General features: G+C 42.1%; 10 protein-coding genes across 16 annotated transcripts; 4 read left to right on the top strand and 6 right to left on the bottom strand.

Annotated features, from left to right (window-relative positions):
* The first annotated feature begins 26,030 nt into the window (after positions 1-26,030).
* LOC144533262 (gamma-aminobutyric acid receptor subunit rho-1-like) lies at positions 26,031-48,681 on the top strand. Its single transcript, XM_078274513.1, has 10 exons — positions 26,031-26,113; positions 33,820-33,870; positions 36,090-36,196; positions 38,279-38,346; positions 38,436-38,659; positions 41,189-41,271; positions 41,587-41,727; positions 41,806-41,958; positions 46,294-46,490; positions 48,394-48,681. Exons 1-10 carry the CDS (start codon positions 26,031-26,033, stop codon positions 48,679-48,681), a joined length of 1,395 nt encoding a protein of 464 aa, XP_078130639.1.
* A 3,889-nt stretch (positions 48,682-52,570) lies between these two features.
* Positions 52,571-67,600, bottom strand: cfap206 (cilia and flagella associated protein 206). Its single transcript, XM_078274647.1, has 12 exons — positions 67,430-67,600; positions 67,058-67,141; positions 65,466-65,556; positions 63,258-63,446; positions 61,202-61,369; positions 59,305-59,519; positions 57,442-57,561; positions 57,101-57,299; positions 56,592-56,732; positions 54,402-54,595; positions 53,912-54,055; positions 52,571-53,726 (listed from the first exon to the last, which is right to left on the bottom strand). Exons 1-12 carry the CDS (start codon positions 67,535-67,537, stop codon positions 53,505-53,507), a joined length of 1,875 nt encoding a protein of 624 aa, XP_078130773.1. The 5' UTR covers positions 67,538-67,600; the 3' UTR covers positions 52,571-53,504.
* A 977-nt stretch (positions 67,601-68,577) lies between these two features.
* LOC144533037 (uncharacterized) lies at positions 68,578-99,820 on the bottom strand. Of its 5 annotated transcripts, none has more exons than XM_078274099.1 (23): positions 99,728-99,820; positions 99,360-99,434; positions 98,647-98,770; positions 98,404-98,509; positions 94,503-94,616; positions 94,303-94,419; positions 90,195-90,355; positions 88,264-88,410; positions 87,279-87,381; positions 86,790-86,918; positions 85,448-85,630; positions 84,621-84,868; positions 83,524-84,450; positions 82,600-82,696; positions 82,303-82,410; positions 78,827-80,311; positions 77,175-77,306; positions 76,956-77,084; positions 75,758-75,950; positions 74,442-74,566; positions 72,716-72,906; positions 71,740-71,873; positions 68,578-70,374 (listed from the first exon to the last, which is right to left on the bottom strand). In XM_078274099.1, the coding sequence occupies exons 1-23, from the start codon at positions 99,744-99,746 to the stop codon at positions 70,142-70,144; spliced, it is 5,280 nt and encodes a 1,759-aa protein (XP_078130225.1). In that variant the 5' UTR covers positions 99,747-99,820; the 3' UTR covers positions 68,578-70,141. The 5 variants fall into 5 exon arrangements, with proteins under 5 accessions (XP_078130225.1, XP_078130222.1, XP_078130223.1 ...); XM_078274096.1 differs by having other exon boundaries at positions 76,956-77,102; positions 77,184-77,306; XM_078274097.1 differs by having other exon boundaries at positions 76,956-77,099; positions 77,184-77,306.
* An 8,162-nt stretch (positions 99,821-107,982) lies between these two features.
* rmdn3 (regulator of microtubule dynamics 3) lies at positions 107,983-123,250 on the top strand. Of its 2 annotated transcripts, XM_078274568.1 has the most exons (12): positions 107,984-108,660; positions 109,640-109,829; positions 113,600-113,743; positions 115,312-115,645; positions 116,685-116,787; positions 118,495-118,555; positions 118,670-118,745; positions 118,856-118,933; positions 119,122-119,220; positions 120,628-120,681; positions 121,395-121,475; positions 121,593-123,250. In XM_078274568.1, exons 1-12 carry the CDS (start codon positions 108,459-108,461, stop codon positions 121,647-121,649), a joined length of 1,479 nt encoding a protein of 492 aa, XP_078130694.1. In that variant the 5' UTR covers positions 107,984-108,458; the 3' UTR covers positions 121,650-123,250. The 2 variants fall into 2 exon arrangements, with proteins under 2 accessions (XP_078130695.1, XP_078130694.1); XM_078274569.1 differs by lacking the exon at positions 113,600-113,743 and having other exon boundaries at positions 107,983-108,660.
* Positions 123,251-123,409: 159 nt separating this feature from the next.
* On the bottom strand, positions 123,410-133,983 carry rad51 (RAD51 recombinase). The gene is made up of 10 exons (XM_078275094.1): positions 133,899-133,983; positions 132,735-132,836; positions 132,028-132,165; positions 131,261-131,378; positions 130,944-131,035; positions 130,135-130,229; positions 128,627-128,740; positions 125,828-125,957; positions 125,447-125,568; positions 123,410-124,416 (listed from the first exon to the last, which is right to left on the bottom strand). Exons 2-10 carry the CDS (start codon positions 132,816-132,818, stop codon positions 124,293-124,295), a joined length of 1,017 nt encoding a protein of 338 aa, XP_078131220.1. The 5' UTR covers positions 132,819-132,836; positions 133,899-133,983; the 3' UTR covers positions 123,410-124,292.
* A 1,461-nt stretch (positions 133,984-135,444) lies between these two features.
* cenpe (centromere protein E) lies at positions 135,445-173,030 on the bottom strand. Of its 2 annotated transcripts, XM_078274311.1 has the most exons (55): positions 172,845-173,030; positions 171,783-171,895; positions 171,496-171,585; positions 170,742-170,860; positions 170,534-170,653; positions 170,287-170,368; positions 170,117-170,184; positions 169,966-170,040; positions 169,801-169,852; positions 169,525-169,612; positions 168,615-168,744; positions 168,335-168,454; positions 168,093-168,245; positions 167,856-168,006; positions 167,619-167,724; positions 165,723-166,302; positions 165,507-165,563; positions 164,931-165,098; positions 164,736-164,810; positions 164,592-164,660; positions 163,305-163,436; positions 161,840-162,017; positions 161,497-161,651; positions 160,570-160,749; positions 159,727-159,843; positions 158,996-159,175; positions 158,728-158,877; positions 156,808-156,954; positions 156,348-156,563; positions 156,147-156,242; positions 154,018-154,272; positions 153,602-153,763; positions 153,147-153,380; positions 152,617-152,778; positions 152,180-152,407; positions 150,325-150,486; positions 149,900-150,127; positions 148,878-148,961; positions 148,622-148,738; positions 148,264-148,497; positions 147,866-148,087; positions 147,650-147,745; positions 146,768-146,848; positions 145,801-145,926; positions 145,509-145,694; positions 145,199-145,408; positions 143,571-143,783; positions 141,002-141,205; positions 138,958-139,146; positions 138,708-138,808; positions 138,283-138,380; positions 136,517-136,652; positions 136,066-136,406; positions 135,939-135,977; positions 135,445-135,617 (listed from the first exon to the last, which is right to left on the bottom strand). In XM_078274311.1, the coding sequence occupies exons 1-55, from the start codon at positions 172,898-172,900 to the stop codon at positions 135,541-135,543; spliced, it is 8,208 nt and encodes a 2,735-aa protein (XP_078130437.1). In that variant the 5' UTR covers positions 172,901-173,030; the 3' UTR covers positions 135,445-135,540. The 2 variants fall into 2 exon arrangements, with proteins under 2 accessions (XP_078130437.1, XP_078130438.1); XM_078274312.1 differs by lacking the exon at positions 135,939-135,977.
* Positions 173,031-174,133: 1,103 nt separating this feature from the next.
* Positions 174,134-187,395, top strand: ddx51 (DEAD (Asp-Glu-Ala-Asp) box polypeptide 51). Its single transcript, XM_078274491.1, has 16 exons — positions 174,134-174,399; positions 177,132-177,472; positions 178,202-178,395; positions 178,512-178,662; positions 178,980-179,125; positions 179,508-179,579; positions 179,661-179,767; positions 179,912-180,020; positions 180,160-180,305; positions 181,503-181,716; positions 181,857-181,972; positions 182,088-182,204; positions 186,394-186,495; positions 186,653-186,716; positions 186,851-186,985; positions 187,261-187,395. The coding sequence occupies exons 1-16, from the start codon at positions 174,377-174,379 to the stop codon at positions 187,276-187,278; spliced, it is 2,055 nt and encodes a 684-aa protein (XP_078130617.1). The 5' UTR covers positions 174,134-174,376; the 3' UTR covers positions 187,279-187,395.
* Positions 187,396-187,980: 585 nt separating this feature from the next.
* smim8 (small integral membrane protein 8) lies at positions 187,981-189,363 on the bottom strand. Its single transcript, XM_078274492.1, has 2 exons — positions 189,084-189,363; positions 187,981-188,390 (listed from the first exon to the last, which is right to left on the bottom strand). Exons 1-2 carry the CDS (start codon positions 189,210-189,212, stop codon positions 188,232-188,234), a joined length of 288 nt encoding a protein of 95 aa, XP_078130618.1. The 5' UTR covers positions 189,213-189,363; the 3' UTR covers positions 187,981-188,231.
* Positions 189,364-190,958: 1,595 nt separating this feature from the next.
* On the top strand, positions 190,959-195,693 carry gjb7 (gap junction protein beta 7). The gene is made up of 2 exons (XM_078275006.1): positions 190,959-191,412; positions 193,898-195,693. The coding sequence occupies exon 2, from the start codon at positions 193,913-193,915 to the stop codon at positions 194,693-194,695; it is 783 nt and encodes a 260-aa protein (XP_078131132.1). The 5' UTR covers positions 190,959-191,412; positions 193,898-193,912; the 3' UTR covers positions 194,696-195,693.
* A 2,616-nt stretch (positions 195,694-198,309) lies between these two features.
* znf292b (zinc finger protein 292b) lies at positions 198,310-231,434 on the bottom strand. Its single transcript, XM_078274053.1, has 8 exons — positions 231,227-231,434; positions 218,572-218,726; positions 218,298-218,376; positions 218,017-218,152; positions 211,705-211,907; positions 207,621-207,757; positions 206,538-206,679; positions 198,310-205,807 (listed from the first exon to the last, which is right to left on the bottom strand). Exons 1-8 carry the CDS (start codon positions 231,389-231,391, stop codon positions 198,719-198,721), a joined length of 8,106 nt encoding a protein of 2,701 aa, XP_078130179.1. The 5' UTR covers positions 231,392-231,434; the 3' UTR covers positions 198,310-198,718.
* Between the last annotated feature and the right edge of the window lie 3,674 nt (positions 231,435-235,108).

Genomic DNA, 235,108 nt, shown 5'->3' with positions numbered 1-235,108 from the left:
ATGGTCTTTTCTTTAAAAAATGATAACAACGTATCCATTATCCCTATATGCTTGCATCTCTGATACCTTTAACTGGCTCTATGTATAGATTATGTTTACATTTTGATTATGCAGGTCGTGGCTACGGATCAAAAGCAGCTGAAATGGCAGAATTGCCATTTATACTCATGCATGATATTTTTGTCCATTTGAACTTCATATTCCTAAGTGCTGAGGGAAGCTGGTACATAATCAGGTGCTGTCAGGTGAAGAGGGGAAAATATAACATATTCCATATCCCATCTTTTGTTTATTTTTACTGAGTCAAAGTGACAACAGTCACGTTGTTCTGCTTGCTTCGACTTTGACAGAGAGTTGACATCTCCCAGGTAGTTTTTTTTTTAACCACTCCACCAGATACTGGTGACAGCTCTCAGCAGCACTGTCAATGTCACCACAAGTAAAACACTCATACAGTATATGCTTTTTCTCTATTGATCCATCTTTATTTCCACCTACTGCCACCATCCTGTTCCTGTCCTCTTCCTGTCTCCAAATGTTCCAAAAACTTTAATTTGGCAAAAAACAAAATGTATCTGTCTGTCCTTCTCACTTTATTTTACCCCTAAACATTATTGCAAAAGTTATTCAAAGACTGAAATGTCAAGCAAATGACAGTTTTTAGGGATGAAGCAATACACCGAAATCTGGGATTCACAGAGCGTGGTTATTTTATGGAGATTTCACAGCGATTTTACAGATGCTTTGAAAGCTTTATGGAGGTTCATGGGAGGTTATTTTGATCTTTATTACCCCAAAAGTATCTATGTAGTTGGCAGCAAATTATTAAAATCCAAACATTTCTTTAAAGAGCTAGTTCAGGACACAAGGGAGGACCAAATACAGAGGTATGAAAAGTGATATCCTGTCTCTCAAAAATGAAATAGTGTCAGATTCAAAACAATGGCAATTTTGCAATTTTAGATGTAGTTTGTTAATGCTTTCCCAATATTTCCACATTAAAGTTCATGTAGCATATTTGAAAGTGTTCTTTGGCAAATACCCAAATGCCTCATAATGTATCTGCTGCTGTTATTATGCAACAAATAATGGTAGTAACAAAACCATTATTAACAATGAACTTTTACACTCACCCAATTTAAGGCTGTGTTTCCTAACCTACGGTCGGGACCCCCCGTATGAGAGGACAAGATAAATCTTAGTGGGTTGCAATGTTCAGGGGTTCACAATGTCTTTCAACAATTTGAGTATTACAACAAGATGCACAGGAGAATAAGGGTTGGGGTGAAACCAGATATTATGAGAGTGTGTGTGTGTGTGTGTGTGTGTGTGTGTGTCTCGCTTTGCCAGACCCTCCTCTAAAGCGCACTGAAGGAGGGTCTGGCTACTCCACATAGCATTCGGGGATGTGAGGAAAAACGCTGCTCTGGTTTAATTGAATTTCTTTAAACCAATCACAATCGTCATGGTGCTAAATTCTGCACAGAGCCGCTGCAAAATAGTCATGCGAGAGAAAACTCAGATTGGACAGATAGTCTAGCTAGCTGTCTCAATTTACAATGCAGAGCTCTGAGGAGCAGTTAACCATAGTCCTCATAAATCCACCAAATTTAAAATTCCAACACAAAGAAAGCGGAAGGAAACGGAAAATACATGCATCCGGCGGAATTTCCTGCGGTACCGGAGCAATCCCGGAAGTGGAACGCAAAGGATATAGACTAATCACAGGCTGACCCAATATGTGGAGGATAGCAGGACCATGGTCTGATCAGAGCAGCTAGGCTTGGTAGGGCCAGTTGGATAACTATCAGTAAAATGTATTTTATCATCATCATATTTCAGCTTATTAAAAAAACTACTGGCCCGTCTCAGGTCTGATCCTGAGATCATCCCTGTCAGAAGCGGCCTAAAAACCTCAGGAGAGCATCTGCTTATTAGGAACTGATACGTTCAGAAGTGAAATTTTGTGGAGATCCAGACAAAAACATGGAAAAATACGGACACAACAATGTGGCACACACCCTCACATTTACCCGAGGAAAAGCATTTGTGGTCGAAACTTTGTCATATCCATTGTTACCACCCCTCCCTTTTCTGCCTGCTTCGTGCAGGAGCTGGCAGTTTGGGAGGGTTATGGCGCATTCCAGGCAACTCGTAACTCGTGTTTTCACAACCTTCTACCCATGAAAGTGCCCTGGAACGGCATTCAAACCCGTAACTTACTACCCGTGAGCTCGTACCAGATCGTTGTACTCTCAGTTACAGTTTCTGACGTCACACACACATAAACAACAATGGTGACCCCTGTTGATGCTGTACAGACGCCGGTGATTAACGGTGAAAAATAGAAATAAATAGACATAAATATGCAAAGTAAAGTAATTCTGCACATTGTAATCAAAACAATACACATACAACTGTGTACTACTACAGGTTATGTTTATTAAATGAAGCCCAAAATATGTCGCCAACTAAATTTAGAAATCGCTAGTATCAGTTAGCGCTAGCTAACGTTAACGTTGAACCCTGCCAACGGCACAATGTTTAGCTAGCTAGCTAGCTTTGACGGTGTGCCAAATATCATTATTTTTATCATCAGATGCACAAATCTGCTGTACATAAACGTAACTAAACCAACTTTCACTCAATCACAGTTTACCTGGATGATGACTTGTCGTGACTTTGCCTGGAACGTCACCAAGTCGTGAGTCGTGACTTGAAGTCGTAACTGACGGGCTAAAAATTGTGTCTAGAGCGCAGCATTAATTGGCTAATGGGCTGACACCTGGGTAGGCCTCGATCTAGGCCTCACCCAAGGCTATGAGAAATGACTTATACAGTATATACATGCCATGTCTCATTGTGTTGTTCTGTCTCCTAGATTCACATCTCCTGGCTTTGGGTTCGTTTTGACACTTCTGTTGCAGTTAACATGCATCCATACAGTCCTCACTCATCCATACACTCCACACACCACTGATCCTATTTACTCACCACACCTCATGTTTTTGTAATTACTTATCATGCTTATTTATCAATAAACCTTTCATTGGCACTTGAACCTGTTTGGACTCCCCTCTTTTTGAGCCGGTTTATGACACCATATAGAAAAAAAGAAGATATTAATATAATAAATGAAAGGGGGATATTTCTTTGTCTTTTAGTGCACCTAACATTCATTTGGTACAGACGAAGGCTCACTTGCCCATTGTCTGTGGATATGTTTTATTCTATTCAACAGTGCTATAATTACTGGAATTGTTGGGTCTTTGTATATTATAGAGTGTGGTCTAGTTCCTACTCTATTTGTAAAGTGTCCTGAGATAATATATAATATATATTATATAAAACATCTACAGTTTGTATTTGTGGTTTTCTTTTTATGTTGAGTTTTAAGATATTGTTCATCCAAAAGTATTTCACTGTCAAATAAAAAAGGTGCAATACTCCAGAAATAAAAATAGCAAAGTGAAAATGATTTTACATTAAGAGTTGCAGTAATGGTATAATGATATTATATTAGCCATTTTGACAGCCTTAATAGTGATGATATTAACATAAAGAAAGTTAAAGAACAGTTACTTTCAGTTTGTGTTGATTCTAGCTGCCCCTGTGTTTTTTCCACACCTGCTGTCGTAAAGATCTTTTTCGTAGCTGTTACAAGCCATGTCACGTCTAGTCCCTGAGTCAAGTTTCTTTGTTTAGTTGGTTTCATGTTTTCTTTTGGTTTTCCCATTTTCTGTTTTATTTTGAAGTCTGTCTTTTCTCCCTAGTCTTGTCTGGTTTTACTTCCTGTCTTTTGGTTTTCCCGCCCTTGTGATTGTCTGATGTGTTTCACCTGTTCCCCAGCCCTAGTGTCACCTGTCCCTCATTTCCTCATTACCCTGTGTATTTAGTCTCTGTGTTTCCTTTGAGTCTTGTGGGATCATTATAGTCTGTCTGTGTACTGTTGGTGGGTGAGTTGTGGTTTCCCTGTTGCTGAGGTTTCTTGTGGTTTTCACGTCTCTAGTTTCCCCTGTGATTTTTTTATTTTTATTCTTTTTTTTGCTCTGCCAGTTTCTGGTCACCTTTTTGTTGTAGTTTCCTTGGTAATAAATTCTCACTCTGAACTGAACTGCATTTGGGTCCAAGCTTCGCTACTTGCCTTTGTGACAGAATGATTCCACCAGAAATGGACCCAGCAGTGTGCAAGTTTAAGCCATTCTTTCACCCTCTTGACTCGGTCAGTGAGAGTCTGGTGAATTTTTTTTTTTTTTTTGAGAATCATACAGCTTTCCAGAGTCCGAGCTGACGTGCAGCGGCCCAGAGTCCGAGCTGACGTGCAGCGGCCCAGAGTCCGAGCTGACGTGCAGCGGCCCAGAGTCCGAGCTGACGTGCAGCGGCCCAGAGTCCGAGCTGACGTGCAGCGGCCCAGAGTCCGAGCTGACGTTCAGCGGCCCAGAGTTTCAGCTGACGAACAGTCCTCCGGAGCCCTCGGTGTAGTGCAGCGAGCCAGAGCCCGTGCTGTCCAGCGGCCCCGAGCTCCAGTTGACCAGTGTTCCAGAGTTGACCAGTGTTCCAGAGTCTCAGGTGTTTCTGAGCCCAAGCCTTCTAGTGTCCCCGACTCTTCTAGTGTCCCCGACTCTTCTAGTGTCCCCAGGCTGTCCTGTGTCCCCAGAGTCCCGGCTGTGTAACAGTCCCCCAGAGTCCCGGCTGGCTAGCAGCTTCCCAGAATCTCGGCTGGCTAGCAGCTTCCCAGAATCTCGGCTGGCTACCTACTCCCCTGAACCTCGGCTTGGCTAGCAGTCGCTCTGAACCTCGGCTTGGCTAGCAGTCGCTCTGAACCTCGGCTGGCTAGCAGTCGCTCTGAACCTCGGCTGGCTAGCAGTCGCTCTGAACCTCGGCTTGGCTAGCAGTCGCTCTGAACCTCGGCTTGGCTAGCAGTCGCTCTGAACCTCGGCTGGCTAGCAGTCGCTCTGAACCTCGGCTGGCTAGCAGTCTCCCTGGATCCCGGCTGATGTCCAGCCGCCCAGAGTCTTCGATGACCGCTGTTCTAGAGTCTTCCAGTCGTCCCGAGTCTACGCCGATCGACATCCCCGAGTCTACGCCGATCGACATCCCCGAGTCTACGCCGATCGACATCCCCGAGTCTACGCCGATCGACATCCCCGAGTCTACGCCGATCGACATCCCCGAGTCTACGCCGATCGACCGCTCTCCCTGAATGTTCGTTTACGGACGACCATGAGACTGTGCTTTTGCCCGGCGTTTCAGAGACTGTGCCATGTGGCACCACAGAGACTTTGCCGGTGCCCAGCTTCCCAGAGACTCCTGTCCCCAGTGTTTCGTCGGCGATCCGGCCGACTCCTGCTCCCCGTGTGTTGTCGGCGGTCCGACCGACTCCTGCTCCTCGTGTCGTTCGCCGCCGCTCTCCTGAAGTATATCGCCTTCGCTGCCGGCCGCCAGAGGGATATCGCCTTCGCTGCCGGCCTCCAGAAGGATTCTGCCTTCGCAGCCGGCCTTCAGAGGGGTCTCGCCTTCGCAGCCGGCCTTCAGAAGGGTTTTGCCTTCGCCGCCGCTCTCCTGAAGTATATCGCCTTCGCCGCCGGCAGCCAGAGGGTATCTCTTCGCCGCCAGCCTTCAGAGGGATTCCGCCTTCGCCGCCGACCTGCTCGGCCTTCAGAGGGGATTCGCCTTCGCAGACAGCCTCCAGAGGGGATTCACCTTCGGCGTCATCCCTGCACTCCAGAGGGTTTTCGCCGTCGTGCTCGACCGCCAGTGGGTTCCCGCTTTCGCTGCTAGTCTCCTGAAAGTCTTCACTTTCCTGCTCGCCCGCCAGAGGGGTTCTGCCTTTGCTGCTGTCTGCAGCCCCGGACCCCGTGCCTAGTTGGCCACAGCACTTCGGTCCCCAAGCCCCACTGTTCCCGAGTTCCCACAGTCCTCAATTCCCAAACCCCGTTGACTCTTGTTCCTCCCTTCGCCCCTCTGTGGGTTGACTTTTGTTCGTTCGGGGCAATCTGAGCCAACAGGTAGTGGATGATGAGAATCAAGCCCTGACCAGGACCAAAACTGCTAAATCAAAGGAGACAAGAGCATCTCAGCTGGACTCCTTATGTGGCTGGACTGTCACAAGAGCTATCATGTCTTCAAGTCACAAGGAGTCAGCACTTACAATAAATCATTCAATATGTCTATATCTCTGCAGGTGCACCCACACTCATCTCATGTGAGCCTGAGACTTGTAAGTGGACCTTGACATGAGTTTATTCTGTCCTACATTTTACTGTCTACTGCTGAAGTTAATTTGTGTTCATTCACACACACTCATTCATTCATTGAATGTAAAGGGTTATTCTTGGCCTTCGTAAAAGTAGTGTGACAAGAAAGGAGAAGGAGTCTGGTGGGTTTAGCGCTAGCAACTTCAGAGCTGTTGCTGGTTCAACAGAAAGGTTTAAATGACTATCTCTGAATCCTTTCCATAATGTTGTCAGACACTTATATTAATCTGAGCCTGTCAGTGGCAAAATGAGGGTAAATACAAGCTGGACAATTGTCCTATTAACTTACATTGTAGTTTGTTTTGCCGCTGCCAACTGCAGCCATCTTGCTTAATACTGGACCAATGTTGCCATCAGTCAATTAGACACAAAAACATAGGAAAACAGGGTTGAAGGTTGGAAAAAAAAAAAGGGGTCTAAGGGGACCCGTGTTTTAATGGAAACCACAATCTTTTTTTTAACTCCAACTAGTCGTTTTGGTGCCTTAACAGTTGTGTGTATATATCCCGGCTGCAGTTTAACGCAATAGATGTTGTGCTCTGTGCGGGATCTCGCGTGATAGTAGCTGAGAGGAGTGCTCATCAGACAAGTGTTATTTAAATATACTTCTGGTGTAGTTACAAACTTTCCAATGTACAGTAAAGTACAGAAACAATTTGTACTTCTGTAGAAGTTTGGTATCAGGCCGGGCATTATTAGTGGGGTAATTTATGAGATACAAACGTGGAACCATTAGCGCCTGCACTAAGCTAACCAGCTGATAACACTAACTCGACCAACAAGGAAAAAAGCTTGAGGTCAAGGTGCAAAGCAGCCCAGGGTGAAATTACTCCGACCCATCACTTTAAGAACACTTCAGCAGAGCAGAGGATTTCTAACCTCAAATTTCAGTTGACCTCTACCTCTGTGGAGACGTGCAGCACCCGTGCAACAGAGAAAAATTAGCCTTCTCAATGTCACAACCAAACTGCTGGCTTGTAAAGTAGGCTACTGTTAAAGCGCTCACTCATTCTACTTATTTTTTCACGTGCTACTAATTTGAGTGAATGCCTCTGACACATTAACAAGAAAATGTCTTGAGGTTAGAGCTCAGCTTATCTCCTTTTGATCCAGTGTCATGGCACTGCTTAGTCGTGCATCATTTCTGTAATTTCATGACAAATTAATGTCACATTAATGCTTGCACCCACCATCAACCATGTTTCCTCTATCTCTTTATTACTTCTTGTCTAGACAGTGAGGGATGACAAGAAATGGGAGGCAACAGAAGTAAAGGTGCACATTAGGCTGGAGGGCCCCATGTTAACCTAGTAATTCTATTTTAATGTATGAAGTGTGCAGACAAGCATGCATGTTCCCACACACACCAACTCATTATTACTCCGAACTCATAATATACAGACGTTTGGACAGTGACTGTCAGTGTCTGAAGCGACGAAAAAAAGCGCCCTTCAGCGTGTTTGTATAACGTACCGGGGAGAGCAGCAGCTACAGTGGGTTTGAAGATGACGTAACAGTAAGAGTGACGACGGTAGCGAGTAGTATGTGAAGGCTGTTTTATGGTTCTGCAGAGGCTCCACGCAGAGCTTTCGCCGTAGCCTACGTAAGTGGCCTGATGTTTATACTTGTGCACTGCTGTGTGCGTCGAGCCGGCATGTGTGTGTGCATTTCCTAAAGTTGCTTTCTTATTTTCCTAAACCCAACCGTCCCGTTCTTCCCACATGTCACGGAAACGTGAGCCCAACCACAACCTTTTCCTTAACATAATTGCATCAAAAGGAACGCCATTAGCAAAAGCGCATTTAGATAAAGCACGTTATATGAAGCCAAAGGATACTTTTAGCATCAATAACAACGACAAAGGCACCTGACCAAGCGTCCGTATTTTATGAGATAGGAATGAGAAACACACACACACACACACACACACACACACCTGAACGAGTTACCCAAAGGACTTAACACATCTCATCAGTGTTGTGGACAAAACTTGTAGACGCTGGAACAAAGGAGAGAGGGGCAATGGCTCTGAAATGATTTGGCTCGGAGAGAATTATTCAACAGTTTTTCAATCTGTTTAAATTTCAAATTCAGAGGGAGCACACACAGTGGGACACAAACAAGCAATACAATCCAATGAAATGATTAGACATCAGGTGGCAGCTCTTCCCCCCATATGTTATGTTTAGGTAGCGATAAAGAAGATTCCTAATATGACAGTTGTATGGTTGCGGAGTTGGTTGTGTGAGTTTAAAGAAACCTTTTGCGTGGTCAACAAAGCACTGTATCCATTATATTTGCATTCAATTACCTCAAATGTATCTTGCATCCATGTTTGTTTGTTTGTAGCTTACATTATCCTTGAAAATGCATCACCGTAATTGTAATCATTTTTGTACCTACATGGGGGCAGAAGAACTCCACAACTGTGACACGGCTGAGACATATTATCTATCTTATAAAGTGGATGTGGTTAAAGCTATAGTGCGTAGTTTCTGCTGCCCCCATGAGGAATTCTAAGTAATGTCAACAACACTGTCGGCGCGTCCACATGATACAAGCCACCCAGTGAATGTAGGACCAATATTCACACTCCTTTTAGCTCTGGTCCAGTCTCTACCAACTCCTGAGAAATATATTTGGCACTTCAGCTGCTAAATGCTCCACTATGTTCACCAGCAAGTCTCTAACTGTGTCTGTCTGCTGTTTGGTGCTGGGCAGGCAGTGTACAGTGGGTTAATCAGAGCTTCTTTTGCTGAAAACGGCAACAAACAACAGCACAGGTCCTGTCATTAGGTGAGGTTATTAAGGTTGCCAGGTTTGGTGCGTACTGTATCTGGAAACCCACACCATAGCCTATAGAGCACTACACAAAAGCACTGGGCAGATGGATAGTTGATGGACGATTGATGGTTGCCAATAGTTATGGTTTGCATTGAATGCCCCTTAAAACTACAAAGGGATGTTAATTATTCAGATTTTTAGGTGTTGGCAGGTGTATTTTTGAACTTTGGACAGAGTCTGGCTAGTTGTTTTCCCTGCGTCCAGTATTAATGCTAAGGCAGGCTAACCAAATCCTGCTTTGCACTGCTAGCAATCGTCTTACATCCCTCTCATAAAGAGAGTGAATATGCATATTTCCCAAAGTGTTGAACTATTATTCCTTTAGGGGTTTCTTTAGTCTGGGTTTTAATCATATCACGTAATGGAGAATAGGTTAGGGTTGTATCATGATGGTCTAAAACCTGTTTCAGAGGCTTTTATACTGTAGGAATTATAACTAAAATCCTGAACATGAACATGGTCTTTGGAAAGCAACATTGGTAAAAGTAACCTGTAGTAACAATACTAACAGTAACACAGCTTTTGGTGATAATCAAAGGAATAAAAGCGAAACTTCCTTAAATGTTAGATACATGTTCTCCGACTTGTTTTTATTGGCTCATCCTTTAATGTCATGCATCACATTCACAGTGGAGACTTCTCTCTCTCTTCGTTGCTCTGGCAGCTCATTTATCTCTCAAACTATTAACGTTATGAGCGTCAACTTTAACTGCTTCTCATATCCTGTGATAATGACTAAACGCACTGCAACACTGCTTTGAAAAATGATGGTATTTGATTTTGACCCGTCTGGGCCATATGATCATCTAACAGTTGGTGTCTGTATAGATTAACCTCTAATGAAGAGAGTCAGGAAAAAAAAAAAAAAAAAAAAGCTTTATGTAATGTCATGAGGTTGGCTCTCCATCAAGTGCAGCAATCTTCCACCCACCAAATCCAGATTAATTCTGCTTGTGTGTGTGTGTGTGTGTGTGTGTGTGTGTGTGTGTGTGTGAGTGAGAGAGACAGGGGTAAATATGTCTGTTGAGAGAAACTGGCACACAGAGGTCTTGACCTGAAACTGACAAACACACAACATTTCTGCCAAACTATTTTAGAAATCAGTAGCCTATTTATTAGTATGACTCAGCGGATGTACGTTGCTGGGATAAAGCCTGACAGCCAGCGTACCTTTCACACAGCGGATGTCCCTCCACTTCCGCTATCTCTGCTATCTATTTTGCAAGGGCAGCGTTGCTGTGTGCGGTTGTGATTGGTTTAAAGAAATACAAACAAGCCAGAGCGTTTTTTTTCCCCCCTATCCCAGAATAGATACACAGTGTAGCCAGACTATACTCCAGCAGGGCTTACAGTGCTGCTCATGAGCATCGGAAATACAGTTGACTAAAAGGAGGAATACAAAAATCATCTTTTGGAAATTGATCTTAATGCCTTAATTGAAGAAATTAAGAAAAATCCAACCTTTAAGGACACCAATTATCTTTGTGAATGAATAATGTAGCGTAAATAAATAAATGTTCTTCCTTAAAATACAGTGGGCATAAGTATAGACACCCCTATGTTAAATTCCCATAGAGGCAGGCAGATTTTTATTTTTAAAGGCCAGTTATTTCATGGATCCAGGATACTATGCATCCTGATAAAGTTCCCTTGGCCTTTGGAATTAAAATAGCCCCCCCATCATCACATACCCTTCACCATACCTAGAGATTGGCATGGTTTTATTTCAGTTAGCCTAATAGCTGGTTTGATTTGCATTGAGAGATGATCTTATGGAAAGTACCCCAGGCCAATCTCTAGGAATTTAACATAGGGGTGTCCATACTTGTGCCCCCTGTATTTATTTATTTATCCTGTGAGGGGAAATTCACAATTTTCACTCTGTTAGTACAGTTGCACACACATTGAACACAGGCCTGAATTACAAACATGCTTAGGACTTTAACACGCTAAACACACTAATGGAGAAGTGTCAGAGTGAGGGGGCTGCTCCTTGGAAGAGCGCCCATGAGCAGTTGGGGGTTTGAGTGCTCAAGAGCACCTTGGCAGTGCCCAGGAGATGAATTGGCACCTCTCCAGCTACCAGTCCACACTCTGTACTTCGGTCCGTACGGGGACTTGAACCTCCGGTTCCTAACCCAACTCCCTACGGACTGACCTACTGCCACCCCCATGAGTGCCAGAGGGACACGATTTAAAATTCAGATGTATATCTGTAATATAGCCTATATCTCACATGATCTGGTCATTTAAATTGCAATTTGTTCCGAGATGGCAGACTTACACTTTCAACAGCATTGGTCTTTCAGGGTTTAGCATTTGCTGCCCTCTACTGGTTAAATAGATCAAATGCAAAAGACCAGACCAATTGAACTAGCATGGTCAAAATTTTTAAAACATAGTTTACAATCAACGTGATTTCACATTAGGTGTACTATTCCACAAAATGTAACAAAGATTTGTATGCTCAGTGGATGTTTATAGTTTATAAAGGTTCATGGTTTTGTACAGGATTGCACAACGAAATGCAGTTCCTTTTGTAGTGTAGAGGATAAGGTGGAGTTGAGGAGGTTATACAAAAAATGTTCAACTAAAGGTACAGTCACAAAATAAGTGTGTTATAGTTGTGTGACTGAAGGAACAAAGAGGGTAAACTTTTAACCTGTATTTGCCAGTTACATCATTAATAAATAACACATGAGCCATACTGATATAAGACTGGCAGAGCGGCTCCACTGATTGTAGCCCTTTCCTTTTATTTATTAAGTTTGTGTACTTAGAAAGGGATCTGAATTCAAAGGTCACATTATGTGTGGTGTAGGTTGGACTAAAATCTTTAGATGACAGCAGTGTTTAACATCTGATGGAATAGCATTAAAGACAATTTCAGATTCTTGGGTTTACAGAAATGTTTTTCTGTCTATTCTGGTGACATCACAGCGGTCTTATTCGTCACGTTATATATGCGGTGCAGTTTTTTTACACATGACTGTCTTGCCGTCTTGACTATGTACTGTTTGTAATGTGCTGTCTCTCTTGTATTCTTGGTGAAACCAAAGAAACATTTTCACATTTGTGGACAATGACGTTTTTCGTATTCGTAAATACGGGGCGACTGGCTAGCCCGCCTGGTAGAGCGTGTGCCCCATGTACAACGACAGAGTAAACTGTGGGGAGATGAACTATAGATGTTAGATGTTGTTGTGCTGGTTGTCTCTCAGGCTGTGACAAGCACATATCTTGCTGCTTCTACAGCCCTCACACTATTTTCTCCAAGTAGATGTTGCATTTTTGTCTGTTCAGAATCAAAATCTGGGAGTTTACATTTCATTTTCATAAAGAACTGAGTTCTGATGTCAGTATATGTGCTACATTGAAGCAGGAAGTGTTGCTCTGTGGACAGAGATGACACAGCCTGTCCTCTCAAGGCAGCCAGGTCTGTCTGTGGCAGCCAATTTTCACAGCCAGACTGTGTCCACTCAGCCTGTACCTGCTCAGAGTCTTTCTGAGTTTGTGGTCATGTATGGTGCTCAAGTATTCAGCTACTGTGTACTCGGTTTAGGGCTAGGTAACAATCCATTTTTCTTTGACGTTTAGTAGTTAGTTAGTCTTTCCAATAGGTCATGTCTCTCTCTCTGTCTCACTTTCTCTCTTTCTCTGTCTCTTAGCCTCTCTCTGTCTCTCAGCCTGTCAGGATGCTGCAGAAGGTAAGGGACTCACCTGTGATCATCTGAGAGGTAGTTATACAATGTTATTATTATGCCCATTCAAATCTTAAGATTACCCTCGAAAAATATAAATTAAGTTAGCAAAGTAAGCAGTCTTTAGATATTCCCAATCACCTGACTAAAACAGAGGGGACCTGTCCATGGTGCTGAAACAGACCCATGTTACTAAACCAGAGGGGGACCTGTCCGTGGTGCTGAAACTGATCCTTGTTACTAAAACAGAGAGGAACCTGTCTGTGGTGCTGAAACAGAGCCTTGTTACTAAAACAGAGGGGGACCTGTCTGTGGTGCTGAAACAGAGCCTTGCCACTAAAACAGAGGGTGGCTGTTTGCAGGAGTTAAGACCAATGACTGACACATGAATACACACTCAGGAGAGTTTATAGACAGCACTGTCTGTGGTGCTGAAACAGAGCCTTGTTACTAAAACAGAGGGGACCTGTCCGTCGTGCTGAAACAGACCCATGTTAATATAACAGAGGGGACCTGTCCGTGGTGCTGAAACAGACCCATGTTAATAAAACAGAGGGGACCTGTCCATGGTGCTGAAACAGACCCATGTTAATATAACAGAGGGGACCTGTCCATGGTGCTGAAACTGATCCTTGTTACTAAAACCAGAGGGGGACCTGTCCATGGTGTTGAAACAGACCCATGTATGAAACAGAGCCTTGCCACTAAAACAGAGAGTGGCTGTCGGTGCTGAAACAGAGCCTTGTTACTAAAACAGAGGGTGGCTTCTTCCATCACTGTAGCGTTGTCACTCGCCGTCTTTTGTCCTTCTCCCTCCTTACCTTGAAAAAACTAAGGGTGTGTTGATGAGAGGTGTATTTAAAATTTAAAATGGAAGCACTTCTGAACTGTTTTTGGCTGTGCATATAAATCCAGTTTGTAGAAATGCAGGGAGTAATTTTCCTGCAGATGGTGGCAGAGCGGGACGGTGGCAGCGGCTCATCAGAGGGTGAGGAGAGTTGAGGTCAATTTGGGTGGACATCTCCAGCTGAGCTCGCCATCAGGAGAGCGTTTCTGTCCATGGGATGCTGGACTTGGCGCTACATTCCACCATCCACTGATCCCTTCAATTGGTTGCCATTTTGGGGCACGCAGGGGGCAGCTGCAGCCACTAATCCAGTGAGAAGAGCATCTCCAATTGCTCCACATAACATTTAACCAAATGACTGTATGAATGACTGATGTCTTTCAGACCTTACCACCTTGCTGGTTTACTATTGGAGTTCAGCAGCTTGATGGACGTTGGGATAAACAATAACTTTAGTCTGTTTTATTTACATCTCAGAATCTTCTGCCTGATGGCAGAAGTTCATATTCAGGAATAAGAGGGTGTAGAGAGTCTGCAGTAATTCTTTCGGCTTGTTTTCTAACAGCTTGCTCGTACAGGCTCTGTATGGGCTTGTACTCTTTCCTCCCTATTATCCTCATAGTCTTGTGTGTGCCAACCAGCTTGCTGATTAGTTGCACTGTTAAGTTGCCAAACCATGCTGTGATTCCATATCTGATAATGCTCTCCAGAATCGCCGGTAGAACATGAGCATGATCTGGCTGCTTACGCCATACTCCAAACAGTGTAGCATATGTCTAGGGCTTTTATTGTGAAAGGTAAGAATGGAAAGAAAGTCTCTGGTAAACGCTGCATTTGTGATAGTTGAAAGGAGTAGTAAAGTCTTCCTCTGTACTGGTCAGAATCAGCCTCTGTGTTGTTGTATTATGATCATCAGTAAACACAACATGATTGGTTGATGTCTTTATTTGCGTCGCGAAAGCTCAGAGAAATCAATCATTTCGAAAACAATGAAGTCGCGTTATCGCAATGTAATATTTGAGTTCTATGTGAAAGTACTCGTGATCAAAACAACAGTTTGAAAAAATATATTGACGTGCGAATTAATCACATAAAAAAAAAAAAACTGGTGTGTAAAGGCCTTTATACAGGTGAAAAAGTCCATTAGACTCACATCAATCCTCTCTTTGTTCTGCCTGGTGTGGTTTAAGTCACGTGAATGATGCAGGTGAGGTAGAGGTATGAATAGATTTTAAGAAACGACATGTATAAAAAAAAGTTTTTCCCGGCCGCCTGGGTAGCTCACCTGGTAAAGCAGGCGCCCATATATAGAGGTTTACTAATCAACACACCGGCCACGGGTTTGACTTGGCCCTTTGCTGCATGTTGTACCCCCTTCATGTCTTCAGCTGTCCTATACAAATAAAGGCCTAAAATGCCCAAAAAATGAGATAATTAAACTGTTGTTCCCAAATTGTGCTTTCTTGCCCTCCAGCTGGAGACCAAATTTAATAATTTCATGTAAAATCAGTATACTATGATCAACATAAGTAAACCAGTATTAAAAGGCATCCCAAAAACTCTTCTATATAAATCTACAAGAGAAAAAAAGATCTTCCATAGTTTCAATGTCTGAGTTACAGAAAGTACAAACATTCAAATCCAAGTTAAACCTTTATAATAAGTCATTACACGGGTAAATCTCGTAAGTCTCATTCAATAAATATCATACACCGACAGGCTAGTCTAACAATCTACAAATACAGTACATTTGCTTGCGATGAGTATACAGTAGAACACTCATAAGGGTCATAAAACCGCCAAAAGCGTCATTACCGTCACAAGCTTTTTTGATGCTCATAAGTGTTCTACTTTATACTCATCGCAAGCAAATCCTGTTAACATCCACCGGTTACCGGTTACATAACTTACGTGAGTTCTGACATGTTACATAATAAGTATTTAAACACAAAAGTTCAAAACTTTTGTCAATATGGACATGCTGTACATCGTTTGATTGGTTAAATTCTCTGCAATTCAATCATCCAGTTCATTTTTACTGAAATCATAAGCACCAAAGCATTATTCATGATCTTAGTGCTCATGCTATTGAAAAAAAAAAGAAAAAAAGGACAAAATGATGACGCTTCCCTGCCTGTAGGCTGTCCTAAACACTCAATCCCCGTCCATTCATGGCTTATTTATATTTCTCTAGTCCGTAAGTGTCCACAGATCAAAAGGATAACAAGGGCTTTTCAAAAGAATGAATCCAGGTTATGGCCAGGCCGATATTTTCCGTCGCTATCCTCGGGCCGGGCCGGGCCCTTGATCAAGCATTTGTGTTTTTTTAATCATTACTTTATTAGCCTTATTCGGTGGGGAGAAAGCTCTGCCTCTCCAGCTTCTCCCGTAGCTCTGGGTGGATGTCCTGCACTGACTTGAGTGTGAGGTAAACTGTGCTACATCGTGTCTCCCCCATCTGCAGCACTGTTCACGGCCAGTGCGTCAGCATGCAGACCATGCTGAAGGACAGCATTAATTAGGTGATCGAGACAAGAAAGTCTCCTATATGGTCCCAGGGCTTTGATTATGTTGCTGCCTTGATCTGTTACCCTCACTATTCGGCTGAGGGAGCTACGGTCAAGGTTTTTTTTTTTTTTACGTTTCTTCAGTCGGATCCATTTGCGATCCATTCCATTCTGAATAAACAAACAGCATGTACCGTCTTTTAATGACATGGAGTTTAGGAGAGCACTGACATTTGACCTTTTAATTCTTTGGGCTGAAAACAATCACATACAAAAGTAATGGACTATAGTCACGTTAAAAAAAAAAGTACTTTACAGCCTCATCTGCTCTTACAGAAAATGACTCAGATGAATGGTAACCCTAGGAACCTTACCAAAAAGGCTCAGGATGCTGCAAATGTTGGTATAATATGAAAACGGCTGATAGATTTAAGACACAAAATAATAATGTATTGAATTAATCAAATATGAACATATCTGTCATTGTCAGTGGCTTGTTGATCTTTACATTGTTAGTTCATTTCCTATCCTGGGCTGGGACACACATTCATACGGTTTAATAAAGTACTTATTGGACTTTAACTTATCATTGCACTTACAATAACGAGCGTAGCTGTCATCAATTTAGGTCATCCTGTACGTCTCATCTGTGTTTTTTCCTGCATCCGCCGTGTGTGATTGTGTGCGTTTGTGTGTGTGCACGTCATTCGCGGGGAAATGGAGCAACAGCCCCGCCCGCTGCAGAGAGCCGACAGTATTGAAAGTTGTTACAGCGTACATTGATGTTAAAATGTATACAGGTTGGCAGGACGGTCTGAAATGCTTTGCACGGTCTTTCGCTGTACGTTTTGTTGGTAAATGTGAGATGTTCGAGGCACACACATGTCTCGTCTTCATAACAGAAACAAGGAAATTAATTTGACCCGTTCTCACTCCCGCTTGATCAGTGGCTGCACGTGGGACTCAATGTATTCCAGTGATGCGGGCCCCTGATTGGTCCAGGCCCGTAAGCAACCGCGTACCCTGCTTACCGATAGTTACGCGTCTGTAATCACTCAATTCTCATTGGCTACCTGCCAATGTGGCAGGTAGATTGACAGTGTTACCCGCCAATTGCAAAATTCACCCGCATTTGGTGGGTGGTCGGGTGTTAATTCCATGCCCTGATCATAAGATTGCTTAGCACATGCCTGACTCATGCATGCAAAGATTGCAGTTACATTAACAAACAAACAGTAGGCCTCAGTAAGTACAAATAGCAAATAAGAGCGAGTACAAAGCTGCTCTCTGTAGCGTTACCTTGCATGCGCTACAGTCAAGGTAGCAAGGCTTACAAAAGCACTGTAAATGGAGTGGGCCATTTCTAAACTGTGTTTTTGTGTCACTCACGTGAATGACTTTAGGTCTAAAAAGAATGATGTCCTGGAAGCAGCAAGGGCAGACATTGAGTGCCTTCAAGCAATGATGTCAGCAGGCCAATCCCCACCCAGCACTGACATCACATCATTCAGACGCTATTGCCAGGCCATGCTGATCCTGCGGCATCGTCTGCCTGCCAATGCCGTGCCATCATACAGTTTGCTGGTCCTGGAGCAGCAGGTCGTGCTGTCACTCTCAGCAAAGGAGAGGAAAGTGTAAGTCATCCATTCTGGACGTGCACGTGGAGGTGCTCTCTTTTTGTGTTCATAGTTCTGAATGGATTCCTTCTCTAACCCTAACCCTTTTGTGTTATCAGATGCTCGACTGCTACTTTTCCCACGCAAGGTCACTCTCCCTGCAGAACCAGGCCCCTGGCAAATCGGACCAAGGCAGGTTCTTTCTGGGCACCGACGGGGCTCCTGTGACCAACCTCAGGTCAGATTTCATTCGGCTGAGGGAAAAGTGAGTAACTAGTGATAAGTGGTAGAATCTAGCCTGCATATACTCAAATGTAATTTCACATTTCATATTCTGTAATGTGTTATTGAGATCTAGGTGGGAGGTCATGGTGAGAAGGTTGAGGCCCTATACGTGAGAAAGCTGGATCTGATCCAGAAGGTTGGCATGAGAAAATAACATACAAAGAAGCCCTAATGGAGCAGCTGTCCAGGAGTTGTTATGTTATCTGTCATTCTATAGCGAACAACAACTTAAGGCACAGTTAACCTATGACCTTTGGTGGGGCCTACAGGAAAGCTATGTCTAACAGAGTCTGGGAACCATACAGTTGGTGTGATGAGATCATGAATGGGGGTTTCCTGGTGGGCGGCCCCAGAAAGTATAAACTGTAGATGCAATCCTATGATCAGCGAGACTCTGTGTGTGTGTACAGGGTTATCTCCTTCAATGTTGTATTGTGTTCAATATTGAATAAAGCTGCATTTAATCTGAAATCATCGGACTCGTCATGTATGAAGTCTCCACCATCAGTCTCCAGAGAGAGCACCATCTCTCAACTAGTGTTGCAAATTGTATAAGAAGGTTTATTGTTGTTGTTATTAATACTAAATTTATTGAAAATGTCTGAAAAACGAAAATGATGTACACAAATTTGAAAGCACACTAATTTCATAACTCACACTCATAGTTGCTTGCATTTCATAAATAAATTAATAAAATATAATACAAACCGGCTTAATAACCAGCCCCTGGTTTCGCACTGAAGGTACTCGCCACAGGAACCTGGGGAGATGGCGGCAGCTGCACCGACACCCTTTCCGGCGAGACACTTGCCGGCAGCCTGCGCATCTGTGTCGGACTCGCTGCAAGGGCAGCCGCCGGCCAGCAGGTAGGCGCTCAGAAAATGTCACCCGGCTGGGATGGTTAGTAGCTGAGGGGGAGGAGAGGGGAGCACGAGCTCAGAACATACCTGTGTGTAACTGTGGTCAAGAGTGGAGCATCCTGTAGAGGGGGAGGGGAGTAATGGTTCACCCAAAGTCGTACGCATTCTGTCATGCACTCACCTCTGGCTCCTTCTCTGTTTAGTGCGACACCACCAATGCAGGCAGGCTCCAGAGTTAGGCACTGGGACGCCTTTCGTAGCGTGTTTCCAGTCACCGTGCATGCTGAGCCACCGTCATGTGGTGAGTGTGCGGAGGCAGGCTTCGAACAGCACAGGGCCTACTACGTCATGTGGCGCAAGGCTCAGCTCCGGGTGCGGGAGGTGTACATTCTGGGTAAGCTTAATCATCGACTCCCCTTGGGACTTTTCCTTTGCTTTAAATCCTTTTGCTTATTCATTTATTTGCTTGTTCTCCGTTAATATTGTACAGAACATGCCATGGGTAGGAAACGGGACAAGCCTAGGCTGGCCACAGTGCAGAGGCTGCTAGCTAGGGAGACGTGGGGAAGCAACAGGCCGACCGCCGAGGATATTATGAAGGAGTGGATGCCACCCCAATCGGCGTCCCGGGATGAAGAGGCCCTCCTCTGCTCTGTCAAGATCCAGCGGTGGAAAGGCCTGGCTTTCAAAGACTTTGGCGAAGGAAAAGGCCTAGGTGAGTGCACGTCTTGCTCGCAATCCAGTTGCCTTTTTCACCCGGGAATAAGATAACGTGAAACCATCGGTCTGATAAAATGCAAGGCAAGGCAGGGCTAGTTTATTGGTATAGCACAATTCGTACACAAGGCAACTCAAAGTGCTTTACAGAAGTATGGAAAACAGTGTAAACATAAACAATAAAAGTACTGTATGTCCAATAATAAAGCCCAGTTACAATAAGAGAATCATAGTATAAAGTATATAAAATAGACATTCAAGAATGAATAATGTATCAAATTGCAGAAAGCTGCATTGAACAATAAAGCACTGAACTGTTTGAGCAGGTTTTTTAGGGATTTCATTCCACAGGTGAGGAGCATAATAACTAAATGCAGCTTCACATTGTTTGGTCCTAGTTCTGGGAACACACAACAAACCTGTCCCAGATGATCTGAGGGGTCTGGACGCTTGATAGGGAACCAACAAATCCAGCATGTAGTTTGGTCCATGACCCTTTAGTGCTTAAAGACCAATAATAACATTTTAAAATCTATCCAAAAACTCACATTGAGCCAATGTAGGGACTGGTGTGATATGGTCCGATTTCCTGGTTGCTGTAAGGACCCTGGCAGCAGCATTCCGGATCAGCCGCAGCTGCCTGATTGATTTTGTTTTTATTTAGACCTGTAAAGACACCATTACAATAATCAATTACTTACTGAAAATAAATGCATGAAGTTTTTCTGGGTCTTGTTTAGACAGAAAAGCCTTAGCTCTAGCTATATATTTTTTTTAGTTGGTAGTAGGCAGGTTTAGTAATAGCTTTTAAGATGTGGATCAGAGTCTAGAATTATACCAAGCTATCTGGCTTGATTTGTAGCTTTTAATGACATGGAGTTTAAGAGAGCACTGACCTTTGACCTTTTAATTCTTTGGGCTGAAAACAATCACATACAAAAGTAATGGACTATAGTCACGTTAAAAATATTTTTACATTACGGCCTCATCTGCTCTTACAGAAAACGACTCAGATGAATGTTAACCCTTCTATTATTAATTGGTTTTATTCTTTTTTTAACAGATAGAACCCAAAATGTTAGGATTAACGACTTGCTTTCTGAATCAAACTGCATTAGTACGGGTGCACCTCAGGGTTGGATAAGTTCACCGGTCCTGTTCACCCTTTATACTAACGACTGTACTAATAGTCTCCCAGGCAACCTGTTTTTTTATAATTTTCTGACGCCATTCTTAGTCTGCTTCACCAGAACTCCGATCCATCATTGTACTTTACGGAGGTTAACAGATTTGTTCTGTGGTGTGACAAGAACCATCTCACCATTAACATTAAAAAAACTGAGGAGATGGTGTTTGACCCTCGGTCGGTGGGGGATCATACCCCTTTGTCCATTCATAGAGAGGATATCAAACAGGTCACTTCTTATAGGTATCTGGGTATCCACCTGGATAACCTCTTAAGTTGGAGTGACCACGTAGATTATGTATGTTCCCATTTACAGCAAAGACTGTATTTCTTACGCAGACTAAGGGTGTTTGGTGCCAGCCAGAACATCGTGTTTTTATTTTATCAGGCAGTGATGGAGAGTGTTATCAGGTCTGGGATGACGGAATCTCTCCACACAGTCCAAATCAAAGTTGCAGCGCCTGGTACAGACTGCTATGAAGGTGATGGGGAGGACTGATAAGCTCTCCCTTCAGTCCATCTATGAGCAGTCTGTACTTAGGCGGGCGCGGAGAGTATTGGTGGACCCGTCCCACATCCTTCAAACGGAATACGAGCTCTTACCTTCTGGCAGAAGGTACAGAATCCCTAAAACTAAATTGAACCGTTTTAAATATTCCTTCATACCAGTCTCCATCAAAATCAAAACTTGAAATAGATTTGTATGATTTGTACTAGATAGGCCTGAGAAGTGTGCAGTAACTCGGTGTTCTATATATTTTTTTTTTACGTGTATTTATTGTCTGTAATGGCAGCTACTACTATGCACTACGCACTCTTGAGTCCATGACAAATTTCCCCTAAGGGACAATAAAGTATATTCTATTCTATTCTATTCTAAAACGCCGAGGCTCGACCTGCAAACTGACGCTCTCTCCCCATACAGGAGTCATCGCCACCATGCCATTTCAGCACCTTCAAGTCCTGTGCGATTACCGCGGTGAAGTCATCTCGGCAGCCGAGGGGAACCGACATCAGCAGTCTGGGTAGCTCTTCTTTTTCAGGGCAGAGGGAGGTGCCAGACTCTGCATTGATGCCACAGCTTCCCCCTGCCCCTGTCACCCGGGCATGGACACTTTTGGCAGGCGGCTCAAGCATTCTCGGAGCAACCCCAACGCTCGAGCTAAGAAAGTCACGCTACGCTATCCAGACGGCCCAAAGGAAGCCGTAATCTTTGTGGCTTTGAGAGACATTAGTGTCAGCGAAGAGCCGAAGTTTTGGTGGGGAGGGTAAAGCTCGACAGCTGATGTTTTTTCTCCTTACATTGTAGTCAGTAATAAACTAACGTGTTAATTACAGTTACAGTGTTATTGCAAGTTACTCAGAAATTGTAATGTATGTTACTCTTTACTTATTACTCCTTTAAAAAAAAGTAATGATATTACAATGAATATACTTATAACAGTTTACATCATAAATACTCAACAGATGTTTGCTTTAGCCCAGTTATGTGAAATATGCCAGAGAAGGTGTAACACACACATTATGTCAAAGATGCACATGATTTTGTGCACAAAAGTTAACAACTCAATATTGCTGACTACTCCGTTTTGTTCACAATTGATATTGACAGTTTATGAACTAATATTGGTATCTTATTCTAGGTATTCAGGTCAGAACAAAACATCTTTCAAAAATATCAAGAGAAAAGGGGACCACATAAAGAGTTGGTACAGTTATTAGAGAACTCAAGATCTAGATTAACTTTATTGTCCCACATCATGGGGAATTTGTCTTGGGCACTTAACCCATGCAGCCATAGTAAAAACAAACACAGACAGCATGTACAAACAACAGATACTATACAGTACCATACCGCGGACCGTACTATGGTCCTGATGGCGTATAAAACCATGGTGTTATGCATGCGTTAGTTAAACATTACTAAAAATAAATGAATAAAATAAATTAAAAAAGAGAGATCACAAGTACAACAATTACAAATCTCCATCGTCATGCAGGCCTGTTCTGCCTTTTACTTGTGGCTATTTAGGAGCTTAATAGTAGTAGATCAACCGATATGGATTTTTTTTAGTGCCGATGCCAATACCATTTTATTTTTATTTTTTTCCATCAGCCTTAGCCGATGACCAATACGGGCTGCCGATTTTCTTGAGCCGGTATTTGGAGCCGATACTGCTTTTGCTCCCTCAGTTTACATCATTAAAATGTAAACCCTGCCACGCTGGATTTGTTTTCGGAATCTGCTCTGCCATTTCTTTTAAAATAATAAACAAAAACACAGCTCAGTGTCACTTCTGCAATCATCTTACATTCATAACACCCAAATTATGTGTGCAATGTGCATCATGTGGATGGGTGCACTGCATGTGGTTAACTGTGCAAGCGTGAAAGGCTTTCATCAAGGCACACACACACACATGGCCGGCTCGACGCACACACCAGCGCAAAAGTATAAACATCAGGCCACTTACGTAGGCTACGGCGAAAGCTCTGCGTGGAGCCTCCGCAGAACTGTAAAACAGCCTTAATACTTGATAGAGGCTGAGGTGTAGGCTTCCACCAAAATATATTGTGTCTGTATTTATTCTGTTGGTATGAGCAATCAATTTATCGCACTGTTGTGACGAAAAGAGAGCTGAGCCAGAAGGCAAAGCTCTCAATCTACCGGTCAGTTTTTGTTCCTACCCTCACCTATGATCATGAAGGCTGGGTCATGACCGAAAGAACAAGACCGAAATGGGTTTCCTCAGGAGGGTAGCTGGCGTCTCCCTTAGAGATAGGGTGAGAAGCTCAGTTATCCGTGAGGAGCTCGGAGTAGAGCCGCTGCTCCTTCGCGTCGAAAGGAGCCAGTTGAGGTGGTTCGGGCATCTGGTAAGGATGCCCCCTGGGCGCCTCCCTAGGGAGGTGTTCCAGGCACGTCCAGCTGGGAGGAGGCCTCGGGGGAGACCCAGGACTAGGTGGAGGGATTATATCTCTAACCTGGCCTGGGAACGCCTCGGGATCCCCCAGTCGGAGCTGGTTAATGTGGCTCGGGAAAGAGAAGTTTGGGGTCCCCTGCTGGAGCTGCTGCCCCCGCGACCCGACCCCGGATAAGCGGATGAAGATGGATGAATGGATGGTATGAGCATTACCTGCATGAAGTCTTTAGAGAAGTGTCAGTGTAGTGCTGATAAAGGCAGCGATACAGTATAGGTCTCATAGACTCTCAGTGTAACAGCTCTTTAAAAATAGTACTGATTTATGGTATTTTAAAAATGCAAGTACGCAGCAAAATCCTGCCTACGGATTAATTTTATGGGCCAGGTTACAGCTTGTTTTAATATAAGGATTTTAATATCAGTAATGGTCTGGTATGATGGCTTCAGACCTTGATATAGTGGATAGAATCGTAGCTTAAAGAGAGCGTCCTCCTCCGATTCCATCCTGCTCGTGGAACATTGGATACTGGAATTTTGTCACAGGAATTTGCCTGTCCAGTTTCTATGTGCTTTGTAGACTTGAAGAATGCTCGTACATCCATGTACCTTGGAGTGTGGATCAGTGCCCACAGAAAATGTGTTTGTGAATTCCACTGACAGAATTTCAAGGCGCAGCTGAGGGACAGAAAGTGTGTGATTTGGTGACCTGTATGGGATATCTGCTTTGGTTCTGCAGTCACTAAGAAAGGACTACAACAAAGTGTGAATATATTAGGATTAGGATTTGCCTCACTTGGACCCTAAAAATAATATCTTTTGAACAAACAGTCATCTACACATACTTTAATTTAATCAAAGAGACATTTTGAATGTGCCATGAAAGAACTGAAAGAATAAACAAAGAGCATTTAAAGGAAATTGATGTCAATTCAAATGTGGCTAAAAATATTCAAAAAAGTACTAACTGGTGGGAAAATCCCGTTACTGGTGGATCAACCTGTGCGAAGCCTTGGAAGGCTTTATACGGCCGACTTGTCCGACAAGCACACGTCCCAGCCTTCGGAGAGTCTGAGCAAGGTCGATCAAAGCTTTCTACAAGGGAAATGCAAGGTCTGGTGCTACCAGAGTTCACCTTATACTAGTCTCGCTTTGCCAGACTATCTACACGCTGCAGAGCAGAGGAGGGTCTGGCTAGTCCACACAGCATTCCGGGATGGGAGAAAAACGTGCTCCGGTTTATTGGCATTTCTTTAAACCAATCACAATCATCATGGGCGGTGCTAAGCTCCGCACGGAGCCACTGCCAAATAGTTGTGCGAGAGACAACTCATATTGGACAGATAGTCTAGCTAGATGTCTGGATTTACCCTGCAGAGATCTGAGGAGCAGTTAACCATAGTCCTCACAAATCCACCGGAGTTTAAAATTCCAACAAAAAAGAAAGTGGAAGGAAACGGAAATCGGCGAAAAGGCGGAATTTCCTGCAGCACCGGAGCTTTTCCGGAAGTGGAACGTCAAGGATATAGTCTATTATACCAACGGCTGTAGGCCTATAATAACACCAGCAGTGACATGCCTGCACTCTGCCCTTTGGCTCCATCACTCAACCAAGGTTTATGATGTGCATGCTCATGCTGGATTAAGAGACTGTTACATAACTTCCTGTAGGCTACAACACATATTGTTAATTGGTTATGTATTTTTTTCAAATATACTGTATATCCTATAGTGTGTTTATGATTATATGTCATCACTGCAAAAATATCAAGTCGACATCAGTCAAACTGAAAAAGTTACTAAATGATACATCATCAGCAAATTGTGCAGATTCAAAATGATCCATCCAAACAATCCCAAATGTTGCGTTAGGGATCTTCTTCCTCACCCACTTCTTATTATTCACCATTTTGTACATGACTGTAAAAGAGGGTATCCAGATCAGATCCTGTATTCCTGTGACCTGCACTGTTATCTTTTACCTTTGCAAGTGGAGGTGATCGAAGCACGGCGCTCTTACCAGGCGGATTAAGAAAAACGTGCGCTGCGCTCCTGCTCAGACTCCACCGACCGCACGGAGAACAAATCCGAGCCATCTCACGCGGAGGATTTGTAGGTTGAGGCGAAATTGCTTCCCCCTCCTCTTTGAATTTAAATACCGTGGCATCATGTATAGAATCCCACTATGTTTAATGCGCGAAGCGAGAGCGGAATGCGCGTCCTGTGCGGGGAAAGTTGTGGGAGTAACCTGCAGTTTTTAGACTTTTGGAGAGGGCTGGGACGCTGGGCATCATGCACACGGATGTGGTGCTGGTCAACCTGCTAGTTTGGATGGTCGGTGTGTCCGGGCAAATACTGCTGCAATGCAGACACAGGTCAGTTCATTATGAAAGATTTGCAGGAGAGACTTGGCAGACTTTAAATGCGCCGTGCGTAAATACGCGTAGCGTAAAGCTGACAATTTGTCACTTTATGTCTAATTAAATCGCATGTGAAGTTCCACACTTTTATTAAAACAAGCCAGGCATCCTGCCAGGTGATTCCCTAATTCTTTTCAGCACGGCTGCATACAGTATGTTAAAGTTATTCAAAAAAGTATGCGTGTCAAGCTGGAGATCAATACAGTTGCACAAAGAAAACATCTTCATTCAAGAAGGTTTTCAAACAAGCTGATCTGCGTTTGTAAAACTACAAGATAAATAACAGTCTATTCAAGATTCAACTTTCGAATTTGACAAACAAACAAACAATCTCAACTCAAGGTCCACTTTCCTCAGCAGATCGAGTTTGCTCAGTTGCCGTGGAATTCCAATTTTAGATCAACTGCTCTAGTTCTTGGTTCTGCTGACTGATGTCTGACATGCTTATGATTATTGTTGTTCAGTCACACAATATAATATGCTGTTTGAGGTCTGTAGAAAGCCTCTCGTGGCTCCAACTGCTGTCTGCCTTCTCACATGCTTCATATATCCTTTATCGTTTCACTGCTAATTTAGATGTCTGCGCAAATGTCCTTTTACAGCCTGAAATCCCAACATTTTCTTTTTCAGAGTAACTATCATTCTGATGCTGAAGACAGTGGGATGTGATTCAAAGCTAGTGAACCTTGAGTTAATGTATAATCCCCCCCGCCAAAAAAAGAAGTTTGGGAGGATTGTTTTTCACTGAACAGTCAGATTTTAGATTTGTCTTTTTTCTTTCCATTGAGCCCAGTTATGAAATTAACACATGACGCTGTTGCATTTGGTTGTAAATAAGAATTTTCCCTCTTCTGTCGCTCGGGCTTCTGTCATGATGATGTAATGTTATTATTCATTCTGATTTGGTTGACACAGTCGCTGATCTGACACAATATTGTTAGGCTATGTAATAATAATATTATTGTACATTAAAGGACAATTCCGGCGCAAAACGAACCTAGGGGTTATTAACAGATGTGTCCCCACTCTGTCGCTCTCTGGGACATGTTTTCATGCTAATCAAATGAGTTTTTAGTTTGAAAGACGCTAGCATGGATCGGCGATTAGCTTACAACGCTAGTATTCGGGGCAATGTTACAATGTTCTCAACGCTTCGGTTAACATTTAGCTAAGTCATTATGCTACCGTTGAAGTGTGGTGATATTTTGAGCCTTTTTAGTGGTATAAATAGCGTTTTGTTTTTACTTTCCCTGTGCCCCGAATACTAGCGTTGTAAGCTAATCGGCGGTCCGCGCTAGCATCCTGCAAGCTAAAAACTCATTCGATTAGCATGAAAACATGTTCCAGAGAACGACAGAGTGGGTACACATGTGTTAATAGCCCCTAGGTTCGTTTTGCGCCGGAATTGTCCTTTAAGGGCTGGGTATCGCCAATGTTTACCCGCATCGATTTGATTCCGATTCACAAGGTCCAAGGTACCAATTTAGCTTGATATAAAAGATTCTCAGGGAACTTACGCTGTAAATTCTACAAGCAAGAAACAACCCCTTACACATTTGTGATAATACACCAGGTTCATGTTTACATTAAGAATTGACTCCCCAAAAAAAAATAATTAACAAGACCAACATTACATAAACATATTGAAAGATCGATTTCTAGATTTTATTAATCAATATCAGATCACTCAAACAAATATCAATTTCAACTGTAGAACCGAATATTTGAACCCAGCCTTAATGCACAATATTATTACGAAATAAAGGGATCAGAATTACATTTTAAAGTCTTCTCGAGAGGACAGAGTGTAAATGGAACAGTCTTGTACAAAGTACTCGAAAGCAATACTTGAGTAAAAGTACAAGTATCTTACCAGAAAAGGACTTTGGTAGAAGTTAAGCTCCTTGAGCAAAAGTCTTAAAGTGTCTGATGTTTACAGTACTTAAGTATCCATAGCAATTTTCTGATATTAAACGTACTTAAGTATTAGAAGTAAAAGTTAAAAAAAAACGTTGATTATGAACTTTATGGCCAAAGGTGTGTAACGTTATCTTCACCACCACTGTCGTCTGGGCGGGTGTTCATCGTCTGTTACCATGGCAGCAGAGCCTGCACCAGGAGCTTCCATGACACTATCAGTCAATATGGTTCCTCTTCTTCTTCTTTAGTTTTGGCCTGTTTTTTTGGGGGTTTTTTGCCACTTGGCCACAAACAGGCATCAGGTCACCAACTGGAATGGATCGTGCATTATCTTGGCAATTTAGGAGCAATGATTCTCCAAACTTCCTTTTTTTCAGTGTAACAAATTTCTTCTGATTTTTATTTTCTAGTAACGAGTAACTAAGATGCTTAGGGGAGATGTAGTGGAGTAAAAGTATACATTTTATTTAGGAAATGTAGTGGAGTAAAAGTAAAAGTTTCCGGAAATATAAATAACGAAGTGGAGTACAGATACGTGAAAATTCTACTTAAGTACAGTAGTGAAGTACTTGTACAACACTGAAAGGGAATGCCTTAAGACCCTTTTCATTCATTTGAGGGACACAGCCCCAAGGCAGTGGCTTTGGGGCTGGTTGTCGTGAGAAACAGTTGATGCTTACCTTCCTCTTGATGCGAACACGATTTACTTCTTCTGCTCTTTAAATATTCCAATCTATCATGAAACTGTTTCCAACGTGCAACGAATCAAAGAAACACATCTGAACAACAAATAATTATTGCTCAGATACTGCTGCTGTTGTTTAGATCACACCATATCATGTTTTAAATAGAAGTGTTCCACATGAGAGATATACCAACAGCTTTCAGTACACCAGCAATTACACCAGTATATTCAGTCTTGAGTTTTTGGGCACACTGTCACAGGGCAGATCGGACCTGGCTACTGTGTGTTGGTGTCTTTTTTTTAACTGGGCTGATGTGGAATCAGGACAGAGCCCGCCAACATGCTTGGTAATCAGAGCTCCATTTTTAGCTGACAGCAACAAAAGGTGACGTGTGCCTGGTTAGAAGAAAAAAAATCACTTACTCTGATTACGTAACCTGTAATCTGAGTGTGTCAATGTGCTTTCTGAATTATTGCTATTGTTGTGACTTTGAGAAAGGTTGGCTGGGGGAAAAGGCCAGCAGTTGAATGCCATTTTTAGTAAAGCACAAATGTACAACATGTTATAAGCTACTGTCTTTCTGTTGTGCATCTGTCGAAAGATCCAGTTTGGGATTTGAGAAGCTTAGTTGGGTTATAACTGGAAATTTACTTCACGTGCCTCCAGGGGTTGAGTTGGGCTGAGGCTGTGCGGAGATCAGCCCCGGCCTTTAGGCCTACGCTCTCTTATGTCATCAGGGGACCCTGAACTAGGAACATCTTCAAGAACATCTTGTGTACATCACAACTTTACCGGGGTTTTTCCTTTTTTTCTGTCAATGGGTTTTCTCAAAAGCCACAGAGCAGCGACCTCTGTCTAGGCGGTGGTAACGCACCATAATGCTAGTTGCTACCTGCCATACAATGGAAAAAAAGGATTAAGAAAACTCAGTGCACTTGTCAGTCAGTCAGACATCACAGATGGCAGAGAGTGATAGAGAGTGAAATAGGTTTAGGGGCTAATAGTGTAAGATGTAAAGTAATTCCGGTTTAATATAACTATTAAAACCACTGTTCTATTCATATTACTTGGTATTATTGTTATCTCCTTTAGGGATAACATCATTCCTATATTTGATACAGATACACAGGAGGGTGCACTTACAGAAAGATGTTGTCATTAGCTGTAGTGTAGAGCACTGCCAACAGTATCTAAAATGACTTTGATTAGCATTTTCGTGTTCAGAGCAAAGGGATGTCTCACCTTGATATATTTTATTTACAGTTTGTCAAATGGTATCAATCAGATTTTGTAGTCTATGCGCACACAGCTGCATCCACGGCATTCTTGAATCCACAGAGCCCAACACATAACAAATCCAAATGTAACCCCTTTAACACAATTCAATTCAGTTTCATTTAGTGTCAAATCACAACAGGAATTCACAGATAGCGTAGGTCTAGACCACATTCTATAATTGACAAAGAACCATTTAAAGAACATTTTAAAGGAAAACATATTGGCTTTAGCATTGTTGTCAGAAAAGACAGTATTGCAGCTTAGCATGTTTCCAAATTATCTGATGACACATTCTGATCATTTTTGGATTTAATATATTCTTATTCTTATATTACAGTAAATATATTACATATTGCACCTTTAATGTTTTCAACAAGGAGCATATTAAATGAATTAAAATATTATAAACCTGGGCATGTTATTTAAACTCTTGTGTCAATGGGAACATTCTTGGTATATCCATCCATCCATCCATCTTCATCCGCTTATCCGGGGTCGGGTCGCGGGGGTAGCAGCTCCAGCAGGGGACCCCAAACTTCCCTTTTCAGGGCCACATTAACCAGCTCCGACTGGGGGATCCCGAGGCGTTCCCAGGCCAGGTTAGAGATATAATCCCTCCACCTAGTCCTGGGTCTCCCCCGAGGCCTCCTCCCAGCTGGACGTGCCTGGAACACCTCCCTAGGGAGGCGCCCAGGGGGCATCCTTACCAGATGCCCGAACCACCTCAACTGGCTCCTTTTGACGCGAAGGAGCAGCGGCTCTACTCCGAGCTCCTCACGGATAACTGAGCTTCTCACCCTATCTCTAAGGGAGACGCCAGCTACCCTCCTGAGGAAACCCATTTCGGCCGCTTGTTACTGTAGTTGTGCCAGAAAACTTAAAACATTGTAAACATCTTATAACTTGTTTTAGATATTTTAACAAATGGCGAATGCTGTTGTTTTTCTTGAAAGAAGAAGTTTTGAGAAGTGCAATGCTGAAACAAAACCTCAATGAACACATAAATAGGCAGAAACGAGAAATCACTTTACTGGTTAGTTGTGGAAGTTCTGAGAAAACAGTTTGAAAAGAAAGGCCACTTAGAGAGTCAACAGTCAACTGTCAAGGCATGTCCTAATGTTTATGCAGTGTGAATTTTCCTAGTCGGTAAGTAATTTTTCCGATAATTCCGGCACGACATGAATGCAGCACATTCACACTGTTAATGAAAGGGAAAAATAATGTGTATTTGCCCCAAGATTTGGATCTGCTCCAACATATAATGGGTTCTTTCTAGGCCCATGCTTCCATAACTTCCACAAATTTTCATGAAAATCAGGTCAGCAGTTTTTCACAAACCGAACCGAAAACATAACCTTCTTGGTGGAGGTAACTACTGAAATATATATATATAGATGTTTCAAATCATGGTTTCAGAAAACAGAAATGAGGTATACAGTATGCAATATGCATGTTCACTTTTCCAGAACAAAAAATGTTCAAGAGAGGCTAGAGCTTTGTGTTTGTTGTGCGCTAAGCCATTTTCATTTTGTTTGTCCTGGCCTGCATTTGACTGACTCCCAATGAATTACATTGCTGTGTAGGGGATTTCTACTTAACAAGCCACCCTTCTTAGTATGTTCTGTACCGTCAATTTTGTTAAAGGGGCAAAGGCCTTGAAGCCAACCAGACAGTCCGTCCTGATAACTCATCAGGTCTTTGACCGCTCCATGCTCTATACTTAGTCAAACGCTTAATCATTTGTCAGTTTCACTGCATCCAAGCTGATAAGTAAAAGGTCCTATGACATGCTGCTTTTTGGATGCTTTTATATAGGCATTTTTATGATGTAAATTTAGGGAGCAAAAGCAATATCGGCTCAAAATATCGGCTCAAGAAAATCGGCAGCCCGTATCGGTCATTGGAAAAAAAATCGGTATCGGCATCGGCACTAAAAAATCCATATCGGCCGATCCCTACTGGTAACGTTCATAAAGTCCAATTTACAACTTGCACAGGACACTGTTACAGAAGTTAAGAACTTCCTGTCGTCTCTTTGGTCGATGACATGCTGCTTTTCAGATGCTTTTATATAGGCCTTAGTGGTCCCCTAATACTGTATCTGAAGTCTCTTTTATATAGACCTTAGTGGTCCCCTAATACTGTATCTGAAGTCTCTTTTATATAGGCATTAGTGGTCCCCTAATACTGTATCTGAAGTATCTTTTATATAGACCTTAGTGGTCCCCTAATACTGTATCTGAAGTCTCTTTTATATAGGCATTAGTGGTCCCCTAATACTGTATCTGAAGTCTCTTTTATATAGGCATTAGTGGTCCCCTAATACTGTATCTGAAGTCTCTTTTATATAGGCATTAGTGATCCCCTAATACTGTATCTGAAGTCTCTTTTATATAGGCATTAGTGGTCCCCTAATACTGTATCTGAAGTCTCTTTTATATAGGCCTCAGTGGTCCCCTAATACTGTATCTGAAGTCTCTTTTATATAGGCATTAGTGGTCCCCTAATACTGTATCTGAAGTCTCTTTTATATAGGCCTTAGTGGTCCCCTAATACTGTATCTGAAGTCTCTTTTATATAGACCTCAGTGGTCCCCTAATACTGTATCTGAAGTCTTTCCCGAAATTCAGCCTTGGTGCAGAATTACAGCCACTAGAACCAGTCCCACAATGAGCTTTCCTTAGGATGTGCTATTTCTGTGTCTGTAGCTTTAAATGCTATTGAGGAGGAGAGGGGGGGCAAGGTGGAGGGTGGGGGTGTGGCCTTGACCAACTGCCATGCTTAGCTTGTTTGCAAGCTATGATGTCTCTCTCTTTCTCATGGGTGGGCCAAATTCTCTGGACGGGCAAAGCAGATAAAGGGGAGGTAACCTTTCCCCTTATGACAACATAAGGGGAAGATTCCAGATCGGCCCATCTGAGCTTTCATTTTCTCAAAGGCAGAGCAGGATACCCAGGGCTCGGTTTACACCTATCGCCACTTCTAGCCACTGGGGATCATAGGCAGGCTGGGGGAACTCATATTAATGTTAAAAAACCTCATAAAGTGACATTTTCATGCCATCGGACCATTAAGGTAAAAGAACTACCACTAAGAAAAGTAACGTCATGGTTCAAAAGAGTTAACCTTTCCTAGTGATAGGCCTTCTCCAACATCTTTCAGTGGGTGTGAATACTTACTGCAAAGTAGAGGGACAGACAACAACCTCACCCAAGACTACTTTTTAATTACAACGAATGTTATAGATTTTTTTTCTTTTGTGTTGCAATTTTGTATGTGTCTTTGCCTTGGAGTGGAGGTGAGATGGTCAAAACCACTCTTTCAACCATCATTAGTGAGTTTAGGTTAATAGTTTAGTTAGCAATTGCTCACTGTTCTTTAGGAGACTGTATGCCGATCACTTCCTGTAGTGGAAGGGCGTGATAACTCAGCATCTCATGAGTTTCTCAAAGTGAATGGTTAAAAATCAAAACAATGATGCTGAATTATCTTGTTTCCTGAGGCTTATTTAACACACACTACCCTGCCCTGCCTTCATCTACTCATCACTCCTACTAATCTTATTAGATTTTTCCTCCTTTGTAGAGAGTACATGTTTTTTCAGCTGTTTATGTAATGAATAAATCATGTCACAGACTTACAAAATCTGTTTTTCTGTTTTTCAACATGCCCCTCTTACTTTACAATTACTTTGAAGATTTACCCAATTTAGTGTCACTGCTATTAAACATTGCATAATGCTTGCATAAAATCACGTAATGTTTTTCCCCCTTTCAGATCAAAAAGAGAAATGCCTCTAACAGAAGGATCCAGTCGCAATATTGGCAGGTATGACACATTTGTGTTTTTTGATTTTTTATTCAGACCAATTAGCACAATGGGGTCAGTCCTATGTTCCCACAGCCCAATGGTCACACAGCCCTATGTTCCCACATTTCTAAGAATTGTTTTTTTCACTGAAAATTAGGCCCTATGTTCCCACAGCCCTATGTTCCCACAGCCTTCCCACAGCCTAACTTATGTTAGGGTTAGGGTTACATTCCATCTGTAGTCTATTGCTACTGGATAATAGGTTGGGTGTAATTGGCTACTAAATTGGGAGAAAGGGGGATTAAATCTGATACACATTTATGAAAAATGGAAACGGGAATGGGAACATAGGGCCTAATTTTGGAGAAAAAAATCTTAAAAATGTGGGAACATAGGGCCTGTGGGAACATAGGCACGCTCCCAGAACGACAATGGGCAAGGATCTTATACTGGAGACTAAAGTAGCATAGTCTTAGAGGTACATGGTTAACATTTTAACCACACTATTGTTGGCTATATCTAGTGAGGAGGATGGGCCGCTTCCTAAACCCAATACAATCCATTCTTATCTCTCAGAATTAGGTAATGTATAAGATTATTCGCCTGTGTTTCATAAACTCAATACGATGACAACAAGCAACAATGCAAAAAAAATAGAACTAGAACACTGGTGTACCCAACATAGAAAAGCTTGAATAGTTGCTAAATAGCACAGGTGATTAGATAGAGGCTTGGGAGAAGCATTTAATTAGTACATGTAGCTGCAAATAGCCATCTAAATGTTCAAACACACAAACAAATAACACTGTGGCCACTTTATTACACCTGCACACCCAAGCCTGGATTATCAAACACTGGGCAAAGTGTTACTGCATGTCAAGTTTAGTTTTTAATGCGTGCAATTTTTTAGGGAATTTGAAATTAGGGTTAGGGTGTATTATTAGTGTAGGGTCAGGATCATGTATGGATTTTGTGGCCCTGTCTTATAGACAAATCCGGCAGCTGATTTATATTTTCACACTCTCAAGCACTGCCACCATTACTGTTAGGATGGCAGTTCTGACACAGAACACAGAGATTCATCACGAGACACAGAGTAGCGGGTTTAACACAGAGTTTGAATGGAATCAGTACTTAGGAACAACAGGCTGGAGGGAACAGGGCTGAGGGCTGCAGGACTGGCTGAGGCTGGATGTCGGGCAGGCAGAGGTGGATCCAAAAAAATCACTCTTAGATCCAAGCGTGGAGGAGTAGATCACAGAGGAGCAGTAGGTCTTTTGGGGAATTATTGTAAAGATTTACAAGGAATATGTTTACGGCATTGTCTACTATCTAACTGGGACGTTTTGGGACCGATTGGTGGGATTGCTGTGGACCAAATGCTCATGGCGATACACTGGTAAGAGCAAATTACTTTTAACCATGTATTCATCTTATTTAAATAGCTCACGTTACTGTATTGTGTGAACAGTTAGCTGCATTTAACATTGTAGAAAGGCATCAAAGGCTACGTTTAAACTGCAGGCAACGGTGGCCCAAATCCAAGTCCTTGCATTCAGTTATACCAACTGAACATGAAAGGGGATCAACTGTAGTTGTAGCAGCCAGTCTCGCATTGCCAGACCTAGCTCCACATTTCTTTAAACCAATCACAATCGACTTGGGCAGCGCTAAACTCTGGATTCAGGAGCATTTGCACCCTGATAAAAGAAAATTGTTCACATAATACAGTAATGTGAGCTATTTAAATTAGCTGGATACTGGATGCTGGTTAAACGTAATATGCCCTTACCAGTATTTTGCCCTGTGTAACGTTACTTCGACCAGCCACAATCGGTCCCACTTGTAAATCTTTACAAATATTACCCAAAGAAAACCAAGTGGGCCTGCCTTGTTGCACGATCCAAATTTTCTTCAAAACTTGCCATTTTCAGCGTGAAGCATGGCGAGGGACATCCGGCTATCCGACACACCGGATAATCGCCGGAACATCCGGCGCGATTATCTGGTAAATGAACTCGTTTATCCAGATTACAGCAGCCATAGTACAGGATGAGCACATACATATGCACTATGCAAAAATTGTAAAGACTGGATCAATTAGAGAGAAATACCATAACAGGTTTATTTCAGTATTGTGCAAAATGATTTATAGAACAAACTTGGTGCGCATCAAAACTTCATATGTAGTGGTTAGGAAAATAACAACATTTGTGTTTTCCAAAAAAATCCATCAGCCCCATGTTCAAGAGGAGTCCAGATATAACTAAAGCCTGGGGTACAAAGTCAGAGCAGCTGCTGAGGATAGACGACCATGACTTTACAATGCGACCAGGATTTGGAGGTAAGGTTTATCTTTCTGAACTGAATGGAGCTGTGTCAATCACTCGTCATGCAGGCAGCCATTCAAATATGCTTTCGGTTTAATTTCAGTAAATTCATTCAATTTCATTTACAGTATAAGCCACGTCAAGTGTTATTTTAGACTTTAAACTAAACCTCAACCCTCATCATCTGCTTTATACATTAATGTAAATGTGGGAGGTGGGAGTGTCCAGCACTGGCTTGTAGAGATGACATAACAGAGTAGGATTATGTCTGAGCCATGCTGCTGTAAGCCAGTGATTAATTACCAAGCAAGCAGCCACAGTCTGTAGCTTTTTTCAATAACTCCCATCCTAATCTGCCACATTAGCCGCGCTCCAAGCCAGAGTCTGTGTGCTTTTTAATTTTCACACTTGCATTTCCCCTATGAATCTCACATAGTTATTAGTAGTAAATAATTACTGGATTTAGTCTCATTTGTAACTGGAGGTTTCTTATGCAAAATGTTGGAAATCCGTAAAGGAAAGTGAATACTGTGAGTGCAAGGTGTGGTGCAACATACAGTATTTTTCAAACAGCCCTTCGCAAAAATCATGCAGGATCCATTTCGTACCACCTCCTGACCAGGTTGGCTTATTCGATCAGCTTGGTTACCATGCAGGCTGGCACAATGTGTTGTTGAGATTTGGGAGGTGTACACGTTAGGTTCTCTGAAAACTGCATTAACTGATAGCATCTTTCCTGGTAGATCCACAGAGACATATCTACTCTTTGCACGTGTAAGATCATCATTTTGGTTCTCTGTCTGCACACAGGCTGTATGAGTCACACTGCTCTCACCAACCCCAACCCACCATAAACCCAAATAAAACCAGAAGTGGCCATTTCCAGTACAGATGAGCCTTGTGTACGCTACCTGCCCAGCATGAAACGGCATAGAGAAAAAAACCTGCATTTCTGTTTGTTTTGAAGTCTTTGTGAATCCTAGTGCTTAGGTATCCTTTAACGCATGACTAAGAGAGTTGTTCCCTTACCCTGATATGCATACGCTGTTTTCAAAATACCTCAATGATTAATGAGGGGTGTGCAAAGTAACTTAACACAAAATAAAAACCTATACAGGGTAGGATTTGTGAAAAAAAGCAGAGGGGGCAGGGGGGGATGTTTTTTGATCATGCACAACAAAACAAAGAATGCATGCAAGAATTAAATCCCCCTGCCTGTAGCCGGCTCGCAGTCACCTGTTGGTGGCTAAACAACTGGTAGCTGGCGTCCCGGAGCTCTGCAGCGGCCAAATACAACCAGCAACTTCTGCTTGGATATGATCCTTCTATGGCACTGTGTGTTCAAGTTACAGCGCTTTATTTAGCTTTAAATACTTCTATTTTAGGTATATAATAGATATGGTCTATTGGTAAAGTAGCATTGATCACTTTGAGGGGGGGGATGCATTTTGTCCCCACCGGGGATAAAAAAAATAATTCAGCAGAGGCAGGGAGATGTAGACCAGAAAGGGGGAAATCCCACGCATCCACCCCAGAAAATCAAACCCTGAACCTATATAACACTATAGTTCATCCATCCCGTCTAACCCCTCTCTATGATGTCAGGCTTTTTGTCCTGCTTCTGAGTGTAGCCACTCAGAAAATATATGCTATAACTGCTAAGGGAAACATTCTCATCAAGGGTAGAAGTAAAACTACTTTGACCATGTAGATAAATAATAGATAATAGATAAAGCCCTTTTTAAAAATGTAAAATGATGGGAAAAACAACAGCATGTAGGCCTACTGTAATGTCAATTAGGATTAGAGCACTCACTCCACCGGCTGTGTGCCATTGTATGGGAAATCTGCACCCAGCTGTTTTGATGGGGATTTGGATAAAAGAGAACAGAAGTGATTGTTTGAGGAAAAATTTTTGGCATTAAAAGGAGTCACATTCTCCAAATAAACCCGGATAATCCAGACTTCCAATTGAGCCACGTAGGCTACATCTGCACTCTTACTGTCTGCTGCTGTATTTGAACCTAACACTCATGTCAACACGACTGTAAATTACAGTTTAATGAACATTTGTAAACTGCTGCATATTTTTCAAGGGCCTGCAGTCCCTGTTGGAGTGGATGTTCAGGTTGAAAGTTTGGATGCTATTTCAGAGGTCGATATGGTATGTCTGGAACAAACTTTAAGTAAGAAAATTCATGCATGTTGTTAGTTGAGATAATAATGTAACCAATATTTATTTTCTTGTTTAAGGACTTTACTATGACCCTGTATCTGAGGCACTACTGGAAAGATGAACGTCTGTCCTTTAGAAGCAACAACAACCTGAGCATGACCTTCGATAGCCGCCTGGTGAAGAAAATCTGGGTACCTGACCTGTTTTTTGTCCACTCTAAGAAGTCCTTCATCCACGACACGACCACTGAGAACGTCATGCTGCGACTTTACCCAGATGGCAAAGTCCTCTACAGCCTCCGGTAATTCCCCGTCTGCATGGCACAACACTCGACATTGATGAAACAACTGAAAGTACACAACGTCCTCATAAACAACACACTAGGGTCAATTGCCAATGACTCCCAAAACAACATACATGACCGTTCTATTTAATGTTGTGAAATGGCCCCACAGTGGCCGTTTTAAACACGTGACGGTAACATGTGACGGTGGTGGCAGTTTTAATCATGTGACCGTTCTATTTAACGTAAGGGTGGCAGTTGGAACTACTTAAGATTAGGCAACAAAAAAACGTAGTTAGATTTAGGAAAAGATCATGGATTGGCTTAAAATGAGTCACGGACGTGAGCACGTCCAGAACATTAAATAGTCACCGTTGACTTTTGGTTTCGCATAGGACACAAACACCGGTCTCCTGTGTGAAAGCCTGTGTTTTTTTTTTATGCATACACCACCCTGACCATCTTCCCTACATGAATTTGGGGCTCCTACTTCCTTGTTTGTTCCTTGGTTGCACTCGCAATGATTACTGCAGCCACTATAGCACTTTAAAGCACATTATAAGCTGCTTGCACATCGACCTATGTGGCTGTTTTTTAGTGAGGACAGTCTGGAAAGTTGCTGTTAATTCCGGAACAGTTTGAAGGAATAGTTAAACATTTTTGGAAATACACTTATTTGCTTTATTTCCAAGAGTAACATGGATCTGTTACTACTGGAACTATTCTTGTTGAGCACCTTATTATGGCAGTGAATAAGTCTATTTCCATCCACCTATTTTTATGCACAATTTCAATTTGGGCATAAAAAACATCAAGTGGAAATACTGGAAATTCTAAAAGAATAAATATCTAAAAAAAATTGTACGGTAATGTACTAGTCAGAGCTCTGAATACAACAGAGACATTTTTCATGTTATTAATGACACCTGTGCTCTTCCTACTATGACAACCCAAAATGTCTGCAATGAAAATGGTCTTTTCCTTGATATCTACTCAAAATTGTGTATACCATAGGTGTTACCTAAAAAAAATCTATAACAAAGTGTTATGTAGCCATGCAAATTAATACAAACACATTTAACACTACAGTTCCACAATATGCATTTTAATATATTTCAATGTTTTATTGAGTACTAGATACATATAGTACATGTAATACTTTAAGGTTGGGCAGGTTATAATGTTAGTGGGTGTTTAGGAATATAATTGCCGGGGGCTGTATTGCCAAGACAAAGTGTCACCAACTGCCCCAGTACAAGTTGAGTATTTGAGGGGATAACATTCGGCCAATTACTACCGCTAATACGGCTGAGCAAGACCTTGTAATTTTGACGGGAGATAGGAGCCAAGATAGTGGATTTTTTAATCCACATTACAGAGCCTGACAGAGATTAACAGCTGGCCTGGCCATCTGCCTCCTGTTATGACCACTCAGACATAGTACCGCTCCCTGATGGACTAGGACAAACTAAATTGAATTGATAACATCCACATCTATAAATCTTCATTCACCAACGTTCACTATTTGATCTGAAACAGCTAAATGTTGAGGGCGATTGAAAGATATGGGATTGATAGCAGGGGCTTAATAATACTTTACTAGCTGGTGTATGAGGGAAGAGTAGTTGGTGGTATGCGGTAGATATAAGCATACTCATCAGTGATCACATGGCCTGGGTTAATCTGTGTGGGTTTGGTGCTGGTTGGAGATTTTCCAGACTAAGGCAGATTGGCGAGTAAGGATGACGAGGTTGTAGACCTTGCCTGCAGACCGTGTATGGGTATCTCGTCCTATGAGCTGGATTATGTTTTTTTCATTTCAAATCAAATCTCTGCTGAAACCCCTGACCAACTCAGTATTTGCCTGCGGATATGAAAGGCTAATGCTCTGCCAAAGGTTAGACATGCATTATGGGCCCAAAGTCATTGGGCACTTAGTCTCGCTCCACAGCACTGTGTCAGTGCTGGAGTATGATCTGACTACACCGCTTATCTATTCTGGGATTGGTTAAAAACCCATTCTGGCTTGTTTGGATTTCTTTAAACCAATTACAACCTTCCTGTTTTGGCAGCAAATCTTTGGAGGGACCTGAAATCTGCCATTGAGAAACGAAATCCTGCATGCATTCAATACTACCAGTAGACTGATGCAAGAAGCTTATGGATGTCTACAAGAAACATTTAGAGGCCGTCATTGTTTCCAAAGGGTGTGCAACCAAATATTAAGGAAGAGTGCCTTTGTTGTGGTCCTTGTCATATTATATTTTTCTTCGTTAAAATCACTACATGTAAATTGAAACAGATTTTTTATTTTGTTTTCGTAGTCAAATATTCTGACCATAAAAAGTTGGTACACTGCCATTTTTTTCTGAAGATATTGTGTATAGGTTATACAAAAAAAATGCAAAGGTGCCAATAATATTGACCAGAACTGTATTCCCAGATAAACAACCTTGTCAACCCCTTTGCGAATATACCTGAAGTTGTTTTTGAACTCTGGAACACAAAAAATCATCATAACACTACAGCGTTGTTTTGTCATTGCAGGGTGACAGTCACGTCCATGTGTAGCATGGATCTAAGTCGCTTTCCTCTCGACACACAGACATGCTCTTTGGAGATAGAGAGCTGTAAGTGATCAAGCTTAATGTGACTTTATCCTCTCCTCTTTGGTTACAGTATTCACCAACTGCATTTTAATATTTCCTGTGACATTTGTAGTCTTTCTGTAGTGGCAGAAGCAGTTAGATTATTTCTAATTTTGTCATGTTTTCTATAACCATGTGAATATGCTAGATCAAGAAAATGCCAAATTCTTATAAAAGACTGGAGACTGTGGAGGGTGTTCTTACTGCATTGTACAGTCTTCCCTAGGCTGTTATTTTCATATCAGATACAATACCATTTGTGCCACAGATATTAGTTTCTGCTTTTTGTCTCTCCAGATGCGTATACAGATGATGACCTGATGCTGTACTGGAAGAAAGGGAACAGGTCATTAAACACAGACGAGAGAATTTCTCTCTCCCAGTTCCTCATCCAGGAGTTCCACACTACCACCAAGCTGGCCTTCTACAGCAGCACAGGTACTGACAGAAAGTGCAGAGCTACGTTTTAATTTAGGCCTTAGGTCTGTGTGACTACTAACATCATCTCTTCTCCAGGCTGGTACAACCGTCTGTACATCAACTTCACTCTGCGGCGTCACGTCTTCTTTTTCCTGCTGCAGACCTACTTCCCAGCCACTCTGATGGTCATGCTGTCCTGGGTGTCCTTCTGGATCGACCGCAGGGCCGTCCCTGCCAGAGTGCCACTAGGTAGGAGTGCTTGGCCGTTGTTGGCTAATTGGTGCGTCGGTTAGTTAGGCAATTGCTGGAATTAGTTCTTAGTTCTAGCTGTTGAGCTGATCAGGACAATTTTTCACGTTTTTTTCACTAACCCTTTTATGGAAGCCCAAAGATGACTTACGTAAAATAATTGGGGCTGTCAAAATAACGCGTTAAAAAAAGTAACGCAGATTAATCCATTCCATATTGAACTTTGACCCAGAGCCGTTCTAGCCACCATTCGACTGTAAAATGAAAGAGGGAGACGAGAATGCGCTGCCTGAATCATTAATTGGAACATTTACTTAAAATCTTCTTCCTGAATAGGGTTGGGTACTGAAATCCGGTGCTAATACGGCACAGGCGCCTTTCACGACCTGTATCTACCAGACCGAATAGCAACGCGGATTTCGGCGCCTTATTTCGGTGCCACTGACATGTCTGCGCTTCTCTCGGATGCTCTGAAACAGACGTTACAGGCAACAGAAACATCGCTGCACGTGATGCTAGTTAACACTATACTCGACAGCAGGTAACGTTAGCCTACCACTAGCTAGTAGCTGGATTAAACACGGTTACAATGCTGACATCCATCCATCCATCCATCCATCCATCTTTGTCCGCTTATCCGGGGTCGGGTCGCGGGGGTAGCAGCTCCAGCAGGGGACCCCAAACTTCCCTTTCCCGAGCCACATTAACCAGCTCCGACTGGAGGATCCCGAGGCGTTCCCAGGCCAGGTTGGAGATATAATCCCTCCACCTAGTCCTGGGTCTTCCCCGGGGCCTCCTCCCAGCTGGACGTGCCTGGAACACCTCCCTAGGGAGGCGCCCAGGGGGCATCCTTACCAGATGCCCGAACCACCTCAACTGGCTCCTTTCGACGTAAAGGAGCAGCGGCTCTACTCCGAGCTCCTCACGGATAACTGAGCTTCTCACCCTATCTCTAAGGGAGACGCCAGCTACCCTCCTGAGGAAACCCATTTCGGCCGCTTGTACCCTGGATCATGTTCTTTCGGTCATGACCCAGCCTTCATGACCATAGGTGAGGGTAGGAACAAAAACTGACCGGTAGATTGAGAGCTTTGCCTTCTGGCTCAGCTCTCTTTTCGTCACAATGGTGCGATAAATTGAATGTAATACCGCACCCGCTATGCCGATTCTCCGACCAATCTCCCACTCCATTGTCCCCTCACTTGCGAACAAGACCCCAAGGTACTTGAACTCCTTCACTTGGGGTAAGGACTCATTCCCTACCTGGAGAAGGCACTCCATCGGTTTCCTGCTGAGAACCTTGGCCTCCGATTTAAAGGTGCTGATCCTCATCCCAGCCGCTGAAGGTCACAGGCCGATGATGCCATCAGGACCACATCATCTGCAAAAAGCAGCGATGAGATCTCCAGCCCACCGAACTGCAACCCCTCTCCACCCCGACTACGCCTCGATATCCTGTCCATAAATACTACAAACAGGATTGGTGACAAAGCGCAGCCCTGGCGGAGGCCAACTCTCACCTGAAACGAGTCCGACTTACTGAGAACCCGGACACAGCTCTCGCTTTGGTCGTACAGAGATTGGATGGCCCTGAGAAGGGACCCCCTCACCCCGTACTCCCGCAGCACCTCCCACAGTATCACCCGGGGCACCCGGTCATATGCCTTCTCCAGATCCACAAAACACATGTAGACTGGTTGGGCATACTCCCAGGCTCCCTCCAGGATCCTTGCGAGAGTAAAGATCTGGTCCGTTGTTCCACGACCAGGACGGAATCCGCATTGTTCCTCTTCAACCTGAGATTCAACTATCGACCGAACCCTCCTTTCCAGCACCTTGGAGTAGACTTTACCGGGGAGGCTGAGAAGTGTGATACCCCTGTAATGGGCACACACCCTCTGGTCCCCCCTTTTTTAAAAAGGGGAACCACCACCCCGGTCTGCCACTCCTTAGGCACCGTCCCAGACTTCCACGCAATGTTGAAGAGGCGTGTCAACCAAGACAACCCCTCCACACCCAGAGCTTTAAGCATTTCTGGACGGATCTCATCAATTCCTGGGGCTTTGCCACTGTGGAGTTGTTTAACTACCTCAGCAACCTCCACCAGGGAAAGTGACGACAATCCCCCCCCATCATCCTCCAGCTCTGCCTCTACCATAGAGGGCGTATTAGTCGGATTTAGGAGTTCCTCAAAGTGCTCCTTCCACCGCCCTATTACCTCCTCAGTTGAGGTCAACAGCGTCCCATCCTTAATGTACACAGCTTGGATGGTTCTCCGCTTCCCCCTCCTGAGGTGGCGAACGGTTTTCCAGAAGCACCTTGGTGCCGACCGAAAGTCCTTCTCCATGTCTTCTCCGAACTTCTCCCACACCCGCTGCTTTGCCTCTTTCACGGTAGAGGCTGCAGCCCTTCGGGCCCTTCGGTACATTGCAACTGCCTCCGGAGTCCTCTGGGATAACATATCCCGGAAAGACTCCTTCTTCAGTCGGACGGCTTCCCTGACCACCGGTGTCCACCACGGTGTTCGTGGGTTACCACCCCTTGAGGCACCTAAGACCCTAAGACCACAGCTCCTCACCGCAGCTTCAGCAATGGAAACTTTGAACATTGTCCACTCGGGTTCAATGCTCCCAGCCTCCACAGGGATGCACGAAAAGCTCCGCTGGAGGTGTGAGTTGAAAGTCTGTCGGACAGGTGCCTCCTCCAGACGTTCCCAATTTACCCGCACTACCCGTTCGGGCTTACCAGGTCTGTCCAGAGTCTTCCCCCACCCCCTGACCCAACTCACCACCAGATGGTGATCGGTTGACAGCTCCGCCCCTCTCTTCACCCGAGTGTCCAAAACATATGGCCTCAGATCAGATGAAACGATTATAAAATCGATCATTGACCTTTGGCCTAGGGTGCTCTGGTACCAAGTACACTTATGAGCATCCCTATGTTCGAACATGGTGTTCGTTATAGACAATCCATGACTAGCACAGAAGTCCAACAACAAACAACCACTCTGGTTTAGATCAGGGAGGCCGTTCCTCCCAATCACGCCTCTCCATGTGTCTCCATCATTGCCCACGTGCGCGTTGAAGTCCCCCAGCAGAACTATGGAGTCCCCGACTGGAGCCCCATGCAGGACTCCACTCAAGGTCTCCAAGAAGGCCGAATACTCCGAACTCTTGTTTGGTGCATATGCACAAACAACAGTCAGAGTTTTCCCCCCCACAACCCGCAGGCGTAGGGAGGCGACCCTCTCGTCCACCGGGTTAAACTCCAACGTAGCGGCGCTCAGCCGGGGGCTTGTGAGTATCCCCACACCCGCCCGGCGCCTCACACCCTGTGCAACTCCGGAGAAGAAAAGAGTCCAACCCCTATCCAGGAGTATGGTTCCAGAACCAAGACTGTGCGTAGAGGTAAGCCCCACCAGATCTAACCGGTAGCGCTCCACCTCCCGCACAAGTTCCGGCTCCTTCCCCCACAGAGAGGTGACATTCCACGTCCCCAGAGCCAGCGTCTGCTGCCCAGGTCTGGTCCGTCGAGGCCCCTGACCTTCACTGCCACCCATATGGCAGCGCACCCAACCCCAGTGGTTCCTCCCACAGGTGGTGGGCCCATGGGATGGAGAGATAGGTGCCACATAGCTTTTTCGGGCTGTGCCCAACCGGGCTCCGTGGCAAACCCGGCCACCAGAAGCTCACTGACGAGCCCTCCATCTGGGCCTGGCTCCAGACGGGGGCCCCGGGCTTCCTCCGGGCAGGGTCACTCCATCTCTACCTCGCAATGCTGACAGCTAACGCTAAACAGTGTAAAGTGTGACTGTGTTTTACTGTAGAGGATTCAACACCGGGATGTAACAATCTGCAGCTGCCGTCGGAGAAACACAGACAGTGCGTTCAATGAAACTGGTAACCTACAGCCTTGCGGTGCATTCAAAGTTGTTGTTAAAGGCCCTTTTCCCATCTGGTGGTTGTTTTTCTCATTCAACAGCAAATTACTAGTGAAATAAGTTATTGTTATAGTTATTACATTATTATTAAATCATTTAATTTTGACCATATGGCTTGGCAATAAACAAGGCGTTCTTTAATGTCGCCGACTGTTGTTTAGTACCCTTTTTTTTTTTCTTCTTTTTTTTTTTACTTTCTTAAAAAGTATCAGTTAAGGCACCGGGCAAAAATTATGTATGCGATTAATTTAGATTAATTAATCACAGAGTATGTAATTAATTAGATACATTTTTTAAATCGATTGACAGCCCTAAAAATAATATAATCAAATTGAATTTATTTCTCCATTTGTATGGAGTCTGGTTTCACCTGCTCTGAACTTGTTCTTCTTTAGGTATAACTACGGTGCTCACCATGTCCACCATCATCACTGGAGTCAATGCCTCCATGCCCAGGGTGTCGTACATCAAAGCTGTGGACATTTACCTGTGGGTCAGTTTTGTCTTTGTGTTCCTGTCGGTGATAGAGTACGCTGCAGTCAACTACCTGTCTACTCTAGAAGAACGCAAGGAGAAGGCACTCCGAGAGAGGGTTAGTATCAGTCAATCATCTCCATGCTCAAAGATGCCACGAGGTACATGTGAATTTATTAAAGTCATAAAAGCACTATAGGTTTTTAACCACAGTAGTGGCACGGTTCTAGGAAACTAGGCGATATTGTGTGGTACGTTGGTCTAGTCCAGGGGTCGGCAACCTCTTTAATATGAAGTGCCATTTTAAAATGTTCTTGTAAATCAGTGTGCCACGTCAGCATTAAGCCTGCCATGATCTACCTAGCCCGCTCAGGCATTCTGTGAATCAGAGGCAGAGTTGGGCTTGTCTTCGTGGATGCGGATGGGGAAAAACTTAATCAAACTATCAAACAGGCTGTGAAAGAGGTCATTTGGCGTGCGGATTGGAACATTTCCAAAAAACCTCTTGCACACTTATTGCTAGTGCGCCATTGGTTGAGCTACCTGTGCCTAAGGTTGCTGACCCCTGGTCTAGTCAGTCAGTCCACTACTTTTGTCCATACTGAAATATCTCAACAACTATTAAACTGCCTTTATCCACCTTGAAAAATATTGCCTGTCTTGGCCCATCCATCACTCACCTTATCTGCTGCTGAAACTCAGATCCACGCATTTATTACATCCAAAATTGACTACTGCAGTAGTTTACTCTATGGTTCTGCCAAAGCCCTAAATAAACTACAAAATGTCATCCAAAACTCTGCTGCCTGCCTCCTCATCCAAACCCGCTCCTGTGACCACATCACCCCTGTCCTCCAGCATGTCCGCTAGGTCTCTGTTCCCCAACGCATCCAGTTTAAAGTCCTCCTCCGCACCACTAAAGCCCTCCATAACCAGGCCCCCTCCTACCTCACAGACCTGCTCCACCGCTATAATCCCCCCGTAACCTCCGCTCCTCCGACACAGACCTCTTCTCCTCACCACTCAGGACCAAGCTCCGTACCTGGGGTGACAGAGCTTTCCCTATCACAGCCCCCTCTCTCTGGAACTCCCTACCTATACACATCCGTGACTGTACTGACCTGGACACTTTCAAATCACTTACCAAAACACACCTCTTTAGATTAGCCTTCACCCTCTAATATTACATTTCACCTGCTGTTACTTGCTGTTTTTATTGCTTCACTTGTTTTTATTGTGCTTAATGTACTGGTTTTACTGTAGGCCTACAGTGTCTTTGAGTACTTTAAAAAGTGGTATATAAATAAAATGTATTATTATTATTATTATTATTATTATTATTATTATTATGCTTTGATTGCCATGCAATTTTGGGCCATTTATTCAAAGTCCCCAGAGGATGAATCCTAATGATGTTGTTGGTTTAATTATCCGGTCCAAGCTATAATTTGTGCAATACTTTGGTTTACCATATGACTAGATACCTGCCATTAGCCTCAGCTGTACTTTGTGTTTCGTGCTAATTAGCAAATGTTAGCATGTTCGTAACTACAATTGCCAAAATGGTAAGCATTACTGGCGAACATCAGCATCAGCATGTCACTGTGTACATGGTAGCATGCTCAAAGCACCGCTGTGCCTAAATACAGCCTCACAGGGCCTCTAGAAGTGTAGTCTGAATTTTAACCTAAATACTAGCTGATATTTGTGAAGTGGAAAAGTTGTTCAGCCACTATATTCAGAATTTGAAATAAAAAAATGACGGGCAGTAAATTGAATATTACTGAAGTTATGAGTAGTCATGCAGTAGTCATTACATTGCAAAAAATGACATTTATTCAAGTAATTATTGTCTTATTCATTCATAAAATCACATTCCCCCCAAAACAACATTAACTAATTTAAAATCATGAGTATAAATTATAAAAGTATTTTTATGAAGTAAAAAGTTCTTGCATTGCTAACAAGTTTTGGGAACATGTAAAGTTTTAGAAAGCCATTATATACATTTGTACTTTCAGCTGTCATGTACCTGTGGTATGGCCCATCCTGGCATGATGTCAGCCAGCTACAGTGAGGTGAACGCCAACACGACAGGGAACTATGGCATGCCAGAAGTGAATGGGGTGAAAAAGGAGAGGATACTGGTGGAGCTAAGGATGGAGAACGACCAGGTCACTGGCCATGTTGGCTCCAACGCCTACAGCAACGTCTGGATCGACACGCATGTCATAGACAAGTACTCCCGGGTCCTCTTTCCTGGATCTTACATACTTTTCAACATCATCTACTGGTCTAGTTACTCCTAACACAGATGGGACTCAAACAGACCTGTGGGTAACCGAGGTCTGAATACTTCGAGCTAAAGTGTGAAAAATCTCTGGAGAATTGTGCACTCAGCTTGCAGATTAAAGCTTTTGTGTCTTCAGATTTGAAAGAAAGAAGATGGAACACTTCAATTGAAAAACATAACTGGTGTACATCTTAAGGCAGACCTAACTCCCCAAACACATTCTACTTCACCTCGGTCCTTGAACCCCAGAGGACATGGAACAGGAGCAATAAAGCTAAATCTTTAGTCAGCTAATCAAAGAACAACAACAACTTCCCAATGGGGCTTCATCTTGTCACGGTTTGTGTTCCGTAATGTGTCCTTTATGGACGTTGAATGTTTGTCATGGTGCAGAAATTTGGAATTTAAGAGTTGTAATCTGCCAGTTAGTGATGTCCAAATTAAGCTTCTTAAACCATTTGTTGTATTTGTTGACCCAACTAGATGGCACCCTTGGTTTAAAGAAAAGGGATCAAGGAATGGCAATTCTCAAAATAAAGAAAACGCTTCACAAAGCTTTATTTGGGCATCAATACTGCCAGTTGTTAATTGGGGTTTTTCTTAACTGGTTCTAATCAAGGGTTTGAAACAAATTGTGGCAGTGCATCATTAAATACGGAGCGTAAACTTTTTGTCCAACCGTTTCTGCTTTGTTTGGTTGTCGAGTTTTATATTTATAAAACTCAGGTCCATCTTTCACTACCAGGGTCCTACGTATATTATTCAAGCAAGCGCAATGGGAAGTGCAAAGCATTAGGTCTTGGGCACAAGGACAGTGTGGGTGTCTCCAAGACACATGACAACACAGCCTGTTCTCATGAACCATTCGTTCAAAAAGCTACGAAAAGTTTAGCACTGTAATTCGTAAGCATTCCACGTTTTTCTGCTGTATTCACTACATTGACGGCCGCTGTATAAGAACGCGGCAGTCAGAGAGCGGAGTTCGCTTCCCAGGGAATACTAAAGCCCTTCACCCAGGAAATGTGTGCTCCTTAAGAGTGTTTTTATCCAAACCACGATCTTTTTCCTAATCTTAACTGGTCGTTTTGGTGCCTAGTCTTAATTTTCATTGCGGCAAAACACTTAACCTTAATGTCCGCCGAAACGACCGGCAGCTCGCAGTGCTTTGTACCCGGCTCAAAGTCACCTATTTTCGGGTAACTGAAACACCAACTACCGCTGATACAACGGAGGTCTGTAGCCAGCGTCACGAAGCTCTGTAGCGTCTTAAACAACTAGCAACTCCCGCTCTGCGTCATGGAGCTCGTAGTCAGCCGGCGTCACGTGACCAGCCGGCGGCCTCCTAATTTCGTAGGATATCATACGTTTTGGTGTGCATGCATTTTCGTACGATATCATACGGACCCGTTCATGAGAATGCGTTGGACGACAGCAGCTCAACAAACGGAAAGATGATTCTTCAGGAAATCATATTGTTGTCTGGATGGTGCAACATGTCACAATGTGATGTAATGTGTCTGTTTTTTTTATCATTTCATTAGTACAATGATGATAGAATTATTATTTTTTTTAAATAGTTTGTTGAAACCGTTTCTATGATCGCATCAATCTGACAGCATTTCAGACATAATACTGTATTTCATGTTGTAAATGGTGACATCATATCTTAAAATGTAACACAGGGGTGTATAAAAATTAAAAATTAAAAGTTGAAAAAAGATGATTAATAAGTTTTGGTAATCCATCGGGTCCCGTATAAATAGGTAGAATACTGAGTTACAGCCGAACATTAACAACCGTTACACTTCCAGGATTGCGCCGGAAATTCCGCTGGAAATTCCGCTGGATGTCAGTCTTTTTGACCGGATGTCCATTACCGTCCGCTTTCTTTTTGTCGGAATTTTAAAACTCCGGTCGATTTATGAGGACTATAGTTAACTGCTCCTCAGATCTCTGCAGGGTTAGTCTAAATCCACGACGTTCCTCTTCAGGGATTGCTCCGTTGCCAACGGAATTTCCGCCAGATTTCACTCATTTAGGCTGGATATCCGTAATCTGGGATTCCTTTGTGTTGGCATTTTAAACTCCGGTCGAGGACAATCCGAGACTACTGCAGAGTAAATCCAGACAGCTAGCTAGACTATCTGTCCAATCTGAGTTTTCTGTTGCACGACTAAAACAACTTTGAACGTACACATGTTCCATCAAAACAAGTTCCTTCCTGAGACTATTTTGTTGTGTGTAGAGATGTGTGTGGTTATTCTGTAGCAGCCAGGGTCCGGTTCGCCATATGTGGATAACTGAGTAATCCAGATTAGAATGTTGATGATTTGACATGTCTGGATATTTTTTTTTTTGGTTTAAAATTTATATTGAGCTGTCATACATCCAAATCCTTCAGCCCAAACCTGCAAAAGTGCAGGCTTGTTGACTGGATCATGACCAAGAGGAATTTGGGTGAACCCAATACATGAAGTAATTTTAGAATACAAATGGCTTGCTTTTTTTAGTGCTAGCCTTGTGCTAGGCCCTCAAATGCTCCCTCCCTTGACATGTCAATTTTACCCCCACCCCAGAACCGTCACCTGTAGAGATACGTATATCAAGCAAGAGATAGCTGCTGTAGCCTACGGCAACCATACATGTAGTGCAGGAAAAGAACAAGTTCACACCATTGCACAATGTCCATGTTTGCGTGATGTATGTCTTGGACCTAATTTCAGGTTTTTATATCACTTTGGTACTATTATTGAAAGGTGGTTAAACAGCAGATCATCAAAATGGCTGTTTTTTCAAATATGTAATCACATGTTCAATTGACAAAGTACAAAGTACAACACACATAATTACACAGTACCTTTTTTACCACACTTAATCAGTGTGTCATCAAAGACAATGGAAGGAGGAGGAATGTCCTTTAACATGGAGCAGGACAGACAGCAAGGAATAGTAAGGGGAAACAAGGGATCCGCCAGAGAGGAAACGCTGCGTACATTTGATCATACAGTAAAGAGTATACCTACTTATTTGAGTTAAGATTTTAAAATCAGAATTCTGAGAAAAAAAGTCAGAATTCTGACTTTAATCTCAGAATTCTAAATGTAATCAGAATTCTGACTTAAAGCGTAACTCTCGCCAAAATGCAACCTAGGGTTGTGAATGTACCCGAGTCAAACTTTAGTTTAAAAGCATAATTAGGATGGAAATGCCACTTTTAAGATTTACCGTATTCTCGTTTTCGGTCAAATGGCCTTTTGAATGGGAGTGCTAGGGGCACTTTGATGCTAGCCTCAAAATAGCTATTTTTAAAACACTAAGAAGGCTCTACACAACATGAAACTTTGCTCCAAGTATCACCAGGGGCTCCACACATGAACTCGAGCATTGAGAACATTGTTCGTGTACACAAAGTTTACAAAAAAGAAAGGTTTTGAACGACTCACTTTAGCAGTTGTTGTTGACGCTATCCGCCATCTTGTCAGTGAATGAACGGACTCCATAGGAGGAAATCTCATTTTTATATGAGGCTCCTTTTTCAACTACAAGGTCAATATTGTAACGACAAAATAACAAATTATCCGTGCATTTATATGGAACTAAGCTTTAGGAGCTTTCCATCTTTACTCTCCTCCCTGTTACATTGCATTTGGAGATTGACTATCTTTGACTTGCTAGATCAGTGGTTCTCAACCTTTTTTGTGCCAGCGCCCCCCTTATCCATTATCCAGGTCCCTAACCGCCCCCCATCAAGTAAGATGTAGGCTAGTTGCCCCAAATATTAATGATTACGCCCTAATATTAAGCCTATTCTTGTTGTTACTATTGTTATCACAAATAATCAAAAAATCATATCATTGAATGACAAACAACATATTTATTAGTTTCCCAGGTATCAAAAAAGATGTTAATATAGAAATTATATTTACAGGTGTTTAAATATTGCAACCATTTGACATTCAATTAAAATTAGGTAACAGCAGCCAATCAGAAACAGTTAGCAATTTAACATTCAAATCTATTTTTCATTCAAATCTATAAATCTATAACCAAATTGTTCCAATGGAAAACAAGCTGGCACTTATCAAGGGGTAAAAGCAGAAGGATTTACTTCCGAATGGAAATAAGTTTACAACCTTTGAAAGTTAGTGAGAGCCCTTGTTTGATGCTTAGAAGAGTATAGGTTTGCTATCGCCTGTCTTGCGAGTAAATAGCAGAAAAACTAATTTTAAAGTCATTTTAAAGCAGAAATCAATATTTTAATAGTAGCTGTGGCTCTAGATAATGCAAGAAGCACTTTTCAATCCCACATTTGTTTTATGAAAATTACAAAGTTTGACTGATTTATTAGAGTTATAGAGAGTATAAATTTACAGAGTCTTTAAATGCTTCAGATGTAAAGTTATTTGCTCACAAAGTGGCGCCAAAATGAATGGCAGTCAATGGAATGCTAACGGGAGGTGATGGCTTATTAGCATCAAAATGGCGCCATAGGAGGTTCGTGGTCCGAGGAGAAGCTTACCCCCTTGGGATTAAGCTGTTACATCAACAATTCCTTCTTCCTTTGATACAGTACAGTTAATGGTGAGATGGTTTTACTGCCACCTAGTGGATATTTTCTAAATTACATGAACTAAGGGATGTACTGAGAGGCTCAGGAGGAGCTTCTTCCCTCAGGCTACTAGGATCTTAAACAAGGACACTGCCTAAAATTGCCTAAAACTGCTACATTATCTGGCTCTGCTTTTTTCCTTAAAAAAGTATAAAGTTGTGTGCAGTGAAAAATAACAATAACATGCTTACATGAACTTTTATTTTAGTTTTTCTCTTGGAATCATCTAATTATTCATCCACCGACCTGGTCAGGTTTGTTTTGACCATGTTTCCGTCTCTTTGTCCCCTCAGACCAGCCAGGTAGATCTGAGGTTTGGGCACGTTGCTCTCACCGTCTCTCTTGCTTTGACAGGCAGCGTTCTTGGGCAGCCAGGTCTGAGTGACGTTTTCCCTTCTCATGTGGCTCAGATCAGTCTGCACCGAGTGTGTCACTTTGGTCAAGAGATCAGCCTAGAATTAAGACATTCAAAAAATATTGCTGCGTTTCTTTCACGCTTAATATAGTGTCAATAAATGCAGTTTCTGGTGTGTTGTTTGATGCTAGAAAAGTAAAAAAAAAAAAGTTCTTTCCAAAACTACACAGTGACTGTGATCCATCACATCGCAGAATTTGCATCTAGTGAATTCAAGCTCACCAGTTTGATAGCTTTTCTACGCAGCTCCCACTCATTCCACTCGTATGACTTGACAATGTTTGTCTCCACTGGGTGGATGTCTGTCTGTGTGCCGCTCTCACACTTGGTGATGGGCTTTACCAATAACCTCTCTCCTGGCTGCATCTGCAAAACCACAAGGCAACAACTGAGTTTGGATCAAGCTCCCAGTGAAGTCAGAGTACGGAAACAGAGTTCCAAGGCAAATAGCAACATGCAATGCTGCCAGCCACAGTATCACTCTCAATACTAACACCAGATGCAGTAACAAACAATATAAATCAATAAATAAAAATAAAAAATATGATGAAGAATGCATTTCCAAATTACATGCGGCTGCTTTAATATAACCTATACTGAGTGAGTGCTTTCAGCTATCTTCACATGCATTTTAGGTGTCCAAACTAATTTGTGTGGTAAAGCTGTGGCTGTAGCTTAAGTATATGCTTGGGAAATACTCAACGTGGCTAACCTCTGCGTAAGGACTGACGCGGGAAAATTGTTGGTGGAGTTTGAGGAGCTGAATGAGTTCAGGGGAGTGCTTGGCTTTCTCTGCCACCTCTGCAATGAAGTCGCCCGGACTGGAGGCAAATTTTAAGGCAGCTTCTTTGGACCTAAAAACATAGAGCTTCTCCTTGTGTTTAAAGACTCCAATGTGTGGATTACCTGCAACAGAAGTGTCAAATATTCCAAACTGAATGGAGTTCAGGCACAGCAGGCAAGATTAAGGATGCTCATCATATAGTATCCCTTTAAACAGAATGTATATATTTGGAAAAATATTGGAGGAAATAAATGATATTACCATGACATATTACATATACATGGATAAGAATTCTTAAGGCCTCAATAAGCTTCAGACAAAGTAGCAGGCCCACCTTATGCAAGCGTGTAGCCAGATGTGTGAAGGTGTGAAAGTAGGCAGGGTTTGAACTCTTCTCTCTATCACTACGGTCACAACTTCACTTTACAAGTGTACAACCAAATGCAACACCATGATTTCCTTTAAGGAGACTGTCTAAAAGTGTACGCTGTTATCCAAATTTGTAGGGTTCATACATGCAGCAACATTCTCTTAAATTTCTCTTGTATTTTATCTTAGTTGTCTGGTAAGAGAAAATATAAGAGAAGTCAACTCCAGATGCACCAAACGTTCTTAACTGTCAAATCTGCTCTTACCCAGGTGTGGTGAATGATGAATCCCACTTGATCATAATTGTTTATTAGCGTAGGTAAGGTAAACCCCCCTAAGAACTATGTAAGGGCAGGTGCAAATACTCTATCAAGAATTGGAGAGATGCCACCATAAAAAGGCTGCAGAAGAAGAACTTCAGCAGTAGTGATATCGACGTACTGTTAAATAAACGTACACATGGGATTTTCCAGAGGGTCGCTACTGGCGTTGAAGGAAAATTAAAAACATATATTAATAAAACATGTAATAATCCAATATATAAATATAATAATATATAATATACTGTTAAATAATCTAAATTTCATAATATGATATTAATGCATTTTTTGGGGTGTACTCAAATGACCAGGGTATCACACTACTCAGCCCTCCTATGCCAGAGCACTGGAAAGAAGAGGTCATTAGAGTTTGCCCTTACAGTCTAAATATCCCTTGAGTTATCTTGTGGGGTTGTTACGAGAGTATGGGGGTTAGAGTAAGGGGTTCAGCAGCAATACAGGCGTTGTACTAGAACTGTAGGGGTGAGCAGGCACCTGATCCTCAGATCCAGCCCTCACCTATGAACTTGGGGTTATGACTGAAAGACCAAAATGAGTTTTCTTAACAGTGTGGCTGTGGGCAGTTGGACATGCCTGAAAAGCGTGGAGCACGATGAGACACTAGGGTAGTCCCAAAGAAATATAATGGATGGATGGATTAATGGATGGATGGATGGATAGATGGATGGATTATTGAATGAATGGATTAATGGATGGATGGATGGATTAATGGATGGATGGATGGATGGATAGATGGATGGATTATTGAATGAATGGATTAATGGATGGATGAATGGATGGACGAATGGATTAATGGATGGATGGATGGATTAATGAATGGATGGATGGATGGATTAATGAAGGATTAATGGATCGATTGATGGGTTGATGGATGGACGAATGGATGGATTAATGGATGGATGGATGGATGGATGGATGGATGGATGGATTAATGAAGGAATTAATGGATCGATTGATGGATGGATGGATGGATGGATGGATGGATTAATGGATGGATGGATGGATGGATGGATAGATGGATGGATGGATAGATGGATGGATTATTGAATGAATGGATTAATGGATGGACGGTTGGACGAATGGATTAATGGATGGATGGATGGATTAATGAATGGATTAATGGATGGATGGATGGATTAATAAAGGGATTAATGAATGGATTGATGAATGGATGGATGGCTTGATGGACAGACGGATGGATGTATATCAAGGAGGCAGTGGGATGTAGCCAGGAGGTGGCTATGACAGCAGGCTTTTGTCCCACTTTCAGTGATTCAGAATAGATACTTTATGTGACCTAGTTTGTTTGAAGCGTGCTGAGGCCTTTACCCATACGCCCAAATTTGACAAAGAAGAAACATCCAAATACCTTTCTTGATATCATATTGGTGTATCATGAGAACAGTACCTGGAAGTAGAAGCCCATCGTTGTTCACAAGCGTGTAGCCACAGACTCCATTATACTGTAGCGACAGCTCATTAAAATTGGCTGTTGTTTCAGGCAGGAGCCATTCCTGTGTCTTCATCTCAGCTGGAACAATACGCTCACCTGAAAGGCATAACAAAGAAAAATAACCGCATTTAAGCTCAGCACTTGCGTAAACTTGGTCCAGCGACCTTTTTCTCTTGGAGTCCAGTTTTGTAAGACTTGTGGAACATGGACTTCATTACCATACTGACCCGAATATAAGATGACCCCAATAATAAGACCCCCCACCCCCCTTTTTAAAGACTTATTTTTTGGAAAAAGACTTTATGAGAACCAAATTTTGTTTTAATAAAGAGATTCTTTTTTTTAGCAAGGAAGTCTGTTGTTTAGAACATTTTAATTAAAGTAAAACTAAACCCATCTATATTCTGGTCAATAGGGTACTTAAGATGATGACATACTGTAACTGTTGCTGACATCAGCCATACCTGAGGACTCAGTCATTCTCTGTTCGTCTGTTTTCACCTCTGACGACTCCAGCAGACCGTCCAAATAAGCCTGCGAAAAAATCTTGGCCTGAGAGGCAATGAAGGGCTGTAGATTGTGCGTGATGTTATTAAGGATGTTCAGCAGCTCAGCCTCATCCTTAAGTCCAGACCACACCTTTGACAGGGACTTGAACAGTGGCTGAAAGACAATATGAGCAATGAAAAAAATGGGGCTGTAGAAAAAAAAAAAAAAAATAAAAAACTACTCCTTTAAGACACAAATATAAAATAACAAGACATAACAACAGTAGCAACATAACATCAGTGGCCGAGACACTTACAAAAACTCTTGCAGTCGGTACAGCTGTCTTTGATTGCACAGTTTCTTTTAGCAGCTTCATCTGTGATGAGAGCTCAGTCTGTAGGCTTTCAACATGCTTGGCACATAGACATGCATCAGCCTGGTGGTAAAAGGAAAACGCATATTTATTTTGTGCCTTCTTTTACTGCTGCAAAAATGGGTTGTTATCGTCATATAAATTCACATCATAATAGTAATAGTTTTAGACTATGTTCACACTTGGCGTCTTTTTTGGCAAGAAAAAGTTGACTGGGGCGCTTTTGTAGTGAAAAAGAAAAGCTGCCAGCGTTTTTATTCCAAAAAGCAGCCGAGAGCATCTTTTGTTGCTATGACAACAGCTACTGTTACAGTATCCTAGCTAGAGCGCTATATGGAGCAGTGCTAACGTTCAGTGTTGGTCAAAAAAAGTAATTAGTTACAGTTACAAATTACTTCTCCCAAAAAGTAATTGAGTTAGTAACTCAGTTACCACATTGTAAAAGTAATTAGTTACTCAGCAAAGTAACTGTGACGTTATTTTTTATGTTCTATAACGCTATTACGTTCTATAACATCTTTAACGTCAAATATGTTTATATTAATTGATTGCAGGGCAGGGCATCCGCCCACCCAGCCAATCATCATCGCATCATCGCATATGTGTCATCATCCCCCCCCCCCTGCTCTCTCCAGGCAGCTGATGTGTAGCCAAACCCTGACACCTCGCGCTTCATTCAACAAAATTGTAGTAACGCGCCACTTTACTTTCTCAGTAACGATAACGGCGTTGCAACGATGGGAAAAGTAATTCATTAGATTACTCCGTTACCGAAAAAAATAAGACGTTAGAGAGGGAGACGTTAGTAACGCCGTTATACTTAAACGCCGTTACTCCCAATACTGCTAACGTTAGATAAAACTAAGCGGTGGAGTGAGCTAGAGAAAGAACAGAGCGAGAGAGTGGTCCTGCTAACGTTACATGCAACACGGCAGTTCTTAAAATGGTCACGTTATTTTGATCTATTGATTCATGTACAGGGAAACGATCTTCTACTTTATTTCGTGGTGGTCACCACGAAATTGGAACGTTACCATTTCACAAACTGCCATGCGACTGAGGGAGATGGTGACAACATGATCCGCGGTCTCTGGGGGACACAACAACGGGGAAAATAAACGCTGCACGCCGGCGACAACTGCCATGACACTGGCCTGCTCTGGGGGATGCAAAAACGGGGACGCCACACGCGGTAGACGGTGACACACGGCCGCCGGGACACGATCCGCGGTCTCTGGGGGACGCAACAACGGGGAAATTAAACGGCAACAACAACGGCAACAACAACGGGGACGCGCTACAACAACGGGACGGTTGTGGTTAGGAGAACAAGAATGCGAAAAGGAACTACCACACGCGGGACGCGATCCCCGGTCTCCGAGGTGAAAGTGTTTTTTGACCCATCCACCAACCAACCTCCTTACGCGGATTTTCGGCTTTCCAAGTAACGTCACCATTTCACGAACTGCCATGAGACTGGGCTGTTACATAAAACAAAGTGAGTTCCCCGTACACGGAGCACCTGGTCATACCGTTTAACTCGCTGTGCTCCAACTCCCTTTTTTCGACAGGTTCAGAAAAGTTGAACTTTTTTCAACTTCAGAAAGACGCTCTGAGCTGCAAAAAAGAAGTCGGCGGTGGTGTTTTAAAAAGCTTTTTTTTTTCCTTTTCTTTTTTTTTACTCCATAGGTTTATAATGTAAAACAGACACTGGCAGCTTAAAAAAAGACGCCAAGTGTGAACATAGCCATAAGCTATATTATAAAATACCACAATGACACAAACCATCATTTGGCGTAACCTCACCAGTAACATTTTAAGGAAAACTTCATGCTGCCTGATGTTGTAGAGAGCCTGTTTGAGCAGGACAACTGGCACGTCACATTCTCCAGGCTGACTGTCAGGGTCCGTTAGCTTCTCCAGCACTGCTGTGTATTTCCATGCCAAATTCTGTGACACACTCAGCTCGTGTTCAATGCTTTTACTGGTGACTGGAAGAGCTTCATTAAGGATTGCGGGCACTGCGGAGAGAATGTGATGCTCTGAAGTTGCTAAATTTGTCGCTAGTCCCTTTTCAGAAATAAAGTTGCTAAGAGGGTCTGAAAAGTCGCTAAATCTAGCGAGAAAGTCCCCAAGTTGGCAACAATCAAACTTTGTTCTCTCCCACAGGACCGGTGTGTGTTGGTGACGCAAAGGGAGAAAGCAGGCAATGGACCAAACCCCCGAAACCCCCATGATTTCAGCCTATGCTGTGAAATGTAAAATGGAAATATAGACTGCATTATATACAGCGCTTTTCTAGTCTTAAAACTATAGTGCATAGTTTCTGCCTCCCCCATGAGGAATTCAAAGCAATGACAACAAAACTGTCGGCGCGTCCACATGATACAAGCCTTCCGTAATCGCGCACCACCCCCACCTCTCCTCCACCCAGTTGCTAGTAGCGAAGGAGGACACGGAGGATTAAAAAAACATGATGGACTCTTCAGAAGAGGTCATTATCTTCACTCGAGTTTCTGCGCGCGAAAGTCGCCCGGACGCCACAATCTTCTGAACATAGCCATACTGAGAAATACAGAGAGAGTTGTGTGGAGCTGATAGTCTTAGGCCCTGTTAACACGAATACGCAGAATTCGCGGGTGAAAAAGACAAAATATTTTATCAGATGTGCCTTTCGTTTAGACGGCGACGGCGTTTTTGGGGCTTAAAAACGCAAAAAAGTGAAACCACCTTCCAGAATGGAAATATTAAAAACACTCCACCGTCGCGTTCCCATCTAAAGGGTAAAAATGCACTGTGCGAGTGTGTGTGTGTGTGTGTGTGTGTGCGCCATGTGTGTGTGTGTGCGCCGCGTGTGTGTGTGAGTGTGCATTGTTTGGAGCAATAACTCCACCTCCTCGTCTGTCCAGACAAAATTCTCAGCTTTTGTTGTTCGCTTCGCGCTACTAGAGAGAGGAGAGGAGAGGGAGGAGGAGGAGGAGGAGAGGGAGACAAGTAGAAGGAAGGTTCTACTCAGGCGCGCGGACTTGGTGGATCGCATTTCACAAACTTTTGCCTCACCATACGCACGCAGATTTCCCCCCCCCCATAACGCTCGTCTAAACACGGAATAAAAAGTGAGAACGCAACGCCACTTTTGCGCTTTCTCTTCAGATAATTTCCGTCTAAACATAGCCTTAATTAGCTTCGTAGCACCTCATTTGGCAATGGCTTTAATGTAACGGACATTCATTAACATCAAAATGTTACGCACTTAAGCTTTAACGACTACTCAAAGCGCTTCACACAGTACAGGCACATTTCACCGTTCACACACACATTGATACACTGGTGGCCGAGGCTGCCATACAAGGTGCCACCTGCTCATCAGATAAACATTCACACACCAATTGCGCAGCATCAGGAGTAATTCAGGGTTCAGTGTCTTGCCCAAGGATACTTCAACATGGGACTACAGGGCCAGGGATCGAACCACCTTATACAGTACCTGCTCAGCTAGCAGGAAACCAGCCAGCCCCAGTTGACTTAGAAGGTGTTATTTTTTTACATAAAAACGTGTAGAAGCTTGAATATAAATATTATGCTAGGCACCTTATCTGTTAAATCTGCTAATGTGCCTTATCTAAAAAAAGAAAGAAAAAGAGGCACATTACATTGTCTGTAATATACATGTTTTTTTTGTCAGTAGCCTGGTATACTGTACTTAGTTCATGGATGTCAGTCTCCTCGCTTTCCTTCTTGCTGGCTTTGTTGAAGAGTCGGATCCCTGTGACAAGCATGGCGAGCTCATTGAGCTGCTGCTCCTTGTCCCGCTTTAAGAGCACCATGAAGGCTCCCAGTTCCATCTGAGGGAAGACACTCTGCAGGGCAGCTGTGAAAAGAGAAGGTGATGAGAAATCAAGAGTCAGGAAACAGTTCTCACTCTTTCTTAGCCCACAAGATTTTTGTTTAAGTGTCTGCATCCAAATGAGTCTGAAGTTGGGTTCATACCTGTTGAAAAGCTAGCAAGTAAACTTTGGTGAAATGACTCAGCATTTTAACATTGCGCATCTCATTTATTGTCTACTAGTGTTTATTTTGTCACCTATTTTAATTTAGTCTTAGTCTTGTGCCAAATGTCCTTGTTAGTTTTAGTCATATTTAGTCATTCACATATCTTTTTTTGTTAGTTAAGTTTTAGTCGACTAAAAGTCTCGTCATTTTAGTCTAGTTTTAGTCAAAAGAAAACTCAATATATCTTAGTCAAGTTTTAGTCAAAACATTTTAGTCTTTTTTATCAAATTATTTCAAAAATTATTTCTGATAACCATTTCAGTCAAATAGTTATAATGACACTTTCCGATTTTTTGTCAATATCATTATACGTAAAATGCGACCCAACATCGAGCCTCTTCCTTATTTCACCAGTAAATTCCTGTTAAACGACAAAAAACAACCACTGGATGGGAAAAGGGTATTATACAATAACTTTGAATGCAGCACGAGGCTGGCGAGGCGAGTTTCAAGTGAACGCAACATCTGTATTGTTTTTCAGACAACGGCAGAGGAATCCTCTACAGTGAAATACAGACAAACTTTTACGCCGTTTAGCTGTCAGCATTTTAACCGTGTTTAATCCAGCTGCTAGCTAACGGTAGGCTAACGTTACCTGCTGCCAAGTGGAGCGTTAACTAGCGTGACATGCGGCAATGTTTCGGTTGCCTCTAACGTCCATTTAAGCGCATCAGAGAGAAGCGCAGGCATTTAAGTAATCCGCGTTGCTATTCGGTTCGGTTGATAATGGTGGTTAAGGCACCGGTGCCGTATCAGCACCGGGTCTCGGTACCCAACCCTAGTAACAGCTGAATATTCTATATCATGATGAAAAAGTAAAGACGATTGTGGACGAAAATGAAGAGAGATTTTATCTTAGTTTTTATTTTATGCAAAACATTTTAGTCTCATCTTTTTTCGTCAATAATAATGCATGTTAATTTAGTCTTAGTCAGCGTTTTTGGACATTGGTGTAGTCTCGTCATCGTCTCATCTTAGTCATGGAAAAAAAGGTTGTTGACGAACATATTTAGTCTTGTCTCGTTTGACGAAATAAACACTATTGTCTACAAAGCAACGCAGGATTTAAAATCCCAGAGGCAACTGTAAGTGTGTAGTTCACTGGTTGATTTACTTGAGGCTAGTACAGTTCACAGACATGGCTCGTGCTTTCTGAGCAGGGTTTCTGCAGGTTTTACCAAGTCAAATTTAAGACTTTTTAATACCTTTTTAAGATTTTTTAATTTTGTCAAACGAGACGAGACTAAATATGTTCGTCAACGACCAAAAACAGGAAAATTTATTAATAATAATAATTAATTATTTAGACCTAGACACAATATCTAAGACTTTTTAAGGCCTTACATTTTGATTTTATAATTTAAGACTTTTTAGGACCCCGCGGAAACCCTGTCTGAGGCACTGGAACATCATTTGTAAGTTGTTAAAATAGGTGACATTGCTTTTAATCCTGCATTCCATCAAGTGATCACTAGGGGTGTCCTATTGAAGCTTCATGCACCATTCATTGTAGTTGTTGACCCAACTAGATAGCGCTCTTGGTTGAAAGAAAAAGGCTCAAGGAATGGCAATTCAGTGTGCTTTCAACTCTTTGTTGGACACAGAGCGCCATCTAGTGGGCTCAGAAAATAAAGGAAATGCTTCTGTATCTGTACTTGTACTGACTATAGTCCCCCAGAAACTAAAAGAACAAGTTAAAGTGAAACCTGTAGCCTGTTGCACAGCCTTGTCATCTTTAGGTGAGCCCATGCTGGTGGACAGCTGGACAAAGGTGATGATTTTACGGTACAAAGCGTCTAATTCCTCCCGTGTTTTCACTCTGCTGTCAGTGATCTCTCTCCTCACTGGACTCAGCCTGGACTCCACCACCCGATGGATTTCCTCAAGAAACTCACCTATCCAAAAACAAGTACCTGCTTAGTTATATATAGATATATATACGAAATTATAATTTTAATGCAAAGGGAATTTTTCCTCCTAAAAATGTTCTTAAATATGCAGTGATTTAAACAGTTAACATTTCAAAGTAATCAAAAGCAAACAGACAAACAAACAAAAAAGCTAACACGTGTAATATGCTCCCCTTTGTTTCTTATGAAAGCCTTGCGGCAGAGCTTTCTACAGTTTGAAGTCTGTCTACGGCTTATTGATTTAGACAGGTAAAAAGACCATTGCAATAATCCAAAAATGACCAAAATGAAGGCATGTGTTACAGCTTCACTGTCTGTATCCTGAGCATAAGTCAAATCTTTGTGATACGCCAAAGCTGATAAAAAACGGACTGAACTATCTTACTGACTGAAAATCCCAGATTTGGCAGTACCTGTTTAATACTAAAAATATCTGGAGTGTTAGAGTTCCTGGGGAAATTCCGGGTATCCCCTCAAATACCGAGGATGGGGAACATCACTGCCTGGTACAGAAACAGTACCGAGCAGGACCGCAAAGCCCTGCAGAGAATGGTTTGAGCGGCTGAACATAAACTAGGCTTTGCCCTACCCTGCCTTAAGGATATTTACACCAGGCACTGCAATGGATAAGACTAGGAGAATCATTAAAGATCCAAACCACTCAGGTAACAGCCTTTTCTCCGCGTTGAGGTCGAAAAGAAGGTAGATGAGTTTGTCCAATGGTGTGATGAGGCCTTTCTTCAATTAAACGCCACAAAAACCGAGGATATGGTCATTGATTTGAGGAAATCATCCCTCCCGCCATCTCAGACGTTCATTAAAGGAACTGGAATTGAGTTTGTTGAACAGTATCGGAAGTATCCGGAAACCGTCATCAATAAAAACCTGAAGTTTGATGTCAATTGTGGTGCAGTCTGTAAGAAGGGACAGCAACGTTTGTACTTCCTCAGGAAGTTAAACACTTTTAATGTAGATAGGGAAGTGATGTCCTTCATTTTATAAGTCCTTTATTGAATCTGTTCTTACTTTTGCCATGGTTGCTTGGTATGGTAACCTGAACATCAGGGACAAAAAACACCTAAGCCATATTGTAAAGGTGGCTGGCAAGGTGATAGGTTTCCCACAGTCCCCCTTGATGGCTATCTTTGACCAGCAAGTACTCCGCAAGGCCCGGTCTATAATAGACTGCACAGTCTGAGTTCGTAACACTCCCCTCAGGTAGGTTCAAGAGCAATAGGAGTAAAAACTCCTTTGTTCCATGTGCAATAACTCTGCTTAATTTGCACATGTAATGTAGACTATTGTAGAGATTGCTCCTATGGTGTAAAATTGTGTTGTATGTTTTACATACAGGATACATTTTTGTACTCATGTCTTTGTATTGTTGTCTTGTTTATTTGTATGTTGTTTGAATGGTTTTGTTTTTTTAATCTTGCACTCCTGACTGTCTGATATCAAGTTTCCCATTTGGGATAATAAAGTGAAGGAACCAGATACATCAGGGCAGCACCGAGAGGCTTAATAGGAGCGTTTACCCTCAGGCCACTAAGATCCTAAATGAAGACTGCCCCCCCCCTTCACATATTATTATTACTGTTTTTAATGCATAAATTGTAGGAACTGACAGAATTACATTTTACTGGAATTGTAATTTATTTCATGTGACCAATACATTGATTAATTGTTTGATTGATTGACTGATTGAAATGGATATTGGGTTTTGGAATGTTAGTTGTACAAAACAAAGAATTTTCAGATGTCACCGTGGGCTCTGGGAATTTGTTGTGGGCATTTCTCACTATTTTCATGACATTTTATAGACAGTTGATTAATCAAACAAATAAGTGACATTCATTTTAGTCGCAGCCCTCAGAGGGGCTAACCCATGCACCAAAAACTACATTCATGGTGACAATACATTTAATCAGTTTTGATTCCATGCTGTAGAGAACTTTGTATGCTCCTCATTTTAGATGGTATTTCATTTCATACAGTACCACTTACATCGTGAGGTGTAATTCATATCAAAATACACTTGCATTTTGATTGTGTCAAGGGACGGGCTGCACTTTTCCATTAGTTTTTCCAGACACAGCTGAAAGAAATGTTGTAGATAAAGATTAGAAACAAGGGTATGACTGTTATGGGTCATTCTGCCTTGTGTTTTGTGTCCGTCAGAAGAAAGAAAAGGCTTCATGAAGCTAAAATGGTAATTTTGTTTTTTAACCTGTTCAAACCTAATTTCCCATGCATTGGTGTCTAAGTGACTAATGTCAACAAAAATCTTTAAAATTGGTGCAGTATTGAGCAAGAATGCTGTAACTGTCAGCCGCGAACCGGGCTGCAATGTAATCCTATAGGGCAAATGTGCATCGTCAATTTCACCACTAAAAGTGCTGTTTTTGCCACTGGCATGCTCAGATCGTTATTACAAGTGTCTGACATTTGAAAAGGATCCCTACAGAGATGGACATTTTTGTTAAAGAGTAAAATCGTTTAACAAACAGCTCTGAGAGCGCTATCGCTAAACCCACCAGACTCCATTTAAATAAACAGTACTTTTAGTGTGTACAGATCCAGCCGATTTCCACATGTAAAACTGGTACATGATGTGTTTATTTGAACCAAACCGGAGTGGTGGCAGTTGGAACAGTAGAAAGACGAACCAAGATGGCTTTAGATTTTTTCTGTCGACTTTGAATGAAGTGTATTTTACGATGAAAAAATTACTGTTTATTCAAATGTCACCATGGAGTCTGGTGGGTTTGGCGATAGCAATTTTGGCAATGTTTTTAATGTAAATATATATATATATATATATATATATATATATATATATATATATATATATATTACTATTTATCAAAAAGGTCGACCTCAACCATAATGTTGTCAGACACTTGGAATAATAATCTGAGCATGTCAGTGGCAAAACGAGTCCTTTTAGTGGACGTAAATTGAAGGTGCGCACTAACTTATAGCTTGTTTCGCAGTCTTGCTTAATACTGGACTAGTTTCTGAGTTTGTTGTTCCCATCAGTCACTTAGACACAAAACGTAGGAAAATAGGGTCCAGGTTGAAAAAAAAAAACCCAAAGTTACTTTTTAATTTTGACATCACTACTTATTGGGACAGCGTGACTCTCGATGGACAAATAGTAGCTTAATATTGAAAAATGTACTTCAGACTTTGTAGGGTCATTTAGTCAGTGGGCGGGCCGTTTTGGCCCCAGGGGCTTATGTTTGACACCCCTGAATTAGGGGGTCCAAAAGAAAAAAAGAAGTTGTAAGCATGCAGCAAAAAATGTAAACATGTTATTGTTTTTATTCATTGTGCTCTTGTGTTACTTTATGAGGACGACTGGAGGAAACAACTTTATTAAACGGACAAAAGCAGGACCAGATAATCAGTTTAAAGCATTCCTCGCACGCATTTCTTCAATTCTATACAGTATACGTATGTATGTAACGTTACAGCTATGTCTAAATGTTCGCTACAAAAATAAAAGTATGAACGTTACCTCATTAACGTGCATCAAGTGATGAGCTTGCAGGTTGTCTAAAATAAATCTAGCTAATACAGTAACGTTAACTCACCTCTACAAGTTTCTGGACGTCTTGTTTGGTCAGTAATCGATCAACATTAAACCCATTTCTTGGGTCCAGCACAACAGCTTTCACCTGAGAAAAAATAGTGAGAAAATAACGTAAGCTAGCAACAGTTTCCAAAATGGAGTATGAAGTCACCCATGGGTGCCAAGCTGGGTTCAATAACGTTAGTAAAATATTTTACTACCATTTCGGAAGTGACACTTTTAACGGTCACTCAAAAGGGGGTCTATGACATAAAGAAAGTTTAAGAAAGTCATAGCCTTACAGCGTGTGTACGAGCTGGTCTGAACTATGAAGCATTCAGCTAGCTAACGTTAGCTTAACAGGCAACTTGTAACGTTACAGCTTATTACTGACCGTGAAAGCCACCAAAGTTTCCGACACCACATGTCCTCTCACTGCACACTCCTGCACTATTTCACAAATAATGTTTTTAATCACGCTTTCTGCGTGAGCTCGAGACATTTCTACTGAAAGAAAGTAATTTATCCCCAACTACAGTTAATTGGTACCGACACAGCAAGCTAGCTAGCTACATCCACAGCAGCTTGTTGATAAATGGTTGCTATGGTAACACTTGGCGTGCAGGTCTGAGGGACCTAGTGCACTCTAGTGTCCACTAGAGTGCACTGTTGCAAAAGGGAGGTGCATTACATGTCACAATCGATCAATAATTCTACAGTAACATTGATTTTGATGATGTGCTGTGATGTTTGACGCCAAATGCATATGACAGCACTAGTAGGAATTCCATTCTAAACTGTATGGAGTATGTCAAATTTATTTTCTGTTTAGGCAGGCAACGGCCATTTATTTGAGCTATTACCTTGGAATATAGTATACTCAAGAACTGTGTATTACCTAGTGATGTCTAAATGAAGAATCATTTGTTGACCCAACTAAATGGTGCTCCTGGTTTAAAGAAAAAGGCTCGAGGAATGGCTATTCGGTGTGCTTTCAACCCTTTGTTAAACAGAACGCATCTAGTTGTGTTCAGAAAAAAAAGAAAATGCTTTACTAACCTTCATTTGTTAACCACACTTTGTAATATGAGATATGCAAAAAAGGGACAACACAAAAGAATTATGATTGAAATATTTATTATAAAAACATACATTATGGGTGAAAAATTGCTACACTCAGTCCAGACTGTTACAGTACATTTAGAGTAGGAGGAAACAGACAGACAAAAAAAACACCCTGTTCAAACTACAGCCAGTAGGACCGCAGTTCAGTCCGTGTCTGTTAGGACAGATATAGAAGTTCCCAGTCACATTTCATGTTGATTTCCACTTAGAGCTTGACTTTAGGTCACATGACAACCCCATGCCTTTAAAAGAGACAGTTTACAAAAAAAATCTAAGAAAACATGCAGACAAGACATGCTAAAAAAAGTGCAACAAAAAAAGGACATGCAACAAAATAACTGCATGCAAAAATAAATGCATGCAAAAGAAAGAACACTCAAAAAGTAGATTAAGAATAAATATACAGGGTTGACAAAGTACAGAATCCATGGTATTGAGATCAATGCAGCAGTTTTGGCACCATTGGAACACCTTTCACAAAAACCAACACTACTGTGCAAGTGTTAAAAATCCACACAGCAACAATATAGGGAAAACAGAGAAAGTATAAGTAATACACTGCACTCAAATAGAAAATACCAACTTTAGACAATACACAAACACTGTCCCTGCATTTCAACAGACTGAAATCAAGTGATAGGCATTACCAGACCAATACTGTACTGTAATATTGGACTCTCCATGGACTTTACCATTACCAGCTGCATACAGAGCTTCACGAACCAAAAGACTTAAGTGGAGGATCAACATGTGCGAAAATAACCATTAGCAACACGTGACTTTCTAGAACGCAAACTTGTCCCACAAATTCACATGTTGTCCTCTCCAGTTCAAATTACTGCAGCAATAAACATTCATAAAACAATTATCTTCTGGCAAATACTCCAGTTAGAATGGCGTTTCTTAGTCCTATGGTCTAACATTGCACAGTCCTTTAAGGTAAATTGCTGGTCTCCACATTTAGTGCCTACTTTGGAGAATGAAGTTGACATTTTGCCATCATTATTGTATATAAAATGTTATGACAAACAATTCTAATAGAACTCTTGGCCAAAAGTCCAAATTTACAGTGAAAATTCTAAAAATATTTTATGAAAAGAAATTGTAATGTTATGACAAAAAAATGACACGAGGAAAAACGTTTAAACATGACATGTAAAGACTTGGAGAAAGAGGTTGGAATGTTAGGACACCAACTATTTCTTTTCTTAACAGTGGCCCTAATAATCATACAGATTATTTCACGCTGCCATTATAAAAAAAGAAAATCATTAGGTTGTGAACACTGCACAGCTGAACTGATCCAAATTTCAAAATAAAATGCAACCTTCACCATGTCTACAGAGATTATTGGTTATACCAAATATACTTAAAACTGTGGTATACATACACATCATAATTTGATATTAGATTACTATATTTATATATCTGGAGTCAGCACATTGAGTTCTCTTTATGTCCCTCAATTGCTTAACCTGGAAACAAAAGTTGGCAGACATCGATCAAAGGCCAGCTTCAATTCTAGTCCCTTGACCACATTAACATTAATATACTTGCGCTTAAATTCTTGAGACACAGAAATACATTCCCCAAAAATGGAAAACTTAAAAGACACTGTTAAAAAAAAAAAGGTTCTTGAGGGACAATAACATTGACTGACAGGAATCTTATGACAAACACCCCATTTAATCCATGCCATGTTGGTGGATCTCAGTAGAGGAGGTATAAAGCGAGCAGCAGGTCAATAGGAACCCACTGGTGTCTATTAAGAGCACCCAATTCAGGATCCACACTGACGACGGGGGTGAAACTGACTCCACAGAAAAGCCAAGACATAAGACAAATACTCAAAAGGATTTATAAAGACTCATCCCAACCCATGGCACTGTATTGGAGCTGGATGTATATTGCACTTGTGGAAATTAAATTAAGTGGTGCATTACACAGGAGTCCAGTGTGCACGCCTTACAGTGGTCCCGTCTCAGAAGCACTTCCTGAAGACGATCTGCGGCCCGTGCTCTTCGTATTCCTCCAGACTGATCCAAGCCGAGCCGAAGGTGGGCAGCCTGGCTAGCACTGCCCCTCCCCTCCACACTGAGAAGTCTCTGTCCTTTGGGCTGGTGACGCGAACGTTCTCGCCCATGGCGGCGGGAAGCAGGTCTTTGATTTCAGCCTGGAGCCGCTCAGGCAGGCCGGGCAGCAGAGTGTTCCCACCTTCAGCAGGAAATAAGAAAATCGGCCCGTGAAGATCACCACATTAACTGGAACAAGACCAAATCATGACCAAAGCATAAAGCATGGCAAGCTATGCATCGTTGAGTGGTTCTCAAACTTTTTTCAATAATAAATCCAGGTTTGAATAGTTTTTTTTAAGCCAAGTACCCCCACTAAAGGCGCGAAACACTTTTGGTAGAAAAAACAGAAGTCTGTATTAAAAAGGAGGTACAGTGCAGTAGTGTTTACCACACCTGCTGTCGTAAAGGACTTTTCTTTACGGTGCTGTATAACTGAGTTAGAGTTACGGGGAGGTCATATAGTCGCGATGAATAGTTTGCTCAGGCAGAAGATCATTATTTTACAATAAGAGAGTAAGTTACAGATGCATCGTTGCATTTCAAGTGTTACATACAGTAACTTAGCCTACTTTGGATGTATTGTGAGCTAAACCGGGTATCACTGTCACTGTGTCACGAGCTAAAGCATTAGGAGATTGTTGTAGCAACCAACGTAATATTAACTTATACAGAGCATTACATGAAACCCACGGACACTTTACACATGTACAGGGGGACACGGGAAAAGAAAATAGTAAGCCAACACAAACACAAACTAAAAGGAATAACACGTCCGCGCTAAATGGAAGGAGGACGTAATTTAATGTCGGCTACTGACGTACAACCACATCACACACTGAAGTTATTTTATGAATGAAATGGACATATTACATAACTGAAGGCCAATTCGGGGACGTTATTTTATTTTAATTTTTTTACAATTCCGCAATTGTCTCCATCTGGTAAAAGCTCGACCGAAATTGACTCGCGTCATCGCCGTTGCTTTTCACTTTCCCTTTTAGCTTTTAGTTCTTCGTTTAATTTCCTTCTTTTCTGCGACGGTCCTGCCCCAGTATCAGCCATAAACACAGCAGATAACTTCTAAAATAACATTAAAATACAATTAGGTCTATATAAAAGACATCTCCGGCTTCCTTTTGCCTGGCTCCGCTGGCTGGATACAATAACACAGGCTTTCCAGTGTTACAAAGAAATCTGTGACCCGTCAGAATGTGTTACTGTAGCACCGTCCACCTGCCGCAAAAATATTCGGACTCGGGAAGAGGCATACAACAAAACTATATAAAAATAGCGTTCTTTTCACTGCGAGTCTCGTTTGCCGTAACCGGTCATTTAAAACCATTGTATGAAAAATGACAGCGCTTCAGAAACATTAAAAAGTTACATATAGTCACTTTAAATAAGCTTTTTGCAAAAGTCTCACATACCCCCTGCAGTACCCCTAGTGTTTGACTAACACTGCCTTAGATGGTTGTGTAACACCTTGACAAAGACCAACTGTTACCTGACAATACGATATTTCCCAGGAAGCAGCGTCGCAGGTCAATGTCAGAGCTGAGGATTGACTTGAAGACGCTCTCGTGCATCCCGTAATGGTCCCGTCCAATCAGCTCAGGTTTAAAGAGAATCTCAGGGGCCCTGGGTAAACGAGGCAAGTGGTAGACCCATTTGAGTGTTAGGTTAAAAGAGATAACTGCCCTGTCTGAGTTGTCTGCTCTAAAAACAACGAGGAACAGTCTCACGTGTGCAGCCCAAGGCTATCTGGAACTCTGAAGCTGAACATTCTTCAACAAGACTAAAGCCAGGCAGACACTGTGCAGATTAAGCCCCATTTCAGCCCCAGACTGGTTTCCCGTGACTCATTTTAGAATTGTGTCAGCCAGATCGGTTGTCATTTGGCATTCAGTCAAGTGCTTGATTAATTGCCTGAATGATCAACATTCTGGCCAAAGAAACCTATAGTGACTGCAAGATTACAAGAGTCAACAGCAATGCTAGAGCTCATTTACCTCAAAGCACACCTCCACAATGACAATGTTATCATGCTGATTTTTAGCAGGCATGTTCACCATCTTAGCGTGTTAACATTTGCCAATTATCCCTTAAGACATTAGCTGAGGCTAATGGGAATGTCTTAGTTTTGCAGGTGTTTAGTTAACTACCAAAGTATTGGACAAATTAAAACGTTGACCTGATGTGGCGTTAGTACAAGGTTATGTCATATTGATAGACAGAATAGAAATAAAGCTTCCGATCATTAACAAGATTTTAGTTTGACTGTACTGTTGCCGGAGGTCTCGTACTTATTATGGACCTCTTTTTATTTCCCATCCTTACAACTAAAAAGAGATGTATTATTAAAATTCAAAAGTTCTTAAATGTGTAGTGGTAAAAATGGGATTTCCTTGAGGACCCCTGTGTGTGACTGAAGTGTCCATTGAGTGCCCATGTGAAGCAGGACGTGTTGTGCAGACAGTTACCTGAACCTCTCGGTGCCGAGTGTGACAATCTGTCCATCTGGCATGGTGTAATGCATCTCTCTGCAGGACGCCCCCCCACGACTCAGCTCGGCTTCGTGGTCGACAGCCACGCAGCAGCACTTCTCCTTCATCTCCCTCACTATCTCCATCTCCGCCGTGGTGCGCATGCACACCCCTTGTTCCTGAAGAAGCTTTCAGCACAGGCACACCAGAACAGTCAATTGAGGGACTGATGTATTCCACCGAGTTTACTAAGGTCGCTATTTGGGACGGTCAGTTTTTTGGGGGATATTCGCCACCTCTGAAAAGGAGGTGTTTGTAGGGGATCTTGCATCTTGCTGGAGCTGCTGCCCTCGCGACCCGATACCGGATAAGTGGACGAAGACGGATGCATGTGTGAGTGAGTGAGTGAGTGAGTGAGTGAGTGAATGTTCCACAGGCTACAGTATGTCCCAAACTCTGCCGCCAGGGTCCTTACCAACATTTCACCCCAGCCCCTCATCCATCCATCCATCCATCCATCCATCCATCCATCACGTGTTTATAGTGTGTGTGTTCAACACCTATGGTGGGTTATTGTGGCTGGTGCGATCATACTGGCCTCACACTCTGTCTGAGAAGGCATCAGTTACTATGGTAACAGAGCGCCATTATGAGGGGTTAAGATGAATGCGATGAACAGCTGTTGATGATTTTGGTGTGTGAATAAACGGTTACTAAAGGTGTGCAGCCAAAGAGAAATGACCTGCCTGGTCATTCCAGCGATTCCTATAATGTAAATATAGTATATTACATATACTTTTATATAACTGAAACCTGACTAGAAACAAAAATAATAGCAATTAGGCCATTAATGTTTACAATATCTGAACGGTGGATGCATGTTTGTGTTCATTAAATTTGACATCAATGGACTGTAGAATAACATAACAAAACAGAGTTCAATCTGCCATTTAAGTGTGTGTTTGGCTGCATTGACGTCACCTCAGTACTAACATCTTTATCAACACAACATCTCCACCTGCTCCACTCTGCTGTACCTGCTCCGTCCGTCTCCCCCTCACAAACGGCGTTGCACAAATGCCCGTTCTCAGTAAATCTGGCTCATCGTTAGCCGTTTTGATTGTAACCGATTTCGCTTATTGCATTATTGGGTGTACTGTGTCATAAAGCAAGTATTAAGGTAATGTTGTCTTAAATGAAGGCAATACAGTCACATTATCAGGCCAGGATTAGTCTCGCTCTGCCAGACTGGTCTGGCTAGTCCTCACAGCATTCCAGGATGGGAGAAAAACGTTGTTTTGAAATTTCAACACAAAGAAAGCGGAGGGACATCGGCGAAAAGAGGCGCAGCCGGCGGAATTTCCTGCTGCACCGGAGCAATCCCGGAAGTCGAACGTCATGGATATAGACTAGGCCAGGATAAATTACTCGTACATTGTTAAAATAATTCTTTTGATTTGTTTCTATATGTGAAAGGAGGCGAAGGCTGTTTTATTGTACTGAAGTAACAGTAATTGTTTTCGTGATTGCAATATTTAGTCACAAAGCACAACCCTAGACAGTCTGGTCTAAGGCCCGATGTCCCCCGACCGTACAGACGCCCCTGTGCAACAGTGGCTAAATATCAGGTCCCCATGTTATCACCCAAATGTCAGATTGGAATTGTCATCCATCGACATCACTGCCCATAAACCGTATTACAAACCAAAAAGCAAGTGAATACCTTTTTGAGATGCATTGTCACATCAACACCAGCCAGAGGGAAGCGCTGCACTGCATGAGGTAGACTGTATCCCTCAAACACAGGCACACTGTGGCTCACTCCGTCTCCAGAGTCAAACACCACACCTGCAACGAAAAGAAGCATTAAAAAAAAAAAAAAACTAAGAAGGAAACTATGGCTTTAAAAAGGAACACGCCGACTTATTGGGACTTTATCATCTTATCTTATTCACCGTATCCCCCAGAGTTAGATAAGTCCATACATACCCTTCTCATCTCCGTGCGTGTCGTAACTCTGTCTGACGCACCCACCGCTAGCCTAGCTTAGGACAGATCCTGGAGGTAACCGGCTCCATCTAGCCTACTGCTCCCAATAAGTGACAAAATAACGCCAACATCTTCCTATTTACATGTTGTGATTTTTATAGTCACAGCGTGTACAAATAACAAGGTCACATGACACACAGCCATCTTCTAACGTATATAAACTGGGAACTATATTCTCAGAAGGCGAAGCACTGCTACTTCTGCTACTTGGGCGGAGTGATTTGCTCGCAGCACCTGAGAAGCCCCGTGGTGAGGAGCAGAGTGTAACAACGGTGCTTTTCAGGTGTTGCGCTAATCACTCCGCCCAAGTAGCAGTGCTTCGCCTTCTGAGAATATAGTTCCCAGTTTGTATACGGTTAGAAGATGGCTGTGTCTCATGTGACCTTGTTATTTGTACACGCTGTGACTATACAACTCACAACATGTAAATGGGAAAATGTTGGCATTATTTTGTCACTTATTGGGAGCAGTAGGCTAGATGGAGCCAGTTACCTCCAGGATCTGTGCTAAGCTAGGCTAGCAGTGGGTGCGTCAGACAGTTACAACACGCACAGAGATGAGAAGGGTATGTATGGACTTATCCAACTCTGGGGGATACGGTGAATAAGACAAAGTCCCAATAAGTTGGCGTGTTTCTTTAAAAACAGCAGTTTAATCATCCCAAGATGAGAGAGATGCAGGTCCAAGACATGTATGACTAAAGTATTCATCCACGCAAATCTATCCAACACAATGCACAGGTAAAATGCATTAAAAAAACAATTATATGGTGTTGTCATTTATACTTATGTTTATTTAGTTAATAGTTTGTCTATTTTGTTATTATATCATTGTATGGTCTTGATTATTGTAGTTTTTGTGGCACCGTTTTAAAAATGTTGTCTGGGTGGGTGGTGATGACGAGGGATATGTTCATGTTGCAAATTGTATGTTTTGCGTGTCGTTTAAAATAAATAAAAACATAAAATACAATATTATTAGCCAAGTTACCAGTGGACCTCCCTGCTGCGTAAAGTGCCAGCACTGCCTGCATGGCCACGTAGGTGAAGGGAACATTGAAACACTCAAACATGATCTCCACCATGCGCTGACGGTTCGCCAAGGGGTTCATGGCTGCCTCGGTCAACAGAACAGGGTGATCGTCTGGATCCACACACAGCTGCTGGAACGTGTGATGCCAAATCTAAAAAAACAGTAGAGTTTAGAACTAAGTCGAGGTAACGAGCACATTCGCGGTCACAAACCTATTCCGGTTCCCCAAATATGTGGGCATTGATTGTGAGCCAATATCGGTAACACTTTATAATAACTACACACTATAAAGCCTTAGTTAAGTATTAGTAAATACTTAACTCCACATTTATAAAGCACTGTTCCTACATCAAACACTTGTATACGCAAATAGTACTATATAGTATTTCATTTACACACCGTTATAAATGATTTATTCTCGATTAATAAGGTCATCTATAAAACGCGTTTCATTTTTTGTATTTTCCTACTTTATGAGTGATGGATTCAGCATTTCCAAATTAAGTATTCTATCAATTACAAACCAAGTTATATAGGAGTTGTCAATGTGCTACTCTGAAGTAGTAGAAATAGGAAAAATTAGCAGAGGGGTCTGCGGGGGTACGCCGTCGATTGGACGCAGAAGCATGAAACAGCCTTTAGGGTTAGCTAAGTGTTTAATGGTCTAATTATTTTAGCGGGACTTGTAGGGCATTATATTGTTTGGTAGTTTAATTTATAATAAAACATCGTATTTTATAAACTACATATGTTTTTTTAAACACATGTGGGGGGGGGGGGGGGGGGGGGTGGGGTTGTAGGGTTAGGGTAAGCTAACCTTAACCCTGTAGATCTAATGCCTTGATGCAGGAGCATACTGTATTATAATCTTATAGTATAATGTATCACAAACTAATTGTCATAGTATATGTCTTTGTAACCCTATTGTGCCAACAGGAAATGATACTGTACATGCACCGATGAATGTCCAACGGCAACTTTGAAATGCCAATTAAACTTGACGCAGAGAATACTAAATCTAATCTGGCTAAGGATGGAATGCTTTGATCTTTTATCCCCCCCCTCTTGGAGAAAAGATCCAAGGATCCTTTTTCACAAAACCACTAGCAGCAACAGCCAGTGACATCACATATCAGGCATATGCATTCCTATTTACCTTTTCCATTTCGTCCCAGTTACAAATGATCCCGTTCTTTATGGGATGCTTCAGAGCCAGGACCCCTCTCATGTGTTGAGCCTCATGTCCAATGTAGGTCTCCCTTTCAAGGTTACCATTCATTATTTCCTGACAAAGACAAACCTTCTAAAATCAGAAGAGGCTGACTAGAAGCAAGGCCACATCACTATCATAATTCATTTTTTGCAGAGCACATACATTAAGTACCTCGTATTTTGGCATCCCGATAATTGTTGGGAATATAACGTTGGGGAGGTCTTGATCTGCAAATCCTGCTTTCATCAAACCAGAGCCCGTATCCAGTACTATGGGGGTCTTGAAATCTGTCATCTGCAATCACAGAGAAAAAAAATAAATAAAATCCATTTGAATGAAACGACCAATAATGCTGGGGATGCCTCCCCGTGTTAGGCAACGCTCCTTCACGCACAATCTGGTTTTAACCCATGACTGTGTTAAGCCGTCATGAGTTAACTCAGTCAGGATGTGGTTAGCCTAGCATAAATATTGAGCAAGCAAACAGCTAGCCTGGCTCTGCCAAAAGTGGAAAAAAAAATATGTCTAATCAACATCTCATTTGCTTAACCCTTAGACAAGCAGAAATGAAATTACTGTCAATTTGTGGTTTTAAAAAGGGAGTTGCACACTGGAAGTACTTCTTGGCAGCAGTCGGCTGCAGAACCTCAAACTCTTTTGTCATCACAGTAAAGCTGCAAAGATTGTCGATTAGTTGTCCACTATTAAATTCCTCGCCAACTATTTTGACAAGCGATTCATTGGTTTGTTATTTAAGTAAACGTTCTCTGATTCCAGCTTCTAATATGTGAATATTTTCTAGTGTCTTGACTCCTCTATGATAGTGAACTGCATATCTTTGAGTTGTGGACAACACAAGATATTTGAGGACGTCCTCTTCGGTTTTGGAAAAAAATGTTTCACCATTTTCGGACCTTTTTATAGATCAAACAACTAATCGAGAAAATAAATTGACAGATAAAGCAATAATCCTTAGTTTTATCCCTACATCACAGTAAGATTGCCAGGTTTGGTAACCACTATGGCTGTACAGAGTCAAAAACCCAAACCTGTGTTCACCGACTATCTGGCAACCTGTGCTGTGGCCAGAGACTCTGCACACTGGGCGGAGGGATACACTGTAAGTCAAGAAATGGGTCTAGCAAGCCTTAAAACTACAAATTGCCTTAATTCCATTTCTGTTAATGAGTATGTCTCCAGGCACACCAATATTCCACTATTATTCCGAATATGACAATATTCCAAATTTGATACAGGTCATGTAAACAGCATATTCCGGTTGGATATTCCGAATAAGGCCTTTTTCCGAATATAGCATTTTCCGATTAAGACGTGGGATATTCTGGTATTATTCGGGTTACAGAGGCATTCTTTGGACATACAGCGCATTCGGAATATGTGTCTCAATCGGATATATTCGAGGATATCAACAGGTTTTTGGATATGCGCACACAATCGCTACGCCGACCTTTTCAAGAAGCTGGTCGAAGGAATGAAAGAGGGAGGCTGTGTTCACACAGTCCAACAAATCCGCTGGTAAACTTTGAAAAAGAAAATCGTATTTTGCACGGCTAAATGTAAACTATTAGTGAAATATTCACTTTCATTAGCCATGTAAACAACTTAGTCAGAATATTGTCTTTTTCGAAATAAGGGCAAAACCTGGAATAGTATGTGCATGTAAACGTAGTCATTGAGCTGTGTAGGTGTTGGTCGGTTGAACTTTAGAAAGAGCCAGGCCGGCTGTTTCCCCCAGCTTACAGTCTTTATGCTAAGCTAAACTACAACGTTTATGGTTTTACAGTAGAGTTTACCTCTCTCATGTTGATGTTAAGCTGGGCCTGAATCCCAGGTGACCCAGAGCCGGATATCCTCATGGCCTCAGAGCTCTGAACACCATCAGGCAAGTCTTCATTCTGCTCATCTCTGCCCCCGGGGTCAAACTCCAGAGGCTGGTCAGGACACGGCTGGAGTGCGGTCTGCTGATGTGGGCGCTCATCTGCAGGAGATACAGTCTGGACTTCCTTTGCCGGGCGTAAATGTGTCTGTAGCAACAAGCTACAAGCAGCTACCACAGGGGCATCATCTTCAGTGCTTATTTCAGACAAGTCGTCTAATGACAACTTGTATTTCTCGGTAAGTGCATGGTTGTTGTTGTTGTTGTTGCTGCTGTGCTCCTTCACATTTGGATTGACAACCAAGGTGTGACTGATGGCTGCATTCACATTCTCTGGCAGCGCGTCAAGTGTTTTATCTTGAAGATCATGTTGCACAAAACCCAGATCTTGAGCAACTGAGGGCCGAGCTGGATCCTGCAGCTCTGCGGAATGGGGAGGCTTGTTTTCAGCGAGGTTGTCATTCACAGGAAGTGAAGCCTTGCTTGGCGGGAGCGCAGGAGGAAGGTGCGATTTTCCGCCTGGGTCAAAGACTCCATCTTCTGGCCTCATTTCAGAGGTTAAAGAAGCATTTTCACCAGATTCGTCCAATTTTTCCCCGTGGATGCATCCCTGAGGTTGGATCCCCAACTCTTCAGGAGGTTCCTTTAAATCAGAGGTAATATTAAAGGTAGCTCTGTTAAATACTGATGGCTCAGCTCCAGAGCAATCACCTTGACATTGGGAATCTGGAAGTTGAACCAAGTCTTGTGGTGTAGCCTCTTTAGTATCTTTTATATTTTCAGTTTTACAGGTATCCTGAGCCTGAGAATCATTCAGGACCAAAGATGTTGAGTGTGTTCTCTGTGATCTGTTATAACTACCCGATAAAAGCTCATCACAGAGGGCTTGGTCTTTCTTATTCTCACTTCTAGCCTTCTCCATTATTGAACATTTTACAACCTTTCTAGCGGTGTCCTTGTGCTTCTTCACTTTACACTTTTCGTTCAAACTCTTCTCAAGCTTCTCCACCTCCCTTTTCTCCTTTTCCAGTTGTAACCGAAAAGCCTCCCTCTCTTTGCCCATACTCGACGGTCCGTTTGTATCCGGAGGTTTGCTCACAGAGAGTTCTTCTTCAGGGTTTTCTTCGCAGCGTCTGAGCTGGTGGATCTTCAGGTTCTCCTCCATGATCAGCTCATCCAGGACATGGACTTTTCTTAGCTCCGTCAGCAGGTCCGGCCAGCTGTGAAACGCTACCGTTTCTGCGCCTGTGGCAGCTTCAGCACAGTGCCCGTCATCTTCAGAAGCCTTAGTTTCACTCGCAGATCCACTTGATCTGGGTTCACGGAGGTCGTCAGATTCTGCAGGGTCAAGGTAATCCTCGAGGCCAAGAACGCCGGCTTCAGCCAGCTCACTAGAAGACATCTGCAAAAATGAACATAAGCTGATAAAGCACGATGAACAAACACTGCAGGTTTACACTGGGTGTATCAACTGTAGTTCAATGAAGGTAGACATTTGTTCTATGGTCACAGTGGCCGACAAACAAGCTGCACAGGTACACATACTGGATAGAAACCAACAGGAATCCCATTGCATACATCAGACTACTCTACCATCACCTTAGTTAACAGTGATGACTAATATTTGACAAGTCTTAAACATTGTCCTCAAACAAAGTAAAAAAAAAAAGGCATGTCCAGGTATTGCATACAGTACATACAAATACCATCTCGTGTGTACTGCATGGCTATATATTTCTTTAATGGTAAATGTTTCTAAGTCATTCATTTTGTCTACCAGTGATTTTTTTCAGTGAAATCTGATAAAAGAAATAAAATAAATAGAAATAAAAAAAAATAAAAAAATAAAATCAGTAGAAAAACAGTTTTTGGACTAACTTCATCTACAATCCCACTGAATGAGTTGCAAATAAACTGGGACAAAATCATGCAAGCTGAAATTTCCAGTACATTAACATAACATTAGCAACAATGACACTAAAATGTCACAGTGATGAACAGAAAATGTCTTTAGGTTTTGTTGACCGACTAAAATTAACTATTATCAAAATGATGAAAACGAATACAATAACAACTATTCAATGAAAACTACACAAAAATCAAGTACTACATTTAACACAGTTGGCTACTCCGTTGCCGACCAAGTAGTCTTGCTTTGCCAGACCCTCTTCCACAGCGCTGCGGAGGAGGGTCTGGCTAGTCCACACAGCATTCCGGGATGGGAGAAAAACGTGCTCTGGTTTATTGGCATTTCTTTAAACCAATCACAATGGTCAGGGGCGGCGCTAACACCAGACGGAGCCCTGGTGCCGCGGCAAAATAGGCTCGGGAAGGAACTTGTTTGAGTGGAACATGTGGACGTTCAAAAGTTGTTTTAGTCGTGCGAGAGAAAACTCAGATTGGACAGACAGTCTAGCTAGCTGTCTGGATTTACCCTGCAGAGATCTGAGGAGCAGTTAACCATAGTCCTCATACATCCACTGGAGTTTAAAATTAGAACACAAAGAAAGCAAAAGGTGACGGACATCAGGCCGAAAAGAGCGACAAAATACTTCAGTTCGCAGGTTATCCTTTAGCCTGTACGTGTAGTGCAAATCATACAAGAACAAAACGTCCTGGAGATTAGGAAAAGGGAAAAAATGCTGAATCCAATTGATCAAATCCATTTGCAATATGTAACTAACTGTCACTGATAAGTGGCCGCCCAACATCGTAGTTGGCGGAACGATGAATCGTTTTCAAATCAAAATTTGAAAGAATGATTAGCCAATCGTGAAGACCGCGATTAATTGAATGTGCAATATTTAGTTGAATGTTTGGTGTAACATTTTTTTTTATTCCTCTTTTTGTTTTTACCGTTTTTTCACAAGATAAACGCTGGAATTATGTTACATATCACAGACCGTTAACAGAAATGTCCTATTTTCTGTGGATTTTTCATTTATTTTCTATAACTTCATATTACATGATGGTAGAAGGTGTAATATGTAAATGCTGCTATTAAACTGAGGCATATGAGACATTTCAGTTTACAGGAAAGTACTAATATTTTTTTATTGGAATTGTTATTTTATGATTATAACTTGAGCATTTGACTGTTCAATGTTCCATGCTTATTAAAAGAAAGACATTTATGGCTAGCAATCCATATCTACGTTCTCATCCTTGCATAAGAACATAGAGCAGTTTGGATGGTGTCTCGTGTTATAATGCTCCATGACATGTTTTATCCGTTACACAGTGAGTATTGAACTTTAGCTAAACTTTTAAGAAGAAAAAAAATAAATCTCCAATCGAATCATAATCGCAATATCTGGCAGAAAAATCGCAATTATCCAAGTCGTTCAGCCCTAGTTCACATCTGTGATTTGATCTACCATCAGCTTAACGTACCACACCGAGATGGTCCTCGCTGTCCCACAGCGGCCACTGATTCTGCCGGTCCTCAGACCTCAGCAGGGCATCCAGCGCAGCCTCCTGAGCCAGAACAGTTTCTTCTTTCTGTAGAGAAAGACATTTATTTGACTGCTGAGCACAACTGCTGATCAAGTGAGAAATGACGATATCAATGGGCTCTTTTAACCTGTGATGGGTATATTGGGACATTTCATAACAGTGAAAATGATGACTAGTTGCAGCCCTTAACGGCAGCAATCATCCACCCCTTTACTTCAATGGGGCATCTCTTACCTCTAGTATTTTATCAGCCCTGTCCAGGATCTTTTCCACTTCCCTCAGATCCTCCTGCTCTTTCACATCCCAGTCATTCAGGGAAATATCAATGACACTGGGGGGAAAAAAACAAATACAGGAAAAGTGCTAATTGGTAATTTCTTGTAGCCAAACCAATCTTTCAGCAGTCCAGCCTTTACTTCCATGACGAACGCTCGTTACTTTGTAACACGTTATAATGCTCTCCCAGCTGCTAGCGTAGCACACCCTCATACTCTGCTTCTGACTGGCTAGTAGTCCTTACCTAGCTACTGAGCATGAGTGACTCCCAACAAAGATTGAATAAAAGTGTGATGCCTCACTCTGTAGCTAAAACAGAGAGCTCAACACAGGGTGAAAAGAGGAGCTGCAGCAATGTGTAGTACAACAAAAATATGGTGTTTTTCTGGTACAACCTCTAAATACAATTATGAACCTGAAAATGAGCATAATATGAGCACTTTAACAATGGCTCTGTTCCATCAAGTGTCCCAGTAAATTATGATAGCTAGACTAGCTCTGTCCTAGTTTTAAAATTGGATTTGGGCAAGATTACAGTCCAACAACTCCAAACAAACTTATCCAATATAGAGTTACGTTTGAATCTATCATTTTCAAATGTCAGAAAGATGACACCCAAGATGACGTCCCCAAATGTCTTGTTTTGTCCACAACTCAAATATGTCTCTTACTGTCACAGAGAAGTAAAAAAAACTAGAAAAGATTGATGAAAAAAGACTCCAACCAATTATCAAAATAGTTGACGATTAAAATCGATTAATCTTTCCAGCTCTATGTGGAAGCATTTTGGATTTAACATCAGACGGAACATTTGTGGTTAAAAGGTAAGGCTGTCTGCGAACATTGTAAAACTGAATGCATCTTCTGAAACAGATGCATTACCCATCGACAGCATCCGGATTCTGGTCATGGAGGTCATAAGAATCCCAGAGAAGAGTGGGAATCCCCTCTGTGGTGCAGATGGACTTGTCTCTTTCCTCTGTTATAGTGCTGGAGAGGATGTTGCAAATGGGACTTAGTTGAGGATCTTCCAAAGTGCTTTGTTGATGTAGTGTCCGTTTCCTGCTCTGTGGCCCTCTGGGCTGTGTGCTGCTCAACACTTCCGTCTGTGTGGGCTGATCTCGAGACAAGTTGGACTGGTTGGGGTCAGAGGGGTCGTGGAATTGTACGTCTCTCTTTTGCGGCGTTTTGTTCTGCGTGATGGTAACCGTGTACGAGTTTTCCAGATCGTCTACTGGCAAGCTAAGCCAAGGATTATTGGGTAGCGCGGCTGAACGCTTCACTTTGATCTCCAAGTTTACAGAATCCACGGTTACTTTCGGGATGAGCTGGATGCTAGCCCTGGAGGAGTTTCCCACAGAGCCAAACTCCTCTCTGGGATCTTCACAATCCGAGAAATTGTCCATTTGAGGCTGGCTCGTGGCAGGCCTTACAGAGTCCCTGGTCCCAGCCAATCTGGACAGAGGACCTTCCGCTCCTTCCCTCCCTCCCCAGGCCTCCAGCTGGCTGCCCCCAGCTCCATCGAAGCCAGAGTCGAATGAGCTGAGGGAGGAGGGTTTGCCCTCAGCCGACACCATCCTGGTAACCGCAGTCGATGGAGACGTTCCGAGAAGATGGGCAGCTTCCTTAGCACTTTCACATTTAGTGAGGTCTTGAACATCCTTAGCTGTTCCGTTTGTAGAACTGTCAGTAGAGGAATGATTGACATGGCTGCTCCGCAACAACTCATACTGCCACTGTAAGGCCAGCTGGAGGTGGCCGACAGACACAGGTCCCGAAGAAATTAGAAGTTTCCTCAAAGTCATGCACCTGATTAATAAAAAAAATAAAATGACTGAATAATTGGCCATGTAACAGTACTGCACAATGTCAAATGTACTAATATTTTCTCTACAAGAAACTTCTGTAAGAGGACTAACACACAGCAATAGTTTTCCCTTCATAACCTCTTTGTGACATGTCAATCAATGCTCTCTCACCGCTGAGACATTTGCTTGCCCGCCTCCTGGACATCGCCATCTAGGATGGCATTAGACAGATGAGCCAGATGAACCAGCTCCTCCATATCTGGAGGGGGATTCTTCTTCAGAAAAGCCGACATTTTGTACCTCCACGCAGGGATCTTCCCCCAGTTCCTGCCCTGTATGGGGACGTCGTCTCCGTTAACCCCTGACAGAAGTTCCTGGAGGAAGTTCTCACAGAGGACCAGCCTGTACCAGCCGTTGGCCTGTAAGAGGAACAGTGTTCATGTTCAGGATTTGAACTACGGGGAGGTTGAGGGTAATGGGTGAGGCGGTGCGCATTTAACTTGAAGACACCACTGTCAACTTATTTTTTTTTTAGCATTTTCTGCAGTCAGTTTCGGAGATAAAAGTTGCAAATCCTCATGTTGGAGAAGGGGGTACGTAATAGAATTTATATCTGAGAAATTACTTAAAATGATGAATAAATAACACTTAATGGGCTAAACTCACACTGAAACTTAAGAGACTGGGGCCTAGATCTTTGGAGAATATATAAAAAAGGTACTTTGGACAGCACTGTAATACTTTATTGCCACACAGACGTTTCTTCAGCGTGTTTCACAGGCTGAAGAAGGGCGTCCTGCCCTTAAGGTTAAAGTGGCTGGTTTTAGAACGCAAGGGCCTGTGAATCAGAAAAATAAAATGTTTTTCGTCAAACTGGGCTTTACAGTACCAGACACTGCAGTTGGGAATGAGGCATCTCTCTAGACTATAGCCCAACACCATAGAAACGAGCACTGAGCGCGGCCACTTTTAAATGTCTTCAAATGCTGAGAACTTGCCTTGCTGTAGTAATGATGGTAGCTGGAAACTGCCCGGAGGGTTCGGAGAATGAAGTGCACAGCAGAGTGGAGTTTCTCCTTCAGCCTCTCCAGATCCAACACCCAGCGCTCCCTGGTCTGACCCTCAAAGAGCAGGATCTCTGATGCTGTGTGGATCACATCTTCAGCACAGCGAATAAGAGCCTGGTAGGTGACAGGTGAGGAGGGCTCGAGTTATTTGAAGATAGAAGTGAACAGTACTTCCCAAAAGATTTAATCACAGGGAATACGATGTGATGATGTGAACTACTGATATCCATCTAATAAAGCGAGACATCTATCTATCTATCTATCTGTCTGTCTGTCTGTCTGTGTGTCTGCGTTTGGGAGGGAAGGTAACCTGCACGTCACACGCAGACGCCCGCATACAGAATGCTTCCAACGTTAACTACATGATTGCTGGATATACCAAACTAACTTTTCTTCACTTTCCTGGAGCACGAGCAGGTAGCTGCTGTGTGGAATAAGGTTGGCGAAAAAAAAAGGCCCCACGCTTTTCAGTGTCTATTATTTCGCTAAGAGGAAACTCAATAAAAAGCCATTTGCCAACACTAAATAAACAAAAGCCAGAAACTATATCGTATTAAGTTGCTCAGAGCTGTAGCCTACATTCTCCACTTCTAAACAGAGGCAGAACATAATCTCGGAGATTATTCACAGCGCTGCGCAATGCGAGAAAATCTCAGAGTTGAACCGGCAGACAAGGCAGTTTTCAGACTCACCCCGGGCCGGGTTAATTAAGTCTACTGCTAATTTACAACACTAATAACATTACGCCAAAATACCCCCGTGAATCAAATCAAAAGGCACGCACGCACACACACGTTCTGGTGGTTGATGAACGCAGATAGGTGCTGATTAGCTCTCATAACCGGCCAGATGGGTAGCGCACTGCCATGAGCCAATGTCTGATTACTCCACATTTTCATAGTGAGATTTTGTGATTACATTCTGAATCTGCAACGTTCTCTGTCAGGTATATCAGTAATACAGTGGAGTTGCATATGAAGTGGTTTGGGGTCCTTCTGCAAGTCATTCTGGGGTACAGTTTGGTTTGGAAGAATTCTACAAGCAGTAATACCACAGGCTAAGCAATCCCGTTCCAAACAGGCACATTTTCAAACGCGCAGCGTACTTGTGATCACTAATGCTGAAAGGAAGCATGGATGAGAAGGGAATCTGAACCCGAATACAGACTAAATTGAGGCTGCACTATAAACACAACTGGGAATACACTTAGGCCACATCTCAAAAACAGGCTACCTGTTAAACAGAACACAGTGATGATTAACTAAATAAGTACCATAGCATGAGTGTGAATGGAGGCCTCAAATTCGGACACCAACATCACTGCCTTTGCAGCATCCTTGGCGATCTCCATTTTGTAAGGCTGGAGTTTCTCTTCAAGAAGAGTTTTGATCTGCTCTGTGATCTGTAAGCAGAAGTAAACACATTCAGTTCATAGAGGTAGCCAGGGGTGTCTAACTGGGTGTCAATCACTGCTCAGGCACACACATTCATCTCCCTTGTGGGGGGGAGGGGCTTAGGAGACCGTTTTGGGCTTTAACAGAAAGGGGGGAGGGACTGAGAAGTTGTTGATGGTCGTGAGCCTAAAAATTGAATCGTGACATTTTCTGAATCGTGCACCCCTAGTAGAGTTTGATTGACAGCTTTCACATCAGTCCAAATGAACAATACCATAGGGGCAAATGCTCCACAGTTTGTTTACAGCGACACAAACAGGTTAGGTGTAAAAGCACCCTCCGACCCAAACAGTTGTCCACTGACTCACCTGCAGCGCGTCCTCTCGCAGCTGGAACACCTGCAGCTGGAGACGGGCCTTAGAAAAGGCCTGCTGCCACAGCAGCTCCACTTTTTCCACTGCTGCCGTTATCCTGTAAAATACGAAAGAAATCTCTTTAAATGCATCTGGTATCAATTCATATTTATTACAACATACTCTATGCCAGTTCGTGGTTGCTAAAAACACCTTGGAACAGCGCACATCTATTTCATCAGACAGTCGTAGTTGGTCATAGGAAATGTAGAAAAAGTCCAACATCCTGATCATTTGTGCATAGATGCACTTACTGTATACAAATCAAGTTTATTTACCCCTGTGTCCTGTTGATTGTGCTCATTTATATATGTATGCATTCTTTTTTGTTACAGCCCTGATGACTTTCTGTATTTATATATTGTAGCCAATATCGTGGCTGGTTCGGATTATATTTTCTTGTGTTGACTTTCCTACATGCTACTCTAGGTTCATCCACAAATGTAACCTGCTAATTCCGGGCTTTCTTGACATTCTTGCATTTACCACCAGGGGCCTGAAGGCTCTATGGATAGGCATTTAATTAAATGTCTATAGTCTTGAGAGATATAATTTCATTATATAGAAATCCATATCCATCTAATGCATACATTTGTTTGGGATGTTATATTATGGTTATATGTATGTATGCTTTAGAGCTGCAAAAATGAATTGAGTAGTTGTCAATTAAATTAATTGCCAACTATTTCAGTAATCAATGAGTCATGTTTTTATTTGAAAAAAATAAAATTCTCAGAATTCCGCTTCCTAACTGTGAATAGTTTCTAGATTCTTCACTCCTCTGCGACAGTAATTCACACACACACACACACACACACAGCTTCAGATGTTGTGCAACACAGGACCATTGCAACATTGTATGGTATGTGTGGGAAGTCTTATTACAGAGGATTACGATCCATTTGAGAGCAGTACTCTGGGAGCTGGCTGCCTGCTGTACCTGCTGTGGTTCTGGTGCATGTCGAAGGCGGTGTGCGTGAAGAGGGCAGTGCCAGCCATCGCCTGGTAGCACGGCTCCTTCTCAGGGTAACGCAGCTTCTCCACCATACTCTCACAGTGCCTCAGCAGTTCATCCAGCCCCAGCTCCCTGCATAGCAAAACAACACAGGTTAGTATAAAGATGGTGTAGCGGGTAAAAGAAAATATTCTCTTAAAAGAAACTCTGTTTTTGCTTCTCGGTTGTATATCGTTCACTGGTGGTGTACTAGTTAATAGGGTGGAAAACTGGCTACGCTTAGATTTAACACCCTGCATTTTAGTGCCATCACTAATTTTTGCCAGTCACTGAAAGTGCAGTCAAGACTATCCACTGTGACACAACTGGAGCCATGCCCTGTTGCGGCCTTGTTTGGAGTCCTCCCTGACACTGTCAAATTATCCTGAGGCCTGTACTACAAATCCAGATCGACATGTCCTGGATTTATTTCAGTTACCCGGCTTCACTAACCCTAACAACCACGGTCCCGCATGAGCTGTGTCACGACGCTGGTTAACTACTTCAAATCGACCCAGGGTTTCCCAATCCAGCGTCGTGCGCGTTCACATAAAAGAGGCGCTGTTCGCGCACCACGACCAATCGCAAACATCTACAAAAGCCGCATATTGTATATAAGAAGAGCAAATTATAATTCTACATAAATATGTAGAACACAGACACGGTTTTGCAGGCAAAACGCAACACAGTCGCTGCTTCCTAAAACAGGAGGAAAGCTGGCAAAAATAATAGCCGACGCTGTAAATGCGTAAATCACAACGCTTATAAATATCACTTCCCCATCAGTCAGGCACTAGATCTGACAATAATTACACTTGTCCTTTCCATAAACTGCCATTGCTTTAGCCTATTATTTCAGTTGCAACCCTGGCAGTGGTACACAGTGGTACAGAAACATAATTCAAACCGCTTTGGGCATTGGCAACACGCGGCTCAAGATGCCGATAGCCGATATGTAATTCCCTCCCATTAAAATCTATATATTTCATAAAAATACCCATCAGGGAATGTTGGTCTCTAAATGTTTTAACTTTTATTCTCTCTCTCACCGTCCTAATTTTCACCGGTTGCGGTGACGCCGTTATCAACCGAGTGTTGACTGGTCAGTAGGCGGTGCTTTTACACCAGTTGATCTCTAATCTCCAACATAACCTTCTCCCGACCAGGTTAGGTGTTCAGTGCGAGTTACCACGGCGATTGAACGCGGTAACAAGTGATCCACCGTCGTGGTACAGAAAACCCTGGGTTGAACCTGAAGTTACCACGTTAATGCCAAATCTTGCTTCGTAGTACAGGCCTCTGGTCTAAAATCAGACTTTGTTGCATTTCTTTCTCTCATAGCTAGGAGGTTAATCTGGAGTCACTGGAAAGCTAAGCGTCTTTCTTATGTTCCTTCCTTCTTATGTTGACTCCGTTGACCTGCAGCCTCCAGAGGCTTCACAATCCAGTTAACTGCCACGATGTAGACTATAGCCTGGTGATATTGATCATTGACCTTATCCTTTACACACTTGTTTTTGACCTAAGACCATAACCATTTTTTTTATTTTTTTTTGGAGTTGTCGTTTTGTTCTGTTTTGTTTGCCTTTTGTCCCCTGTATAGTTATAGTTTAGCTTAACTTCCTTTATTGATTAGCACAGCCTAAGCTGGGTGGGTGGGTGGGTTGGGGAAGATGTGTGTGTGGTTTATAGTTGTCTCTTTATTGAGGTCTTTTTTATTTTTATTACTGTATTGTAAATCTAAATAGCATATATGTATACTATTACATACATATTATAATTACAGATTTATTTCTTGCATGGATTTTGTAACTGTAAAAGTCTAAATAAACGATCCACTGAACAAACGTTGGCCTACGTGAGGAGTAGAGCCTCACCTCCTGAGCTTCTGGAACTTGGCCTCGTTGGCGGAGCAGAAGTGTCGGAGCTCGCTGAAGGTGGAGGGCAGCGGCAGCCGTGACAGAGACTTCAGGCTGGAGATACACGAGGGCAGCCGCTGGACCACAGACAGGAACTCCTGGACAAAGTCATCGATCTCCTGGCAAGGAGCAGCACAGTGCCAGAGTCACTTTCAAATGCCAAGACGGTTCATGCCATTGTCAGTTGCGTTTACATGCACAGCAGTAACCAGGGTAAGTGAATACGTGCCAGTTCTCCGTGCATACATGAGTGGGGAAGAATGGGAAGAATGACGGGAGCGATTAGCGCCGTTACAGCAGGTGGCGCTCTCCGGTGAAACTGGTCGGAACTGGTCTTTTTCTTCCGGTTGACCTTTGTCTAAAATCACAACAACTTGGAAATCGGGGAGAACATGGACGACTTTTTTGCGCCAGAAATGGGTCTTTATTTTTTTTTTTGGGATGGGGGGGGGCGGGGGTAATGACATGCATCGAAGGGCCGCAGGTCGTTGTCGAAGCTGCAGCCGCTGCGTCGAGGAGTAAATCTCTATATATGGCCACGCGCTCTACCAGGTGAGGTAGCCAGGCACCCAAAATGGGTCTTCTTGCTAGTACTTGGCGAAGTCCTCAGTGGGTTTAAAACTCCTGTTTTTGACAACGTTGCTTCCAACTGCTCTTTTATTTCCGGGTTAAAAACAACTGCAGCGGAGTTGGGAAGGGCAGTTATAACCTACGGACGCAGAACCCGATTAACCCTTAACCCGTACCCCGGTTAAGGTGTATACATGCACAAACACCCTGGTTACTAAAGGTGTTCTATAGGTCCATTGACCAGGGTACTCCGATTTTCGCTGGTATTTACATGGCGTTTGAGAATCCAGGGTATTGTATCAGGTTTTATACCGCATGTAAACTTACTGACTGCTGTCAAAACATTCATTTTGCTAGTTCTTTCATGGGTTTCATGAAATGTGCTACATTAATCTAACCATCCGATCAATTTTGTTGCGTGGTGTCGCGACTTCATACATTCATGCTTGATGCTCCACGCCCCTGACCGGCAGCTGATTGGACGAACGCGTGACGTGGGTCTGGCTGCTCGAGAATTTCAACTGCGTGTCATGGCGGCTCGTTGAGAATACGATCTCGTATTTTACGAAAATAGTTCACCGAAACGCGTTTCTGAAAACGTTGCACGGCCAAATGGATCTGCACTGAGAGTTATTATTACGTTGGTTGCTACAACAATCTCCTAATGCTTTGGCTCGTGACCCAGTGACAGTGATAGCCGGTTTATCTCAAGTAGGCTAAGTTTCTGTATGCAACGATGCACTTATTCTCTTATAGTAAATGAATGATTTTCTGTCTGAGCAAAATATTCATCGCCACTATATGACCGCCCCGTAACGCTAACAACGGTAATCCAGTGGCCAATACAGCACCGTAAAGAAAAGACCTTTACAACAGCAGGTGTGGTAAAAACACTACCGCTTTTGTCCAAAGCGGCCGCTAGAATCAACACAAACTGAAAGTTACATATAGTCACTTTAAGTGTAATTCTTATAATAAATCAAGCTGCTGAGAGACTTATTGTAAGGCTGCTCTGATTTATGTTCCATAGTAGTTGCTGCAATTGCTCAACACCCACAACCTAAATGTAGGTGGCAGAGATTATGTAGTTGCGTCCTGAATAGGTCGGCTATAGGCAGAGAGCTGCCATGGTTAATGAATACTGTCAGTCTGTCACCGTCGCCAAATGGCCCAGATGAACATGACTGAATGTATAATGTAAAACGGGAAGAGGGTCTCCTTTCACTTGCTAATAAGGTCAGCTGATTACACGAGGCATTTGCACAAGCTTCACCAAGGTAACAAACAATAGACGCAGGCCGCTTGGACAGATCTCATGAATGGATTCACACATGAAAACCTCTCCTGGCTGAGTGAGCTGAGCATGCTCTCCATCACAAAGAAGCAATGTTTAGAATAAAAATAGTTGGAATAAATATTTTGGCTGTATTTACTGGTAGTTGTATTGTACGTCATTCAGGCGTAAGCAGAACAACAGAGCATGTATCTGTGTGTGTACAAACTAACCGCTGCTGAGGACAGCAGGACAATGTTACTTTGGGTTAAGCCCTCGGACTGATCATAAGACAAGTATCTGAGTGATTCAAGGCTAATCTTATGAAGCTAAGGGTTTCACAAACAGAACTGGTCAGAATGGCTAATGGAGGGATGCCATTTTATTGCATGATTATCATCATCTGTGTGCTAATATTTATCAAATTATAGGTGTTTTTGCCAAGTGAGTAGAGAATACTTATGTAATTCCACCGATTGGATTTTAACAAAATATTTTTCTATTCCTATCCTACACTTTGCTTCTTCTTTTTATTTTACATCAGCTAATAACGTAACTGTGTCCATGTACACTGGACACTGTTCAGAGTTATTGGCCATATCCGGAAACATCCGGTCTGACACAGTTTCCATTCTTTTCAGTGCTTTTCCTGCGCGATGGCCTTTGAAATGCAAATAAAAAGGTAATCTATACACATCGGAGAATCCATGTGTGAATTTTCACATATGCACATGTAAATGTCCATGTCTCATTAGTATACGAAAAATGACTTTGATGAGAGAAAGCAGTACGAACGCTTGGGCGACGCTGTGGTTGCGGTCTAACTTTACATACAAAGTGGAAATTAAGGAGCTTTTACTGAATAATTTGGAATTGTTAAAGCACGTCTTTTATTGTGAAGAACACAATGATCCTAAATTTGTTGACAGCGTTAACCCTCCATTTTCAAAAAGTTTCTATACCAGAAATGTGGATTTCTTTCAACCAAATTTTAAAACAAAATAACGTGGATGGTTCTCTACGACGCTTAGTTAAATAAATGATCAGTTCACTACTTTCATTGAATTTGGGTGTTTTATTCAATTTTATAGCATGTAAAGAAAAAAAGTGACAAAAAAAACCAACTAAAAAGTTGCATGTTGGTCGACGAGGAAGACAACACAAGGGTTAACGTTAATCTGGGCGACTTGTTAATACAGTTAATACCAAAAATTCAGCAGCCCCCAGTGAGTTTTTACAGCGGGGAGATAGGGCTGTCCATGTATGGCCAAGGGTAGTGCAGGGCTAATGCACCGGTATTAGCGTCCTTTTGGCGACTCTTGTAAAGACAAAGATAAAGTAAATGGTTAAAACGGGGGGGGGGGGTGTGCTCCTACAATTGCAAGGAATTTAGGGATTTCATCATCTACAGTTAACACAGTTCACCGCTACATCTACAAGTTAAAACTCTACCATGCAAAGCGAAAGCCATATGTCAATAACACCCAGAAACGCAGCCGGCTTCTCTGGGCCCGAGCTCACCTGAGATGGACCGACGCAAAGTAGAAACGTGCTGAGGTCTGACGAGTCCACATTTCATTCTGTGAAGGCACCATTAATGCTGAAAGGTACATACAGGCCAAGCAAGGTCTTTTTCTGGTCCATCCCTTTTTTCAGCAAGACAATGCCAAGCCACATTCTGCACGTGTTACAACAGCGTGGCTTCGTAGTAAAAAGAGTGCAGGTACTAGACTAGCCTGCCTGCGGTCCAGACCCGTCTTCCATTGGAAACGTGTGGAGCATTGAAGCACAAAATGCGACAACGGAGACCCCGGACTGTTGAGCAACTGAAGTCGTACATCAGGCAATAATGGGAAGGAATTCCACCTACAAAAGGTTCAACAACTAGTGTCCTCAGTTCCCAAACGCGTATTGAGTGTTGTTAAAAGGAAAGTTGATGTAACACAGCGGTAAACATGCCCCGGTCCCAGCTTTTTCGGAACGTGTTGCAGGCATTAAATTCAAAATCAGTGAATATTTGCAAAAAAAAAAAAAAAAAAAACACAGTTTACCAATTTGAACATTAAATAGCTCGTCTTTGTAGTGTATTCAATTGAATATAGGTTGATTTGCAATCACGGTTTATTTTTTTTACGTTTTTACACAACGTCCCAACTTCAACATAAAATTAACAACAAAAAAAAACAAAAACAAAAAAGTTATGAAATTTTTTTCAAAAATTACCTTGATGAAGGCCACCCAACTCTGGTGACAGTAAATAAGGTAGCCGCCCAAAGCTGCCGTTAGCTGGCTTCGGTCAATGTAGTTGGAGAGCTCCGAGGTTTCTTTTAGAAGGACTTTCTGCAAAATGATGAGATCAGCGTTACCTAATGAAGTCAAACCTAAAACAAACCCAGGGGTACAGTAGGTGTTGCATTGTTCACCTTGAAAGAGGCAGTGCGAGACCTTGACGGGGCCAGGAGTTTGAGCAACAGCTTGGCAACCTCCTTCTTTTTGGGCTGAACTATGTACACACTGTGGACCGTCCGCTTGTGCAGCTAGAAAAGAAAAAAGGAAAAAACTAAAATTAGCACGGTTTGTGATGTTTAGAAAAACATTGATCACTCTTTTGTAACAATTTTACAAATGGGGAAAAAGAAGAGTGTTTGTGACCCCGGGATTGCTCCGTTGCCGCTAGAAAATCCGCCAGATGCCACTCTTTTCGGCAGGATGTCCATATCCTCACGCTTTCTTTGTGTTGTAATTTTAATTTATGGAGGACTCTGGTTAACTGCTCCTCAGATCTCTGCAGGGTAAATCCAGACAGCTAGCTGTCCAATCTGAGTTTTCTGTTGTACGACTAAAACAACTTTTGAACGTACACGTGTTCCACCAAAACAAGTTCCTTCCCGGGGCTATTCTGCAGCGGCACCGTGGCTCCGTCCGGCGCTTAGCACCACCCAAGACGATTGTGATTGGATTAAAGAAATGCCAATAAACAAATAAACCAGAGCACGTTTTTCTCCCATCGCAGAATGCTGTGTGGACTAGCCAGTCCCTACTCCGCAGCGCTGTAGAGGAGGGTCTGGCAGAGCGAGACTAACATCTACTGCCCTGTGCATTGTAAACATACCCACCGATACTCCTAAGGTTTCTGTGAGTCAATTTGTGGTATTTTTATTCAGGAATGTGCACCATGTAAGCAGCCCAACTTGAACTTCAATTAAGATCACAAGTACATTTTGACACAGGGTCCCTCTCCAAACAGCCCATTGACTAGCTAATAACAGGACTTGTATTTGTTGACATTGCACTTTAGTGGTGGTGTGTACAAATGTAATCAATTTAGCAAAACCCACTGACATTCCGTAAATGTGCAACTTTTGAGGCCATTTGGTTTCTGGGGCCTTAGGGCAGTTGCGTAGGTATGATCCAGATATATACGGCCGCATACAGTATCTGTTAGCTTGTTATCATTGTTGAACAATCCATGCATCTTTTGAATTACTCCATCGGTCTTGGAAAGCAAAAACAATATCAAGTTATATGCATGGCCATATCAAGTTTGGATTGACCACCCCACACATAACTTAGTAATTATGGTCGCAGTTCTTCCTATCCCAGCAGTTTTTAATTACAAAATAAAAACGTTTAAAACATGTTGGTATGCATGATGACATCAGGCCAGCAGCTAAGACCACAGGGAAACTACACATTTTTGTAGAACAGTTGATCTTGGTGCAAAAACGCAGCATCCCTACATAATTGTGCTCAATTTAAGGTCATTTCACGGTGGCTTTTCTAATAACCAAGCATGTGACCAGCCATGCATGCCACACACACACACACACACACACACACACACACACACACACAGCACTTGGTATTGTGCAGAAGATCAGCTCAGACAACAGCTCTTTGAATCAAAACAAATAATGCATTAACTTAATGCTGCTGCTGCAAAAAAAAAGAAGAGCATTGCTAGTCAAGAGGGCAATCACAAGTTGAGCGCGTCACTGTGCTGTGTGCAGAGGACCCATTCCAAGTCTTGTTCATGCATAATTCAGACCAACCAAGAACCAACAGCAGAAACACCAAGCTGATGTTTAACAAAAGCTCTGTGCGTACATACTCCTGAAAAACTTTTACAATACGCAAGATTATATAAAAGCATTGGTCTTTTCTATAGCCGAGAGGAATGCTCCCTGCAGGATGGGACATTCATTCTGTGGAGTTGCGACTTCTCTGCCCACAGGAAATGACAAATCAAAAGTTGAGCTAAATCCAACAGTGAGTGAGCCACCCTGGTTGGTAAATTAAATAAGCTTTGTGTTCTGCATTTCTGGACACTGAAGTGAAAATATTAGTGCTTTTTGGGGCAGTCAGCATGCAAGGTTACAGTTCCCAGTGCTGTTTCAAGGGAAGATATTAAAAAGGCAATGATGTGCAATCCTAATTGGTGACAGAACCCCATTTAAAATCCTAACCCCTAAATACAAGCTGAACAATTGCCCTATTAACTTACATTGTAGCTTGTTCCGCCACTGCAGCGGCCTCGCTTAAAAAGAAACACGCCGACTTATTGGGACTTTGTCTTATTCACCGTATCCCCCAGAGTTGGATAAGTCCACACATACCCTTCTCATCTCCGTGCGTGTTGTAACTCTGTCTGACGCACCCTCCACTAGCCTAGCTTAGCACAGATCCTGGGAGGTAACTGGCTCCAACTAGCCTACTGCTCCCAATAAGTGACAAAATAACGCCAACATTTTCAACACTGAGCATATATTTTAACCAACTTTTAAGTGTACTTGTAGTTTGTGACATTTAGCACTGCAGTCATTTAAACAGAAAGGTGGACTTCCTAGTTCATGCCAAGCTGTGATTGGTGCGTTGAGATAAAGAGGCAGCGGAGCAGTCAATTGGATGTACTGTGTGTGTATTAGAAGAGTTAGATACGGCACAGCTAGTCAGTCTTGCTGCCAACTGTGGTGCTGCCACAAAAGAAGTCGATGGGTTGAGGGGGAATGAGCAGGTAAGGCCAAGGAGAGAAGAGAGATGGAAGCAAACCAGGTTGAGAGAAAAACCTTGGCTTATTTATTGGTTTGGCTAATGCATTGGTTTAGCAACATCAGTTATAGAGAATTCTCCGTTGGTGGGCTAACATAACACTGCAATCCAATGTGTGTGTGAATGTCCTATCAACCACACAACCTACCTTTAGCGGTTTTCCGACCAAGTAGTTTTAGGAACTTAGTTATAGGAAAAGTCCACTTCTAAGCAGATCTACTAACTACTCTCCCCCAAAACCGTTTTTTTCCCCCCATCTGCATTCACACTGGCCAAGTGGCCATAGGGACTGGTAGGAGGGGTAAGGGAGTGATGTAAGCACGGCAACAGTCAATAGCGTTATTTACGAGACCGGTCTGGGAGACCTCCGGCTCACAGCGGGGTCTCTGAGCATGACTGGCCGAGCGACGAGCTAGCGGCCCTGGCAGGCGCCTGCTGGCTGTCGCCTCACTTCATGGAGAAAAATCCCTCCGGTCGGAAAGCGGCTTTTGACACAAGTCATAATTAAAAGGGGAACTATGGAGTTTTTTTTTAGCTTAATTTACCTTAACTGAACAACTTCGGAGTCATTGGAATGGTTGTATGACTTTTTTCAGGTTGAATGGTGGTCGTCTCGCTTCCCCCCAGCACCTGTGGGGTAAAGCGGAAAAGCCACCCTTGCAACTTTTAGCCGGCAAGCCGCCGGCCTCAGCATCATATCAGGTCTCGCGATGTAACGAATTGCTCTAGGCACTGCACACATACACGCCCCCATCCAAGAACCGGCTGGTAGCGATGGAGTTTTTCCACACCATTGTCATGGCTGAGCCGGCAAAAAAGAAGCAGAAAGCTAGGAAAGCATTGTCGGAGGAACAGAGAAAGAGGAAACGGCAGACTGACCGAGCAGGTTTTTACACAGTGTTGTCAAATATCTATTCCGAAGCTGTAGGGGAGCTGTATAGAGAAACCTGTGAGCAAAAAGCGAGAAAACAGCAAAGAAATTGCCAAAACTGCATAGCGCCCCTTTAAGGCTACTGTCTTGCTGTATTGAAGATACACTCACTAAACGTTTCAAGCTTCCCGTCTAGTGTGTTCTGACAGACTCTCCACCCAGACCCCCTATCTTTTAACTATAATCATTACAAAAGGATCGTCCCGTTTCTGAGCCATTACTGTGGAAATCTAGAAGCCACATTCTACATGTGGTGGATATCTACTTTCAAAACAATCATTGGCAACATGCTGCAGCCCAGTATTCACAGAAACATCATACAGTGCACTCTGCCATGACAATACCTCAAGCAGAAGCAGAGTCTCAGCGATGAACCTGGTTGTAGGGAGTGAGGCGTGCCTCAGATCAGCCACCACTGACACCAGACCCTCCTTCTCCTGCTTCTTACTGCTGAGAGAAAGAGAGAAAGAGAGAGAGAGAGAGAGAGAGAGAGAGAGAGAGAGAGAGAGAGAGAACAATCCAACCATCAGTACATCTTGTACTCCCTTCTCACATAAACACAAAAAAGCGTGTCAGACTCCACGTACTTGTGCAGACACAGAAAGTAACTTATGAAGTCCACCACTTCTGCTTTGCTGAGTTCTATGGGAAGTTTGGCTTGCTCATCTGCTGGGAACACGATCAAAGGGCAGCCATGTTGATCAAAAGCACCTGCACAGACAGATAACACCAATGATGTCAAATGTGGAAAAGACAAGTTTGACAAAACATCTGGCACTAAACTCAATAAATCAAGTCAACATCGCCAATATAAATGAAAACTGTGTTGTGATTATTGTCAATAGCTCAATATGAAAGAACATTACTGTATCAGCATCTGTCACTTCAATACAATTAATTAGCACTCTCCAATTCATGGCCAAGCTTGACCTTTTTCACGGCAGACATGTTACAACAAACTCTCCCCCCAGTGCTGAAACCATCCAAAAAGTGACACTGACGTGAAATATATTGTGATAGACCTTTTTCACAGCAGACATGTTGACATGTCATAGTAGGAAAAGCACAGGTGTATTCAAAACCATTAATGATGGCTGCATTCCACTTAGGAGAGGCCCTGGTATTGTGCATGCTGACTCACTGAAATAGCTTACTGGGACACTTGATGGAATTGAGCCATCGCTAAGGTTATCAATTTCAGCTGTGCTTTTCCTACTATGACAAGTCCAAATGTCTGCTGTGAAAAAGGTTTATTACCAAAGTATAACAGACAGGCAGAGTAGAGTGGGTTAATAGCTACCAGGGAATAACACGGCTGCAGAGTTGAGCACATGATCAGCAGGCAGCGGCGGGGAGGGGGCACACTCCGGTACGTCTGAAAGGTTCGTGGGAAATGATTATTTTCGTTGAAAACACGCCAGACAAGAATTTCTAACAGTCCTTGCAATATGACCACTGGAGGAACCGGTCCAGCAAATTCCTCAACCGCCTTCAGAAAAAGTTGGCTGAAGAGCAGCACCCTGTAAAGTGATGAAGACGAATGCGCCACGAAACGGTAGGCTACATTTATTAAAACGTTATCGGTGAAATACACAAGTTGCCGCCACATTTTAGTCACTGTGGACAAATAAGCTGTCGCGTGCACATTTGCACTTGTCACAGTCCTACCTGTTGCGTGTCGGCTCATCTTAAATTCCTCACTCGCGGCTCATTTTCACAAGTTTTTTTTCTTCTTAAAGTGGCAAAGCAAACTTGTACCCGAGGAACCGGACCGGACACCTCTTTTATTCCGTCTACGCCAACACAGAACAGTTCTACTGCGGTGCTGGGAAACAACACCGGGTGGACCGCGGTTGCTCGCTGCCTTTCTCCGCCATGTTGCATCTATTCAGCAGCGTCTGTCTCTGCGCTGACCCCGCCGCCGACTGGATGCTGCTCGGTTTATTACGCTGCCTTGTGGAAACCCAGCGTAAAGAGGGCGGAGAAAACACAGAGAAGGACGGACAGCTCCCTGGTCCCCCCTCAAGTCGTCCCCACCCCACCCCAAAAAAATATATTTTTGAGCTAACACTAAAGGCCTAACTTTTTTTGTTTTATTGGTTGCTCATTTATTCAGTTTAATGTTTATCCAATCCAACTTTGGCCTTTTTCTGCAAATTGTATTCCTCAACATGCTCAAAGATTTAAAGCATAGGCTACACTGCCAGGATAATGGAGCCCTCCAAGTCCTGAGAGATGATATTTTTGTATCTTGTGCCACAAGATATATTTTTTCACAGAATATAGCCTAATATATTGTGCACACAAGTTATTATTTTGTTTGCAGAGGAAATTGATCTTAAAAATATAATTAGGATAATCTTGCAGGCCTTGGGGAAGAACCTAACATTCCTGGTGCAAACGATAGGCTATTAACTTGTGGGCATAATATACAAATAAATAAACATTTTTAGTCTTTGGAGGTTCCTCAAAGTCTGACTTCATGTTTACAATTAGTTGGCTAATGTCCCCAATAATTACTTAATTTCTGTAATTAACAAATTAGAGCAGGGGTGTCAAACTCAACTTCACTAAGGGCCACACTGGGAAAGGAGAATCGCATCAAGGGCCAGACATATAGAGTTTATTTTCATGCTTTTATTTTGAAAAAGTCAAATATCTTTGACTGTATTATTCCATGTCTCATCTAGTCTTCTCACTTACAGTTTGGTCCACATAAAGCCCTAAAAAAGGCAGCAAATAGTTCCTTAGAAATCTTAGAATTTAGCAAATCAAGCAAAACAAAGATTACACTTTAAAAGTCGACTCACAGAAATCTGTTTCCCAGTTTTAATTTTGAAAACTCTCTGCTTCTGTGGAAATTTCTGGGAGTCCCAAAGTCGGCAAATCTACCAAATTCAGCTGTAAGTGTCGTGTAGTTGCCGTTTGAAAAACAGTTTCCTGTCTTTTTGTTTTGGTGCACAACTAGGCGTGCCAACATTTATTGTGAACCTTAATTGCCGGATCAAAACCTGCCAGGGGCAGGGTTCGGCCCGCGGGCCTTGAGTTGAGACACATGTGAATTAGAGCATAAAAGAAAGACAGCCTCTGTCCAGCGGCTGTAGTTCCACTATCAGTGTTCTGTCCCTGCATAATGTCAAAGGGACTGCTGTGCCATTTATACTTTTGAAACCACAGAAGTTCTGTTTACTCGTCACAAGGAGACCTACTCAGCCTTAGCCTGTGTGTTATGTCTTTTGTGGCTTTGGAGGAGCTTTCCAAAAATCTTGGCTTGCAAACTGTAGGTTTGGGGTTTTAAAGAAATTGGCCTTAGGAGGCAGGGAGGGTCTAATGAAAGATGCTATAGTATAGTTGCATTATAGACCTTTTTCACGGCAGACATGTTGACATGTCATAGTAGGAAAAGCACAGGTGTATTCAAAACCATTAATGATGGCTGCATTCCACTTAGGAGAGGCCCTGGTATTGTGCATGCTGACTCACTGAAATAGCTTACTGGGACACTTGATGGAATTGAGCCATCGCTAAGGTTATCAATTTCAGCTGTGCTTTTCCTACTATGACAAGTCAAAATGTCTGCTGTGAAAAAGGTCCATTATGGGAAGTGTATGATCCAGTATTTTTGGACTTATCTCAGCCTCTGCTGCTTCTATTTTGAACATTCTTTTTTAATCCATCTGACAAATCTTAAATCTCTTGAGTTACCTCAACCTTTAAATAGTCCTTTTGTGTTGAGCAAATATTCTCCTGCAGCTACAAATACAAAACTGTATTAATACCATAAATTAGGTTATAATTATGATTATGACAAAAATAAAGACAAAGAAATAGTTCCCATTTGTATATGAGGCAGCTGCTCAAGTCACTTGTGCCTGCAAGGAGGAACAAGCCAAGCCTTTTCTGTTAAAACAACAAACTGGTCTGCCTGCATACCTCATTTTCACCCAGAACCTTTGTTTAACTTAAGTCATTGATTCATTTACTTTGACCCAATGTAAGATTTCCTACTCAGCATCAATGTTTAAGTGCTCCAATTGGAGCAAAGCCAAATGCAGGTGCAACAGAACAAATAGAATCAAAGCTTTTTTTTGTTGTTTTTTTGTACATTAATTAGGAGTCAAAAGAGAGAGGAAAATGGTGCGAGAGATTGTTCCCATTGCTATGGAGAGATGTTATTCTGAAGAATCTGTTCTTGCATGAAAACTGAATCCAAAATATGTGGTCTGAGCGTCATTAGAACTTGTATGACTTTTCAATCTTATGATTCATAAGGCTGACATGTTATTAAGACTACATGCTTCCTGGTTCCTTAAAGACTGAGAGAGCTTCCCCATTTGCACAGTAATCATCCAATGGACTTATTTTATGAACACTTGGCTTTACTGGTTCTAAACAAACAAGCGTACTAATGTGGTTATTTTCAAAATGTCATCAGATTAATGCAGTTGAATATTTTCTCCATCTTGTTAATACAACCTGATCATCTATGGGTAAAAACAATAGATGATTCCAACCTTGTGTCATCATCACACACATACAAACGTTGACAGAATAATTTGGTCTGTGTCAACAACTACACTTTCACTATAAATAGGATATTTGCTACCAAACCGGTGATCCACAAGGGTCCGTTTTAGGGCCCTTGTTATTTTAAATTTACAAAATGATCTGCCCTATGTCTGTAAATTGGCAGCTAATATCTTGTTTGCGAACAACCCTTTATTTTGTTCCTCCAGATAATAAAATCACTGCCATCTTGAATAATGGACTAAATCATACATTTTAAAAGTGCCCTGCCACACAAAACCGTTTGTACTTTTTTTTTAAATATGTTAGGTCCATATGTGTTTGTGTTATGTCATGAATGTGAAAATGAACTGCTACCTCCTCTGTCAGCTCTAGCCACTGAAAAGAAATAAGTGGAGAAATCGGGCCAATTACAAAAGCTGGTCAGTCTGACGTGGTGTTGCCTGAGCTCATTACTATTCATGAGCTCGCCCAGTTGTGCTGGGTAAAGGATGCTGATAGCCAGGCTCTCATTGGCTAGCTGTTAGCCAATCAGAGTCAACCAGCTTAGCTCGTTAAATATTAATTAAAACTGGCACAAATCGAGCTGAGTCTTCCTGCAGGCTTTCTATGCCACGCTAGAATGGCTTGAAACAAGGTAACCAAGGCATTTCTTCCACAAAAAATGTTAGAGTCCATGGTAGAACTTCAGACATTACCACAAAGTAATGAAATATGTGTGGCAGGGCACCTTTAATGGCTTAAGTTGAATTAACATTTACTCAATGTTAACAGAATCAAAAACCAAACTTATACTTCTTATAACCAAATGTACTTAAGTGTGTAATTCCCCCACTGGGGATCAATAAAAAGTATAAATTATTATTAATAGTAGTAGTAGTTTTATTATTATACTTATATAGATAATTTAGCAGAGAGCAAAATGCTAACATAGTTTAAGTGGAAACTATGAAATTATTTCGTCAAAACTACCAAAACAATAGGAATAAGTATCCAAAGAAGAAACATGCTACATTTCAGCATTACATTATGTTTATATTACTCCATGTTTTACTAGCATGGGCGAGTACCTACCAAACAAATTTGTTAGAATTCAATTTTTGTTGGTTACACACAGATTCCCTTTTTAAAGGTTCTGACATTCTCAGTGTTTTCCAAATCAGCTCACCCTGGATTTGCTTTAGTGTTATTTCAGCATATTTAACAATACGCACAACTACCAAACTAGGGTAGTTTGGTAAAAAATCCCATTTATTGACCAATGTATTTACTAAATTAACATTTTTATTCTGGCCGGGGCATAAATTAAACACAGATTTAGTCTTCAAAGCCGTGGTCAGTCAGTGATCATTAAGATTCATATATACTTGCTGTGATGGTTAAGAGGTGCGTTGTGATTAAGACCAAGTGCTGAACTTTCATATGGAGTGTTTGAAGACAGCAAATCAGCCCTGTAGCAATGCTTTACTTTTTCTTCCTGCAGGTGTCCGTCATGCTGATTTCACCTTCATCAATGACATTGTTTATGCCATTGGACACATTCTTGGCACGCTTTAATTGCAGCATGAAGAAACATTTTCTATCTTGCATATCTGGGTCAGGTTCACAGAAGAAACATGGCTTAGCAGAGGTTCCCAGCCACTCCCAGGCATTAGATTAGATTAGATTAGATTAGATTCAAGTGCAATGTAATATACAAAGTATAGACAGGTGGTGCATAGACAGAACAAGAAATATATTGCAGTGTAGACAGTAGTATACAGTTGGTTTACAGAAGGTGGTTTAGAGTAATATAAATTAAATATAAATATGTGCAGTGTATTAGCAGTTACCTTATAAGAGCAGAATAAATATGGCTGTGTAATATGAACAATGTATGAACAACATGTACAGATATGTGCAATGTAGTAGCAGTAACATTATAATAGTAGTAAGACTAATATAGATACATGCAGTGTATAGGTGATGTAGTCTTTCCTGCATGTTTTACAGGTGTCCTAACCTTCTCAAATATATTTGTATTTGTCCTTGTTGTCCTGAGGGTGGCACTAGAATAAAAGGGGAGCATGACATTTCACAAAAATCTCCCAATTAGATTTTGATATGGGGCAATCATTAAAGGGATATTTCACCGTTGGAAAGATGAATATATCTTTAAATTGGGTCACTTATTGTCACTTACATTTTTTAGAACTTGGTGTCTTCTACGCTGAGAAAAGCCAGCAAATGTGTTTTTGGCTCATGTGGATGAAAGACACCAAATCCCAGAATGCACTTGCTTCGCTGCTTTAGCGTCTACCCCCAAGCCACGCCTACCGTTTACAGACAGACAGTGAGACAGTCAACTCAACTTTAGTCTGTTTTATTGTCATTTCAACCATATACACAAAACAACGTTTTCACCGTGGCTCAATTGGTTACACAATTAAAATATATGAAAACGACATTATATAAAAAACGACATACGAAACAGGCTACATTTAGTACACGTGATATGCTCCGTAAGGTTCAGCTAACACATAGCTAGCTAGCTACTAGCATTAGCGCTTTGGCGCACAAATTTGCGTGTAATGTAGAATGGTCGGCATTTAACAGTCACAAACTCCACCAGCAGTTAGCAGTTAGTTGGATACAAGCACCCCCATTTCTGCGGCAGGCAGTCCGTGTTAACACAGCCCACCTCCACTAGTCTTACCCGGCGACAGAGCGGTAGCTGCATAGTCCATAGCAATTATTTCCACAACAACAAAAACACAGCAGTCTCTGAACTCCTGTTGGGAGTTTCGTTGAAGTTGGATGTAGTCCAGTTTGTTGTTTAATGAGCGGACACTTGCAAGCAGGATTGATGGAACAGATGGCCGGCTAACGTTAGTTTTCCACCCGCAAACTCGCTCAACGTCCGCCGCTGATGATGTCCCTTTATCGGCCAGAGGCTTAGAGCAGCACCGCTGGTCTCCAAAGCAGGCGGGCGAAGCTGTGTCGAGTATTCCGTCTGTAATAAAGTGTCCTGCATATCTGCGATCTGTACCAATGTATCCCGTTGGTACACGTGTGTAGTAGTTTGAATGCACATAATTGTTGTTCTAAAATTTCCTTCGGGATGAATAAATCTATCTATCTAAAGTTTTGATGCTGAGAAGCCACTAAGCTACGCGAGGATTCAAGATGGCTGACACTCGTTTTGTTTCGTGGAATTTCGGAGAATGCCGGAGTCCAACCCCCTATGGGCGGGTTTGAAATATGCGGAAGTTGGACTCTAGTCCATAGCCTCTGGGCAAAAAAGCCTCAGATGACGCAAAAATCATCATTTTGCGTCATCTGAGGCTTTTTTCCAGACCCACAGTACAGAGATCTCCCTTCTCAGGGGGACATGAGGGAGGGAAGCACGGTCATTCAAAAATACTACCGGGTTTCTACTGATACAAAGCTTAATGCTAAATCGGTGAAGTATCCCTTTAATAATTGTATTAACAAAGATACATTGGTGAATTGGTAACAATTACTGACAAGTGTATTTATTATTTTGATAGCTGTGACTTAATAGTTACTCTCCTTGCTCTGTATTCCAGCTTGACACATGATCCTTGGCTTTTAGACACCAAAGAGAGAAGATTACAGACCAACATAAAAAGAAGACTGACACATGTGCCTTTTTACGTTTAGCTCATTTCATTGCAGACATTTCTTCTAGTCAGTCAGTATTCAGATATGTAGTACATCACGGTTAAAAAATAGCTGTACTTAACATCTTGACAAGTGATCATCACAGCTTGAAAGAAACTTGCGCATGCAGAAAGAGTATAATTTTAACATCAGCTGAAAACATGGATCCTTCTATTAACTGCTAGCTATATGCCCCTTTAAATAATTGATCAGCACACAGCTTTCTTCAACCCAGCTTTCTTATATAGCTTTCTATTCATACATAAACATCCCAGAACAAATGGTGGTAAAATCATTCCCAGAGACGGATTAAGCCACCAGGGGGTAATATTAGAGATGACATATTATCTGTAGGGACCACACACACACACACACACACACACACACACACACACACACACACACACACACACACAATCCCCTCCACATTTTGCATAACACATAACACCTAACAATTCCACCTTGCAGGGGCGTTAGACTGGGGCGAAAAAGGGGACTGAGTACCCAGGGCCCTCATGTGAGGAGGGCCCAAAAAGATGCTAGAATGAATAGGTGTGGATGCGGGGAGGGGCCCATAGAAAATGCCTTTCTACAGGGCCCAGAATTTTGTGCTATGCCGCTGCCACCTTGTCCCAGGTTTGCTGCATGCCAGTTGTTTTGGATTGATTTGACTAGATTTCTTTAAGAATATGCACCATGTAAGCATAATATCGACAGCAATATTAAAGGTATTAAAGCATGATTTTGATACTCAGCCCCTTTAAGACAGTGTCTCAAGATTATAAAAGAATGTAGGAGCCACCTTATAGCCAATAAGGGTTAAATTTAGCTTTAGCGGTACATTTGTAATTAATCAAATTACCACAAATAAACTGCCACACAAACAACCTGGAGCATTTGGGGCCCCTGAAGAGCTTGTCTTTTCATTTTTATATTTTCTTTCTGCTCCATACCAAACCTGATTTAAATATTCTTGATGTTGTGTTTCATGATGACCCCAAAGAATGCTACAAGCTGAAACGCGTTGGTCTAACAATAAAGTTGTTCTGCATACTGTGTATGTTGCTGGAGTTTTACCTCTTATGATCTAGGGCAGGTCAACATTTATTAAATCTTTGACTTAATATTTCATAATAAATACATTTGACTTAGATTTTTTTTGCCTTTAGTAAGTCATCATTTTTGACTTATCTAAATATCTAATAATTTTGACATAACCTACTGCTCATGATGAATAGGTCTACTAGGCCTACTTAGTCCCACAATGGGGAAGTTTGCAGTGTTACAGCAGTAAAGGGGGTAGTGCAAAAACAAGAAGCATCAGTAAAGAATGCAATATATAATATATCAGTAGAAAAGGCAAGAAAAAGCAGTAAACTGACTGAACGGTTGAATAAACAGTATTGATAGAGAAAATATTTATGATATTGCACAGATAAGTATTTTGACATGTGTCAATATAGTAATATATATATATAAACATATTTGTAACTAAGTATCTCATAATTGAGATTTTCAGTTGTATTCTTATTTCTATTAAGACAACTGTCTATTTCTTTATATTCAATTCAATTGTATTTATAGTATTACATCATAACAAGAGTTCTTCAAGACACTTTACAGATAGAGTAGGCCTAGGTCTAGACCGCACTATATTTCCCACAAGCAAGCATTTAGAGACTTTTATTTTGTAAGTTGAAACCGGAAGTTATTTTCCCACGCACTAGCCTAGTTGACATCATGGTTGCATGGGTGCTGCCGATATGACGTTGTGCACGTTACATTTTGATAGCATCATTGCAGCTAGCCGACATTTGCACACCTTGATATGATGCAAACAGACCGTTTTTTTTAATTTTATTGTTAAGCTTTAAAACGTGTCGTCTATATAAAACTAGGTGAGGTCTCAAGGTAAAATATTAACAGTTGCTTCAAGCTTGTAACAAGTTGTCAGTGTCATTAGCTATTAAACGATAACAGTGAAAGGCTAATGGGATTAGGCTAACGTGCTAGCAGTGAGCGTGCCCCGTGTCAACACATTTTTTCGGAACTAAAATAATTTACGTCAAGAGGGTGAAGTCATGTCGTTGGCGTCCTGAGATACATTACAGACAATCATGGTTGGTGACAAATGAAAGCGGCAATTGTGAGTTAGCTAACTAACGTTAACGCTAGTTATAAACGACCTGCGTCTGCGGAGTGTGGAGAAATGAACACGCCGCTCGGGAGGAACGGGTTAATCGGGCTTGCTGTCGGAGCTACAGCCGGTTGTGGCTTGATTGCCTTCATAATTTACAAGGAGATCGTTAGGAGAAGATCCCAGAGACTGGTGCTGGAGGCCCGGCCAGCTTCTCGGCTGTTTGACGGGGAGGATAAAGCCGTGCTGCTGCGGGATGCCATGGATGCACAGGGTGGGTTGGCTCTACTCTGCCTGGCACTAACCCGAGCTTGTCTTGTGTGTTTGCAAGATATGTTTGTTTCCAACTGCATAAATGGTTCTTTCATAAGTACCTTTTCATGGGATGTATGCTGATGAATCATCTGTACCACGGAGCGGAGGTAGTACACGGGCCTTTGTAAAAGGGGACTCTGTGATACCATTTAGACGCACCACTTCTGGACCAAACGTATTGTCAATAATAGGAGGTAAACTCTGGAATAGCTTGCCTCTCCCAATAAGAGAGTGTCCTACATTCAACACCTTTTAAAACTCACTTTAAACAGTGGCTCCTAGAAAAACAGAGATGCACTCACTTTTAACTGTCACATTTCATCACCCATACACTTTCACTGTTAAATTAAGTATAGTCAATCATGTATTTTTGTTTGTTTTGTCAATATATATGTTACGATTATGTGTACCTTTTTAATTTATAGTGAATGAATGCTGTATGACTGCTGGCTGTCTTTATGTTAGTCCTATGTCACCTGCCTAGGGACTGCAGATGAAAAGTATTTATTTTTTACTAATTCTGGCATATTTACATGGTGTTTTTTTTTTTATACAACATCGTTCATAAATATGCATGGTCCCTATCAAATAAACCAATAAAAATAAAATAAAACATGGCAACTTCATAGAATGTGGCATGTAAGAGGTTGTTTTTTTTAACCTAAATGCATTGGGGCCAACCACAGCTGGTAGTAAACCAGGGGCTCACGCCTCAGTCTCCCAGGAGGATTTGGAGGAATTGGGTAGGGAGAAGAACGTGTGGGCCACTAGGGATCTTAGCCTTCTGCCATCACTACCTGGATAAGCAGAAGAAAATAGACAGAGGGATGCATGTTCATGTTTTGAGGGTGGGAGAAGGGTTAGGGGTCGGGGAAGACTTGATTAAATTACAAGCGCAAACTCACATCTAATATGTTGTGTCTCCCCATCTCCTCCAGAGGCGGAGGCCCAGCAGCAGGCTCTGGCAGCGGTGGAGGCAGTGGTGCAGGGCCTGTCTCCGGAACAACAGCTAGAGTTTAGGAACCAGCTGGACGATGTGCTGACCTGCGTGGCCTCACTGCGCTCAGAGGTGGCTGAGCTGAGGGGCGGCCTGCAGGACATCGCCCAGCAGATTATCCAGGATGTCAAGTGAGTCACAGTTGTGAACGGTATAGCATCTGCCCTACTGAGCCTTTTTGAGGATGACACCAATTCAGTGGCGGATGTACAGGGGGGCAGCTGCCCACCCCACTGTAGAGTCTTGCCCCCAGCTGCCCCCCCCTAACTTTGGTCTTCCAAAAACAAGCCGCCACTATGTCCACAAGCTTCTCAAAGCATTGAAACAAACAATAAATTGACCAAAAGGGAATAATTGTAAATCTTAGGCCCCTGCCCCTCAAATACGTAGCCACGTCCTTGCATCAAACGTGCAAAGTGGCGTTCGCACAGTCTGGCTCGCACACAGCGAGTCTGCTGTGGTGGCCTTGCATCCCGGCAAAGACTGGAGTGACTGAGCTGCCCCCGAGCCTCTGAAGGTGAAGTCAGTTTCCCCTGGTGAAGTTTTAACACACATATTTAACTTAAAGGTACAATAGGTAACATTTCTGCATTAAAATGTCTAACGACTGTACCTATGTTATATATTTTGTTGAGTTGTGTACTTACGCTATCCCAAATGTTTCCAACAATGTTCAAACCCAGAGAAATTTGTTAGTTTATTTTAATGACACGGGACATTTCATTTAGTCGCCTGTCAGTGGCGTCATAAAACCTTTGACCCCTCTAGTTCCTCTAACTTCAGTCAAAACACGGGAACCCAGATGATACGTTCGAGAGTAATTGTAAATCATACAATGTCACGGAAAGAATAATAATACAGCTTGCTTTCTGTCACACAGCACAATGTTGTCATGCCACTTACAACACAGTAATACAGCAGAGATCTTATTCATTGATACATTTCAATAACGATTGATGCAGCTTAACGTTATGTGCTACGTTGACAATTATGTTAGCGTTAGCTCATGCTAATGCTGGATGGGGAACGTTATAAGGTTACAACATGGTTCAACACGTTCATGAAGTTATTTTAAGTATAATTGTTTTGATCAAGGTAAAGACAGCACTAGGCTAACCCACGATTACGTTGGCCAGCTAGCGTAAACGTTAGCCGTAGATAGCAGACAAATCTACTGCTAATTTAGCCAGCTATCCCACCCTGGTTTTTCTGCCTCACTCCCCGCCGCTAAGGAACTTCAGTCGGGATGAGAGCCGCCAACAGCACCGAGGACACGACACATCGACAGTTAGCCAGCAGCCAGCCATTATCATTAAAGGTGCTGTGGGTAGGATTACGAAGATCCAGGACCAAAAAATTCAAAACATCAACAACTTCTCAGTCCTTCCTTCCCCCTTTCTGCTAAAGCCCAAAACTGTCTCCTAAGCCCCTCCCCCCACAAGGGAGAATGAATGCGTGTGCATGAGCAGTGATTGACACACACATATATATATGTATATGTATGTATATATATGTGTATGTGTGTGTGTATATATATATATATATATATATATGTGTGTATATATATGTGTGTGTGTGTGTGTATATATATATATATATGTGTGTGTGTATATATATGTGTGTGTGTGTATATATATATATATATATATATGTATGTGTGTGTGTGTATGTACACAGTATCTCACAAAAGTGAGTACACCCCTCACATTTTAGTAAATATTTCATTATATCTTTTAATGGGACAACACTGAAGAAATTACACTTTGCTACAATGTAAAGTATTAAGTGTACAGCTTGTATAACAGTGTAAATGTGCTGTCCCCTCAAACACATAACTCAACACACAGCCATTAATGTCTAAACCGCTGGCAACAAAAGTGAGTACACCCCTGTGTTAAATTCCTATAGAGGCAGGCAGATATTTATTTTTAAAGGCCAGTTATTTCATGGATGCAGGATACTATGCATCCTGATAAAGTTCCCTTGGCCTTTGGAATTAAAATAGCCCCACATCATCACATGCCCTTCACCATACCTAGAGATTTGCATGGGGTACTTTCCATAAGATCATCTCTCAATGCAAATCAAACCAGCTATTAGGCTAACCGACATAAAACCATGCCATGCACAATACTTTACATTGTAGCAAAGTGTAATTTCTTCAGTGTTGTCCCATTAAAAGATATAATGAAATATTATTTATTTATTTATATATATATATATATAATCAATAGATTATATAGATTTTATCACGTAAGTCATGGCTGTAAAAAAACAATGGCTATCTATATATCTTTGCCAAGCGCAAACTAGTACAGAAGGCATCAATACATTGTTGGGGAGGGTCATCCCTTTTTTCCATATCATTTTGGAGGGTCATCCAAAATGTATTGCTGGTGAAGGGAGGGTCAGGTCTATTTTGATTAAAGATCCCAAAACTCCTCCAGTGGCCCCTGAAATAAATAACAAACTGTCCCTTAGGATAATTATTTATCAAAGAATGGACAAAATCACTGGAGTTCTCTTAAAATATTGTTTACTTGCAGCAAGTAAGAGTCAGTTTACAGCACTTACAGCAAGTACAGAAAAAAGACTTAAGATGTGTTCACAACAGTGTCTTTTTAAAGGAGTTGGGAGTCAAGTTAGTTATTCGGTTCATGCAATCAGTAGCTATTCTCCTTATGTCTGGTCAGGCCCGGCATCTCCTCCACATCATGCGCTCTGCCCTCAGGATGCATCCTGTACTCTTTGCAAGGTCAACTCAGCTTTTATGATTACCACATGAAAGACAGAAATCCTAAAACAGCAGTTTGGATGCAAATGGTTTAACAGAGAAAATTCAATTTTAACCAGTTTGTAACATAGAAATAAAATGGAGTATGGGTCATTTTGTTTCTATAGTTTGTAGCTGACTTTACAAGCTGACTTCGCTATTGGCTGTTGAAACAGGTGACGTCCCTTACGCTCTAAAACCAGCCTATGGAGACTTAACAAGCTGAGTCGCAGTTAAGCGTAAAGTGTAAAATCACCATTAAACATGGTCTCAGTGCACTTTACAATTAAAGGAACACAGAAATAACAGACAGCAACAAATGGTTTGCTATAGTATAATGAGTAGAGGTGGGTTTTCAATCTAGATTAAAAATCTCACCTGAGTGAGCTTCTGTAACATGTGGTGGGAGGCCATTCCACAGATGAGGGGCAGGGTAGGAGAATGCTCTATAACCAATTGAGTAATTGTTTACTAGGGGAATGACCAGGAGACCAGCATCAAGGGAGCGGAGAGTGCGTGCCGGTGTATATGGTGTAATAAGATAAATAAGGTGGTGCTAGTCCATACAGGGCATTATATGACCTCAAAATCAGCTCTAGCTTGTACTGGGAGCCAGTGAAGAGAGGCCACAACGGGTGTTATGTGATCATATTTCCTAGTTTTTGTCAGGATTCTGGCTGCAGTGTTCTGAGCAAGTTGAAGCCCTCTAGTGGCACAATTTGGAAGACCAGAAAAATGGACATTGCAGTAATCAAGTCGGGAGGACATAAATGCATGGATTACAGTTTGAGCATCATGAAATGATAAGATTGGTCGAATTTTTGCAATGTCACTGAGATGGAAAAATGCTGTCTTGGTAATAGCCTTGGTGTGAGATCACACACCAAAGGTTTTTATGCTTGAGCTTTCCGATATAATACAACCATCAATATCAATACACAGATTCTTAAACAAGTGACCATATTTGTCATAATATGTCTGTAGGAGTGCCTTAAAGTCTTTGACTGAAAGCAGAACATAATGTTATAATAATGGGGTAATACACCAGAGTGGGGCTGGCTCCCCACATGGAGGTTGTCGGTGTTGTTTGACTGATGTGAACGTGTTATCCTCCTCCCCCACGTTCAGAAAGGGAGTGGAGGACAGTCAGCGGGTACGTCGGCGGCGCCATTTCGTCCACAGGGAACGCAATGACTCCACCGGCTCCAGCTCCATCTACTTCACTGCCAGCCAGGGCGTGGCCAGCACGTATGAAACGACCAGCGAAGGAGGGTATGTCGTTAAAAAGCAGTACGCTCACTTAATGATTGGGTGTACTGTTTACATTGTATTTCTGGTGATCTCATGTATTACATAATGTATATGATTGTTGAGCAGTGTTTTTTTCAAAACTGCATTAATTTTTTTGTTCAATACTCGTACCTTTTTGCTCCGTTTCATAGTCATTTGATAGCCTGGCTCCGCCCTCCTACGTACTTCCGCTCAATTTTCATTTCCCTTCAGTACTCCGTCTGGGTTTGCGGTATATTCTTGGGTTTTCTCTGGCCAAATATTTGGCGGTTCAATCAGCGAACAGAGGGAGTGGCTGAGAACGATGACGTTAGGACGTGCACTAGAAAGATGCAAGCGAAGCCATTCGGTCCGTTGTGGTTGCAACGCTGCCGAATATCCAGAAGTTAAAGCCCGAGCAAGAAAAATATTTGCTGAGTTGTGTTGGTGGCCATGATGTTGCGGCCCTCCTCCCCACGGGGTTCAGGAACAGTTTGATTTTCCAGCTCGCTCCGTTAGTGGTGAAGGAGTTGGCTAAGGCTAACGCTAGCGACGCTAATGCTAAATATAAGCCGATAGTTGTCGGTCTCCCCTCTTGTTGCACATGCGCATGACATACGTCACGACCAAACGTTAGCGATTGGTTATGGCAGATCCAGAGTGGCTCTGGGCAGATCCACTAGTTTTAAACTTCAACAGAGTACCCGCCTTCAAGGAAGTTAACACTTGTCAATGGAGAGAGGCCATAGGACCAGGCTAGGCATTTGAACCATGTAACTTGAAAAATAATGTTCAATGCAGCTTTGTTTTGTTTTTTGTTGTTAGTGTGTTTGGTTTGTGGGGCAGATTGGGTGGCAAAAATCCTTATCCTCTGGTAAAGAGTTCTGGAGTAATGGCCTGTGAGTCATGTAGTAATCTTGTGCAGGACCAGGTCAGGTTGAGATCCAGGTTTCATACAACTGTTTCTTTGAAGGCTTTTTAACAAGCTTCATTAGCTAATTCCTGTTAATCTCTAAAACAACTATTTAACAGGCTGTTAAATAGTGCCCAGTGTGGCTAATACTAAGTAACTGACTGACAGTCACAGGGTTTCCTCTATGTGGATTTTGTAGTGGCGGCCCACCACGGCAAAATTTCTGCCACCACGGTATCAGAAATAGGGCTGTACGAAACTCCATGTACTGTTGTGTTGATGTAGTTTATCGTCAAAACGTTCGCTTTCATCAGAGTCGACTATTAAACGAACAGCTCCACCAAAACGTCACCGCGGTAGGTCCGTTCTAAGTGTAGACCTGTTGTAGATGTTAAGTGCCCTATAGTTCCTCAAAAAATACAACTGAAAATATGCCTCATTGTGTGTGAATAAATATATATGTTTGTGTTGCAGCGAAGTGTCAGTTCCATTTCATACGTAAAACATTTGGCGGTGTGGGGGGGTTGTTGTTCGGACAGACCTGCCCCCACTGCTAAAAGAAAAATCCTTTTCCAAGGATCATCCAATTTCCAAGTGTGGTTACTTAATTTAAATCTCCAAATTACTAAACCACCAAATACAAACCTGTATGTCCCAGGTACTCGACGGCCTACGCTGAGTCCGACTACACCGATCGTGACACAGACAAAGAGGAGGGTGAGCGGGAGCCTGAACAGGAGTCTGAGGAAGAGGAGGAAAGGAGCTGTGCCACTGTCCTCACAATCCGCCAGGAAGACTCTCAGGAAGAAGAAGTGGAGGAGAGAGGGCTGGAGGATGAGGAAGAGGAGGAAGATGAGGGGAGGCTTCAGCTGGTGACTGAAGTTCCCAGCGGGGAGCTGGCTCTCCTCCTGGCTCAGAGTGACATCCTCCACACAGGAGACGCCAGTTTAAAGGCAGAGGGCTTTCGCCTGCTACTAGACAACAGAGCAGAGGTAAGGGACAGTAAACTAGTGCTGAAACTAATCATAATAGGGGCGTCACGATTTAGATTGTAAATTAAAAAGTGATCAAAAATGAGCTTTCAATTTCAATCATCGAAATCAAAAGCAGAATCAGCGATTCTCAGGGTTTTTCTGTCCAGCCCTGCCTACCTGCGCATGTCAAGAAAAAAACAACAACACACAGAGACATAGAAACAGCGTAGCCTACCGGCCGGTAGCATGCAACTCATGACACAGCATAACATTAGCTTACCGGCACTTTTCCAGACACCACGGCCACTGCTGGAGTCGGAGAAACAACAGAACTGGAAAATCCTCCTGCTTCCCTGAAGTCACTGGTGTAGCAACGTTGTGCCTTCCTTGTAGGGCTGGGCGATATGGAGAAAATCAAATATCACAATATTTGTAACCAAATACCTCGATATCGATACCGCAACGATATTTTAATATTGACTATTGGTGCTTTCACAAAATATTTACACAATGTGATTTTTGATATATAATGATCAGTAATGTGGATATAATGACTAAGTGGGTAAAGGCAAATAATAGAACAGTTACAAGTTCAGAAAATGACATCACTTTACTGTAATGCAGCCTTTAAAACCAGGAAAAGACAACGCTTATGCCATATTACGATATCCAAAATCTAAGACGATATCTAGTCTCATATCACGATATCGATATAATATCGATATATTGCCCAGCTCTACTTCCTGGTGAGTTATATGAAAACACACAACAAAGTGTGTTGGCCCACCATGGGGCTTCATGGTGCATTCGGGTACACCCCGTAAACTCCAACAAACTCAAACTGTTGTTGTAAAGAACCCTTCTGCCATCTAGTGGCTTTTATTGTTGCATAGCTGTCAGTGCTGGGGGGGGGGGGAAATTGAATAGATTCTACATTGAATAGAATCGTGGATTTGGATAATCTTGACACCCCTAATTCATAATAATTATTAATATATTATTATAGAATAAAGTTTATTCATGCAACACAAGTACTGTGTATGTTCTGTGTCCACAGTATGGAGACAGTAGGGAGTTTCTATGGCGACTGGCTCGGGCATACAGGGATATGTACGAATCCACTGAGGATAAACAAGAGAAGAAGGCCTACGCACAACAAGGTAATGGACACACACACACACACACACACACACACACACTCGCCCCTAATATAATGATTATTATATTAAGTCTTGACTCAGAGTAATAAATCAAAGTAAAACAAAGGTAGAATGAACCAGTCAAAAAAGCCTAAATTAAAAATAAGTTGTACTCACTTGCATTTTTGCGAAACTTTTTATTTGAATTGAGAAGACATTTGGAAGGGGGGGGGAGATAAGGTGATGCTCCGACATTTTAAAACCTACGTTTCTTCATTTTCTGCCTGCATTCCATCTCTCCCTCCATTGACCGTCAAATATAAACAACGCTGTCAACAGGCTTATCTGCTAATATTAGCTACCAACCGTTACCTTGTAACCATCCAGCAAATAGACTGTACCGTAGGGTGCCGTTACCTGAAACCGGTGATTTAACGTCACCGCTCAGTTTACACACAGTTTAACAACAAAGACAGAGTGAACATTACTAGCTACATTTTTCATGTTGGTTTTGAGCGGTATGCACCCCCACTAACCTGGAAAACGGTTTTAAAACCGTAACGTTAATACAGCGTGTCGGAGGAATACAGCGTCTCCTGCAGCGGGGAGGCAGAGGGGCCGTCGCCGCAGCGTTCGCCAACGTTAGCTTCTTGTCTCATCTGGGGTCTGATGAACACTGAATTCATCAGCTTAACTGTCCACAATGCTATTTTCCAATAAACTGTAGCTGTCTGTCTCCAGCGCCTCCACCTGCAGGTTGTCAGCTTTGGGTCTGCCTGCTATACTCTCGGACGGTTGATTTTAACTCGCCGGTCCTCATCAATATAGTTTCATGTGTCGCGTAGCTCTCCACAAGCAGAAAAAGAGGAGCTTAAAACGCAACTTGCGATATGATCTTGTGATCTGGACGGGAAGGATAACTCTGGGAGTTGGAAGGGGTGTGTCGCGATTCTTCCTTCTCACTCACTCAGGTTCGTGGATCTGAGCGTCACGCTTTCGGTTTCATATTGCATATCGTTACAGCCCTGCTGATTGGACCTCTCCCAGGGACTGTGTGGGTGCGTATAGACTGATTGACATCTTCCTGAGTCTCCGGTTAGCTTTGTTGCACCAGTTAGGGCGGGACAAATGACAGCTTTACCATTCTTATTGGTAGAAAAGATCTGTGACCTAATAATGGCCGTTTTACAGTCTGGCGCCAGGATTTTGAGTGCGCGTCCAGAGCGGCGCGCGACAAAGCGGAAACGGGAAGCATGAACGAGCTCGAGAGGATGCCAGGACTCTCAGAGTGACTGCAAGTCTCTTTTGTAAACTTCCTGGGTTAAGATGAGTTCTTTTATGGTGAATGAAAGGCTTGATCCCACCAAGTGGGTCATCGAATCAAATCGAAGCATTGGCGTCAACGCTGCTGCCAGTTCTGCCGTTGTTTATCTTTTTCTTCTTCTTCTAGTCCGTAGAAAGAGCAAAGTCGGTAGCCGTTCCTCGTTAGCGCCACCTCTGTTCAGGAGAAGACTGCAACCACGCGTGAGTATAAACGGTTACGGCGCTCCCATGACGTCACACTGGCGCTCGACAGGTCGGCTGCGGAGAGTATACCCCACGTTTAAGTTCCCATCGAAGTTCTGGCCCACTTCAACTTAAGCAGAGGTCTAATCAGCCAGGTCAACTGAAATCAGCTGTGTGTGTCTGTGTAGTTTTTTGTCATTGAGCTGTGAGCTGTTGTTGCAGGTCGAGAGGAGGCCGAGTTGGCCCTGAAGAAGAACGGCCTGAATGCTGAGTGTCACAAATGGTAAGATGGTGAACCTCTACCTAACATTTCAACTCTGTATAGATATCGCTGCTACCGGTGACGAGATTCGGTTGTGTTTTTAATGTCGCAATTATGCGCCGTTTTTGGCTCCAGGTTTGCTGTGCTGACAGAACTGACCTCCCAGCATGATAGCATGCATAGCAAACTGAAGAGCAGCCATATATTAAAGGTAAACACAGGCACACATTTTGGTTATTTAGCTATTGTTTTGTTTGAAGTACAGTTTACTTTAATCCTGAGAGTTGTGCACCGCATGTGACTTTTTGTTTCCCCGATCAGGAGCATCTGGATCGTGCACTCGCCCTCAGAGATGATGACCCCATGTGTTTCTACCTGCTTGGCAGATGGTGCTATGAGGTGAGAGAAGGGGGGCTGTATTTTTGAAGTTACTGTTAACTCTGGTCTTATCAGAAGCACACTTTATCAAACGTCAAACTATCAACACTGTGAACGGCAACCACATCAAGTACGCTCGTACTTCATTCAAGACGTGACTATGGGAGTTTAAAGGTTTTTGTGACAGCCGTGTGTCTGTGTCTCTGCAGGTAGCCACTCTGGACTGGTTGGAACAAAAGGCAGCGGCTGCCCTCTACCAGAGCCCCCCCACCTCCACACTGCATGACGCGCTTGAGAACTTCCTCAAGGTAATAGAGTACTGTAGATGTAGAGCACGTGAGCGGCGCACGAATGAACGGGAAGCGGGAGGATTTTTGGATGGGTCGCGGAGCGGATTTCTTCTCTATGTTGGCGCGTCTCCTTATCTCCCGCTCCATCCCACTCCCAATTTCTCCCCAGTACCGCTGACACCGTGAGTTCAAAGCATGCCCGAGCCCGTCTCTGTGTAGTCTCGCGCTGCCAGACCTATGGCCACAGCGCTGGGAAGGAAGGTCTGGCTACACCACACGACGTTCCTGCGTAGGAGAATTAACGGTCAGGGGTTCGTTTCCGTTTCTTTAAACCAATCACGATCGTCGTGGGTGGCCCTAAGCTCTGGACGCAACGAGTGTGGATCTTCAAAATAGTTTCATGAAGGAATTTGTTTAGGTGGGACATTTGCACCCCGCAAAAGAAAACGCCACATACAATATTAAATGAACTGTTTACACAATACAGTAACGTGAGCTATATAAATCAGCTGGATACATGGTTAAACGTCATTCGCTCTTACCAGTGTATCCCCGGGCGTATTTTGTCCAAGGCAAATCGTCACAACGTCCCAGTCAGAGAGGAATGGCCGAACCGTATTCTTTGTAAATCTTGACAATCATTCCCCGACCGAACCAAGCAGGCCTGCCTTGTTGCACGATCCAGATTGTCCTTAAAAGTTGCCATTTTCAGCCTGTAACATTGCTCGGAGGTTCTGGTTAAAGTAGTTTTAAAGTGAACTCAAAGACAGCAGAAGGTGAGGGACATCCGGCAGAATTTCCGGGCGGCGCGGAAACACCCGTAAGTGAACCGTCGTCGGTATGGACTAGTCTCCCGTGTTACTGCAGCGTGGGCAGTACATGCAGATAAATGGCGCCCGCCTTCCCTTCATGCGACCAGAGGCTGTCATCCGGTAAACCTTTCACTGGCGGCGCTCCGGGCATTGCGTTTGTCTGGTAAATGTAGCGCAGCCTTTTGTGGAGCGGAAGTTCTCACCGGTCCACTGCGCTCACATGCTCTGTGTAGATGTCTAGAGAGATTTCTGCTGCTTCACTCACCCATCTGCCCTGCTTATTGATTGTAGAACAGTGTAAAGACACAGAAAACTCAGGGAGAGAGCAGGGATGATGACAAACAACAAAGGTTTCCTGGCTGGACTCAAACCAGGGATGTTGCGGTGAAGTAGTACATGTTGTAAAACCCCCAATAACCTTAGAGCCCCTCACCCACAATGCTTTGAGAAAAATGAGGAGGGGGAACTTGGTGTCGTTTTCCGTAGGTCCTCCACCTTTAGACGAGAGTGTCCAGTGGGCTTTTCCTTTTGGTATAAATGATTAACTTTGACATGTGATTGTAAAAGCGACTGTTCCATTAATGAAATATTTGTCTCGTGTACGGTTTTCCAGGCAGAGGAACTCAGTCCAGGTTTCTCCAAGACAGTGAGACTTTACATTGCACAGGTAAACACTCCGATGATCCCACAGAGTCGTTTGATAGATGACACAATGGAGGGACTTGACCACATCGGGGTTATCGCGCCCGATACACGTGTGGACGTCAACACGGACAGACTGCGCACGCGCTAAATACTTCATCACCTTTCAACAGACTTTACTGCAGTGTTTCTATTTAACATTCATTGCTACATGTAGCTACATGCTAATGCCAGGGAAACCTGTAATACTGGTTTGCCGACGTGAATAGTTCCTGTTGGAACGTCGTCGATTGTGTCGTCTGGGGGTTTAGAAGCCTTCGTTGGTGATTTTTCACGGTAGGATGGGGCTCTATACTCTGTTACGGTCAGTCTTCGTCTGCAGTTACAATCCCAGTGTTGCGTTGTAGCAGGTTTCAAATGTCTGTTGAATGTTGACGCCTGCGCTGTATGCCCGTGTTGACGTTGACGTGCGTGTTGGCTGCAATCTAGCGGCTACCAACAAGGGTAGTTCAGCCTTTTGTGGCCAAAATGAGTGTTACAACAACAAACGCTTGGAAGGTATATATATATATATATATATATATATATATATATATATATATATATATATATATATATATATATATATATATATACTCTCTATCTGTAAAGTGTCTTAAGATAACTCTTATGATTTGCTATAAATAAAATGTAATTGTGAGGAACATAACCCTAATCATGTTCTCATTGAACTGTTAGTGTCACAAGATGCTAGGAAACATCTCTGAGGCCACAAACTGGACTGAGCTGGCTCTGAAGATGCCCACAAACTCTAATTATGTAAGAGCACACTTCACTCTACCTGCTTCGTAATATTCACCCAAAAATGTATTAATACTAAGTGCATATTACACAATCATGTGCATTTTCTACTTTTGCCTTTTCTTTATTCCCAAGGATGAAACGACTAAACTGGAGGCTCAGCTTCGAGTCTTAACTGACAGAAAAACCTGAAATTCTTTGTTCCTGAGATCGAGCAGATGAAGCCACTAAGCCGATGGCACTGATTGGCTAGTCAGGACGCCAATCCGTGTCCATCCAATCAGATGTGCACCACAAATGGCACATTTGCTTTTCCTTCATTGGTGGATATCTGCATACTGTCACTGTGAAATGGAGTTTATTGATATTATTGTATATTTATTTTCTTTAACATTGCTTGAGTCAATATTGCTTTAAGTAGTATATATGTTAATGTATATGGTATATTTTAAAGGTATAATATGTAGGGGCCAGACATACAGAGAAGAGAGACCACAGCAGGGGTTGAGCGAGCTAGAGAGTGAATGAAGAGAGGGAGCGACCAAAGCAGTAATCGGGAATAAAATGCTCTTCTCTGTGTCTCACATCGGTTATGTCCTAAAGCATAAACAAACACACAGTTATAGGTGCTCTAAGCGATGTCACACATTTTTTGTCACATACAGTAAACATCTCTATCAGCGAGCTGCCTGTCCCCTGAACGAAAAAAAATGAAGTCTCTGTAGGCAGCCCGGGCTCCACAAACTGCAACAAAAACAAACTGCGCCAACCTGCACCACCAAACGGTGTTCGGGATGGGCGAGCTAGCGCCTCCGTTTTGTTTGACAATACTTTGAACGTCAACAAGAAGCGACGTCCACCAACATCGCTTAGAGCACCTTTAAACTTGGGCACCGGTATGAGACACGAGGGGCAAACGATGGTTGGAAATGAGAATGCCGTTATTGGGGTCACACACCCAGAAGCGTCCCGACACGCCAAAGTAAGAAAAAAGAGAAAATCCAGGCCGAGTCTCTGCAGATACAGACGCCACCACGCTTCTAATGGGTCAGAACTGATGATTAAGAGAGATTACTTTTCTGTTGGTAAAATTCTAGGCAAGCATTGCATATTATACCTTTTAATGTTTTTACTAATAATCAGCAAGTACATTTGGTTTTTTAGCACCATATTCTTAATTTAACATGCTAACTTAACGGATCAGTTCCATAATTACAAAAATAATTTTCACTTCGCTGTAGTGGTTTCCAGTCATGTAGATGGCTTTGGTTTTATTTCAATTTTTTATTTTACAACCACCACACTGCACATGTTTTGACTGACTGATACATCTAAGTTATCTGGAAACAGAGCTGCTAATCCAGTTTGATCAGGGATGTTTTAAGGGAGTTTATCAATATAATGTAAAATGATTTGTATTTGACCCCCTTATTCTAATATTGTTCTGCTGGGTCCTTTTCAGTTGCTTTTGGACAGATGTTTTGTGGATATAAATGACACTCCGTAGATGTAATAATATTGTAATATTTTTGATCAGAATATCACCCATGAAACATTTCTTTCCAGTTAAGATCTAATCTCCCTTCCCCCTCTGGCTGTGACTGAAAAATATGCTCATTTTTGACGTGTTCCTAATTTTCCTTTGATTGTATTTGCTGCCTTTGAACTTTGAGTATTTTTACATTCCTTTCATTTTATTAAGTTTGTGATTCAACATGACTTTAATGGCACTTTCTATTTTAATGTATCCTTGTTGAGGTTAATTATGCAGTCACCGCTGTTAAAAAAAAACAGTGGATTTGTTACATATCCCGCAATGAAGTTAATATGCATTGAAGTGACACATGGATAACGTTGAATAAAATTTTGTGCTTGTAAACTTGTAGTTGAACCTTTTAAACGTGAAATCCTTCCACGATGACGACAACGCTAACAAATGATACCAGTCGATATAATGGTAAAACATATTTAATTTAGCCTTGAAGCTTATATACAACATGTTTAGTAAAGAAACTGAAAAGGGACATCAGTAGTGGTGTGGCTGGAAAGAGGTGACATTTGAGATATTACACATACAGTATAGCTTTGTAGAAATGCTTCCGTTGCAAAATAATGTTTCAACAGCATTCCTCGGAGGACACCACTCAACAGAAACACAGACAAAGTTAACAGAAAAAAAAAAGTTTACAAAATTATTTGACGCACCCCATATATGAAACTGTAGAGGTGCACTGCATTCAACAAAGATCTTATTTCTTTGAATTAGGACTTGGTATCTCTTAATTATCAGATCGATAGTAATTACACAAAAAAGATCTAATGATGAAGTACTCGAGACCTCGGTCATATTAGACTATACATTTTTGTAATTATGAGATAGTGGATCTTGTTCTTACACAATAAAGACCTCATGAGAGGTTTTTGTGTAATTATGGAGATACTAACTCATAATTATGAGATGCCAATCTTGTAATTATAACGTAGCATCTCACAATAGAATAACAGATCCTGTAATTATGAGATGCCATGTCATAATTGTAGGAAAACAGCTTTTCTTGCTTTGTTGAGTGAAATGGGCTTCAGTTATGAAAGAAAACGTTGCATCTCGCGGTTGCACCGCTGAGCTCCAGAGGGCCAGATCTGCAGCCTGGATCATCTTATCGACTCTGGCTCAATCGGCATCAAACCAAATCATACGACCTTCGACGAAGGCTTTGTTTGAAGGCGGTGGTATGGGCGAGGATCACACACACACACAGCAATTTAGTCCAAGGAGTCAGCAGGTGTGACAGCAACATTTAGCACCACCCCGCTGCTTCCTGCCTCCCCGCCAGCTCAGTCCTTGGCATCACCCACTCCATCAGGGTTAATGGCAAACATTGCTTCAGCCTCTGGCAGGCAGGGCGAGTCGTAGATTTTACAGATCCTCGTCTCTCCTCGGCCTTTCCTTAGGTACAGACTGCAAAGATGAGACCACTTTTAAAATCGTAGTGTGAACTTACAACAATGAAGCTATGGTGTCTTCAAGCTGCAGCCATGCCCCTTTCACAGTGTTGCCAACTCTGTTCCAGTTACAGTAGCTAGAACCAGCTTCGAACTTCCCTAAAGTCGCTTGATGACGTCATACGTGCAAGAGCAGACTGAGATAGAGACCCGGTGCTATTGGCAGAGTAGCCGTGAACTGAGCAGCATGCATGGAAATCAATTACAGTGGAATACATGCAACTTCTCCCCTGATGGTCAAGGGTCGCTTTTTAGAAATAAAGTCGCAACACTGCCCCTTTTAGTGTACCCGCGCTCCTCTCCCCTGCCATCAAGCTCTATTAAAGACACTGAAAGGTAGTGATGTCCAAATGCAGGGTTCATACGCATTTTAACCAATACTTTTTGGCAAATTTCCAGGACTATGTATGCCCAAAAAATCGGTGTTAAAGTTTACCCTCAGAGGTGTAACAATAACATGAATGACAATGTATGTGGTTCATAGTGGGATTCGTAATATCGCGCCCCGAACAGAACAGTGAGGTTAGGACGACGTGAAATACATTTATTAATCACATATTATTATGCTGTGCCAAAACTTTCTGGGTGTTTTTATATTTCTAAAACCTTTCCAGGCCTGGAACTTTTCCAGGTTTTTTCAAAACGTATGAACCCTGCATAATGAAACTCCATGAGCCATTAGTTGTATTTGTTGACCCAACTAGTAGAGTTGGCGCTCTTTGTTTAAAAAAAAAGAATCCCAATTCAGTGTGCTTTCAAGCCGTTGTTGAACAGAGAGCGCCATCTACTGGGCTCAGAAAAAAATGCTTCACAACGCTTCATGCGGACATCACTACTGAAAAAGTTCAACGGGGCGCCCGGATAGCTCAGTTGGTAGAGTGGGCGCCCATATATAGAGGTTTATTTCTCGACGCAGCGGGCCCGGGTTTGACGCCGACATCAACCATGCTGTAAGGATGAACACAAACACACACCGCATCACTCACCGTGTGGTGGAGGCGTGAGCCATAATGTTGCCTCCAATTGGTTTTTTGGGATCTGCAGAAAACATGGCTGCCCCATCCACCTGGGCTACCACCTGGTTGGATATCACCACGGCAACGCCAAACTGTCGTGAAATAGGATCGAGGCAGACAAAAGTTGCAGTTACAGACGCCTCAGTTTGAACCCCTCGGGGTTGCCAAAGTTACAAATCGACAGAAGGTGACTAAACTAGAATAACACCGAAATCTGAATGGGTCTTCACTATGTGGGATACTTCTGAGTTGTTTTGCCCGGTCCTAATACAGTCAGCGCCACACAACCACGATGTGTGAGAGCGCAAGTGGCCTCTGAGAGTAGACCTGCACCCTGTCCAGCTTGCCTACCTCGTCTGCCAGCCGGAGCAGCATGCGGAGGAAGCGTCCCAGGTGGCCCTGTCGGGCCGACAGCTCCCCTCGGCCCGAGTAGTCGGTTCTGTACAGAGCCGTGGAACTGTCCACTATCAGCAGAGCGTACCTGACGCACAGGGAGAGAGAGCGTTAGCTGCAGGGATACATAATGCAGTCTGGGCAAATATTCTGCCTGTTCATACTGAAGCTAAGACGCTGACGGAGGACTACACGGAAAAGCGCAATGGCGAATGCTACAGTAGTTAAGGACACAGTGGTTACTAGTGATGTCCAAATGAAGAGTCATGAACCACTTGTTAAATGTGTTGGCGCTCATGGTTTACAAAAAAAATTAAAAAAAAGGCTTAAAAAAGGTCCCATGGCATGAAAATGTCACTTTGAGGTTTTTTAACATTAATATGAGTTCCCCCAGCCTGCCTATGATCCCCCAGTGGCTAGAAATGGTGATAGGTGTAAACCGACCGGTATCCTGCTCTGCCTTTGAGAAAATGAAAGCTCAGATGGGCCGATCTGGAATCTTCTCCTTATGACGTCATAAGGGGAAAGGTTACCTCCCCTTTATCTGCTTTGCCCGCCCAGAGACAAATGGAGTCCCACCCATGACAAAGAGAGAGACATCACACGCCCCCCATCTCCGCCTCAATAGCATTTAAAGCTACAGACACAGAAATAGCACATCCTAAGGAAAGCTCATTGTGGGACTGGTTCTAGTGGCTGTAATTCTGCACCAAGGCTGAATTTTGGGAAAGACTTCAGATACAGTATTAGGGAACCACTGAGGCCTATATAAAAGAGACTTCAGATACAGTATTAGGGGACCACTAAGGCCTATATAAAAGAGACTTCAGATACAGTATTAGGGGACCACTAAGGCCTATATAAAAGAGACTTCAGATACAGTATTAGGGGACCACTGAGGTCTATATAAAAGAGACTTCAGATACAGTATTAGGGGACCACTAAGGCCTATATAAAAGCATCCAAAAAGCAGCATGTCAAAGGCAAGGTTATAATCGTTAACAGAAACGAACGAAATAACGAAAACTAGGTGGGAAAAAACGTTGTTTACTGAAATAAAAATAAAAACGAGGCATTACAAAAAAAAACGATAACTAAACTAAAACTGTAATGTCTGTTTGCAAAACGAACTAAAATAAAGTAATCGAGTAAATGTCCTTAGTTTTCGTCTTGGTCGATCTTTCATAGAGCAAATAACGTTATATCTCTCCGACCATGACCTATCCCGTAGACATGTATAGTTTCCGACTGGGAACCCAGAAATTCCGACATTCCACGTCAAATTGAACACAACATGTCCGTGGCTCCGTGCCTCTCGCCTGGCATCAGCGGTACCGAAAGTCGGAAGAAAGCAGCAGTCCTATTTGATTATGACTGTGTCAGATAAAGCGCCTTGCAGTGCAAGGTGGTAAAATATGTGGTCAATTTATTACAGGGAAAATACCACGAATTTGAAAGTACATTTGAGAAGCGCACACAAGCTAGGAGGCTAACCTAGCTTACCTTAACAAGGTAAAGAAGAACGCAAAGCCCTCTTTCCCCGAAACAGAAGCTAACCCCGGTACAGGGCATGGATGTATGGATACAGGGCCAGGCAGCATGACGGAGACCGCAGCAGGACAGAGAACACTATAGGAGGGCTTTCACCGGCGACCCGACAGCTGCTGGTTAGTAAATACGCAGGGACACCAAAAGCGGGAGGAAGCGGGGGTTAATATGTGGATTGATACTGGGATGTCTACACAACCCAGACTCGATTGACTTCAAAAAGTTCACGACTTTACTCGAACCGAAGTTTAAAACACCTGTTCATGTCTTCTTTAGTCTGTTGACTATTTAGGTTTTTGTCCTGGAACACGTCACTTACACATTTTGCACTTACTGCGGCGTCTTGTGTAGACTGTTTTTTATGTACTGGTGTTATTGTTATTAATACATTGTGAATACATATTTCTAAAATGGTATGACGTTTTTGTTGAGTTATTATTACACGATTTTTCTGACCTTTTTGAATCCCCAGACAAATAACCCATATTTCAAAAAATAAAAACTAAACTAGCAAACCCGCTTTAAAAACAAACAATGGGGAAAGTACTTAAAGCTTTCTGGAGGGCAGAGGGCTCCTAGGAGGCTATGTACTGTGGAAAGACATATGTAATGTACTTATGGTGTCAGCGTATATACATAATGTGGTTATTTGGTCGACAGTTTGTGGTCTATTTTACAGTATTGTATTGAAAATGATGTATATTATTTCATCAAAAATACAAAAAAATGATATGGGGAGGTGGTGATGGCAAGTGTGGGGTTCAGACAAGGAGGTGATGTGTTCACTTCATGAGTTGTACTGTTTGTTTTTTTAAATAAATAAAAATGTTAATCATAAAAAATGTCATCTATTTGTGATCGTCTGAAGCAGTGAAATCAGAGAAGGAGCAAAGGATCTGAAGAAAACTTTGAAGAATGGGAGGCCCTTTCAAATTGAACTGCCCGTACGTCACTAAAAACCCAGAAGATGGCAGGAGAGGGACCCAATGACAGATCTGCAGGGATTACATGCAACATCCACCAATCAAAAGGGAAACATTAACTGTGCTTAATGTAGTCTTGTAATCCAACTTTGCAGAACCAGAATCCTATTCTAAGTATTTAGGAGACCAATTTAGTATTGACTGTTTATATCCATTTGCACAGTTTACACACACACACACACACACACAGTAATACTCTGCAAGCACAAACACTGTGCTGACTGACCTGGACTCAGCCATCATGGCCGAGGCTTGGTACAGCAGCTGGGTCTGATGGTCTGTGTTGAAGGCTCGGGCGTAGGCCACGTTGTCCAGAACGTCGCTGCCTACCAGCCCATACCTGACAGCGGAAAGAGGTCGCGTTAAATTCAACATCGAGGGCCCTATTTTAACGATCCAAGGTGCATTTAGGGTGTGTACAAATTCACATTTGCTAGTTCAGCGGCGGAAAAAAAGGGTCCGTGCGCCAGGCGCATGGTTCAAAAGGGTTGTATCACGGTGGGGAGTGACGGTCATATTGGACTGGTCCAACATGAATGAATGAATAAATAAATAAATAAATAAATAAATAAGGACCATGTCTACAGAACAGGACATGTTTCACTGGTTGGACGGTATAAAATAAATAAAGAGAACCGGACGAAACTTTCCTTTCGCTTCTCTGATTGGTTCTGTTTTGTTGTCTCTATTTCTTCACTTATACTGTCACTCTGTCGAAATATGCACACGTGGTACGCTCCATAGGGTTTGTCACGTAGTGGCCCCGTGCGCTGACGTGCACCAACATGTGCAAGTGGCACGGTAACTGGCCAATGAAACATGATCATTATAGCGTTTGAAGTGGGCTCTAAATCAAACACAACTAAGACACACAGCCAACGGACGAGAGGCAGCGCTCCACAAAATAAACTGAATATTGAATACTTATTGCCACACTTTCGATATATTGCGATAACAATATTGAGCCGATATATATTGCAACCGTAGTTGTACTTAGTGTCTTAATTAATCATCCAAGTTGTTTTGGGGCGTAACGTGCAATAAACCAATCAATCAGAGTGTCATCTCCCATTCCCTTTAAAAGCCAGGTGCGTTTGTACTTTGGCGCATTGCTATTATGATGGCGGAGTTGCTAAGCAGTTAAGGAGAGATTTTCAGGAGAAGAAACTGATCTGATTATACATGCCACCAAAACTCCATAATACTATTTCACATTGTAATATTTTTTATTTGTAATCTTTTGCATGTTTGTGTGCTGCTGTGTGTCCCTGTGTGTGTTAGAAGCATAGTGTACGCGCACGTTTTACTAATGTGCTGTTAAAATATCAATGAAATGCTGCGTTACTGACTTTAGACCAGGTTTTTGTTGGTCAATGGCACGATCACTCAAGATAGCAATACACCAAGAATGCACCTGAACACACCTCCCTGTAAGACCAGCATGGGTGCACAGATGGGTGCAGGTGCATTTGCTATTTAAACGACGCGGGCGCTGGACGGGAAATTGACAGCTGCGTCGGTCTTAAACTAGCAAAGACTCTTGCGCCGGGCTTTGCGCTGCAGGATATTCTTTTTCTGTGATTCCAGCTTTTCCCCTTTACAGAATCAACAAGAACAAACATGTGACAGCAGCACAGAGTTGGGCTACAAACAACTGTTGAACCTGTTGGGTGCTAATCTTTCAGAGCTGAAGAAAGAAACTGCCAAAGCTGGAGGGGAAACGTGCCGACTCACCTCTCAGCCACAGCGAGGAGTCTCTCTGGTCTGAAGGTCCCCTCTGTGTCGATGTACATGGCTTTACCTTCTCCCCCTCCCTGATCAATGGGCAGCTGTGGACAGAAAGGACAAGTCATTAAGAATCTACAGCACTCACTAAGAACCAGAACCACTACAAGCATGTCACATTATTCTGTATCCAGTATTGTATTGCTCACCTCAGCAGGTGCATCTACACATTGTTACCAGAACTAAAACTGGTACAAGATGCATTTTATCAACTACAAACAAAACCTATTGGCTATTATACAACTTCCCCCGGCACCACTGTGGCTGTCTCTCTCTCAGGGTTTCTGCACACTTTGAAATCAAATGTCATGCTTTTTAAGACCTCAACAGAAAGAACGAATACTCTCTCAATTTAAAAACAGACATATAGGCCTACACGTTACAGTATATGTACTTTTCATCCACTTTAACATCACTTCATATATAAACTTCAGCTACTGTCAACTGGCTTTAGCTTAGCATCATCTGTACGGTCTGTGTACTTCTTTAATCCTGTTACCTTCGTAAGAGCAGGTGGCCTTTGGAGAACCAATCAAAACATTACAAGATAAAGAGCTGGACTGAGTCACAACCAAAGACCAAACCGTCTTTAAATTAGTGAATCCTTTGGGAAGATATTTCTCATGCAACTAGGCATCACCCTAAACATTTTAAAACCTACCATCATTAATTCATTTGATGACCTTATATTCTGAAAAATCTAATTTGAGACTTTTTGAGGATCTGTGGGAACCCTCTCTCAGCAGCCTGGACTCTACCTGACAGGTGACAGCGAGTGTGTGGCACAGCTGGGTCTTCCCTGTCCGAAACTCTCCAAACAACTCTGTGATGGAGCCTGTCTCGATCCCACCTGCAGGAGAAACACCAGGTCAAATGAAACAAGGTTATTGTTCCTCCAATCTGTAATTATTGAGTTCACATCAGTTTTTATAAAGGGCTGCGTCCTGGAGGTAACATGGACACATGTGAGGTAACATAGACACGTGAATATCTAAGTGGATGTCGTTTTTCCCCCAAAACTAGGAACCACTGACAATAAGGACGAATTTCTGGAGGATATACAAGAGGTACGCACCCTGCAGGAGTTTGTCGAGCTCCTTGGAGCCTGTAGAGATCTGGATGATCTCTGCTCTCCTCTGGTGGAACTCAGTAGCTGTGGTGAAACCCATGGGCACAAGTTTGGCCGCTTCAGCCTGAGAAAGAAGGGGAAAAAAGACCACTAGAGACAGTACTTTGAATGAGCATACCAAAAACCTAACAAAGCATAAGAAGAAGAGCTAGACAGACGCTGGTCGGGTCGAAATATCGTCCGATATTATCATTGTATGCGTCGGCTGTTAAGTAACAGTAAATATCAGCACAGAAATACTTCAATATTTTGAGGTAATTTAGAAACATAATACCAATTATAATTTGACCAATAGAGAGCAATTGGGAACTAATTTCCCAATTAGTCTGACACCACATGAATGCAGCACAACGAAAGTGAAAAATAATTTGTGTATCCACACCCGGAATTAAAATCCGCTCCAAAATGTAATGGGTTCTTCCTTGGCCCATACTACACCCTTCCACGAAGTTTCATTAACATTGGGCCAGTAGATTTTTCATAATACTGCTGACAGACCAACAAGACAAACCAAGCCGAAAACATAACCGCCTTGGCGGAGGTAATAATGCCACTTTGGCATTGATGATTGATGAGGATCATTAATCAGAATCGGTAGCAACACATACACGCGGGTCTAAAGTTAAAAACACTACTGATATCGACAAGACAGTCCAGTCAGAACTCGTGAATTACTCTGGGACACTGAAAGAAGACTGTTTTTTTTTTCTTACTAGGATTTTGTCAGCTTTGGCCTCACTGATGCCTTTGATGTTGAGCAGCTCCTTCTTGGGTGCATAGGCCACGGCCTCGATGGTGTGGAAACCTGCGTCCCCCAGCTTCTTGATGTCACTGGCACCGATTCCACATTGCTGCAAGAAGAGACATAGGAAGAAGAGACAGCCCAGCATAAATTGACTGGGAGGGAGAAAACTGTAAACAGTCCCGCTAAGTCAGATGCAGCCAGGGCCCCCCCCCCTCAATAACTACACAATGTGCAGAATTTACAAAGTTCCGCCTTTTTATTTTTATTTTATTTGGAACCTGCTGACTTAATCCATCCGTTAGAGCCTTCAAACATACTGTAGGTAATTGTTATACAAATGTGTGAATAATGGCTTTATTCAAACTTGAGAGCATCATTGCGGTTAGAGCTGCAACGCTCATGCAATATTTTGCACCCGGGTCAGGAGAGGCAGCAGTTTCCCGGCTGCAGAACAACAGTGAGTTGGAATAAAGAAGTCAACTAACAGTGTTGTCTGTTCTCTCTTGGAGTGCACCAGTAATGGACTATAAAACTTTCCAAGTCCAACCTAGTTAGATTGCCCCAAACCAAGCAAGTTGTCTGCACTCAAACAGAAAATGGGAGATTACATTTCTAAAAAGTGCAGAATAATTCAGTAATTTCTAAGAAGGAATCAACTGTGTTCAGGATACATACCTCCAGCCTGCTCAGAGGCTGGGGCCCAAAGTTTTCTTCCTCCTCTACCTCCGTCTCCACCCTGACCTCGCTCCTCATAGCCATGGTCTGAATGTGAAAAACCTGGTCAACAGAGAGAATGCGGGATGGGATGCTTTCCAAAATGAGGCATAATTTAAGAGAGACAGCGAGTGTGATTACTGACAATGGTAGTCGAGCGACACCGCAATGGCAAGCGTGTGGCAGGACAGTGGCAAGCAAGCGCCATTTGTTTGGCACCAACGGAGGATCTGTTGAGCTGAGCAGCAGCACAGTTGCTACTTGTCGTCAGTTGAGAGTGGGTTTTAGGTTTACGAACGAACGAAACTGGGTGCAAATAGCATTGTTGACTACTGACACATGGGTGCTAATAGCATCTACCTCAATCAAACTCTGACACTGCCTGTTGCAGAGGCAGGGTGACTCTTGACACCCTGGGGCAGCTTGCGACATCAACTGGCACCCGATACCTTTTGGCACCTATAGGCACTCTGTGGTAGCTACTGGGGGGGCGGGGGGCGGGGTGGTAACATGCACACACTAGTCTCCTGTAGGTTTTTCCAGGAAATTTACCGACAAATTGCCACAATGGTACCGCTCAGTTCAGCAGATTCCGCAGATTTGCCGAACGAGTGCCACTCGCTTGCCAATGTCCTGATATCCGCATGCCACCTGCCACTCAGGTGCCAGTGCCACTCAGAGTATTTCGGCCTTGCTGACATTTAAACACCCTAACGTTAGTGAGTTAACTTAACAGACTAACGTTGGTACATACAGAATTCTACACAAAAATTTGGTAATAACCAAACGTACCCGGTGAAAATAACAAAAGAAGCCCAACCGTTAGCTTCACAACCGGTATAACGTTACTTTAGGTTTTAAACCAGCTTTATTTTAGGTCTTAGTAGCTTTTTAACACTTTTACATAGCTAAGCTGTTAGCTAGCTTATTAGCATTAGCCCTGTTTTCGTATGAGTTCGCTGTATTTCAGCGTTAGTAACACTAACCAGCCAATGTTAATTCTAATGATGCTGGATCGAAGACAGCGTCACAGCTCAAATACAACAATACTTATGTCTCACCTATCTATTCCAATCATAAAGCAAGCTACTTTAAGAGCGATAACTGCATTTGCAATTGACCTACCTGCCGCCTTCTTGTTTCTCTCAAGTCAAACTCAAAGCTCCCGCGCGCAACGTACCATTAAACGTAATGACGTTGTACGTGATGACATCACCTCTCACAAGTTTTCAGATTGGTCACATCACTTATCTAATCAAACTGCATGAAAAAAAAAAAAAACCATTCTCTTAATACATCCATGAAAAAAACATCGAACAAAGCTAGGATCAATACAGGAATTCAGCCAATATATCCTTAAGCGTAAAAACTAATGTATTGTAGTGGGTATACTGTACGCTTATATATATATATATATATATATATATATATATATATATATATATATATATATATATATATATATATATATTTGTATATATATATATTTTTTGTGAGTGCTACATGATCATGTAGTGGGGGCTCTGGATGTCCTTTCCCAGGGAAGTTGAGGATCAACGACTTAATTTCCTGTATTCGGATACACTTTTATGCACCAATTTATGGTGGAAATATCTTTATTTAGCCTATGTGAAGAAAAAAAACACAGATAATTCAAAATACATCAAATATGTAATGGAAAGTATGTTGTTGCAAGTCATTGGGCATTTTTAAGTGGGTATATGGAATCCTGGAGAGACTATACCACCGGTTTTGCTAGTTGTTTTATGGGTCTATTTTGTAACAGTAGTTTTGTTGTATTGTAAAGGTATCATAAATTCAGCCGTTTTTTGGGGTTGTTTTTTTTTTAAATTAACGAGATACCTCAAAATCCTGTGAGAAGCTCTCATCTGCAAGGAGTATGTTCCCTGCTGCGATAGATTAGAGGTCCATAAAAGATATGAAACCCACCTCGTTGCACATCATTTCTTCCTATTATTGCATTTCAGCCACCCACCAGTGTGTCTTTTATCTGATTGGAGTGTTTGTTGACTTCCAGTAAATGAGCCAAACTATGTTGACAGACAGATATATCAATATGATTAACACTGCATAATTTCACAATTGCAAGACTTCTGGAGAAATATCAATTTGACACTGTTAAAATGCTACCTCTGAGGATTAACTGAACAGCACAGGTGGAGGACAGCCAACTCTGGAGTCCCCAGTATGAAGGGATTTTTAGTGCTGGGGGACCTGTATAAGAGGTGTACTTACTTTGTTTGACATATTGAAGAATGGTCTCTAATCACTTTTGGAGGTATCAACACTTTTTAAACAGACCTTTGTCTCAGATCCACCATTTTTTATTTCTTAAACATTTACAGTATATATTCCATGAATAAATATTCTGGATTACTGTAAAACGTCCCATACGGAATAAGTCCCACGTATCCTGCAGTTGACTCGTTTGGTCACCCAAATAGAGCCACACACACCTGTAAGTCAGTGCAGCAATAGAAACCAGTTGTATGTGCACAAATGTTTGTTCCCACTAAAATCAAGATTCACAGTAACGCATGAATGTTACACTGCCATGCATGATACAGCAAGTCATTCATAACATTTTCATTTATAGTTTCTACTTGGCTCATGGAAACTAGACTAAGTTAGAATGAGACAACAGATTGAATTACTTTAACATTTTTTTTAATAATTAAAAAGAAAACCATCAATACAATACAAAGACAAACATGGAAAATGAAAAAAAAGTGTATTTAAAACAGTTCTACTGTGTTTTACACATTTCCTCTTGCCCACTTGGAGATTTAGGCCACAAATCCTCCTTGCGGTCTGCAATCGCATCTGTAAAACACAAGACTTTTATAAGAAAACAGTACTCAAGTTAGCCTAATAAAGCCCTTACCGGTCTTTGTGATGCCCATACATGTATTACACCCACCCAGTTGCAGATGTGGGTCAAATTAGTTTTTCCATGATTTGTTCTTATTAATGTGCCAATTACAAAAAGCGGTTTCAGTCACCCATCACTGTCTTTTATCTGATTGAAGCGTTCGTTGTTTATTTCCAGTAAATGAGCCAAACTATGTTAATATCAAGTCCAAGTGCCTCTGTTAGTAAACCCTCAGTGGTTGCCCAAACACACAGTGATATTACAGCAGTTACCAGTCTTTTCATCCGGTGAGTCCGGAACACTGAAAACGTCTGGCGAAACAAACAGCTCAGGTCTTTATGACGTTAAGACTACTCGACAAACGATAGTACAGGGAGGTGAACCTTAGATGTAGCTTACCTGGAATGGTTCCAAGGCTGGAGTTATCAAAGAACTGCTTGGGACGGGTTCTGGACAGCACATCAGAGGCTCCACCAGCATCAAAGAATCTGCTTTTGGGCGATTCAAGTACATTTGGAGAGTCCAGCGGTTTCCTGGGAGAGTCCAGGACCCTCCTGGGAGTAACCAGAAATTTGGCGGGTGAGCTTAGGGAGCTGGAAGGGTCTGAGGTCATGGGAAGGCCCCTTTTGGTGGGAGTGCAGGGTGATGAAGGCTTGTCCACCTCACCCTTGCTCTTCACCTTCAGCTTGATGGCTCTGCCCTTCCACTTAGTGATTTCGGCCTGCTGACTGGACACCAAGCTGATGCGACAGGGGGACAGACATCAGGGATATTTATTTTATTACACAAACAAACACAAAAAACACATGGGCTGTCCAAACAGTTCCACTCTCAAAACTGGTAATCTCACCTTTGCAGCTCAGTTATTTTCATGTGAAGCGTTTTGACTTCCTCCTCCAGTTTAGTCTTCTCCTGGAGAATGCTAGTCTTGATCCCCAAACCTCTGGGGTTGGTCAGTCTGGCATGAAGGTCCTCACCCTGCAGGACTGAATTTTCGCATGACTCCATCAGTGGTAATCTCCATTAAAGAACACGTTTCCACCCTTCAAATTGGTAACAAATAGACCACCCATCAGCCGACACATGCTTAGGGCTGTGCAATTAATTGAAATGTAATCGCGATTATGATTTCGGCTCCCAATGATCACAAAAACAGAATAAATCGAGAAAAAAACAATTATTTAGCTCATTACGTTTTGCAAGTAAACTTTTATTTTCTCTTGTGTTCTGAATGAAAAAATAAAGTATTAAAAAGGCAAATTTCACAGTTGTATGCATTTTATTTTACTGTTGATTTAACTTTTTCCCACTGTTTTTTAAGTTCAATAACTGCAACATCTTTCCAGAAGTCAACGAGTAATCGCGTTAAATTATCGTTATTTCAATATTGACCAGAATAAATCGCGATTATATTTTTTTCCCCCATAATCGAGCAGCCCTACACATGCTTTTGAATTAGTGTCAAGTTACTGTAGCGATAGGGACTTAAAAAGGTCCAATGTGTAGGAATTTCTCCCATCTAGCGTTGAGATCATATATCGCAATCAACTCTCTCGCGCCACGCAGTTCAAAGTACGTATTCCAGCTACGGTAGCCTTCACGCTTCAAAAAGCCGGTCTCTTGCTCTTTTCAATATCCTTTTTCTTTTTCTGGGCGAAGAAGAAGACTCCCGTTTCTGAAATTAGGATTTTGAATACGTGTGGCCCTCCATGTTTCCTTCTTCAAACTTGCCACCGGGGCTGGGGCGCTATGATACCCATTAGCAGCATTAGCAGCACCTGGGAGTTTATCATGCGACAGCGAAAACGCGAAAGGCGGAGCAGTATGTCCTGTAGGTCCCTTACCGGCTAACGTATTTCAAGATGGCGCATGAACACGGAGCGTCTACCCCAGTTCATGTGAATGCAAATGTAAAATTTCAAACCAATAGGAATACTTGGAATTGATGGTGGTGGTAAATATTCATGAAAAAGAACAAGTTTGGGAACGGGCAACACAGATTTTGATAATGAACGACTAAACACGTTACACACTGGACCTTTAAGTTACAGGCAGTTGTGTCTAGTCCAGTCGATCAGGAAAGTGCAACAAAAGGTTCCCGACTGGACTCAAAGGCGCTCCAGGAAAGCACACTTCTGTCACAGATTTCACAACAGCGGAAAAGCCTGTGTTAGTGTATCCAGCCAAGTAAAGGGTACAGGAGATATCTTTATATAGGCTAGGCCTAATTGTATTTTAAACACTATCTGTTGTAGTTATGGCTGACACTGGGGCAGGGCCATCACAGAAAAAAAAAAAAAAAGGAAATTAAACGAAGAACAACTAATGATAAAAGCTAAAAAGGGGAAAGTGACAGATGGCGGGCGAAACCCTGAGTTAATCTTGGTGGGGTAAGGACTGAGCCTTGGTACATGGGCCACGTGCTCAACCAGGTGATCTACCATTGGCGCCCCAGTTTTCACATTCATTTAATTATGTCAACTTTATTCAGAATGTTTGTGAGATTAAGAGTTTTGAAAATTAAATTTACCACCTGAAGTTGACTGCTGCAGGCAAGTATACCTACATTTTCACAAGATAAAAAAACAAAAAAACAACAACACACTGCTGACTTACTTGACACCTCTCCTTGCTGCTGTGATCTTCTTAAGGTCTCTTTGAGCTTCCTCAGTGACTCTTCCTTTTCCTTCAACAGTGTGGTCATCCTCTGGATCCTGAGGAGGACAGACCTCTGGTCAGAACAGTCATGGAATGAACAGAATTAACCCCTTAGTGTTTTCTCCTGATAGGGAGAAAGAGGACAGCTGGTGTTCAGCTTGTGACTTTAAAGTGTCAGATGTACAAAATATTACTGAACTGATCCCCCACATCAACCATTTCTAACGTTACAGGGAAGCCTCTTTTACCACCTGCCGACACGTTTGAAAAACAGCCAAGGAGAAGGTAACCACAGAAATCCTGAAATTAGAACCACCCACTAGGTTCAGTCAATAAATAAGACAAAAACACTAATGGTCAGAACGCATCCAAAGGGCTCTTACTCTTCTTCGTGTTTATCAGATGCTGAACTCAACTCCACCTCCATTTTGAACAGTTTAGTCCGGAGATTTTCCAGCTCAACAGCACTGGGCGACGCATTTTTCTGAAACAGAAAATGAGCAAATATTATGAAGAAAAGCTGCTCAATGTTGACCAGTACAAAAACAAAGCTAAGAGTATAATGTAAATGTATGAAAATGAGCCTCAGAATGTGCTGTCAATTATAACAGAGACAGCTTTTAGGTCGGTTACCTTTAGATGATCCTCAGACTCTCGCAGTTTGCTCCTGAGAGTTTGGATTGCCTGGTCTTTCTCCTCAACTTCTGCACGGCAGTCCTGCAGCTCAGTCTGCAGCAGCTGGGTAGCCTGCTTATGGTTGGATACCCTGTTGCTGGCTTTGATCTGAGCATCCTCCAGCTGCTCCGTTTGTACACGAAGAGCCTGAAAAATAGAAACATGTCGGTCACCATCTGTAAATAGAATAAGTGTCGTGCCATTTTGAGATGAGACATTGGATGCAACTGCTACACAGAGACTAGGGCTGCACAATATATCGTTTTTTTTTTTAACCGTCATCGCAATATCAACTGGCGCAATATACATATCACGAAAGGCTGCGACACATCGTGAAAGACACTCAGATTTTTTCTATGTTAGCTCAAAGAAAATATCAGTAGATAACTGTCATTTTAGTGCTGCCTTTTAAATTCAATTAAATGTTCAATAAAGAACGCTGGAAATGATTTCCTTTCATTCAACAAGCAATTTGTTGTATTTTAGCCAAATAGTAAAAGCAGCAGAACTGAGTTTACTTTTATAATTTATTGGATGCCCTTGGTCGATTTGTTTCTCGACGCAGAGGCCCAGGGTTCGGTTCCGAGCCGCTGCGGTTCTCTCTCTCTCTCTCTCTCTCTCTCTCTGATTGAAGGTGGAAATGCCCCAAAAATAATCTTCAGTAATATCGTTATCGCAATATTCAACAACAACATCGCATATTTTCCTCGTATCGTCCAGCCCTAATAGAGACACGTTAGGGAGAGAAGAAATCAACTGATATGCACATTTGTATATTGTCCCATGATAAGACCCAAACCTTGAATGTGTTACCCTGTCTGTGGCTCTGTGCTCTAGTGAGTGAGTATCTCTGGCAGCAGGATAGTGTATGTAAAGACCTGGATACACAGAGCTGATAATCGGCTGTTGGACAGTCTGGCGAGGTCAGTGACTCGAGTCTGTTCCGGGCCATCGTCCGTCGGCCTTCATTTTGGCCGATTTGACATGTATAATCGGCGGGGCGGGCACTGCCGGCAGTAGGCCTCAAATGACCCATCTGAATGGTAGAGTGCTAACCCGGAAACGGGGAGCGGGATGAGCGTGACTAGAGTCTCTCAAAATCTGACGAAAATCTTTAAACTGACCTTTGTTGATCTGAAATGAAGACAGATTCAGCAACTGCACGGACTAAAATGTTTTCAGGAACACGTTACGGTGAACTATTTTAGTAAAATATGAGATCGTATTCTGAACAAGCCGCCATGACCGTCTGTCTTTGAATTTTCAGAGAAACCAGACCCACGTGACGCGTTCGTCCAATCAGCTGCCGGTTTTAATTTTTGACAATACAAATTAGCGCCGCCTGCTGTTATGGAGACGTATTACGTCTCGTCTCTTCGGTGTGTTCTGAGGAACTTCTTTGACCAACTCAGGGAGACTGATCAGTCCAACTGTCTTTTCTGCCAACGGTCAGCTGGTTGGTGTGTATGCAGTTTAAGATTGAGTCAAAACATACCACAGTGCGTGTTCATGATAATGAAGGAACAGATCAATGATGCAAAAACTTAGAGTATTAGCTACAAATTCTGAAGGCCGGGTACCGAATTCAATACCTTTTAGGCACCGACTGAATTGCCTCTAATGTTGTAATTTCTTTTTGTTTCATAAAATTGGTATCGAAAAAAGAATAGTTTAGGAACCAGTATCGAAGTCAGGGTATTGGCATCAAAATTTTTTGAACGATACCCAGCCCTACTAATTCTTTGTAAGAAAATATGTACCGGCCCATCACAACCTGTAAAAGAAGCACTTATGTGACTAAGACAGGTCTCATCTTCTTGAGGTATAGCAATGGATTCAGATCTGCTCAGAGCTTTGGATTTTTAAATGTGGTGGACACTTTTACCCAGAAAGTGTTCAAGAACACTGTTACTACAAACATGATATTAATCAATGACATGGGTCATAAGCACAAATAAAACAATTAAAAAAAAAGACGTAAAAACTGATTTGTTAGACATACTTTGACTTTTTCTTCAGTTTGCTGGAGCTGAAGCAGAAGTTGCTGGTTGTCCTTCAGCAGGGAGAGCTCGGTTTTCAGAGGTGCTCCCTCCAGCGCCTGCAGCAGAGTGGAACTCTTACTTCTCTCCTCTCCGAGTTGAGAATTAGCCTGATCCTCCAGCAACTTCAGATCTTCCTGCAGACCATTATGTTCATCGATGATGGCCTGCAGGAGTCAGGTGGATAGTATGACATGATATATTAAGATGAGCACTAATCACTGTAATACATACACTGTGGGAAAAAAAACTAGTGCCTTGAGTTTTTAAGGCAATTACAAATTATTACAGTGAAGACAATCAGGTTGAAACCAAGACTTCTTCCTACCTGCTAATGAAAACTGCTTCTGGAAATGGGCATGGCCATGAATCAATACCTTGACTTACTGAATGTGTAACTATCATAACTTAGACTTGATTCTGATTAGCTGGCAGGTTTCCATTCAATTGTAATATATAGACAGTATAGCCGAACACCTTTTAAACTGGGTTTGACTAGGGCTGGACGACAGAATTTTATATATATATATATATATATATATATATATATATATATATATAGGCTGTCAAAATAACGCGTTAATGAATGAATTAATGAATTAATCTGAGAAAAAAATAACGCGTTAAAAGAAATAACGCAGATTAATCCATTCCATATTGAGGTTTGACCCGGAGCCGTTCTAGCCACCATTGGACTGTAAAATGAAGGAGTGAGACGAGAATGTTCTGCCTGGATCATTAATTGGAACATTTACTTGTAAAAATCTTCTTCCTGCCAACCCTGGCTACCGAAATCTGGTGCCACTGATATGTCTGCTCTTCTCTCTGATGCTCTGAAACACAAACGCCGCTGCAAATGACGCTAGTTAACACTATACTCGACAGCAGCTAACGTTAGCCTACCGCTAGCTAGTAGCTGGATTAAACACGGTTAAAATGCTGACAGCTAACGCTAAACAGTGTAAAGTGTGACTGTGTTTTACTGTAGAGGATTCAACACCGGGATGTAACAATCTGCAGCTGCCGTCGGAGAAACAACACAGCCGGTGCGTTCAATGAAACTGGTAAACTACAGCCTCGTGGTGCATTTGAAGTTATTGTAAATGTCCTTTTCCTATCTGGTTGTTCAACAGCAATTTACTACTGAAATTAGTTATTGTTATAGATCATTATTAAATCATTTCATTTTGACCATATGGCCTTAGCAATAAACAAGCCGCTCTTTAATGTGACCGACTGCTGTTTAGTACCCTTTTTTTTTTTTTTCTTTTCTTTTTTTGGTCGGTTCAGGCACCGTTAATTATGTATGTGATTAATTTCGATTAATTGATCACAGAGTATGTAATTAATTAGATTACATTTAATTGACAGCATATATATATATATATATATATACACATACATATATATATATATATATATATATATATATATATATATATATATATATATATATATATATATATATATACACACACACACACACACATATATATATATATATATATATATACATATATATATATATATATATATATATATATATATATATATATATATATATATATATATATATATACATATATATACACATATACATACATACATACATATATACACAAAACGGATGCGTGAGATAAAGCTGTTTTCACACATAGGCCTACAGGTAATTAACTTCTCGTTCCTCGCTAAAAGTTCAAATCATTTTAACCTTATTGTGCAACCTTGCCCGTTTTCACCTGCTGCCGAGTAACGTACATTAACATCCCATGGTCTCTTGAATGTAGCATACCCGTAGCAAGCTCCTTCGTAGTAAATAGCGGTAAAAAAAAAAGAAGACGTCGAAGAGGAGCTCCGTGCTACAGAGCGGCTATTGCTATGTCGTATCAGCGGCATTTAGTAGATGTGTTGAGCCGCAACAGAGTTCCTCAACACCGCCTCTGGTGCCCCGCATGGTGCTCCGTCAGGTCAGCGGTAGCTGGTGGTTCAGTTATCCGAGAATAGGTGACTCTCAGACGGGGACAGAGCACCGCGTCATTTCGGCGGAGATTACAGTTAAGTAATGAAACAACTAGTTAAGAAAATAACTAATGTTAGTCCCTGTCGCTGCCATGTTGTTTGTGTATCTCTATGGCAAACGCGTTACGCACGGCGGGAGGGCTGAGCCCGTTCGGCGCTACGGGAGCGTCGGCGGATGTTAAGGAGAAAACCGATTTTCATTTAAACAAATCGACGTTAACTACACATTCGAGCTAATCGATAAAATCGAGGTTTGGCAAGAGGGGTACAGTACCACTGTAGTAGCCACGGTCTAGGTTTTCATTCATAGTTCAGCATCAAATTGTGGCCTTGTCACCTTCACAACACTGGGTATAATCTCCACAGTAATCGTTTCATTCTTCTATTTACTTTGTGAGTGTTATTTCAGTTCAGTTATGAGTGACCGTTTCTGTAATGTTTTGAGATATCCTGCTAGCTAACAAACGGGACCAAAAACATGTAACAACTAGATAAGTGAATGTTAAACACTACCTGCAGAGTCGATCTCCTGGTGAGTGCCACTGCAGATGTGTGTTCCAGCTCACAGCTCAGGATGCTGTCCATCCTGCTGAAGTTGATTGGCTCGTTGGTAAGCACGGCCTGCAGCTGCTCCTTGAACCTCTTCCCGTCTCTGATCTCAGCTGACAGCTCGCTGGGGTAAGTAGTCATGTTGGCCCAGAGCTTTTCCAAAATGCTGGTCATTTTCTACAAAACCAAAAGATCACAACGTTTCAGTATGGTCATGTTGGACAAAATGGAAACCTCACAAATCACACAATCTAGACGTTACAGGTTTAAGAAACAACTTTAGTGAGTTTACAGCTCATTTTTATAATCTGAATAAATTCATTGGCTAAATGCCCCAACTGTAAAGTCCCATTTGGACTGGATTTATTTCAGTAGTGGAGGTGGGGTCAGTTTAACGTTTTTTTTTTTTTTTTTAAAAATCAGCTGAAAAAAAGAAAATATAGATCAAAAATGTTTTTTGCTAATCTAAAAGATGGACACATGCCAACACCAACATATACAACAATGATGACAGAAAAAGAATGAAGTCATCATGACAGCAAGACCTATGTAAAAGCTAATAAAATGCTCTGTTGTAACTAGTTACAAGGGATCATTATTCTGTTTTGAACATTGTTAGCCTACATTTCTTTATATTTTGGCAAATTGGCAGCTTTAAAAGTATGCTGAAGAGCTATTAGCAGTTTCTGTTTGCAATGTACCCATGGAGGTTCAGACAACTATGCCGGGGTTACTTTGATACTGAACTTAAAAATGTGCTTTAACTCTCCTGTGCCCCCCTGGAGAAGCTTTTGGGTTTCTTCTAGTGACCGTGTCTATTGCAGAACATATGCTGTAACTTCACTATGGTAAAAAAGCCATTTGGAACGATGAGTTAAATTACAGAGGAACACAGTGAATATTTAATTCCCCACCTCCCCCTGTAAGGCCGGCGTCAGACTGGATGCGTGGCGTGAGCGTGGCGTTTCGGTTGCGTGGATTTTTCTGTCTTTACACACCAGAAACGTGTCTGACGCGGCGCTGCTGCTTCTAGCCTTGTCTGTACACATGGATGTTTCACATTGATAAAATGCATTCAAGCAGTGTTCTACTTCATGTTAAACATAAATATATACTGATTTGATTACTGCACAGACAACGTCGGCAGTATTGACGGCAAAATAGGCTACAGAATGTTTCGTTCGTATTGACAGGGGCAATATTTGAACATTAAATTTTTTTAATTACACTTATATCTGCTTTTATGTCGAAACCTAGAGACTTTCAAACATCAACATGTAATGTATTCGTGTCAAAATGACGTATAAACATCTTTTCCTATTCTATTTTGCCTGGAAACGCTTCCGACACGTTTGCGGTGTCGCGTGAAAAACAGGCATCGGTTCTATTTCTAGCATGCACGTGTTTTCGAGCCGCGCCTGAGACATGCGTGTCGCGCAGGCAGTGTGCAAGCTCTAACCGAGCCGAAATTAAAAACGGACACGCCACGCAGCTGACACGCTCACGCCACGCGGCCAGTCTGTCGCCGGCCTAATGTTAATCACGTCTAAAATGGGGAGACAACCTTGAAAGGGTTGCACAGCAGAGCTCACCTGCAGGTAGAGCTGCCTCTTGTCCAGCAGCTCAGTCAGTCTGTGGTCCCACAGTGTGTTGAAGTCCTCGTCTTTGACCGAGTAGCAGGGTGCCTGTGCTCTACACAGCAGCACATCCTGCAGACGCCTCTCCTCAAACACAGCCAAATCTTTCTTCACCAACTCCTCAAACTGTTTCCTGTAGCCCCGTGCTTGGGCCTGTAGGTGCAACTGGGGAAGCAGAGAGCAGGAGTACCCAGGTTATCACCTGATCAAAACAGTAAGACCTTTATGGAATTAAAAAAAAAAAATAAATAAATAGGATATTTACCCTAATGTTTCTCCCACACTCCGCTGCCTGCTGCCGCACCTGGCACAGAGCGATGTAGGCTTTCTTGGTGGGTTCTGGTAGAGAGTTCAGATAAGAGTGCTTCACGGCAGACTGTATTTCTACCGGGTCTGTGAACTTAGACTTGGAACAAGTGTCTATAAAGTGCTGAAGTTTTCTGAAGGACTCCTGCAATGATACGAGTTCAGTGGGATCAGAGTTGTATTGAACCTAATATGTTAGAATGGCTTTGCTTTTTAGCTGACGATTACTAAAACTGAGTTGGTGACATTACCTGAAGCTGCTCAGTAGAGTCCTGCAGTCGTGATGACACAGTCTCCTTGACTTCACTGGTGCTCTGATCCAAACTGCTCAACTGCTCTTTGAGTGCTGAGATGGTTGTGTTCGCTTCACTGAGCAACTGAAAGGTGAAGAGAGGGAAAAAAAAAAAACTAAAACCCCAAACCTATTATAGAACACATTTTTATGCAAGTGATACAATTTTGTATAGATATGGCTCTTCTCCACCTCAAGCTATATCAATATTATCATCTGCCTTTTCAGACATCTCCTCAGACTTGTTCTGAATGACACGTTTTTTTTTCCAAGAAACTAATACTAGCTTTCATCTGCCTCCCATACATATACACAATATGAAAACTGAAGTTGTGAATATCTCTGAATTTAGTGTAAGAGCAGTCTGACTTTTAAATCTCATGTGGAAATACTAGGGGTGTTAAAATGAATCATTGCATATCGATGCATTGACAGACCATAATCGATCTCTCTCTCTCTCTCTCGCTCTCTTAATTACAGGAGATACATGTACTCATTACTGTGTGTGTGAAACACTATATGAAACAGTAGGCTGATCTTCACTAGCAACACAAAGAGAACTACACACCACATTTTCTGTTTATTAACATCTCCTACTGAAGCTGCCTTAGTACTGTATACTATATAGTACATCTCTGCTCTCTTTTTAAACTACTGTTCATCAGAGCAGATCCGAGGACTGGCTAACTTCCAGTTCTTTGCACTATATGAAAAGGAAATTCATTACTTTTAAACTGGAAAGTCTCATTCCAATGAATAAATGAATGATTTGAATGAACAGTGGACCTCTTGGAAGACAAGTGTGTGTGACTGTATTTATGCTGTGTATTTTATGCAATTTGTATGCGCCTGTGAGGGACTGGCTGTGTTTTGTTGTGTGTTTAAAAAAAAAACAACTAAAGACTCAAGTAGGACTGCTGACAAACCTGCTGGGAGGCGTCGGCATCAACAACCGCATGACTTTGTCTCTCCCCAAGCATTTCAAGCTGCTCCTCGAGGTGCCGCACCTGACAGCAAAAACAGAAGCAGTGACAGGTCGTTCGAAACAGGAACCACAGCAAACGCAAAAAGTAACGAAGGCACGCGGACACCACTGGATTTTTTGTGTAAAAGGGTGGCCTTTGTTTGATATCATCCATTATATCAGAAACTTTCTCAGTCCCATCTTAACTATTGTTTAGATAGAACATCACTCAGAGGACAGATCAGAAAACATATTTATACATTACAGTAAAGTGATGTCATTTTCTGAACTTACCAGACTGTTGTAACTGTTCTATTTGCCTTTACCCACTTAAGTCATTATATATCCACATTACTGATGATTATTTATCAAAAATCTCTTGTAAATATTTTGTGAAAGCACCAATAGTCAACACGACAATATCGTTGCGGTATCGATGTCGAGGTATTTGGTCAAAATTATTGTGATATTGGATTTTCTCCATATCGCAAACCTTTTTTCAGTAAATGTATCTCTGTAAACTTAGTATGAAAATTGTGCATGTCTTGTTCCCCAACAACTTAATTACAAGTGTGTTCAATTATCATATCTATTTACTTTACAAAGAACATCTGAGGATTAACAAGATGCTTCCTTCTGGTTATTTTAAAAGGATAATCCCAGGTTATTCAAAATTGGGTTTTATTTATTTTTTGCAGCCCTGCTTCCATCACATGTAAACTGACTTGTGACTGTGCTAGGCGGAAAGCGCCTGGGCCAATGAGCCAAACGTATTTTTTTTTTTTTTACTTGCCCCGGGACATGGCTTGTGCCGAACCCTGACTATAAAAAGGTTTAGACCTACTCTTTGTTGCAGTTTGGTCTCTCGTTCGCCTCTCTCAGCCTGCTGCTGCGAGTTCAAATCTTCCTGCTCGTGCAACTTCTCCTGGATGGCTGAGATCTGTAGTTGGAAGAGAACATAAATGAACTGACTGACTAACATAGAAGTGCTTTGAAGTAGCCATCTTATCTACGTTACTGTTCCTGGATTCGCAATGACTCCATAGATGTATAAATGTACCATCTCCATCCTGTCCTCCAGCTCTGCCTTGAGCCGATTCTTCTCCCGTCTCTGTCCCTCCAGTAACTGCTGCAGCTGCTCTCTCTCCTCCCTGAGATAGTTCACTTTGTATAGCAGCTTCTCTGTCTCCTTTGTGGATGTCTGACAGTTGGCCTCCTCCTTAGAGAGCAGACTGTCTCTCTCTGCTTCAATACTCTCCAGTTTCTCAGTGAGAGTCCTCATCTGTGAGGAAGGGAGCAGTAAGAAGGAACGTTCAAGCGTCTATTTAAACTCCAACAGCAGCTTTCAAACAGTTTCTTATCCAAATCTCCTTTTACGACTGCTATTGTGTGTACAAAAAAAACAACAGTGTGCAGCCCTACAATGAATGCTATTTTATAGTAGTACTGAACACAAACCTCAGTTTGCATTATTTCCATCCTGTCCTCCAGCTCTGCTCTGAGCTGATTCTTCTCCTGTCTCAGTCCCTCCAGTATCTCCTGCAGCTGATCTCTCTCCTCACTGAGAGATTTCACTCTGCACAGCAGCTTCTCCATCTCCTCTGTGGAGGTCTGACAGTTGGCCTCCTTCTCAGAGAGCAGACTGTCTCTCTCTGCTTCAATGCTCTCCAGTTTCTCAGTTAGAGTCCTCATCTGTGAGGAAGGGAGCAGTTAGAAGGATCGCCTTGCTCAGAAAACAAGTTTCTTAATGAAATGTTAGCCTTTCTTAAGACCCCGTGGAAACCCTGTCCAACAAAGTGAGGTATTAGACACTAACCTGTTGATCTAAAGAGCATTCCTTCTCCTGACATAGTTTCTCCAGATCAGAGTTTATCTGCTTCTGTGCACACAACTCCTCTTGGACTGACGTCAGACGTTCTTGTGTTGTTGAAGCCTGGGAACAAAATGTTAACACCTTTAGTCAGTCAAATATACAAATGTATCACATTACAAATAAATGCACGACATGAATTATTGTCAAAACTGTATTACTTCGCTAAGTTGGACTGCCTTATAATAACCGGTTGCCTCACCATATTCATATTCTGCTGTAGATAATTTTCCAGCTGGCTCTTCTGCTCAGTCACAGATTGTAGAGACATATTCAGCTGCGCTATCTGAAGAACAAAGAAGACATTTTTAGCAGCACATAGGAAAGAAGTGTAAGGAATACTGGAAATGATCAGTGTATTTCTCCAGTCAGTCCCTCCAGAAAAACGTGATTATGCGATCGCATAATTCAATGCATAATCAACCAAAGTCTGCATATTTATGTGGAGGCCTCATTTTTTCAAATACGCCGCACTTTCGCCGCATAAAGGTGAACATCATCGTGAACATCAAAGCGACGTGAACATCGAAAAGCTGCAAACTCCGCGATGAAGCCGCAGTTTTGCAAAGTTCCCGCAATTTCGTCGCATAAATATCCCGCATATTCCATCGCATTTTTTAAGAAAACGTGCCGCATAATCAAGGATCTTTACCCGCAACAATCACAAAAAAACTCGGCATTTTTCACTAAGTCTGTTGCAACAATGTGGTCCTTTTGCTTTATGGTTTGATTCCTAAATCAAGGGAATTTAAAACCAATGCTACAAACATGACAACAAATACAAAGTCAATTAGGTGTGTTTCCATTAAGTGGGTAAATAAGCTGTCTACCTGAGCACAGGGTTCCAATGTCAGGAAAAAAAGAAACGTTTGGCTGTCTAGCAGGTTCATTCTGTATTACGAGAACCTCGTTTGTTGCTTTCTATGGCTGGACCCAAATATTCAACTTTTTCGGATATTTGTTTGTTGGGTAGGAATTTGGTTTTCCAATTTTTGGGATTTGGATATTCTTTTTTTTTTTTTTTGTTACTGTAGAATAACACAGAAAGACACATGTTGCACATGTACTCCTTAGGAAAAGATGTAGTGTAGAGCGTGTCAGAGCTACGCTGAATTTGTAAACTTTTACAAATGGAGCTCAAAAAGACCTAACTACATTACTTTTGGTGATGGAAACAGATAGGGCTGATGGCTCCTGAAGGCAGTACAACTCGTTGTCACAAACCTCAGTTTGCATCGTTTCCAGCCTGTCCTCCAGCTCTGCTCTGAGCTGATTCTTCTCCTGTCTCAGTCCCTCCAGTATCTCCTGCAGCTGATCCCTTTCTTCACCGAGAGAGGTCACTCTGCACAGCAGCTTCTCCATCTCCTCGCTGTGAGTGTCGGCCGTCCTCTCAGACAGCACGCTGTCTCGCTCTGCTCGCACACTCTCAAGCTCCTCAGTCAGCCTCTGAGTCTGTCAGGAAAGAATGGAGAACCAATTATTTCAAATAGGAGGGCCATGGATAAAATATCTGTATATTAAAATGCATGAGTTCAGATGGTTATCAAATAATTCCATAATGTCACTAAAATCAGTTGATCTATACAGGAGATGACAGCCAGCAATTGTACTTTGTAATTTTTTTTTGTATGTATAAAATGTAGTCCTGCCTGATTTTGGAGCTCTTGCAACTGGAGGGTAATCTCTGCATCACGCTCGTTGCTTGGTCTGCCCTCCAGCTCTGCCTTTTGACTCGTCAGCACGCTGATCTCATCTTGTAGAACTCTGATCTTCTCCTGAGACACCCTGAGCTCCTCCTGGTTCTCCATCATCTGAAAGACATTACCACCACGTGAGTTCACAGGTGAAGATGTCTTCTGCACAAAGTCACTAAAAAGGAGTGTACTTTTCAGGGTCAACAGACTAGTGAGCGTATTGCTGAGCTGACTCGTTCTCTCGTCCAATGCATTTCATTGTACAGTTGATCCTGTGTTAACCTACGACTAATAAAGTAAAACTGGAACTCAGATATGACGGCAGGGGTCAGCAACCTTAGGCACGCGTGGTACCATTGGCATGTGGCAGCTCAACCAATGGCGCACTAGCAATAAGTGTGCAAGACAGTTTTATTTTCCAATTAGCATGCAAAATGGCCTCTTTTACAGCCATTGGCAAGAGCACAGCCAGTTATTCACAGTAGTTTGACTTTTTCACAGAATGTGGCGTGAAGGAAAAAACAAAAACAAACACTGAGCAGGCTCGGTAGATAATGGCAGGCTTAATGTTGATATGGCACACGGATTAACAAGAACATTTTAAAACATATTAAAAAAAGGTTGGCAACCCCCTTCTAGGGTCTTCCACTTCCATATTCCTCCACTGGGTTTCACATCACAATTGCACACAAGGAGAAGAAACACACTAACAGTATAAATATTAGGGGTGGTACGGTTCATGAAAAAACATCCAAACCGCTCGGTTCGGAGCGTGTGTGCGTCGCACGGTTCCTCAGTCCACTGTTAACATGCACTAACCACTTACTGCCGCAGTGCCCACTTTCGACACCCATGTTAAAAACGCTTACTGGAAACGACGAGGGGGATGAGCAACATGAACGCAACACATGGCAGCTGATTGGACGAACGCATCACGTGGTTCTTGCTGCTCCCGAATTTCAAAACAGACTCTAACGGCGCCTCGTTCTGAATACGATCTCGTATTTTACGAAAATAGTTCACCAAAACGTGTTTCTGAAAACATTTTAAGCGAGAAATAGGCCGTACAGTTGCTGAATCTGTCTGTTTTTTTGATCAACAAAGGTCAGTTTAAAAGATTTTCGTCAGATTTTGAGAGGCGCCGAGCTGTCCGCTCCTCGGGAGTGTGGACTGCTGCAGGTCACGTCACATGCAGAAATGTCAAGTGGGAGAGATGAGGAAGGCTGCCCGGAGTTGGAGGATGCTCCAGCGTCGTATATAGTCTGGTGTGGGGGAACATTTTGGATTTCATGTTACCTATGATGACAGCGGAAATAAAACAATGGATGGAACTGCCACTGTGTGCATGTATTGTGCAACATGCTTTCAATATGCTAATATTAGCTATATATATATATATATATATATATATCATATGCTGAAGTATATTTCTGGAGTGTTAAAGATTAAAAGAAAAAAGAACAAGAACCGTACAGAACCGAAAACCGTGACCCTAAAACCGTGATACGAAGCGAACCGTAGATTTTGTGAACGTACCACCCCTAATAAATATGTATGCAATACATTGTTAATAAGTTCTTTTCACTTTGCTCCTAATTTCTGTGTGCTCCTAAACATTTAAGAGCACAAGTACGTAGAGCCCTGTAGCTGTATCATTGCACTGTCAGAGCTACACTAAATGACAGCTTGGCAGGCTGTTGACCTTTACAAATGGAGTCTTGTCTCAAAATGACCCAACTACAAAACTAACTGGGGTGGAAATAGACAGGGGCGATGGCTACAGACGGCAGTGCAACTCGTTGTCACAAACCTCAGTTTGCATTGTGTCCATCCTGTCCTCCAGCTCTGCTCTGAGCTGATTCTTCTCCTGTCTCAGTCCCTCCAGTATCTCCTGCAGCTGATCCCTTTCTTCACCGAGAGAGGTCACTCTGCACAGCAGCTTCTCCATCTCCTCGCTGTGAGTGTCGGCCGTCCTCTCAGACAGCACGCTGTCTCTCTCTGCTCGCACACTCTCAAGCTCCTCAGTCAGCCTCTGAATCTGTCAGGAAAGAATGGAGACCTAATCGTTAATTCAAATATTGGAAAATAAATTACATGAATATAATATCTGTATAACAAAATTCACGAGTTCAGATGGTTATTAAAACAAAATGTGTCTAAAATCAGTTGATCTATACAGGAGACAACAGCCAGCATTAGACAGCAGTTTCACTGTGTAATTTTTGTATGTATAAAATGTAGTCCTGCCTGATTTTGGAGCTCTTGCAACTGGAGGGTAATCTCTGCATCACGCTTGTTGCTTGGTCTGCCCTCCAGCTCTGCCTTTTGACTCGTCAGCACGCTGATCTCATCCTGTAGAACTCTGATCTTCTCCTGAGACACCCTGAGCTCCTCCTGGTTCTCCATCATCTGAAAGACATTACCACCACATGAGTTCACAGGTGAAGATCTCTTCTGCACAAAGTCACTAAAAAGGTGTACAATAACAGGGTCAGTCATCCATCAACAACCAGGGAAGTGGGCTGTCTCAATATTAGAGCTGCAACTATTAGTCGAGTCCATTCCACCCACACATCCCACAGGAAAAAAAAAAGGTTAGTGTAGAGCCCTGTAGCTTTATCATTGCACCGTCAGAGCTACACTAAACGACAGCATGGCAGGCTGTTAACCTTTACAAATGAAGTCTTGACTCAAAATGACCTAAATAAAAAAACTTTGGTGATGGGAACAGACAGGGGTGATGGCTACTGAAGGCAGTACAACTCGTTGTCACAAACCTCAGTTTGCATCGTTTCCAGCCTGTCCTCCAGCTCTGCTCTGAGCTGATTCTTCTCCTGTCTCAGTCCCTCCAGTATCTCCTGCAGCTGATCCCTTTCTTCACCGAGAGAGGTCACTCTGCACAGCAGCTTCTCCATCTCCTCGCTGTGGGTCTGAGTGTCGGCCGTCCTCTCAGACAGCACGCTGTCTCGCTCTGCTCGCACACTCTCAAGCTCCTCAGTCAGCCTCTGAGTCTGTCAGGAAAGAATGGAGAACCAATTGTTATTTCAAGTATTCGGAGGGTCATGAATATAATATCTGTATACATCTTTATATCAAAATCCATCATGAGTTCACATAGTTATCAAATAATTTAAACATGGATCTTAAATCACTCGATCTATTCAACAGATTGCAGCCAGCATTAGACAGCAGTTTCACTTTGTAATTTCTTATGTGTAAAATGTAGTCCTGCCTGATTTTGGAGCTCTTGCAACTGGAGGGTAATCTCGGCATCACGCTCGTTGCTTGGTCTGCCCTCCAGCTCTGCCTTTTGACCTGTCAGCACGCTGATCTCATCCTGTAGCTGTCTGATCTTCTCCTGAGACACCCTGAGCTCCTCCTGGTTCTCCATCATCTGAAAGACATTACCACCACATCAGTTCACATGTGAAGATCTCTTCTGCACAAAGTCACTAAAAAAAGTGTACAATAAAAAGGGTCAACAGTCATCCATCAACAACCAGGGAAGTGGGCTGTCTCAATACTATGGCAGGCTGTTATCCTTTACAAATGGAGTCTTGACTCAAAATGATCTTACTGCAAAACTTTGGTGATGGAAACAGACAGGGGTGATGGCTACAGACGGCAGTGCAACTCGTTGTCACAAACCTCAGTTTGCATCGTTTCCAGCCTGTCCTCCAGCTCTGCTCTGAGCTGATTCTTCTCCTGTCTCAGTCCCTCCAGTATCTCCTGCAGCTGATCCCTTTCTTCACCGAGAGAGGTCACTCTGCACAGCAGCTTCTCCATCTCCTCGCTGTGGGTCTGAGCGTCGGCCGTCCTCTCAGACAGCAGACTGTTGATCTCATCTTGTAGCTGTCTGATCTTCTCCTGAGACACCCTGAGCTCCTCCTGGTTCTCCATCATCTAAAAAGACATTACCACCTCGTGAGTTCACAAGTGAAGATCTTTTCAGCATAATGTCACTAAAAAGGTGTGCACTATAACAGGGTCAATAGTCAACCATCAAAAACCAGGGAAGTGGGCTGTCTCATCACTAGAGCTACAACGATTAGATAATTAATGTATGAAAAGAAAATGTATTAAGCAACTATTGATAATTGATTGTCATTTTTAACGCAAAAATGCTAAATGTGATCTGGTTCCATATTCTTGAATTTGGCGATTACCTGTTTTTTCATTATTGTATACAACAGTAAAATGAATATCTTAAGGCTTAGAAATGGGAGTTGAATAAAGAAGCACATTGAAGACATCACGCGTGCTCTGCGAATGTGTGAATGCAATTATTTACCATTTTGAACAATTAATAGGCCACACAATTAAACAAGAACTAATCGCAAACACCTGGTCACTGTCAGTGCAGCGGCATCTCACACGCACACTGAGCTACACTATCGTAGCACCAGTCATCATTCTCAACCCAGTTTTATGTCGGTTTTTTTTTTTTCCAAGATACAATGAGTGTTCTTTTTACTTTTCAATTTGTACAGTGTTTATATGGACCGCCATTTATGAAGTGAACAAGCCTGACTGTGTCCGTCTCATTGTGACAAGGTCTACTTACATTCTCAGGACTGAGTAGAGACAGACTCTGGCAGAGCAAAGTCTCGGAGAGTAAAGCAGATGTAGTAACGCCGCTCATGGAGCAACGTCAGTAACTTTATTTGAATGAAATTAGTTTTGCCGTTTACTTCATCGAAGCCTGGCCCGATTGGGCAACTTTCTCTATACTCACAACGTTCCACTTCCTGGATTGCGCCGTTGCCGCGGGAAAATTCGCCGGATCTCACTCTTTTCGGCCGGATGTCCGTTACCTTCCGCTTTCTTTGTGTTGGAATTTTAAACTCCGGTGGATTTCTGAGGACTATGGTTAACTGCTCCTCAGATCTCTGCAGGGTGAATCCAGACAGCTAGCTAGACTATCTGTCCAATCGGAGTTTTCCGTTGCACGACTAAAACTACTTTTGAACGCACACACGTTCCACCAAAACAAGTTCCTTCCCGAGGTTATTTTGCAGCGGCTCTGACCGGTGCTTAGCCCCGCCCATGACGATTGTGATTGGTTTAAAAGGAATGGTAATAAACCAGAGCACGTTTTCCTCCTATCCAGGAATGCTGTGTGGACTAGCCAGACCCTCCTCCGCAATGTTGTGGAGGAAGTTCTGGCAAGCGAGACTAGCAACTGTTTGACTGTATTTACGGGCTTGACGTATGTTGGACCGTTTCATTTCGTTGGGTTTCAGTGCAAAAAAAAAAAAAAAAAAAGGCCACATTCTATTTGCATCTTCAAGAGTTTCAAAAGGATAAGGCCGTATTTATCTATATTTTCATCATGGTAAACAAATCCCACAAAGAGACTAAAACCAACAATGTGTTAGTCCATCTTTTATACTTTCGACTACCATACCCGTTGGTTCCGACTGAAGATGTCAATTTTTAAAACACGGTGCAAAAGTGTAGTAGATTTTTTTAAAAAGGCTCAGTAATTTCCTAACACAGCTGGTCATTAGTTCTAAGCAAACATTCCTCAAACAGGAGGAAATCGTTGGTGCTCTAGTAAGAATTTGGGGCAGCAGGACATTGTATATGAGATGGAGTCAAAATAAAACTAGTCTGTGTATGTTCATGATAATAATGGAACATGTCACCCAGTGCAACAGTGTGCTCTTAAGGTAGTAGGCTTTGGGCACACATACTATTTAATTAGTGGTATACATTTATGGTTGGTTTAAGCCTTTTCATTGGATTTGACAATGAGAAAACTTAACTGCTGTTACCTCTTGCTGCTGAAGGTGGGTATTTTTCTCATCATGTGGTTGCAGTTCTGAGGTCAGTATTTCTGGCTGGTTAAACCCACTTTGGGCTTGTACAACCTGTGGCAGATAAAACTCTAAAATGAAATTCTAATTCTAGCCAGATGGATATTAAATAAGCAGTCACAATCTAACAAAACGTTAGAAGAATCAATATTAACTTACCATTTCCAGCCTGTCCTCCAGCTCTGTTCTGAGCTGATTCTTCTCCTGTCTCAGTCCCTCCAGTATCTCCTGCAGCTGATCCCTTTCTTCACTGAGAGAGGTCACTCTGCACAGCAGCTTCTCCATCTCCTCGCTGTGAGTGTCGGCCGTCCTCTCAGATAGCACGCTGTCTCGCTCTGCTCGCACACTCTCAAGCTCCTCAGTCAGCCTCTGAATCTGTCAGGAAAGAATGGAGACCTAATTGTTATTTCAAATATTGAGAATGACATGAATATAATATCTGTATTTGAATAAGCTTGCCTAAGAATGTAAAAAAAAAAAAAAAAGACAAGACAAATTCATCCTGAGTTCAGATGGTTATCAAATAATTTCAAAAATGTGTCTTAAATCACTTGATCTATTCAAGAGACAACAGACAGCAGTTTCACTCTGTATTTGTTATGTACAAATTGAGTCATGCCTGGTTTTGGAAGGTAATCTCGGCATCACGCTCGTTGCTTGGTCTGCCCTCCAGCTCTGCCTTTTGACTTGTCAGCTCGCTGATCTCATCCTGTAGAACTCTGATCTTCTCCTGAGACACCCTGAGCTCCTCCTGGTTCTCCATCATCTGAAAGACATTACCACCACGTGAGTTTAATAGTGGAGATCTTTCGGCACAAAGTCACTAACAAGAAGTGTACAATAACAGGGTCAACAGTCATCCATCAACAACCAGGGAAGTCTTAGGCTTACTAAAGCTTCAACGATTAGTCAATTAATCAAATCAAAAAGGGAAGGACTTTCGATGTCATCAAGAAAGTTCTGACAAAGCGCTGGACAACTCCGAAAGGGAAAGCAGGGTTTGGCTCAGGCCCATGGGCGCAGGTGCATTTGCTATATAAACGGCGTGGGCGCTGGACGGGAAATTGATAACTGCATCGGTATTAAACTAGCAAAGACACTTTGCGTCGGGCTTTGCGCTGCACCAGGTGCAAGATAGGGCCCTTTGAAGCCATATCCGTGGCAGGTCTCGGAGTTAATAATCAATAATCTCCTCAGTGGCAAGGTGCTTGGTGTGGGGGTTGGGGACAGGACCTGTTTAATGGCAGACTGGAGTAGTGGTTTCCATTTTTTTGTTAAAAAGGGGGATCGAAGGGTGTGTAGTATTATGTGTTATCACTAGGGGTGGAACGGTACATGTATTCGTATTGAACCAAAACGGTACGAGCGTCTCAGTTCGGTACATGAATTTACACGGAGAATACACGGTATAAAAATAAATAAAACTTGCGTGCAAATGAATTAATGTAATGTGGAACGACTGTTAAAGACACCTGAAGAAGCCCCCCCCTCCGCCTACAATACATCCATGCCTGCCCACATGTCGAGTCGGTCCAGTGAATCCACACATCATGGGCCACACGAGGCAAACTAGTCCCTTCCAAACCAAACACGGACGTAGCTGTATCCCTTCTTGCCTCGACCACAAATGGCCTTCAGGCCCGTTTATTTCGCTATTTGCTCCGCTGTTAGCCGTTAGCTCCACTGTTAGCTCCGCTGTTTGCCGTTAGCTCGGCTGTTAAGCCAACGCCAAAACTCGTCAACTGCTCTGTGTAACCGAAGCTGCTTTTTTACACCCCTGCTCTGTGCATTCACATATGAGAGCAGCGCTCGTCTCCCATATCACACTACTAGCTAGCTGATGGTCTTATTTTGTTTACAAGTTCCAGATAGAGTCTGGAGATGATGTGGGGTACTTACGGTTTACTTACTTTATACGCTTCAGGCTGTTGGAGCTAGCTCAGGGGAGAGACTGGATGACACTAGGTGGTACAGCCTGAGACATGCACAATAAAAAAAATTGCCTTCTGCATTTTTGTTATGCTTTTCCCTCCATTGTACCGAACCGAACCGTGATGTCTGAACCGAGGTATGAACCGAACCGTGACTTCAGTGTACTGTTCCACCCCTGGTTATCACACTGCTCGGCCCTGGGAAAGCTTGTTCCACGGTGCTGGAAAAGGGGCTCTGACTCATTGTCAAACTAGGATATGTTGTTTTTTTTATTTTTATAAATGAAAAAAGGTTTTGTAGAACAAACATGGTTCTATTATAAAGTACTGAATAAAGTATAATTTCGGTATAGGCATTATTTTACATTTTTAGATTTATTTTTTTTGGCATTTAGGCCTTTATCAGCTTAGACGTGAAAGGGGAGAGAAAGGGGGAATGACCTGCAGCAAAGGGCCACAGGTCGGAACCGAACCCATGGGCGCTGAGGACTGAGCCTCTGTATACGGGTGCACGCTCTACCAAAACTTTTAAAAAACGAAGCACAGAGTTATTGCAATTCAAGATTTCATTTTGCAAAAAGAGACCCAGTTTGCATGTAAAAACTTACACGCGTTTGCAGCTCCTCTATCTGTGCACTCATTTCATTGGGAGGACCATCCTGTTTGGATGTTTGAGCAGTCTCAAGCTGTTTGATGCGCTCCTTGTGTTCACGATTCTTCTCTATGGCGGTCCTCAGCTCCTCCTGATTCTCAATCATCTATTTGGTAAAAAGAAAATGTTTCTCTTTTCCCTGTGATATGGGACCAAAGCTAACAGCTGATGAACATGAAAGCATTTTAAAATCTGGACTGGCAAGAAGTCACATGATAACTCACTATCTCCACATTTTCCTGCATGTCCATCTGGAGCTGGTCTCTCTCTGCAGTGAGAGAGGCAAGTGTAGAGCGCAGCTTCTCCATCTCCTCTGCAGAGCTCTGAGCACAAGCATTCTGCTCAGACAGGAGTGTGTCTTTCTCAGCTCGCACACTCTCAAGGTCCTGTGACAGACTCTGCATCTGTTGGGAAAAATTCCAACCATCAGTCACAACCATAGAAATGGATGACGATGCGCGTCACTGGGGCCGTAAACTGTGCCACAGCTCGCTTGGAGGAGACATTCACCGGAGTAGCGGGGAGTGAGGAGGGATCGGTAGACCCAGCGGCAGTGGGTCAGTGGACCGCTAACGTTAGACCCCAGCCCGCTGTTCGGCTCATTCTCTGTAACCGATGCAGCATAAAAAGCACGGCGAGCCAGCCGGTGTTAGTTGGCTAACATTAGCCTGCTAACTCCGCCTTAACGTTACCCCCTCACCACATCGTTCACAGAAAACGAGCCGAATAAATAATACTGTGCTTTGTGTGGATGAAGCATGAAGTTAATGTGACTCATTAAGCGGCTGGCTCTCTGCCTCGTAACGTTACTACTCCACTGCTCGTTTGTCCGTCAGTTATTCTACTACGTTGATTTGAATGGAAATGGCCTTTCTAGCTATTTTATTTCTATGGTCACAACACTGACAGTGAAGGATTAGTGTAGAAAAAACTGTTTCAGTAACATTTCACTCACATGTTCCCCTAAATCGGACTCCTTCTGCTCACAGAGTTTCACCAGACCGGAGTTCTTATGCCTCTGCTCTTGGAGCTCTTCTTGGAGAGAATGTAGAAGAACTTGTGTCTCCGCAGCCTAAAGAAAATATTGTAAATCAAAAAGCAACAAAGGGGCCAAAGTAATTACTAACAGGGATACTTAACAGCCTGTTTCACCATAAAAACTCAAAAGTAACAGCTGGAGAGGTTACATTGCGCAAGGGCAGTTAACTTAAAAGAGGACGGAAACAGCTCCCAGGAAACTAAACAGAATAATTACAATTACAGTAATATTTGTACAGATTTGCAAAATAAAAAATGAACTAAGGGCGCTTTCACACCTAACAGTTCGGTAGACTGCGAAACAGGGGTGAAGTTGAAACACTGTTGCATTTTTTCATTTGATTCAGTTAGTATTTCACATGGTCAAAACGGTCGCTCTTCCATTGGACAGTCTCAGAAATAATAGAGCAACACAAAACACGACAGCGCGTAAAGGGGAGGGCGATTATGATGTGTTGTCACACAGGAGAGGAGTGATGTGTGGTCATAATAAATTATGGATTTGAAAGTCATTATCCATTAAATCATATACAAGTCTGCAAATTGTGTGAAAGATTGGAATTTCCGGCTAGTAAATCGGACCAAACTGCTCAGGTGTGAAAGCAACCTAGTTTGTATCAAGAGCTGTACGACGCTGTTGTGAGATTAGATAAGACCGTTAAATGTTTAACAATATAAAATGTGTTTTTTTCCCTTCAAAAGATATTAACAGACGTGTGTTGTTATCTTAACATTTGCAAATAGTAGTGCAGTCACTCACCATCTCCACATGTTCTTGACGGTCCCTCATGAGCTGGTCTCTCTCTGCAGTGAGAGAAGTAACCGCAGAGAGCAGCTTTTCCATCTCCTCCGCAGAACTCTGAGCACCAGCATCCTTCTCAGACAGGAGAGCATCTTTCTCAGCTCTCACACACTGGAGCTCTTCAGTCAGCTGATTCAGCTAGATATATCCAAATAAATAAAAAAAACCGTCAGGTTACATTTATTGTATTACAACTTAATTGATCTACAGTTTTTAATGCAAGAACAAACAGAACCAGAGAAAATATGACAGCAAAGGTCTCTGACTTGACAAGGAATGTCACGTCTGAGTTTTCAAGTAATCCAACAATCAGGGCATATCTAATTTAATAAATCCTTCATCAGCTGCTGCATCTTCAAAAAAAAAAAAAAAAAAGAGGCAAGCCTGCCTCTCCAATGGCAGCCATGAACTGACTCTTCTCAGCATTCTCAGTTTTATAGACGCACTGTTGGCTCAGCTTTGATTTTCAGAATCTCATCTGAGCCGAACAGCACACAGTCCTTTGGGTTGGTGGACACAAGTTCTCAATCATCATACTAAATACCTGAGCACCCAAGGGGTTCGTTTCGAGCACCCTGCTGTTCTCCCTGTACAAACACGACTGCGTAGCCACTTTCGACTCCAACGCCATCATCATCAACAACCTACTTATGATCGTCAGCAAGATTGTGGAGATGATAGTGGACTTTGGGAAACAGCAAGGAAGGAACTCCAGCCCCCTTAATCTCAACGGGTCCTTGTACTTTGGTGTCTACATCCCAGAGGGTCTCACCAGGGCGCTACATACTAAGACTGAGTTGATTGACACAAGATTACATCTGATCACTGTAATAAGCTCTCCATCTCAATCTGACACCGTCCATAGAGGATGTTTGGAGAACTCACCTGCTTTGTCAAATTCTCCACCTGATCTGGAAGAGGCTGCAATGAAGCTAGCTCCTCCAGCTGAGCTCTGAGGGCTCCCTCTGCTTCTTGAGATGCTGTCAGCTCTCTATTCAGCTGGGCCGCTGTTCTCTCAAGTTCAATGCTGTCTATGAGATCTGGAGACGGAGGACACCTTACAACTCTGATCCAATTTCACGGACTGAATGTTTGCAAATCGGGTTTTAGGTGTAGAGTTACACTATATATATATATATATATATATATACATATATATATATATATATATATATATATATATATATATATATATATAAAAAAAAACACCCTGACTTTAAAAACATACTTTTTGGGACATTTCCATCCAGCAGAGCGGTGAGCTTGGTGTTCTCGGCAAACGCCACATTCAGCTCTTTTTGGAGATCGCTCTGCATCTTTCTGAAGTGAGACTTCTCGGTCTCAAGTTGAAAACGCAGGCTTTTCACCTCAGCCGCCATCTTGTCATAGTTGGCATTCAGAGTCATCTGGAGAGGAGATCATGACAAGAAACATTAAATACTAAATATACAGATATTGGTGCACTGGCACAAGTATTACAAAAATCATCAAGACAATAAATACATAGAGCCAAACAGCCCGCCATGTAATAGACATGTCACAATCTCAATGATTCCAAAATACTTAAGCCAACAATTTGCTGTTTAAACAAACTTTGGTGTGCTTGCCCATTGGGTTTAGCGCTCACGGTTGGTGTGAAAGCTGTCAGTCAAACTCTGGTGCAAAAAAAAAAAGACCAATGCATCACATAGCAAGAAGCCCCACGTAAAATTAGAGAAAAAGATGTGTTCATTCAGTTTGGTAGAAACAGATAACATTTTAAAGTCTGTTTAGTCAGCCATGGGAATACACTTGTTTTTATTTTCTCTCTCCATGTAGTGCTGATAATGCACGATGAGATCACCAAAACAGTTCAACTAATGAGTTATCTACCCTCTGAATTACGCTACCCCACGGATGTATTAAGCCCGATACTATGCCGTCGTAACAACGTCCACTAAAAAGATATGACAAATCAGTCCGTTTAGGCAGTAGCGCGTGTGTCGTGTTGATCAGATGAGTAGGTCTAGCAGCAGTGTAGAGGGGTTCAGAGCATGCAGACTTTAAGAGGCTGTACAAATTATATTTTGTAACTTAATCACTAGTTATTATATTACAAACATCCTAAATGTCATTTTTTATAAAGGGCATACAAAATGTATTCTATTAATAATTTGTATTTTTCTTGTTCAATTTATTTCATTTAGCCTGTCGAGAAAAGCAAAAAATGTCTATTTTGAAAAGATTGCTTTGTTATTTAGTTTTGTAAAATATTAAGTTATTTAAAAAAAAAAAAAAGATTGCATTTTTTTTTTTGTGTATGCATTTCTTTTTATGCTCGTTTAACTTTTTATGTTTAAGTTGAGAAATTCACATTTAAAAATGTTTGTATTTTGTGCATGTTCCCTGATAATCAAGCAAGTAGACTCCTGATACCGTTACAGCACATAAGCAGTATTGTAAATCGCAATATGACTTTTTCTTCACATCGTGCAGCCCTATGAAAAAGCAGGAAAATATGCAGACACAGAACACAGCACGGCAGAGCACGTGATCAGAATGGTACCATCTGATACGCCAATGACCAATGAAGAAGTTTAGTCGCACCCAATAGATTTTGGGGTCGCATGTGCACCTTTGGGACAAGTTAAACCACTTTCAACGCTTAAAAGCTAAGAAGATGGTCAGACTACAAAAGTGTTAATCCCGCTTACGTTCATCTCCTCTGTCGCGATGTTTTGACTGCGCAACACAGCCCATTCCTTCTTTGTATCTCTGCTGAGCCCCTCTGCGTCATCCAAAGAGCGACGAAGCTTTGCCACCTCCTGCACCAAGTCCTTACCGCTCTGCAAAGACACAACATGACGGATTTAGCCTGCTTAATGACAGGTCACCTGCTTAATTATTTGATCACTTCAGCTTTTACACAGCTTCAACTTTCACCGACACTCCCATATGACATTTCACATGCAAACAATTGAGATTTTAAGAACATTTACAGTAGGGTTGCACAATATTGAGAGAATTTGATATTGCGATTAGGGCTGCAGCTATCGATTATTTTAGTAATCGAGTATTCTACCGATTATTCCATCGATTAATCGGATAAGAAATACTTTTGTTTTATTGAAGAGCAATAATAAACAATAGTTTGGTTAAATTTTCGGAAAAAGCAACATTTTTGTTGCCTACATACACAATACACTACTTACAATTAGCCTCGTGAGACCGTCCTGATCTGGCGAGCTCCAGTTTTCCACTCGCAGATCAGTCTGGCATCTTGAGACAGAGAAAATTTGGAGCCGTTCGCCAAACGACCGACCAATCAGCGTTGGTTTTGAGGCGGGTTTAGGTGCGACGCAACGAGAAGCGACTGTTCAGTCTAAACAACGCGGCGGCTTCCACGGATGAGATGAGCGTAGCTATCGCGCAAGTTTTAACCGAATTAGAAAGTATTCCTTCATTGAAAGAAGAGCAAAAAAAATAAAAAAATGGCACTAGAGGCTTTTCTTGGAGGAAAAGATGTTTTTGCTCTTCTCCCGACTGGTTTTGGCAAGAGTTTGATATATCGTTGATCTGATTGGTTGATTCGGCCCGTCTATTGCCAACATAGGTGGTGATAGACAGATGGTTTATCCAATCAGCTAACCAGTATTTTCGCCCCTTCCCAAAAGTTCTCCAATGGCCAACGGACGGGACGCAGCGCTCCACAAAATAAACAAAATATGGAACGCCCTGTGACCAAAACTCAAAATGTTCTATTTGTGTCTACTACTACTATTTTTACAGGTTATAAGACATTAATTAGAGAACACATACCATGGGGCACCTAGGTAGCTCACCTGGTTGAGCGTGCGCCCCATGTACAGAGGCTCAGTTCTTGCCGCAGCCCTTTGCTGCATGTCATTCTCCCTCTCTCCCCCACTTCCATGTCTTCAGCTGTCCTATCAAAAAAAGGCCTAAAATGCCCCCCCCCCCCCCCAAAAAAAAAAATCACATACCATACTCTGAAGTTCTTCTGCAAATTCAGTTTTCTTCTTCAGCTCCTCAGACAGAGTTTCTAGTTTGTTCTGAAAAAAAAGAAAGAATATTTAACAAAACTGAAACTGGAGTGCAGACGACTCCTCCTTAGGTTGTCAGTTTACCTGAAGCTCCAGGCATTGCAGTGTAGAGGATTCAACGGTCTTCTTCAACTGAGATATTTCATTTTGCAACTCATTCTGTAAGATGGCACAAACACAATGTACAGTGTAAATAAAAAAAGTCAAACCTGGGTACAGCTTACTCTACGGTCCTTCAAACCAAGCAGTTTGCGATCTGAATGGAACCAAATCAATTACCTCATGCTCTTTCCTGAACTCCTCCTCCAGAGATTTGAATTCCTCCAATTCTCTCTTCGTCGCCATCTCCTGTGACAGAGCAGCATTCTCTTTCTCCAGACTTTGAGTCTGCTCTATGAACATGCTGATCTCCTGTTTCAGATAGTCTCGCTCAGCAACAATCATGTCCTATAAAACATACAATTTGATAAATGTAAGGAGCGGTAACATTTCCACTTGAAATGCATTGCCCTAATGCGGTTTTCATCAACTAACAGCTTGAATAACATTATGTTGTTTCTGAATAGTTTCCTTCTTTTCTGCATTTTCTAATGTAGAAACACAGTTACCTGCTTAAGTCAACCTTACAATTTAACAATTCCCTTAATGTTTTAGCAGCACGTTGCACTATTGTGTCTCTGTAGAATTTCTTTCCAACAGGCCTACAAATAAACAAATCATCCATGTGGTAGGTTTTAAAGCTCTTGTTGCTGTGCATGTTGCAACGAATATATGAAATGGTTAATACTTTACATAAGCGAAGAGGAGATGCAAGATGAGTTATAGTCACAGCAGAGGCGCTCCTCCAAGCATTACCTTCTCTGTAGCCAGAGTTTCACACAGCTGGATTGTCTCTGCAAAGTCTTTCCTCGTCTGGAAAACAAGGTATAAAGATTAGTTCTAAACCCAGCCAACAACACAACCAAGCCTAAAACAGGGAACATTATGCATAAGGTGCTACTCTCATGTGTAATTAAGGATGTCTACTCTTACCTGGAGGACAGAGAGGAGGTATATTTAAATACAGCATACCTGTTGATCAGTTTTATTCAGAGTGTGGCTCTGATCTTCTAGCTGCCTCTCCAGGTCTGCCACTCTTAAGTCCAACATTGCCACCTTTTCAGTGGCCTCCAGTTTCTGCTGGGCTTCTGTTTGCAGCTGCAGCTCCAGTTCGGCCAGCCTCTGAGCTGATGTCTGCATATTCTCCAGGACCTCCGTTTGTAGCTGCAGCTGCAGCTCCAGTTCGGCAACCCTCTGATCCGAAGTCTGCATTTTCTCCAGGGCATCCTGTTTCTGCAGGGCCTCCGTTTGCAGCTGCAGTTCGGCCACCCTCTGATCTGATGTCTGTATATTCTCCTGGGCCTCCGTTTGCAGCTGCAGCTCTAGTTCAGCCACATTCTGTTCTGTTGTCTGCATTTTCTCCAGGGCCTCCTGTTTCTGCTGGCCCTCCGTTTGCAGATACAGCTCCAGCTCTGCCAATCTGCCATGTAAGAATTCTACCTTTGTCAAAGCCTCCTCTTTCTGTTGACTCTCCATTTCCAGCTGCAGCTCCAGGGCAGACACTTTCCCTGAAAGCTCACGCATACGGTCTGGGGACACAAAGTCTTTGGGACTGGAAAAAAAGATAAAAAACATACAGATGACTTAATTTGTTGAACAACTGAACTACCTTCAAAGAAAAAGGTTTCATTCCACATACGGTAGCATAAGGCTAAGATTGAGTTAGCTGGATTACAGTATAAATATACAGTACACAATATAAGCCACACAGTAAAATAGCACACAAACAAAACAAATGCAGAAATGAATGCACCCTTTAGGGGAAGCCGTCTACACTGACTTGAAATGTGCCACAGATTAAGGGGCTGATTTGCACCCAGGTCCGTTTCTACTACACTTGAGTCATACGACTCTGTTGTACATTTTTAAATTAAACATATTGGGCTGTTTAAGCGCTTCTATCGCGGCGATTTGCTTGACCAGAGCAGGGACTTGACTAGTCTTGCTGGAGTCTAAACACAGTGACTTAGGACTAGCTTGACAACAAAACTGTCGGGCCCACCCCTCCTCCACACAGTTGCTAGTAGCCAAGGAGGACACGGACAGCGTTTCCCCACACAGACTAATTTGTGGCAGCGCGCCGCACTAACACCACCTGCCGCCGCACATTGCGGTTCGTTATTATTATTTTTTAACACTATTTAAAACACGCAGCTTATTCGTTCAGATGCATTTCCTTTCCCTGCTCTCCCCCGTCTGTCACTTGCGTCACACACACACACACCTGGCGAAATTCACGAAAGGTTGGTACCTTGTGAACACCTTGACACAATCGCACATTAAAAAGTGCTATAAAATTATTTTAGATTCTGAATACAATGTTGTCAGTGTGTTAATGTTGGAGTCGTGACCCGACTCTTAGCCAACAAGCGATTGCGCCTGCTTTAGAAAGTTAACTAGTCGCAAGTTTGCGGTATTATGAATTATATTTTATATTATAATTATGAATGTCATTTTTGTACTCTTGCACTGAAAAAGGCCCGTGTTGAGGATAAGGACCAGCCTGAACCGGAGGTATCAGTCTGAAACAGAGCTGAACAGTCCGACCAGCGTAATTAGTTGTTTTCTCCGGATTTACAGGGAAATGTAGACTGAGAGACATCATTCTCAGTTTAGCCGCCCTGCCAGTATTTAGTGGTCAATATCCCTTTTGCATAAAACTTGCGGTTTAGTGGTGTTAGTGAAGTGCACCGTCTTTTCCCATTATGCATTCTCTCATTCTCAAAAGAAAAGAATATTTTAAATTAGGATGATAAAACAAGACAACATTTTCCTATGGGAGACAATTAAGTCACCTTATCACCCACCCTTATCTTTATTAAACAGAAGGAAGAAAGTTGGCCGCCTTTCAAGTGAAAACTACAATACCTGTCGTAAGAACTTTCGTCAGACCTTCGAACAGACACAAAATTCTGACTCATCTCCATGTCATAGGAAGGCTCATCAGGAATCTCCCATTGAAAGTCATCATCATCTGTTAAAAACATACCGTGTATGCATTTTACTACTTGTCAAGAGTGCAGTTGAATCATGAAACGGGAATTATAAAGGCCCATTATGATTTGCCGAGTGCGTACACATTTTATTTTGTGGGCTCCTCCTTACCTTCACCAATCTCCGTCAGACAGGAGCGGTCTGCTTTCCGCTTGCGATTGAAAGATTCTGCAAAGCTAAGAGCAGACGAGCCACCATCACATGCAGATGGACGGGCAAGTCTGAGCATCTTTCCTCCCCACGTTACCCTGCGTTTTGGCATCTGAAAAACAGGACAAGAGTCATTATGACACTGAAGAGAAAGCTGTACTCCAACGACAGCGTTACTTTTTTGGGGGTCATTTTTACCTTTTGAACAGGGACCAGGTTTGAGCTTGTGACCAGCAGTTTGGTCAGGTTTCTGATCCTGTCCTCTTGTTCTCTCTGGAGCTGATCCTTTTCTTGGAGCATCTGGGAGAGAACCTTCTTCTCCGTCGCTGTGGTCTGCGTGCCTGAAGAAACCTGTGGAGAGGAAAACCGCAGGTCAGTTGGGAGATGGGTCACTGGTAAGATGGGACCGAACACGACTGTAGAAAAGCGATGACACTTGCCTCGTGAAGTCGCCGCTTGAGGTCTACAATTTCATTGCGATACCTTTTGAGCAGAGCCCCATCATCAGACACCTCGGTCACGTAAGGGTCATTCTTCATTTTCTTTGCAGTGCTGGCAAACTAATACAAAAGAAACGTTTTGGGAAACATCGGCTTTGATTTCTCCCTTTAATACTTTGTTTTAAATTCTCATAGCTGCACTTATGATATAACAATTGAATATCAAAATGTCATGGTACTGAAGAGGTATTAGATGTGCAGAAGAGAAATCTGCACCAACCTGCAGAGTACTGAGGGTCTCATCTAGAGTAGCAGGAGTGATGGTGCAGATGATGACTGTTTTAGCGTTCCCGCCCAAGGAGTTCTGAAGAATGCGGGTTAGTTTACTGTCTCTGTAGTTGGTGAACCCCCTGAAATGAGAGAATGTTTTTTTTTAGCAAAACTCAGCGCCTTCTATTAAAACTCAACGCATATTCCTTATTATAATCACGTGTTATTTTCCCCCAAGTTTTTCCCAATATTGTGTTAATGTAAAAAGCAAGCAAAAAGTTCCAGCTTCTCATTCCACTCCCGAGAGAGAAAGCAGATTAACATTAGGGGTGAGCAGGTCTTGGGAGCTAGTCTTTATAATCTCTTTTAATAAACTGTCTGTACACTTACAATGTTCTTAATGCTTTGGTTAACATTTAGAGATCCTCATTATGCTACCGTTGAAGTGTGGTGATATTTTGAGCCTTTTTAGTGGTATAAATAGCAATTTGTTTTTACTTTCCCTGTGCCCCGAATACTAGCGTTGTAAGCTAATCAGCGGTCCGCGCTAGCTTGTTTTCAAGCTACAAACACATTCGATTAGCATGAAAACATGTCCCAGAGAGCGACAGAGTGGGTACACATCTGTTATTAACCCCTAGGTTCGTCCTGCGCCGGAATTGTCCTTTAACATATTTCCCAAAATGTTAGCTTACTGATTATTGAGATGTATGATAAAGTGGTCATGCTCCCTTGTGCCTGCCTGGCCAGTGAAAATATATCTGGAACAGTAGGACTTTGCCCAGAAAGAGGGAAGATTTCAGTATCGATATGACAATATCATCATAGCGGTACCGAGTACAAGCATTACAGTCTTTGGATGTAGAAATCAGAGAGGTATGAAAAATTGCAAATACATTCCATGTCCATTGTTTACTCACTTCTGGCTTTCATCAGTCAGTTTCTTGATCACTTGGCCGAGTACAAACAGGCTGCGATTAATATTGCAACCTTCTTTGAAACGTGCACCTAGAATATAGAGACAGATGGATTATTGTAAACCCAGTACATACATACACACACACACACACACACACACACACACACACACAGTATTGGGCAATCAGTTAACTCTAACATAGTATCAGGCCTAGTATGAATTCCATGGGCCTTCAATAACTAACCTAAAAGGGTCTATGGATTTAACTCAACCTTACCTTCAGCCCCTGTTTGACTTGCTCTCTCAGATCCAGCTAGATCCACTAAATTCTAGAAGATGAAGCAAAATCGCAAGTGAACAAATAATTATAACACAAACAATGATACAGTAAAGGTTGGAACGATGGAAAACAAGCCAATAATAAAAAAAGGAGCAAGCTTACCAAATTAGACACAAGGATGGCTCCTTCAGCATTTTCACCTGATGCTGGATCACTCCTTTCTCTGCTTTCCAGGATCTAAGAAAAACTAAAATCATGAAAAAAGATTTCCCCAGAATACTACGTGTAACTTTTACTTTGTAGTGTTGCTTACCATTCGGAAAATGGCGTGTGAGCGGCTACTCCGTTGGTTCATGCTTGTCTTTTCATAGTGGCGGTTCTCTACAGAGGCAGATATTGAAAAAAAAACATATGAGTTGTTACACAGTGCACAGTGTACATCCCGTGGGGATCGTTCTCATGTTCAGTGACCTCAGATCTTACTTTCTCCTTTCCGAATCCAGGCCAGGGCTTGCGCAGAAGAAGTAACCAATTCCTCAGTCAAGTCAGACACAAAGATGTTTTTCTGCACATTGGTCAAGACACAATCACAATGATCATGTAAAATAGGAAAGTACATCTTCTCAGGGTTTCTGGCATTCAGTGCATAGCTTGTGCGTTTGCAGTTGGCCTAGGGATTCAGATTTGATAAAACAGCATTGAACCCTAAACTTCTAAATAGCCCACTTACATTGATTGTCTCTCGGACTTCCAGGGGTTTTCTCTTACTGCTGTCGACGAGGAGATCGCTAACCGTTTCGTTGTAGATCTCCATGTAAGAAACCCTAAGCAGGAACTCCTTATTTGGAAACTTTGGGGCAAAAGAGCAGTCATTGGTTAGAATAAATAGTGATTACACAACAAACTGATAGGTTTCAAATATGTGAAACAATTATTACTTTTGTAATAGTTTGGAAGACATCCTCCACAGCCAGAGGTATCACTCCGGGATTACGGGAACTCCCCATCATGGTAAATGTCTTTCCAGAAGAAGTCTGTCCGTAAGCAAATATGGTTCCTTTGGATCAAAACACAGAATACATAAATACACAAAATAAACACCTCGCAGCTACACTGAGGGCCGTTACATAGTCAACGCGAGCGACGCGCTCCCTTTCATAGTCTACGCAGTGGACGCAAGCTTTGCCCCCACTGACAACGCATAGTATTGCGTGCATAGGAGCATTGCGTAACAAAAACTGGGACGACACATTTTGCTACGCATCGACGCATAATGGCGGCCGATGCGTAGCCTTGCGGACGCGTACCCATTAGAGTGCGGATCGGTCCGCATTTTTCTGTCCGAGCCCGGCCCGCGTCCGACAGGCATTAAGATATTCATGTCCGAGCCCGACACAGTTAAAATCTAATGTTTTTCTCATACTAAATGGCACATACGTTTGTTTGTGAGGAAAGCCCGCTTTTATTAAGCAACTGTAGGAAGGCATTCGGAAATGTCAACAGCACACGGGGCAACAAGCGCACGTTAACACACGGGCTGATGTGACCGAGCCCAACCCGAACCCGAACATCATTTATAAATATGTCCGAACCCGGCCCGGCGGGTAGCGTTGACTATGTAACGGCCCTGAGTGTATGGCGCAATACATTACCACAAGGCAGGTCTCACTGTATTCAGTTTCCAATACATACCATTGTATCCCTCAACAGAGGAAACGACCAGAGGCTTTGCAATGTCCTGGTACAGCTGATTGGTTGTTTCCTCTGAAGTGAACACTCGGTCTGTGAACAACAGAGGAAAGTGAATATATATATATATATATATATATATATATATATATATATATATATATATATATATATATATATATATATATATATATATATGGTGGATTTCTGTTACTATGCTAAATATCACAAAAGGAGCCATATAATCCAGTAAACACATTACTTGATGCTGCACATGCTGCCAAACATACCAAAACCAAAGCTCTTAGTGGAATTCCCATTATCGATCTGATAAATTGATTTCTTATCAGTTTTCCAAAACAGCTGGACAGGCTCTGCGTTCTCTGTTGCAGCCTTTTCCTCCCTGTAACAAGGACACACAATCAAGATACATGTGGAAACATAAACAGACTTTCCCGACAACATCGTCAAGAGACAAAGTTTAGTGTTGCTCCGTTGGATTTCATTTGTGGTTGAATTGCTAAAACATCCCTGATGATTTTGTGGGTTTTGGAAGCTCAGCTAAAACAAGATGTACTATTTGGAAGTGAAACCAATGTCCCTTATGTCCTCAATATCATCCCCAATTGTTAGGTAGTGAAAAGTCTTATGTCAATAACAGATAAGGGTCTTGATTGTTTAATGCGTTGTGAAAAGAGTGTGGCACTTAGGCCTCTGACACATTTTTCTCAGATGTATAAGACAAAAGCCTTTTTGTTAATTTTGTGCCCAGTGTATATCAGCACACTAGATTCATTAAGTAGCCTAGGACTTGGTGTTACAATCCCTAAAGATTCAGCACTTTAGCAGCATAGAATTAGTTCTGGATAAGGAAGGATCTATGAACATATTTCCAAGAACATTTGTTAGTTTGGTTAGGGTTAACTAGTTAATGTAACTAGTAGTTAGTATAAACGTGCAATAACTATTACATAGACACACGTTGTAATGCTTTTTTTGATTATAACGTTATTGTAAACCGAAAAAAAAAAAACATTCAACGTCTACATTGACTTCACAGCACCAACGTTAGCTTCGCATAACTTAGGTTAACGTTAGCTAGTTAAGTAGCTAGCTACAGTTAAAGTTATCGTTAACGTTAGATAACGTTACACAAGTATTTGCTGAAACAAAGACACGTCCGAAATGTAGCCAACAGCAAATACCCAACATTACTTTAGTAACGTCCACAGTTAGCATTAGCACTAAAAAAAAAAAGTTAGCATTAGCACTAACGCTAGGTAACTTAACGTTAGCTTCTAAGTAATTTAACAACCGTTAACGCTAAAGTTAGAAGTCGGCTCAAAACTTACCTTTCAATAAGCGGGCGGACTCGAACACACACCTTAACCGCCGACTCCTCTGTCATTTTCCTTTTTAATGATCACACACCAATCATACAATCAGCAGGAAAACTAATTCATCTTCGATAAATGACAATAGTCTCAAAACGACTAGTGAGTGACTCTTGGATGTATAAAAGGGTGTGAACCTCTTGCTCCATTGACGTAAAATAGACCGCTTTGCACGTTTAAAAAATCAAACTTTGTTTTGATTGGTTAACGTCTTCTTCCTACTTTTGTTTAATGGCGGGTGGCAACTAGCGTTTAAGGCGCATTACCGCCACCTAGCAGCATACTGGCGTATATAACAAATAAAACAAAAACATCACCTAAATTATCTCTGTAATCCAGTTTCTTATAAAATTCTAAGGCTTTATATTTTCCTTCTACAATGCTAAACATTTTTTAAAGATTAGATATACCAAGCATGTAGGATAGTTTTCCCTATTAGGTGCATTCTTGCATTATTTTTAATTCTTATTTTTTGTTTCCTTCATCCCAATGCTTTTGCCAAGCAGTTTATTACTACTGGATGAGGCGGTTAAAAAACGGTTGGGTTAAGTTTTAGTTGCGATAGTGCTTTTCAAAGTGTATTTTAACAGCAGCCCATGTATGGACAACTGGCTCTGGTTTTCTTGCACCGAAAAATCCCACAAAAAAAAATAAAATAAAAATAAACAAAAAATTTATTTTTTCAAAAAACTTGAGTTTACTTAAGAATTACTTAAGTAAAAATACAATAACATAAGGAATACAGTAAATACAGAGAGAAAAACATGAACAAAAAAATGGGTGTATATAATTTACACTAAAAAGGTTTGGCATTGTAGATGTTTAGAATCCGGGATGGCTTTTTTTATTTGTCAGTCCTAAAGTTTCAGAATATAATTTAATATCATTTTTAAATCGGTGAACATTTGGTTTTTCTTTCAGACCATTTACCATTTATGGAGATGAAAGTTAAAAAGATTCCAAATGAAAACATGTCATTTTTCCAAATAATTTCCTTCATAGTAATATCGCTGCTTTGTCATTTTATTTTAGAGCCACACAATACAATTTCAACATCAATCTGTTAAAACACCACAAAATATGCCGGATACAGACAGATCAGATTCATTCATATATTTAATTTATATATTTTAAATTCGGTTTGTTGGGTAGTTGTAATGGACACTTTTAAAAATACATCACCCATTGACATATAAGGTTGTAGCGCCCAAATGGCAATGCATTAAAAAGGCGACGGCTTGAGTGGCGTCATCAAACCGCGTCCACTACAAAGTGGAAGGGAAAACCTAAACATCCATGTGGAAAACGCATGAGAAAGTGGTGCTTTTTTTTGTAGTTTAACAGAAGCTAAGCGTTTCCAGTACTTTAAAGAACCATAGCTGTTTACGAATCTGGACGTCGTTAATTACTCGGTGTTAATAATTCCCAAATGCTAGATAGCTGAAAAGTATACAACAACTTGACTGGAGTGCTAGCATTTTGCTGGTGAAATGTCTCTGTTTCTTGTTAACAGGTAGGCTTATCTTCTGTGCTAGCTTTATGTCACATTACATGACTTTGGAGTTATATGGTTGTATTTGGCGTCTGAGTGTGTTTAAGATACTAAGTAATAAACTAGTAAGCAGTGAAGTATTCTTTAATTGGTCAAACCATCACACACCGTTAACGCTATGTTTAAAAAGAGAGAACTTTTAAATACGGAGAACTCATTTTATGTTAGGAATTATAAGCGTCTAACTGCTAAAGTATACCGAAACGCATGTTAACGTTAAAATAGCAGACAATTAACTCTAACTTGGTATAAATACGAGAAGTAAATGTACATGTATACTGACAAAAATGTATACGTGCAGTTTAGTGTCCCAAATTCCCCATATACAATGTCCTTAAATAATTATGAACCTGTTAAACCACCTGTGCTACCTTAACCTGTCTCAAATAAGACCCTCATCATTTGGGACACTCAGTTTTTGGAAAATAATTTGTGACACTAAACTGCACGTAAGCCCTGACAAAACAGTTATGTTTTCTCCTTGTGTTTCATTTTTTTTTTCCAGTTCGTCAATGTACCTCTGTCTGCTCTCCTCTCTCTTTCACTATTTGCTGGTGTCTCTTTTGTGTGTGCTCTTTTTCTATTATTGTGCTACATGTTTGTTAATGCACTTTGTGCCTTGTCTTGTATATTGTTCTGTGCCTGTTTTTGTATCTCGTAGTTTTCACCCTGTGTTTATTCGTTCATTCTTTTGTTTTGCACTAAGTCAAAGGAAACACAGTTTCGTTCCTCTATGTACTGTACTGCATTATATAAACTCGGCAAAAAAGAAAAGAAACGTCCTCTCACATTCATACATGCGTAAAACCTTTGTATGAACATAAACAAATTCAACTACTAAGAACTAAACTGAACAACGTTTCACAGACGTGACTAACGAAATGGAAAAATGCATTAAGTACTGCAGTGCAGCTCATCCTCATGAACTGCACTAGGTGTGCCAGTTCTTGCTGTGAGATGTTACCCCACTCTTCCACCAAGGCACCTGCAAGTTACTGGACATTTCTCGGGGGGGGCATGGTTCTCGCCCTTACCCTTCGATCCAACAGGTCCCAGACGTGCTCAATGGGATTGAGATCCGGGCTCTTCGCTGGCCATGGCAGAACACTAACATTCCTGTCTTGCAGGAAATCGGGCACTGAATGAGGCTGGGTGGCATTATCATGCTGGAGGGTCATGTCAGGATGGGCCTGCAGGAAGGGGGACCACGTGAGGGAGGAGGATGTCTTCCCTGTAACGTTATGCAACTTTTGATTTTGACCATCCTTTGTTCAGGGACACATTTTTCCATTTCTGTTAGTCACATGTCTGTGAAACGTTGTTCAGTTTAGTTCTTAGTAGTTGAATTTTGTGATGTTCATACAAAGTTTCACGCATGTTAAGTTGGCTGAAAATAAAATCAGTTGAAAGTGAGAGGACGTTTCTTTTCTTGCTCACCTTGTCCGTCAGTTTCTGAGCTCTGAATGTAGTCCGTAGTAGTAAATATGTAGTAAGTTATAAACGGACAAAAACCCATTTCGGATTATTGTGGAGTTAGCATCAGATCCTTCAAATGTTCAGCAACTAGCTAGCTGTACAATTCATCTCGTGTTAAAAATGACACACGTTCTTGCTAACAAACATGAGCTGGGCAATTCACTAGGGCTGCACAATTAATCGCAATATTATCAAAATCGCAATATGGACTAATGCAATATCCAAATTGCAGAAGGGCGTAATATTTGTTAATATGTGTCAAACCGTTCCGTATTAAGTATTGTTTGTGGTGCTACAGAGACGTCCCGGCCTGCAAATCCTATATAAAATCACACTATAGTCATTTACATTTTAATTTCATTTTAATATTTTTCAATGAAAATGAGAATAATGATGCAAAAATGATCATTTCCCTCCATTATCGTGAATCATATCCCAATATAGGTCAAAATAATCGCAATTAGATATTATCCTCATATCGCTGGACCCTACAATTCACATTAGCTAGCAATCTGTGAAGCAGCGAGATGATACGAAACTGCTCCATGTCGTGGTAACCGGACTCCCTCCCTGTGCCCCTACTGAGTAACAACGTTTCCTTTCCGCCAGAACAAATGTTGAATCGGGTCCCTGTTTCTTTGGGTGACACCAGTGCCTCACTGAAAGCGATACTGAGAAGGTGGTTGACCTCCTCTACTGAAGACGTGAGGTGGCCACTTCACTTCTGTTCCAGGAGTGTCTTGGAGGAGCCTAATGGGATTGGCAATGAATGCACTGCGCTTTCTGGCCCTCTCTTTGCCCTCCCTCCGCTGCCATTCAGCCCTCCAAAGTGTGACGAGCCTTCTTCCTTTGACCAGGTTCTGTAGTGAGCTCTACAGCACCTGCCCTGCTAGCTACTGCTCCTGCGCGTTGTATTACTTGTTCCCTCCTTGAGCAGGCCATCTTTCTCTGGTGGATCTTCAGACCTCTTAGGTTTTTGCACACTTTGCCCCAAATACAGACATTCCAGACAGACCCTTACTGTATGCATCCCTATGTTTCAGAAGGGTTCTTTGTAGCTTGCTCCCTCGCATTAGCTAAACATAATATTGAAAACATGTCAAGGAAGAGTGAATAGCTCATTTTTGACCAAAATGTCTCTTTTTTTTTTTTTGCTTATGCTGAAAAAGTGGACGGAAGAATCTGTAACCCATTACATTCTGTCATGTTGCTCGCAGGTATCTTGGAGAGGAGGGAAATGGGAGCGTCTCGAAGGAGTCTCGGTCTCAGGCGTTACTGGCTAAACTGCAGCAGAAGGCAAAAGAGAAGCAGCGACAGAGTTTGACAGAACAGACACAACATCCCTCCGAAGAACGGACGGAACAGCAGAATGCCAAAACGAAAAGAAAAGCTGACAAGGACGATAGTCAAGAGCCTAAGCACCACAAGAAGAGGAGATCGGAAGTAGTGCCTTCGATTGCCCTGGACTCTGATGGCCAGGATGATGAGCCTGTCCACGAGGAAAAGAAGAACAAGACGGCTGCAAAAGAGAAGCGGAAGAAGAAAAAGGATCAGTCAGGTGTGTGCTTGTTCTTGTATATCCTCACATTTTGACCCAAAACTGGGCAATATATCCATATCATAGCATTGATGCATGATCAGTACAGTAAAGGCAATGAGTCTGTGTTACCTAATTTGACAGAATATCGATGCATTTTCCGGTTATTTCTGACAATTTCATAAACAAAAATGTATACCATGCTTGAGAGCTCATTGGGCCTTGTGCAAGAACCGCTTGTCCTACAACAACTTTTATGAAGCAATAATAACTCAATGTTATGTTTACAACTTCTTCCCCTGCCCCCAAGTGACTGTAAAACTCTATATTTGGGGTTTAAGATGAAAACAAAAATGAACGTTATGGCCTGTTCAAAAGTGTGCTACTGTCATGTACATACTACCTGCCCCACGATATGATATTATCACGGTACAATATCATTGCGATTTGAAACATTGCCATACTCATATTCATTATCTTTTTACCGACTTATGTCCCCAAAGCAAAACTTGTCAACATCTATTTGTCTAAAAAAAAAAGAAAAAAACCCAACAGCAACGTTTTCTTTGGTTTGTTCATCTCACTTCAATGTTCCATCTAGTGGACTGAAAAAGCAATTGATCTCATTGATACTTGGCGTCCATGGATCGATACAGTATTGCCACGGAAAATATCGCGATACTATGCTGCATCGGTTTCGCCCGCTAAACAAAATATGCATTAAATGATTTTGTTTGTCTTGTCTTTTAGGCAGTTCTGTTAAAGGTCTATCAGACAGCACTCCCGTGACTGGAAGAGATGGACAGGAGGACACCGGAGGAGGAGGAGGAGAAGAAGAGAAAACGGGGACAGAAAATATCACACTAAAACAAACCACGGGCAAAACCTCTGCTCCAACTGGATACACGGTTCTGGGAGGATTCGAGAACAAACCTGTCCAAAAGGTACAGTCATTTGTCGAGGGTGCTAAAAGGACCACCAACATCATAGTACAACATAGTGTCCCTCTGTGGACAAACACCCACACAGTGTTAGTATGTGTGTGTGCTTCTTTTCGCAGGTACACAGAGTCCTGCCTCAGTGGCTCGCTCAGCCCGATATGATTCACAGAGACATTAAAAGCAACCTGGTCCCCATCTCTGACATCCCAGAACTTTCGGCTCTGCTTGTGAATAAACTACAGAATAATGGCATTCAGCACCTTTTCCCAGGTAAAGACACAGGCTGTATCTACTTGTGTATTCAGCAGCGGGTTTCCAAAGTTCCAAGTGATTGAGAATGGGCCTTTTAATATTGATGTTACATCAGTGTTGTTTTCCTGTATTTGTTTGTTGTAATAAATCAGGTATACATGGTGTCTATGTAGCTACGGGTGCATGTGTTGTGCATGCATGTGGTGGGTGTAGGCGTTGGGAGTGGGGGTGGGGGTGGAAAAATCCACTGTGAAGGGATGTTGTGGTGAAGGCTTGGTATATTGTGCATACGCCTGAGAAATACAGTTGTGACCAATACTGTCACCTTTTCACAGTGCAAGCCGAGGTGATCCCAGCCATCTTGGAGAGCGCACAGCAGGGGCTGCTGATTGGACGCGGCGGCTACAAGCCCAGAGATATCTGTGTGTCTGCACCAACGGGCAGTGGCAAGACTCTTGCATTTGTTATACCTGTCATACAGGTGAGCTTCCCGTCATCTTCTTTGAACAAGAGAGTCATACATGTATAGGCACCGGGCGGGGGGGGGGGGTTCCAGTAATACAGTATATTACGTTTAGCAGTAACAAAGTAATGTAACGCTTTACTCTTAGGATTTTGGTAATGTTATTACATTTACTATGTCAAGTAACGCTCGTCAAGTAACGTCCATGTTATTTTCGGGCAATTTTGTTGAAAGAAACCCACATTTCTGATATAGACAACGTTTGAAAAGGGGTTAGGCTTGACCCGAGGACAGCAGGAGGGTTAAAAGTACCTTGTCCGACACTACTGCATGTGTATGTGTGAAGAGGGAACATGTAGTAAGTCTCTCCAGACGAAATAAAGATGTCCTCTACCATCAGGTGCTGATGGAGCGGGTGGTGTGTGAAGTCCGGGCTCTGGCCGTGTTGCCGACCAAAGAGCTCGCCCAGCAGGTCAGAACCTTTCCAAACAGAATCTGGAGAACATCATCCAGTAATGTTCACTCTATAGATTCAAACTGTTTCCGTGTACAGGTTTGCAAAGTGTTCGCGTCGCACGCTGAGGGAACCGCTCTCAGAGTCGTGATGCTGGCTGGTCAGAGGTCTTTCGCTGCAGAGCAGGCTTCACTCTCAGAACACCGGTACGTTCAGCTTCATGATAGTGGGGGCGCTTCAGCAGCTGTTCAGGACATATTATTTTCAATTTTGATTATTTGTATGTTGTAAAAAAAATCAAATCGATCACTATACTGCTTCTTTTATCTGTGTTCTGACTTTTCTTGCAGAGGCGGCATGAGACGCAGTTTAGCAGACATTGTAGTGGCCACTCCAGGTCGACTGGTTGATCACATCAACAAGAATTCAGGCTTAAGTCTGGAACACCTCAGGTTTCTTGTGAGTTCTCAAAATCTGTATAACTTAACCCAGTATTTTGACAAAGCACAGCAGATCTACCTGACATTGAAGGCCATTGTCCGCCATCTACCATTGCCGTACTTGAAGTGGAAGGCTTTCGTTCTCTCATCCGTCCCAGATTATTGACGAGGCTGACAGGATGATTGACAGCATGCACCAGTCTTGGCTCAGTCTGGTGGTGAAGGCGGTGTACAGATCAGGAAGTGGAGCAGAAGCCCTGTCCATCTTCAGGCGGACTGAGCCAGCATGTGTGACAGCAGCCAGGTGACAGCCGACAGTTTTGTTGTCATTACTTAGGCTATGTTTAGACGGAAACGATCTGAAGAGAAAACGCAAAAGTGGCGTTGCGTTCTCACTTGTTCCTCGTTTAGACGAGCGTTTTTGGGGGGGGAATCTGCATGCATATGGTGACGCAAAGTGTGTGAAATTCGATGTAGTATGCACAACAAAAGCTGACAATTTTGTCTGGACGGACGAGGAGGTGGAGTTATTGCTCAAAACAATACACACACACACACACACGGCATACTGCACTAAACATTGACATAAGCCAGTCTGTGATTCACTCAGCATCCTCTGATCTTAACTATTAGTCGAAATAATCCATAATTTCTGCTTTTTTTTTTTTTTCAAATTTCAAAAATTTGGTATGTCATTTAAATGATAGCCTGACGTCATCATACTCAGATTCTAGTCAGAATGTGAGTCTAATACTGCTCCATTGGGCTGTGATTATGGGGCGTGTTTCAACCGAACCAGGAAAGAAAATGCCTCTGCACTCAATTGGATAGACTTCCAACCAATCAGAGCAACAGATAGACCTCCAACCAATCAGAGCAACGGAGACAGACGTCACAGAAGCTGCGAGTCAAAGGCAGGCTTCGACAGAGCAAAGGCAGAGGCGGCAGTTTCCGTGTCGTGCGGACGGGTGTGGCAATGTGTATACATACGTGATCGCGGTTCTCTGCTCCTCTTTTTAAAATGAATGCACTGTCGATATCTTCTATAACCGACGCGATGGCGGAATCTACACATCTGAGTTCTCCTGCGGCAGCCACCTCTGTTGCGCTCTTTGGTGACTTGGTTGATTATGTTACTGTTGATCATCGTATAAAGCCCGCCCTGACAATTTGATTGGTCCGAACAGCTCTGGTTCGCGCATAGTTGTTCCACAACGGATCAAGTCCAGACCGAACTTCTTGACCTTGTGGGCGGGGCTAAGTTCGGCTGGCATCCAGGCAATTTTTGAAGCGTTGAAAAGAGGGACAAAAGCATTTTTAAAAAGTGCCATAAATCATCAAATAAAAGCGACAACATTTTGTCCCCGGAAGGACAACAAGTTCACAGTCGGGAAGACAACGCAAGGGTTAAAATAACACTAGAGCTCCACTTGTGAACTGAATGTAGAGCTTTACAATTGCAGAGCTTTAAGTTTCAAAAACAATCCGTTTCCCCTCTCAGTCTGTCTCCACCTCAGATGCCGCTGCAGAAGCTGCTGTTTTCTGCCACCCTTACACAGAACCCAGAGAAGCTGCAGCAGCTGGGCCTCCACCAGCCCAGACTCTTCAGCTCCATCCACAGTCACTCCAGCACCATCAGCAGCAGCAAAGGCAACACCACAGCAGCTGCCCCCACCCAGAAACAAAGCTGCTTTAACTTCCCCCAAGGTCTCACGGTAAGAGAAGCAGCTTCGAGCTTCAGGAAGGAGCGCAGGCACACGTGGAAGTGCAGAGCACTGTGGTGTCAGACAATGATGATGAGACACCGTCAAAGACTTGGGTCACTTTGTTAATGACTGCACCTTTTTGTTTTTAGGAGTACTATGTGCCCTGTACGTTAAGCAAAAAGCCCCTCCTCATCCTCCACTTCATCCTGCGCATGAAGCTCAGCCCCATCCTCTGTTTCACCAACTCCAGAGAAACCGCACACAGGTTTTCGAGAGAGCAACAGTTTAAACCTATTAGACCCATTTGTGTACATCTTTCCAAATTTCAAGCGCTGCAGACTCTTTTAGCGTGGCCTTTTCTGTTTTTTTTTCTCCTCCAGACTTTATCTGCTGGTGCAGCTCTTTGGAGAAATTCAGGCGGCTGAGTTCTCCTCCCGACTCTCTCCCGCTGAGAGAAAGAAGACGCTGAAGGAATTTGAACAGGGAAAGATCCAGCTGTGAGTCCGTTTACCTGTGTGCACACCGTTGTGTTGGAGAATAAGTTACGAGCCAATGTAGCAAAAGCATCGTGTTTACGATACATTAGGGTTTTGTGAACATACGTTTCAGTACAGCAAGCTTCATCAGACATTTTATACAATTTCATGTATATGCTGAACATAGCGTGGTTCCCCTAGGTTTACTGCTTTAGGATGGGGAGGGAGGGGGGGGGAGGGGGCGCACACAGACACGCGTTACATTAAATTAAGTTCTCAGCTTAACACAAGTTTCTTTAAATATTTATCAGTTACTTGTCGAAATCCACTTGAGCTCCGCTTTACATCGGCATCATTATGTCACCTTTAAAGCTTGTTTACCGGTTACTGTTATTTCCTTACAAGAAATGTAGCATTTAAAAGGTGCCCGCTGCGTCGAGGGGCAAACCTCCATATATGGGCGCCCGCTCTACCAACTGAGCTATCCGGGCGCCCATCACCGATCTCTTTTAACTGCATATTCTCTTGTGGGGGTTCCCTATACAAGGATAGGGGAAACGCTGACATTCTTTAGAAGGATAACAACAAATCCTAGGGACCAAGTAATCTATTATCCAAAGGAACATAGAGTCTAAAAAAAGAGATGTGGTGATAACATGGTATTAGACCACCAAGCCATAGCGATGCCCCCTAAAAATCCATTTTGAATGTAAAAAAATGTACACTTAAAGCAGCCAATTCATGTCAGTACAAGTTGGCAACAATAGAGACAACGGAGATGAACGGAAAATATTACCTTGTGCCCAGAAATCAAACAGTAGCCGATAATCGGCCGTTGGACAGTCTGGCGAGGTCGGTGACTCGAGTCTGTTCGGTGTGTTCTGTGCCGTTGTCCATTGGAGGAGCTGTCTGCCTTCATTTTGGCCGACCTGACGTGCTCAGTCGGAGACAGGGCCGTCAGGACTCACCCGGAAATGGCAAGCGGGATGAGCGTGACTAAGCCTCTCAAAATCTGACGAAAATCTTTTAAACTGACCTTTGTCGATCTGAAATGAAGACAGATTCAGCAACCGCACGGCCTATTTCTCACTTCGATTTTTTTTCAGAAACGCGTTTCGGTGAACTAAACTTAGCACAAAAAGTAAGGAAATTTGTGTTTGGTAGATTATTTCTCTGTGGTAACAATGCTTTTTGGTAATAAATCTTATACCGTTGAAAAGCCTGTTCAGTTCCCTTTCAAATGGTGCCCCATTTGTAAGAAACATGTATTTGTGGGATGAGCAGCAGCGCTGAGTATGTGGGTTGCGCCCATGAAAAATTTGCCAAATCTTCTCTGCCAATGCCAAACAGCTTATTCTGCCATTGACTCGTTTGGTGTTTGGTGGATTGGATGATTGAAGTTTGAGGAAACAAGACATATTGGCAATTGAACAATTGATTCATTTCACAAACAGGAGCCTCAGTAGCGTGTGGAAGAACCATACACAGCCACAACAGCCTGGCACCTCCTCCTCATGCTGGTCAGCAGCCTGGTCACACACTGCTGTGGGATGGCATCCCATTCTTCAACCAGCATTTGTCGCAAGTCAGCCAACGTGGTTGTGTTGGTCACTCTGGCACGAACAGCATGCCCAAGCTGTGTTCAGTGGGGTTGAGGTCAGGACTGCTGGCAGGCCATTCTATCCTCTCCACTCCCACATTCTGGAGGTAGTCTCTGATAAACCCCGCCCTGTGGGGGCGAGCGTTGTCATCTTGGAGGATAGAGTTCGGTCCCAGACTGTGGAGATATGGGATTGCCACTGGTTGCAGAATCTCATCTCTAAGGCACCTGATTGGCAGCACCTTGGGGTACCAGAAGCTCAAAACAAGTGTCAATAGCAACAGCAAAATAAGCTGTTTGGCATTGGCAGAGAAGATTTGGCAAATTTTTCATGGGCGCAACCCACATACTCAGCGCTGCTGCTCATGCAACGGTATAAGATGTATTGCCAAAAAGCATTGTTACCACAGAGAAATAATCTACCAAACACACAAGTTTATTTTAGTACAATATGAGATCGTATTCTGAATGAGTCGCCATTAATGGCCGGATGAAAAATCCAAAATCCGGAAGCAGCACCCAGACCCACGTGACGCGTTCATCCAATCAGCTGCCGGTTTTCATTTTTTGGGGGACAATACAGATTAGCGCCGCCTGCTGTTATGGAGACGTATTACGTCTCGTAGCTTTGGTGTGTTCCGAGGCACTTTTTTAACCAACTCTGGGAAACTGATTAGTCCAACGGTCGGTCGTCTGGTTGGTCTGTAATGGCCTTAAAACCACAGAATTTACTGCTAGGTTTCCAGACAGCTCTTTAATCATCATGCCAAACATTACAAGTGTTCAATCCTGAGCTACAAACAAGAGCAGGAGCATGTTATAGATCATAAGCTGATCGGTTAATAGTCTTGAACCTTTATCACAGGTAAACACATTATTACAGATAGTCACATTACCCTTGAGCCATGTCCAAGTGGCTGCTTTAAACCTATGCACATAGCTCTCACACTGTTGGATCATTCATTATTATTGGCTCTTACATTGTTATTCATAGTGGTCATGAATTATGTGTCGTTTTATACTAAATAATTACTAACTAACTAACTTGGTTGGCGTGTGAAAGTGGCTGGAATGTGATGCATGCATGTCGGAGTGACAACTAAATGTATAATTTACTTTCCCAAAATGTGTGTCACCGTCCAGCTGTTCTTGAGTGCTGATGCTGCTTGTGTATCATTAAGAAATGTATTTTTGTCATATTTGCAAGACTTTTGGTTCAGGAGTTAGCTGACAAAAATACAAGCAAACTTAAACATATAGCTACACAGTCAAGAGTTGGACGACAATCTACAGTTGCACGTTAAAGTGCTCATCTTATGCTCATTTTCAGGTTCATAATTGTATTCTGAGGTTGTACCAGAATAGGTTTACATTTTATTTTCCAAAAACACCATATTTTTGTTGTACTGTACATTGCTGCAGCTCCTCTTTTCACCCTGTGTGTTGAGCTCTCTGTTTTAGCTACAGAGTGAGACCTCTCACTTCTGTTCCATCTTTGTTGGGAGTCGCACATGTGCAGTAGCTAGGTAAGGACTACTTGCCAGTCAGAAGGAGAGTATGAGGGCGTGCTACGCTAGCAGCTAGATGAGCGCGAGATATATCGACTCAATATCGTTATCGCAATATTATATGGAAAGTGACGCAATAAGTATTCAATATTCAGTTTATTTTGTGGAGCGCTGCCTCCCGTCCGTTGGCTGTGTGTCTTAGTTGTGTTTGATTTAGAGCCCACTTCAAACGCTATAATGATCATGTTTCATTGGCCAGTTACCGTGCCACTTGCACGTGTTGGTGCACGTCAGCGCACGGGGCCACTACGTGACAAACCCTATGGAGCGTACCACGTATGCATATTTCGACAGAGTGACAGTATAAGTGAAGAAATAGAGACAACAAAACAGAACCAATCAGAGAAGCGAAAGGAAAGTTGTCTGGTTCTCTTTATTTATTTATTTTATACTGTCCAACCAGTGAAACATGTCCTGTTCGGTAGACATGGACGCTATTTATTTATTCATGTTGGACCAGTCCAGTATGACCGTCAGTTGAAATAAACCTTGTGTTGTATTTGTTATGAATCTATTTTGATGTTTTTCCTGTAATTTTGGTAATTTTACATATGTTTAAAAATATCTAAATTAATATCAATATCGCAATATTCATAATCGATATCACAATATCACATTTTGTCAATATCGTGCAACCCTACGAGCATTATAACGTGTGTTACAAAGTGACCACGTTTGTCTCTGAAGTAAAGGCTGGACTACAATAGAGCTGTTTGGAGCAGTTTGTGAACAGTGTTTTCTGTTGGAGATGGTAAGTCCCTTTGGGGGGGACTTTTGGCTTTTTCACTTTGTAAACCTATAACGTGCACAAAAAAGATATATAGCACAATAAAGGAAAGGGAAAAGGACAAACAGCATAATATGAGCACTTTAAGATACACATTAAGAAGATGAAGTAAATACAGAGTGTGTGTATGTGTCTATAGTACTCTCTCAATGTATATTTTATTTCTGTATGTGTATTTATTTACTTAGCCATTCATGAATTCCTGCAGTGCGAGCTTTAATGAGCAATGATTTGAACTAATGTGCCACCCTGAAGGTTGATCAGCACAGACGCAGCTTCCAGAGGCATCGACATCGACGGGGTCAAATGTGTTGTGAATTATGATGCACCGCAGTACATCAGGACGTACATCCATAGGTGAGCTGTCCATCAATGTGTAATGTAAAGGACTTTTTTTTTTTTTTTTTTTTAAATCAAAAACCAGGATTATAGGTAATCCTTCATATTGTCCGGTGTAGCTATCATACTGCGTTCTGGCTGATACTTTGTCCTGGCTTTTTATGTTGTTGTTCAGGATTGGAAGAACCGCAAGAGCAGGGAAAACAGGCCTGGCCTTCACCTTTCTGCTCGGAGTCCAGGTGAAACACTTCTACAAATATATATAATTAAATATGGATTAGAGTCGGACAGAAGAAATAAAAAATGTATGAACAGCATAAACGGTATGTATAGACCGTATAAAACAGTGTTCTTTTTGTGTTTTCCCACTCAGGAGAAGAACTTCCTTCAGATGGTGGTGGAAGCAGGAAGCCCCGGGATTCAAAAGCAGATTGTCAAACCAGAGAACCTGAAGGGCATGGAAGCCCGATATGAACAAACACTGCAGGAGCTGGCTAACGTTATCAAGGTACCATCCTCAAACCCGTTTTTTTAAATGTTGAACTTGACAGAATATCTCACCTTTTTAAGTAGGGTTTCTGTGCACATCTGGCCATTATATTATTACAACCTAAGTATGACTGAATGAAGCAAACAACTCTTTAATTCAATTGATAACATTGAATTTGTCAATTTCAATCTACCACCTAATGAAAATGAACTCCAGTTTTAGTCATTTTCATGCAAGACTACTTTTAATGACCGTTGGCCTTCAAATACACCGCCTTCTGTTTGTCCCTACAGGATGAGAAAGCCAAATAACGGAGCAACACTGACACTCTCCTCTGAGCTGACATCTGTGCCTCATAAAGACCACATTGCATTTTTTTTCAGCTGTACTTGGAATTATTTATGTTGTTTAATAAAACATAAAATGTCTGTGTGTGGTAAGCTGTTGATTTCAGCTCTGCAGTACCAGTTCCTATGTGAATAACCCAACACATAAAAAGGAGCTGATGTCCTTATACAGACATTAACAAATCCATTGTGAAGTGAATAATCGTATGTATGAATTCAGAAACAATAATATATAAATTGTAACAAGCAAAAACACATTAATATGAAGTGATATCATACATCACATTGATTTTTTTTATTTCTGTTGGAATTCATTTTCATTATAGAATGTTTTACTTTATGAAATGTTTAAAATCCCATTTTATTTAGGAACATGTTTACTGTATCATGTTTTAGCACTGGATACTTCACACTGCTTACCATGAGCCAAGTAGTGTTTTGGATTTTAGAAGTTTTTTTTTTTTTTTTTTTAGTGCCTTCCAGGCAGTCATGTAATGTTAAAGGTCCTGCAGGCCCATACACAGTGGGTAAAGTTGGTTGGAGCCATGCTGGGAATTATCTATTCAAAATGTCAATTAAAATCCCCATCAAAAGTTCCCAGAGCTCAAGGTAACATCTTCTTTGTCTGCGCAACAGTCCAAAAAAACAACATTTCAACAGTGAACGTCATGTCTACTGCTTTTAATTTTGCACAGAGTTATCTTATTGTGTGGAAATGTAGTTGTATTTACATATTAGAGAAGTTTAATGGAAGCATTTAGAGAAAAGTGGCAGGTGTCCTTGTTTCAGTCCAGTCAGGCTTTAATTCACTGTCATTACAACACACACACAAACACACACACACACACACACACACACACACACACACACACACACACACACACACACACACACACAGAGCTACTGAACATCTGCCATCAGTCCCATTTGGAAGTCTTCCTCCTCATGTATCTTTCCCCTTCGCTGTCGATGGCCTCATATAGCTGCTGGTCGTTTTCTTTCATTGCGTGCATATAGCCCAGGTAGCCCACACACAAGGTGATGGTCACCAGTCCAAACGCCATCACTGGTTTATTCTGAAAAAGATCACAGCTTTATGTTACAGTGAAGGATTTCAGATGTGTTAAAAGCAATGCCACTGTCCCCTTATGAAAACAGACTAAATGGATTTTTGACAAAACCTCAATCCAAGATCTAGCCCTACTTCCCATTTTTTTTTTTTGCTGATGAAGACCGTGAGATGTGGTTAAAAGTTCCAGAATAAAGCAAAAAAAGTGGTCCTTGACTGGGAGTCTTTTTTCAAGGTAACGTTAAATAATTCACTTTCACGCATAGACAATAGGGCAATGTCAAAGTCTTTTACTTTACCAGACAATAATACACCCACGTCTATATTTATATGGCATATTGCTGTAGGCCTACTTGGACAAGTCAAACCTGAACCAGGCTACTGCTGTTTAGTTAGTTCTTTGTGGGTAACATTAAGTGTAATACACTGAATGTAATGTCTGAATGTCTTCAACGGTATCTGTAAACATTAAAAGGACGAGACGACTGGCAAGCGAATAAGACATTACAGAAAAAAAGCATCAAATAGACAAGAGTTTAATTTAAAGACAGAGTGACGGAATTGTTGCATTACATTTGTGGCACGCTCGATAGACTCCAACATATATTAGCTATGCTAAGCTAATTTTCGAGCAGAAACAAGCTTCAACGTTATGTATTTGCTCAGTGAACAGCAAACTGAGTGTCTGTCGGAGTCTTACAGGTTTTATGAAGAGTTCAGGGTTGACAGCTCGGAACAGTGTCGTTGTCTGTGCGCTCCTCAGGCCGGGGGTCCTGTATCCTTTTTCCCCGGCACTGTCCTTCCCTTTACCGACATCTTTATCTGTCATGTCCGGTCAAACGTATCGACCGCTATTTGAAGAAATATATGACAACAAAACTCGAAAAATGAACATCGCAGGCGTTTGGACTAACGTCACCTAGGTCTCTCTAATGTGGAACGCAGCCATGTTTCAAAGTCAAAGAAGTCTGCGATACGTTTGAAGAAGAGGAGAGTGAAGCATAATACAACTTGAAAGGCCACAGCGCCCCCGGTGGTTATGAGCGGGAAATCCCGAGGAGGGTGTCCTTTCGCTTCCTGGGCTCCATCATCTCCCAGGACCTCAAGGCGTTGGCGATATTTTTTCTTTCCCCACTATGGCCACGCCAAGACCCGCCCTTCAATAGCTACCATTGGCCAGGCGTCACTGCTTACGCAAGGTAACGTAACCTGATTTGTACAGGTCCTATCCCCCTGACCAATCGGCTATCCTAACCTTAACCACCCGAGGTCAATGCCGGTGGGTGCTGAACATCAGCTCCCTCATCAAAAAAGCACAACAGAGGATGTACTTACTGCGAATCATGCGTGGGCTATCATCCGCTCTGCTGAGAAGGTGATTGGCTGCAATCTGCCGTCTCTCCAGGACGCTGAGGCGGTGCAGGAAAGATTGTAGCCGATCCCTGTCACTCCTCCCCTCCGGCAGGAGGCTGTGGTCCACCAGGACCAAAACCTCACGCCACCAAAACAGTTTCTTCCCCTCAGCAGTAAGCCTCACCATCAAGGCCCCAGACCCCCACTGACACTGACTCTTAACCCCCCCCCCAACATATCCCTATAGTCACTACACTTGCACTAACCTTCATCCTGGACTTTACATCTGCCCATTGCATATACTAGCCTACATACTCTTTGCAAATTTAGCACTCAACCCATTCAGCCTTTTTTCTTATGCAACAGTTACTTTGTGTGTAGCTATATATTTGTTTTGTTTTTCTGTATTTATTGTTTATATTAATGTTGTATATGATTGTTTGGTAACACTTTACAATAAGGTAGGGTACACAAACAATAGGTAGTTAATGATTAGTTACTGTTTTTTGAAAGAGTAACGAATGAGTTACTGATTCTGAAAAGCAGTAAGTAATCATTCGTTACTCTTTCAAAAACAGTAATTACCCTTCTGAAAAACAGTAAGTAATCATTCGTTACTCTTTCAAAAAACAGTAACTAATCATTAAGTACCTATTCTTTTTGTGTACCTTATTGGAAAGTGTTACCGACGGTTTGTTTATGTATGCACCTTTCACCAAGGCAAATTCCATTTTTGAAAATCATTGTTCTAAGAGGTTTGGGTTGACAACATCAAAACCGTTATTTAAGAAAAATGTCATATAATTCCACGTATAATGAAAGAGGACACCTTAATGTATTAGGCTAACGTTATATGTAACAGTTCTGATGGTGTTCAACCAACATGACTGGGTAAGTATCCCAGTTTACCTCTCTTTACCCAGATGTAGGCTAGCCTACTATTTAGAAGGGAACAGCGCCTCCCAGTGGTTGGTATATCCTACTGCAACGATTCTACTGTTTCACTTTGTTGATTGATAAATTCCATTTGTACGTTACAAATACAACGTTACAACTACCGCAGACACACATGAAGCATATATATATAAACCGCCATACACGCAGACCTACAATACGCTTTGGACTAGAGTTAAAGGCAACGTGACAAATAGCCTAAGAGACACAGACACCAGCAAGACATGGACCTGAGGTTCCATGCAATATTCATCAGCAGTGTAATGCGATCTGACTCTCATCAAAGTTACATGCGTCAGTCAGTCCAGGTGGAAGAATCAGCAAACAAAACACACTGGTGCTGTGTGTATGTTCTCCTCCCCCACACCGAGCCTGAACGGGACGGGCAGCACATGTATTTGCATTAGAGCTCCATGGTGACGTTGTTGTCGTACTGCGCTTCCCTGATACTACCATGTTCAACAGGTGATCTAGGCTACAGTAGAGGCTCTGGTCACACTATTTCTTGAAGCCTAATTTTACAAGCAACTGTGTTTGTTTTAAGACCAAACGTGATAAAGCGTGTGATGTATTCGATATCATTCGGTATTGTTTGTAATGAGCGGATTTGAATAAGGTGTGGCACAGCTGTCCCCGGCAGGTGCGCAGGCAGCGGAGGACACGCTATACTTCCCCGACACCCCCTGCTGTTACACAGAGGAGAAATCCCCTGGGAACCGCCGGTAAGTTCTCTGCTCTCACTTCTCTTTCATTAAAGTCTACACAGACTTTTTTTTAATTTTAGGAATTATTTGACATTTTAGTGAGGTAAGATATCACGCACATTAAATCATAATATGATTACATATAACACTGGGCCTATATCCTGGTGTACGATGTGCTCTGTCCTTACAACTGCATACTTGTTACATCAGTAAACAAACGAACTACATAGTTTCTCTAACAAACGGTGTTAAATGTAGGATGCCTCAAAGTAATTTCTATGTTGATGTAAGAATAGGCTACATCAATATCACAATGTACGATAGAATTCCTATATAGCCTTCAGAAGATGAAGAATATACGCTGTTGGATCCATAATCAAATAGGCTACAATACAATAGCCTTTATTGAAAATGATATGCAGTCCTTTCAGCGCAAAACATCAGTGAAAAATGAAGATATAATATAAATACAATACAATATAAATCACTACCATATTACCGAGCGGGTGTTGCACCATAGGCTGAGACCTATTAGGATCTGTGATAAGTAATATTCCTGATAAAGAATTTCAGCTAAATTGCCACCGAAAACATTTCCACAGGATGTTAACAGCTATTAGAATAAAGAAGGAAATGTGATAAAGTATGATACAAAACATTTGCAATTGTAAAAATCCTTGTCCTATAGTCATATGCGCAGGACAACTGCCCTGCTGTTTCTTGGGGTTATTTGAATATTTACAAATTAGTTTTACTCCACTGAAGTAAATACACCTGTGTTTGTGTTAATATACAGTTTAAAGCAGCGATTCCCAACCAGGCGTACTGGTACCCCATGGGGTACTTCTGCCGTTGCCAGGGGGTACGTGGAAAGATTGTGGTGCAGCTTAACTCATTTGAAAAAAATATATAAATTATATTTATTTGAATAAAAGTATATATTAGCTGAAACACGAGATGTTGCAGTTATGTAAGAGTGCTTGAACACTAGTTAGCAAGCAGGGCACAGCCATTTATACACGTAGTTAGCTAAAAGTCAGAATTAAATGGTTGAAATAGTTATATTATAAATAATGCATAAGCAATGGTTAAGTAAAAGTAGGCCTACTGACTAAACAGTTCACATAATTAGCTAAATGTAATGGATAAAATGGTTCAAACATTCATCTATCTAAATATCGACAGTTCAATTTCAATTCAATTTTATTTATAGTATCAAATCATAACAAGAGTTATCTCAAGACACTCTACAGATAGAGTAGGTCTAGACCACACTCTATAACTTACAAAGACCCAACAATTCCAGTAATTCCCCCAAGAGAAAGCATTTAGTGCAACAAACTCCCTTTTAGGAAGAAACCTGGGACAGACCCAGGCTTTTGGTAGGCGGTGTCTGACGGTGCCGGTTGGGGGTGTGATGAACAGTGGCAGTAATAGTCACAATAAAGATAATGGATCAGTGACTAGAAATAGTAGTCGTAGTAGTTCATGATAGTGATGGTCAAATGAAGCTTTGCGAACCACTGTCTTTATTTTCTGAGCTCACTAGATGGCGCTCTCTGTTCAACAAAGGGTTGAAAACACAGTGAATTGCTATTCCTTTAACCTTTTCTTTGAACAGAGAGCGCCATCTAGTGAGCTCAGAAAATAAAGACAGTGGTTCGCGAAGCTTCATTAGACCATCATTAGTTCATGGCATAGCAAGGCACTGCAGGGCGTTACAGGACGTAGCAGGGCACTGCAGAGCGTAGCAGGGCACTGCAGAGCGTAGCAGGGCATAGCAGGACGTAGCAGGGCACTGCAGAGCGTAGCAGGGCACTGCAGAGCGTAGCAGGGTGTAGCAGGGCATAGTAGGGCGTAGCAGGGCACTGCAGAGCGTAGCAGGGTGTAGCAGGGCATAGTAGGGCGTAGCAGGGCACTGCAGAGCGTAGCAGGGTGTAGCAGGGCATAGTAGGGCGTAGCAGGGCACTGCAGAGCGTAGCAGGGTGTAGCAGGGCATAGTAGGGCGTAGCAGGGCACTGCAGAGTGTAGCAGGGTGTAGCAGCGCGTAGCAGGGCACTGCAGAGCGTAGCAGGGTACTGCAGAGCGTAGCAGGGTGTAGCAGGGCACTGCAGAGCGTAGCAGGGCACTGCAGGGTGTAGCAGGGTGTAGCAGGGCGTAGCAGGGCATAGCAGGGTGCGGAGCAGGACCACCGGGACAGCTGCAATCATGATTTAGGTGCCACCCTAATCCCTTTGTCCTTGTACAGTTCAACAAGTATACATTATTTTAACAATATCTACTTTTATATAATGAATAGTATTAAACATTTGTTTATCTCACGGGGCATTGGGGGTACCTCAGACTTAAAAGGTTGGGAACCACTGGTTTAAAGTTTGTTATTTGTGGTAGATTTGTAAATAATGCAAAACACTGACATATTTCTGTGAACAACAATTCTCCCAAATATTCCAAAGCCCGCTGTGCTATATTCAATTCCAACTGTTGGTTTATTCCTTGACAGGAGACTCCCAGAAAGATGAACTGGGGCTTTTTGGAGAACGTCCTCAGCGGAGTGAACAAGTACTCTACAGTGATCGGGCGCATCTGGCTTTCCGTGGTCTTTCTCTTCAGGATCTTGGTGTACGTAGCAGCGGCCGAGCAGGTGTGGAAGGACGAGCAGAAGGATTTTGTGTGCAACACCCAGCAGCCTGGCTGTGAAAATGCTTGTTTCGACCACTTCTTCCCCATCTCGCAGGTGCGCCTCTGGGCTCTGCAGCTCATCATGGTATCCACCCCGTCACTGCTGGTGGCCCTGCATGTGGCCTACAGGGAGCACCGGGAGGCCAAACACAAGCGGAAACTGTACAAGGACAAAGGGAGCATTGATGGAGGTCTGTTCTGCACCTACATCATCAGCCTGGTCTTCAAGATAAGCTTCGAGGTAGGCTCTCTGCTTGCTTTCTACTTCCTGTACAATGGCTTTGAGGTGCCCATGCTGCTCCGCTGTAGCCAGAGTCCCTGTCCCAACACGGAGGACTGTTACATTGCTAGAGCCACAGAGAAGAAGATCTTCCTCTACATCATGGCCTGCACATCCATACTGTGCGTCACTCTGAATTTTGTAGAGCTCATGTACATTGTATGGAAGCACTTGTGGAAATGTTTTACCAGGCGGTACGTCCCAATAGAGGAGAAGGCCGTCAGCCACCACCAGTCACATGTTTCCATCGTCAGTAAACGTGTCTCCGTTGAGCCCACAGTAAACACAGAGGACAGCACCACACAGCCTGCATCCACTGCTGAAAACCAGCCTGTCTAGTCTGTGAGGGCTGGGACTGAGCTCATGTTCCCACCTCAAAGTGAAACCACAGTGAAACCCTTGTTTGCCTGACAAACTAACATGGAGCAAAAGAGCGAAACGTGTATGAATAAACAGTATAAACACTAATGAAAGATATAGCATTACACTTGGTCAAACTCCAGACTGGATGAAATCTCCAATTAAAGATGCAGTTTTACCGGAGACATGAATTCCACATAGCTCCCTTTAAACTATACCTGTAACTCAAATTCAACACCTCCCCCTATTGGTCAAAGGAGCATTCTACTAGTTTTACACAGGGAGTTGAGTTTATCCATTGTGAGAGTACTATGTAGCCTGTGTCTTCGCTGGCTCTGGAGGAGCTTTGCCAAGTGTGAGATAATAATAATAATCTCCGGTTGGGAGTGTCTAGTTGCATTATGGGAAATGTAGGATCCAAGCTCTTGGAACTTGGACCACACCTGTGCTTTCCTGCTATGACAAGTGAAAAAGCCTGCTGTGAAAAAGGTATCTTTTTTTGGTATCTATAAATAGTTATACTAGTTACTAGTCATAATGCGGCTGCAGAACTGATGAGTTAAAATAAGTCGAGATATCTTGACAAAAGTAGCTACAAAAGTATAGTTTTGGATATCTTGAGAGCGCAAAGAAAATATATCTCCAATTATCTTCCGACTAGTATGGAGGCCCAAAATGTTCAATATTAAACAAATAAAAAGGAAATGAGAAATCCTCTTGCTATTGTTTTTGGCTGCAAGTTCTCTTTTACTCCCCATCCAGCAGAATGTTTTCGTCTGTCAACCAAGACCAACAGGGTGGATACGATTGACTGGTGCTTTGGCATGAATGACTGGACAGCCAATCAAATAACTAGATCTGTGCCGTTTGTCTTGATGACAAAGACACAGGACGTTTTGAAATAGAATTAGCTGAAATTAAATATTATATATTGTGCCTGTATTACTTCATGTGATTAAAAAAAAAGTAATCTAATATTGAACACTACAGTCAAAAGGTTGTTGGAGATATCTATTGGGTCAGTAGTTTTTCAGCAATTCTGTTGAAAACCAGACAAACAAAACAAATGTCCACACAAGCTTTTCCCGCAGAAGTATAAATTAAGCATCAACAATAGACCGCATGTAAAGCTGGACGACACATTTCTATTTCCACTGTACAAAAATGAAGCCAAAATATCCCTGATACGGGCACTGCCATCGTGCGCTGTTGACATAATTTCGGGCCAGACTCTGCGCCGTAGTAATCAGGGGGTGGAGATGGGGTATTAAGGTCCCACCCATACACCCATCCAACTCAAGCGCAAGCACGTGAGCTGTCAATCTGACGTCACGCACCCTTTTTAAAAGCAAAAAGAATGAAAATCGGAAAATATTTCCATATTTTGAACATACATCAGCATGATCAAGTACCTAAAGTGTTAGAAACGATCTTTGGGGAAAATGTATTTGACATGTACGCTAGTTCAATTTTTAAGTTTTAGTTTTGCCCATATCCCATCTGCTAACATGGAGGGGACAGGATTAGGATTTATGCTGCAGGCAGCCACCAGGGTGTTTTGGCTTCACTTTTGGGAAGCTGTCATGTCATCCATCTTTATATACAACCAAACTCGGGGTCAACGGGCAGTATGTGCTTAAAGATCTGTTAGCCTCCTATTAGCTGTGGAAACTGGCCAATTGATATTACCTCACAGAAACACAGATTGTGTTTATTCTGAAAGTCAGTTAGAGCTGAAAATGTTTTATGGTTCCAGACAGGTTTTTCCAAAATTTGGTAACATCGATTGGTTTCCTTGAAAGGATGAAGTGACTTCACCTTATTTTGTATAAAGCAATATTTAACAATGATCTGTGTGTGTGTGTGTGACGCATGTGAAAGAATTTCATTTAAATGAGAAGCATAAAAATTAAGATTAGTTAGCCTTTGGGGCGCTTGGTTAGCTCACGTGGTTGAGCGTGCGCCCCCATGCACAGATGCTCAGTCCTTGTCCTATAAACAAAAGGCAATAAAAGCCACAAAACATATTCTTTAAGATTAGTTAGCCTATCTTTGTATATGTGTAGTTTCTGTTTAGAATTGTGACCGTTACATTTTAGATCATACTATTCAAATGCTATAATTGTATTGTTTGTAAACATATTAAAGGATTATTTTGGTATATTTCAACTTTGACTCCATTTTCCCATGCATTTGTCTAAGTTACTAATGTGAACAAAAATCTTGCTGTAAAAAGCTGCAACTGTCAGCTGCAAACCGGGCTGCAATGTAATCCTATAGGCACGTCAATGCACAACTAGTAAGAGTGCTTGTTTTCGCCACCGACAGGCTCCGATTGTTATCATAAGTGTCGGACAACGTTATGGGGAAGATGGCAAAGTCTAATTCTGAAATCTTGCATGGTGACTTTCCAGAAGACGGCAGTGTGGAACCATGGATGTGGAACACGAGTAAGGAGAGAGGAGTTTTGAAAAGTTTGTCGTTTTGAAGTGCAGAAAAGCATAGCTTTGGGTTGTCTTAAAGATTTTCAACTGCGCATTTCCAAAAAGTGGCCGACGAAATGTTAAGCTACACTTTGCACAGCTTTAATACTGTATACCTTGGATACAGACAGGCTGAAGTTGAGGCTAGCTGTGCTACAGCTACAAATGGATCCTAATACTCCATACACGGCGCCTTGCAGACCATTGGGTCGCAGGTGACCATTTTGACCAGGGATGACTACTGCCAGCCAAAGAGGAGAGGAAATCCTATATACTATCCTACAGCACATTTCCCAAAAGGAAAATGCTGTTTAAAGAGTGGAGAGCTGCAGACAGAGCATAGATAAACTAATGCTATTAGCTAAAGTTACTGTTGACCTACCAGGAGTAAGTTACACACAAAGCACTGCAGGAGAATGACAACTTCTTCATCTTTCAATAATGTAGTCAGACACTGTGGCAAAAACAGCACTTTTAACAGATGTACATTGACGGTACGCATTTGCCCTATAGCATAGGATAGCATAACATTGCAACCCGGGTTACGGTGTATGTGAGAACGCGGCCAGCTTTTTACCCTGCAAGCTCCCTAGTACAAAAAAAAAGTGTGAAGAAAACAAACATCTGAGGGAAAAGGAGGAGGGCAATTTACATGAAGACGGCACCGAAAATGTCTAACTGGAGAGATGCCTAAATCGTCAGACAAATTCAAGAACATTAAGTGACTATTGTTTATGACCGACTCTGTGACACAGTCCTGTCTGCTGCATGCTCTGCCCAGCGCCACCGCTCGTCTAAACCAAACAAAGTATTTCCAATAAGTGAGAACGCGTCGGACACGGACAATCCCCTATTGTGTGCAAATAGTTTCATATGTGAAAATGGCTTGACAGCAATGCAAAATTTGCATTTAACATTCAAAATTACTTTCAAAATACTGTTATTTAATACAAAGAAACCTTTTTCCAGAAATCATTTAACTTGGCACAGAGCCCATTTGTTTTTAATAATTCAAGAACTTCCACAAAAATCATTTTCCATTCAGTGTGCATGCAGCAGCTCCAGAGTAAATAAAATGGCAAGTGATAAAAAAACAAGTTAAACTGGAACTTTTTAAAAACAGCTCATTTAATAGTAAGACTGCTGGTGGCAGTGGGTCATTTCAGACTATATAACCAATGCACAACAATCAACATCTTTGAATCACAAACTACACACAATACACACACAATCCTTTTCAAAGTCTATTTGTCTGCAAGTCCCACAGGGATAATTAAGACACCAAAACAATGTCATATTTGAATGTTCAGGTACATTGGACTTATCAGTCTATACATACAAACATGCAATATACTTTTCCATAAAAAAGACAAATTGTACAGATATTACAGTATGAATCAAAACAACCTTATTTTAATACCTGGATGTGTAAAAAATATTCATTCGTAGGGCACCAGTCTGCAGCAGATTATACTCATTGTAGTCCTGAGATTCTGCTTTACAAAAAACAAGTTCTTTGTTACAATACTACTGTGGGCCGCATGTCCTGCAGCTGTTTTAACATAAGGTCGGTGACACTTGAAAAGGCCCCGTCTATAATTAATTTGACTTTACAAAGTGATTTCAAATTCTGAGGGTTGTTGAACCTGACATAGGTGTCCTTTGTGTTCAGACTGGGTGTTTTTCTCCATGTCTCTGGTACGTCAACCTTCCTCATCAAGGGATGTTCACATGTATTTGACTGTTCCAGGAATTTTAAGAAAGACATTTCAAATCCCATTGGTTTAAAAGAGGCCAGTGGAGCGTTCTGCTCAGTCATCTCCTGGATTATTGCAGGGCAAGAGGAGTCCGATTCATCGTCCCTGCTGTAAACCACGTCCATCTTGGTCGTACGTGGGATTTTCTTGCGTTTCACTACTTTTCCGATCAGTTTTCGCGGACGTCCTCGTTTGCGTTTGAGCACCACAGAGCCATCTGAGCTTTCATCATTTGATAATTTGCTGTCGAACAATGTAGCAGGAGACCCAGCGGCGGTTCTTTTGCGTAGGACCGGCTTTGAAGATCCATATTCCTCTCCTTCCAGGCCAGTGTCTGCTGTCAACTCGTTGTCTGACAGGTCAGAGGTGTTGTCCGATTTGGAATCGTCACTCCTGATGGAGCGGCACTTCTGCCTGGGGAACTTTTTACAGAATATGAAGTGACTCCTTTGCTGTTCCAGGTACTTTTCTGACAGTCCGTGTCCCACATAATGTTTTAATACGCTCCGTTCAGACTTCATGACCGACTCACAACCTTTAATCATGCATGGGTATTGTAGAGGAAATTTCTTAGTGCATATTGAAGAGGCCTCCACTTTAGATTTCAAGGAGGGTTTGCCATATTTAGTCCAGTGATGTTTTTTTGCCTTGCTAACTTTTTTTGTCTCACTTCGTCTCTGTAGGATCTTTTTATTGCTCTCAATGTTTTCCTTCCCATTACTTGTCTTGGTAATTTGGTAATGCAAAGTCTTTGAGTTCTGTTTAATCCGATCTTTTATCTGTTGATTCTTTAGTTTAGGCTGGTACAGGTCCTGATGCTTTTTCATGACATGTCTGAGCAGGTTTGACTTTGTGGCATACGAACGGTCACAGCCTTCAATTTCACACTTGAAGGAGCCAATTAATTGTTCAGGTTTGGCCAACTTAATATCTTTATGTTGTTCTTTGACATGCGCTATATACTTCCAGAAAGCAGTGAAGGATGCTGTGCATCCCTGGTGGCTACAAGCAAACTTGCCGAGCTTGATGCTCGACAAGAGATTGCCAACCTTATCAAGACTGAATTCATGCAGCTGAAGATAATGCTGCAAAAGGTTGGGGACTTCTTGGAAAACTCGGGAGCAGTCTTTGACTTGGCATCTGAATTCAGAAATTTGGGGGATCTCTGCCGCTGGCTCCTCCTCATCCTGGTCCATTATTTCATCCAGTCCCTCACCCTGGTCCTGCTCTTTGTTTACTTCCAATGCTGACAAAGCAGACTGATGAACAGCCCTGTAGTGGAGGATAAGATTGTGCTGGATGGTGAATGCTGCCACACAACCTTGATGAACGCAGCGATATGGTCTGTACGGGCTCTTGGCGTCACCCGAGTTGGGCTTCTTCTCCTTTGTCTTCTTGGTTATGTCAAGGCTTGGCTTGTTGATGGATTGTTTGTGTTTGCCAAGAGAAGGAGGCCCATTAGCTTGAGGTGTGGCAGACAGAGCCTGGGTGAGAAGAGCTGACACTTCGGGGAAATGGGCTCCAACTTGCTGACCACCTGCGTGTTGAGTGGGCACCTTGGACAAGTTTCTTTGCAGTCCATGTGGCCACTGTTGTGCTGCTATCCCCACTTGTACTGACTGAAAGGTTGATGTGGAGGTATGGGCCTGTACTGGTGGAGTCATTGCTTGGTTGTGTATGGGAGCTAATTGCAAGGGGTGAATAACCGTGGAGCGATTGTCAACTTGAATTTTCTGATTGGTTACGTCCATGTCAGTAAGTGATACAAATGCCTGTGACGGGTAATCGTGTTTTACTGCATCTTGGCGTGAACACCGAGGGGTTTCATTCTCCACTGATGAATGAGCAGCCATTGTGGTTTGAGCTGCTGGAGAAAGACCACTTCTAATAGCAGCGGATGCAGCAGCATTGGCCTCTCTGCGCTTCGTGTCTAGCTCTGTGATTTCTTCAGCTGATAATTTGTGAACTGACTGGTAGTGAGCGCGAAGGTTTGAGTTACGAGTGAATCTCTTACTGCATTTTTGACACTTGAAAGGAGCATATTGGCCATACCTTTTTTTAACCACATTCACCATCTCAATTGTGTAGCTGTGAGTTTTGGAGAGGTGTTTCCAAAGCGCTTCACCTGACATGGAACTAAATGTACAGTTCTCATTCTCACAAGCAAACGGCTTGACAAAGTCCTTTGTAGATTTCTTCTGGCTGTTTGTACCATTGATTTTTAGTTCCATGGTATTGCTTTTTTGTTCCATGGTATTGCTTTTTTGTTTCATGAAAGCTGACGTCTGATCAGATATCTCTCTGACCAAGTCCAGCCGTTCAAATGCACTTTGAATTTCTGTCATCCACCGTTGCTGGCAGGCAGATAACTGAGTGGGCTCAAAATCTGCATCATTGCCCAGGACGTCTGTGGGGCTCCATCCCTCTTTCTGCAAGGTGGAGGACTCTCTGAAACCAGTAAAGCTCTGCGTGTTCAGTAGTTGTTCCATTTCGCCACAGGTTTCTGGGATGATTGTCGAGTTTTCTTCTTGAATGACTTGACTAGCAGAGTCGCTCTTTGCGTCACAAGACATTTGATGAAGTCCATAATTATTGGAAGGACTGCACATTGGGCCAAAAGACATGGGACTTATTGAATTAGCATTTGAATCAGTGTTGCTTAAATGGCATAAGCTGTTTTTACGTTGAAAGTCGCCAGCCAAAATCTGCTCCCGCAGTCTCTTTTTAATTTCTTGCTCAGTTGTCTTCCTTTGCGTCTCAGCCCGATTGCCACTTGTTGCTGGACTTAGCTGACTATCAGGTAACAGTGTTTGAGTCAAGGCGTTTGAATCTGGTGTCTGAATGGTCGTTTCAGTGCGATACCCTTCACTGTGGTTTGTGGGAAAACTTCCAGGAACACAAGAGGAGGGGGTTTCTTTGAGAATTTGAGAAAGAAGTGGGTCAGGGAATTCACTTCTGGCAAATGTTTCAAGGCTAGGCTGGGGATAATGGGCTGCGTTATACGAGTTGTCCTCTCGCTTCAGCTGGACATTTTCTGTATGCTGTATGACTGAGCTCCCCGGCAGGCGTTCCCCAGCTAAATAGGGAACACAGCGGTTTCGGAATAATGGCTGGGGAGCAGGTGTGTTCACAAAAAGATCAGACATGTTGGATTCAGTCATGATTTGTTTAAGAATGTCATCATTTGACTCACCATTCCCATATACTGGCATGTCTTGTGAATAATTAGGGGTAGGGTAATCTTTTGTGGCTGTTGACCCATTTGTTACCAATTGATGAGGCTTCTCCTGATAAGCAGCTGAAACATTTGTTATTGACTGATGAGGCTTCTCCTGATAAGCAGCTGAAACATTTGTTATTGACTGATGAGGCTTCTCCTGATAAGCAGCTGAAACATTTGTTATTGACTGATGAGGCTTCTCCTGATAAGCAGCTGAAACATTTGTTATTGACTGATGAGGCTTCTCCTGATAAGCAGCTGAAACATTTGTTATTGACTGATGAGGCTTCTCCTGATAAGCAGCTGAAACATTTGTTATTGACTGATGAGGCTTCTCCTGATAAGCAGCTGAAACATTTGTTATTGACTGATGAGGCTTCTCCTGATAAACAGCAGAAGCATTATAAGACAACGGTGGCTGAGCGGTGCCAACTGTTTGCTCGGAATTGAGAAGGTCAAGAAATGATGTTGGCAGGTCAGTGTTCAGTTCCGACTCTTCATATGGTTTGCAGTTTATACGCTTGGACAAATGGCCTCCGAGGGACTTGGGACTACCAAATTCTCTAAAACACCTGCAACAAACAAATTTGCCATCCCTATGAATAGCTGGCCATTTGGTCCTTTTGTTTCTTGTGGCTCGCTTTTGATTTTCAGGATTGTTTTCAGAGACGATGGGGCCATTTTGAGGTTGGTTATTACTGTGTTTTTGGCTGGCACTGTCTGAAGAGGAAAAATTAGACTGCATATGCTTTTGTATTGATTTCGTTTTTTTTGGTGCCCTGGAACCGGAAACTAAACTGCTGTGCATCGGTGATGTGTATGGCGGAATAAGGTTTTTAGCTTGAGACACTTTCGTAGCACCATCCATGTACAAGGGCAAAGCTGGCAGAGGTCCATTTTCCTTAAGTGGTGACTGCAGGCACTCTGCTGGTCTGTTCATTGTTGAGCCAATCATAGAGCAAGATGGGACACTAAGCGGCAGAACAGCACTAGTAGAATCAACTTCTGGCATCACTTGCATGGTAGATGGAATGACTTGGGAAGAACCACAGTTTTGAACTTGTTCACTCCCAGGGGGTAAGTGCCAATTTTGACTACCTGAAACTTGGGACTGCAATGCTATTTGATTTGTATCACTTCCTAGCTGAGAGAGAACAATTGGATTTAAAACACTTTCCATCAGAAGTGAAGCAGTCTCGGTTTGGCCTGATGAGGAATGGGAATGTAGAACAGTACAGTTTGAGCTTGTACCCATACTACTATAAGGAGGTGATTGGATAATGTTCTGCCTCTGAACTCCACAAACTGGTACTCTGTTGCCCTGCTGGTTCTGAACTGAGGCGACTGAACTAAGATGTCCAACAGATGATGTGCTGGGTGCTGGAGCGTAGGTTATCTTGATTTTAGTTCGAGCAACTTTCCATTGCTCATAAAAATCTGGATGAACCGTTTTCATGTGCTTGGTAACACTTCGGTAGGAGCAGTAGTGCCTTGTGCACGTTTCAAATGCACAGTGAAATCGCTCTCTCTGTCCCGGAGGGGGACCTGTGCTAGTTGAGGATGTCACAAAGTTCTCTGATCTGTTCCCAGTAAGTGGCAGAGGGGTTACTGTTGGAGGAAGTGGTTGTGACATTGCTGGCTCTATGGAGTTATGGGGCGGTGTTAATGTTAACAGTTTGCTACTACACATTGGCCCTCGCTGCTCTAACAACGGTAAGTTGCAGTCAGAGTTGAAACTCTTTGATCCTGCATTTACATTACTGGGGAACATTCGTGGCTGGCCTTGCAACACATCTGTATTGCAGCTGTGTGACATGTTACCCAAATTAGGTTCAAATGGAGATACTGGTTGATTCTGTTGGGGTGGTCTCATGTTATCAAAAGAATGACCACCTACACCATGTCTGTGTCTATTAGGATCAGAAAAGTGAGAATTCACAGGCCGAATCGCAGAATTAATCAAATTCTGTGTCTGACTGGTGGATGAGAAAGGGGAATTTTGTGGTTCATGTTTGACTCTGTATCGTCCTTCCACCGGTGAAGATTTCACCAAACTCTCAATGGACAGTGGAAACCTTTCATTTTTTAAATTACCAGCACTCTCATTGCTCCAGTTTTCTTGAGAATCCTCTTTTTTAATTGGAGTGTGATTGGAAAGCATTTGTTCAATGAGTGAAGGGCCAGGCTGCATATTTTGCGAGATCTGTTCAGAAGTTGGGAATTCCTCTTCCTGAGTGGCATGCCCTCCATGGTGCAAATCCAGCTGGTGTTGTGAATGGAATACCTTTCCACAGTCCACAACTTTACAAGTGAAAGTTTTATAATGATGTGCCTCATGGTCATAGAGTTTGAAGGCCTCATTGAAAATCTTTCCACAATTTGGAAACATGCATCTAGCCTTAAAAAGAGAATGAGTTTTCCTGTGTAAAAGGAGTTCGGTGTTGGAGAGAAAACTTGCCTTGCAGTTCAACTGTATACAGATGTAAGGCTTCACACCACAGTGGACCTGTAGATGATCATTAAGATGGGTGACATTAACAAAGTGGCGGCGGCAGTACTGACAAACAACCTTTTTGCTGTGCATTTCAAGGAAAGTCTTAGCTTCCTCATTGTCCCCATGAGCTTTAACATGTGCAATGAGATTTTTGAAAAATTTGAAGCTTCTTCTGCATTTTCCAACAGGGCATACATTGTCCTCACTACTCTCGGTGTTACACCTAGTCACTTTGGCCTGAACAATCTGACTCACTGCCCCATTTTGCCCTAAGGAATCACCATTTTCATGAAGTTTGTTTTCCGTCTTAGCCTTTAATGCTGCAATAACAGGGGCAGCCGTCAATTTCTTGTTTGTTTTCATGGCAGTAAGCCTTTCCTTGCATGACTGTTTAACATGTGATGTTACATGGGGAATCAATGTGTCTTTCGAGGTAAAGGTTTGAGCACATATAGGGCAGCTATAAACTCCACCGCTCAGATGAGTGTGTGCATGGCGTACAATCCTGTGGCCGAGAAACTCTTTGTCACACAGCACACAGTACTGCATGTATGCCTGCCAGTTTCTGAACCTGGCAGATATAAAACCTTTTTCTCTCAGTTTTTTCATCTCTCTGTTTTTCTGTTTCCTGTCTGTAACATCGTTCAGTTCATAGGTGCCGCTAACTATGTGCTCTGGGATATTCATGAACCCCTCCTGACTGAGGAAGTCTTCCTCTTCTTCGGGGTCCTCATTATCATTCAGCAAGTCAATGGATGACACTATTGAAGCTTCCTCACCCATTAGTGCTAGACAATGACGCTTAAGTGTTTTCCAGTCCCAGAACTCTGGGTCAAAAGGCCACTGGGTTTTAAAAACCAGCAGGAGCTCGCAGCGTAGAGAGTTAGGAACAGGCATACTCTCCTCATCTACTTTTTGATCTGGTTCATTGTAAAGAGTCTCCACAGCATAGTATGAATCTACTGTGGGCTCCAGGAGGAACTCTGTCAGCTGACAGGCTCGCTTGACTTCTAGGTCGGTTGGAAGCAGGCAGGAAATAGTTTTACACACAGTGGCCTTTGTGTTTCCATCATTTGATTCCATTTGCAGAGCCCTTATGCACATTTCGATGCACACTGGAAGTCCAACGCTGTCAATCTATGAAAAAGAGGAAGCCGAGTAATTTAAAGCTGCCAAACACGGAGCACCTGGTTCTTCCACAATTAATAAAAGCAAAAGATTATTTTTTATTTAAATAGAGTCAATAAACTGTCTAGCAAAGCAAAGTTACCAGCAACAACACATAATTACTGACATATAGCTACTGGTAGATGATCATTTCTAACATCACTAACAAAATGAATCATGGTATCAAAATCTAAACATTTTACACTGTACACATCTTAATTTTGAGTACATTAAAAAAGGAGTACTCCACCCAGAATCTCTTTAGTTTTAAAAAAACTCATTCCCTGTAGACCTGAAAGGTGGTTTTGAAAAATGTATAGTCTATAGTTTTTTTTTTTTATGTGGAGGTATGTTGTTGTGCGTGTTGGTATTTTAATAAATGTTTAATATGAGGCCAATGTTCAATAGTGTAAAGAAATAATTTGCTTTGGTCACAAAAGAAAATAAACGCTTATTTACGAAAAATGCTTTTTAAGAATTGTGCCTTATCTATACACACAGAACCACCTTTCAAGCTTACATGCATTGATCATTTGATACTAAAAATATTTTTTTTAAATGTAAAAGGCAACACAGGATGTAATTACACAAATGTAATAAATGTATTGAAATCTATGTGGAGTGTAATACATGATAGTTTAGAGTCAAAGGGTGATAACTTTTTTTTTGATAATACCACAAGAGCTGACTGTTTGCTGACCTCTGATTGGATGACCTTGATGAGGAAGAGGACGTGGTAGACAGTTTTGGACAGTAAGGACATCTGGCGACATCGGTCGAGGAAGGACTGCTCCGATGGCTCCAATCGCTTCAACAGCTTGCTCCAAAACAGAGTGAGCTCCCTGGTTTAAAGAAAGGAATTCATTGCCCATGTATCGTCATAATATCCAGTGATGTCGATAGGTTTTCAGTGTAGCGAGTCCCCGGGACCCACGGGTGGTCATTTGAGTGGGTCCCCAACAAAATTTGTGTTTTAAAAAATAATCGTGTTTGATGTTATATGGTTATAGTTATATTCCAGCAGTGGCCATGTTAGTTAATTTACCTTTACCAAGTTTGTTCTCTATCAATACCTTTTACCAGTTCTTTTCATTAATAAAGTTAAGATCGTAAAGTAAGTAGTAAGTAAGCAGCAGAGGGAGGATGACATTCTCCTGCCAGTGATTTACTGCCTGCCTCCCTGCTGTCTGCTCTGTGTGAAAGAGCTGAGCCCCACCCTTGGCTCAAACACGCAGAGAAGCTAGTGTGACTATAAATGACAGCAAAACGTGGTAGAGAACTCCCTAACATTATTTATTTTAAAGATTATTTTTGGGCATTTAGGCCTTAACTAGACAGGACAACCAAAGACAGGAAAGGGGGCGAGAGACAGGGAATGACATGCAGCAAAGGGCCGCAGGTTGGAACTGAACCTGCGGCCGCTGCAGCATAAACCAAGCCTCTGCACTCAGGGCGCATGCTCAACCAGGTGAGCTACCCAGGCGCCCCATCCCTACCATTATTTTTACCACGGGTATGTCCTCTGGAAAAGACGGTAGTTTAAAGCTTTGTTTCAAATTGTAATGGGTCAGACGCAGGATACATACTTAGCAACATCACTGAATATCTATTGATTCATCTACTCAGGCTCATACGGACCATCGGCCTCTAAATACTACCCCATTTAGAAACACAATGACAAACACATAATAGAAGAGCAGCAAATGACACTGAGTGTGGGTCAAGAACACTACATACTGAGTATGTGCAAATGATTCAAATGGGGTGGCTTGTGTTTTCTTACCAAGCACAGTACGTATCTCCTTGGATAAGCTGTCGGGTCAGAAAGGCTGAGCATAAGCTGAAAGCTGCCCTCTCGTCTCCGTCTGACTCTAGGTTGCAGATCATCTCTAATGCATCGCGGCAATCCTCCTTTGAAAGCTGTACAGATAGATGCCATGTATACAGTCAGTAGGTTTCAATGGAAAACAATATATTTATCAGCCACTTTATTAGGTACACCTGTCCAACTGCTTGTTAATGTAAATATCTAATAAGCCAATCACATGGCAGCAACTCAATACATGTAGGCATGTAGACTTTGTCAATGGGGTCAACGATTCAGATTAGTGGTGGTGGTGGTGGTGTAGTAACGGCGTGGGGGATATTTTCTTGGTACACTTTGGGGCACCTTAGTACCAATTGAGCATCGTTTAAAATGCCTACCTGAGTATTGTTGCTGACCATGTCCCTCCCTTTATGACCACAGTGAACCCATCTTCTGATAGCTACTTCCAGCAGAATAACGCACCCCGTTGCAAAGCTCAAATCATTTCAAACTGGTTTCTTGAACATGACAATAGCCGTAGGAAATCTCCCAAGGGACTAGGAACCTTTTGAGGAACTCATTGTGGTTCAACGGCAGGGACCAGGATCTAAATTAAGTTCTGGGGACCTTTTCAGGGCCTTTTTACCCCCCAAAAAAGTCCCTGATCGGAGGGTAGTACTTTGTAGAAATACTAAGTTTCGGGGTGGGGTTTGCAAGGATTACTGTGCACACACAGCATGGCTGTTTCACATTATGTACACATAAGCATGTGAAGTATAATGTGGGACTTATTAGCAGCATCACTATCTCTAAAAAGGTGTAGTAAGCGATGCTGTGCAACATTTTTGGATGTTTGAACTCAACTGCCAAACAAATACAACACCCCTTTCAGAAACTCCGCACTCCGCCCCCCAGATTAACGGACAGATAACTACTGGCCAGCCGGCACATTCAAATGCTGCCTCCCCCCTACCATCAATTGACGCCACATGTTGCCGATTGGCTGAAATAGTGTTTTGTGGCTCGTGCACTGCTGGTTTGTTTTCCATTTATACAGCCAGGGATGTGTATTAACAGCGGATTTTTTTTCAGCGCACACAGAAAATAGAGAGCTAGGTGACCGATATTCACTGAATTTGACAAAGTGTATTGGATTAACATCATTACTATACCTTTAAATAGACTGCAGTAAATACAGTATTTATCTATTTTGTACTGTGTATAGTATCTATTACACCTTGACCCTATGAATAGTCTTTCTCAGGGCCAATTGCTGGATCTGGTTAAAGTTTAATGCATATTTTCTTGTGGTAGGTTTTCAATGGAAAGGGCTAAATCTCACCTGTCTTCATGTGTAATATCCAAATGTAGAAAGGATACGACACAATCAAAAAGATATGATGCACAAGGCAACCGTATGGTGAAGAACATACATGTAATGCAAATAACTGATAATATGCAAAGTCTGGTACAGTAATTGTGAAAGAAGGACAAACTGAACATCTTTAGAAAAGGTAATTATCTTGTAATTTTTATGTCCTCTTGTATGTCTCCAATGCTGAACGCTGCTGTTGTCCTTTGTCAGCTGTGACGTAAAACGCATCACTAGAGCTTCTGCGCGCGAAAGTCAACGGACTACACCATTTTGTAAACATAGCAATACTGAGAAATAGAGAGTTTTGTGGAGCTGATAGGCTTAATTAGCTTTGTATCAACTCAATTGGCAATAACTTGAATGTAACGGACGTTCATCAATATCAAATAGTTGCGCACTATAGCTTTAAATAAAGTGTTAAAGGGGTAGGTGTCCCGACTGTAGTGCACTTCCGTTTACTTTTCGGCGCAGTACTACTAACAAAGTAAAATTCCGCCGCTGTTGAGAAACTAGTCCCTCAAAATGTAATGCGATCATTGTGATGCAAGGGTAGTTTTATTTCTAACATTATTCTATCAACACAGACATTTACATTGATAGTCTGGCGTTATAATTTATTTGCCTCGGGTCTACTGTGGAGTGGATAAGACTAGCAGATACTGTTGACTTGCGCTAGCCTAGCGCCAGCAAACTCTGAAACTGGAAGGACTGGATGAAAAGTGTTGAAAACGGTCGCCACTGATCGGTGGTTAGGTCCTATGTCCAAAATTCTGAACCACCCCTTTAACCAGTGTTGTACTCGAGATCGGTCTTTGTCCTGAGAGCGGTGGCGAGACCACTTTCTGTAGGCCTCGGGCTCGTTTCGGGATCGACCGCATTTTTACTCCGTCTCGTCTCAGATAAAGACAACTCTGGATTTTATTTCAAGACCGGTCAAGACCCCAACTGCCTTTTGATTATTTTATCAAGGCATTTCTCATGATACACTTATGGCAATAAAAGAGGTGAATGAAGTAATCTTAATGTGTTTTTGATAGGAATGTGGATCTTTCAGAACATTTTAATCACGGAAAATTCCTAGTAACGCAAATATTTTAATAGGAACCAAAACAGTAAATCAGCAGTTAAGTTTGGAAAACTATAACGAAGTGGTTTGATCTTATTTTAATCAAATTATTTTTTTCCTTTAACTTATTATTATTACAGTGACCTTTCATGTACAAGGGTTTAAAGTACATTGGTGTTAGACCTTATGATTTCTTATGAAAAGTATAATCATTTGTAGTGACACAGTAAATTCCAAACCAGTTGAAATGTTTACCATGCAGGCACGTAAGTACATAAAGATATAAGTGTTGAAATATTAAAAGAATTAATACTTTCTTAAACTGACCTTCAAATTTAATTTAACTTAAATCATGGCAAACTATCAAAGATAGAAACTTGTCAAGATACTTAACTTTTAACTAATGAAACCATTTTGCCCATCTCTAAGCTTATTGTTTTTTGGCAGAAATGGCACGAAATGGTCAGTTTTAGTTTCAGAAGTTCCATTTTTTTTTTCCTCATGGTCTTGCGTTCATTAAAAAACTTCACACAGTTGTCACAGGTTCACTCCACAAAACAGATTTTGTTTCACTGTGCTTTACGCTGGGTTTTCACAAGCAGCTTCAAGAGCAGCAGTGGAGCAGTTCAATTAATTCCCAATTAGAACAGCCGTATGAGCGAAGTCCACTGACAGTGGCGAAAGTGCCCAGATGTTCACCGCTCTGCCCGTTCTCCCAAGACTCCGAGGTGGCAACTTGTATGGCAGCCTCGGCCACCAGGGTACGAATGTGTGTGTGAATGGTGCCTGTTCTATGTAAAAGTGCTTTGAGTAGTCAAGCCTAGAAAAACCCTAAATAAAATGCAGTCCATTTATGCACTGCTCCCCGATTGTGACCCAGGTCGTATCCGAATTGTTGTGGCTAGGGATCAACCCGTGTTGACTGGCTTGGTTTGAATTGCCAAAAGGAGGATTGAAGACAGGTCAGATAACCCTTGTCCAACCCCGGTCATTGGTGTGAAAGAAGTATAATACAATGGCCGTTGAGTGTATATCAATTTTTCAGGAAACGCCCACAAGCTTTATCCTCCAATATTTCTTAATAGGATGCACTAGAAATGCATCCTATGTGGATAGTCTCACAAATTGTTGTGTAGTCTGCCATCTTGTGGATGAGGAATTTATTACAAGCAAAGTTCTGTGTGTGTGTGTGTGTGTGTGTGTGTGTGTGTGTGTGTGTGTGTGTGTGTGTGTGTATGTATATATATATATATATATATATACATATACACACACACACTTGATAGGGGTGTAGATCTCTCCCTTATAGGACGATCCATTGCGTATCTAGATACATGGGCTACGATATGGTGGTGATATGATATACACACGTGGATGGATGAATCACAGACAGCAGCTAGTACAATTGACAATATCCATGATGTATTCCTCTCACCGCCAATTCCAAAAATGAAACCTAGCAGTCGGCACGTTTTTTTCTGCTTGATTGAACTAATAACGTGAAGCTCTACTACATGTTATTACATCCTTAATACACTTTGCCAAGCTCTTTCATGTGCAATTTTTTTTTATCATATACAAATGCAAGTCTGTAAACTCAACTGTCCAGCTACACTTACCTCATCCATCAGCTGGTCCTGTTCTGAGGTGGCACAGAGGCAGACAAGGTACATCTGCTTGAAAGGTCCCTTCCCTTGGAAGGCAGGGCACTCCGAGCATGCCTTTGCCAGCAGTGCAGCCTTGCCCAGCTGAGTCTCCTTCATCAGCTGTTTCACTCTCATCTCCAACAGCACCAGCCCCTCCTGCACCAGGAACTCTTCAACTGAAAATCAGTGGGAATTATGTGACATTTTGTTCAGATTTTATTAATGGTTTATTTACATGTGGAACAAGGAGTACACCCATCCTTATAAATAAATGCCGAAAATGCTTGGCACCGTCATATTTTCTTCTACACAACCACCCCAGTGCATCATATGATGCTGCATGCTGGATGTCAGAACAATCAGAAAATCTAAAACTGGATCACATCTCTGATCGCCACCATCCTAGACTCTTGCAGGCATTGTATTATGTAGTTATAGAGGCACAAAAATTCAGCACAATCTGCCAGTTTTCACCTATAGTTGAAACATTTTTATTCTCCTACTAGTCATTATTATCCTACTGTTCACAGCACTGTACAACTGCCCAGGTACAACTACAGCCCTTACAGTTTTACACTAGAGAATCGTATATGTATCAGCACACATCCTCCTGACAATACTGCTTATCTGAACACATCTAATATAAGTAGGGATGCTACACATGCTTTATAAATAAATGCAACATGTCAGCAGTGTGGAAGCACTGTGAAAACTGTCAAAGAAACAAAAATGTAACAATTACAATCCTCGGTACTTCTCTGGTCCATGCACAAGCACCGACAGTGAGAGACTTTAGCGCTGCAGAATTGACAACAGATGAAGCCACCGTGTCTTAAGCAGCTTGTTGTTTTATTGTTCACCGTTTACTCACTTTACATCGTCTTTGCTTACTCTTTTTCCTCTCGCTTTTCCCTCATACAGTAACACTCGTACGCCAAGTTACTCTCACTCCCCACTCCACAGACTCACGTTACTCAACGCACCTGACATTCTCGCTCTAACTAATGCCACTCTCGTAACGAGGAATGCGAGAAAGCAGAGAAGCTACTTTTATGAACCTAACACTTCCTAAAGAACTGGGCTAATGTCTCGGACTTTTATTTATTCGTTGTGGGTCCATCCACACTTTTTTCAATGCACTTTTTGTTGTAGGCGCACAGAGTATGTTACATTCTTTCAGCAGTCAGTTATAGGCCTAATAAAGACTATTCAAGAAGGGGGAGGCTAAACGATGGCCAAATAAACATTTTTTATTTTATCAATTCATTTATTTTAATTATATTGTGCTTTGTTGTCTGCTTGAATGTTCAGTGTATACAAATAAATATTTTTTCAAAAGAAATATATGTGCTGAATATTTTTAAATTGTAGTTTTATAAAGCACATTTTGACTAATTTATGCAATGATGAAAAAAAGGAGAAACAAAATACGTTTTTTGAACATCAAAGCATGTAAACCAATTCTAGTAGACACCAAGAGTACAAATATGATGCAGACAATTAGTATAATAGGGGAGCTTTAAATATGAGGAGCTTGCTTTCAAAATTGGACTTTGTAAATGTGTCATAGTGAAACTCTACCAGACATTGTTATTCTTACAGAAACCTAACTCGGTTCTAAAGCACCCTAATGAAAATGTATCCATGTCTGGATAACTAATTAAACTAAACTAATTAAAATTAACTTAGTAAACGTAACAGGCGGTGTACTAATTTAATTAATTAATATAGCTTTTTTTTTCTTCTTCTTCTCTCTCCCTGACTGCAGATGTACTGAACTCCTCATTGCCTAACAATTTTTTATCTCCTCCTCTGCATCTAATGAAACTGCAATTTAGAGCTTATGGTCATCTTATGCATCCTCTGAGCCTTATCCAGCAAATCAGGCTGGCTAAAAGATCTGTCTACCTCAGCTGAAAATGTAAAATAATTATCTACACTAACTGACTTAATCATTCTAACAAACAAACCCCAAAATGACTCTGCCTCTGGTGTTGCCATTGATATCTGTAACCACTGCACAATATTTTGTTTAAGAAACAAAAAAAACAAAAAAAAAGTATCACTTTTTCCAGAAGGATTTATATCACTATAACATCAGAATGACATGTTCTATTCAAGACCCAGACGTAACGGTACATTGATTATCAATAGTCAATGCTCCTTCCAAAACATGATGGCATTTAAAGTGCCCATATTATGAAAAAGAAAACACTTTTTCTGGGATTTGGGGTGTTATTTTGTGTCTCTGGTGCTTACACACACACACACACACACACTTTTCAAAGAAAAAAAAAACAAAACATCCATGCTGTTTTGAGTGAGCTACGGTTTCTGAATGTGTCCTGCCTTCAGTCTCCTGGTGAGCTGTTCAAAATCGGCAGGGCTTTTTACATCACTAGCCGAAACGAGGTGGCTAACCGTAGCATGCTAGCTCGTTCTGAATGGCAAAACACTGCTACAACACACATTAGTTCACCATAATCTACAAAAGCACTCCTTCCATGTCCCTGTTCTGCAGGTATTCCACGCAAAGTTGGAAGTGTGCCCTTGTTTAGAAGAAGTCTCCCGGCTAATCCTGCCTTGTACTACTGAAGTTGGAGAAACAAACAGCTAGTTAGATGAGGTGATTTTACCTAGCTACTGAGCATGTGCGACTGCCAACAAAGATGTTACAGCAGTGAGAGGTCTCACTCTGTAGCTAAAACAGAGACCTGAACACAGGGTGAAAAGAGGAGCTGCAGCAATATGCAGTACAACAAAAATATGGTGTTTTTTGAAAATTAAACCATGTAAACCTGTTCTGGTACAACCTCAAAATACAAGTATGAACCTGAAAATGAGCATAATATGGCCACTTTAAAGTAGCTCATACCTATTCTTAACTGGTGAAGACTGGTTTCCGTTACTATATGCCTTACTACTCGAACAAACTGGAACACAAGCCCTTTTAACACAAGCACTGCACGTATGAAATTAGCTAGACCGGCTATCAACTGGCGGCATGCGGGCAACATCCGGTCCGCCAAAGCTTTCAGTCTGGCCTGCAAAATAATAATGAATTCAAAAAATGTGAAGAGGAAAAAATGTGTTCTGGTCATAAGCATTTCGAGCATTCACAGCAGGTAACATTCCACAGGGAGAGCACAAACCCAGCCCCTGTATTTGCGTCTTTATTCACATGCCAAATTAGTTTCGGTATTGCGGATCTAATCAACAACCAGTTAAACAAAACAAAAATGCCATGCAGCTTCAAGTACAATTCATTTGAATACAAGCGCTGCATTTTGAAAGTTAAACGGGATTCTGCACGCAGATGTCCGAGCTTCTCACACATTCACGCGCCCAGAGGTAGGCTGTGTGTGTTACAACACGCAGCACGTAGGCCAACCTAATTTGGAACGATACAGAGAGGATTATCAACACCCGCTGGCGCAGATAACAACCAACGCTACGGTCGTTACTGTAAGAAGACTACAATAAAATCTTCTTGAGTGAAAAGCCAATACTTATCAATACCTAATTACCTGTTCTACAGGCATAAACATGTAGGAAGTGATATTTCAATCTGCTCTATCTGCGCAGAGCACTCTCATCCATCCTGCTACTCTACTCTTTTGCAACAGCAATCGTTTCATTGCAAATGAGGCATACAGGTTTAGCATTACTGAAAGTCGGTAAAATGAATGCGTACTTATCAGTCCATTCTTCATTAAAGCTGCAGCTTTCCACGTGAACTTTTCGCTTCAGCCTCTTTGACAGTGACATTTTTACCTGACAACAGGGCTTTCTTCCTGCAAGCGTTTTACACCAATCAGGAAATTGCATACTACAATGAAGTTTCTGTAATCAAAGACTTTAACCATCACTCCTCAGTGAACTACCCTAGTCTGGAAATATTTTAGCCTAGCCTAGTAGTCGTTATAGATTTTCCATGTTTTTAGGAGTCTGTTCACAACCATACATAAAATAAATATAGCATTAATTTAGTAAGAAAGTGAAAATATCAAACAAGGATAGGCTTGTTAGGTATAAATACTAGAAGTGACCCCAGTTGAATAGCCTGATTTCGACTTTGGGCGTTTTCACATCTGAAAGTCCGAACCAAGGTTCATGTTTTTGTTACATTGTATGCATTTGATCCGGTAAGTTTTGGTTTCACACTGCAGTTATGCAAGCGCACTAAAGATCTATACGTGACAAAACTACGCCCTGCCGTCATCACATACGTGAGCTGCGTCTCCAGATACGTATAACTGATTGGTTTGTAGACGGGCTTCCCCGTCATCTCGTATCCTCTCTCTGTATCGGAGTTTTTTCAACTGACTGCTGCTCTCCCCTACTGCCGCGGCTCTTTTAGTTTTGTTGTGATGTTGAAAAGCAAGACACGGGAACTTTCTTTCTGGAGAATTTATTCAGAGACAAAACGGAAACCTACACTGTACATTTACTACCACTTAAATAAACTACTGATGTATTCTCTGCTCTGATAGCCGACAGCTGTCTGCTCTGAGCGCATTCACCGTCACTCACTCTCATGTAGCCTACACACTAAGCACCGAGCTATTCCTTAAAGGAGCTTCCCCGGTCTTGTAACAAGGATAGCCTGCCAGAGCTTCTTGTATTTGGTCCAAAAGTCCGAACAATCCAAAAAATGCTTTCACACTATAAACGAACCGGACCATGGTCCGGACCGAGACCACCTCTATTTATTGGACCAAAATTTGGTCTTTTGATCCGGACCGTGGTCCGGGGGAGGTTTCACACCTGTAATTTTGGTTCGGATCAAACTGAAAAGTCCGAAATTCTGGACCAAATGAGGTATGTGTGAAAACGCCCTTAGTCACAGCGCCGTAAAGTCCAGTTCAGACCAAAGATTCTGGACGAGACGAGTGTAAACTTGCCGCTACTTGCAATGCGCCAGTCTGCAACATTCTGAAACCTGCCAGTTAACACCAATCCAACGAGATGAGACGATGCATCATCTTCAGAGCACAATAACTCTTTGTACTTCCAGCCTAACTGCCGACATTTCTGTAGTTGGATATTAATTGTTGCGTCTAAATATGAATGTGGATAACGTTAGTGATAGTGAGATACTAGCTACAGCTGCATTTCGGGTAATGAAACGGCAAAAAAAAAACTATTTCTCCGATTCACTACTTTGTTTTACGCGCTCGCTCTCTTCAGTCACTCTCCAGGTCGTTGGACCATATATTGTGCTTGCGGACACTCGTTGAGCCTCCGGGCCGGTTCAGACCGCTGCAACATTCTAAAAATCGGTTCCGTCTCATGCGATTCTTTAAATTAAAGAAAGTGCGTAAACAAAGAATACAAATGTCCAAAACAGTTGGAACTGACATTAAACAGCTTTTACCCTGCCAGCTCCCGAGTACACAGTCTGTGCAATGTCCGGTTGAGCCCATACATAGACAAATATCTTTATCAAACTTTAGTCCCTATATTGATTTTTGAAAATTACACATCGTCCCAATTCTTAAAAGGAGACCCATTATATGGCATTTTCAGGTTCAAACTTCTATTTTGTGTTTCTACTAGAACATGTTCAAAAAACACTTTTTTACTACTACTATTAATACTGCCCATGGCTGCTGCACCTGTACTCCCCCCCCCCCCCTCTGTTTTAGACACTCTGTTGGAGCGTCTGTCTCTTTAAGCTCCTGTCCCGAAAAAGCCCAGAATGCTCTGATTGGGCAGTGTTTCCGCATCTGTGCTCCTCTGGTGCTGTCTCTGTACAGTCCGGTGTCCGGCTACAACGGAGTATATAAACAGGACTTTGTACCGTGAAAATTGCAGATAAAAGGCTTTTAAACCAAATACTACACAACTGGACAGGTTTCAGTAGTAATGTGGCCCAAAATTGGGGAGAAATTAACAACATTGGCAGCCAGGATTATAGCTTTCCCTGACTTAGCATGTAGCTACATGTGACAATGTAAACAATGCAGTCGCCTGCCTGCCTGGAGCAAATGACCAATCATAGAACCTGGCTCCGTGTAATGTGATACGGAGTTGAGTGTAAGGAAAAAAAAAAAAAAAAAAATGTTGAACCCGGAGTGTTCAGAACAGTGAGAAATCTGAAGTTTTAGCACAAGTGGGTTTCACTGAAATATGTTTACCACGTTATTTGAAGCTTTGGCCACGTTACATTATAGATATGACAGAATATACAGAAAAGCACCTTTAACAATATGACAGTTTATCCTGCTATACCAATTCCATTACTGAGATGTGGGAACTCTAAACACCAGCGCAGAAGCTCACCTTGTTCAGTCTGTAGGTTTTCATTGGACAGAAGGCCTTGAAGGACCCTGTTAGTCCAAACACCATCATACTGGCCCAAAGCAGAGAGCAGGGACAGCTGCGTGATTCCATTCTCCTGCATCTTACTGTTAGAAAACTGGACACAACAGGAAAAATGAATGACTTGAGGATATAATGCAGAAGGTAAGTGACTAACGGTTATGTCTATTTAGTCGAGGTTTTGGTAGAGTTTGAATGGTAAATGAAAAGCAAGTTTATGGATTTAGAATCCTTAGCTTTACCTGCACAGATGACTTGAAATCCCTCCATAAGCCATTTGGAACATCCATCTTCAGAGAGAGCAAAAGCTCTACAAAACTCCTGCAAAACAAATAGGCAATCAACAAAAAACATGTTGATCTTTGTCTACACATTAAACATGAGTGCTGAAACTTTGATGGAATTTATAAAGAAAGCTATACATTTAACAGGGTTGCATTAGGTATAATGCTGGTTGATTACGGGGGTTAACCTTATATCTTTTCTGCAGTTAATCACATCTTTAATAGTACTTACAGCGAGAGCCTCTCAACCACAATAGAAACATTTTCACACTGCATTGAGAGGTATGGAAAGGCCTGGGCGTAACTCAGCAGAGCAACTGTATACACCTCCACCAGCGCCAGAGGCTCTTCCTCCATCCTCCAACGGCCTGCATACTCCAGCAGCGTCTACATAGAGGGAAACACAATCATTCACTTACTAAACAACAATTTAAAGACATCCCGTTTGCGCAGACATCTCTTACCAGCACTTTGAAAATAAAAACAGAAGGTTAAGCACAAGCTATAATACCCATCGGGCTGAAAAGACAAAGAAATGAGTGCCATCTATTGCAGAGGATTTTGGATGGAGCGCAGAGCAGTTTATTTATTTTATTTTTTTTTTTTATTGGAGCGACGCCTTATCTCCTTCTCTATCCAGCAGGGAAATGCAGAGACAAAACGTTAAATATATTAACACAACTCTGACTCCCTTCACTGATTTTATTTCCCTTGCACAATTGTTCAATAGATTTAATAAATACAACAAAATCAGTTCACCCAGACAGGGGTGGATTTACAGGGGGGTAAGGGTGGGCAGCTGACCCCCACTGTAGGACCGTTCCCTGACTTTGGTTTTCAAAAAAACTGTGCTTGTAAAAACAAACTGCCACTATGTCCGCAAGCTTCTTAAAACACTGAAACAATTTATATTAACAATAAATACTAAATTGTAGATGTAATCTTAGCCCCCTGCCCCTCAAATACTCAGCCACGTCCCTGCATCAAACGTGCAGAGCGGCGTTCGCACAGTCTGGCTCGCACACAGTGAGGCAGCTGCGGTGTGGTGGCCCTGGATCCCGGCAAAGACTGGAGCGACTGAGCTGCCCCCGAGCCTCTGAAGGTGAAGTCAGTTTCCCCAGGTGAAGTTTTAACACACGTTTAATTTATAAAAAGCCTATGCTAAAGGCGAGCCAGCGTCAACATCAGCGCGTCGATTACGTTAGCCAAAAGTCAAATCACTCCCTTATGACTGGTAAGAGCATTCTGCCCTATGATTAGTTCTGATTTTAGTAAAGACAAGAACAGTATAATTCAAAATATTACAAACTGGCAAAACTTTCTAGGGTAGGAGCTGGAAGGGACTGCTGCCTCTCTGCGTGTGTGTGTGTGTGTGTGTGTGTGGCACACATTGCTGGGGAGAGAGAGAGCGAGAGCCTCATCTCCCAACCTGATATTTAGATTTTTTAATCAATAAATGTTTGACAGGGAAGCAGTGTGCAAACAGTAATATAGGCTATTCAAAAAATGCATCCAGAAAAAAGGGCACTTTCTCTTGAGGAAGAAAAAGGGCAGGTGCTCAAGCCCCTTTTGGTGTCTGTGTGTACACGTGTGATGTCGATTGGTTGATGGTTTTCAATGTAGTGAGTCCCCGTCAAATGTTTTCCGTGTTTATTGCGCTTAAAAACAATTGATAGGCAGGCTATTTATAAATACCACCATGAAGAGATATAGATTTATACTATTTTTTATTGAAATGCAGGCTAGAGGGCAAAATAATTAAACCAATGCACATAACTGTGCCAATCTGAAGTAAAATAAGCCTAATTTCCATTTGCTAGGCTGAGAAAATAAAACAATACAAACTACAGTACAAACAAACTGGCTCATAAAATTATCAAGTTTGAATCACAATAATTCGTCGTCTTGTCTCTTTCTGCAACTCGCAATGCACATAAGCCGCTGCGCTGTTTTGAGGCGGTTCCGCAGGGAGAAGCCTCTATCTGCTGGCACACTGGAGACGGGCTACTACGCACGCTACTTTCGCCAGTTTGACTCACTCCAGATACATTTCATTATTTTTGATTCTGGGGTAAACTGTCCCTTTGAAAGGGTCTTGATTGATTGATTGATTTTATTGTTATTGCATGTTAACATACAACGAAATTAACCTGTCCCTCATGAGAAAACCGTTCCCATTCACTCTGCTCAAACATGCACTCACACATTAAGATACAAAAATAGCGGTTTAAAACACAGAAAATATGATAAGATAAAGGGCTGTAAAATTGGGTGAAGTGCATATGCAGTTATTCACGTTGTTAAAATGATTGTGGTGGTGGAGGGGGGGGATGGGTGAGAGTTCAGTTTGTGTCTAGCTGTGGGGTAAGAACTGTTCCTTAGTCTGGAGGTGCAGCATTTCGTGGCCCTGTAGCATCTTCCAGAGGGCAGCAGAGTAATTGTTGTCTTTAACAACCCTGCAGGCTCTGCTGTGGCAGCCAGACCTGTATGTGTCTTCCAGGGGGGGGACAGGGGGAGTCTAATGATTTTTTGTGCTGCATTTACCACCCTCTGGAGAGCCTGTCTGCCTCTGAACAGTTCCCATACCAGGTTGTGATGCAGTACGTCAGGACCCTCTCCACTGAGCAGCGGTAGAGAAAGACTAGCAGTTTTTTTCGAGAGGTTGATCCTCAGTGACCCGAGGAATTATCTGTTGTGCCTCTCTCACCAGGGAAGTGGAGTAGGGGTGTGACAGCTCACGAGACACGAGATTGGGCGCACGAGAACAAGACGAGTTTTTAACACCATTTTGAAGAAAACTTAAATGATGAAATATGACTGGAAAAATAGTCTTTTATTCAATCGAAAGTCACAAAATGAAAAATGAGCACTGTGAAAGATTATGCCAGAAACTGAGATGGCTTCTCTCCTGTATTACTAACCCCTTCAGACCTAATAATTGTGGCGTCCCTCTCCCCTCCCAAACCCGTCCCTAAGACCTTAATCAAAAACATGCAGCTTACTTTTATTCATTAAATTTGTATCTTATTCTTTTTTTAGCCTGTTTAATTTTCATGACTGTTTATTAATTGCTCTTTAATGTTTTATGTAAAGCACTGTAAATTGCCTTGTCAGTCCGTCCAGATTTCGCGATGGCAAATTCAACCAATCACTGTGAATTCGGTGCAACTCGCAATTTTGACCGATCACTGCAACTTTATCGCAAATTTGACGAATAACCGGAGTTTCCCGCGACTTCAACCGATCACAGCAGTCCCACGTGCCAGACTTTGTCAGTATGTGACTCTGAGAGCCACTAACTACGACTGACACACACACACACACACACACACACAGACACGGTGGATGCAGGAAAAACCGAAAATGAGACGTAAACGATGACCAAAACTGAGGACAGCTACGCTCGTTATTCTAAGTGCAATGATAAGTTAAAGTCCAATAAAGTACTTTATCAAACCATATGAATGTGTGGCCCATCCCAGGATAGGAAATTAAAATGATTTTTTGTCTTAAATCCACCAGCCGTTTTCATATTATACCAACATTTGCAGCATGCTGAGCCTTTTTGGTAAGGTTACTAGGAAATCTCAGCCCAGAGTAGTTTTATTCTCCCTGAAACAAGTTTCTTTTTTTTAAAGAAGTATACCACAAAAAAAAAAAAAATACTTAAATTTTTTTTTTTTTTTTTGCAATTTTCACTGTCTCTCGCAACTTCATTGCAACAAAAATTCAAAAAGACATCGCAACTTTTATCGCAAAGCTGCCGTTAATCTCAAAGAAGGCCGCAACATCCTGGAGAGTGCCTTGTTGCTGAGGTGCTAGAGAAATAAAGTTCCCTTGACTTGCCCTACAACCTCAGCCTGTTAGTCTGTCGCCAGGCCATTTCAATGCTTTCGTCTTGTGCCTGTCAGTCAGTCACCAGGGCAATGGAGAACACCGGTCTGTCTCGGAAGTAAACATTAACTGCACGGCGATCTCGCCATTATATTATATTGTAGCAAACGCTGTCTCAAGAAGTTCTGAAAAGTGTAACCACACTTGTGTGCTTTACCGGCACTGCCGTGACTCACTGTGACTTTAAGAAACTGCAGAGGCAAATGTAACTTAATGCGTGTGTGTGTGTGTGTGTGTGTGTTGGAGCTGAGCCCCCCTCTCTGTGAAAGATGCAGAGGACAGAGAAGCTTGCGCACTCTCAGGTACATAAATTTGGCACTGATTGATTTAACGTGAATTTGTCCTCGTTAGTACCGGCGTAATGCACTTTTGTAGGCCTACTGATATCGCGAGACAACTTTTTTTTCTTAAAATCAAAATCTTTTTATTTAGTTTCCAGTATAACAACGTGCAAAGCTGTCACTTTGTTAAAGACAGGTTATATGAAAGGAATAATTAAAAAAAACAACGTATGCCACATATCAAACCAACAACAATAAAAGAAAGTAATATAATCCCTCCCAAATCACTGCCATGTCAGTATCAGCTTGTCACAATGATAATGCACGATAAGTGAATGGATAGACTGTAATTCCATTAAACTGTGCTTGATAAGTATTTATAAAGCCTGGAATAAGGTACAAGTTGGTTATCGAGAAAGAAATAGTCAATTCTAGTATATGTATGATGAACATGTGAGAAAGAGAATTCTTTGTCTTGTGGGTGTAAAGAGCACCACACATCACATACACCGTAATTGGAGTGAAAGGATTGAATAAAACAAGCTGATTTACTTACTGTACTGGGGTTAGTAGAGGATCGGTCTAAATGGGGGGGGGGTCTAACCAACAATTGAAATCACCGCCAAGTATAACATAGTATCATAAGTAATGAAAAAAATGCTCGAAAAAAACTTACATCTTCAACATTAGGGTCACATACATTGACAAATACCACTAGGCTATTATAGAATTTTCCAGCCACAATTACACACTGACCAAACTTGTCAGATAACACAATGTGGCACAAAGGAAATGTTCTGGCTGATAAGGATTGAAACTCCTCTGGCTTTAGCCTGAATGGAAGAGTGGAACCCCTGCCCCACCCAACCTGACAAGAGACTGCCATTGTCCGAGCTACGAATATGAGTTTCTTGCATAAAGGCCATTTCTGTTTTGAGTTGTTTGAGATGAGAAAAGACCTTTCTTCTTTTAACAGGATGATTTAACGCCCAACTCGCGAAAGGTCGGATTTGCTCCATCTTTTGATAAGTTTTGTTTAGAAAACCTTGAATCCATGTCATTAGACACAATTAATCCATTTCATTAGACACAATGTACAGGCCAATGTTTTTTTTTTTTGCGGTGATGACGGTGACGCGGTAGGCGTCACGTGACCGTGGTATTGCGGTAATGCGGCAGCAGTCCCAGCCCTAGTCTACTACATTTAATTCTCAAACCCGGAAGTCAGAGACACGAGAAATATCGTAACGTTTTAATCTCACAAGAGCTTGTCACACCTCTACAGTTGAGTTTACAGCCCACCTGAAATCAATGAGCTCCTTTGTCTTTTTTATGTTTAGCGTCAGGTGGTTCACTGCACACCATTCCATTAATTTTCAGACCTCGTCTCTGTAGGCTGTCTCATCGCCGTTCGAGAGAGTGCAGTCATGTGTAGAGGGAGTAGAGGGCAGGGCTGAGCACACAGCCTCGTGGTGTACCTGTGCCGAGGGTCAGGCTCGAGGAGATGTGAGGGCCGAGTCTCACAGTCTGTGGACTGTTGTTTAGAAAGTCTTTAATCCACAGATACAGCTGCTTACTAAGACCAAGGTCCTTTAGTTTCCTGACCAGTCTGTTGGGGACGATAGTATTAAATTAAAAAAGTGGAGCTGTAATCCAGACAGCATCCTAACATGTGTTCCCTTCTGCTCCAGGTGTGTCAGTGCAGTATGCAGGGCTGTGTTTATGATGTCCTCAGTGGATCTGTTTGCCCTGTATGCATACTGGTCCAAGACGGGGGACAGGGTGGCTTTGAGGTGTTCTGGAACTATTCTTTTACAGCACTTTGAAATGAAGGGTGTCAGTGCTACTGATCTAGTTGTTCAGAGAGCAGATGTTGGTCTGCTTGAGGGCTGACAAAATTGGACAAAAATGGCATTTTGAATATTCGTCATAAAAAATAAAAAAACAGATTAAAATATCTATTTTTGCGCATTATGTCCATAAGAGGGCAAACCAATACAATGGGAGACATAACTACTTGTATGTATGTATGTACATAAATAAAGATTATTTATCAGATTAAGACCTGCTGCCTTCTTGACATTCACAGCTTTCAGAACTTGTTTGACCTCTTGTGTCTGCAGGGTTAACAAGTGGTCAGCAGTGTCCAGCTAGGGTGAATCAACGTTGTCTGGCCCTTTGCCAAATCGGGCAAAGAAGTGGTTCAGTCCTTCAGCCAGTGATGCACCGTTTCCCGTCAGTGGGTCTCTGCTGCTCCTGAAGTTGGTTAAATGCTAGATGCCCTTCCACACACGTGCCAGGCCCCTGAGATAAAGCGTCCCTCATATATATATATATATATATATATATATATATATATATATTGCCTTTTCTGTTTTGAATGCCTCTTTTGAGGTTGTCTGGCCACACTGTACTCTTCTTTGTTACCAGATACATAGGCTTTATCACGCTCTCTCAGGAGAAGTTGGACCTCCTTTGTCATCTATGACTTCCTGTTTGGGAATACACAGATGTGTTTATTGATGGTGACAGACTCAACACAGCTCCCTATGTAGAAGAGGACAATTGATGTGTATTCCTCTAGGTCCGGAGTGGAAAACAGACTCCAGTCAGTGCGTTGTCCTGCAGCTGTAGGGATGCTCCCTCAGGCCAGGTTTTAACTGCTTTAATGGTGGGTTGGTGTTTCTTTATAACGGGCGGGAAGGTTGGGGTTAAAAGCAGTAAAAGATGATCACACTGTCCAAGGTGCAGCAGGGGAAGAATGTTAAAATAAAGACAGTCCAGTGTGTTCTCCCCTCTGGTTTAACATCTTCTTAACCCAGAGATGTTCAAATCTCAAGCACATATTACTGGATTGGTTTGACTAACTTGTATGCATGTATTGCTTGCACAATACATACAATATATGATCAGTCACATTTGGCTCAAGTAAAAAAAAAAAGAATAAAAGAAATCCCTAGTTTGTAAATTACGAATACTCCACAATTTTAGGATGTTTACGTCTTGTATTGTAAAAATATACAATAGGTTTTTTCTTCACAAAATGGAGGCATGGTTAGATATGCATTCCTTCATAAGGATTTATTCTGATGACAGAACAAAGATACAACACCCATTACATTTTCCTGCTTGAAGCATCCAAGTCATTATGAACAGTCATGCTGACCTTGGTCAGAAAAACAAATGCAGTCTTTTCAAGCTGGATATCTGTAGGAGAGAGCCACCTGCAGGGAAAGGAACCATGCCAAGAGCATAGACAGCTCCGTTTACACAGCATGCCCTTTGCTTTTCAGATGTCTTAACTTGACCCTACACCCACAGTACAGTGGGGCTCGAAAGTTTGGGCACCCCAGGTAATTTTTTTTATTAATGTGCATAAAGAAGCCAAGAAAAGATGGAAAAATCTCCAAAAGGCATCAAATGACAGATTAGACATTCTTATATGTCAAAAAAAAGTTAGATTTTATTTCCATCATTTACACTTTCAAAATAACAGAAAACAAAAAAATGGCGTCTGCAAAAGTTTGGGCACCCTGTAGAGTTTATAGCATGCACCGCCCCCTTTGGAAAGCTGAGACCTGACAGTGTCATGGATTGTTCTCAATCATCGTCTGGAAAGACCAGGTGATGTCAATCTCAAAGGTTTTAAATGCCCAGACTCATCTGACCTTGCCCCAACAATCAGCACCAAGGGTTCTTCTAAGCAGTTGTCTAGAAAACTGAAACTGAAAATAGTTGACGCTCACAAAGCAGGAGAAGGCTATAAGAAGATAGCAAAGCGTTTTCAGATGCCAATATCCTCTGTTCGGAATGTAATTAAGAAATGGCAGTCATTAGGAACAGTGGAAGTTAAAGCAAGATCTGGAAGACCAAGAAAAATATTAGACAGAACAGCTCACAGGATTGTGAGAAAAGCAAGTCAAAACCCACATTTGACTGCACAATCCATCCAGAAAGATCTGGCAGACATTCCACTATAAAGAGATACTTGACCGAATATGGTCTTCATGGAAGAGTCATCAGAAGAAAACCTCTTCTACGTCCTCACCACAAAAATCAGCGTTTGAAGTTTGCAAATGAACATATAGACAAGCCTGATGCATTGTGGAAACAAGTTCTGTGGACCGATGAGGTTAAAATAGAACTTTTTGGCCGGAATGTGCAAAGGCACGTTTGAAGAAGAACGGGCACAGAATTTAATGAAAAGAACCTCTGTCCAACTGTTAAGCATGGGGGTGGATCAATCATGCTTTGGGGGTTGTATTGCAGCCAGTGGCACAGGGAACATTTCACGAGTAGAAGGAAAAATGGATTCAATAAAATTTCAGCAAATTTGAGTGGCAAAAACGCTGGTTCATTCCGGCTATACAGGGGTGCTAAATTAATTAACTGCTTAGTTTCATATACATGTCAGAAATGCACTCAGCATCCTCACTAACCCACAAAACTTTCTATATTTTCTCTTTAGTACAATCACTGCCAGAGTAGTTTGGGTTAGGCTGCGTTCACACCGCCTGCGTCGGCCATTCGACAAAGAGGCAGGTCTTATCAATCATATTGAATTGATAGGCTGCAGCGGGGCTTGCCGCGGCGGGGGCACTCAAATAAACCTGCGTCTAAAAGTTGAGACCGACTCCACTTTTGGAGAAACAACCCCACGATGCAACTGGCTTAGAGATGTACCGATATCAGTATCGGTATTGGCTCTGATACTGCCTAAAATGCTGGTATCGGTAAGTACTGGAGTTTATACACCGATCTGATACCACGTGATAAAGCCCTAAAGAAAATCGACGTTAAAAGTAGTCTATGCATGTTCTTTTTCCATTATAACTGACTGTCAAACTGCATAATAAAAGAAAGTTCTGTGGCATTCATTGTTTGAGTTTGTTCATGTTTCACAAAGAGTTCAACCTGAGCCAGGCCCAGGGCTCCAGACTGCGACCAAAATTTGAGAGCGTGCGACCGAATTTTACATCCAGTCGCACATGTGCGACCAGTAAATTTGCCCCCTTTTTTACACGTCAAATGTCGGAATTTTGGTACCTGAGAGCGCGTAAGCTCAAGCTTATCTGTCCTCTCTGAAAATTGACAGAGAGCGGAGCTCTGACACAAACGCACACACGCATAGCTGCGGACAGTGCAAACTACGTCGGCTCTGCAGTTTTGTTGAAGTCACAGTGAGTCACGGAAATGCCGATAAAGTGGTTTCAAGTGTGGTTACAGTTTTTCAAAACTTCACGGAGACAGCGTTTGCTGCGATATGATATTAATGAAGAGCCGAAAGCGGTCGCGGTGCTGTTGACGTTACACTTCCTAAGCAGGCACAACAGTGGTTTCTGTGCCCTGGGGACTGACTGACAGGCTGAGGTTGTAACGCAAGGGAGCTTTATTTCTACAGCAGCTTTCAGCAACAAGGCAACTCAAAGTGTTGTACATGAAACATTAAAGAGCAATTACAAACGGTCATGAAAATAAAAACAGGCTAAAAAAAGAATATACAAATACAAGAATAAAAGTTAGTGAGTAAGAAATGAATAATTATTCAATTTAATAGGTTGTAGGGATGGGTTTGGGAGGAGGATTTTGTTTAATTAATAAAAGAATGTTCTAAGTACATAGGATAAATAGGTTTGACAATAATTTTTACAACTGAAATAATTGTTTTGTGATTATAGAGGGAAAGTACCAAAAAAAGGTACCGTTGGGTAACGGAACCAAATTTCAGGTATCGGTACCAATATTGGTTCAGTAGTAGCCAATGCATGGTTAATTTGAAGTTGAATTCATTGTAATTGTAGACTAGAGCTGGGGTGTGTGTGTGTGTGTATATATATATATATATATATATATATATATATATATATATATATATATATATATATATATATATATATATATATATATATATATATATATATACACACACACACACATATACACACACACACACTCTCTCTCTACCGGCGACCAGACTTATCAGTGTGTTTTGATCTATGGTTTGAGGCAGTGTGAGAGTTCTGTACCTTAAACAGAAAACATAATTGTCTGCCACGTCGCTGCCACAAGAAAGTTTTAAAACATTACGAGGCTAAAACAAAAAAAAAACACTGAACTGCCCGGGAGTTAGGGTAATAGTTGAAGGTTTCCTGCAACAACGAAAATCTCTCTCTCTCTCTCTGAAATAAGCTGCCTTCAAGTGCGGTCGGAAACGTCAAAATGAATAAACGATCTGACTGAAAACCGTAATTGTGAAATATAAAGTCTACTTGTGCTTTGTTGGGCGGTTTAACACAACAGGACATCACACAACAACCCCCCCCGAACAGATTTTAAAAACAGTCACAAAAAAAAAAAAGAATCCCAATACATACGATTTCCAATTTTCTTCTTCTCACCCCTAGCAAGCACCAAACCCCCAACTGCTCGGGGCGCCCTCCATGGGCAGCCACTTCACTCTGATCTCTCTCCATTTGTGCATGTATCCTGTGCATGTGTGTAATTCAGGCCTGTGTGTACTGTAACAACAGACTGAAAAAAGTTCCCCCTTGCAGGATTAATAAAGTATGTCTTCTTCTTAAATGTGCATGTGTGCGCACACACACATAGCTAGACATGTGAAATTGACTGTCAGAGTGATGTACAATAGGGCTGTTGGAACGAATTCTGAAAGTCAAATATAATTTGAATAGTAAAAAAATCAATACTATCTGAATACTGAAATTACTATTCAAATGTGATTTTTTATAATAAATATGTTGGCTAGTTAGCTAATGTCCCTCTTCTCACCTTGCCCTATCCACATGTGAAAACAAAATGCTTTTGTCATGTCACATCTGATGAACAATACGTTGGCGGGAGTGAGAAACAAGGCATTGTGAGGTCTTAACATCACGGAGCACGTAACGTTAGTACAGGGGGAGTGACAGGCTGCGGCTGGAAATCAGAAGAAGGATGGGAAATAGTTTGAACGTGACTTTAAAAATCGACATCCACAGAAAATAATAGAGACAGCACCGTTTAGCGTAGATATCAATGCCGTTAGCATCGCGGCTAACACTTTTGTTACTTGGCTAGCTAGTTTATGACAAATCGTTTTGGCTGTGCTTTCTAACATGATGTCATTGTGCTAACCGAGCACCGTTAGCCTTTACAACAGAGCCGCTTCAATACACTTGTTAGATAATGGTTCATTACAGAGTTCTCCGTTTGCCGCTGTGTGCTCATGGTGGAAAATGATAGTAAAAAGAGAGCGGCGTGCCAGAAATGCAATGCGCCATGACGTAGGTCCCCTTCAAGGCCAGCCTGATGTTGGAAGTCCCTCTAGTGGACAGAACATGTAACAACAACAACCACATGCTTATAGTGGCATTGACAATGCATAAGCCTGAGTAGTGTAGTACATATTAATAACAGAGTGAAGCATGTGAGCATTAAATATTCAAATATATAAAAAAAAATTAAATTCGAATGGTATTATAGAGGAAGATTGACAGCTCTAATGTACAATGCAATGGCGTCCCGTGGTGGGATAATGCTGCAGTTTAAGTGATTGAGCTAACGATAACATTATGTTACATTAAGAGTCAAAACCCTGCAACAGCACAACATTACTTTCTCTTCTTCCTCCCTTATGGGACATAATGCATTATGTAAAGCACTTTGAACTGCTTTATGTCTGAATGGTGCTATATCATTAAATTGCCTTGCAATACCAATTACTTTCTTTACACCTGTGTTTTGTGTATTAGATTATATATTTGTAGATTAGACTTTACATTTTTATTTTTCTAACAAACACTATGTATTACTTTGTGCTCCGTTTCTGGAAGAAGTGGACATATTTCCCAAAAAAATGGGAGTCCAGATGATTGGTGCAGATGTGCCCTCCCCGTACTCTCATTTGCGTCACAATATGCTATAACGTTACACACTTTTGCAACTTAATTGTGCACCCAAAGGACACTGGCTGTAATGTATGTTACATTGTTTTAGTATGCAACTGTGATGGAAACCGGCTTGCCTCTTCTGCAAAAGCGTACGTTCTATTTGGCACGTACACACAAATCAACATAAAAAAACTAAAATCCTTGCTGTTCTCTTGTGAACGTATACAATTCGCTAACTTTGCGTTTCACATAAATGTAGTTAACTCAAAAAGGATATGTTGTTGTTGACCGCAAAATGTGGGGCACTGCCCACAACCATACCAACCAAACCCATTACAGAGCTAGACCAATTTTGCTCACCGGAGAACGACGTAAGCACCACGGACAATCAACACAATGATAACGTTACTCACTTGCACGCGCATGTAGCTAAACACACAAGGCTAAACGCTAACGTTGGCTTACCGCAGGCAGTAACGTTACCCAATTCTAACGCCAACAACATTACGGTTAACTAACGGTATCTCCTACAGACACAGCTAGCTATGAGCTAGCGCGAACTGGTAGCTAGCTAGTTGAGCTAGCCCTGCCAATGGACAGATGGAGTTCCATTTGTTCTAACGTTACTTAACGGATTAACGTTAGCCAAAATTAAACCACTGCACATGGGTTTTATTCGGTAACGGTTATATAGCTCTAAGATCAAACACATCCCCGGGTTATCCAGGAGCCAGGACGTAACGTTAACGCTACCTTTATTGTGAACGCTAGTTGGCCATCTTGTTGACTAACATTAACGGCAATTATGTGAGAGGAAACTCACCTTACAAAACTCTTGGCAATACTCAGAAGAGGACTGGGTTGGAGAGTCGCCGCTTTCTCTAACCACGACTTCTTGCAGTTCTTGCAGCCGTTGTCTGAGTTCCCTAATCGTTTCACTGATACCGTTCTCAGGACTTCGGTCCTGCTCGGCCTCCTCGTCCGCCATCTTCACACCCAGCTCCAGCGCGTACCACTACCGCGTAGCTACGTAGGCTTCTTCTTCTTCTTGGGTTTTAATGCAACCAGGACGAACCCAGGGGCATTACCGCCGCCATAGACATATACATATATGTCTTTGACCGCCACCTTCTGCGTTGGAGTGTGTGTATTAAATCCTATCCATTAACCCATTTTCTCTTAGATAAATAACTGCACTGTATGCTCCACACTTGACAGGTTAATAATTAAAAGTATGAATTCCAGCTTTCTTGAGCTCTTGCATCATTTGCCTTTCTTTTTACAGACTACAAAAGGAAAACCAGCAGTGCTGGACCTGACCACCCCATAGACACACATCACATCACAAAGACAGACTTCATATCTATTACCAAAGATGGCCTGATGCTATTTTTTTTGCTTCCGATTCCGATACCTGAACTTGCGTATCGGCCGATACCGAGTACCGATCCGTACCAGTGTGTCATATATTTTATTATGTTTTAACAGCTGTATACTACTATCCCTGTATGTATGTGGTATTATTTCTATCTTTGATGTTGGTCTGGCTCAGGTTAAACTCTTTGTGAAACATGAATGCCACAGAACTTTCTTTTATTCTGCAGTTTGACAGTCAGTTATAACGGAAAAAGAACATAAATAAACTACTTTAACGCTTTATTGGTGCATAAACTCCAGTACTTCCCGATACCGATACCAGTGTTTTAGGCAGTATCGGAACATCTCTATCTATTACACTACATGATTACACGCACAACAGACTCCTCAACCTGACAAGGCTCACATAAACACGTTGAATGGTTTTCTATGATCTTAAGTTTGCCATTTGAATGGAAATGTCCAAGTCTTACATCTCTCCATTAGTGCATGTATAGGACCTGAGCATGTGTGTGTAGCCTAATTCAGGCCTGTGTGTAATGTGTGTCATAACAACAGAGTGAAAACATTGTAAGTTCCCCCCTGCGGGATTAATAAAGTATACATTTTTATTATTCATTATTTTGTTTAAAAAAAAACTCTATTGACTATTATCAGTCTGATATCAGTCTATTGTGTCAGTAGAGAAGTGGGCGTGGTTACACATTACAGGACGCTGATTTAACCCATGCAGCTGCAGTGTGTGAGAGACTGGAGGAAGACTTTCAGATTGAGATTGGTTCCGGAAGGAGGAAGACGGAAGCGAGCACGCTGCAGGCTGACGCTGGAAAGCCACGCTTCCACCCAGAAAACACAATTGACTGACTTTGTTATTAAAAATTGTACAGAAAACTTTCAATACTCCTGCCACTGCTTTATTTCAAACTATCGCCTTTTCCTCTAATTTACTAAATGGGACTTAGTAGGCCTGATCTATGGTGTGCCTTCTGCAGTCAGCCTCACCAATAAGGCCCCAGACCCCCACTGACTCTTATCCCCCCAACCCCCTTCCACCCCCATCCCTAATCACTACACTTTGCATTAACCTGTGCCCATTGCACATACAGTATGTATTATTTAGCAGATTCTGCACCCAACCCATTCAGCGTTATTTTGTATGTATATATTTGTTTCTGTACAGCTTGTTTTGCTTACCAGTCCACCTCTTCATTCCCCTTCAGTACACGGCTACATGTGCAGGAACGCGCAGAAACTGGATTGAAGTACCTTGATGCATGAGTCTACAGGGTTTTCCAGGGCACAGCACTCAAGCCGTTTTGGGCACCACCTTAGCCAAATTAATGTAAAAACAATGTGAGCATCAAATCTAACTAAATGACTAATACTTGTAGTTGGTTCCCAGTGGACTTCTTTAGCAAGTGTTGTCTTTAAGCTTTTTGAGCGTTATTTATTCATCACATATAGCCTACGAAAATTAGAATGGTCCAAAATGATGTGAAATAGCATATTTTGTCTGTGAAAAACTTAACATTTTCTTGAGGGAGGACCCCTAAACCCCCTTTACAACGCATTATGTAATAAGACGTCAAAATGTAATACATTTTCACTTCATTATAGATCGATAGATAGATAGATAGATAGATAGATAGATAGATAGATTTTTATTGATCCCAAAAAAATGGGAAATTCCAGTGTTGTAGCAGCAAAATATCAGACACACAGCACACATACAGAATATACATGAAATATAGGATACAAGATACATGAAATAATAATAGGATAGAATATAAGAACAAATAATTTAAAATATATACAAGTTGGGAATAAAAATGTACAACTGTTTAACTAGTATAAAGCTGTAGATAAACCTATTGTGCAAAGTGCACTTAGTGCAGTTGTGATGTCTATGAGTCTATCTAACACTCAGTGATGAAGTGTTAAAAAGTTTAATTGCCTGTGGTAGGAATGATTTCTTGTAGTGGTCTGTGCGACATCGAAGCTGTCGGAGCCTCTTGAAGGTGCTCCTCTGTTGGACCAGTGTGGGGTGGAGAGGGTGGTCGGGGTTATCCATGATAGATAACAGTTTGTTCAGTGACCTCCTCTCCACCACAGCTTCAAAAGTGTCCTGTTTGCAGCCAATAACGGAGCCAGCCTTCCTGATCAGTTTGTTCAGTCTGTTTGTGTCGCTGGCTCCGATGCTGCTGCCCCAGCAGATAGCGGAGGTAGAACAGAGCACTGGCCACAACAGACTGGTAGAACATCTCCAACATTCTGCTGCACACGTTGAAGGATCTCAGCTTCCTCAGGAAATAGAGTCTGCTCATCCCCTTCTTGTAAACAGCAGTGCTGTTGATTTTCCAGTTCAGCCTGTTGTCGATGTTGACACCCAGGTATCTGTACTCCTCAACCATGTCCACATCTCCACCCAGAATACAAAGGGGCTGCGGAGCCGTTCCCTTCCTCTTGAAGTCAATCACCATCTCTCTGGTCTTATCCACATTCAGCAGCAGGTGATTCTTACCAGACCACTCCACAAAGTCGTCCACCAGCGCGCTGTACTCTCCCTCCTGTCCATCCCTTATACACCCAACAACTGCAGAGTCATCAGAGAACTTCTGTAGGTGACATGACTCTGAGTTGTACTGGAAGTCTGTGGTGTATAAGGTGAACAGAAAAGGAGACAGCACAGTCCCCTGTGGGGCCCCCGTACCACTCACCACCACATCAGACAGAACACGGTCCAGACGGACAAACTGTGGTCTGTCTGTCAGGTAGTCAGTGATCCAGGAGACTGTGGATGAACCAACACTCATCATCTGCAGCTTCTCACCTAGTAGCAGTGGCTGGATGGTGTTGAATGCACTGGAGAAATAAAAAAATGTGTTTCTCACAGTGCCACCACCGCCATCCAGGTGCAAATGAGCTCGCTGCAGAAGATAGATGACAGCGTCGTCCACTCCCAGACGAGGCTGGTAGGCAAACTGTAGAGGGTCCAGAGAAGATCTCACCTGCGGCCTCAGGTAGGCCAAGACCAGCCTCTCCATTATGTAATAACACCTGCATTATGTAATAATCTGCCACATTTTGTTATAAAAAACCCTGAATAATTTTTCTTATTTATGTATTTTATTTTATTTTTTTCTGGTTTTGTTTTGGCGTTTTACAGATATTATTTATTAGATATTCATTTCCACAGGAAATGTTCAATAGACTCAGAAGTGTTAACGATTGTCTGGAAGGGGGTGAAAGAACATTGCAATAAAGTATAAAAAATAAATCCCTGAACGCAATGTTATACATTTCTCCGCATTAAGTAATACATTATTAG

Source organism: Sander vitreus, chromosome 18, assembly GCF_031162955.1.
Source record: "Sander vitreus isolate 19-12246 chromosome 18, sanVit1, whole genome shotgun sequence".
NCBI lineage: Eukaryota > Metazoa > Chordata > Actinopteri > Perciformes > Percidae > Sander > Sander vitreus.
The sequence above is the reverse complement of the archived record's forward strand: the minus strand, read 5'-3'. Positions and strand labels throughout refer to the sequence as shown.

Bases quoted from the DNA above. Each gene is read 5' to 3' on its own strand.
- LOC144533262 (XM_078274513.1), top strand. From the start codon at position 26,031: ATGCACACGGATGTGGTGCTGGTCAACCTGCTAGTTTGGATGGTCGGT. The intron at 38,660-41,188 runs GTAATTCCCCGT...TTGTCATTGCAG, and splicing joins AAAGTCCTCTACAGCCTCCG to GGTGACAGTCACGTCCATGT. The intron at 46,491-48,393 runs GTTAGTATCAGT...TTGTACTTTCAG, and splicing joins AGAAGGCACTCCGAGAGAGG to CTGTCATGTACCTGTGGTAT.
- cfap206 (XM_078274647.1), bottom strand. From the start codon at position 67,537: ATGTCTCGAGCTCACGCAGAAAGCGTGATTAAAAACATTATTTGTGAA. The intron at 67,142-67,429 runs GTCAGTAATAAG...ATTTTTTCTCAG, and splicing joins AAACTTTGGTGGCTTTCACG to GTGAAAGCTGTTGTGCTGGA. The intron at 59,520-61,201 runs GTACAGTATACC...TTCTCTCCGCAG, and splicing joins GACTGACATCCATGAACTAA to TGCCCGCAATCCTTAATGAA.
- LOC144533037 (XM_078274096.1), bottom strand. The intron at 98,771-99,359 runs GTAGCTATTAAC...CTGTCTGTGCAG, and splicing joins TGCAGCCGTGTTATTCCCTG to GTGCTTTTGATCAACATGGC. The intron at 70,375-71,739 runs GTAACAGTTGGT...TTCCTGCTGAAG, and splicing joins GGGAAATATCGTATTGTCAG to GTGGGAACACTCTGCTGCCC.
- rmdn3 (XM_078274568.1), top strand. From the start codon at position 108,459: ATGAACACGCCGCTCGGGAGGAACGGGTTAATCGGGCTTGCTGTCGGA. The intron at 118,934-119,121 runs GTGAGAGAAGGG...GTGTCTCTGCAG, and splicing joins TTGGCAGATGGTGCTATGAG to GTAGCCACTCTGGACTGGTT. The intron at 120,682-121,394 runs GTAAACACTCCG...TTGAACTGTTAG, and splicing joins TGAGACTTTACATTGCACAG to TGTCACAAGATGCTAGGAAA.
- rad51 (XM_078275094.1), bottom strand. From the start codon at position 132,818: ATGGCTATGAGGAGCGAGGTCAGGGTGGAGACGGAGGTAGAGGAGGAA. The intron at 125,569-125,827 runs GTAGGCAAGCTG...ATTTCACGACAG, and splicing joins TGCTCCGGCTGGCAGACGAG to TTTGGCGTTGCCGTGGTGAT. The intron at 124,417-125,446 runs GTGAGTGATGCG...TCATCTTTGCAG, and splicing joins GCTCACGCCTCCACCACACG to TCTGTACCTAAGGAAAGGCC.
- cenpe (XM_078274311.1), bottom strand. From the start codon at position 172,900: ATGACAGAGGAGTCGGCGGTTAAGGTGTGTGTTCGAGTCCGCCCGCTT. The intron at 162,018-163,304 runs GTAAGCGGGATT...TCTCCTCTCCAG, and splicing joins TCGCGACAGAGGAGATGAAC to ATGACTCTGAATGCCAACTA. The intron at 148,088-148,263 runs GTTTGTGTTCAG...CCTTCCTCACAG, and splicing joins TGGAAATAATGCAAACTGAG to ATGAGGACTCTCACTGAGAA.
- ddx51 (XM_078274491.1), top strand. From the start codon at position 174,377: ATGTCTCTGTTTCTTGTTAACAG. The intron at 179,580-179,660 runs GTCAGAACCTTT...TTCCGTGTACAG, and splicing joins CCAAAGAGCTCGCCCAGCAG to GTTTGCAAAGTGTTCGCGTC. The intron at 181,973-182,087 runs GTTTTCGAGAGA...TTTCTCCTCCAG, and splicing joins TCCAGAGAAACCGCACACAG to ACTTTATCTGCTGGTGCAGC.
- smim8 (XM_078274492.1), bottom strand. From the start codon at position 189,212: ATGACAGATAAAGATGTCGGTAAAGGGAAGGACAGTGCCGGGGAAAAA. The intron at 188,391-189,083 runs GTAAGACTCCGA...GATCTTTTTCAG, and splicing joins CTGAACTCTTCATAAAACCT to AATAAACCAGTGATGGCGTT.
- gjb7 (XM_078275006.1), top strand. From the start codon at position 193,913: ATGAACTGGGGCTTTTTGGAGAACGTCCTCAGCGGAGTGAACAAGTAC.
- znf292b (XM_078274053.1), bottom strand. From the start codon at position 231,391: ATGGCGGACGAGGAGGCCGAGCAGGACCGAAGTCCTGAGAACGGTATC. The intron at 207,758-211,704 runs GTAAGTGTAGCT...CTATCTGTACAG, and splicing joins AGGACCAGCTGATGGATGAG to CTTTCAAAGGAGGATTGCCG. The intron at 205,808-206,537 runs GTCAGCAAACAG...TCTTTTTCATAG, and splicing joins TCAAGGTCATCCAATCAGAG to ATTGACAGCGTTGGACTTCC.